Raw genomic sequence first — 288,358 nt, forward strand, 5'->3', positions numbered from 1 at the left:
TGTTTTCGCATGTTTTATCAGTTTGTAGGTTAGGGAATCCAAAATATTTTCTGTAAACTCACACTTATAGGTTTTCGCCGAGGATCGCGGAAGTTGATAAGTAGTGTTTGTCTGTAGTTACCCAATGACATGTTGGCCTAGCCTCTAGCCATGAGGCCTGTAGCCTACCCTCTACCCCAGGAGAAGGGGTGTATTTAAGGTGGGTGCACGGTCGCCGCCCCCCACTCTACCTTGGACCATCATGTCACCAATAGCGTGGCCTACATTACAGGTATGTCTTGGATACTTACTTAGATACTTACTTATGTCAACTCATCGTTGTAGACTTCTAGGAAACCTTGTAGGATTTCAAAAGTTGTATTAGAATATTTTTGTTCTGTTTGGTGCCATTTTGTCTGCAATTATCATTTTTTTCCTTTCATCGTGTGATTTATAAATGTGTTTAAGATGAAAAACTAGGACTACTTATAACAAACAAAGTGATATATTTACAACACAAAACTGTAGTACATATTTGATTTACTTTTGAATTCTTTAAACATTTAAGATACTCCTAAAAGATTATCACGGCCATTTTCCATCACGATTAATAAAAAACAAAATTTCCGTGATGATAACTACTCACCATCCACAAAAATGAAACAAAGAACCTTTTTAAAGAGTAGATATTATTTTGTAGATAAAACATTTATTGTTCATTATGTGCAAGATATTATGGTATCACATAATAATTTACATTTTGAGGGGTGAATAACAAATAAAAATCATCCATATTCGTGAACGCGTTTCATTATTACAATGGTTAACAAACCGACTAAGAAAAATCAATAACTAAAGTAGACCTATATTATATACAACAACGTAAACAATATTAAACAGTGGGTTGGATTATGTGTTTGAACGCTGCAAAAATTTATCAAAAGTTTGAATATCAAGGCAAAGTAGCCTAATAGTAGCCTGTATGCAAAATGTTTTAAGATAAACATCAAGATGTAATTACAATTATTAATGTTATATGAAGTATTTTCAGTAAGTAGCTATACCGTATTTATGTGATATTACATTTTTTTGATAAATTAAAAATTATTAATTTTCACTAATAAGGTTTATATTACCTGGCTACTGTCTCCGATCCTTGGTGACAGTATATTTGTAGAGACAGTAGCCGTAATATAAACCTTATTAGTGCTAATTTTAACGATCCAGTGGCCAACCATCATGAAATTAATTTTCAGTTAATTTGATCATATTAAATCCTATGTTTCTGTTGTTAATACTGTAAAATGAAATGCTGTGTTTTTTGTTAGGTTTTAACGACTCACAGAGCCACAAAAATTAACGAGATTCACTAAAATTAATCCAAAATAAATAAATTAAAATATGAAACATTTTTTCATAATCTGTTTCTGTAAAAAATACACAATTACCATAAATTACTATAGTCATACTAAACAATAATGCATTGTACTGAATATCCTGTAAAAATGGTGTATACGTAAATAAATAAACAAACATCTTACTTAAGTACAGTAGTTCCATTGAGGAACATACAACATAATGCTAATGATGAAGAGTTAAATTTGAACCATTGAACGTAACGTGATTTACGAACCGTTGTACGTAAATGAAACGTTTGCTAATTTAGCCTACAATTTGAATAGCAAACTTAGAGAACGAACGTAGAACAATACTCACAATGGATATTACAATTAATTCTTATAATCTATTAACATTCTATGATAGATTTTATAGTGAAAAATCATAGTGAGCTTAACTTTGTAAAAAAGTGTCACAAGATTAACTTTCGGTTGAAACAATTGTTCAGAATCGATACAATGATAAATCAAAAGTCATGAAATACATAAAAATTGAAAAAAAGCAGTCGGGAACAACAAGTAGATTTAAATTGTAACTATATATCTTCTGTATTATATACGTAATACACTAAGGGTTTTCTCTGTCATCCCCTTTTCACCCATTATATTTGACCGATTTTTACAATCGAGAAGTGTCAGTGCAAAGCTTGATCTAGCGAAGTAAAGGTAATTAAAAAGGAAATTTCCTATAGGACTTCGCTCCCACCAAACCTTTGATTTATTCTTGGAGATTACTTTCCAAGGTCCGGAGCTGCTGACTCCTGTTAGCTGATCAACTTGCTTTATAGCTGACGGTTTAAAAAATAAATATTAAACCAGCAGATTACTTTAGTTGAATTTTTAACCACAGCCATATTGTAAACAAGAGACGAAACCGTTTGTGAAAATGGCTATCAAAAGTAGAATATTTTTATTGCCAATATTTTGTCAGCCGTTTGAGCCAAGGTTAGTAAATCACCATTTACTGTATATTTCTGAATTTGACATACTGTATTGTATTTTATTTTAGAAGTGTTATTTGTCTAAATTAATTGTCTTAAGCACCCATATTCGTGTGATGACGTTTTTTCTTCAACGCCTAATATCTTCTATCTTCTTTCTATAATATATTAATAGGCAAGCATGTTTCTCTCCTCGATATTTTCCTGTAAATGTGCAGAATATCTTTATAAATTAAAATAGGCTCAAAAATAAGCACAAAAAAATAAATTTTAAATTAAAAAAAAAATTTAAATTGGACTTATGGCTTGTCAAGCCGGTGACGAAATAACAACGAAATGTAAACAGAAAACCAAAACAAATGTAAGAAATTCCAATCACATGTTTTATTTACAGCGTGGGATTAAATAGAAGTCTGTACACAAGATATTTTTGGCTGAATTTTCGACCTCTAGTGTAATATTAATACATATTTTTTGTTTGAAACACATGATTGGATTTTCCCTACAAGATTTTATTACAAAACTAAAATCAAAATTTTCAAAGTAAATTAACAACAGTAAAATAAATGTACGTTAGATAAAAATTGTAAAGCATGCTTAACAGCCACAAGAAAATGTATCAATCTAGTTATTGACATGGCTAATGCAAACTGTATAATTGTTAATTTGGCCCAATAAAATGATTTGAATTGATTTGATTTGATTTGAGCCTTTACTCTTCAGCATTGAAAAAATGTGCCGTTTACAATTTTAACGAGGCAAGATTCTTGTGTATTTGAAACATCTTTCTTTTTACCCATCCAAAAAAATAAAATTAATATAAATTTACGCAAATATTTAAAAATATATTGTTGCTCGTGGTTTTGGAAGCTTATAAACATTTTGATTTTTGCATTGATGAGTAGTTTTGATCATAAATGTATTATTTTAACGGTATCCGGGTTTATTATTAAATAAAGGTAGTTTGCTAAACAGTTTTAAAAGTTTAAAAGTACCAAAGTTTTTCTATTTAGTTTACTAACTCATTAAGGGAGTATGTTTTATCTATGGCAGTTCTTTATCATTGCATTGAACCAATACCGAAATCTATAGCTTTATGTTCAGAGATATAGGTAAATAACCTATATAACTATTTTCAGTGTTTTACATGAATTTGTGATCAATTTATGACAGTAGGCCCTACAACGTCGACATTAGAAACTGTCAAACCTGTAGTAGTGTTTACCTAATAATCCAGTTATTGAATTAGATTTCGCTTTTACAAGTCCTTGATCTCATTATTCTCACGCCGATGGAATGTTTTCACTCGGTCTCTGTCTATTTTGGACTCACTTTCCCTTAAGTTTCCACATCGTCAGGGTTGTTGTTGAAGCTCTTATCGCATTCCTTGCTTATGAATCTCGCCAATCCCAAATCAGCTTAGTAAACTTTTAGAAGATTCATACACTTATCCGCAATAATATGCAGATAAAGGAATTTGGAAACCTACCCCTGTCAGGGATAAAGTTTAGAGCTCGAGTTTGGAGCTCCTCGGAAAATTAACCAAATTACATAGAAAAAACATATGTATATATATATTTCTTTTGTTTTATCCTACTAGGCCTATTCTCTATTCCTGTAAATATTTTTTTGGCTCGTTTACATATTTTGTTATGACAGTCGGAAGGTAAAACTCCCCTGTTTTTATTTTTAGAGTATCAAAAACCATCTTTGAAAATTCGTCAGAACTTCATTAAACTTTAACACAATATATAATTATATACCGGTAATATACAGGGTGTTTCAGAATTCGTGTCGGATATTTTAGGGTATTTTTCCTGTGTAAGAAATAAATCCAAATATCATTTTTAAATTGACCGGAAGTCCTTAGTTACTCACACAGCCACAATTTTGTTTTTTTTCGCTTATTAGTTTTCTAAAAAAAGGCGAGGGATACGAAATTGAAACTTTGCAAAAACATTTATGAGAACTAAACAAAGCTACAAAAATTATGAAAACAATTTTATTATTCATAAAACAAAATGGCGGCCATTTAAAATTTTTTTCTTAAATAACCGTTGAGTTAACAAAAAATTTACAAGTATAACTTTTTTAAGATGAGAGTACACTTTAAAAGTTAGTGTAACTGACTACATTGAATAAACAATAACATCTTTAGACAACAAAACAATCAGCTGATTAGTTTGTAAACAAGTACACTTTCACCACAGCTGATTTTAAAGGTTAGGGTGTTTAGTGTAAATTTTAAAGACAGTAAAAAGTTGTGAAATTTTTAAGCCATCCTAATAATTGATAATTGATAAAAAAAAGAGACTTTTGGGGCTATGTAATATTTTATTATTGTTTGAAATAATCATTAATGTTTGACATAGATGTTTTTGCAAAGTTTACATTTCGTATCTCTCACCATTTTTTAGAAAGCAATTAATAAGCAAAAAAACAAAATGGTGGCTATGTGAGTAACTAAGGACTTCCGGTCAATTTAAATATGATATTTGGATTTATTTCTTACACAGGAACAATACCCTAAATTATCAGACACGAATTCTGAAATACACTGTATAATGAATTAGTTTGTATGTTTTCAGAGTTTTTACTTTAACCAAAAAGTTGTTGTTGATAATTTTGTAAGTAAACCTTTTCTAAAAAACAGCAAAGGCAAGAAAAAAAATTGAATATAGGTAGCTTGTTTTGAAGGTGGTTGTTTTGGTATTATATTAGTAGTAATATTATTGTCAAAGCATTGAGCATTACTGTTGGGATTTTCTAACATAAACAAGTAGATTTTTTTTCGACAGAATAATATTTGTTTGTGAAAGCCAAAGTATAGATTAAACATACAGGGTGAAAGGTTTATCTTTCAAAAGCTACACGCCAGCTTTTTTACATGCAGCTCATAAAATAGTTCAGTGTGAATGACGTACTCACTTAAAAGCTCTGGAAAAAGTTGATTCTGCGGCTACTTTACACGCCTATTCGCCAGTTTTTGAGCGAGCTAGCGCCCAGTGTGAACATAGTTGCTTTGCTTGTGCTTGTGCGCATGTAATTGGAAGATGATGTTGGAAGATACATATGCCTGCAACACAATTCTTTTTGTCTTCACATAAAAGTAAGGAAAGGGAAAAGTATTGTTTTAATAGTTTGAAAGTGAGCTAATAAGAAAATACTCGCTGGTAGTCCTAAAATTTAAAACAGTGGTATTAATAAACCACCAATTCGTCTGTCTATAATGTACAGTATGTGCATGCATCTACTTATGTTGTTGTTTATTGTGTTTGTCTAAGCGCAGAATTGTAGATAATTTGACATACAAATAATAAATAAATAAATATAGGTCGCTACGCTATCTAGCAAGCATTTATCAGATACAATCGTGCTTTTAAAAACGACTAAGATTGCCTACTATGCGTTACATACTAACAAGACTGTGAAAATTACTATGACTTCAATAAAAAAGTGCCACAGGTAAGATTTTAACTTCGGCTGGCACCTAGAGCGTTTTCCCAACAAATCGTCATAGTCCACAACATGATAAAGCAAAGGTAATAAAACTCAGCAAATTCTAAAACCATCTTTTTCAACACCTATTATAATCAGTTCTTCCATGTTTATCCGTAGACGTTTATATTACAATTTAAATAATTTATAGGTGTTTTTGTTGACTTTGCAACCGTTCTTGGAATATAGGAATACTCGCTCATTGTTTCTTGAATCACTGCTTAACATGTCTCTGTAGGATTTTATAAATAGTAGTTTTCACCACAAGGAGCGAAAATGCTCTTTATGGCATTTTCAGCAAGGTCACAAACACAACCGTGTTTTGCAAGCAAGGCGCAGCCGAGATTGGAAATATGATTAAGTACCAAAAAGACACTTTTGCTCCGTGTGATGGACAACTGTTTTCATTATACTATGTCATCAATGTTTACATTTCTGTTGTTAAGAAATAACTTTAAATATTGTGTGATTAGCATCGTTTTCATAATCCGCTGATACAATTTTGAGGTTATCGAACCGAAAAATTTATCATATGTTTCCTGTTCTCTGTTTAAAGTTACCCGAAATCGATCAATTTGCGGATGACTAGAGAACTAAAAGAGTTCTAAAAAAACTAAAAGAACTAAACGTTCTTTCTTCATATAATATTATTGGTAGTATTACTACACATCAATAATGTATATTTTGTTCAACAGCTGGTGTTGCTGGGACTCGCCGCATTGTCGGCAGCACAGTTCCAGTCACAAAGCTTCGATGATTTCGACTCACAACAGTTCCAACCTCAACCTGAACAGCAGTTTCGACCTCAACCCCAAATACAGCCTCAAAGGTTTGTTGCTCAGCCTCAAACTCAGCCTCAAAGGTTTGCTGCTCAGCCTCAAACACAACCTCAGAGGTTTGTCTCCCAGCCTCAGTTCCAAGCCCAACCTCAAAGGTAACATGAAAGCCACTCGTACAATTTGATTCAATAAGATTAACTCTTGTTTAGTGACAGATTTGTTTAGTAGAAGTTAAGTAAAGCTTTAAGTCCAACTCAATCTCAATAAAATAAGCATATTGCTTGGGAGCATGCAGTACATTTTCCTGGTGTGGCGGTGAAACAAACCAGTATCTTGTTCCATAGCCATTGGTCTGGCAACTTTAATTGAGTCTTATAGACTCAAAGACTTACTTGACCTGTTTATCATCGTTAAAAGTAACAAAAAGTTGAATACCTACCGCGACATTTTTTGCTAAAAATAAAAATAAATACATAAGTATTTCCAATTCTAATTAATTAAAAATTTGCTAGAATTAGAAAGCTCCCAAAACTTTAAATTTATGTAGCCTAGTTAGTTCCCCTTGAAGTTACTTTTTCTCAAATAAATTACAAATCATGTTCAAAGACTGAGATGTGTTGTGCATATTTTCATATACACATTTTTACACTACATTTTTATATACTTTCAGAGTTGTCCCCAAGATAAAGCGACCTCAGAGCAGCTCAAGGTTCGTCAACCCGAATTCTCTGACCCTCAACCAGGGCCCACAAGCCAGGTAAATATGTTGTCAAACATAGCCAATAAAACATCAACAGACATACAAAGGACGGAAACTATTTAAGTGGACATAATTGACCCATGATTAAATGTTGAGACATCTACTCTCTTGGAAGAGTCTAAAATGTGTTGTCTATACTTGCTTTTTTGGGGTAAGGATGGGTTGGGGTATAGTTACCCGCAACTTCTTGGTCTTTTGAAGTACTCAATGATCCAGTCCTTCAACTTAAGACTCATATCTCTTATTTCCTTTGGTATCAAGGTCGCTTTTCCTAAGAATTTCTTTGTCTGGGGTAACGCTAGACAATCGATCTACACTTCAGCAGATTCTACCTCTGATAAATGAAATATTTTATATTTCTAAGGTGCTTCCTTACTAGTCAACAGCCCTGAAATATGCTGATCCCTTTCCAGAATTCCTTTCCAATCTAAAGGAATCTGGAATCCATCAGTTGTGTTCTTGTCAAACTTGGATTTATGTAATAAGAATGTTCAAAATATTCAACTCATCATTCTACTCTACAGATTCCCAGACAAACAGCAGTTTGGACAGCCAGCCATCGTCAGACCACTACAGTTTGACTCCCGGCTTGTCCAGCCCGGTGTCCAGCCACCCCCACCACAAGAGGTATTCCAGCCCCCACCTCAGCAGTTCCAGGCCTTTGACTCTGCTCCAGCCCCTGCTCCGGCCCCCGCCCCGGCTCCTGTCAGATCCCAGCCCCGTCCATCACTAGAGCCTGTTGTGGTCTCCCCTTCTAGAGCCTCCCGACCCAAGGCTACGATCGACTCTGAAAACGAACAGGTATTATGAATATTCAAAGTTAAATTCTAGCATGGAGGGAAAAACCATTAAGGAAGAAGGAATAGATACGAATAATTTCTTGGGAGTAAAGGGTTTCAGGTAGTCGGCACCCAAAACTATCTCTACACAATTAATTTTTTAAACTAACCTATTTGAGGGCTTCTTTAGAAGGAATAGCATTTACAAAACTGGAGTAACTTAATAGTGAAGTTGATAAAAGTTCTAACCCAACATTTTGTCATAGATTGCTCAGCAGCAAGCACAAAACGCAAAGTATTCCTTCCAATCGTCCGTGACTGACACACTCTCCGACACCCAACATGTGCGAGAGGAGGTACGTGATGGTCTGGCACTGAGGGGAGTGTACTCCTACAGCGACGGATACTTCAAGCGGACTGTACACTACGAAGCCGATGAGAATGGATACCGAGTTGTCAAGTAAGTAGAGTCCGTAGTTCAAAATTGTACAAAAAGTGGCAGTTCTATCGTTTGTGAAAAGAATATGATTTACTACATATCGTAAACTAAAGGATCAAATGTATTGCGTTATGCGGTTCAAAAAAGTTACAATTTATATTTTAAAACGACCAAAAACTGGAAATGTATTTGGTAGAGAATGTAAGAATATTGTATTTCTTAAAGGGAGACTAGCAAGGATACAATTACAAGTAAAGCTTTAAGTCCAACTCAATCTCAATAAATAAACATATTCCTTGGGAGCATGCAGGACATTTTCCTGGTGTGGTATACTATACTCAATATATTTTGAGATATTTCATTTTCTATCAAACAAATTGAAGAGCACAAATGAGTAGGATTTTATTTTATCCAATCTTTCAGGGAAGACGTAGAGCCGATCGGCGACGGACCACAGGAAGATCCTAACGGACAAGCCGAGATAAAGTCCAATGTGGGAGGAGCTAATCTACAATACACCATCACTGCCGCAGACATTTCTAGCAGACCGCGGCAATCGCAGCAACAGCAGCTGCAGCAAAGCTTCTTACCGCAGCAGTGATGCAGCAAGAAATAGTCTGACAGGTGTGGCAACTGAACCAGTTGCCACTTTGAAGTCAGGTCCCTCAGAGTTTTGTAAATAAAGTTTGTAATTTTGTAGTTGTTTGTAAAAAAATAAATATCAAAAGTTAAAAAAAGCTTACCTGTGTTTACTTAATTTCAGACTGTCATGAATTCAAAAATAATAACATTGTTATCAGTGTCATTAAAATTTAATGATTTAATTGAATTAAGACCAGCAGGTGTGTTCGCTACATATTTTATCCTGAAAATGAGTGAAAGATAAACATTAAACAGGGTGAGATACATATAAGACTTTTAGTCAACACCATTATTTATTAAAAGTCCAATGAATTTATGGGTACTATAGGGGTCGTCCAGTGGTCAAAAACTTGACCAAAAATATGTAGTGTTATAATGTGTACAAAAATTTAATATGTAATGTAGTTCTCTATTTTATCAACCCCACGCTGTAAATAAAACATGTGATTGGAATTTCATCCATTTGTTTTGATACTGTATTCTGTTTATATTTCGTAACCAGCATGGCAATCCATAAGGCCCATGTTAATTTTTTAAAAGTGTTAAATTCATTTTTTTTTCTTATTTTTGAGCTCATTTTAATTTGTAAAGGGATTCTGCACATCTACAGGAAAATATGTATTTCCAACAGTATGCGTGGATTTTCCCTGCAATGCACTCAAGCTGAGTAACAAGGTTTTCAAGAAACATGCTTGCCTATTAATATATAGCATGGCACAGTAATTTTGTCAAATTGGATAAAGAGGAATTCTCATCTTCACTATAAAAATCATATTTTCAGTAAACAAAGAATATTTTATCAGAATAGTAATTATTGTAAAAATATAAATTCAATGGAAATATAAATACCTTATAGTTGTTTCATTATCTGTGATTCCAAAATTAATTATTGTTGATTTGATGTTACATATGTTTCGGCATCATCAAACTTTCTTGTGTGTATCAAGTTCATCTGTGTCATCAACAGAACCAGAACGAATGGTTATGTTTTTGAAGAAAGGTTGTTACATAATCGTATGTAAGCCGAAACTTATATGTAACATCAATAATTTGGAACTGCAGAAACATAGTTGCGATACTTCAGGATTTAATAAAAAAATTTTAACCACCTTTAATGTTTTATTTATACAAATTGAATACAGCTTTGTTTTGGAATTATCTAGTTAACATTAGCAGTCATATTTACTGATACATTTTAAAATTCTTTATCTTTATAATAATACATAACATATATATTACTGTATATAACTTTACAAAAATAAATATCATGGTGAAGTTTATATTATCATCAACATTTGGCTACTATGAACAATATCACTCTGTTGGTTATCACAACAATTAGACTAGTAAATTCTTGGAAGTTATCAGCTGATCCAAAGAAAGGAATCAAATAAAGTATGGTAAAAAATAAAAATAAAAAACAACAAAGAATAACTAGGAATTTACTCAGGGAGTGGTTCTTCAAGTAAAGTGCAAAACTCCAGGAAATGGTTCTATGAATCAAAAACGTAAGTTAACAACTAAGTCCAGTAATTAATTGAACATTGCTATTGAGATTGCTACCTCTATTCTTTTTTATTGAAAACATTCAAATCAATGTTTGCAATAAAAAAGAATAGAGGTAGCAAACTTTTGTCACAATTTTAGCTGGAGAATTCCTAGGACTAAGGCTGACACATATTAATCCCAGATGTAACAACCCAAATATCAGTAATATTCTCAGCAGCTTTGCGAAATCTTTACCCGGTCAACTAAGAATCCAACTTGATTCTGTGGTATCATGATTCAACAGAATTTACAGACGATCTCATTCCACTCGGCATCTGGACTGGACTGGACTCACTCATTGTTCCTGTGTACCGTGACTTGACAAGGCACATCACCAGTCATGTCAGGTTCGGACGTGTCCAAACACGACTGGTACACCTGCAGATCTCCTAGCTCCACGGAGAAGCTTCTTGCCAACAGCCGCTAGAAAAATTTTTTAAATTTTAACAAGTAGACGGGGAAAAATGGAAAGATGAAATTTTAAAATAAAGGAGACCAGATAGGAAATAATTACCGGATGCTTAATAGTTTTTTGGGCTGATAAGCCTCACGTTGCAGGTTTGAGACCTATATAGCATGAACTATTTTACCACTGTAGTCACCAACCAACCACGAGACTTATACGGTAATGGTACTTCAGTGCACACTAACCAGCAGGTCTAACGTGTAGGCAATTGAGATTTTTACATCTAAAATTCAATGTGTTGCTTTCAGGTCAATATTCCATGTTGGACTTAATTACATTTGTATATTATTTTCCTTTGGAAGGGTAAACAGTCTAGTACCGGTAATACAAAAATAAAAAGAAACACACCATAATTTGTACAAACAGCTACTTAAGTTCAATAAACGGTGTACTGTTATAATCACTTAAATCAATATAACACAATGAGTACACTAACCTGGTCCTCAACTTCTTGTGAAAATGGTTTAGTGCAGTAAACTGACGTCCTCACTCGAGGTCTCGAGGGGTTCTGATTTCTTGGGTATCTGCATTTTGAGTATTTACTCAAAATCTGAAAAGATTTAATCATTTTAGTTGGTCCTTATGACTATGTCATGAAATAAGATGGCGATGTACCTGTATATTTTTATTCCAAATGAGTGAAGGATGAATGTGAAGTGGAGTAAGATGAACTGTGTAGCTTTGTTACTCACTTAGATCAGCTGTTTTTTTGTCAGGATCATTTTTGTAAATCGCCCAATGATCAAGGATAGCTGAGCCCAGTTAGGAACCATGTAATTGACTTTTCTCAGGATTGTATCCAAAACCATTTCATTATAACGCACAAGCATTTCTTATAACTTTCAAAATTAGTTTATGTTTAGCATTGAAATTTATCAGTAATAATATTTTGTGGAATGTTTACCAAATACTAAGAATTGTCATCCCAATACTGTAGTAGGCGTTTGAAAAAGGTGTGGCCATACAGGTCCCCGCTTTGGTGAAAAATACAGAGACACTGTAAAAAGTCTGTCAATTTTACATTAATCATACTAGACAAAAGAAAAAAATGGAAGACTAAATCCTAAATATTTTACGTTGAGATTTTTCCTAGTTATTATTGTTGGATGCTAATTTTTTGGTAGTCAGGGATCTAGATAATATTTAAAAATACCGACCCGAGCTGTGTCTGGTATCATTTTCGGCATTTTGTTTGCAGGTTCAACATTGTTCATCTCGTTCCTCTTATTTTTGCGTTCTCTGGCGGCATTCTGACGCATCAGCTGTCTGGAAGAAACAAATAATAACAAATACAAATAGTTTAAAATTTGAGAAAACTAGTCTAACTGTCCCAAAAAATTAGAACTAAAACTTGTTTTGTTATCCCCCCAGATACTTAAGTGTACATTGACTTCTGTAATCTTATATATTAACAGATTTGGTTTTTCTTTTCCGAGTTCTTTGGCTCTGCTATCGGACCGATTTTCATGATTGAGGTTTCAAATTGAAGGTATGCATGCACAGATTTGCCATCAAGCATCGGCATATATTTATCTATAATCCCACTCGGCTTATATGTAAAGGACAGCTATATGCAATTCATACTATGCAATTCACCATCACCAAATATGAGCTGAAAAATAAACATAGAATATTTATTTCAATAAGCATGCTAAAATAAATATACTGTATATATATCAGGTGATATACTAATGACATCCATTGCGTGGGAGATAGGTCTCTGGTTGGTAATAGTTTTTTTTTATATCTAAATTAAATTTTTGGTAAACAACTGTACTTACTTTGCTTTATTTTTTAAAATCTCTTGGGCGTTTGGGTAAAACTGTAGTGCTTCATTGAGATCGTCCTTACTTAGAACAAAGAGGTTGGAGAATCCGTTTGATCTGAAACCAGTAACATTTTTGTTAACATTGACAAATAACTCTTTGGAAATTCTTTGAGGTATTCAACTTTTAGCCCAAAAGAGAATGATGTTGTTCATCACACATTTGATTTAAGTGTAGAAATTTTGTTGAAGAGATGCTCGCTTCTTCAATAAAACGAGCTACTGAGATTCTTACTTTCTATTTTTATTTTGTGTGTTTCAATGTCATTGGCATATTTTACTTTTTGTACGGGAAAGGTCTTCATCAGTGTGAAAATGAGTGTATAATGCAGGTGCCTACCATGATCATCTAGTCCTTTGTTCATAGCAAGATAAAAGATGCCTGAATGATCAAGAAAGTTTTCAGTTGGTACCATTAATGGCTGCAGTTTCATATAGTTTTGAAGAGGTTTTAGAGGGTGTGAGCCCCACATTGTGCATTATGCATTTCCTTCATAAAAAATCTAAAATACTCAGTACACAATCAAGGTGCTCGGAGCGTAAAAAATATTAATAGAACTGCAAGGATCATTCCATGTCAATCTAGGAGTAAATAGTTATCAAGGGAGCAAAAACCTTTGGAGGCTTTAGTGTTACCATAAACATGTTTCCATGATCCAGTTGTAGATTGTGATCCATGGTTCCAAAACTGTTGGTGTGGATGCTTCTTATACACAGAATAAGTTTTTACTTTCCCCGCCAAGCTCACCTGACGTCAGCTGTTCTACGATTGCCTCCGTCCAGAGACAACAGACTGATCTCTCCAAAGACAGTTCCCTCTGTCAGTGTCGCCAACACCTCCTCACCCTTTGGCCCCGCCACTACCTGCACCTGGCCGTTCTTCACAATGTACATCTCTTTGCCAACTTCCCCCTAGAAACACACGTGTTTCAACATTTTGCACTTTTACTGAAATATTGGAGTAAATTTTGATGTTTTAAAAGTTTCAGGAAGCTATAGATGATTCCGCTCTAAAGTCCAATATATTATAGCACTTACAACTAATTTATCTGTGTTCGTATGACTCAACATGGGGGCCATCAAAAGCTACTGATTTTTCTCACTTAAATCCAGCAACCTTCAAATGGTGGGCACTATAGCACTCAAATACACTTAATTAGGCTAAGTTAAATTAAAATGTTAAGTAAATATTTATAAGGATATAAAGACAAATTATTGACCTTCCGGCAGATGTAGTCCCCTGGTAGGTACACCACAGGCCTCAGCTTGAGCACTAAGTCTCGCAAGAGAGCGTCGTCACAATGCTTGAACAGTTGAACCTTATTGAGAGTGTTGATGTGTACATTTATGGCGACATCGGTCTTCATCTTGTACGGGAGATTGTCCAAAATTGTCAGCTCATCTGAAATAGAGTACATTCAATGGTATCATAATAAAAAAAGAATTAAGTATAGATCGACAGCAGTGCTGCAGTTATTAGCATATATTCTGGCATCCACTGCTAGGAGTGCCGAGTAGTTTTAGCGCACACCACTGCAGTGTCAAGGGTTGACGAGCGTTGCCATGACAAGTTGGTAGTAGTAGCCAGGGTTGCCAACTTTTTGAGAATTCCTCGGAATCTGGGGAGTAGGAGTTTGTTCTGTTATTTTTTTGTTTTAATTATTTTTTTTTAAATTTCCGGGGTTTTTAGAAAAAGATGGGCTTTTCCGTTAATATTACAATTTCACAATTATGTACTTTACCAACATTGAAAAGTGGGTCTGATACATTGGTAGCATTTAGTTTGCAAGAGTGGTAGTACTGGTAGCAGACAGTGAGTAAAAAATGGCAGCGAATCAACAAACACTGAGCATGCTCTAGCGGCATATCGCGGAGCCTTCCTTTGTCAGTCTATATTTAATTCTTTTGTCTATGTCTATGTCATTGGAACTGGATGAACTGGACGTTTAACAGAGTTGACAGTCGAGCTACCTTTTGTGAAAAAAATAGGGATTGATCCTAGGTCATTGTTGCTAAGGGGGAATCTGAATGTTGCAGTTATAATTATTATTGTTTTATTTCACAACAAGTTAGATTGATTTTTGAAAAGGCCCTTTCCATAAGTGTCTATATGTGTGGGTGAATTCAACTCCTGAAAGGCCCAAAAGGAAAAAAAATCTCAGATCATGCATTCAAATAAATGACTGTGGGGGTAAAACCAAGGCCACACTCAAAAAACAGGCTGTAATGCTCGTCAAGCATGACGTCACAATAGAAGACGGCAATGACGTAATGTTTGCAGTTTGTGATCAGCTGCTTGTTTTAATCTTTCCTTGGAAAATAAATAAATAAATACCTACGTCATTGTTGTGGTCTATCGTGACGTCATGCTTGACAAGCATTACTGCCTGTTTTTTTAGTGTGGCCTTGGTAAAACCCATATAAATTGAGTCATGTAAACAATTGTGCATGTGCATTAACAGCTGGACTACTCAACTTCACAATCCAGATATGATGAAGCGGCGTTACTTTGGATTAAGAGTTAGATTTGGCTTTGTAATGGCAGGACCAATGTTTTGCAAATTGTTTTTTTATACTTATGAATATTAGATCTTAAAAAATTGATACAGGTAATATAACCACAATAATAATTTTAAATTGCATATGGTTGATGACTGGTACCTAACACTACAAATACATAAAAACTGCTCTCTGATTCAAACCAAGATAAATAACTAATAAATGATGATTAAACTATCCACAAATAGTTTTTAGTTGGACGAATAATAACCCAACAACAAATTATCAATAATCATACATCTTATGTGCTAAAAAGTGTCTAACATATTTTCTCAAACAAATTTTTATCTAATTAAGAACCTACTCAAAGTGTGCTGTTGTTCCCATGTGTACGTGAACCACATTTTGACTCTTTCCATCAACTCCTTGGAGATGTTCAAAAGACGGAGATGCTCCATAGCTTCATCCAAATACTTCCGGTATTCAGTCTGAGACTTGGTGGCTGTGGCAATAATGTCCCTTATCTGCAAATACAATAATTAATTTAAAAAAACATATTAACAAACTTTGGAATTTTCTTCCTTGAATTTTTGTTAGATAGCATATTGATCATTCATTTGGGTCCAGAAACGAACCAGATTGTGATCAAATCAGTTACTCCAGATTTTAAAATAACTATACAATTTGAAGAGAGAAGGACTTTTCTAATTAGTTTATTAAATATATTATACCTAACCTGTAGGAAAGAACAGAAACTATTACCTGACCAATTAGAAGTGCAAAAACAAAAACACCCATCAGCCAACAAGCAGTCATGAAGACATATTCCATTTCATTTTCTGGTCTTGGATTTTTGCCGATGGAAGTGGCAGTTTTTGTTGCAAAGTAAAAACACCTAATGTACCTAAAAAAGAAGATAGTAATTGGTAACAAACAATTAAGTAAACTTTTAAAAGCATAGTTATCCCAAAATAGTTCAAGTATTTTCGTCATACTATGCGGGAACAAAACTTTCTGTACTAAAATGTGACTGGAAACTTGCTGTTTTAATTTAAAATAACATATTCTCGTTGTCTTTTCCGATCACTAAAATTAGCTACATGTTAATCCCCAATCCAGATAAAATAGACATTAAACACACCAAGAACTATTGTGATTGATTCTATAGTGTTCCACCATCATTAACTAAACTTTGTATTATTTTAAGATAGAAAATCACCCCTACATTAAGCAGCGCTTGACACTAACTTACGCATTTCCCTCTCCATTGAAGACCCAACGGTTAGAACCAATTCCCTCCGTGACGGAGACGAAGTAGTACGCACACGCATTGAGATGTACAAGGAATATCATATAAGTGAGGGAACGAGTGACTCTCACAGCATAAGGGTTAGCCAAGGCGTGGTCAAAGTAATCAAAAAACTCCCAAAACGACTGAATCTGCAAAAAATCAATGCATATATTAAAGTTTTCCTTAAACTGACTGTATGCCATCATTAAATACAGATTGTGGCATTTTTTTAAATAAGGGTTCTTGTTCTTCCTATTAAACTCTAACTTATCGATCTCAATCTCTAAAATCTCTATTGAACAAAATAATAACTGTGATTGATTGTAAATGGTAAAGAGTTACAGTTAAATAATCAATATAAAAGGAAAAGCAAGGATTGGATTATTTGTAGAAATCTCAAGATGTAGCAGTGTAAAGAAAATAATACTTTCCCAACATCTTCTTTGAATTATATTTTTCTCTACAGATGTAACTAGGCATTGCATTTCTATGTTTAAGTTGAGCCATTGAGTGTGCTGACCTAAACTTCTGACTCCCTTTTAAAAGTGTTAATCTTCGTATAAATAATACTTGAACATAACAATACCCCAGCCGCAGCAAACCTGCAGACTTGGCGAATTTCCATCTGCCTGATTGGATTTAAACTCAAATGTCTCCTTAAAAATATCACATTTATTCCCTATTTAAACAGAATTCGTTTAATGAGTACTTAGGTTTGCTGCAACAGGGAGGGTAAAAAGTTTTTTTCTATGTAAAATATTAAAAGGTACTGTGGTTTAGTAAGAAATTAATGTATTTTCCAAATTTGATCAAAATATGTTCATAAACAAGCAAACTACAACAGTTGACTTATTCTCCATACGAATAACATGGGAATTTTAAAATTACAATTTTTTTGAATTTTCTCCGTAACAATTAGGCGCATAACAACGCTTCAATATACAAAATTATTTGTTTTTTTTTAAGCTCTACAAAATGGTTTAAAAAGAAATCGTGAAATTTTGTGTTTTTAGGGTCAAAAATGGGAAAACCCTATTTTTACCCCATAAAACCCCCCATAAACCCCCGTTCCCATAGTCCGATCATGCTGGTTCGCGAACTCATTCAAGTTTATCCCGCCTTACACCTTCAAACCAAATTTTATCAAAATCGGAAAAAAATTACTCAAGTTATTGTGTGGATGGACACACACACACACACATATATATATATATATATATATATATATATATATATATATATAAATTTGAACGAATGGTGTTTTTGGCCTCTGGGGACATCAAAATGAAAAAGTAAATCGGTCCCGGGCTTAGGTCTTACCATGAGACCTACGGTAATAGCTACTTCCCTATAGGGAAATTTGCTAAATACTTCCCTATAGGGAAATTCGCTAAAAAAGAGGGACAAACCTTTAACAGACGAGGAAGTCTCAGAATAGGATGAACAATTCCAAAATAGTAACATATCAGATCTGCCGGGAGCAAGGATAGAGCATCAATCTGGAACATTTTTGTTACCAATTACCAATTTTACAGAAAACAGAAAATCGATAGTTGCTGATAGTCAATTGTTTATTTCTGTCAACCATCTCAAGCCAGAGCAGAGTTTGATTTATAGCCTATTATAAAAAACTTGAAACTAATTCAATACATAACGTCAAACAAATTATTCAAAAAATCATTTATACAGTTACAGTACATTATTCTTTATTTTCAGCAGAATAGAGACTTGTTAGTTTTTTTAGTTAATTTACCATTGAATAAATTTAATCAATTATATTATTGATTCAATTGAAAGGCCATAACTTAAGGATTCCCATCTATACTTCTTTGTTAAAACAAAAACTTACTATTATTGATGTCTAAATCAGTGTGTATGCTATAAAAGAGGAAAGTTAAATATTGCAAATATTAAGAGATTTCTATACAAAATTACCTTAAATGTGAGTGATCTTGTGTATTTATCTCTCAGAGATTTAGTATTTCGCACCCAGAATCCATCCTCTAGATACATCACCCTCGGTTTGATCAGAACAAAATCCAACAGGTAGAAGAAGTCGACGACACAATCAATGTAGAACCAGACCATTTCATTGGTTGGGGTTCGGTAGGGAAAGAATGTCAGTAGTGGTATGACCCAGCAGTTATACAAGTAGCTTGCCATAATAATACACAGCCACGAAACGTAGAAGTAGCCTGTCGGAAATAAGGATTGGTAAATAGTATTTTGTACAGATAAAATTGTAGATTAAAAAAATATGAGAAAGTAAGCAGCTATACTTTAATACTTTCTTATTAAATGGCGACCATACAACTATAATTATAACCATATAACTACGGTACCACACCATTATAGCTTCTCAAGCTCTTGATTTAGAGCAAATTCTTGTGAATTTAGAAAAGTTTCAAGAATATTCATGATATATAATATCTTTATTATTCTTTTATCAATGATCTTTTTCCGCATTGAGTCCTGTTACTGATTGTGAAATATTCATCCTTTGCTCCTCTACTACTAATCACTCAAGTAAAGTAAAAATCAAACAGAAATCTTACTTTGTGGTTCAAAGACGAAGGAGAAGTTCTTTACTTTGTGCCTGATTGATTCGCACATGGAAAACTTTGAACCCCACTCTTGCGAGACAAATCTAATCCTCTTCAGGGGCGACTTGAGTACACTGTTGCTTTCTTCTGGAACAAATCATCATGTAAAAAGATTTTGAATAGTTATTTGTATACAATAGTTTTTGAGTTATTGCTTTTAAAATACATGTTGAAATATTATTCATGTGCATGGCAAGGTATCAAGAATTAAGAAGGTAATGAAACAGTATTTTTAATAATTGTCATGCTCTGTCTGCATGTCAATTAGGCAAAGTTATGTAATTTAGTGTAAATATTTTGAAGCTGGATTTAAACCAAGAAAAGTTAATGTAGAAGGGAGTGAGATTATCTGTGTGACTTTATTATTGGAAAATATCAGCTTTTTATTTTACCAGAAATATTTATAAACAATAGACTTTTTTCAAGATCAAATAGTAGGGACTTATTGATTCAGAGGCAAGCAATACAACCATTTAGATATTTATAGTCAAAGATAGAAGCATATAAGTTTCAACAGAAAAATAAAAAGTACAAAAAGCATAAATATATCCTTAAACTTACTTTTCATTTATTTTTTTCTGAACAATATTCATTATCAAATACCATCAACAACATTACCATGTTCACAGCTGCTAATGGTAGAGGGAGTTGGCGGAAAGTCAAAACGTCTTCTTACTCGTAAAGCTCTCTCGGAAAACCTTCTCACGAGGTCTTGAAGCCGCTGCCTGATCAGCTGTTGACTTTGTTCCGAGTCTAACCTTTAGTTAAAATAAATAAAACTGTCTACAAGAGAATAAATGAACAAGAGGTGTATATAAACATTGTTTAATTTTTTATTTGCAGTTAATATGGGGACCCAAATTGGGAGTATGTATCTATGTACCCCTAATATGAAAAATGAATGATGGATGAGTGTAGAATGAATAATAATAATAATAGGTTAAATACCTTGTTTACGTCCTCAATCCAAGTCGTCTTTTATAATAATTGTCTTTTATAATTGAGGACGTAAACAAGGTATTTAACCTATTATTATCATTATTATTATTCAATCCAGGAGGCAAACATGGATAAATGTAGAATGAAGTAAGATACCTTGTATATATTTTAACATAATTTATAGTGTTATTATAACTCAGTCCCAGTTAAACTATGGTTGACACACTGTAGGACATTCACTATAGGTTTGATTTTTTTTCAGATTATATACATAAAATATGTTCTACAATTACTGTCTCACACCCTCGAATTATCGTAGTCGGGGTCTTCCCCTAACACTACACATTACCAACCTTACCATTATATCCTAAAAACAGTACACTAAAATCCATAAACCAACAAATTAGCTATGTTTACCGATTCACTTACGGAATTAAATACTATATAGATAGATTTGTGTAGTCAACAATGCACGCATGTAACATTTAATTCAATTAATTGTGTTATACCATTTGATTCTTTAATAGCTACTAAATTAGACATCCATGGACCAGCTGTTATCTATTATTTATTTAAAAATAACACATTTGAGTGAGTAGGTCACAGTGTGCGCTTCTGTATATAATTCCTAATAAAAAGATGCTATAGCTTACAATAAAGTTGTCCTTTCAGTTTAGCTTGGCCAAAAGGTTGCCATATTCTGCAGAAATCAGTAATTTACAGAAACACCCTCTGTGGGTGGTTCAATTCAACTATACATCCATTTTAATTGTTAACCTGAATGTGTTACCTTATGTATAAATAACTCAATTATAAATACGGGGTGTTCAATGAAGACTGACAGTAGCGAACATGCAAACAAACGAGTACAATAATTAGTTTTTTTCAAGTTCGTATGAAACATGAAGTATTAGCAACAACAAAATCAGCTGTTAACATTATAGCATACTTATTTTTGTCATAGCAACCAATTAATAAACAGTTGCAAAATTTTGCCTCTAAAGTTTATTATGGCTGATTTTTGCGAGCAAACATATGGAATAAAGTTTTGTGTAAAACTGAGGATAAGTGCTACGGATACTTACAGCTACTTTAAAAAAAGCTTTTGGTGGTGATAAAATGAGTGAAAGAACCTGTTTCAAACGGCATAAAGACTTTAAAAACGGACGGGAATCATGTGAGTTAGAAGGTGGAGCAACGCCAAAAAGCAATGATGATTATGTTCTTTGATTATCGTGGTATGGTGTGTACCCATACTGTACCACAGAGTCAGAAAATTGACGGGAAGTACTACATTTTAGTACTGAAAAAAATAATCTGAGACTACGTCCCAAAAAAGTGGCCAGACCTCGTCAGACGCTAGAAACTGCATCACCACAACGCTCGCCCCCATGTTGCCAATACTGTGCTTCAGTTTCTTGCCAAAAAAGGACTTGAAACTGGGCTACACCACCCTACACACCTGATCTGGCTCCAAATGACTTTTGTCTGTACCCTCAAGCCAAAAAGGAGCTCAAAGGCCGACTTTTTCTAACCGCTACTGCGGCTGTTAATACTTGAGAGGCGATTTTGAAGGTACTGTCTAAGGAGGGCTTGGAACATGTCTTCAAGGAGTGGCAAAGATGCTGGAACAAGTATGTGGCTTTGAATGGCGACCACTTGAAGGAGATACAAGTGTTAAAGTCTAAACTTTTAAGTTAAAGGTAGGCCTATTGAAAGAGTACCTGTCCTATCATTCTTTATTGAACACGCCTTGTATATGTCATCAATTGTACCAGCCTAAATCCTGGCTCGGAGCGTAGACTTATAAATCTTGTTATTACATGACTAGGCCTACTATATTCTGTTTCTGCGTACCTGTAGGCATGGTCGTCGCCACTACTACTGTGACATGTGGCTTGGTCTGGGGTGTTGGATGGGTCGGATTGTATTATGTCACTTCGGACACTCACACTTTTCACATCTTCACCTGCCAAGTGTAAAACATTAACAAATTGTCATCTAAAAATCATCCCTGGTTTTCAATTACATATATAAAGTCTATGATACAGTGTTTATATCCATACTACTAATATCAAAGTAATGAGTCTCCCACCAATGGCTTTCTATGGGAAGGGCAGAAGAGAAAAGAAAAAATCATTAAATATATTGCTGAGCCATTTTTTTTTAAGAAAGAATAAATTAGTGTGTAACTAGAGCTGGCCTGTGGTCGAAAACTCAACCAAAAGTATGTATATTGTGCAAACTGCACTATTTTCATCCCACTTTGTAAATAAAACATGTGATTGGAATTTCTTCAACTTGTTTGGATTTTCTGTTTATATTTTGTTGTTATTTTGTCACCAACATAGCAACCCATAAGGCATGTCAACTTTTTCAAAATTTAAAATTAGTTTTTGTGTTTATCTTAACCTATTTTAATTTATAAAGGGATTCTGCACATCTATAGACAAATATCTTTCTAAAATTATGTGTAGATTTTCCCTGTGATGCACAGGAACTGAGAAAAAATGTTTTCAATAAACATGCTTGTTTATCATTATAGAATTAGCCCCATATTAAATCTCCATAAGAAAAGTTTAATTTCCATTTTTCACCCAATTAACATAAATATTATCAAAATACAAATAAAACCGGTATATATAGGACCAATAACCATTCTTTTGGTACAACCCGCGTGTAAATCGGTCCAGTAGTATGGTCAGGGTGGCTGTCGTAAGCTTAAAATTTGGCCCTATGTTAAATCTCCATAAGAGAAGTTTAATTTCTATTTTTGACCCAATTAACATAAATATTTTCAAAATACAAATAAATCTGCACGTATAGGACTGATAACCTTTCTTTTGGTACAATCCGCGTGTATATCGGTCCAGTAGTATGGCCAGGCTAGCTGTCATAAGTTTTGCAAAAGGTTTTTAGTATATGATACTGCAATGTAAACAATGTTGTGTAAATAGAAGAATATGCCACACTCTACGGTGAAACATACCGATGAGAAAAATAAGGAAATTTGCAAAAACATATTTGAAAAGAATTTTTTGGTTGTAAAAAAACAACTTTAAAATTATTTTGACCTGACAAAAACCATTAATTTGTAACCTATTGCTTGCCCTTCTGGTGTTTTAACTTAGAGTAAAATGCAAACTGTGAAATGTCTCTTTAAATAAGAGAAAAGCATTTATTCAGCATTAGTGCATTAATTAAAGCATAACTGCAATGGAAATGCAAAACAGAGTTTACATTTTATAATGGGATTTAAGAAGTCTACTTGTACTATTTTAAGTCAATACTCATATCAGAGTATTACTGGTAGCTACACTGTTGACAAACCTATATAGATTTATAATCTACTCACATTGTTGAGTCATATTGTTGCTGTCTTGAATTGTAAAACAGCTGACGTGGTTTTGCTGAGGTGTGGAGGATTCTCCAGAATCTTCTTCAGCAGACGACCATTGCTGTGGATGCACTTGACGGTTCTGAAGAAAATTTACAGGGTTGAAGAAAATCAAATAATTTAGGTCTTTTATTGCATAAGAGGGCTCTTGTTTGAAGCGTTTTCTCGAACATTGTCTATATGCATTTCCCATGTGAAATGCATATAATTTCATACAATTGGTTACATAAATAATATTGGCAGATAATAAGGCTGAAAGTTTAAGAGTTATAATTGGTGAAAGTTTTTTTGCCTAAAAATTTGCCTAGACATTTGCCTAAAAATAAAAGTAATCTCTCTAAAAGTGCAACTAAGGTTTTCTGCCCTTAATTTCAGAGGTCTATAGAAAGTATTCTACATGCATATGGTTTACTTTATGAAATGGGTATAGTTACACATGTGAATCCATAGTCTTTACCCTACCAGAAGACTGATGCAACTATGGCATTCACTGATGTCCATGCAGGTATATAATTACACAGGTTTTTAACCTTGATCAACTGTGTAGGCCAAAGGTGGTATAGCAGGATTTTTTTTGCTAGTACATTACTGAAAATGTGAATGATCATTGCATTCAGAACTAAGTTTAATGGCAACAAAATGGCATTGTTACAATGACAATGGAAATAAATAGATCAAGGAATCACTGTGGGAAGAGTGAAAAATAAATAACATTAACTACCGTACCATAGTCACTCTTTAAAAATCTGATTTTAGAAATAAACAGATACCAGTTACTTGCAGTATCACAATTTGTGAAAGGCTCAATTCAATTATATTAATTTTCATTCTTGTTCTACAAGTAAAACATCTGAATGGGATGCCTATGTTCTATTCATGGGCAAAAATTGCGGTTAATACTGTATCTTAATTATTCAGTGTAAAAAATCACTTGATAAAATAAATAATAAATAATTCATTTGTTAAAAAATCTAAATTTGTAAAAATTACCTATCCATGTAAAATAAATCTAAAATTGTAAAATATTATCCACATTATAAACAAAATTGCAAAAAAAAACAATACTTATAGTTGAAATGGTAAGAACTGAGTAAGTAACAATTAATTGGTACAAGTATTAGATAAGAGAAACCCTTACCCCAATAATGTGGGATATTGTGTTTTATGTGTTATCCATAGTCAACACATAAAAGTTTCCATTTATTATATACTATATTCTATTTATGTTTAGAATAAATTCAATTTCAACTTTCATAAAATATAACTTGTCTATCATTCTTTCAAAAACCAACATCAAAACAGAAATAATTAAAAACACGAAATACCTTACCATTCATCATAATTAACCTATTTCTTTCTCTCCCCACTACAAATACTAGTTAATAAAGTAACATAGTAAGCACTGTATAAACAAACATGTCGTACTAAAGCTACAGCTGATCAATAAGTAATTAAACATAATGTTACCTTGCGAGTGGTTATTTTGTCCATGTCTGTCGTCTGCTCTGCCTTACCGTTGCCATGGCAACCAACAAATCGATACTTGGTTCAGGCCCTATCCTTGTCCTTGACCTACAGCGGTTAACAGCTAGAATCGAACAATCAAACACATGTAATCGAATTAAGTGAATTATTTACCATAAATGTTAACTTTTAGTAGCCTATTGTAATTTCCAAACAAAAATCAAATTGAAAAAAGTAAATTAAAATTGTAAACATTTTGAAAAACCATAGCAATTGAAAAGGTTTTATATACCAAAATACAAAATCCAACATATTTATATGTTAATATGCCAACACCAATGGTGTTTACGAATTAATTGAGTACATTGACTGACTAGGGTGGTTAAAATGACGCGCAATCTTAATTGTGTATGTTTTATGGTTTTATCCAGTCGTCGGGGTAGTAAAAAGTGAAGAGTAAAAATACAATTCGTGAAGTTATATGCGCTCATTGAATGTTTGAAATTAAAAAATCTAAAATTGATCAACCAAACAGCTGTTTTCAATCAAACAATGCGTTGCAGTGTAAAATATCGAAAAATAATCAGCTGGAGTCAAGGACGTCAGCTTTAGGCCTTCATTTTACTGCACAAATATTAGAACAGAAACTGACCGGTATGAATCATAAAAAAACCCCACTGGCATAAATATAGTCGTAAAATCTAGATTGTACACATTCCATTTAAATATTGTTAAAATCATGTTTACTTTCGAACTGGTGACATCATTCGTTTATTTAATTTTGTCGTCCATGCCGTTTCTGTTCTATATGTTTACTTACTTCCAAATCCGTCCACTGATTTTACCATTGAATATTTTACTATTGTCCCGATTGATATAATCGCATCGTTATCATTTATCAACAGGTATTTTTTGTATTTAACTTTTTAAGTTGCATTCAATAGCAAAACATCTATTGCCCAATGCATACATGATAGCTTCAGAAACTATACGTTGTCCGTTGTCAAACGACGATCTTCAGTTTACTACAGAGATCATACTATGACCGGTTTGCGTGTATTTGCGGTTACGGGTCCGAAAATCTCCATTCATGTGGTTAAAACTTGATATGTTCCTCATAATCAATCGATCTCTTACATGGATGCCACAAGTAAGAGATACCTCACCCCAAAATTCCTCCTACATTATGATATCCTCACTTGAAATAATTGTTGCATCCTTTATTAGACAACTAGACGTTTCTAATTCGTGATTTGAAACTAAAAAAATGAATAAATCAAGGGCGCCGGCAGAGAGGGGCAGGGGGGGGCCTTGGCCCCCCCCTGGATCATGGAAGATTTTTTTTTTATATTGGCAAATACAACACTGTTGCAAATGTAGGCGAATACAGCATTTGTGTTATTGGCTAAAATTCTTGGCAACACTGAACTGATCCTATCCCGCTCACCCCTACTCCCACACTACAAGCGATTTCCTCCCCCTTCCCTCCCCCTTTCAACCCCCTTCCCTCCCCCTTTCCTCCCCAACACCTGTAACACGTGATTCCTAGGTCGTAAACTATTCACCTATTGTCTCAGAATTCGTGCGTGTCACTTGACGAGACAGCTTTCTGCGTTACACAGTGTTAAGATTTTTGGAGGTAACGGAGTGTTGAAAGTTTGTGTTGTGTTCACAAGTTGTGTTGGCTTATGGTTATTGTTATTATGTAATCAATTTCGCGGACTTGTAGATAAAACAGTGGGAGAAACTCAGTGATTTGATCAAATAGAGGTAAGTGATTTTAAATCTTTTCCTCATTGAAATGTTAATAACTTTATGCCTGTATTTTGGATGTGATTAAATTACAAATGGAAAATAAATATCACACCATACACTTTAGACTTTTTTATCTACATATGAACTGAATTGGTTTTCTAAGGACATAAAAAATGTAATCGGCCGTGGTTCGGTTCAAGGTGTTGAACCACTTCAAATAACAAAGCAATTATTCCTTATATGTATTCATATTGGAAATTCGCTTAAAATATAAATGAGTAAACACAATGTCAATAAGTGAGAGACGTATTGAGAATTGTATTGCATCCTAATGCAGTCATACCATCACTATTCAATTTCGTTTAACTTGTACTATTTATATACCATGTTACGAGGTGTATGGTAGTTTTATTTTTATTTTAATACTCAGTTTGACAACTAGTTAACAATGATTGAAATGATAAAATATAAACATTTCAAAACACACTTCTGCTTGAAATGTTTTAGTTTACCATTCTGGACTTTAAAATTCACATAACCTACATTGTAAAACAAAACGAGCGGAGTATGAGTGTTACGGTAAACGCTTTTAGCAAGCATGGTCAGGTGACCTTGATAGAGAGAGACAGAGAAGTGTCACCCCGCCATCCCCCACGCTCAACCCCTTCCTTCTTATTCTTACTCAAACCCGAGTACAGTTGTCGCAGCTAGTCTGGGCGCGCGGCCACGCTAGGGTGCGGGGTGTAGAGGGGAGTGTTTATTGCTTATTTCCAAAAACATCTGGCCCACACGGCTGTCTGGGTTGTTCAGCGCCTCACTGCTGTCTTCGTGGCTTTGGCGTGGGGAACGGTTAGTACACAAGGGTCCGCGGGCCCAGACTAGCTGCGACAACTGTAACTGATAGGCCCGTGCGCCACGCCAACATACCGTATACACACTTCCTTATTATTCGCTTTAATGCACTTTTGTGTGCGTCAATGTCTTAAAAGAATTGAATTATGCTAATATAAACACGCAGTAAATATAACACCATGTATTATATTGGTATATTATGGCTTGAAATGCATGATATACAACCATACAAAAACACGATTAAATAGTACAAATACGCTGTTAATTTATTTGTATTTAAAAAATACGTCATGTAGAACAATGTCCTTAATCTTAACCCTGTACCCGCAGCACAATCATGCTGGTTCACGAAATTGTTTGAATAAAATTAAGTTTATACATTAATTAAGTTTATAAAACTAAAGTTTATTAATTAAATGTTTTAACATAAAAAAAAAAAAACACGGATAATGGATATATTTGTTTTCAATTCGTCTACAATAATGCTGTTGATTTTAGGTGGTTAACAAGATGGACATAAGAAACTTTTTTAAAAACAAACGGCTCAAAGTTGATGAAGATGGAAACTCTTCAAATCAGCCAAGTGAATCACTTTCACTAGACAAGCAAGATATAGAAAGAAGCATAGATTCTCCTCAACCTCGACCAAACTTATTCAGAACTGATCCTTCTTCTGATAAAAGTTCAAATGAAGAGAGTTCGTGTCATGGAAATATTGATCAACTTAATCCTGGTCCTAGTGTATCAGGAAGTTATCAAAATCCCTCAGATATTGGTAGCTACACTGACAGAAGCAAAATCGACAGTTTAAATGACAGGACAAAATACCTGCTCCTACAAAATCCATGGAAACCGGATAAAACCTACAATTATAAGGCTGACGTTACTCCTGGAAAAAGACAATTTCTGCATGACTGGTTTAACCTCTATGAATGGATGGCCTACTCGAAGAATGAAAAGGGGGTGTTTTGCAAGACGTGTGTTATTTTTAGACCTCGTGTCTCAAGAGGTTTACAAGGAGCTTTTATTACCCGTCCATTCACTAATTACAAAAAGTTTCATGAATGTGCCAAATCTCACATGGCTTCTGAGTGGCATCGCGAGTCTTCAGAAAAAGCAAGCAACTTTATGTCGGTGATGAATAACAAGCAGCTTAGTGTCGAGGCTCAAGTGAACGACCAAGTTCAAACTGCTATTGAACAAAATAGAACCAAACTAAAGTCCATTCTTTCAACAGTGATTTTCTGTGCTACTCATGACTTGCCACTCAGAGGAAAAACTGATGAAGGTGCCGTGTTCAATGATCTTCTCCACTTCAGGGAGGAATCCGGCGATAAAGTTTTACAAGAACACCTCAAAACTGCACCAAAAAATGCCAAATACATTTCTCATGGTATTCAAAATGAACTTATTGATACATGTGCCACAACATTAAGAAGTGATCTGGTTAGAAAAATAAAAGATAACGAGTTCTTCTCAATTTTGGCAGATGAAACCATGGACATAGGAGGAACAGAACAACTATCCCTAGGTGTCAGGTACTATAACAGAGAAGAAAAAATCGTCAAAGAAGAGTTCCTTGGTTTTACTCCGCTTCAAAACGGGGTTGATGCCGAAACGATAGCAAATGCTATAACTGACACGTTGACAGGTTGGAAATTAAACCTAGAATTGGCTGTAGGACAAGGCTACGATGGATGTAGCACAATGGCTGGAGAAATTAGCGGTGTCCATAAACGAATAAGTACCAAGTTCCCAATGGCTAACTTTTATCATTGTGCCAGCCATAGGCTAAACTTGGCTATCAACGATGTAAGTGATATACCTCAAATAAGAAACACTGTAGGAACCATAAAAGAGGTGACTAAGTTTTTTAGGGAGAATTCTGGAAGAAGAAGCGTAGTTGGGACTTTGCAGAATTTGTGTGAGACCAGGTGGACGGAAAAGTACAAGTCCATCCGAAAGTTTCGTGATAAGTTTATTGACATAGTCAATGGTCTTGAAACCCTTTCAAAAGAGGGAAACAAAGACACAAAACAAAAGGCCTTTCAGCTCTACTGTGCAGTTACATCGTCAACATTCGTTGTAAGTTTAGAGATTGTGGCGAAGTATTCGGCAACATTAGAGACGGTTGCACAAATGTTGCAAGGAGTTAACGTTGACTTGATGCGTGTGGCAAAACATATTGAACGGCTAGTAGATTTGTTTAAAGAAGACCGAAAGAAAGATGAAGTCGTCTTCAAGGATTTAATGGCAAATGTTGACACGACTACAGAAGTTTTAGGCATCTCTTTGACTAGGCCTCGCACCAATACTAAACAAAGCCACCGCTCTAATGTACCATCAGAAAGTGTAGAGGACTACTACAGAAAATCACTGTTCATCCCCTATTTAGATTACCTCATCCGAGCCCTAAGTGAAAGATTCTCAAAAAAGAACCAGACTTCGTTTGAGTTGTTTAACCTCCACCCCTTAAAGATGAAGGCGATGACGAGGACAGAATTTGAAAACTCTCTGAACGACATTCTTGTCACTTACAGCAATGTTCTGGACAACTTTAAGATCGAAGGTCTTTTGTGGTACGACCTTTGGGCAAAAGACGTTGCAGACAGCGGTTCCGACGAGATTTTAAGCAACATCTGTTTAGCAGACCTCATCACCCACAACCACGCAGCATTTTTGCCAAGTGTTAGCAGAGCAATACAAATTGCGATATGCTTGCCACCAACAACATGCACAGTTGAAAGATCCTTCAGGTAACTGTTATTTCTTTTGATGAATACTAACCTTACTGTATATCTCAATTATTCTTAACGAAAAAGAGTGAATGAAAAACAAACCTTGTTTTTAAGTTAAAGATTACTTTTTCAGTTTAAGCTGAGTTAATTTATAGATAAACAAATTAGCCCACACTAACATTGTTCGTACATATAATAATTTCTAATAAGATGGGTTTTTTACTTCTTGTAATAACCAGTAGGCAACACTTTATTTAAAATATGCTCACAATTATTAAGTTTAAACTAATGAAAAAAGAAGACTGCGTTATGGTAACTTTAGGCTGTTAACATTGTATGTACCAGCCGGAATTTAATAAGTTTAAAATTAAAGAATTTTTTAAAATTTGTGTTGATATTTTTGTTTTGAGTTAGTCGTTATTTCACAATTAACTACGAGTGTAGGGTATTACAATGTTAGTTACATAACGATAGCTAACGTTTGACCGTTTTTTCAGCACAATGAGAAGAGTTAAAACTTGGATTCGGAACCAGATTGGGCATAACAGACTCAGTGGCCTTTGTCTCATGTCTGTCCACAGGGAATCCATAAACAAGAACAAAGAAGAGTTTGTAAATAAATGTATTGATTTATTCTCAATGGAAAACGGCGAATTCAGTTCTTGTTCAAATAAAATAAGTTTACAGTTTGATTTACTCATGGCTAAATTAATTTACTTCCTTAGGTGCTTTGCAGATAGTTAATAACACATTTAAAAGTCGACAAAGCTTGTATGATACCATTATTTTAAAAAGATAAAAGTAGTTACAATAGTTTGTGTGCAACATATTGTTAAAAAATAGAAACATTAAAACATATAACATTCAAACTTATTACAAAATATATAAAGGTAAGTTAATTTGTATTTATGAAGTAATGTCTATATATGGTGTTAAAGGTATTTCGTATTCTGAAAAAGAGTGGCGTTTCCCTGTATTACTTTTTTTCGGCTCCAAGTTGTGGGAAGCGCAGCGCCGCCGGCCACCACCTGACCGATGAAAATGCAGTGGGGTTGCTACGACGACGCTTCCCGATCGTGTGTTGCTCACATCTTCCGCATTCATTGCTGCACTTTCTTTATATTTAAATTTATTTTTTCTTTGGAAATGGTATCACTTATGATATCACAAAAATATGAGAAAATAGGGACAGAGAATTTATCTTCAACAAGAAATATTTAAGAACGAAATTGGCCGAAATCGTGAGTTTTGAATACTAAAATATCAAAATTTTCCCGGGGGGGGACCCCCGGACCCCCCTCTATGCAGGGGGGTATTCCATACCCCCCTGACCCCCCGGTGGGTCTATGTCTGCCGCCCCCCCCTGTACAAGTTTCTGCCGGCGCCCCTGGAATAAATTAACACAAATATATTTTTTATCGGTTGAGAACTAAGCTGACAATGACGAGAGATCCTAAACCCTTGCATTAGCGCACGGACAGGTAGAGCGCCAAGAAGACAACATTTAGAAACCTGAAACTGCAGCGTTCTATGATGAGCGTCTCTACTGTGTAGCAGTTTTATGCTTCATAACGTCGCTTGAATGTGTAAAAGAGACAAGTATATACCTATACCTACTTAATCGTTGTAATTCACTGTCTCAAAAACAATTCCTATGGTCTATTCGAACCAGCCGGTAAACAGTAAACACCTGGTAAGATGTAGGTAAGTATCAAGTACAATTCAACTTGTCCAATACAAGTTTGAAAGCGACATCTAGATTAATAATGTATGTGTAGCAGAATGTGAATAAGAATAAATTTTCAATTTATAAAATACTAGCTGTACCCGCGGGCTTTGCCCCGTTTAACTTCACAAGTGAGCCCGTTCGCATGGCTCAATCACGTTCTGGTTAAAGTTCGTTCGCTACGCTCACTCACCTTTTGGTTGCAAATTGGCAGTAGTCATAAATTTAAAAAAATAATAGTGCTGCACCCTGTTGGTAATCCTCTTAACTTTAATGCTATTGAACATCATAGAACAGAACCAACTTGTTTAATTGAAACAGCTGTTAAGAAATTCCTTTTAAATATGAAAAATCATAAGGTTAACATGGGAAACTCCAGAGCCACTGGCCCAGTGGCACTGGGGCGGAGCCCGAAAGCCCGATCAGAATAAAAACTACTTAGTTTTCCTATTTAATACCCAAAGAATCGGTGTACCGAATTTCAGCCTCCTAGGTAAATGGGAAGTGGGAGAATTAGTGATGAGTGAGTGAGTGAGTGAGTCAGTCAGTCAGTCAGTGAGGGCTTTGCCTTTTATATACTGTATTTAAATTTCTCACTTTTCCTTTTACTGTATTTATACAGTAGTTTCAAAAAACTTAATATTTCAAAACAAACATATTACAGTATTAGCTTTTATGAACCTTTGTTCTCTTCTCGCTCTAACTACAATAGATATCCGAAAGAATCCCAAATATTTCTCATTCTATCAGATTTCTTTTTAAACTAAACTAAATGCCAAACAAACTCAAGTCGGCAGGTAATAGAGCACGTTTTTAATGTGTACACAATTGTGTTGAAGGTATTTTCGATAAATGTTTTTAGTGTAGGTTAAGTTTGTTTGTGTTGGTGTACATGCATTTTACTGTTAATTATTTCTTATTCTAAACTGTGACAAAAGCTAGGTATATTTGTATACATATATGCATAACCATGCAATAAAGAACTTTTTACTTTTTACTTTTCTTGCCTACACATTTATATTTTAACTAGTCTCAATTCAGACCCTTTAAGTGACCTAAACTGAAAAGGTTTTTGAGCGGGCCAAAGTGAGCTAGCACTTCTCACACATAGCAACACTAACACAAACATAGATCGTCGTGATGTTTAGCCTAGGAGGTGTAACGGAACCATTGTCAAACTCCGCGGGACTTCAGCGACGAGTATAAAACCCATCCGTTATCAATCTCATCTTCGCACATCACCAATCACCATGCATCTGCACCCTCAGGTTAGTTACTCTATGCTTTTTAGGTTAGGTTTTGTATTTTTAGCGAATTTCCCTATAGGGAATAAGCTATTACCGTAGGTCTCATGGTAAGACTTAGTCCCGGGACCGATTTACTTTTTCATTTTGATGTTCCTAGAAGCCAAAAACACAATCCGTTCAAATTCATATATATATATGTGTGTCCGTCAGCACGATAACTCGAGCAAAAATGATCCGATTTCGATGAAATTTGGTACAAACCTGTAAACCTACGTTTATTCGAACGAGTTCGCGAGCCAGCATGATCGGACCATGGGAACGGGGTTTTATGGGGGGATTTATGGGGTAAAAATTGGTTTTTCTCATTTTTGACCCTCAAAACATAAAATTTCCCAAATTTCTTCTAGACCATTTTGAAGAGCTTAAAAAAACAAATAATTCAGTATATTGAAGTGTTTTTGTATGGTTATTGGTTACGGAGAAAATTATAAATTAAAAATTCCCATGTTATTCTTATGGAGAATAAGTAAACTTTTGTAGTTTGCTTGTTTATGCATATATTTGGATCAAACTTGGCCAAATCTATTTATTTTATACTAAGCCGTTAATATTTTACTGAAAAACACACTTTATTACCCTGTAGGCAGCAAACCTAGGTACTCGTTAAACCTAATGTTATTTGAATAGATTTAATTGAAAATCAAATCAGGCGAATGGAAATTCGCTTAGTCTGCAGGTTTGCTGCGGCGGGGGTATTTACTCCATGCTGTGTTATTTATTTTGAGAAATAATTCTCGACAGATGTAGCTTTGAAAGAAGTCAGACTACATTTTTCGCCCAATTTGTATTATATGTTTTATAATATTAATCGTCCGCATCCTCGGGGTAATTTTTCTATACATTTTAGGTTAGGATTTTCATTTTTTACTCTATGTTGGAAAGTTTTCATTGTTTACTTTTCCGCGATAATTTTGTAGCTGTGCGAAATGTTCTGATTGACTTTTCGCAAGGGGTTTTAAAATGTAGTTTTAGTTTTGCCTCACGTTAGGTTGAGGTTAATTAACCTTATGGTAGGTTCTGACCAATATTATTCTCAGATTTTAATATAGGGTACAATACAATAACAGTTTTGGGTGATCACAAATATTAGAACAGGAATCATATGGAACACAAACATATTAAACAACATTACTGGCCCGAAAGTAATAATGTTTCTTTAATATTTAAATGACACTTTTAAACAACGTAAAAAGCAGCTGCTACGGCTATTAGTAGGCCTATAGACATTCAGGCCAGTGACGTAATTGGCTTATGTTTATGTTTCATGCTGTTTCTGTTTCAATATTCGTGGGGTTATGTAAGAGGGGGTTTAATTTTTTATTCCGTGGGGGAGGCAATTACTCTATTTCCGATTTATGTCTGTTTGTGTGTGCGTCTAGGACTATCAAACTGTCAATAGTGCAAAAGAATCCTTATTGCAATGTTCTTAATCAGACTTTTTAAGGGTTCTCTACTCTTTTTAAATTGTTTTATGCTACTTTTAAAACTGCCATGTGGGGGAAAAAATTGAAGATGTTCACAAACCTCATTTGGTGCATTTTAAACAAACTTTTTGTTTTGTGGTTCAAGGGGCTTACCATTTGCCACAATAATTATTTTTAGATGTAAACATCCATGGGAATATATCTGGGTGTATCAAAATTTTCCTGGAGTTCAAAATATAGCAAAAACACTTTTAATTTTTTAATGTAAATTTCAGTAAACTATATGCATTTAGACTAAATCATAACCTTAATATACAATACATAGGTGTTTTCTCCGTAACTTTTCAGCCGTGATATATAATCAATTTTTACGATTGATGCCTCATTTTAAAGGTTATAACCTAGCCAAGGGCCAAATATGGAACTTTGGGTATTTTCCCTTAGGGCTTCATCCCCCTATCCTTTGATTTATTTCTCGAGTAGGTTTCCAGGGTTCAAGGATTGCTGCGAACCAACGCTTTATAACAGTTTTTAATGAGAATTGATTGTAATTTCACAGTTGGTTACCTTAAGTTAAATGTTAAACCACAGTAAGATTGTAAACAACTACAAGAGATGTACTTACAATCAAGACGATTTTCCCTATTCGCAAAACTGCCTGAATTTTTCTTAATGCGTGTAAGCGAGCTTTTCTGAATTATATTCAGTTTTAATCGACTACTTGATTACCGTACGTAGGACAGGTCAACAGCTAGTTCTATTTAAATACGGAATAAATTTGATATTTTTAAGGAGACATTTTAGTGTAAATGAAATCAGGCAAATAGAAATTCGCTTAGTCTGCATGTTTGCTGCGGCGGGGGTATTTTTTATTTTGATGCAATTTTGTTAAATCATGGCAAATATCATTAAAAAGTATCTAACTTATAATTGGTTTCAACTCATTATTTTAATTAACAATGGAATTTCGGGAAACATTTTATTAAAGACTAATTGTTGTTAACAAGGGACCAAATTCTACCTCTCTAACTTATGAACATAATTCCATCAAAACCCAATATGTCAAAAATATGTTTCATCTAATGGCTTGCAGGTTTTTGTAATAAAAATAAGTTAGCTGACAAAATGGTTTAAATACATTTCCCCCCCTATGAATTGTATAAAACAGGCTATTTCTAGCATAAAGTTTAATATAATTTAAAAAACTGCCTTAATTTTGATCGTCTTTGCTGGGGACTTACTGAAAAAGTCTCACAAATCCTTGAACTTCATTTAACCACATATGTATACTTAACACACTTGATACTTACGATACTTGATGATATCCCACTAGCATCGCTCCTGCGACGTGGTCGTCAAATGGGTAGAAAAACAATAAAGGCCTAATTGAACAGATCTTCTACTTTAAAACAGGCCGCTTCACATAAATATTCCTTTAACATCTTCTTAAATTTATTGAAATTTTGCTCTTGGATAATGTTCCTTGGTAGTGAGTTGTAGATCTTGACACTACTTTATTATGAAATAGGCCCCAGGTATTAAAATCAGATAAAAAGACTGAGAGCAGTTTTAAAAGTGAATATGTTATCATGATAATCAGAATCCATAGATCTATCTATATATAAAGCCAAAAGTACCCATGAACTTTTGAGAAAACTACAAGTCACACCCCCCATAAACCATATACTTAAAATGTAGGTCATGACGAGAAACCTTGCGCAAAACTATCCATTATTTCGTAAATTGCCGTTTAAGGCCGTAATTCCTTTCTAAAGGGAACTTTCCATATACCTGATGTTAAAAATACCTCAGATGTACTTATTTGTTTGCTATTCTTTTAATTTATTACCTTACTAGCTGGCCCGACAGACGTCGTCCTGTCCTATTGTGGTTTTTATGTCACATGCTCGTTCATTTTCAAGATGAGCTCGTTCGCATGGCTCAATCACGTCCTGGTAAAAGTTCGTTCGCTACGCTCACTCACCTTTAGGTTGGAGCTCGTTCGCTGCGCTCACTTGCCTTCAGGTTAGCTCGTTCGCTACGCTAACTCGCCTCCAGGCTGAAGTTCGTTCGCTACGCTCACTCACCTTTTGGTTGCAAGTTAGCTGTTCTCATAAATTAAAAAATATATAGTGCTGCACCCTGTTGGTAAACCTACTAACTTTTTAATGCTATTGAACATCACAGAATCAGATAGTTTAGTTGAACCAGCTGTTAAGATTCTTTAATTCCATTTAAATATGAGTACTCATAAGGTTAACATGGGAAACTCCAGAGCCACCGGGGCAGAACCCTTTTGACGGATCTGCACCAAACTTCACACAAACCATCCTTGAATAATGCTTAATAATGCCTGAAAGTTTCATTACAATCTGTTTTGGAGTCCATAAAGGACAAACATACAAACATACAAATATACAAATATACAAACATACATTGGATTTTATATATATATAGATTACAATCAGGTGTGATTACTTGTTTGTTTTACTGTATTTTGTTAATTTCAGGTTAACTTAACCAATCAATAGTTTTATTAATACTTATGAAGTCAAACGGGGTGAAGCCCGTGGACAACAGCTAGTTTATATCAACCACTTTGTCAAATGAATCCACTCTAACAGTCATGAAGCTACTCTCAGTGGCTAGGCTGAGACAAAGATAAACTTGAACATTGAATATAGATCTATTCACCAGAGGTTAAAGGTCACGTAGGCACCTGATATACCTGAGGCTATGAGTTCATGCTTTGTGTCAGAAGATTGGCAACAATAGTAGCAAACAATGGCTAACCTGCATTCTACTCTGATTCTGAGACGAGCCCCAATAAGCATGATTACATTGCGGTATATGATGATAGCATACATCAACAATACAATGTTAAAATTCAGTTTTCTATTTAAGATATGCAACCTTTGAAAAGAAAACATTAATACTTTTGATACTTTTCGATGAAATGGCGACCATACAAAGCACACACAAAGTACGTATTTTAAGCCAAGTATGAATGAAGATGAGTGGCGCGATCTTGTAGTCTTGTTAGTGACTAAGGCAGACATATGTCTGCTTAGACACAGTCCTTAGATGTCCTTAGACACAGCTGTTAATTGCAAAGTTGATTTCTTGTTGCTACAGCAAAACCGCTGTTATGAATACATGCACAGTGGGGTAAGTAGTTTTTTTATCCCTTGGGTAAATTAGAATAATCTGTAGTCAAGGGGAAAATGTATGCATTTATTTGTGAAATTATTTTGACAATGTACATATTTTACAACGGCGAATACCCCTTTTATTTACCAATATTTGGATTTATTTTAACATTGAATAATGGTATTTTTTTTTTCTATGGTTGAACTTTTGACTGTTAATAGAACTGGACATTCCATCCCCATGCGAAAGTAGTCACTAGTTTTCAAATCAAATTGGGCATATTTGAATTGAGCAAAAGACAGATTGCATTGATGATGTAAATTACTATAGTTCGGCCGCTTCGATAGCGACCTCCTCTAGCATTATTCCTCTAGCATTGGTTAACATTTGCGGGCAGGTCGCTATCCAAGCGGCCTCATTTTTGAGGTGTTGCCTTCCGGATTACTTAACAATATTATTCTAGAGGTTTAATACCTTATTGTTGCCACTGTAATCCACTGTCGTCTGGATGGCGACCGGTTTCGACACTCATGGTGTCATTGTCAAGCCTTAAAGACGTGTTGTCACTCTTAGGAGGTCGTCATAAACTCTTGAAAATAAATACACGAGACACGCACAAACATATTTACAAATAAATAATACTGAACCCGCAGCCGCGCCGTGAGAATTAGTGTTCTTGTATGGCCATACTGTATTATTTATTTGTAAATATGTTGGTGCGTGTCTTGTGTATTTATTTTCAAGACTTAATGACGACCTCCTAGGAGTGACAACACTTCTTTAAGGCTTGACAATGACACCATGAGTGTCAAAACCGGTCGCCATCCAGACGACAGTGGATTTCAGTGGCAACAATAAGGTATTTAACCTCTAGAATAAACCTATTTCAGTTGAATATGTGAACTTTTTAACAAAGTCAAATTGATAAAACATCTCAACAGAAAAATTTTGGTTCTTTTACAGAATTGTTATACAAACTTAAGATATAGCTATACATTTTTGCAATCGTTAGGTCGTTGAATTTATTAATTTGTTTATTTCCTCAAATTTAATATTGAAATAAAATATTGTTGAGTCATAAAGCATGAACAGATCATAAAATTGTTTAGAACTCCACCAGGATACAAAAGGATCAACTTCTTGAGATGCCGTCAGAATAAATTAAACATGCATCATATTTTCATTATTTTGCTGTTACAATACAACCCATTACAGTAGTATTACATTACTTGTATAGTACCACCACTGTGCATCTGACAGTTTATTTTTGAGTGAGTTGAAAAATAGCGTTTAGAAAATTAATCAATCATATAGAAATTATTTATTTTAGACTAAAACCAAATGGAAGATTGGATAATGGATGAAAATTTTGCACAGAATTACGGTCCAGTCATTTCACTGTCAACAAATCAATTTTGATATTTATATTTAGTCATCTTTTTTATTTTTGAATAAAATAAAATTGTACTTCTAAAAATATATCAGAAATCTTCTCGGGGTGAAGGCCTCGGACCCCCCAGGTGTTCGTTATATATATTGCACGTCCCTGTTCCAAATCCTGCGGTCGCCCATGAATGACCGGCCTGATAGTCAGACCTCTCGAATGTGAGATGGCTTGATGCTACCTCACTCGGTCAGATTAATACCTATGTTAATACTATTACAAAGATACTTATAATTAAATACATCACATGCGACAAAAGATTCTAGTACTAAATTATATCCTACTCATTATAAATGCTTAATCCTAAGATGTACCTCCTTATTCTTGTTGCTTACATCTTTCTTTCACCGCTCTGCAAACCTTGATATCCATTTGTCTTCTGTTTTTTGTTGATTTACTGTACCTGTCAATTTGATGATGGATATTTCTCTAGTTTATCCTTTCCACAGCCTTCAGTTCCAGAGTTTATGTAGACACCTCCGTCTGGGTTCTTGATCTTATTCTCTTCTGGCCTCCAACATTGTTGGTCACAGTATTGACACATTTAGCTATTGTTGAAGACATTTTCTTCACATGGTTTGGCCAGTCTTGATGATGCTTCAGGCTGATGATGTCAGTATCTTCCACGGCTCTCTAAACTTCCACGTATAACCAAAAGTCTCCACTATATTTTAGTTTTCTTAGCAAGAGTACGGTACGGATTGGGGTGATTTTGATGAATTAGCCAACTAATTCTTTGGTTGCTAAGCTTTTTTCAGGATCAAACTCCAGGACTTCTACAGATTGAACCTTATAGAACAGGGCAATTTATTTTATTCTGTCCAGTCCTAGTCCATGCACTATTGTATGAGTTAACTGATCCAAAATTTGATAAAAAAAAATATAGTAATTTGTTTCTATAGAAACAGAATTGTTGTATAATTGCTCAATTTCAATGGGATATAAAACTATTAAACTCTATTCATTAACCTGCACCATCATAGTTACTGCTAACTCCATGGGAAGCCAAGCCCCGCTTAATGGTTCCCTAAGTTTAATGGATATTTACAAAAAGTGCAATTCACAAACCGTAACTGATATTTTATAATAGATCTACTTTCATAATCAGTAAAGTGAAAATCAGACAAGATTTCTGTGCCTCACTGCCTCAGTCTTTGTTCTGTGGAAACTATTTTTGAATATGGTATTTGAAATATTTGTAAAATAATGCTTGTATCTCAAATTAGAGCATGATTTTTGTTTGGCATTCAATTTATAATTGAAATTAAGTAACCTAATTAAACTTTGCATTATATCTATTTCTCCTTTCAGTGAAAGTTTTAAAGATCATTATTCAATATAAATTTATTTATATGGTTTATTGAAGGTTTAAGGACCAGATATGAGTCTTGGTGAATTATTTCCACCGAGGGCTTTGTAAAGCACATAGCTAATCTTATGTCTAATAATATCTAATCAAATTCTCTGTTGTTGAACCAAGTAATCTTAGCCAGTAACAAAGCTGTCATTTTATTCATTCAATACTCGTTCCCTCATATTTGCTTTAAAATATGCACTTTGGTATTTCAGCATAATAAACAAAATAATCTAATCTACTATATTTACTAATGGTTACATCTTTCTAGGATGTACAGTTTGGGATTGCTTTATCAGCTTGTAGCCACACTAATCGACATGTTTTTAAATAATTTGTACTTGTTTCAGCTCATCATTTTCATTTTGCTGAGCGTCATAGTCACAGTACACTCTAAAGTGAGACCTTGTGATGCTGAAGGAAAGGACCTCCACATCCTGTCAGAAGCCAGGACCTTGAGTCGCTTGGGAAACCGTCCAGGGCAACCAATCAGGGGAGTCGCAAGTGGAAGCATAGGGCAACTCCACGGCACAGGAGGATCTTCGAACGGTGGATCCGGCATAATCCATGGAGGTAGTGGCTTTAGCAATAATCAGTTTTTAGATCAATCAAAAAGTAATCTGTTGACACAAAGATTTAGTAATCTAGCTCACAAACATGGGATTGGTATAAAAGGCGGTGCTAATGGAAACATTAATCAGTCTCAATTAAATGGAGGAACTGTAAGTGCATTAGCTGGGTCTCCAGCAATTTTGAATCAAGGAACCTTTGGAAGTGGATTAGCAAGCTCTCAAGTTACGGGATCAGGAGTTTTCGGCCACAAGCACAAGCCTCACAGTGTTCCAGGGAGTGCAATAGGAGGAAACTTACACCATTCTCATCATCTTCATCATCATGGAATTATTGGGAGTCAAATTTCTGGAGGTGGAGGAACTCTTGGTCACCACCACTTGAGTCAAGGATTTAATTCTTTGAACGCAGGATCAGGAGGTGTTTCAGGACTCGGTCAAATTGGAGGTCACCTTGGTGGCTTAGGATTGTTTCAGGGGAGTGCTGTTGGTGGTGGAGCAGGAGGTACCATGGGTCATTTTGGTCTCGGAAATAATAGGCCACATCTTGGGCTGATAAACAGCAACACAAATCAACCAAGCGTATCGAACAACTTGATGAACGTTGGGCCACAATCGACTCTCAGACCTACTCAGGGCCAAGGTTTGTTGTCATTTATTTATAACCGACCTGGACTAGGGGGTGGAATATTGAATGGGAATGGGCAAAGTTCAGGAGGTATTTTTGGCCAAGGTTTGGGTCTGATCCATAATAATAATGGTGTTAACCCAGAAGATGGCGGAGCTGTTAATCAGTACGGGGTCGGAACTAACTCTGGACAAACAGGCCATCAAGGAGGTTTGGGTCTTATACATAACATTCATGGTATAGGACCTGGAGTTGGCGGAGTTCATCAGTATGGAAGTGGGACTAGCTCAGGGCAAGCAGGCCATCAAGTAGTACATATAGGCTCACCTGGTGGCTCAAACTACCAGGGCGGAGGTGGAGTTGGTGCTGGACATGTTACAAATCATTTACACCAAGGAGGGATAACTTCTCAAGGACAATCATCAGCATTTAATGGTGGTGGAGGAGTATTCTACGGACATCAACGTCCTCAAGGTGTCGTGTATCAAGTTCACTGGAGCCAGCCTGGAGGATATGGTGGTACAGGAGCTGTGAATTCTGGCAACTCTTATTACCAAACCCATCAAGGTACAGCAAATGGTGTCAGTGGTAATCAAAACTTAAATGGCAACCAAGGTGGTCAAATTCAAATTACAAATGGCTATAATCAACTTGGCCAGACAAGTCAGATTCAAGGTTCTTTTATAAATGGTGGTGCCAACCAACAAGGGACATTGACCAGTCATTTAGGTAACTCTTTCCAAACTCAGGGGCACCAGCTAAGCAGCGGTGCAAACACACAACACACAGGAAATACAGGTTCAACTGGAAGCTTCTCTGGTTCCAGTGCTAACTCTCATGGAATTTCAGGGCAAGGATATGGTAGTTTTGGGGGACAAAATATTGGAACAAGCAATGGCATTCCAACTAGTTCTAATTCTAATACTGTTGCAGCTACACATGCACAAGGATCAAATGGCCAAGTTGTCAGTATTGGTAGTGGTTCTGCTTCAGGTATTTCCACAGGATCTTCTCAAAGTCAAGGTTCCAGTGGACAATCGCAAAGTACACATAGTGGGTTGTACTCTGGGACAAACCTTGGACAGGTCAGTAGTGTGGGAAGTGGATACTACTCTGGATCATCAGGCTCAGTCAATTCTTACGGTTCAGGAATAACTGCTCAGGTGGTAGGGGGTGGTGGACAGTACCTTGCCACAAGCGGGGGTTATGGAGGAAACAACTTAAATGGAGTTCAAAGTTCAAGTTCAAATTTGGGTCAAGGATCTAGTTTTGGAAGTGCTTCAGGGAGCACTGCAGGAGGTGTATCACATTCTACACAGAGTGGACTGCACTCCTCTGGTGTACAAAATGGACAGTTTACCACTATGGGAAATGGATACTATTCAGGATCATCAGGCAACTCTGTCGGATCACACGGTTCAGGAACAACTCAGACACAGGGAGGGGGGCAGTATTTTGTTGTGAACGGAGTTCATGGTCAAACAGGGAATTCAAATTCCCTTTCTCAAGCTTCAAGTTCGAATATGCAGAATCTAGGAAACAGTGGGAGTCAATATAGTAGTGCAGGTTCAAGTATCGGTACTCAACAAAGTCAAGGAAGTAGTGGCCAACAGTATGGTGGATATCAAACAGGAACGAATGCAGGTTTGGCAGGAAGCCAATTCCAAAATAGTGGAACATCACCAATTCAAGGCGGAGCTGGTGTTGGGCAGACATCAAGTATCGTCGGCGGCTACTTCACAGGATCGAATTCTGACTCAAGCTTTGCAACAAGTTCAGCCTCACAAACGCAAGGAAGTAGTAATCACTTGTCCAGTGTTACAAATCAAAATATTATTTCATCAAACGCAGGAGCCTCTGGGAACACATTGTATGGATTAAGCTCACAAAATAAATCTGAAGTTTCCAATACAGCAGCATCAAGTGTCAATACAGCAGGAGGGGGATCACACTCTTCAACAAACAACTACGGTGGGACTTTCTTGGTTGCCTCACATGGACATTCAACAAACACACAACCTGCTTGGCCCCAGAGGAAGCCTGTTAACCAGCCTGGGGTATTCTTTGAAGGAAATTTAGGTGTTATTGACTCTCAAGATAACAAGAAACAAAACAGCGGCATTCAGAATTCTATGTTTGCTGATGAGTACGTCGAATCCGATTCAGATGGACAAAGTGCTGAAACAGGATCAGGAACAGGAGTTTCTGGTGGCAGTGGTTCGTTTGTTGCCAGTGGAAACTTATCAGGCAACAAAGTATCACATGCTGGGGGATCATTCAGTTCAAGCTCCTCTATTGCAGGAAATCAGCAAGAACAAAACTCTGCTGGTATTGACAGCGGAATCTACCACATTGGTGCTACAGGAGGATTAGGAGGTGGCGGACAATATGCCAGTTCAAGTGGGGACACTTCAAAATTACAGAATTCTCAATCACAAGGAGTTCAGGCAGGTCACACTAGCACAAACTCTCAATATCAAGGAACTGCTTCAAGCAATTTAGGTGATAATGGAGGGGGTTCAGGAATTAGCGGACAATATACCAGTCCGGTTGGGAGCACTTCACACTTGCAGAGCTCACAATCACATGGAACCCAGGTTGGTCAAACTAGCCCAAGCTCTGAATATCAAGGAACTGCTTTAAGCAATTTTGGTACCACAGGTGGATCAGGAATTAGTGGACAGTATGCAGGAGCTCAGGCAGGTCACACTAGCCCAAACTCTCAAGGAACTACAAGCAACTTTGGTAATGGAGGAGGTTCAGTAATTAATGGACAACTATCCAGTTCAGGTGAGAGCTCTGGATATCAAGGAACTACAAGCAACTTTGGTAATGGAGGAGGTTCAGGAATTAATGGACAACTATCCAGTTCAGGTGAGAGCTCTGGATATCAAGGAACTACAAGCAACTTTGGTAATGGAGGAGGTTCAGGAATTAATGGACAACTATCCAGTTCAGGTGAGAGCTCTGGATATCAAGGAACTACAAGCAACTTTGGTAATGGAGGAGGTTCAGGAATTAATGGACAACTATCCAGTTCAGGTGAGAGCTCTGGATATCAAGGAACTACAAGCAACTTTGGTAATGGAGGAGGTTCAGGAATTAATGGACAACTATCCAGTTCAGGTGATAGCTCTGGATATCAAGGAACTACAAGCAACTTTGGTAATGGAGGAGGTTCAGGAATTAATGGACAACTATCCGGTTCAGGTGAGAGCTCTGGATATCAAGGAACGTCTGTGGGAAGTATACAATCCCCAAATCACAATAATGGGTTGACGCTAACAACATCATCCATGTCACATAAGCCCCAGTCATCCAGTTTCAGCCAAGGGAGTTCAGTCTTTAGCTCTTCAAACTCTGGAGTTACTAATCATTATGAGGGATCTATAAACGGCACAGGTGGTGAAAATCACTCCAGCAGTTTAGGAATTAATGGCAATTCTAACTCAGAAAATGGTGCAGCAATTGAAACCGAGTTTTCATCCTCAAACTTGGCTGGAGCTTCAAGTTCAACCGCTGAGGATATTTCCTCATCTTCTGAAATAGGAAATAATGGAGTGGATAATTTGGATTCACAAAGTAGTGTTTCACAGTCTATTGATACAACTAACTCAAATCATCAAGTAGCTGGATCCACTACAGATTCAACCTCAACAGGATCGAATATCCAACCTTCCCAAAGCACAAGTAGTACTTCATCAACACAGGTGTTACTTGGAAGTAATCTAGACCAAAACAAAGAAAATTCTGGAAATTACAATCTCAATGTGAACAATGGAGCATATGGAGGTAGTTCTGTTAGCAATAACCAAGCTTATAAACCATCCAGTCAACATTCTACGGCATTATTGGGTAGTAGCAATACACAGCTTGGTACACAAGAAAATTATTCTTCAATGCACCAGGGAAACCAGGGATCTTCAAACACAAATGAAATTCATATTGCTAACAATGGAGGTGAATCCTCCCAGCTCTCAGGACCCCAATCAGGTAACTCTCAATACGCTGGAGCTGATACATCAGGATCTGGTGTTTATGGCAATAACGGCAACATAGGTTTGAATAACAATAATCCTAATTCTGTACATTCATCAGAAACAAGTAACGGACAAGCGTTTGGATCACATGGCACATTATCCTCCAGCCAGCAATCTGGATCAGCACAGTTTGGCTCAGGATCATCTTTGTCTCAGAATAATCAAGGAGCCCAAAATTTAGAAGGTACTGTAGGAATAAGTAACCAAGGTCAATCTAGCGGAATGAATAACCTTGAACAATCTTACACTTTGAAACCAACACAAGGGGGAAGTTCGAATGTTGAAGGTACTTACGTCCACAATGGACAACAATCTGGAGGAAACTTACAAGTCGTAAAACAGCCTGTTGCTTCATCAGGCATGCTTTCCTCTCATGGCCAAGGCCAATTAAGCGGTAGTAGTTCGACTAACATAGATTCACACACGATGAAACACCAAGAAGGCTATGGGTCAGCAGGTTTTATGGCTGGATCAGGGAGTAACACTCACAATGAAGCCTCTCTTAGTGGAAATTCGGGAAGCACAATTCATACCCAAGCTCAACTTCAATCAGGGGCTGGAGCTTCCCTCTACAAACAAAGTCAAGGATCCCTCCAATTCTCTCAATACGTGAACCCGCAGTATACTCAGAGATACGTTATCATTCCTGGAATGGTCCCTTTCAATATGGGTCATTCGACTCTTAGTGTTGACAAAAATGGCCAACAGACAAAGTACACAGTAGTACATACTGAAGATGGTTCTTATTTCATCAATAATCCCCTGGAGACAGGCCAAGCAATGGAACACCAAGGGAGTGGAGCATTCCAAAGCTATTACATTGACCCTACTACTGGTGCTTCATATTTAGGTTATGTTGATAATCACCCTGTTTCTCTGTCGGGTGACATTCAACAGGTGGATTTGACTGGAGACATATCTGGACATTTGGGAAAGCAAGGGAATTTCCAAGGACTGTTGAGTATTCCGAGTAGAATAGTTGGAGTGATCAGTGGAGTGGGGAATTCTCTAAAGGGATTCGTTAGCCAAGGTATTAGCGGTGGGTTCCAAGGTAATGCTGAACACAACGGAGAAGTGAGTTTTGAAGGGAGTGTTTCCAACTTTCCTGCGATTCATGGTTCAATCCATGGGAACTTTGAAAACCACATTTCAGGATCAGGATCGGTGGAGGGAAGTGCTGAGAGAATGCTGCCAAAACGTAAAGTTCTTGCAGAAGCAAGATCTGCTGTACATTCTGTGAAGAGAGATTAGGCCTAATCAAATATTTTGTAATAAGCAAAATTTTCTATCTTAACAAATAAGCTTCTTTAAATTATTCGTTAGTACGGTATACCATATTGCCATTCAAGTAAATGTTTAGTATTATTACAGTACAAAATCAATTTGTAAAATTTAATATGCTATTTTGGATATTTTTGTTTGTCAAAACACTTCCTAAATGTATGATTGAATAATCTTCGAAAGGTTGTTATTTTGATGTTAGTATTAATACCTACTACTTTGGTCTGACTAATATCCGGCTCAAATGACCAAATCCTTGACAGTATTCTTTTACACCTTATTGTATATCTACCATACAATATCATTGAAGTGAACTACACTAGTTAAACTTTAATACTGAAGAATTTCCATGAAGAAATTAGTTGAGCATTCTTCATTATACAACAAAAAAATATGCCCATACCAAGTAATTTATATTACAAAAATTTGTTCGCTCTAAATGGTACAACTGTTCGAGTGAATGATTATGATTTATTGTAATAAGAATTGTTATAAAAACATAGATTAATCAAAAGTACGATTTAATGACATGTAAATAAATTTATTTGTAGTAAAATAGTATACATTTATCTCCTCTAATCCATTCATATTTACATGCAACAACTAAATGAAGGGATATTTACTAGTTTAGTCAAGATTTAAAATTGAGAAAATCTTTTACTGGCTTCTAGCATACTAGCGTCATTGATCTTCCTCTTTTTTTAATACAAATATTTGATAAGGACAACCAAGATATAAATTCCTTGGATTTGATATGATGGTATGATCAGTAAACAAATACTGTAAGACTTCACTGTGAGACTTCACTTTTAGTGGATAATGAAGCTCTTATACATTTTTCAAACATTATTGCAGCACTAACAAGTAGTATTAGTAGTATTATTTCATGAGGAATGAAACTAAGTATGGTATGGTAAATTTGTATTTACATATAAATAACACACAAATTGTAACAGTTCAAAATTTTACCAAAATAGTTATTACTCGTTGATTTTTTTTATAATTTTGTAAGAAGGGAAAGTAATTGAGAAGCTGAATATATAAGTTAAAGGTATTTTTAACATAATTTAGCGTGAAATTGTCATCTAGCCATTTTTATAATTTTTTACTTGCATAAATGTTGTGATAGAAAAAAAACATGTGCTTGTTAGCTAGGTAAGTCTGATATTTCCATTGGAAATTCATATTTTTTTATATTCAACTATGACCAAACACACTGTTTTAGAATATTTTGCTGAATTGTCCATTTCTCTGACAAAATTTTTACAAATATGATTTCAAATTTTCAAAAATCAAAGTATAAGTTTCTCTCTCGCCAGTATTGAATGTAATATGTAATAGCAAGGATAACACTGAACAGTAAAATCAAACCGACAATTGTGGTGACAAAGAAATGGCCTCCTTTTTTCCTTTGGGGTGACTCTTGGTTGAAAAGAAGTAAGTAAAGATTTTCCCACAAGGTTTCTCTTTCTTTAAGTAAAGAGACGTGAACCATTTCCAGCTTTTCGTCAATGATTAGATGATTGTTAATAGATGGTGTGACTGGATCCCATTTTGTGTCACTTGAGTCTTCTTGCAGAGGAGTTGGATTCCTATAAATAAAATTAGTTAACTGTTATTATTAACTATAGTCCTATAATTATTATATAAACAAATGGCAAAGATTGTATTTCCATAAGAATAACACAGGAACTTTAAGGGCTTCTTCGGCACAACCTTTTTGTTCTAAATCATGCTCGAAAACTATGCACGAATCTACAAAATGCATAGAATTGATCAAACACAGTATTCACTCACCCATGAATGGCAAAATTGGTCCATAAGTTTACTACTTTTTCCATCATCTCCATCGATCTTGGGTAGGAGGAGAAATTGTTGTGGTTTGCTATAGTGTAATTTCTGTAGAATATATATCCCAGTTCGTCCCCGTGACCGACACCTGAAGTAAAAAAAATATAGTAAGAAATAAAACTATATTGGCTTTATTGGAGTAAACTCATCATTCTACCATTATAGAGGGAGATATTTTGATTAACAGAGACTCAAACATTTGTTATGAGAGCCTTTTGGTGGCCAAGATAAAATTTGGTTACTTTTCCTACCCTAGATGTGTTATCCTCCTTAGTGAAGACCTTCGAGTGTACCGACAGTACAAGTTAAGATCCATGTACATGAAAATGCAATTTATGAGTTATGATCTGGACTATGTATTCGACATTCATTAGTATAATCAGTATTGACACCATCAGTCATCACAAGTAAAGATCTCTCCTATTTATTCAAAATCATTTTAAGCAAGACATGTAGTAGGTGTACATAAGAGTTAAAATTATAAATGTACTAGTACTATAAGGGGAGAAAGTAAAAAGATTATGGCCACTAATACCTATTCAGCTAATACATTACCTGACAACTTGATAGATTTGTACGAATGAGTTGCCTGAAAGTCTCCTTCAAATGTAAAGTAGTACAGATAAACAGGTGCTTTTTCACTCAGTGCCTCGGCAGATTTGAGGATGCTAAAGGCGAATGTTCTGTCCGTAGCAAACTGAAAAATATTACTATTTTATTAAAACAGGCTTACAGGTTGCAAATAATTGAAAGAATGGTTACAAGAGTCTTAAACTGAATCTAAGCTGTCATTGTACGTACTGTACCAACAATTCTATAAGCCTTCATTTGACCAAAAGTAACTTACCAAATTCTGAGGCAAATTTTCAGATAACAATAACAATGAAGTGTTTCCAGACCTACGTATATTTCTATGAACTTTTTTCTTAGCCTATTTTAGTTATAGAATCATATCCTGAGAGATTGTCGTGCTATTAAAAATCACCTTGTGTAATGAAGACATATAAATCAATATCCAGCAGTTAGGAAAATGAATTCTGATAGATTTAATTAGATACTAAACTTTACATTATTGGTAAAAAATAGTTTCATGTAAATTTAGTTTCACGGACTGAATATTCACCTCTACGAATCCATTTAGTGCTGCATATATTGAAATATTTTGTCCAAAGTAGCAGTCCCCAATTTGTGTGGCCATCTCACTTATTGTTGCATTGCTTGAGTTCTGGAGCATGTGTTCCGGCAAGTATGAGACGATTGCTTGCTTAATATTCTTAAGCTCATTGTCTGTAACAATGTATCAATAATAGAAATGTTTCTATGAAATTAATTACCTTAAAAGTGTCAGCAATAACATAAACTAGCTTATAATACTACATACCTAAAGTCGGGACCACGTAAGTTTGCAGTTGGTGGCAGCCAATCGCAAGACAAGGCTAGTACGACGTTGCCACATCGCCTGTTGACAACACTAATTAAAATACAAAAAAATATTTTCAAATCAGCTGGTATATTAGATTTGGCAACACCGCACGGTTCTCATTGGTTCATTCAAAACCATGTGGTAAATAGGCTCCTCCCTCAACTGCAAACTTACGCGGTCCCGACTGTAACTATTAATGTTTGAATTAGTTTTTACCTTTGAAATTCAATTTTCACATAAATTCATTCTTTCAACCACTAATAATTTCAAACTGAATAATCAGGAAACAATCTATAAAAATACAGTACAGTTATTTTACATTTGTAATTAGGCTATGAATTAATGATGCTATCCTACAAAAAGGTCGATGTTAGATAGTAACAAGGCCAGGGTTTGGACCGTTCCCTTTCAAACGCAAAAATTGCCACTGGCGTAAAAACACAAACAAAAGTACAAACAAAAAAAAACAGTGCACTATCATTATTAATACACTGTATATAGACACTATTATTTACTATCAAAAAGTAAACGGACAATAAAACATACTTTTTTAAAACACTAAAATAAAATTTGGAAAGCCAAAATAACTTTAATAACATCCTCACATAGTGTTTTATAGTGACCAAAGAAAGAGGTTATGGCGACCTCTTTTATCTTTCATTTCCCCGTCAACATGGGACACAAAGGCCCGTGAGTGGAACATATCCAGCAAAGCAAGGGGTGAGCCGGTATAATACAAGGGTGAACTGTACTGATAAAAAGTAGTGGCAGAAGCCACAACGTCACTGCTTTGGGCCTGAAGTCTGTAGCCACTGACTCACCAATAGTTCAAATTATAAGTTCTGAGGAACAAAAATGAGAAAACCTATTTTTTACCTCATAAGCCCCCGTTCCCGTTCTGGTTCACCAACTCGTTCGAATGAGTTAAGGAAAGTTAAATGTTTGAACCAAATTTCATCAAAATCTGATGTTTTTTGCTGAGTTTTCATACTAAACTTTCATATAATATATGAAATATATATATAATATATATATATATATATATAATATATATATATAATATATATATAATATATATATAATATATATATATATAAATTTTAATATATATTTGTAATTTGGTTATTTTATAATATGATTATGAATTTGAATGGATGATGTTTTTGGCCTATGGGGACATCAAAACAAAAAACTTAATTGGTCCCGGATACAGGTTTTACCATTGGATCTACGGTAATAGCTTAATCCCTTGATTTGCTAAAACACAATAATCATTTATACTAAATATCATCCGGCAAAACAGAACAGCACGCATACGCTTATTAAACTCAGAATTTATAAATTTACCTGTTAAGTCATTTACATACATTAGTCCCTCTGCGTTGTTGAAACCCATCATGTAAGGGACCCCACCACTCTGAGATATAAGATTCTGAGGAGAATCTGGAAGGAACACTTCTTCTCCTAAATCTGTTTCGATCGAAGGCACAAAAGGCATCGCTAATCCCTTAGACTAAACAGAAAAAGAAAACAATAGTAAATTCGGTCATGTAAAGTGTTTAACTTTTGATGATTACCTATATTTTCCATCCTACTCCCTAACTAAAACTCAATACAACTTTACTGTATCTACATTAAATTAACTAAAACTCGACATATACCTAAATATAATTATTAGTCTGATGCCTCCAAGCTGTTCTGAAACACACTCAAACTCGCCTAAAAACCAAATAATGATTTTTTAGTTTGTTTGGAACAGAATTTGAAAGGTTTTCCTCCCTTAAGGAGTTTATAGATTTGTGTTAGGCTATGTATTTCATTCTGATGACTTTTCATATTTCAATCCAATTTAGATTGTGACAGTCAGATCTTACCTTGTTAGGTTTATAGTTTCAGACATTTTAAAAGATTTTTTTTAAATAAACAGGCGTGCTGTAATGATTTTATAGTATAGGATACGTTCTAGCTCTTCACAATGCTGAAAGTACATATAACTTACATATTCACACAACATATAGTACAATACTATAGGTATTACCAATAATAAACAGTGTAATTTGATTTATGATGTTAGTTGACAATCTTCTGAATATGAAGGAAAAACTGAGTGGTAGAAAATTTGCTAACTTAACAAATCCATCAAACAATAAAGATTATTTAGTAATCCAAAATGCTTTCTTTGTTTTTAGGCTATATATAAAGCTTTGTTCAGCTTACTACTAAAGTCTTCTACAGCAGAGCTGTAACTATAAATCATCGGTTATCCGACCTTGGTTCAGATTGGTTAATCCAGAGTGTACAAAAAAGTGTTTCGACAGGTCCAACATATACAACTACAAATACCAACACAAAAATTATTGACTACCTAATTAAAGCTGTAAACAAAACATACTCCTCCGACCACTGCCTGCTGCTCCGCTAGCACTGGCCCATGTATGCCCCGGAGACAGTCTACGACCTCCTGGGGGTCGTGGGTCGGACATCCAAGGGAGTCGGCCACTTTTAGGGCAAAGGTTAAAGTGGAGGGGAGGAAACAGACGTAGCCTAGGGCAGAACCACTCTGGGTGATGGCTCTATGGAACAAACCTGTAACCAACTGCATTGTAACAGCTCCGGAACTGCAATACTGACTATGGGTTCAACATCCTGTCAGCAGTTCCAAGCGGTAACAGTCAAGGTGTTACATGTTTGGACGAGATGCCTGTCAAACACTTCCTGTGGAACAGCTGACAAGTATTGTAAAACCCAAACAAGAAAAGTGTTTTGTTGTTGATTAGATACATTAACTACGGATAGAGCTAGACATTCCATTTTTATGTAAAATTGTAGCCAGTTAAGTATTAAAATGAATGTCGTTGAACCAAGTGTGCTGATGTACTAAATAACAGATTTTATTATATTTATAGTAACATTTTAACCAAACTAAAATGAGAGGGCAACTTAGTAAAACCATCTTTCAAGTCAAATCAACAACTCAATAACAAAAACTAAAGGAGAAAATAAAGTTTTTACCATACCTACACTCTGTGAGTGTGTTGGCAAAAATAGACTACCACATCGATGGAAAGTCTAGCCTTTTTTCAAAAAGTAATGTTTTCTGTCCCTTTTTATAATAACACTGTTGATAACTCTACTTAAAGTAACACAACTCTTTTATCAAACTAATATTGTAATGTCATGAAACTATCTTCATCACAACTCAAGACAAACTGAATCAAAACATAAACAATAATAAAAATAAAGAACATATGTTAATTAATTAGCATGTGGACATTACCAAGAAATACGACAGGTGGTTTTCTGACATTTAGGACACTATTGGAGACAGGTATACTGTACGAACCTTTAGCGAGAGGTGAGATGTACAAATACATCACATCGCTACCTCCAGAACTTCCCCCCACTATGGTCACTTTTGTGGGATCTCCTCCGAATTTACTGATCTCTCGCTGGACCCACCTCAACGCAGCAATCCTGTCTTTCAACGATGCATTGCCTTGAGCTTCCGAACTGTTCAGGTTCAAAAAACCTGTAAAGTAGATTACAGATTATTTTTGTTTGTTTGCTTGTTTATTTACCATTTACTCATGTTTAATTTGATCAGTAGAGTAAAGTTGTGAAGCCATATACTGATTTTTATCAATTTTATGCAAACACAATATAGATTTCATTTTTCAGGGGAAATCTTATCTAACGCTTTGAAATATTGATGTGAGGTATTAATTCTTGATACAAATAGACAATTTAGCAATTTTAAACCAACACAGTTGATACAATTTTTTTACAAGTCTAGAAAATATGGAGTTTAAATTTATGTAAAAATAAATGCATTCTTAATGACAAAATGGTTTCTTAATATAAAAATGGTGCTCTTAAGAAATAAAAATACCTACAGCATTGCTCATTTCTTTAGGTATATATATACAGCATAATTTTATTGAAAACCGCACTAATATTTAAAGAGCCCCTGAAAATAAAGATAGAAGGAAATAATAAAAGAATATCTACCTTTAAAACATTGTGCAGCTATGACATTAATGTTAACCAAAAAACTTTTTATTACTCACCAAAAATACCCAATCGGTAGTTGATGTTAACTAGGATCACATCTTTCATCAAGAGGAAATCAGGACCATATTTATATGTTGAACCAGAACTTTGATAAAACTTCCCACCATGAATCCAAACTATCACTGGCAGTAGCTTACCATTTGGAGGCTGAAATCAGAAAAGAATCTTAAACGTTACAAATTTGATCGGGCAAGAATAATTCTAAGTTTGTAGCAATGTTTACTGGGTGCTCCTTTCACATTATACAGTTTTTGCTGTACGGTTGAAAACCGAAGAGCAAGGGAGCTTTATTAGCTGTTTTTCAGTCTTACCACTGGACTGGGTTGTCGTGCTATGGCCATGCGTTAGTGGCGCATTTACGAGTTTAGCTATGGATACACTGTACAGGAGCCTAACAGTCAGTGCAAATAGTTCAGCTGTTTTTATTTATTGTTACAGCTTGAATTGTCAATTGGACACTGTTTATGTTTATTGTGACATTGTAAACACATTCCTCTCGCCTTACTAAGACCCTTATTAGACGAGGCAGCCAAGTTGCGCAGCCAGCCGGGCAGCCAGTCGGCCAGCCAGTCACTGGGCATTGGTTCTTATGGAGCTTATTACACGAGGGCAGCCAGTTGCGCAGCCACTGTTTGGCTGCCGGCTGGTTGCCGAGCCCGGCGACCGCACAGGCAACCACTGGCTGCTCGGTCTGGTCGCGCTCCTGTGTAGCTTACGGATCTTATTACACTGGGCAGCCAGTCGCCCGCTGCCACACATCAGTAGTAGTGGAAACACACCAGTTCACTCGTGGAAGTGCGTTCATCTCATTATCATCTGCGCAAAGTTCGTCAAAAAGGGTGTAATATAATCCTTTTTCTGTTCTTGGTGAAAGAATAGGATGTATTTTATGTATTCTCCTCTTCCTTCGTCTTCTCTTTTTCATGAGTAGCAGAAGAAGCAAATATTCATTTCGCATTCTGACAGCGTCTCTCCCCAACAGAACTGTTCCACCAACACTGTTCCACTGTCAACAAAGAGACTGGCCTAGTTGGTAATTTTGTGGCTGCTCTACTGGCTGCTCTACTGGTTGCTACGCTAGGCAGCCAGACAGGCGACTGGCTGCCCGGCTGGTTGCGCAACTTGGCTACCTTGTCTAATAAGAGCCTAAGAAACCATGTTATGACACGCCATAAAACTGTAATGAATCGTCAAGAGATATGTTAGCATTTATTTCACTCTGCTAATGTTATTATGTGTGTTTGTGTGCTTCTAAGCCAGTGGCATTTTTTAAGATTTGATATATTTCTCAGTAGTGTTTATCATAACCAAATGATCAAGGCAACAGATTGAAATTGTTAGAAATACTGGCAACTTTTTTGTTGTTTTTGCAAGCACAATAAACCAGTCAGCTGACAGCTACCCAGAAATGTTTGCAAAGATTTAACATAAAGTAACAATTTTTAGCACTAGAAATCTCTGACCAAATGCTTGTACTTTACCTTTAAATAAGGTGTAAATACATTCAGATAAAGGCAGTCTTCACTGAAGGTGATGGGGTAAGGGTTTTTCCGCCAAGGTTGAAGACAGGCAGGAGGTTCCTTAGAAGCCTTCAACACCCCCGACCATGGTATGGTTGGCTGAGGAGCCTGAAAATGCACAAATTAAACATACATGCTAAACATATTCATACTCGATTTAGTTTAATTTATTATGAATATATGAATATTTAATACTGTGTATGAATATTTAAGTTAGAAGCTAATTTCGGGGAATGGTGAGTTTCTGTTATCTTAGGACACAATATTGCAAACATTTTCTATCTCCGATAAGTAAATAACAATGTTTTCACAACGTTTTGGAATCTTGAATCCGATCCTGTCCTTCGGTGGTAAGGTATATTTAAAACATTACAAGAATAGTACCGCACACAAATCCAGCCCAAGCCGGGAAAGCACAATAAAAACCACCAAAAGAAAAGTATAGTACTTCATTGATTGATCATATTAATATTCTGCACTATATTAAATTATTACAGAACCATATACAGTACTAAATTGCACAGTATACTTACAGTTACACTATAAAATATACTATTCAGTGGGTGGTTTTCATCGTGTTTTTTTATTGGGCTTGGTTTGTGTGATGTAAAAAAATTACAAGATCGCCTTGCATGTTTTGGAAATTATTATTCGATTAATTTAGTAAACAACAGCTGGCCAATGCAATTGACAAATAGTTTATTTGTTTACATTTTTGTTTACTTATTTTATTATTTACTTTTATGTTCTTAAAAGAAGTGTGGGGAATGGACAGTGAAGCTATTTCTAGCGGTTTTATACAAGTGAGTGATTAAAGGTGTTCAAAACACGATGAATTTGAGATTAACACACCATATATGTTGTTCGTTCCAAGTGGTTGTCACCGATCTTTAACAGGTCGCAATTTCATTGAAAAGTAAATTATTAAAGACGCCGTGAAAGAGAGCTGCGAGTTCAGGTACAACCTCGGCCACCTTAGGACGTAAGGTATGAAGGTTCCACTGCTTTTAACATCCTTTCAGATGACAATTTATCGAACTTGGGCCCTTTAAATGAAATATAAAGTCAAAGTTGATTAAATTAATTTAATGGTGGCTTCTGTTCACCCGTGAATTCGTGGGTAGAACCTCTTGTTATGTATTAAAACTATAGTGAGTGAGTGTTGAAAATGTTCCTCATAACATAAATATTTTGTAATATGTTCCTACATTAGCTGGTGGTTGTAATAGAGCAATTCTTTAGCTCATCACCAGGACAAGCTAAAAGTGACTCTTTTTAACACAAAGGCAAACATTAACAAAAATTATGGGATGTCTACCTGGGATCTCAAAGTCTGTGGTTGAATCTTTCTTCACTTGACTTACACTAAACCATTCCATGATGAATATTTTTATTATTATTTTACTACTAAGATCTTCCATGTATTAATACAATGACTACTAGCATCATCACAGAATACAGAATAAATTGTCATGATTAATTCACTCTAACCTTAAACCTGAGTTTTCCAGTTGGAGGGGCAGCGTATGGTATTCCCTGGAAGCTGTAGTATTTGCGACCCAAGACTGTTGTTTTGACAATTCCTTCCACACATCCTGTAGTGAGAGGGACTCTAGGAACATCTTGGGAAGTGCAGTCTGCCCTTGCCAGTCTACTGGAAACATTTAAGATTAGATTGGATTGATAGCTGCCAAGCTGACACACCAGGCTACTTATTTTAAACTGAAGATGAGTGAAGGATGAGTGATGAATGAATTAAATGACAGATTTGCTAACTAAGATCAGCTGGTTGTTGGGTCGACCATCTTTTTAAAGCCCAATTATCAAGGAGGGGACTAATTATCAGACAATGAAGAGATATGATCCTCCCACCCTCTTCAGAGACATCACATCAGCTGACAGTTAGGTCTGTAAAGTTTTGAATGAAGAGTACGGATAGACATTAATTCAGTCATAAATGACTTAAGTTGTATCACTTTTATTTCATGGAACACTCTTACCCAAAAGCAGTGCCCCCATTTTATCCTAGAGCGGGCAGGCAGTGGTTGAGGGGCACCCGGTGGGCGCCCCCAAACCTTTGGCGCCCCTGGGCATATGCCCAGTCTGTCCGTTTATAAAAGTGGGCCTGAACTAAGACATATTCCAATCCAAATATGAATGAAAGATGATTGTGAGACGATAGAAATGTTTTTTTTTAGCTTTTTTAGTCAAGACCACTTTCTAAAAGTCCTAGTGATCATGTACAGGTGGTTTCAGTTCCATATATTTATAAGCTAATGTTTTTTATCTTATCACGATTGAACAATCAACATTTATTTGGATTGGAGAGGCACCTTCGTATGTGTTGCTGTTACTATATCTAGCCACTATCTTGATAGCGACCTTTTTCACCTACTAGCCTTGTGATGTTTAAAGGGGAAGAGTAGAGAAAAGGCCTGTATATGCAAGTCACGTATGTCCAGGCCATCAATGAACATGATTTCCACCACACTACGATGTTTTTAGCCGTTTTACAAACGTTTATTGGAGGCCGAAAGCTACGAATTAATTGCTGTCCATGCCAGCTGTCATCGTCATTTGGGGACCGAGCAATGAGCAGGTTTTTACATCCTTAGGACCGAAAATCAGCTGCCCGATAACTTTCTTAAAACAATAATGCATATAAATACACAATCAGTATCCATAGCATTGTAAAAGACTTGTGTTTCATTGTCACCGCTGCCAAACAACTATTTATCATTATTTTTTACTGATTCCTCAAATTATTTCTTCACATAACCTTAAAGTTGTACTTGTGTTGACTATTAGTGTGATTGTGGTGGATAGTGTTGAGTGTTAATAGGGTGTAGTGGTTTGAAAAATAGCGTTCGTAACGCAGACCGAAATGGTTTTACAGCTCTCCATCCGAAAAACTATCTCGAGCCGGCAAAACCTCATTTTCGGCCCTAGGTACGAAATATACTATTCATGCTTGCTTAATTTGTTTTAATCAAAGTGAAGTCAAATCAAAATCTTCTAACTGCTTAATACAATAAGGATATTCTTTGTACTTGCCTTTTCCGGCCATCCTACTAAACCGATTTTTACAATTAATTGAGAGATGTTTACCACAGAGACAAGTGTAAACATTGAGACAAAACAGTTAATGAAAATAGATTTTAAATAGTCTAAAAGCAGTTAAAAAGCCTAGGTTACTTTTAGTGACAATTGTAACCTGAACGAGGTAGGTAAATCATTCCGTTTTTTTTTATATGTCAGATAAAAGACAATTTAGCTCAAGTATTTTTATGATAGTATGGAAATCAATATGTTAATATTACTTCTCAAATAATTGAAAAACTTTTTCTACAATGCCTCTCCTAATGTAGTGATTACCATCAATTTATCATTTTATCTACAAACTAGGTTATATTTCAAACAACTGAACAAAATTAAACAACAGAGTTCAAAAAATATTCAAGGAAGACAGTATACAGAATAAATACAGTGATAGAATGGATAATACTGAATTGATTTAATTACAAAAAATGAGACTATAATATAATAATATAGTACAAACCTTAAAGAGAAAATAAACCAACAAAGGGTTAAAATTAATCCTCTAAGTTGGTTCATTTCTTGAGAACTGAGTGTTTTAGGAAACGCCATTGACCTTAGATAGAGATTAGAAAAGGGGTTAAAAGGTTTTAAGATAATTATATCCAACAGAATTTGGGATGTCGGTATTCAATATCCAAAAATGATTATGGAATTAGATTTTTAAATAAAAACCTAAAATTGGTAGGGCAACAGAATTTTTGTTAAAAGATCTTAATATTTTGTATTTGAACCTTTTTGCTATCTTTAACAGCTTCCTCTTATGCATTTATAATTGGGCGCGTTCTGGGAACATGTACCGGTGCACCGGTGCAGATTAACCGGTGACTTACTCACCGGTACCGTCCCGGGGCAAGAGTCTTGGTATCCCAGAACGGTTATTCACCGGTTTACGGTACACTTCGGATTATAATTTACACATTCACCTATTATTTACTTTATAATATTTAAACCAAACAAACTTGTCCTCACAGAATAAATTATTTGAAAATTATTCACTTAATAAGTAATTTAACCCCCTCATAGAATAAATTATTCACTCATTACGCAACATAACCTATAAAACTGATGAACATTATTCGATGGACCCGCCATCTTGCCGTAGCTGCATGCTGTGGTCCAAGAAACAGACCAATCAGAGCCCGCCGGTGTATTATGCACCGTACAATTTCTCCGGTGCATAAATCATGCACCGGTGGAGGAAAAAGAGGAAATAGCTGTCTGCTAGGTTAACTCACCGGTCTCCCAGAACGACACATTTTTTGCACCGGGGCAACACCGGTGCACCGGTGCATGTTCCCAGAACGCGCTCATTGTAAAATGAAAAGTGGCCTAGCTGAATAATTAACCTACCGCAGCTGTTAATTAATAGTCCATACAGCTAATGGCAACTAAGGGACCTACAGTTTATAGTGGAATCCGAACCACATTTTACCTTGAACAATCACTCATTCACCATCAATCTTGAAACTCCAAATTGTCTAGCCAACAAATTAAAATCTTCAAGTGAAAGAGGCGCAAGGAATACTTGCTCTGGCTCATCCCATGTTGCGGCGCGCATTCCACATCACAGTACGACTGTTTAAATCTTTTTTAGTAAACACATGCCGCCTATGGAACTCTGTACGTTATCCCATTAAACCCTTAGAAAACTGATCCCGACTGACGGTGGCACTGAAAGAATATTACCTTAACCAAATGGCCATGGTGTGGCGGGATGGTGTGTAGGCCTGGGTGCAGCAGAGGGTGTATGTGTATGCAGATGGTATGTCAGGGAAAATAAATTTGTGTTATATTATTAGATTTGCTTATTGTAGACTTTTTTGTTTTATTCAGTTTATGTTATGTTATTATATTGTTGACTTTTTAGAGGTTTAACTGTAAGAAAAGGACCACAAGGTCATAAGGTGGACTCAATAAAGGGTTTTTATTTCATTAAATTATTTTAATTGTAAACCGCTTTCTCTCCTGATATATTCTGGGTGAAAAATTATCCAGTCTCTGTAAAATGATCTAATTGGATAGCCAAGTAAAGTGTTAACTTTGAAATTGAAGGAATTTTTTGTATTCTGAGAAGTTTGATTTTAGCTCTCAAGTCACCATTTTACACTGGGCCATCAATTAATTTTACTTCGTAGCAGGTAAGAGGTCAGCTTTACATATGAAAAATACCAAGAAGTGATTTTGACCAAGCTTATGGTTTTAGACTATTTAATTACCTTAAAATAAGCCAATTAAAATTACACAAATTAATGTAATCACAGTGTACATTTGTAATTTAAATTTTGTGTGATGTAGCCAAATGCTAATCAATTACGCTCTTCTTATTATGAAGCATAAGCTACCCCTTAGTAGAAAATTACTGCACCATATCATAATAGTGATAATACTGTGTAATTATTTATCCCATCCCATTTGACTACAAAAGCTGAGTATTTTAAAATAAGCTCTTCTCTCATATACTGCAATGTATTGTCAATCTAATAACCATTGTCAACCACCTAAAATACTGGTTCTTCATTCATCAAAGAATTTTATTCTAAAGCCAAATTATTTTGCTGTCAATTAAGTAATCCCAATAATTATCGACTAACAAGCCACGATACAAAAAACTACTTTATTAAAAGACATTCCTAACACAATTACAAGTTAACTTATTCATGCCGCTCTAAATTACTTCTTTAGAACCTTCAGACATAATTTGATCAAATTGAAATTCAATATCCCACACAGCATATTCCGATTCAAACTTAACCGTCGCATCGACCTTCATAAGCAAATAAGGCCTTATCATCTGAGTTATTATCTTCTGTTCACGCATTGCTATATTTTGACCAGTGACCATTGTGTTGAATAATAGTGTTACATCATTGTGAACCTTCAGTCACTATACTTGAACTGAAGTGTTCTGATGATTGTTGTGGTTACCTAGTTATTGTGACAAAGTGTAACATGGCATTTGGACGGAGGATTACCTCTACGCTTTTCCTTATTTTATTTCTAGCTCAGTAAGAAAACAGTATTTTTTATCATTGTTGTTTTAGGTTAAGTCAATTTTTTATGTAAAACTATTGTTTTGTGTACATGATTTGTTGGCTGTTAGGGCTCTTCCTCATTTTATTTTCAGCTTAGTAAAGCACAAAAATATTTGCAATTTACACTTTTTATGCTAAATATATATTTTTAGTAAAAAATATATTCATGTTTTAACACATTGCTTGTTTAATTAGACTATTTATAATTTTATTTCTAGCATGGTAAGGCTCCTTTTATACTATGTGGCGGGCCGCATGCCACTGCATTCAGCGGCAAGCGCCGCATGTTTGTGCGGCAGTCATGGCATCGGTGGAGGTATCAGGGCTACCAACTTAGGGATTTTATATTTACTTCAATTTTACCGTAATTTTACATACACAAAACTTGCAAACTGCTGCTAAGAGAAAAGAAAAGCACCTACCATAGTGGGAACAGAAAGTGAAATGTGGGGAGGCAAGGCAGTACCGTGTTGTGCTGAGTTTGTTTTGATCAGTTGGTAGCACTTGACAGCGCCGCTGAGTATAAAAGCTCCCATATAACGCAATGCACCTAGAGGCCGCACGTTTCTGCGGCTCCTAGGTGCGCCGTCGTGCATCTACCCAGCCGTGGTGGCGTGCACTGGCCGCAGCGGAGTATAAAAGCACCCATTTAACTCAATGCACTTACAGGGCCGTCGAACGCAGAGGGAGCCTAAGAAAAACAGTTTTTATCTGAATTTTTAGGTTTAAAATATTTTTAGTAGATAGTTGAATCAATTACATGCATTCATGAGGTACAGTTGTGTGCACTGAAAGGTGCACACTTATATGACTTAAAATAATGTTCACATAGTATCAAAAAACTCTTAAGATAATATATTATTTAGAATTTTGTAGATCGTTGTCCACAATAAAAGAAACCTAAGAACTAACAAATTATAAGTAACTATTAAATTAAATTAATTCTCAATAAAACAGGAGAAAGGTGAGAGAGATTCTCCTGAAGAAGGATTGTTTTTCAAGAAATAGTGAATATTTCTTCACCAGATAACCTTCTAGTATTATTTTGTGAACTACTTCACACAGCAGAGGGTAGTAAAGCAATTACCTTAAAAGTTATTCATACAAGACTTTTCAATCCCGTTTATTGTGTTTTTAACTGATACTTATGTTTTTGTAAATTTTTAAGGGGGAGTTTTTTACTCTAAAAGTTTTAGGGAGAATTAACACACAGAGTTGACCAGTAAGTAGGACAGATTAAATCCTTATCATTCTGTACAAACATACTTATTGTTTAACCTTAGTTTAGCAATGTGTTCTTATGATATTATATCTGAGATTATGGAAAAACAAAAGGAAATAGTTATTTGTGTAACTAGTGGTGAAAGTGGCACTTTGCTGCACACGAGAGCAATGTTTACGCACGAGCCGCAGGCGAGTGCGGAATGATCTCGAGTGCAGCAAAGGCCTTTTTCACTCGTGTTACACATTATATTTTTCCTACAGTCACTATAAAGCATATAAATAATTAGTCTTTCAAACACTATACAACACGTTTTTAGGTTCAGCTGGCAACACAAATGGTGCCCTAGAGAAAGTAGTACCCGTGGTCCGTATCACTCCGCTATTTTTCCTCGGCAATAAATGTGCTCCGCGTTTTGAGAATATAGTTCCGTATGTTTTTGTAATTTGAAGTGGTTTCCGCGCCTAAAAAAAAATGCTTTAAAGGTATTTTCTTGTTTATTAAGATCGTAGGAATGTTTTAAAAACGTTTAAAAGAAAAGTCAAGAAAGTTCAGAAATACCGAAACTATAAACACAAAATGACAGGTTAAATCGTAGTTATAATAGTCAATCAGCTGCTCATAGTATTATTATCTTTAGTGTTGCCAACCTATTTCCAAGCGTACGCGGATTACGTGCATAACAGAACCACCCTGTTTTGTGTTGTTTCGTTGGAATCCTGGTGTGCGGCAAAGTATAAACCGTGCGGCAAAGTATAAACCGTACGGCAAAGTATAAATATGCAGCAATTAGCAGATTTCTGTACTATAAACAGTACAAGGAAGCCAACTTTGTCGGGTGACTGTAGGAAAAAGTTTTTTCATCACTCCTCACCGAAAGTAACTATTTTCGATAACAGCTGACATCAATGAAAGTAGCCGTTTCCCAAGCTCTAATTTAGAGCGAGGGAAAATCGATCAGCTGATTTTCCCTCGCTCTAAATTTACTTTCCCTCGCTCTCAAATAGTTTTCCATTTATTCACTATGCGCGCTAGTGTTTTGTTACAGTTTAATTTAATGATTTAAATCAGCTGTATGTATTGTTCAAAGTCGTTTTAATATTTTATTTTGATGTTTGAAGTATTGAGAAATATACGAAGGCTTCCTTTAGAATTTTATTTTTATTTTTATGTTTTAAAAGTCAAACAAAAATGAACATAGGTTTACTTTTAGAATATTTTATTTTATTTTTATGTTTAAACAAATTGTTTGATAGATAATTATTGTAATATTACTGAGGTCTGCTATTCTGTGTTTGTGTATTTTTGCGTCGTGATGAAAAGTATCGTTCATAACTCGTACCGAAAGTTATTATCCGGCACTTGCTCCATTATTTCCGCCCTCGGCTTCGCCTCGCACGTGAAATTGGGGTTCCCTGTGTTCGGCTTCGCCTCACACAAAAACTTAAGCGCGCGCGCTGGAAAATGCCACTTTCGGTCCTAGTAATGAAATATACTATTTAATGGCTTTTGGAATGCATATTCACTACATTGAGAACAAATATATATAAGTAAATACTGTACTAAGCCTAAAGAACTAATTTTTCCAATTTTCTATTGTTTTTGTAAGTATAAAATTGGTATACTAAATTCACAATTCTAAATACCATACAGCTGCTTGTCTATTTATGGTATTTCTGTTGACATTGTAGTGAGGTTGGCAAAATATTGTGATTTAGTTCTTAGTTGACAACAAACGTTGACAATTTGGATACCTTAATTACTACAATTAACTTGTCACATTCATTACTTTGTTCAAGTTCCCTTAAAGGAGTAACACTATGTGCAAGATCGTTTTTAACCAGCATTACCATTATAGGGTTATTCAATCAGATTTTCATTCACAATTTGCAATAAAAATGTATACAAAAATTTAAATGTCTTTATTAAGTGTTTCTCTGGTACACAAGCTTTTCAGAACAAATTTTGTCACTATACCAGATATCTTATTGTAATATTTGGCCGTTACACACTTAGACAATAATTAACAGCTTTTTAAAAACATGTCTTTAAGTTTTTCTAAAAATGTTTTGCTAGATGCAATAACCTTCTGTAACGGGTCAAATGTGTAGGGGGTAAAATAACGGCTAAACCACGAAACTTAAACAGCTGAATGTAAGCTGTTGTTGTGCCCTAGTCGCGACGCTAAACTGACATCGCACCTAACCTCCAATTCCAAGACAGCAGACGACGTTGGTGTCAGTTTGGTTGTTTGGTTGTTCGACTGCGTCTGAGGGCGGGCTACGGGAGAGAATAAGAGCAGCTGATCCACCTTGTGAGCGAGGCAGCTATAAAGCAGGTTAAAGCTGTCATACGCCTGCCTTTGCTGACACGGGACTCAGCTGACTCTGTTTGTGCTGACCAATCAGGAAGCGTTTTAACTTTCGTCTCGATTCTGAGACGAAGGTGAAGGAAGAAGAAGAATTGTGGAGTAGAATTGTCATTCGTAATCCCGGCTTTTCGTAAGTTTGTTTCGTTTTTGGTTCGCTCTCGAAAATTCGTGCAAGTTTAAGTTCGTATCGCAAGCTCTGAAAGCTTAAGTTCGTACGTATTGTTTCGTAGTGAATATTTTGATATAATTTCGTCATCGGGTAAGTTTTGTAACTAACTTACAGATTATTGTATATTATTTGACCAGTTTTCGTGTACTTAACTTGGTTGAACTTGAAGGCTAGGCCTGATTCGCAGACCTAGTCATACGCCTTAACCAACAATTTGAGTAAAGTACTGCAGTTGGTGAAATATATTTTCAATTACGTTTCATAATCCGTCTTGGGACTTTCTTTTTTAATTCTGAAAACCCCTTTTTAAAGTTCCCCAGACGTACCAAAGTCCGTTCCAGCAGACAGGTTTCTGCTGGACAAGTTCTGTCGAAGTTGGTCTAAGTTGAACACGTGAGGAAGTTAAAGTTTTAGTTTTTCGTTTTTGGCTCAAGGAGCAGTTTCACCTTTTTAGTTTCGTTTTTTTTGTTCGTTCCTCACCTGGACCACTTAGGCTAACTTGTTTTCTTATCATTTTAGTAAATTCAGACTCTGTGGGAGTTAGGCTAGGTTAGGCCTATCTTGTACTAACCTTGTTTGTTTCAGGGTGACGACGTAACTCCGTAGGTAAGCGGAGTGCCTACTTAGCTTACTTGTTGATTTGTTAAGTTAGCTAGTAGTGTGTCATTTAGATATTTGCCCACCGAGTCAAGTCAAAATTATTATTTTCCCCACAAGCCCTAGGCTAGAGTGGTGATTTCGAGTAGGGTGTTTAGTAACCCGCAACGTTCGTCTCGAACTCTGACAACCAGGGCTATCAAACTTAGGCTATCCGAATCACTATCGACTCCTGGGAAACTCCCCGCGACCAGACTAGGGCGAATCCTGGGATCCTCGTTTTGTTACCGGTGGCGTAATTTCCCACTCGTCGTCCGCTAGGAAAATTACGTCACATAAATGGCGCCCGAAGCAGTTGGACCAGTGATTGGATAGTCTGATAGTACTTGGTGAGCTCAAGCTAAGATCGCTGTAGCAGCTGACGTCGAGTTGTAAGATTTTAGCCTACGTTAACCGCTCTAGCCTATCAAGTGTTTGCCTAGGCCTACTGTTATTTTTTATTCTACGTTAACGTTCTAGCCTAGCATCTCTAGTTTAGTAGGTAGCTTAGGCCTACATATTTTCTAGTTTCGTCGTTGTAGCCTATTGCTAGCCTAAGCCTATTGGTGTTTAGCGTTAAATATTTTAGCCTATTTGTATGATAGCCTATTTATTTTAGGTAAAACTCTTACTTTACAGTAGCCTATTGCATTTTAGCCTTTTTATTATTGGATTTTGGAGCAGTTTGGACTTGGCCCTATTTTAACAAATTTTCTGGGTTTTGAGTACCTAGTTGGGACTTAAGCTGTGAAAAAAAAAAAAAAAAAATTTTTTTTTTTTAGTTGTCTGGTTTGGACTTAGAAAGTTCTGTACAACGGTAGGCTTGAATTTAAATAGGCCTATTGTGGATTTTTCATAATTGTTAAGCAATTTCAGCCTTTTAAATTGTTGTTGCCATTTGTTTGTTTTGTTGTGCACTAACACTTTGCAGCTATGCCTGACTCACTCCCTGAAGTTTGTACGACGCCAGGAGTTCTAACCACGGCTGGTGCCGTGGTGACTACGTCATCGGTTATCCCCACCTGCTCTTGCGCATCGACGGTTACCACAACATCGACGGTGTACACACGACCGATGACCTCGACCGGCTACTCCGCTCCGCTCGCCCCAACGGAAGATCCTCGCGTTGGATGGATCTACCGGTTGTCTAAACTACAGTTGATCGCTGAGGTGGAGCGACTCGACCTACCCACCCATGGCACGGTAGAGGAACTTCGCAGGCGCCTTTGCCTATACTGGCGGATCAATGCTGGTGCTCAGACCCCCGCAACCTCCCAGGAGGAGGTGCTTATGACTGGCCAGGTGTTAGATAACCCGGCCCGAACTTCGATGCATGATACTACTCCACGCCCATCGCCTTTCGACTACCGAACGGGGTCCATTCATCATCCTACTGCGTGGAGGCCACCCGGTACCTATGGACTCGTAGGCCTACCCAGGGCTACGTTCCAGCGTCAGAGCCCACCTGCTGCGGTCACCTCGGCATCGCACGAACTGTCCTTCGCCGGACAAGAAGACGTTACTGATGCCCAGCATACCTTCGACTCGGCTCAAGGGTCTCTGCCTCGGGAATACCCCTTCGAGGACCCAATACATCGGAGTTTGGACCGCATACGCCAAATGCTAGGCCTATTGCCCAATGCCGACCTGCGCAGCATGGAGCGAACGTTAGCCGAGGTGTTGAACCTCGAACAGCGGGGCTCGCGACTACGTGATGATGACTACGCCGAGCCTCCAGTTCACGAGATCGACCATCTAACCTCCCGATACGCAGTTCCGTCTCGGACAAGGGATGGATATGGAGGTGTCAGGACTTCGCATGTCCTACGGGGTGATGACCGACCTGACGATGTTGCCAAAACGTCGTCCGCCCTCTGTGACAAGGTCCGGAAGTGGAACTTGCGCTTCGACGGCCGACGAGATGCGGTTTCGTTCCTGGAGCGTCTAGAGGAGCTGCGCGAGGCCTACTCTCTGTCGCCAGAGGACGTTTTGAAGGCTTTGCCTTCACTTCTACATGGCCAAGCTCTCCTCTGGTACAGGAACAACAAAATGATGTGGCGTTCCTTCCACGACTTTAGGCGGGCATTCGAGGTCCAGTTCTTCCCTGCTGGCTATCATCGCCACTTGGATGACGAGATACGGAAGCGCACTCAGGGTGAAACAGAGTCATTTAAAGATTTTGTGATTGCTCTGACAACCCTGATCCGACGGAGCGGACAGTTCTCTAACCAGGAAACCATCGACCTGGTGTACTTGAACATGAGGCCGGAATACAAGTTCATGATACGACGTCATGACTTTGTCACGCTACCCGACCTCATCGAGCGAGCCGACGAATACGAGGAGCTGCTACGGGAGCGCAAGCTGTTCCGCCCTCCCCCTCCGGTCGCTCAAGCATTGGTGCCTGAGACTGCCTACACGCCCAGGCGTCGAATGGACCGTTTCGTCGATGTTGCGGTGATGGACTATTCTGAGCCTGACCGTAAACCGCAACCTACCTCGCCAAAGACCGGCCGCACTGGTGATTACCCTGCAAGGAGTGGGGGTAACCAGCCAAAGCATACGACAGCCACCGTTCCTAACAATAGAAACCGGGGCCTACCGCCTACGAGCCCCTCCAGATCGTCGAGTAACCGCAACCCTCCGGTCTGCTGGAATTGTGATGCACGGGGACATGTCTTCCGAGATTGCGATCAGCCGAAGGTGTTGCGGTGTTACTATTGCAAACAAGTCGGAGTGGCCACTACAAGCTGCGGTTGTCGCGCGGGAAACGCCAGACGGACTCAGGCCGCCGGAGGTCGCCTGAGCCCACGTCCCGTGGCCGCACTACCTCCGAAGAATGGAGCTCATGGCTCCAGTACATAACGGCCTTCACTGAATCGGGTTCAGGCATCGTGAAGTCCCTTGAGCCCGCAGCGCAGCCATCTATGACCTCTACCAAGCTCAATTACGTGAGCACCTCGTACGTGTCGGCTGGAAAATCGTCTGAGTCGACCGACATCCGACCTTTTGTCGACGTCACGCTCCTTGGAAAGGGATTTCACGCTCTGTTGGATACCGGAGCAGTTGTAAACCTCGTCGGGGATGAGGTTGTACGTCACTTCGTTGAGTGTGGGGTAAAACCTGAGATATCTTCGGCGGACCTGAGGATGGCTGATGGTACACGTTGCCGGATTGAGACGAAGTACCACATCCCGGCCCAGATCTTAGGTGAAAACCTCATACTCGGAGCCTATTTCGTGCCTGGGCTCACCACGGACGTCGTATTAGGTACGAGGTGTATTCGAGACCTTAACCTCATACGAATTGACGTCAACAACGATGGCACGTTCGACACGACCACGACACTTCCTTGTGCGACGGGCACACTGGAACCGCTGACGTCTAAGGAAGAACAACATCTCAAGAATTTTCTCGAGAAAGAACTTCCTCTCTTCGATGCTGTTGTGGGACCTACGGCGTTGACTGAGCATGTCATTCGGCTCAAACCAAACGCAGTCCCGATCAAACAGCGCCACTACCCTCGTAACCCTGCAATGCAAGCGGTCATCAACGATGAAGTAGCTGCCATGCTGAAGGATGATGTAATCGAACCATCCGAGAGTCCATGGAGCTCTCCGATCGTGTTGATCCGGAAGTCGACTGGGAAATACCGCTTTTGCATCGACATGCGCAGGGTGAACGACTCCTCGATCAAGGACGCCTATCCTCTGCCTAGGATCAACGCCATCCTTGAGAAGCTCAGGCAGGCTAAGTTTATCAGTACCTTGGACCTGAAGCAAGGCTACTGGCAAGTGCCATTGGCCGTCGACAGTCGCCCCGTGACCGCCTTCACTGTGCCAGGCCTAGGCCTTTTTCAGTTCAAGGTCATGCCGTTTGGCCTACACTCTGCCGGTGCCACCTTCCAGCGCCTTCTGGATAGAGTCATCGGGCCTGAGCTGGAGCCGAAGGTCTTTGCGTACCTTGATGACCTTGTGGTAGTTTCAACGTCTTTCGAGGAGCATCTAGAACTTCTGGGGGTTGTTTTTCGCCGCCTACGCGAGGCGGGCCTTCGTTTAAACCCCGAGAAGTGTCACTTCGCCCGTAGGGAGCTGAAGTATCTGGGACACATCGTGAGCCAAGATGGAATCGCCACGGATCCTGAGAAGGTCCGCGCCATTCAGGATTTCCCTGCACCCACGAACGTCAAGGGACTTCGCAGTTTCCTAGGCCTTGCGTCGTGGTATCGGCGATTCGTCGAGAAGTTCGCTTCGGTAACCATACCACTTCGAGGTTTGCTGAAGAAGAACGCCAAGTGGCTCTGGGGACCCGAACAAACTAAGGCATTCGAAGCTCTGAAGCACGCCTTGGTGACGGCCCCGATTCTCGCCTGTCCCGACTTCAGCCAACCCTTCGTGCTCCAGGTCGACGCCTCGAATTATGGCCTGGGAGCAGCGTTAACTCAGAGTGTAAACGACCGAGAAGTGGTCGTTGCGTATGCCAGTAGGCTACTCTCTGAGGCCGAACAGAACTACACAACTACCGAGAAGGAGTGTCTCGCTCTCGTGTGGGCTGTTCGAAAATTCAAGGCTTATCTCGAAGGCTACCACTTCATTGCGATAACCGACCATGTCGCCCTAAAATGGCTGCTTAAGCTCAGTGAGCCTAGTGGGCGCCTGGCTCGGTGGGTAATGGAGTTACAGCAATTCGACTTCGAGATAAGGTACCGCAAGGGGACATCGAACAGAGTGGCGGACGCCCTGTCTCGTCAGCCGGTCCCTGAAGTGCCCATCCCGTCTGGTGAACCTGGTCAACCTACGTTTGAGGTCGGAGTTTTAACCAGACGCGCTGCAAGGGAACAGTTGCGGTTACGACGCCTAACCGATGTTGAAGGTGACGAACCTTCACTCGGTGATGATCCGGCGGGTGACGTTATCGACGACGAAGCTCCTGGTCCTACACAGCAGGAGACTGACGACCCATCATCCGACGTGGACAACGATGGTAACCCGCCGGGCAGCCACAGTGCTTGGTACGACCGCCTTTGCAATCTGGTCAGCAAACACCCTGGGCGATACTCGAGATACCAGCTTCGCGACGGTAAGCTGTACCGTGCAGTCTCGAGGAAGGATCGACCTACGACATGGAGGGTGTGTGTGCCAAGCGACCAAGTATCCGTGGTGCTGCACGAAAACCACGACACGGCTACGGCAGGACATCTTGGGGTGAAGAAAACGTTAGCCCGAGTTGGTGGGGAGTACTTTTGGCCTAACTGGCGTCGTGAGGTGAAGGCCTATGTACGGTCTTGCGCCCAATGCCAGGCCTATAAAGTACCCCAAACGAAACCAGCTGGAAAAATGTACTTCCGACAACCCCAAGGACCGTGGTACGCAGTGTCTGCTGACCTGGTAGGCCCATTGCCTAGATCACAACGGGGTCAGCGATTTCTGCTCGTGGTGCAGGATACCTTCAGCAAATGGACGGAACTCGCCTCCATTGCGTCTGCAACCGCAAAGAATGTGGTGACAAAGCTGAAGGCTATCCTACTTCGACATGGAGCTCCGGATGTGTTGATTACGGACAACGGCACGCAGTTCGTCGGTAAACTGGTTCGAGAACTGGCTGCTGAGTGGGGCATCACGCTACAGACAACGGCCCCCTACAGCCCGCAGTCGAACCCAGTCGAGAGGCAGAACCGGGTGGTGAAGACTATGATTGCGCAGTTCGTGAAAGGCAACCATAGGTCTTGGGACAACCACCTAGTGGAGTTTCAGTACGCCCTTAACACAGCTGTCCACGACTCTACTGGATTCACTCCCGCGATGCTGTGTTTCGGACGTGAACTGAAGCCTCCCTGTGCCGTCCGTGGCCTTTCGCTTGAGGTGTCTGAAACTCCCCAAGGTCCCTCGTTAAGTGAGACCCATCGCAAACGACTGGATGAGTTTCAGCGTCTGATCGTGCAGACACACAAGAACCTCAAGGCTGCCTACGAGAGGCAATCGACATATTATAACCTCCGTCGTAGGGAGGTGACTCACGAAGTTGGCGCGCAGGTGATGAGAAGACTTCACATCCTGTCTTCCGCTGCGGACGCCATCGTAGGGAAATTAGCACCAAAATATCATGGCCCCTGCATTGTGGTCGGTCGTCGAGGTGCTAATCTCTACGAGGTACGAGACGAGGATTCTGCTGCGGTACACGTCGTGCACGTGAAAGACTTAAAACCTTTCTGTGCACGTGACTAATATGCAAGGATCCCGCAACCGCAGCAACGTATTGCGATCCGTTTGTTCATCAGTCCTTTCGGCCACGTCAAGCTGCCGACAAGCAGTCATAGATAACCCTCGTCTGGGGGGTGACGTATCATCGTGAGCAGCTCTTAACCACGCGTCCGAGACTCCGAGCCCGCCGTGCTACCCTACCTTCGTCAACCCCATCTTCGGTTTTCCTTCGCCCCGAGTCGTTTTCGTTTAGACCTCTGAGGCAACCCGGCTTCGTTCGCTTTTCGTCGTCAACACCCTGGAGCAGCCGGACTAACGGGGTCCGGCATCAGCTTCTGTCAACTTTTCTTGCCCACGATCCTACTGATGTGTCACCTGCAAGAAAGCTCAACAGCTTTTTTTTCTTTTTCTCGTTTTTCTTTTTTTTTCGTTCCGAAGTGTGGAGGGGGTGTAACGGGTCAAATGTGTAGGGGGTAAAATAACGGCTAAACCACGAAACTTAAACAGCTGAATGTAAGCTGTTGTTGTGCCCTAGTCGCGACGCTAAACTGACATCGCACCTAACCTCCAATTCCAAGACAGCAGACGACGTTGGTGTCAGTTTGGTTGTTTGGTTGTTCGACTGCGTCTGAGGGCGGGCTACGGGAGAGAATAAGAGCAGCTGATCCACCTTGTGAGCGAGGCAGCTATAAAGCAGGTTAAAGCTGTCATACGCCTGCCTTTGCTGACACGGGACTCAGCTGACTCTGTTTGTGCTGACCAATCAGGAAGCGTTTTAACTTTCGTCTCGATTCTGAGACGAAGGTGAAGGAAGAAGAAGAATTGTGGAGTAGAATTGTCATTCGTAATCCCGGCTTTTCGTAAGTTTGTTTCGTTTTTGGTTCGCTCTCGAAAATTCGTGCAAGTTTAAGTTCGTATCGCAAGCTCTGAAAGCTTAAGTTCGTACGTATTGTTTCGTAGTGAATATTTTGATATAATTTCGTCATCGGGTAAGTTTTGTAACTAACTTACAGATTATTGTATATTATTTGACCAGTTTTCGTGTACTTAACTTGGTTGAACTTGAAGGCTAGGCCTGATTCGCAGACCTAGTCATACGCCTTAACCAACAATTTGAGTAAAGTACTGCAGTTGGTGAAATATATTTTCAATTACGTTTCATAATCCGTCTTGGGACTTTCTTTTTTAATTCTGAAAACCCCTTTTTAAAGTTCCCCAGACGTACCAAAGTCCGTTCCAGCAGACAGGTTTCTGCTGGACAAGTTCTGTCGAAGTTGGTCTAAGTTGAACACGTGAGGAAGTTAAAGTTTTAGTTTTTCGTTTTTGGCTCAAGGAGCAGTTTCACCTTTTTAGTTTCGTTTTTTTTGTTCGTTCCTCACCTGGACCACTTAGGCTAACTTGTTTTCTTATCATTTTAGTAAATTCAGACTCTGTGGGAGTTAGGCTAGGTTAGGCCTATCTTGTACTAACCTTGTTTGTTTCAGGGTGACGACGTAACTCCGTAGGTAAGCGGAGTGCCTACTTAGCTTACTTGTTGATTTGTTAAGTTAGCTAGTAGTGTGTCATTTAGATATTTGCCCACCGAGTCAAGTCAAAATTATTATTTTCCCCACAAGCCCTAGGCTAGAGTGGTGATTTCGAGTAGGGTGTTTAGTAACCCGCAACGTTCGTCTCGAACTCTGACAACCAGGGCTATCAAACTTAGGCTATCCGAATCACTATCGACTCCTGGGAAACTCCCCGCGACCAGACTAGGGCGAATCCTGGGATCCTCGTTTTGTTACCGGTGGCGTAATTTCCCACTCGTCGTCCGCTAGGAAAATTACGTCACACTTCAGACCGTCGGGTAGGTCAATGTACAATGGAGGTCCAAAGTATGAGAAGCACTTCCTCCCAAGCTCTAGAGAAACTCTTGGGAGGTGAAGCATCCCACTATGACGTGTCCTGCGCTGGGAAACCTCATCGCAAAGAGAAAGCCTCTAGCGTAAATAGTCGGGCTTACAAAGAGACAACACTCTGTGGGTCATGCAGCATATTGTGCACCAGAAAAATTGCTTCTGTTAGTAAGATATATGACTTTACAATAAATATCATGATGAACAATGTTCCGGTACTCTGGATTACTGTATGGATCTATAGCAAGGATCTGCTGAGTGTAACATATTTTAATCATACTAATGTGTGCCATGTTTCAGTGGAATCCAAGCAGATAATGAAACTGATGAAAACTTCCCTACCGTAGAAACTTCACTTGGTCCTGTACAAGGATTTAAATATACATCCTCTTGGACTAAGAAACCCATATACGCCTTCAGAGGTATTCCTTATGCAGCACCTCCAGTGGGAAACCTACGTTTTAATGTAAGGATAGTTTTATTTTAATGTTAATTTTATTAACAGTAACTTTTACAAGACACATGCTTTATAAAATACCTTCATGGAAGAAAGGGGCTTGAAAGGTTATAGTTGCTATATAGCTGATTAGTTGATAGTGCTTGTTTGGTATTCATAAAATTACTAGTTCGATCCTTATAAAAGTCAAGAGCGTTTTCATAGTTCAAAACTGGACCCAGCTGTCCTTGATCATTGGGCTTTTAAATGGTTCTGACTAAAGAAACAGGTGATCTTGGTCAGTAATGCACAGGTTATCCTACTCCAATTCATGGTTAAAATACACAGCGATGTCTTACGTAACCAAATGAATGCCATATTTCTGGGTGAGCAATAGGTGCTGGTGAAATTACAGCATACATTTGAATAGCCTCATAGTTTGCTTACGATTAACCTCTTGAATGTTTACAGTACCCTGTTCCTCCAGAGAGTTGGACATCAGTAAGGAATTGTTCGGAAGACCAACCATCCTGCATGCAGAACTCCAACTTCATCATTGGCTACAAGAACATAACATTTGAAATGAGCGAGGACTGTTTATACTTGAACGTTCATTCACCAGTGGTAATGGTTTTTGTTTTATTAAACCCTTAGGAAAAACACAACAAATACAACAAATATTATATTCAATTTGATAAATAAGGCCCTTTGAGCTTCAAGGCCTAATATATTGGACACAAGAATAAAATATCAAGAGTAAATAATCCACTTACCACTATCTATGATAGGTAACATTCAATAAAAAGGTTGAAAGCAATAACTGATATAGGAAACGTATATGGAGTTCGCTATCTCTTCTCTATCCAAAATGGTAGCCAATATTACCATTACGAACCAATTTTACCATTGATTTTCCACAACATTTGACGGGCTACCATTTTGGATAGAGAAGAGATAGCGACCTCTAGTTTTCACCATTCTTTAAGTTTTTGTAAACACTTCAAAATGATGGGGTGTTTTGAAGGGGGTTTACTTTTAAAATATTTGAGTTACCCCCCAAGTCCCCCCTTTTGGGGGGGGCACTCAAAAATTTCAAAATCATAAAATGAAACTTCGTGCTAAGATTGCACGACCCCCAAAAGTATATCTCTGTATATTTACTTGGAAAAATATTTGATGGAGGGTCTTGACTTTTTATTCACCCTGTATAATATGAAGGTAAAGCATAATAAAAAAGGTATAATTGAATCACTAAATAATCTGTGGAGCTCAAAGTGTTAACTGTCTGGCCACAGGCACTTTTAAATTAGATTTTTAGACTCTACCTAAAGATTCAAACAACATTTATATTGCCATTGATTGGTCAACTTTTGTGTACTATTTCAGCCCAGTTGATTCTTTACCTTTGTCCAAAACCAAAACAAACATACACATACCAAGTACATACATCTCTTTTTAAAGTATAAAAATGATTAATTAACCAATTACTCAATATTCCCAGTACCCCAAAAAAGAAGAGCTGTTACCAGTGATGGTATGGATGCACGGTGGTGCGTTCATCGAGGGATCTGGAAGCTACTTCCGCTATGGTCCTGACATTTTGGTGGGAGAAGGTGTAATTGTGGTTACACTCAATTATCGACTTGGAGCACTAGGTAAAACTTAAAAAAAGTTATATTGTTGTTATTAAAATATTTTACCATTAAGTTGTGCGGTTAACATTAGCCTCTACAGGTTTTATTTATCGGTGCTTTTTGACTTTAGACCCTGTATAAAGTGACTCTTTCCCACATATACTTATACTTAACAAATGGTGCAAGCCGAGGCTTTAAACTCGACAGTCAGAAATAAACCTTATGAACTTTACACGTTTTTAAAATGGCTTCCTACTGACCATAAAATAACAACTAACTATCACTGAGACTGTATTATTTGCAATTGAAGTAAACTAAGAAATTTACTGTTGTTGTCCTTGACATCAGCAGATTATTTTTACCCTAGGGATAAAACTATCTGCTTAAAGGGTCCATTACACAGAGAAATATTATAAGGAATTGGAGATGTTTGAAGTGCTTCCCAAACAGTCTTATTTTTTACTTCCTGTCTAGTAAGACAGGAAGTAAAAAATAAGACTGTTTGGGAAGCACTTCAAACATCTCCAATTCCTCTAACATCATCCTACCTTTTTCTTGTACAAAAGCAACTGGGAGTGCACAATCTAATTTGCTCAAAACCTTGTAAATTGTCTGTAAAGTCACCTTTTTAATCAGCGGCAGACTCTAACTTTTTTTTTTAAACTTCTTCCAGAGTTTTTTTTTCAATAACAGCTACAGAGCGAGTGTGTTGAGTATAATACCGCTAAATCGCGATCCTTGTGCAGGAAAGCTGGCCAGTAGACTGTAAACTCACTATGCGTAATACAGCCTTTAGCATTAAAGTATTGAAAACAATTAATATGTACCACGATTGTTACGAAGGTTTCCTGACTCTGGACACACCGGATGTTCCCGGCAATGCTGGGTTGAAGGATCAGATGTTTGCACTCCGGTGGGTTCAGAGAGAGATCCGGAAGTTTGGAGGAAACCCTAACAATGTAACATTGTTTGGAGAAAGTGCAGGATCTGCGTCCGTCCATCTACACTACCTCTCCCCTCTCTCTAAGGGTAACTTCTCTTTTCTTGTTTTAAGAAATGGTCAAATTGCTAATTATATACCGATCTATTTGAATAGAAGGTTGAAATCCCTATGCCAAGTGAGAATGATTTATTTAAGAGTGAATGATAATAGTTTTATAGCTATACAACCATAGTTTCAAACTTTAATGTTCATTTCAAAATAGTTACTTTATATGTACTTAAACTTCTACATGTTTTTTTTAAAATTTTTATTTATATTTGAAGCTACTGTTTTAGTACTGGTACAATTAAAAAGTCCCTCTATTAGGTTAAGAAGAAATATTTACTAGCTAAACCAGGGACATATTTCCGAATAGGCGGACTACGCGCCTGCCTAGGGCTGAAAATTTTAGGGGCGGCAAAATTTTGGGGGTTAAAAATCGGGGGTTAATCTAAAAAAATAAACGTTTAGCAAATAATTCTAGGAACGGCAAAACAGCCATTAAAAATATTTTGATCAAGTATAAAATGATTCCAGAACTCATTAGACAAAACCAATCTTAGAACCGTTTTATTTTTGGATATTTTTGGGACCAGGTGTAATGCTATTACAATAAATAAAGTCATAATGTCTCAAAAATGTACTGTATCCCCTTAAATGACAGTTATATGATCCCTTGTATAAAGACGATTTTGTGTGCCGTTTCACGCCTCAAAGCGCGATTATAATTACTGATTGGTTTGCATACCGTGTATTCAAGTCAAAATCACGTTCTGCATAAAAACAACGCAAAAAACCGTCCCTTATAAGGGCTCAAAAGTTATTAAATTTGTTGATGCAGCATGCAATATTGCAGATTATTTTTCTACAAAATCAGCTGACAGGGCATGTATTGTCCATTGGTGTGATATTAGTGAGGTCGGGGAGTGTGCTGATAAGTTGTGGGGGGGGGGGGGCAGCGGCAAACTTCGTTGCCTGGAGGCGGCAACGAATACATCCCTTACTTTCTACGTCCTTTATTTAAGGATACTTAAATACGTCCCTGAACTAAACGATATTTACACTAGCGAATTTAGGTCCTCCTTTTCTGTTTTGAAGGAATGTAAATGCCCTGAAAGCCTCTTGGAATCTGACCTTTAAGTTAGACACGTTTAAAATTGCTATATCTATAAAATGGGATGAAAACACGGCTAAGATATGTATTTCAACCCAAATATGAGTGAAAAGTGAGTTTACGACAAGTAAGATGACTCGTGTGGCTTTTATTACAGACTATTAGAGTCTTGTGTAGCTTTTGTTACAGACTATTAGATCAGCTGTTTCTTTAGCCATGACAATGTATTTAGCCCAATAATCAAATCTTTCAGCATGGTGTGTGATGACTCATATTGTGTTTATTCTCCAGGTCTGTTCCATCGAGTGATCGGAGAGAGTGGGACTGCTCTAGGAGACTGGGCTGTAACGGAGAATGGCCAGGCCTATGGGAAAGCATTAGCTAAGATGGTAAACTGCACTTACGAGGACTTAGTTGATGTCTGTAGGTGTCTATTGCTAGTGAATGCTGAAGACATTGTGTCGGCTCAACAGAAGGTGCCATCTTTGCTAGTGGTGTGTGGTTTGCTATGTGCCTTCCTCTTATTTTTACATCCATTTTCTAGATCATAGCAATTTGAATATAGTAATGTTTCCCTCATTTCCCTGAAGTAGACTCCATTTAGTTTGGATGGCCTTTGAATGGTTCAAAAGGACATTTTGTCGCCATTATAATTTTTTAGTAGTAACGACATCTCGGTGAATATTGGTGAAGTGAATGTGAATAAAACATGAGTATAGAGTTGAAGTAAGGTGCTATGTGTGGCTTGTGACTGACCAGCTGTTTCTTTAGACAGGGAAAAAAACCCAAATTATGAAGGACAGCTGAATTCAGTTTCATCCATCAAAAAGCTAATGACTTTTCTCGGGATCGAACCTCCAATAACCTACTCAATACTAGACTAGCATTGTAGCCACTCAGCTATCTAGCTCAACTTATGCACTCGTACCACTTTTGTTCATAGCCAACAATCGTAAACGAACAACAAACATTGTGGTCGTCTAGCAAGTTAAATTTATGCTAAGGGATATATTTTATCTGTCCACAGAATGGAAGGAAACAAAGTCTGGTGTTTATTCCTAATGTGGACAAGAACAGTCCAAAACCTTTTTTGCCAGAGATTCCAACCAGACTCATAGAGCTCAAGCAAGGGTCGTTTGTTCCTTTCATCATGGGCATAAACAGCGACGAAGGAATGATGATGCTGCGTAAGTAATTGTTTTGATTTATACCTTTCTAGAAAGATGCACAATATTATGGGCATTAGATTGGTTAAGTTTATTAGTTACATTGAACGATAGAAAATCACTTGATGTAGGGGTGGTCTTGTGGTAGAGCGCAAAACTTTAGTCCCGAGGTCCTGGTTTCAAATCCCGCCAATCACCAATGGATTTTATCTAAGAAATAATACCATAACCCTCTAGGCCGAGCCTGAATTAATGTTTGAAATAGTTCTGGGCTAGGGCCTATATAGCCTCATAGGGTTTGAAGATGTTGAGTCATAAACGATATCTATGCTAAAGATGTGTTTTATTCAGATAGGACACAGAAGCAGTTTTTTTACCAGGGACATTTATTTCAACCCCAATGATCTAGAAGACAACTTTTCAGTAATAATGACTATAGAAAGCTTATACCTATGCATGTCTAAATAAAAACTTCTCGTTTGTTTCCTGCTTAACATAAAGCTTTTGTTGTTAGTATAAATATATGTACACTCTGTTAAATAATGAATATTGTCTGATGTATTTTGGTTACAGGTAGCAAAGAACAAATTAGAAACATAACAAATAATCTTGACCAAGTGATCCCATATAGTATAGTGAAGAAATGCAACAAAGAAAGGTTAAAACTTCTCACTGACAGACTGAAGAATTTCTACTTTAAAGAGCCACCTTCAGAGAACAATCTTAGAGGATATGTAGACGTGAGTTATTAATATTTATAAACCTCTTGTTAGTAAATCCCCTGTGGGAAGGTGCTGATGGTAGCTATTTCTATATTTCATCTACAACACATTGGCTTTCAGTTTTTAATAGTAGACTTATTGCTCTTGTTAAATCTTTTTCAGATCTTTCATGCTTAAAGCATGAGATTTAAAATCAGTTCAATTCCTCTAGTTAAAGCAATACCACGTTTATTTCTAAGTTCCAACCTTCAAATAAGACTCAGAATATTTAGGGGCCTCTCTGGTGACAGCCGCAGGGGGCCTCACAGGTTCTAAATACGGCCCTGGGTTCAATCTGGAGAAGGGTCATTAGCTTTTAGGTGGCTAGACCCAGCTGTTCTTAATTGGACTTTTAATAAATTTTCCTGACTAATGAAACAGCTGGTCTTAGTCAGTAACAAAGCTACACAAAGGTATCTCACTCCATATTTGCAGCAAAATACACACCTAGGAGGTGTCTCCTTATCAATAAATTATTGGTAAATTAATGGAAAAAGGATAGCTGAGACTTACCTTAATCTATGAAAGGGAATGATTAATCAATGGTATTAATAAATCACACACTTACAGATGTATACAGATCAGATGTTTGGGTACTCCACGGCTGTCAGTGCAAGAGTTTACAGAGAACGAGCTCCTGTGTATTTGTATTACTTTGCTTTCAATGGAAAATTCAAGGAATTTTTTGTAAAATTTCTGGAAAATATATTCACTTTTTCAGGTAAGAAAATTTAGTTAAAATTTGTAACAGATTATTTCAAACAAACAAATTTTTATAAATAAAAGAAAATTTTACAATTAACTATGTGGAAAATATTAAACAATAGAAAATTGTGAAATAAACTGTTGCTAATGAATTATTTTTTTAGGTTTGAAATATATATTGATATTTTGAATACTAGAAGAATTTTATAGGGAAATTTGAAATGCTAGATACGTGTGTTCTTGAAATTTTGTTATAAAATCAGACCTTTTTTAGAAGTTTAAGTTTATAAAAAGGAAATTGCTATAAGGAAAGCCATAAAAAAATTTCAAATTGGACCAAGTTAGTTTTTTATAATATATTATAACCGTGTCCTCTTCTATAACTGCAATAAGCATTTTATACTTATATGCCGACCCCATACGAAAGGCTTGGTACTCTGCTCATTCCCAATAAAATGAAGAATTTTACTCTCAGCGTTCTGCTTTTTCTTTATTTTGACGCATAGAACAATTTTCATAGTTTGGATGATCACTTACAGGACACCTTGTACAAGGCTGCTACTTAAATGTATATGTTGCCTTTTTATAGGAGTTTCACATGCTGAAGAATTGAGTTATTTATTCGAAAGAGAGAAAGTAAATCAAGAGGCAGAAGAAGATTCAGATGAAATGAAAACTTGGAGGAGAATGGCTAGAATGTGGACAAACTTTGCTAAGTTTGGGTAAGAAACGAAACAAAGAAACAGTGTTCTTAAAAATTTAAGAAGATAGCTTACATGAAACCATAATTGTATAGTTAATCACACAAACTGAATTACGTTAGTTTATTGATTCTGTCACATCTTGCTTTGCTTGATATGTTCCCTGCACAGGCCTGATGTCTATGTTGGCATGATCTTCTTTCACTTGACTTCACCATAATTACCTTGGTGTGTCAGCTTTGTATATATCAAATCTAATCAAATGTGAGGTTTAAAGAGGTAGGGAAATTATACATAAAAGAGTATGACTTTTTGACACCCTAATGTTACACTTAAGTGTATAATGTTTAGTTTAATTGTATTTATCAATATTAATTACATTTTGTTTGCAATTGATCTTGGTGTAATGGTTTATATTCACTGTATATTTTGCCAATTGTGGCATCTTCAGGGGTCTTCTATCTTCTTACCTCCCCTGAAGATACCACAAAAGCAGGCAAAATGTACATGTGAATATAAACCTTAACCTAAAGAATGTAGGCTCCAAAATAAGGTGATTAGTATAATTCAAGTTCTTGAAACTCGAATAGCAACTGTTATACAAGAATAAAATAATGTTTCATACATAAAGATTTTCAGCAAAACTTTTAATAAAATAATTTATAAATTTCAGAACGCCAACAGTTGAAAAGGACCCTGTCTTGGAGGATGTTGAATGGAAACCAGTTGGAAAAGTGATGACTAACTATCTTCTCATCAACAATACTCTGCAGATGGTGGAGCAAGATTTCCTGGCAGCAAGAGTTGCTCTTTGGGACACCATCACTCCTTCAAGCTCTTCACATTTGTACCCGACGTGTGCACTTGTGCTAGTTGGAGTTGCCATGTTTATTTGGCTAAGCGACAGATCGCAAAACTAACAGACAGTTAGCATTGACTTTTGTATTCTAGGGTAGACATCCCATCCGTATGGGTCAGCTGTAGCCAATTTTCCATGAGGATAGAACATAGTTGAATGAGTTGCTTACAGAGTGTGAGCTACTCTGTGTCAAAATTATATTTTCTTTCTTAGCTTTTGAAGATGTTATAATTTATAATGGTGTGATTAAGGTCTTAATCAAACCAAACTTATGAACGATAGCATCTTTTACGTCACACCATTACAAATTATAAAATCTTCAAAAGCTAAGAGGGATAATATCGGTAATTTAATATTCAACAGAAATCAGTAATTTGGCAGCAGCACTCTGTTGTGTTGTTGCCTCAATTCAACTATGTTAATGTCAAATCAAAAACTTTCTGCAGCTAACATGTGGAAGAGATGTCTACATCTCTATATAGTCATAGTTTATAGTGTATAGCATTAGAATCAAATTAGTTTGTAGGTTAATTTGTGAATCATTATAGTTGATAGTACAGTACTGTACAGTAGATCCTCTTATACATATCTTTTTGGTATAGATTTTGTATGATATGGTTGCTGGGTAGTCAAGTGGATTTAGCGCTCTTCGAGTAATCAGTAGGTTGCCAGTTCAATCCTGAGAAACGTCAATAGCTTTTAGAAAGTTTGAAATCAAACCCAAGGGGTTGAATCCTGTATGTACAATAAATGAATGGTCCTGGCCAAAAAGCAAGCTGAACTGAGTCAGTAACAAAGCTATCATATTCTTCATTCAAAACTCACCCTTCACCCATCTTTGTATTAAAACAAACTTTGTGTCAGTGTCATATAAATCTAATCTAATCTTAGCTGGGTAGCTATCAGTAGCTTTTAGATGGTTTTAAACTAAACCCAGCTGTTGATTGTTCTTAACAAATTGAGTGCGGTAAATATATCAGTGGGTCCTTCAATAGGACCTGAAATTTTTTCACATAAAATCTTATTTTTTGTTGCCAAAAATGAGGATCCAGGTCGGAAATAGTGTTTTGAGCAGTTTTCCCAATAAAAATTGCGTCCCAAATTGCCGGCCACTGGTACAATTATATAGCCCCTTCCTCCTTCCCAACCATTGTTTATTTCAATAACAGTGAATCATGGAACTGCTGATAAGAATTTGGTATTGGGGAGTACATCTTTATAATACCCCCGCCACAGCAAACCTGCAGACTAAGCGAATTTCAACTTGTCTGATTACATTTTTACTAAAATATTTCCAAATAAGACATATTTATTCCCTATTTAAATAACATTATATTTAACGAGTGCTTAGGTTTGCTGCTACGGGGAAGGTAAAAAGTGTTTTTGACCATACGTCAATAGTATAGGATGAAATAAATAAATTTGCCAAATTTTATCAATATATAAGTAAACTACAACAATTTTCATTTTCTCCATAAGAATAACATGGGAATTTTAAATTACACTATTTTTGAATTTTCTCCGTGACCGTTAGGCATACAACAGCGCTTCAATATACTAAATTATTTCTTTTTTTAAGCTCTACAAAACGGTTTAGGAAGAAATTGCAAAATTTTTTGTTTTTAGGGTCAAAAATGGGAAAACCCCATTTTTACCCCATAAAACCCCCCATAAACCCCCGTTCCCATGGTCCGATTATGCTGGATCGCGAACTCGTTTGAATAAACGTAGGATTACACGTTTCCACCAAATTTCATCAAAATCGGATCATTTTTGCTCGAGTTATCGCGCTAACGGACACTTATATAAATATATATATATAAATATATATATATATATATATATGAATCTAAACGGATGGTGTTTTTGGTCTCTAGGGACCTCAAAACGAAAAAGTAAATCGGTCCCGGGTCCAGGTCTTACCATGAGTACTACGGTAATAGCTTATTCCCTATATGGGAAATTCGCTAATATTCCCTATATGGGAAATTCGCTAAAAGCCACATAAACTAAAATAATAAACTATAAAATATATTGTTACGTCGTATAAAATGCAAACTACAAAAGAAATACGCCAATACGTCCAAAGTCAATAAATAAATTGTGCAAGTGGGAATTTACCGGTAGACCGGTTTTGGTCCAAAGGAATGGCGGGCGAAAAACACACAGTGTAGGTTGTATAGCTCCAGCAACGCACACTAACTCCGGTCCTTTCCACAACTGGTTGCGCCAACTGAGTGATTCATTTCAGCGGGACCTGGTCGGTCCTCTAAACAGCATTGTGCCCCTAACTCATATGATAGTGTAGTAGTATAGTGATAGTACAGACAGCACCCTGTCACTTGCTAACCACGCCAGTTCATACATGGGATCTGATGCCGAAGTGTTAGAACCAGATTAAATCTAATGTACTAGAAATAAGCTTAGGTATTTCATATTTTTTTGGTGGTGCAGGATAATGAACCTCCATAAGAAACACAAATGAGGCGTGTTAAAACTATCAGTGAAACTAATCATTTTCATGCAAGTGGTATTAGAAAATTTAGTTTCTTTAGCAATATAAACTTTGGGTTATCTGACTATTGTTTCTTGAGATTAACTGTTTGAAACTTGGTAGTAAACAATTTACTGTTCAATTGTTTAGAATAGAGAATAGTTTAGTTTTGTAAGCAGGATTTCTGTATTTAACAAAATAGTCATTCACAACATATTTATTACATTTACCTATATTACATTTACCTTTATTGTTGTTTCTCGGATGTTTTGACCTTTGCTATCTTCATTATCTCTAATGAAGAACATAAATGTTATTGTCTGTAGGTTTCAAATTTATGTACCGTATTTAATATTAGCTAAAAACTCGTCATGAATAAAAAAATACTGCACAACTTATTCTGCTCTGTCATGCACATGTAAAATGTTAACTGTGATAGTTTCTGTTTACTGTAATGATTTAAATAAAATGTTATGTAGTACATACAAAATATTTAAACACTGCCAAGAGATTTATTTACCATCATCATTAACGAATTTAATACCTAAAAATTGCTTTATCGACTGTTAAAAATGCAACAGCGTGATGTATATAACTTCGTTACTTCTTGAGTGATGTAAAGTTGAAAAAAACTCACTTGGTGATGTAATAAAACCCTTTTAAATAACATTGAGTGCTTAACTTAAAAAATATACCTCTATGGAGCCAACGACGTTCAACGCTAGAAATCAGCTGTGCGCTTGAATGTTATTGTTATGTTTTGAAGAATTTTCCTAACCTAGCTTTTGTTTGTAAATGAACGTTACTGTTAGAAGATGAGTGAAATGGATAATGAAAAATATTGTTTGTAACCTCCTGTACATTGTCGGGTCAGGTAAAATCTTGTACGTTACACGTTACGCAAGAGCGTGTTTACATCACTTCAGTAAGTTATGCAACTCGCTTCCGCTCGTTGCACAACATTCACCTGCTTGATGTAAAAACGCTCTTACTACACTTGTAAGGTAAATAGCTATTAAATATTGAAAAACTACAAAATATACAAAAATTTTAAATATTATGTACACAAAAACCATAAGTTTGTGAATAATCCTGAGAACAATTCATCAGCAGTTAGTTAGTTAGCAGTCAGTTAGGTTCAGAATATTCATCATTTTATACCATACATTCTTAACAATATAGTTATTTTACATTCTTATTTCTAGTTTAAATCAATATAAGACCACATTTTCCTTGTTTACTTTGACAGTTCAGTTATATCAATAAAGTGTTTATCTTATCAAATGTAAATGAAGTATTTGCCCCTGTGACATTAATTTTATCAAGTCTCTGATGCAGTTATGTTTTAGTGTGTCTATGAAGATCAAATTAATTTTAGGTTTGATATCAAGCAATATCAAAGTTGGTATACAGTTAGTGAGCTAGAAATATGTTATTTTATGTTTTAGTTTAGAAAAAACACAATTTTGTTTAGAGTATTCAGATTTCAGAAACTAGCAAAACTGGTTTAAATCCTTCCAAAATTTTAGTTTTACTTAATTTCAAATTATTACTTAACACCTAATCTTATTTCGGTGACATAATACAGGGTGTTTATAAAACAATGTCGGGATTTAAATGGTCTTTGCTCAGGGACTATTCAAGATATATAAATGATTTAAACATCAAATTGAAGGGAAAAGAACAAAGTTTTTTTCTCATACTTTGATACAATTCGGAATAGTTTGATGATAAAATTAAGATTTTCATTAATCTTATGAGAGGGTAAAACTGGCTAAGTCTGTACACTTAGGGCGATCGGCGGGTTTATCTGATGTCTTAAGAGAATCTTTTTAGACAAAAAGACTCTATCTTTTACAGATAACATCATGAAGTGTCGATTTTGGTATATTCAACTGAAGACTTCGTCGGTCAATAGATTTTTCCGTGCTTCTGATACAGAATTGTCGGATTTCTTCGACTGTTGTCACTTGTTTTTAGCCGGCCAGGTGAAGGTCTTTTCAAAACACTATGGTACCACAAAACTCATTAAACCAGCGTCAAATTTCATTATCATCAAGTAGATTTAAATTTAGTATAATTTAGAAATCCTTATATAATACGTGAAGGCGATTTCTACAAAACACTACTCCTCCGTTAATAATGGACAGATTTTTACAAAAGATGTGTCAAAATTAAGTATTTTTTGTGTAGACCACTTCGACTGTTATATACAGCTGTTCATAGTAAACACATGATGCACACAAGAGCTTTCCTATTCAGAGTGAGTTCATTTTCAGTTTCGATAACTGCTGTGGAGTGATTGGTTACATAAGCTTTAAATGACTCTTTTGACTGTTATTAGTTTTGATTGCCTGTAATTCTTTGAAATTGCACGAATTCGAGCAACAGGTGCACTAGTCTATATAAAATCTTTGCTGTGCCTTCTGTTGCGCCCTAAACATTGCACTGGCGACTAGGCGACTGGCGTCAGGCGTGTGACACGCAATAGGGGCCTACCACCCCACACCTATTTTGCGCATGCCAAGGTCAAAGTTTCCTCCTTTGCTACAGGGGAAACAAAATTTAATTATTTTAGACTCAATTTGACATATAAAATGTTTATTTTTTCAATTTGTTTATTTATTTCCAAAAAAAATACAAATTTACAAAACACATACAATTTAGCTACAAAAGCCATTCATGGCTTGTCTGCAGCAATTATTATAATTTTTGTTATTTCACAGTTCTTTTTTATTCAATCAGTCTTTTGTTTCCCTTGTTTTTATGTAAGTAAACTATATCATGACACAAAATATACCAAACCAATCATAGAATTTAAAGTAGTCAAAATTTTAACAATTATTTATAAACAATGAAAAAAGTAACAGTAATAAACAAGTTAAACAATTAATAAACTATTAAAAAAGTAATAATAATAAACATTTGGAACAGTGAACAGCAATGAAACACAATTATTTTAAACTCAGATCTAGATATAAATTCTTTAACTTCATCTTTAAAACTCTACAGTAACATATATTCCTCAGGTGTACCGGTAAACTAGTTAACAAGAATGGAACTAAAATTCCCTAGTTCTTTTAGAATATTAATAATTACTAGTGTACATGTTGCTCGAATTCGAGCAATTGCAAAGTGTTACAGGATTTATTTCAAAACGAATAATAGTCATATTTACAATGAGTTTAAAAGAGTCAACTCAAGGATTACCGGTGTGTAGGCTAACTCAGACCAAGTTTATCTTCGTTATTGATAAACCAAACCTAAAGCATTCCTGCCGGTTTTCTCCTTCTCAAAATACCTTGCTGTACCGGCAACACAGGTCATTGATAGAGGGCCAATTGTGAACGGAAAGTCGTGTTGGGGTAGTGTTGGGCCAGGGTCAGGTGCTGAATGTGTTGAGTTAAGGGGTTATATTATCTGTGGTTAAACACAGAAAACATATACTACTAACCTATTACGCGCCACTGTTCTGTAGTTGCGGTCGTTATCACGATTACGCCTCCTGTCTATGTTTCGTTGTCGTCGCATCGGAGGCATTTAGAAGAAAAAAAACAACAAATAAACAAATTATATCTACACAAAACAACGATAAATGCACAAATTTAAGTTACAATCATGCTAACACGATCCGTCATAGCGACACAAAACAACGATAAATACACAAATTTAAGATACAACCATACTAACACGATTCGTCTTGGGGGTTATGTTAAAACAAACTCAAATAGTAAATAAACGTACTCAATGTGTTTCATTGAATTGAAAAATAAATAACAGCAGTTAAATTATACAGCTGATCAAAATGTAAACAATTATGTTCTTCATAAGGATAACATGGGAACTTTCAAAGCCACTGGGGCAGAGCCCAAGGGACTTTTTCAAAAATAAAAGGCCAGTGAGAGACCAATGAGACGTCAATGGATAAAATCGGTTAAGAAATGGCGGAGGAGTTCAACCGACAAAGTTTCATGTAGCGTATTAATTATATAGATTTGTTGTTCTAGGCACAATAAAGAATTTACCTTGAATAGTATCCAAGTAATTACATTCTGTAGTTAGAAAAAAGTAATAAAAAGTAAGGAAATTCATTCAAAAAAGTTAGGATTATCTATCTTGTACGTGGTAATATATGGCTTACCAGTTTAGCCAAACATCTAAAGATAGTTACAATATGCTTTATTTATTCCCAAAAAATACAAATGTACAAAACACATACAATTAAGCTAAAAAAGCCATTCATGGCTTGTCTGTAGCAATTATTCAACTAACATCATTCAATATCAAGCAATAGGGCGATGCATTCTATGTGAAAAAACATACAGACAGCGTAGCGTAGCGCAGCGCAGCGCATGTTTTAAATCAAAACCGTGCATTGAAATGAGGTATGACATACTAGTAGCGTATTTCGGCGTAGCGTAGCGTAGCGCAGCGCAGCGTACGACCGAGGAACAAACTATTTTGTTTTCCTCAGAGCGTATTGGAGCGCATTCGACTGCAGACACGCTTAAGAGTCAATTCTAGTCTCTTTTCTGCACCAATTGGTCCCCTTCAATTAGTTGTAAGCTTCTCTCAATCATCCTTCACCAAACTAAATATGTAATCGAACGTTGTAGTCGACATTCTTACATAATTCTTAAACCGAGACTCGTGTTTCCTAAGGATTGGAAATACGATGTATTCACCATGCTTGTTCCTGCCTTTACACACTTCATGCACCCCGACACTTCTCCTACTGATCAAAAACTGCCACCTTAAGGTATTTTCGACAAAACTAATACGAGCCGTCTTCGACAGAGCCATCTTCTATACTGATGTACCCTATTAAGACCGTCTACAACCTATGTTGCGCTACGCTACGCTGCGCTCTCTGTGTGTATTGGACTACGCTGCGCTCCTATACGCTACGCTGCGCTGCGCTACGTTGCGCTACACTACGCTGTCTGTATGTTTCTACACTATGTTGTAGGTTTAGATATGTAAGACAAACAAAAATGTCAAAAGGAAGTCAATATTCAAACATTTGTCTTTAGCTTAGCTTATCAATATTTAAAATTTAAGTAGTTATACTGTACATAATCAAGTACATGGTTATTCAGCTATAATAAGATTTGGAATTTTTTACAAATAAACAAATATTTTCATTATATTATATTTTCATTTCCAGGATGAACACGGGCGACTATGTGACATTTAGATTGAATGGAAAAATTCAAAAAGGTATTTCTACCAATTTCAATAAATTATGTAAATTTGTTCAAAACAGCCTATTTCCTAACAAGCATACTTATACTGTACCGAGAGTCATAAAACAATGTGTGCATTTACATAATAATATTTTAGAAATAAGACCAAATGTAAAATCCTCTTGAATGCTGCTATCCTCCACACTTGTTTAAAAAGTCCTAAACCAAAAACAAAATTATAGTTGTGGAAGGCAAACAAATAGTTTATAAACAGATTGTTATATTCAGTTAAAGAGTTTAGCTAAATAAAGGAAACAAATACATTAGTATAGTAAACAACAAAACATCACCTTTTAAGGGTCTGACTTAGGGGAGGTACGAATGAGGCATTTAGTTCAAAATTTCTCCGTGAACAGCGCTGTAGTAGAGAGCACTTTGGCAATGAAGGTTTACTAATCGCAAAAATAGTTCTGTTCATAAAATAAAATTATAAATGCCTCAAATTCAATTTTATTATTTTTTAATTATAAAATTAAACTATCATAACCTAACCGAACTAACCAAACTTGCTGATAAAGAAATAATATAACAAAAGTTTAGTAATGGGAAAAATAATTCTGTTTATTAAATAAAACTAGAAATTGCTCAATTAAAATGTTATAATGACTTAATAATAAAATTAAACTGTAATAACCGAACCAAACCAACCAAACTTGCTGATAGTAAAAACATCTTGGACAAAAAGTTAATGCTACCAGCGAGATTTGAACCCGGGACCTACAGCATATCAGCCCGGCACGCTAACCATTAGACCACCGAGGCCTATGGCTATCTACCGTTTTGTTACGGAAATGGCGTTCCCACAGCTAAAAAGAAGCCCACAGCTGTCATCGTAGCCTCTTCTATACCTCCCCTGAGTAAATACCACCTTTTAAACTGGAGTGAATCAAGGCCCCACTAGAAAAAACAGGCCATGCTGCAGGATTCATGACGTCACACTAGTGGATAGATTTCATTGATAAATTCATTGCCATCGCCATTCCCATATGTTTTAGGTAAATAAACAAGCTGGCTGTTTGTAAGATTTTAATGGTAAGAGTTTAGTACAACTATCCACCACTGTGACGTAGTGTTGTGCTGCCCGCGCTGCAGCATGGCCTGTTTTTCCTAGCGGGAGGCCATCCTGCAGGATCCAAGACGTCACACTAGTGGATGGATTTGTTGATTCACTAAAATATCCCATATGTTTTAGGTAAATAGGCTGGCTATTTGTCAGATTTTCATGGTAAAATTTTAGTATAACTATCCAACACTGTGACGTAGTGTTGCACTGCCCGCACTGCGGCATGGCCTGTTTTTCTACTGGGTCCTTGAGTCCCAGCCTTAAAATATCTGTCTCTGTTCCATATAGCCATGATAAATATTTGAGGGAGTTTGTTTAACATATTTGCTGAAAGTTAATAAATGTAGCCAACCATAGACTTTTGGATGCTAAAGTAGACATGAAATCATACTTATTCACCAGCTATTAGATATGCATTACATGCACCTCACTGTTTAAAATGCTATTATCTATTTTCTCGCTGAGTTTTCTCAGTGGTAGTTGAGTGGCATAAGATGATACAGCTTACAATAAGTCATCTTAGAAGTTTAACTTGGTTAAAACGTTGACGTATCTGAAATAAAAAATTATATATCAGCACTCTGTTAGTAGCTCAATTCAAAAATGTTTTTTTTTTAATTCTAAAACTGCCTAAAGCTTTTACACTGGAAGGGAATGCGAATTAAATTTTGTTGGCCAGGAAGGATGTTTTCCATCTTGGAAAAAAACACTTGTTACAGGGGACTATTCCCCTGTAAGTAAGTAAGATACTTATTGTTCCCGCCCCAAACAATTAGCAAGATAATAGACAAATTTAACAAGATAAAATGTTGATTTGCACCACAGTAGGTGGCCTGGCAGGTGACACCACCTTGTTGACATATATCAGAGATGTGGCACATCTACGAGGCACCAAGTTTATGTGTCGGGAAGGTGGTTGTGGCGCTTGCATCGTCAATCTTAGTCTGACAGATCCTGCCACTGGAATGGAAAAGTCATTTGGTGTAAACTCGGTAAGGAACTCATAGTTTCTTCTAAAGTTATTTTACTCCTTTAGGACAAAAAAGAATCATTTAAAGCCTATAGGACATCATTCTGAGTCTGACTTTATTCTTTGTATGCTGATTTTGCCAAAGAAAATTTTGATGTAGTCTTAGTTGATAAATAAGAAGAATGTACAAGATTTTGTTGTTATTGTTGTTGATAGAGTTATTACCTTAAATAATGACACAGAATGGCGAAAAATGTTGTACACCACACAGGAAAAGATGTCTCATCTCAACCCTTACTAATTCTTAATTGTTCAACTTGAACTCCTTGTGGTTAAGGGACATTAGGCTAAGGAATATAGCTGTTTTAGATTGATGTGTTGTAAGACTAAAGTAGTTTTTTTTAAATAATTTAGGGTATAAAAGAAAAGTTGGTGTTCCAACTGGTGGACAATGGTTTGTCGCCCATCAATCACTTCCCTAGTTTGCATTGCAATGATTAAATATATAAATATTGTAGTGTTTATGGTGTTTAAATAGTATGAAAATCAAACTGCTGACCCTAACAATGCCACACAAGTAGTAAATCAAACAATGTGCTCCGTACATCTTAGAGAATCCTGTCAACCATAAGCAAAAATAACGCAAATAATAAAGCAAAAATATACAAGTTTTGACTGTTTAAGTTTGGGTAACTGAAATGGTTTATACATTTCTAACTATCATATTATCTTTTGGAAGTCATTTACAGCTCTATTTAAATAAAGAATTCAAAACAAAAACAACTGTGGGTTAGAATAACGTATACCGATTGTCATTGATAACAGCCATATAAATGTGAGAAAAAATTTAGTAATTTTTTAAATTGACATTTTTCACTTGGTTATTGTAAACAGTATAATCAACATCTTACAGTGTTTGTATGCAGTCTATGCATGCCAAGGCATGTCCGTAACCACTGTGGAAGGTATTGGAAACAGGAAGCAGGGCTACCACCCCGTACAAACGAGGCTGGCTCAGTTCTATGGCACCCAGTGTGGATACTGCACTCCTGGATGGGTCATGTCTATGTACAGGTATGTAATCCCTCTCTACACTAATCCTCACAGGACCAAACCTAGGTCCTTAAACATTAAATCTCGGTTCAAACAGACGACTATGTTATTGTGTACATATTTATCTGTACAAAATAAACTGTGTTATTCATAAAAGGAATACTATGATGGAAAATAACACCCAAAGTTATATTTTTATTTTGTACTGTGTATATTAATTTAATATTTGTATGCATTATATTAGCATTTTAAACGATTTTTGTAAGGAAACAGTACAAGCCTGTTATTGTTCCTGACTAGTGACAACCTTTTTGTTATCATCATTGATTGATAGCCTGATGATGAATGGCATCTTAAGTTTAAGATGCCTTCCCATAGTTATGGGAACAATATTGCTTGGAAGTTAACCAGGGACCTTCAGATTTGAAGGCAAGCACTATAACTACCCAGTCAATTTCACCAATTATTGTCATTACTGTATTATATATTTACGTTCCAAAGAACATATATTATTATTGTTATCTATATAAGCAGAAATGTTTCTTCAAAACTTTTTCTCAGCTCATGTGCATTGCAGGGAAAATCTATGCATACTGTTAGAAGGATATTTTCCTGTAGATGTTTTATTTACAGCTTGTGGTGAAAATAGAGAAGTCTTGTACATTACATATTTTGGTCGAGTTTTCGACCACTGGACGACCTCTAGTTATTATAAATACACACACATATGATAAGAACACAAATTATTTACGGGATTAATTATGATCAGTATTATGCATAGGCAAAAACTATCATAGTATATGATCTGTTATAATGTATATATATACTACTAAGTTACATGAGTAATCTAGCAAGTTATCATGTTGTAAGATGGAAAAACTGGTTACATAGGCTTGACGTGTATTTTTTGTACTTGACAATTTCCGTTTTCTCATGCTCATGTAATAGGAAGCAATGTGACCGTGTGGCGTGTATGATTTAACTTTTACTTTGAGTTTTATCTTAATAAATCTTATATGTTTTGTAGTTTTCACTACCCCAAGTGCCCAACATGATCAACCAGTATTTTAGTCTGTTGCAGTCAAACCCTGCAATGTCTATGAAGGAGATTGAAGAATCTTTTGGAGGCAATAACTGCCGATGTACCGGCTACCGACCGATACTGGATGCCTTCAAAAGTTTTGCTGCCGATAGTCCTGCAGAAGTGAGAGAAAGAATGGATGATATTGAGGTACAAATTCCCTTAGTGCAATATGTAGTCATACACAAAATATGTGTTGAAACTGTTTATGCTGTAATTGTAATAAAGGGCAATATTAAACTTTGCATAGGTAAATAAATAATAATGATTTAACTTATCAAAAAAATAGATCTTAATATTATGGTATATTTCAGGACTTGCTCAATGTTTGCAAAAAGAATGGAAAACCATGTCAAAAGAAATGCAACCTACATCTTCCTTCAATCGACTTTGAATGTGTTGAAGAAAAAGACGATTTAGAACGCTGCTTTGTAGAGTTAGCTCTTGCCCCATCCACAATCAGCCTGCATACCTTGGGTGGTGGAGAATGGTACAGGGCAACAACAGTTCGTCAAATACTTGAGATATTTTCTACGATCAAAGGGACGTACATGTTAGTCGGTGGAAATACAGCTCAAGGTAATCATTTTAATAAGGTAAAAATGATACCTAATCATTTACTCATTTCATTCATTTATTGTTAGGTACCATGTAATAAATTATCTGGGTAATATCTCACAAGCAATAGTTTTATCTGTAAAATACACCATGCCTCACCTTATCAAATCAGGTAATATAGTACAATTTAGCTGGGTAAATAATATGTTCACCTCTTTAGTCTTTCTTATAAAATCTTTCCAAGAAAAGTCTGTTAGCTTTGTGAAGTTATGAAATTAAACCCGACAACTGTCATTGATCTTTGTGCATTGATGATCATGATTCATCAATCGGTTGATCTTGGTAATAAAGTAACACAATGCAGTCAGCTAGACTGCTAGACTTACTAACAAAGTTTTATTGTAATCACAATCCGCTAGTCTTAAGCCCCGTTTACATGAGGCCAGATGGCGAGCAGGGCAGGTTACCTGCCCCAGGCAACTTGAAATATACTAGAGGCAGGTAACCTGCCCTGTAACCTCCCTGCTAACTGACCTGTGTAAACGTACGGCTTTAGTGATACATAGGAACCAATACTCACCCTACATTCATATTTATCTCTTAAACTGTGCACTAACACATACTTTGCTGTTTTAAATGTAATAATGAGTAGATAATATTTTTAGGTGTCTACCGAGTTAAGTATCCTCCGTCTCCTGAAATCTACATCGATATTAATGGTGTATCAGAACTGAAAAGACATCAATTTGAGGGTAACACTTTGGTCTTGGGAGCAAACATGACTCTCACGGACACCATAAAACTGTTCAAAGCAGTGGCTATTGAGAGACCAAGTGAGTTTAAATATCTCTCGGTATTGGCCAGACATTTGGATAAAGTAGCCCACATTCCTGTGCGAAATGTAAGTATTTTTTCAAAATATTTTTTACGCTTTCTGAGATTCACCAAAGAGTATGTAGTAATCCAAAGATAGTGAAGTAGTACTGTTATGGTACTGATTACGTGCTCAAACTAGTAGTGACCTAATGAGTGATAAAATAATATATGACATATAACAAGCTTATGAAATTATTTTACTGATTGCTTTCTATAGTAACAGTTACTCTAGGCACACACACTTCAATATATAACAGTCGATTAAAGTTCAAACAAACTTTTGGAAAACTATCTGATTGTTTGGCAAAACAAATCAACTACAGTAGACTCCCTCTTATCCGGTTACCTTTTAACCGGACATCGGTTCAACTGGACTACACTCGGCGGAAATGACATCTCTTTAACTGGAAAATTTTTATCAGCACATTGGTTTAACCGGACTAGATGGGCAGGAAGTGGACAGTACTAAAACGACTGTTCTTGTGGGAAAGATTTGAGACCAGTAATCATGTGTCTAAATACAATGCTCTCCTAAATTTAAGTTGAATATCACAGTAAATGGTCCGTTTTAACGAGTTTTTGGGGACGTCGGTTTAACCGGAAAAACTGTTATCCGGACTGGCCTCGGTCCCGAGGAGTCCGGATGAGAGGGAGTCTACTGTATGTCATTAAATGATTATGAATATAAAATCTAAATATGTACAATTCTATAACCACTGGTGGTTCAAGCTGTTTTTTTATATACAGAATGACTTTTTAGGTTTGGAGTACTGGCAAAGATACTATGGCAAAGAGTTTCTGAAGTCAAAAAATTAATAGTAATTGCTAGAAAGTAATTACTATCTTTACAATTTGTCACTCTCTATTTTATTAATTACACAAAAATATCTATTTCTTATAACACAGGTTGGAACATTGGCGGGTAACTTGTCCATCAAACATGACTGTCGTAGGTTTCCCTCTGATTTGTTCACAATATTCGAGACAGTTGGCGCTAAAGTGGTCATTGGTAAGATGTTTTCCTAATCTTAGCTATCAATATTATAAACTTTGTTATCAGGGCTTATGATGGTGGATTGATTGTAACTTTTGAAATATTTAGTGCAACATCATTTTTATATTTTTACAAAAGAGGTTTGCGGCCTCTTTCAACCTGCTTTTTGCCACTCACATAGAGTATTTGCCCGTGCATGGAACGTATCCAGTACGAAGAAGGTAAACTGTTAATACTGTTAGTGGCAGTGACCAGGGTCCAAACCCACGACATCGCTGCCTGGGCCCGAAGACCGTAACGCTACCAACTCAAATAGTGAGTCACATTAAATGGTTTAAAATTTTTATATATTTGAAAGAGCTAACCCAAAATTCTATAGTAGTTTTCAACATCGTCAACATGATTTAGTGATTCAGTAAAATGTTTATCATGGTTTTCTTTCATCTCATAACAGTAAAAATCCAAATTATTTAAAAACAATTTTGTGAGGATAGAAGGCTAACCTGGATGGGAAAGAGTCAAACTGGCTAAAGCGACACAAAAACATTAGAATATTTCACTGTCAGCACTGGCAGAATTTTCAACTGAGAGGAAGAAAGAGTTTCAGTGACAGTGAATGTTTTGTGTACAGTGTAAATTTTGTGTTGGTAGTTTTGAGTACATTTTGTATAGAATGTAGCAATGTGATTCCATAAAACTCTGTTTATGTTTTAGCTAAAGAGGATTGGTCAACATTGACAATCTCTTTGCCAGAGTACCTGTACACAGAAATCTACAGAAGGCTAATAACGAAAATAATATTTTTTCCACTCAACAATTCATACATTGTTAGAACTTATAAGGTAAATTATATATAATTTTTGCTAAGTTTCACAAAATTTCCCAATTTCTCTCTAGACAATTTTAAAAAGCTTAAAAAGTACGGTTTATGGTAATGGAGAAAATTTAAATAATTGTAAATTTAAAATTCCCATGTTATTTTTATGGATAAGGATAATATTGTAAAATGTTGTGGTTTGCTTGTTTGTATATATTTGGATCAAACCTGGCAAATTTATTTATTTTATAATAAAGCTATTATTATTTTACAAAAAAATCAATTTATTAGTTTCCTTGTAGCAGCAAACTTAGGTACTCATTAAACATAATGTTATTAAAATAGAATTAATTGAAAATCAATTCAGACAAATGGAAATTCGCTTAGTCGACAGGTTTGCTGCGGCAGGGGGTTATTTTAATATTGGATAGAAATTTACTGAAAAGTTAAGTTTACTTTAATTATAGCAACAATCATTGTTGAATCATTAACTTTGATTTCAGATAGAAAGAAGAGCTCAAAATGACCATGCAATAGTGAATGCAGGATTCTGTTTCAGTTTTGATAAAACCGATGATTACAGAGTTTTAGAAAAGCCAAGTATTGTGTATGGTGGAATCGATGGAGAGTTTGTAAGTTAAAATTTATTTATGTATGCTCAATATTTAATCGAGCCATTAAGCACTAGCTTGGTTAAAAATTCACTGAAAATACATAAAAAATGTGTAACTAAATAGTTTTATGTGTTTTAGTATGATTTTTTATTATTTTTTTTTTAACTATTTCAATAATAATCCAACCAATTTAAACTAACTCGGTCAGAAAATCTAAATCTCTTGATACATGAATTAACATATTAGCAGAAAATTATAATTCTCCAGATCCATGCAAGCTGCACAGAATCATTCCTGGAGAACAAGAAACTACTGAATACAAAAACGCTGCAAGGAGCGTTACGCAGACTGAATGAGGAGGTGAGACCTACCCGTATACTCCCAGATGCAACCAATGAATACAGGAAAGGACTCACACTTTCACTCTTCTACAGAGTAAGATGATAGAGAGTGACTAAGGACTAAGCTATTTTCTAGTTCCCAGCTACTGGCTTGCGATGCTGTTGTGTAAATCGTTCATGAAAAAATAGCCTAGAACTAGATAAAAAACAACATTTACTAACTTTCAAGGAGTGTCACGTATAAAAGTAGACCTATGTACTCTATTTCAGCTTGCAAAAACACCTTGTTGAGACTTATTGATAAGAAATTCCCAATAACACTAAATGCCATGGATAACTGAACAACAATGCATTGGCTGATATGCAATGAAATAAAGAAGAACAGGGATATCAATAAGCTTGGCTTATCGTTAAACACCATCTTGCAGTTCTTTTAATTTGGGTTGTGTTTAAAAAACACCCTGTAGTTGGCCCTGGTGTTAAAGGTGAAGATGAACAGTTTACTTGAACCCATTCATAAACCCGCTTGAAGGCAGGCCAAATAGGAAGTCCATATTCTTCTCCTGAGCCCAGCATGACATGTCTGACCGATGCTTATTGGCTTTAAAAATAGATTCCTCAGAGAGGAGTTTGTTAACCTACCCATCATAATAGATACCATAGTAAATTATGATTTCATGGTGTAAGACAACTTTAATTTGCAGTACGTGTTGAGCTTGAACCCATCGGCAGTCAACCCAAGACTTAGAAGTGGAGGAGAGGACATTGAGAGGCCGTTGAGTCATGGCGTGCAGCAGTATTACAGTGAGCCTGTGGAATATCCTCTGACTGAGCCTATACCTAAGATTGAGTCTCTTATCCAGTGTTCAGGTATGGTTTTGATTTAAATTTGAGTAGCTGAGTGGTAGTGCTCATCTGATGAGAGGTTACTGGTTTAAGCTTGAGAAAATAGGTAGTTTTTTTGGTTCAGCTTACAAAAAAAACTGTTGTTATTAGTTTCAGTGATTAGTATAAGTGAGCAGTGGCATAGCCAGAGGGGGCGTCCGGGGGTCTGTATCCCCAACCCAAAATGTAAGATATCAATTTTATTTTTTGTATTAAAAATTATGAGAAACATAAACATGTGTTATATGGTTTGTAATTGAATTCCAACGATCAACTCAGCTGCTTTAATAGTATAGTCTGGTGTCCACATAATACCTTTCAACGAGTATACTAGATGTTTCTTAAGGTTTCTTAAGGTGATGTGATTGAGAAGGGTGAAATCTTCTTCCAGGAGAGATACAGTACTCCGGTGATCTTCTGCCTCTGAAGGATGAACTGTTTGCTGCTTTGGTTCTGACAGAACTTGGTCCAGCAACACTTGACGGAATAAATCCCAACGATGCTCTGGTAAATCATAGTAATTATTATCTGTTGTTGGCGATGTTGCATTTTCTTTAAAGGTATTCCAGTAAACAAAAAAAAAAACGTATAAATGTATGTTAATTACTCCCGCCGCAGCGAACCTATAACTAAGCGAATTTCCATCTGCCTAAAATGATTTTTAATTAAATCTATTTATAAAATTGCATTAGGTTTAACGAGTACCTAGGTTTGCTGCTACAGGGGAAACTAATGAAGTGTTTTTTAGTAAAATATTAATAGCATTGATAGATAGATAGATAGATAGATAACAGTGCTTTATTTTTCTGAATCGTTTACAAATTTACAGATTGTATTATTTTTATGCACAAAAGACAATAGTCATTTGACCGTCTGTCTGGTTGGCAAAGTCCACTTCCACTATCTAAATAAAATCAACACTGCACTGATATAAAAAATAATAAACATAAAAGCACTCACTTAAAAGCTAAAATAAAATTTAAACTAATTTACATTCATTCCAATTTTTTGAACTGCACCAAGGATTCTAATCTATTGCCTACACATACTAATACACATACCTACACATCATACTAGGCTATACTGTAAATACATACATACACACATACAAACATACAGATATATTCTAACATACAGTTTTTAGAGTTAAACCAAGAATTTCCTTATACAGTAAACAGTTAAATAATAAATCTTTGAGATAAAAAGTATCATGAATGCTGAAACATAAAATACTGCTCTAATAAAATGAAAGGAAAAAAACAGAGTATATGATTGTTGAGATTCGTCATCAAATAGCCTAGTATATAATGTTTTAAACTGCTTAATTCATGTATGCTTATTGTCACCTGTCGTTCAAAAGATTAATAGCATTGTATAAAATAAATAAATTTACCAAGTTTGATCAAAATGCATCCATAAACAAGCAAACTACAACATTTTATAATATTCTCCATTAGAATAACATGGGAATTTTAAATTTACAATTTTTAAAATTTTATCCGTCGTCACCTATAACCGTACAAAAACCCAAAATAAACCCGTACAAAATTTGATATACTAAATCATTTTTTTAAGCTCATTAAACAAGTCTAGAGAGAAATTGGAAATTCTTTTTATTTTAGGATCAAAATTGAGAAAAATTCATTTTTACCCCATAAGACTCCCCTAAAACTCCGTTCCCATGGTCCGATCATGCTGGCTTGCGAACTCATTCAAGTTTATTCTGCCTTACACCTTCAAGCCGAATTTCACCAAAATCGGACAAAAATTACTCAAGTTATTGCGTTTACGGACACATATACCGGGTGTCCCACAATAGACCCCCTCCTGGTTAATTTTTAAACGGCTGCATATATTCAAACGAGCTTCGATACACGTTACTAGGGTAATGTAAAGTACTGTTTAAGGGTACTTTAAAATTCAACCTCCACCACCCCCAAATAGGGTTTGCCAGGGGTAACTTAAATTGTTTCAATAGCAACCCTTATCAAGTAGCACATAATTTTAAAGGTCATTAGTTAAAAAGAATATTGGGTGAAACCAGTCCCGAATTGGCTAACGATCTCCTCACTTGTCTAGGTCTTATCGATACAACGGAGGGAGAAATTGGTCTTTAAAACTGACGATTGAAGTCTTAGATACGCCCGCCAGATACCGCGACAGTTCCGGTACCAAAGTAATGCTGGGCTGTGAAGAAGTTCTGGTAATGATTTTTTCTCTTCGTCAAAATCGATTGAGTAGGCCTCCGCCAACTGCTCCAGACGTTCCAGAAACGAGACCGGATCTTTCTTGCCGTCAAATCGCAGGTTCCACTTGTGAGCCCGATTGCACAACAACAGAGTGTCGTCTCCCACTCTTGTCCCACCCCATGGGTTGGGGTTGCCTGGACGTGAGGTTGAGAAGCCGGATTGGAATCGCGACATCCACGGGTCCTGGTTGGGTTGTGACCACTGGTTTGTCCGGTTGCCGAAATCATAACATGACTTCTGGGTTTGTGACGGGAAGGCATACGGTTGAGGCAGGATCGTTTCGTAGGGCATTGTTAAGCTGTTGGACGTTCGTCAGATCTATCAAACGTAGCGCGATAGTCGTGTTCCGCAGGTGGTCTAAAAGGGGTTGGACGCAACGTAATATCCTGCTTAGGTGACGGCATGTTAGCCGGATGCTTCACCAGCATCACGAGAGTTTGTCGAACAGACTCCGAATCGGCGTTCGGCAGGAGTCCAAGTATTTCTCGAACGCTGGCCATCTCCTGGTGCATGGAAAAAGGTTCCAGCCGCTGTGGTCAAATTTGCGTATCGTAACTGATTATTTTGAAAAAAATAGCTTATTAGATTCGGAACAGCATGGTTTTAGACAAAATAAATCAACTATTACTGCAGTCATAGCTTTTGTTGAACATATTGTGGATAAATTAGACAAAGGTGACCATACTGTTTCTGCATTTCTAGATCTGACTAAAGCGTTTGACAGTGTATCCCATTCTATTTTACTAGAAAAACTAACTTCTAATGGTATAATTGGCAAAGATTTAGCTTTATTAAAATCATACCTAATAGGTCGAAGGCAATATGTGGAAACTAAACACCTCAATGGCAATAGATTATTTAAAATAAAGTCAAAAACTAGATTAATTAAATATTCCGTTCCCCAGGGATCAGTCCTGGGACCATTCCTATTCCTTGTGTATTTAGGAAAGTTACCAGAATGTCTTTCAAACCTAACATTAAATAATAAATTTTGTATTTTTGCAGATGATATTAATCTAACGATAGCTAGTAGCAATAGAAGTAATGTTTTTGATCAATTATCCCTAGCAACAAACAAAGTTAACGAAAGACTAAATAACTTGAACCTTTTAACTAATAAAAATAAAACAACAATAATTAAATTCTCTTGTAAAAATGGTAATTCAAGGAATGACACAGAACTAACAGACTGCCTTAATACTGTTGACCTTGCTGAAAAGTCAAAGTTCCTTGGTATTTTACTGGATAGAAAACTGTCTTGGTCAGAACATGTAAATGAGGTCTGTTCAAAAGTTAGTTCAGGAGTCTTTGCTCTGAAGAGATTGTCCTCTTTTTGTGACATCAAAACATTGCAATCAATGTATTTTTCAATGGTCCATACCCATATTGGGTATGGTCTTGAAGTATATGGAGCAACATCAAATTTTAACCTCAAAAAGATTTTACATCTTCAAAAAGATGCAATAAGATCAATGCTTAAATTGGATTTTGATGCACACTGTAAAAAACATTTTATTGGATTGGGTATCATGACAGTTTATAGCCTTTATATTTACAAGACTGTTCTTCATGTTAAACGTAATATTTCAACATTTACTAGAAACGTCGATAATCATAATTACAACACAAGAAACCGATATAATTTCCAAATTAATAAGCATAAAAAAGAAATATTTAAACAAAAACCATCATACATTGGAATACAATTTTTTAATCAATTACCAATAAAAATAAAAAATGAAACAGATGACAACAGATTTAAAAACGCTCTAAAATTACATTTGACACAAAATGCTCTCTATAAATTCAAAGATTTCTGGGCTAAGCAATAACAGCATTGACTTAAAATGTTTTAGGCCTATTGCTGTTTCACTGAACTATATTTTTGTTTTTTGTTTTCACTGTAGTATACTTTTGTTTTATACCTACTTGAGAGAGGACTGTATTGTTTTGTTGTTTTTGTTCTTGTGTATTGTATTTGTCTTTTATTTGTGTTCATATTTTATGTAACGATGAATTTGACACCATTCTTGTATATACAATATATACTAATGAATAAAGATGTTTTGAATTGAATTGAATTGAATTGAATAGGCTGTAGAGGCAGTAGTCCCCGATACCGTAATCACCATCGGGTTCATCGACTGACGGGTGCTTCCAATAATCTCAAAAGCATTTGCGAAGCTCGGCGACGCTACCCTCGTTCCCTAGCTGATATTTTGTCATCTCAGCAATCAGGTACTGTTTGTTCAGAATATGAATCCAGCCAATGCGTGGGTCGTCTATCGGCGATCTCGGGAGGCTCTCCATTTTCGAAGGTATTTGGGAGATCGTCATCGTGGTAGTGTCGTCGTTGACGTTTGACTGCCTACGGTGGATATCGTCGTGGATAACCAGTAGCGTATCGGGTCGTGCAATGTTTGTCGGGGTACTGTACTTGAAACTATAGATGTGGTTTCTCCAGTCACTTCGCTTAATTGTTGAAGTCAAAACCATGTTTTCTGCTTTTGTTTTTCCCACCTGGTCAACAAAGAGCAATGTGAAAGAATAATTGCAATATGGCTGGGACTTGTATTCTCTATGGCTATTCCCTGTTCTCACAAGTATAGTACTAAAAATTTAACTTTACAATGATACATATTGCTCAATTTAATTACCATGTTGTTATTTTAAGTGACAACATTTTTTTTTGTTTCAGCAAATTCCTGGTGTAGAGGCTTTCTTCAGTGCCAAAGATATACCAGGGTTAAATACTATTTTGAGTCCAACAACAAATATCTTTCAGCAGATAGAAGAAGTTAGTAAAGATAATCTGAAAATTATTTAACTAATAGCATAGACTGTATGTAAGCATGTACTCTTTATTCAACACTAATATAATGTTTCAAACTAAATTTCAAACACTTTCCATAAAATTACAATTTGCATATTCATTTTGAAATAAAATATTGTGTGGATAAAAGCAGAAGTAACATTTTTCTAAGCATACAATCACTATCATTACTAGTAATTAAAAATACAATCATTCATTTTAGTGGACTTGAATTATGAAGCAACAATTATTAAAAACTAATTTCAAGTCATAAAATTATGAAAAATCATTGCGTAACAATGAATCAATAAAGAGTGCTTTGGCTATAGCAACTTTTACTAGAGATTGCTGTTTTAATTTTTTAGTTATTTGCCAGTGATGAGATTAAATATGCGGGTCAGCCTGTTGGAGTGTTGGTAGCTACATCTCAAGAATTGGCGAACTTTGCAGCCGAGAGGGTGAAAATAACTTATAAATATATCAAGAAACCTTTACTTTACGTCAAAGAAGTGTTGGAGTCAGAAGAAACTGAGCGAATAAAATATAGAGCGTCAATTCGACCAACTGTAGAAAAAAGTGAGTATTCCAACCATTTTAATACATTTTTATACATGGACGCCTACGGTCTAGCTCCTCCGAAAAACAAAAAAAAACTAAGTTGATAAAGTAACACTTTAGTTTTGAAAGGGTTTTGAAGGCAGCTGAATGAAGACGAAAAATTCACAACTTAACTTGATAATCCAGTTAGATACTATTTTTGGGCATTACTCACGTTGTTGAAATAAGGAGAACACAATCTTTGCCACTACACATCCTTTTCACCCACAAACATACCTTAAAAATAACAAAATAGAATAACAGACTTAAGTTTCTATTTTTATATGTTTTATTTGTCTCTGTATGTGAAATGGACGTGTAGTGAGAAAGACTGCGTTCTCCTTATTTCAACAAGGTGAGTGATGCCCAAAAATATTATCTACCCGTTTTAATGACCTCACTTTAAACCATGTCGTTTTAAAAATAAAAATAATAAATCAATAAACTAAGCTTTTAAAAGTTTTAGACAGCTCAATTTGTCTAAGATTCAGATATGTTTTGAAGTATTGAGAACATGTATCACTAGACTATAACTTATTCTTGAATGGTTTGCATTATTGCAGAGGATGTTGAACACAAAATTGAAGGAGAATACACTTTCAACGGTCAGTACCACTCATATTACGAGACGCACACCTGCGTAGTCCGACCAAGAGATAACTTGGTCCTGGATGTGATGGTTTCCTCACAATGGATGCAAGGAATACATGAGGCTATCTCTGCTCTCCTGAACATGTCAGTGAACAGGTAGAGATGCATTTATGATTGATAATAATATGTTTTACTAAAAGGTTTTAATTTTTTTGTTATTTCGGAGTCCTACACTTATTTATTTATTCATTTTGACGGCAATCGCCATTTTACAAAATAATACATTAGACAAGACTTACATGCAACAAGATAAATACAATAGAAAACATTAATAAATGAGTAAGAAATTTGGTGCTGGTGGTGAACAGTTTGAGTGAAATTTCAACAGTTACAACATTGTGAATGAATTAATAACAATATAATAAGTTGTTATTAATAACAAAACTTAACATGTTTCATGATCAATGTGATCCAACCATTGATTTTGGAAACTAGACAAGTCAAAGTAGACAATTTCTTACCAGGATAAACATTTTGTAAATAATATTAGATTAGATTTCTACAAATACAACACATAGGGTTTGTTAAGAGAAAGACGAGTGTTAAATAATTGAGATTATTGCGTTCTGATCAAGATCATCTGGTTCTTTACCATGGCCTATTTATTAAAGGTCCCATGATTAAACCATCAAAGCTAACATGACTTTTCTCAAGATGGACCTGGCAACTTTTTGATTGGTAGGCGACCATTATGTGCACCCAGCTATTTAATATTTACCATCTCCTGATTGTTCGGTAAAATCTCTTGAACTGTTACGAAATGTGACTAATAATGTTTTTAACATGGTCAAAATGGTTTCAGGATAAATGTGCAGATTATGAGGTGCGGAGGAGCGTATGGTGGGAAGATGAATAGAAGTAACTATGTAGCTTGCGCCACAGCATTGTCCGCTTATCTTCTTCAACAACCTGTCAGAATGGTGATGAATTTGGAGTATAACATGAGAAGTTGCATTGGCAGATTCCTAATGTACTCCAAATATGAGGTATTCTCAAAGGCTAAATACAAATGCGTTGTTGATTTAGTGTTTTGTTTTAAAGTTTTTTTTTTTTTTTACTTTTTAGTACATCATTATTTACAAGGTGGTTTGGATATGTGTGTAATGAAATATTTTACACTTACAAACTACTAACAAATTAGGAAGCAGTGAAGTACAGGTAACTATCATTAATCCTAACCAATTTAGTACACATGTTGTGAGAGTCCAAATCTAAATTAAATAAACTTAAACTTAATATACTTTAATAATTTTTATTGAAATGGTGACCATAAAGTGAGATAGTGCTAATGCAAGGCCTGTGCATCATAGCTTTGTAGTTTACGATGATTTATTTCTAACTCAGCTGTATGACATTCAAGTTTAACTCATTCAAGTCAACTGTAACTTTCAAATTTTCAAACCCTAAACAAAATTTTTTCCTACAATCACCCGACAAAGTTGGCTTCCTTGTACTGTTTATAGTACAGAAAGCTTCTAATTGCTGCATATTTATACTTTGTCGTACGGTTTATACTTTGTCGTATGGTTTATACTTTGGCGCACATCAGGATTCCAACGAAACAACACAAAACAGCGTGGTTCTATTATACACGTAATCCGTGTACGCTTGGAAATAGGTTGGCAGCACTTAAAGATAATAAAACTATGAGCAGCTAATTGACTATTATAACTACAATTTAACCGGTCATTTCGTGTTTATAGTTTATGTTCTCTTTTCGGTATTTCTGAACTTTCTGGACTTTTCTTTTAAACGTTTTTAAAACATTCCTACAATCTTAATAAACAAGAAAATACCTTTAAAGAATTTTTTTAGGCACGGAAACCACTGCAAATTACAAACATACGGAACTATTTTCTCAAGTCGCGGAGCACATTGATTGCCGAGGAAAAAATAGCGGAGTGATACGGACTAGGGACTACTTTCTCTAGGGCACCTATTTGTGTTGCCAGCTGAACCTAAAAACATGTTGTATAGTGATGAAAGACTAATGCTTTATAGTGACTGTAGGAAAAATATAATGTGTAACACAAGTGCAAAAAGCCTTTGCTGCACTCGAGATCATTCTAAATGTTGCTCTCGTGTGCAGCAAAGTGCCACTTTGCTCACTAGTTACACAAATAACTATTCTTTACACTGTTTGAAAAATTGAAGATATACGGTAATTATCTTTTATCATACAAATTTTAAGTTAAGTAACAATTAACATGTACTCCTACACCGAATCATTCTTAAGATTATTTTTGTAGGTTGGAGTCAACGGTGAAGGAGTAATACAGTATTTGAAGGCAAACTATTACATTGACAAAGGAGCATCTTTCAATGATTCAAATACTGGAACTACTAGCATAAAAGCACTTCCTTGTTTCTACGATGTTTCAACATGGACTGTTGACGCATACGATGTGTTGACGGACAAGTCACCGACAACATTTGCTCGGGCTCCAGGTGAGTCATAGCAAGGTTTGATCCTGTACCCTCACAACTGAAGTCCTAGGCTCTAACCACTATTTCAGCTATAATGTATTCAATTCTTTGTTTATTTTCGTGGTTGCTTATTAAACTGACCTTCTACAAAAAGACCTTTTTATATCAAAATAATAATTGATCAGGTTTGGATCCATAATCTCTCTTCATGTATAAACTATAAAGAATTGTGATTGTGATCGTAATGACCACTCGATTGTCTATTGCACAGCTGAAACTAGTAAGAAAGAAATGAAAGAACAATTGAAACTAAGTCCATTCAGTGGTCGATAGAATTTCGAGATGACAAGATTTCGATATTACGAATGGATATCATCCTTCCCATCGCTTGAAAAATGTGTTCAAACAGAGCCTGCCAGGTGTTGTGCCGTCTGTCCGGGCACTGGCATCTTTTGCTACTGTGCATCTTTTTGTTTGGGTTTTCACTTGCAATACGCAATGTACTTAATTACTGGTACATATAATTCTCCATATCCTCTTCAATTATTGTAAATATACAGCTTGTTATTAAAATCCCTTCAATGCTTTGTTTGTTGTTCCAGGTACTCTAGACACTCAAGGGTTAGTAGAACATATTATGGAACACATTGCTTGGACTATCAAGAGAGACCCTACTGCAGTCAGACTAAGCAATGCTGAAGATGGTAGTCCCATAGCTGAGTATGTTGCTGAGGCCAAATCTAAGGCTGAATACACCTCTAGACTGGCTCAATGCAGGGAGTTTAACAAGGTAGACTAAATGTTTTTTAATAACTTCTAGTGGCTTGTATAGGGACAAAGTCCTTAAAAAGCTCAATAAAGTAAAAAAAATATTCTTTATACAAACTCAGAAATATATTATCTATGTGTCAGAATAGATATCCCTGTACACCATATCTTTTGTGTAAAAACAGTTTGTTGTTGGTCTTTGTTTGAGTCGTTGATTTTATTTTTGATAAATAATTTGAATCACTCCATACGTTTAACTCCGCTAAAGGCACCAAATATATAATTGTTCGTGAATAAATACTGGTTTATTAAGGTAGCTTTGGTCTTGTGGTTAATGGTGATAAAAAAAGGTTTCCCTGATTGGAATTTTGGAAATTGCCTTCGTCAAATATGAAAAGGCAAATAAAGGTGTGTTGAAGCTTAGTTCTTTGTCAAAACCGCTAAATTAGCATCCCTACCCTGTTTATTTATGTTATTGCACTATTACTAGAAAACAACTAATAAACTGTCAATTAAATTTAAATAAATATTTTCACTCTCCTCATGATTGTTTTATTTTCTTAAACACTACTTATGTTTTGTTTTAGACCAATCAATGGAAAAAGCGAGGGTTGTCCTTACTCCCGATGAAATTTTACGTTAACTTTAAAGGAAGATATCACGCACTAGTAAGCATCTACCGCAACAACGGCAGAGTCGTCATTAGTCATGCTGGTGTTGAAATGGGACAAGGAATCAACACCAAGGTAATGAATAATTTTTTTTATTAATAATTGCTAAAGAGTTCTATACCTTTAATTTGAAGTTTGAAAAGTCTAAAGTCCAAGTTGTTTATGATTCAAAAATTAGAAGGGCTTATCAAGCTAGTTGTATTAAGATTATACAGAGGTCTAATCAAAGATATGACATGATCTAAGGTTTTTTCAAACAGATATTTTGTTAGTTTTAGAATTAAAATCAAAGTGGATGTAGAACAAATACTCCTAGCCTAATGATTACACGACTAAAAATGTTTGTAACATAAAAAAAATATTTAGCTGTTGATTGTAGGCAGCACAAGTAGCTGCCCATGTTCTAGGGGTACCACTGGAGTATGTCAAAATAAAGCCCAACAACAACCTAGTGTCTCCTGACAGCATTTATACAGCATCTAGCACCGGCAGTGATAGTGTCTGTTTTGTGAGTAATTGACAATTAATTGTTAGTAGCTTATAATTTCTTGATCAGCATTGTGTTATTAATTTTTATGGATAGTAAATCAAAAATATGTCTAATAACATTTTAAAACATATATTTATACTAAACTGTTAACTAACAAGACGGTAAATATATATTTAAAAGATGGTAAACGTGGTAATCAATTTTGATTGGACAATCCAATCATCATCAGACCCAATAAGCAAATTACAAGAACCTCGATGGCGTCCCTACTTTATTACAGGTACTATTGGTTACCGCAAGTAACAGACAAGAAGTTTTTACGAGCTCAACTGAAGTTAAGATTTACGCTACTTGTTTTCATCAAATAGCTTTATTTCTATTTTTGTATTTTCCATTACAAATACTATTCTTCACAAGCAATCATCATACATTTCCTTTCTTATAATTCTTTAAAATACATTGATTGTCTTCCATATTCCCCAATGAGTGGCTATTTTGTAACAAGTGTTGTGCAGTATTTGATCTTTCCAGTTCTCTGTTCTCCATGCAGATAATATATGGTTTTTGAAACGCTAACCCTCGAGCGGCGCTTACAGAGTTTTCCTCCGCACTTGTACTTTTTGTTAATAGAATTATGCAAAATACGTGCTCCATACTTCACGCACCTCATCCCCGGAATGCCCCTAAGCTTATTTTACCCCCAAATTCCTCCTTATTTTGTTGTCAGTTGCAATTCAGTGACGCGGTGTCAGTTTATGGAGGATTTCTCCGTGTGTGCCCTATCACGTAAGTCCTTAGCGCAGAATTTATTTTCGCATGCGCTCTTGTCAAACTGTGTGTTTTTTTTTACATACAAAATATAAACATGTTTAAATGTATTGTTTAATTTATAATTGCATGTATGTATAATTGCATTATTGCGGAACAAAACTCTGCACGCGCCCTCTCTCATAACACCCACAGTGATACATTTATGGTACTAGAAAATTGTTAAATATGTTTCATTTGAAATATTAATCTTATTAAGCTAAACAAATAATAAATAATGTTATTAACAAAGAAATTAGGTTATTCAACATTTACATACTATATTTCGTTATGACAACGAGTAAAATGGGTAAAATTTATGCTATTTTAGTGTTGCGGGATAAAACTCTGCATGCGGCTGCTATTGTTTTACTGGTAAAGCGCCTCCTCGAGGGTTAAACAAAAGTTTACAGTTCGTTCAATGTAAAAGCTTTTACGCCACACACTACACTATTTTGAAGAACTTCCCACACAAGGATTTAGTCCAGAAACAGCTGTTTGCCGCCAGCTTAATCAAATGGGGTTTCATTACGTACTACTGTACTGTAGTGAGTTTTACCGGAAACCAATCAGCTGATTATTATACTGTATTTGGGGATGAGTGGTTATAAACAAAAACATAACCTCTCTCTAGAGGTTATAACTAGTGATTGTTAGTCCTTTAGTTAGTTTGGTGGTAGGTAATATATAAGGATTTGTACAGATTTAGTAGTATGGCATAAACTATCGTACACCACTCGTCCAAAATGTGTTTAGTGGACTTGTATGGTAATCCCATTCTCGACTTCGTCTCGCACGGGAACGACCACACTCGTCCGGTAAACACTTATTTTCAGGACTATCCAATCCAAGTAGAAAATCGTTGGCAAATGGTTGGCCCTATGTTTCTGTAGATGGTTGGCCATCGGTATGTTTTGGCACCAAGTCTTACGGTTGTCACTTTTTAAGGCTGTGAGGAAATGTTGTGAAGAGCTAAATGAAAGACTGGAAGCTGTGAGGCAATCATTAGGACCAGATGTAGCTTGGCCTCTTCTTATTCAAACTGCCTATCTCAGGGGTGTCAACTTAAGTGCATCTTTCATGTGAGTGTTTATTTTATTTTACAAAAGCTAAGTGCAATAGTGCAATAAAATACCGGTACGCCAATATACCCTACTAACATCCATCAACTAATGAAGTGTCATTTTCTAAGTGTAGTGCAGAAAATGGAAAGAGATCCGAAGTTAATAAAGTAGATGTTACTAGCACTTTTCTTTTAATTTGGGTTCAGAGACGTATATAATCAGGAGGGATATGAAAAAAATAATGGATATGAAGAAAAATAGGTAACATAACATAAATTATTTATCATGAATCATGTGTGAATTCATCGCTGTAGCAGACAGTGATAGTTTGTGCTAGTTTGGGTTGATTCAGACCAACTCGAGCTCCCGCCCGCCACCCGGAGTAATGAAGAGTTCAGTCAGTTCAGTGGTAGCCATTTTTATTGTTTATTATTTAAATCTTTTCGACGTTGTACTGAAATGTTAACGTTTTGCAGTTTGCACAAAAGAATACTTATACAGTAGTTAGAACTCCTCCAAATTGAATATCATAATGGCGTATTTGACTCCTTAGGTTTGGATAAGTGTTTACAGATGGAATGACACACTGTTAAATCTTGATCAATGTTTTTTGATTTAGTAATTGAGATATTTTCTTCATTTGGCTTGAATAGATACATTTTTCAAATTTAACGGACCAATTTAATGAGACAGCATGATCTTGGTAAAGTAAAAGGTCACATTTAGTGCAAATTAGCGCAGCAAAACTGAGATAAATTATCATGGCAAGTCTATTTGAAATTACTTAACCTAACCTTAAATTAATATCGGCCCCCTTCAAAAGAATATTCTATAACCGCCACTGTGGGTAATAGACGTTTATTTGATTGAATGTATTTCTCCATGCTTTCCTTTACAGGCTTATGAGGTCACTTTTGTGATATGAATAGGGTAAATATTTGTTAACAGTCCATTTACTAGCCCATGTGAACCACACATGATATTAGCAACATGTTATTATTTGATTCATGTGGTATAGTTAGTCGTTACATGGTACTTACAATCATAGGGAAGCTAAACCAGGTCCCTTTAAAAATGCAATTAAATGCATAGTTTAATTAAAAACTATCTCTGCATTCTAGCAATATTTTCTTGAAAATTTCCCAGAATATTCAAGGATATCATTTTGACATTCTTGTGGATTAATGATTTCCAAGTAAAACATTTTACACATTATTTTTTATACTTTTTTTAGAGCACTTTTAATTAATTTAATTAATTAAAATTCGAAAAATTTAAAAAATTAAAAAATTAAAAAAATTAATTAAATTTTAATTAATTTTCGATAGATAATTTTTCTGATACTTCAATTTCTAAAAATTAAGCACCAATAATACTAGGTTGCATCTAACTTTAACACACTATGTTAAGCAGTAACGGAAATTTGGATAATAGACCCGTGTAGGTTTAAATTGATCAACAATTTACACTTTTTTGTCAAGTGACTTTTGAGTACCGCACTATTATTAAAGTAACATTTTGTCAACATATTTTATATTGATTTCAGGTTTGTACCGGAACGAGACCTGAAAGACTACCTAAACTACGGGACCACCATAACAGAAGTGGAAATAGACTGTTTAACAGGAGAGCATAGGGTAGGTTAAAATTACAGTATTCCCAATGAATACATTGTCGAAAGTACAGAATTTTAAAAGCCTTGTGATACTGTAATTATTGGTTTTATCAAGGGTGTAAGTAATAGTTAAGTAATGACACCAGTAGTTATGTGGTTTTCAGAAATAAAACCATACAGTAAATATTAAAAGAAATTGTTTATTCAAATTATCAATTTAATCTTCAGATTTAAAAAGATGATTCCCACAATATTATAAAAAATGTAGACTTTTATAGAAACTTGACCTTTGTTAGTGAATTTCTTATATAGGGAATTAGCTATTACCATAGATTTTATGTTAAGACATGGACCCAGGACCGATTTACTTTAATCGTTTTGAGGTCCCCAGAGGCCAAACATACCCTCCGTTCAGATTCATATATTATATGTCCATGCAAGATAACTGAAGTGAAAACTATGTGATATTGTTGAAATTTGGTACCGTACAATCATGTAAACCTACGATTATTCAAACGAGTTCACAAACCAGTTCGGACTATGTGAATCCCCTGTGGGGGTTTTTGGGTTTAAAAATAAAAATAAAATTAACATTTCTTTCTACCATTTTGTAGAGCTAAAAAAAAATAATGATTTAGTGAACTGAAGCATAATATTGTATGCCTAATGGTTACGGAGAAAATTTTTAAAAATCCCCAAGTTATTCTTTTGGAGCTTAAATAAACTGTTGCAGTTAGCTTGTTTATGTATTTTAATAAAATTTAGCAATTTTCTTTACTACTAAGATACCAACATTTCAATAACAAAAAAACTCATTATACCTTCCCTGTAGCCGAAAACCTAAAGTACTCATTAAAATTATTTTGTTTGAATAGGAAATAAATCTGACTATTTTAAGGTAATATTTTAGTGGAAACCTAGCCAGCTAAATGGAAATTTGCTTAGTCTGCAGTTTTGCTACAGCAGGGGGTTTTAAATTAGCATAAGTTTTAAATCATGTCAATAATGGACGTTGTGTAGAGAGTGGCTCCCAACAGGACTGATGGTCTCACCACTAGATGCTAGGTGTTACTAATTACTTTTATCTTAAATGGCGACCATTAAATTAATCAAATGACGATTTGATTGTTGGGATGACTGTACAAAATAACCAAAGCAACCAGTGGGAGAGGAAGAGGTTTCTTAAGTCCATGCGCATCCAGCTCACCCCTTTAATTGTTGTCATGATCTACTATAATGATAAACATTGAATGATTTGAAACTGTACCGTACAATATTTGTTTATACAGTAGTATAAAATCTTATCTAAATTGTAACACTTCAATTTGAACTTCCAGATCCTTCGGGTAGACATACTACAAAACCTAGGCAAGAGCGTGAGTCCACTGGTGGATATAGGCCAGATTGAAGGAGCGTTCTTGATGGGAATTGGACACTTCACAAGTGAAAAACTCATTTTTGACCCAAATACTGGACTACTTGCTACAGATAGAACCTGGGTAAAAATCAGTGCTGCGTTATTGTAGGGATCTTGAAGTACATTTGCCTCTAAAAGTACTAGCTTTGTACTGTTTATCTATATATCGCTTTTGAATATTTCCAGTGTAGTCCACGATATTTTGGTTACTACTCTTTCTAAAGCGCTTTTACAGTATTTATTGTTCAGGAATACAAAATACCCGGGGCCAAGGACATTCCAGAAGATTGGCGACTTTATTTCAGAAAAGACCCTAACACTCCTCCAACTGGTGTATATGGATCTAAGTGTAAGTAAAAGAATTTATAAACTTATTTCATATTTAAAACATACATTAAAAACAGTATCTGTAGTTGATAATGCCTATCAGAATACCAATATCACTTAACGGATGATGAATAATAATCAGGGCCGTCCAAAGGGGGGGGGGCAACCTGCCCCGGGCGCTGTGGCTAAGGGGGCGCCGCGCAGCGGCTATTTGTATTAACATAGTATTAAAATATGCAAATGTGACTATTATTACTGGGGGGGAGGGGGCGCCACAACCACGTTTGCTCCGGGCGCCGCCAACCTTATGGATGGCCCTTATAATAATTTAGAAGAAATATTTTCCAAAAACTTGGGCCTGATTAAAAATGAGCAAATAATGCTATAGTTCGGCCGCTTAGAAAGTGACCAATGCTAAACCAATGTTAGAGGAGGTCGCTTTCTAACCGCCCGAACTATACAATAATCTCATATAGGGAACAGTGAAGGAGAAAAAAGAATATTTGAAGAAATTGTTCCAGTAAAAGTGAGTTTTGAAAGGTTGTTATTTAATATATTATTAAGCGAGTTAGAAGAAATCCAGAAATTTGAAAAAGTATTTTTGAGATTTGAAAGTAAACATTTTACTAATCTGGAATTTCAACTGTGTTAATAAAGTTTCACTCAGTGATTCATACATTTTTCTAGAGATTGTTCACCTAAATAACCAAGTCACTTTTAAAATGTCCGATTTCTTTCAACTGTAAGCACCATATGTAAGAACATGTCGGCCTTAGTCATACTAACAACAAGACTACAAGATCGCGCCACTCATCCTAAACTTATCGTTCACTCATATTTGGGTTAAAATATGCACATAGTGGCATCTGGTGTCTTAAAAATCAAATGTCTTAAATAGTGGGATATAAAATTGATAATTGAATCAGAGACCTTCTTGTTAGGTTAAGTACTAGATGTACAGCTATCTAAACACTGTATAATATAACTATTATCTTCTAATAGAAAAATTTTGATGAATTCTAATAAATAGATTTTATATATTGTGCCATTATTAAACAGCTGTTGGAGAGGCTCCTCTTGTTATGTCTCACTCGGTTTTGTTCGCCATCCGTCGAGCTTTGGAATCCATCAGAAGAGATGTCGGAATTCCTGATACCTTTGTCTACAATGGTAAGCATTAACAAGTACTATAAATTTATCTAAAAAAAGTTAAACAAACATTACAAATTAGAAACAATCAAGCTTAAGACCGTTCTAATTTATGTTTGAAAAAAGAAAACTATATAGTTCATGTGGAAGTCAAAGGAAGATTTAGAACCATAATAAATTGTTTTGACATGTAGTACTTCTCTAGAAAATGTTATTATACGTAAAATTTGTTGTGTATGTCAAAATCTACCAAAAATGGCGAATTAATTCAAAGATTGATATTAACATTGAATAGTTAAATAGCAACAATCCAATCTCTCTTTCCTACATTATTTCACAGAAACAGCGTCACCTACGAATTGACAGGCAAAGCTCTCTCCGAGTACTTAACGCTTTTTACCATGCGGTTAGCATTCTGGGTTATAGTAGTATGTTTTCAGTGATTTTTTGTATTAGAATACAAATGTTTCAATAGGTATAGCTAAACCCAAAAAATCAAATCACAATTGACACAAAGATAAACGTTACATGAAATGCTTAGCAGTAACTGATTAAATAATTACATTGTCTCATCTGTTAATTATTAATTACAATCCTAATCTATTATTAAATAAATACTCTTACAATAAATAACTTCTCAGTCTACTAAGACAGTTAGAAAAAAAAACATTCAAACACAAAACAGAGACAAATACAACAACAACAATGTGCAATTATATAACCAAAGGAGGGTTCTGCTTAAAAGTATGAAATTGAATAGTAAATTTATCCAGTAGAATTTCATCAATTTTAACTTTAAAACATTTACTGCCATCTCTTAAAATATATTCGGCAATGGTTGTACTTCATTAGGACTGCATAAACAGGACATTTTTCAAATTTTGTTGTCCTGTATCGAATAGCTGTATATGTTCTTTTTTCTAGTGTTGTACTTATTTTTTTTATTTAAATCTACTCAAAATCTTTCTTTTTTTATGGACATACAGTTTAGGTTTTAATAAATAAACAGACTAAGGAAATTTAACATAACAGATTTTTTTAAATTTTTAACATAAGCTCAAAATTTAGTACTTGCCATACATCTAAATGAATCTTATTTGAACTAGCTGTTACCCATGGGCTTCAACCCGTTTGAATTCATAAGTATTAGTAAAACGATAGTCTAAGGTAAAACTATTAACTGGTTAAGTTAAGCTGAACTACACAAAACAGAACAAACAAATAATCACATCTGATTTTAATAAGTTAATAAATTGAAAGAATAACAAACAAATAAGTACAGCTGAGGTATTTTTAACATTAGGTAAATGGTGGAAAGTTCCCTTTAGAAATTAATTACAACCTTAAACAGCAATTTATAAAATAATAATATAGTTTTGAGTTTTGCGCAAGGTTTCTCATGATTACGAACATTTTAAGTATATGGTTTATGGAGGTGTGACTTTTAGTTTTCACAAAAGTTCATTGGTACTTTGGGATTTGATTTATATATGGTTTTACTATTTGTTGATTGTCTCCGTAAGGTAATTCCATAGAGCAAAATGTAGTCTACCCTACATTGGAAAATATACTACTATTCTGGTAACATAATAAAAATAAATATATACCTTAACCTCTTCAGGGACGTTTTTTGAGATTCAAAGACATTTGAGATTTGTACGCAAATGAGTACAGATATTAAAATCAAATTTCTGGTTTCGTTTTAAAAGATAATGTAGTAAACTAAATATTATTTGAAAGGCGAAAGCATAAAATATCATAAACAAAAATTATTAAGTGTATATGTACATTATAAATGGGTTTCAGAACACATCAAAGTTCGCAAATTCACTGATTCACACATAACCTCAAACAGTGTCCCTTTCAACTGAATATTTCGTTGCCTTAGAAACATGTGGGAAGGAAAGGAATCAGTGCTACCAACTTTTGAGAAGTTAATGTAACCAATAGTAACCACTGTACAAATGTGGGTGTTTGAGAATAATACAAAAAAATTGAAATAAAGTTAATGTACCCATATGAGCCTTACTCCCTGAAGTTAAACCTATAAGTATATTTTTCACAGATTACAATAAATGATTAAAATTACATGTTCACTGTACTCCGTTCACAATATTTATGCGGTTTTAAGAGAAGAAATCTACCCCCTCCACTTGAACCTATAAACCTTTAATAGCTCAATATAGCTGAGGTTTGCCAAAATATAAATCAGTTGTGCCATACGTATATTGAGTGAAAGGGAACTCCCCCTCAAACCGCCTAAATTTTACGAACAGCAGTGTCTGCGTGTATCCTACTCCCATTTTTGCAAATAATTGTGCGTAGAACATAGCAAAATGAAAAAAATTATGTTTTAATTTTAAACTTTCCAGATCCACCATGTACAACTGAGAATATCTTTCTAAGAAGCAGTACAAGGTTTGAAGATTACATCCTGTAGAAGAAGAGGGGTCACAAATTATTTTGGTACCTATTTAAAGTTTTGTTTAGTGCCTGTAATATAATGCAAAACTCTATTTACTGTAGCTATTATTTTTAGATATGGCCCATTTAAACATTTAAAGTAAAATTTCAAGAGAACCGTCCTTGTTTTATAAAAGAAGTGTTAACCGTAAAACTATATTTGCGTCTTTTGAAATTAAATTTTACCAGACTTTTATAGTTAAATTTATGTTAGCATTTTGATGTTAATATCCCTTTATGGTTATTGTCTGATGAAGCAAGGGAATACAAAACCACATATAGAGAACAATAAAACATATACCATATGATGCTTATCTAAGCTACAACCAATCTACTGTACATTTTATACTTATTTTTACACGTAAGAGGCAAAGATGTCCACATGTTTTGTAACACTTGTCTATGTTAAAAATAACTGTAATGTTCAAATATCTGAGAATTTAATTAAGATTGAAGAGCTGCCAGTAAGCCGTACGTTATCGTCAGTCCTAATACCTAACAACACACACAGAAAAAGTAAATAGAAATACCTAAACTTAAAGCTATATTTTTCATGTAAAAATGTATTTAGTTGAGAAAGTTTTTCTAAACTAAGTGCCATGGTGTATACTTTGTTCACAATATTAAGGTGGTTTTAGGGGAAGAAATCTATCACTTCAACTTGACCCTTACCCTTAAAATAATAGCTCAACTGCTGACTAAGCAACATACTAAGTTTTTTTCTTTATTGTGGGGGAACTATCCCTTAAACCGGCTAATTTTGTGAACGAAGTATAATAAATAAGCTAATTGATAAGTATCTAAAAGAATAATCAGTTCTGATTATGTTTTTAAAATCATACTAATATTATAAATGTGAGAGTTTGTGTTTTTGTTTGTATGTTTGTTCCTTTGAAGTTCAATCACGCATTGGACGGATTGGGCTGTAATTTGGTATGATGATAGCTCACATTCACGATTAACTTATAGGCCTTTTCTTATCTCAAAAATCCTTTCGGACTTCACTGCAGTGGCTCTGTGGTTCCCCGTGTAATCTTATATAATTGATAAATATCTAAAAGAATAATCAATTCTGATTACTGTATATTTTTAAAATCTATATCTATAAAAGAGGAAGTATGTATGTATGTATGTATACAGGGTGTTGAAAATGTCTGGAACCAACATTATATCTGGTGAGTGGTTAAAGAAAAACAACTGATATTTTGTGTACGGATATACTATGGTTTTACCTATCTTTTGGTGCCTTATGAAAATTTTTACCCCTTATAGGGAACGTCCTGTGGAGGATGCAGTACAAAGTTTTAATGGAAGCCTATGGTAAATGATACATCGTTTTAAAGGCCATTTTTTTCTGAGTAAGGATCCACAAGTTTCATCTCAAAAGGACCACCCTAGCAAAAATGGCGACTGTTTGAAATTAAAAAAAAACTTATAGGGAACGGAATTTTTAATTTCAAACAGTCGCCATTTTTGCTAGGGTGGTCCTTTTGAGATGAAACTTGTGGTTCCTTACTCAGAAAAAAATGGCCTTTAAAATTATGTATCATTTACCATAGGCTTCCATTAAAACTTTTTACTGCATCCTCCACAGGACGTTCCCTATAAATGGTTTTTTTAAATTTCAAACAGTCGCCATTTTTGCTAGGGTGGTCCTTTTGAGATGAAACTTGTGGATCCTTACTCAGAAAAAAATGGCCTTTAAAACGATGTATCATTTACCATAGGCTTCCATTAAAACTTTGTACTGCATCCTCCACAGGACGTTCCCTATAAGGGGTAAAAATTTTCATAAGGCACCAAAAGATAGGTAAAACCATAGTATATCCGTACACAAAATATCAGTTGTTTTTCTATAACCACTCACCAGATATAATGTTGGTTCCAGACATTTTCAACACCCTGACCCTATAGACTCCGAAACTACTCGACAGATATTGTAATGAAAGTTTCATGCATTAGGGTGCGTACACAAAGAACGCCGGTTGCCGGCGCCGGCAAACCGGCCGCTGTAAGCGCGTCCCGGCTCGAGAAGAACTTAACATGGTTTCAAGTGTGCCCGTACACAGTAAACGCCGGTGCCGGCTCAACAAGCGCAACAAGCGCGAGCTGCCGGCGTCAACCGGCAAACAAGTATGAAGAGAACATTCTTATAAGCCGGTTCCGGCAACCGGCTCAGTCCGCGAGTGGTCTCTGTACTGTGCAGTTGGTGGGTGTCATAGCGCGATGGTTGATACAGATGATTTAATTTCCAAAGTTTATCAAAAGAAGGCGATTTGGGATAAACGGGAGAAGTTGCACGCGAACAGAGTGTATGGTTCTATTGGTTGTTGTTGTTCTATTGGTACTTCTCTTCTGGTTCTATTGGTTGTTTATGCCAGTTTGACCACTTTTTAACCAAACGTCCTTCAATTTTTCTTAATATGTAATCGAAAGTCGCTAGCTCCATTCTCATGTATGTGTAGAACCGTTGTGGGTCACCTTTTAGTTGCGGAAACAAGTGATGGTATTCACCAAGTTTCTTCCTATGTCTATTAATAACATGAACACCGACTTTCCTCCTTTGCAATAATTTTACATGAACACTCTCCACCAAAAACACATTATCACTAGACGAAGACATCTTTGACACTACTCAAAGTGAACTGACTTGTCGCGCTTGTTACCAGCTTTCTTTATGTACGGCTTCAAGCTTTTGCCGCGCTTATAAGCACGAGGAGCAAGCTGCCGGTTTGCCGGCGCCGGCAACCGGCGTTCTTTGTGTACGCACCCTTATTAAGCATTATTCAAGGATGGTTTGTGTGAAGTTATGTGTAGATGCGTCAAAAGGGCTCTGCCCCAGAGGTTTTTAAGGGGTACAATGTCAGACTTTTGGAACTACAATGTTTACAAATAAATAAAATTTAAAAACAGATGTTTAAACCTTCACCAACTGTTTTGTAGGATTGAATAATCACAACATTCTGTATTACAGTCGGGACCACGAAAGTTTGCAGTTGGCGGCAGCGGTCATGCTTTCGCAGTCACCATTATAAGGCACAAGGGCAATCCCTGGCCAGTTTAAATTTAGAAAATGCATGCTTTTCACACGGACAGCTGTATGTTTCGTGCTAACGTGGTGGTAGTTACGCCTAAAAACTTAAATAATCAATTTGTTTTTCATCAAAATAAATTTAAACTCTCTGATGCTTTGGAGCTTTAAATTTTAAATATATACTCACATTAAAAACCTGACCCAGGCTAACAGGGAAAAATCCACATGCAGTGAATTTGACAGCTAATGCTTCCATTAGTTCCTCATAGATATCTACCTGCAATTTAAACAGCTTTGCAAAGTAGATCATGCAATTTATTTTCATTTAATTTAAAATTAAAAATAAATTTGATTATTTCTCGAATATGGATAGTTTGAGATATAATCAATTCTAATAATGTTATCCTATAGCCTATGTATTGATCTATGAACCTTCAGTGCCACCACCACCTTTTTTGAATTATTGATTATTAAGATCAGACGTACCTAAATCACACTGCCGAATCAAATTGTTCCAAAAATTGAGTTATTTACCATTGATTTATCTTTAGTGATCGGTTAAATGATCTTGCAACTTTGAGGGGTTTCACCTAGTATTTTTTTAAATTCTTCTGAAAGTGTTCCTCTTTCTTCCTTCAATTCACTATCCTTTGATTTGAGAAAAAAATAATTCTCATCCCTACCATTAGGTCAAAGTAAGTTTAATAGGATACCACCCAAAAATAGGTTTACTACAGAAGTGGTAAAATCCGCAGAAAATATTTTAATTGCAGTCATAACAAAGAAATTACCGTACATTTAAACAAGCACAATGTTCTTACTTCTTACCAGTTCTGCTTGTGGTTCTGATAACTGGTCATTCCATTGAACTCTCAACTTGCGTACAATATCCCTTGTCTCGGCTGCCTGTGATTTAAAATTTAAAATATTTCAGATAACTTGTCTTGAATATTGAAAACAAAGACACTTGGCCAGTTTTTAATCATCAAGAAACATCTTTGATATTTGCTTGTTCAAATACTAATTTTTCATTAAGACAACAAAAGACTAGTACTATTATACGACAGTACCAGGGGACCGAGCTATCGGCCCGGTATAGTTCATTTCTATTGTAAAAGCAATGGTTAACTCACGTTTTTATTACAACTAATTTTGGTTTTTATTATTTAAGTTCCAGTAGAGTTTAAATTGATTATCAATACAGCTGTTTAAATTATGTAACCTATTAAAAAGTTAAACATCGAGTTGACTCTTAGATATGAATACAAATGCTCTGAATTATATAGTTATGTTTTTTGTCTGTAGGTAACCTTGACAGCATGATTAGAGGAAGTAGTATTTTTAAAACCATACATAAAATGGAAAATTAGGTTTGGGCAGGATTCTCCCAAAAAGCTTAAAAATATTTCATTTCATTTCATTCAATATTCATTTAAAATCTTATAAACGTAAATTTAATCATAAATAAAAATCTTACCTCTAGTTTGACTTTGTGACATCTATAGCATAAAAACAAAAGCCGCAATATGAGGTAAATACAGTGGTTAGCAATGGTGATGAATTCAGAAACGTTCCCATCTCTTCTGTTCTTAACCGTTAAAACCGTGTAAATTATAAGTCGAAAGAGACAAGATAAAAATATTACGAGGAAAAAAGAACTGAAATATCTTGCGATATTGTTGATAAACTTGGCTGCTGTAAGGTGTTCCTCAACGATATTCTTGAACAAAGAAAACTTATTTGAGTTTAGTTTCCTTTTTTGACTGAGTTGAATTAACTGGTTGTTTAGACTTTGATGAATCGACTCTCCCAGAAAACATAGGATTGATATTAGAACTTCTACGGTAGCGACAGGTACGTAAGCGTAGTTATATCTGAAGAGGTGCAAAATGTCAATGAACGACATCACTCTAGCTCTTGGTACAAAAAACAAGACAGAGAACAAATATATTATTTGAACAAAAGGGCAGATGAATAAAAACAGAAAAAGCTTTATTGGAAAATGTGTGAGAAGAAACGGAGAGAAGAGAATTGATGACGCTTTGAAAAAACAATCAGATAGTAAATCATTGGAAAATAAAGGTAGAATCAAGACTAATATGGCAGATATCCAGTTGATTAGCCATAATGCAGCATTTGGTAACAAATCCGTTATTTGAGTAATGTGTGGAGCATTTCCGCTGGAGAACGTTGCACAGATGAATATCTGAACCACTGTGAAAAATCTGCTACTCCTTCTGGAGTATGACTCTGAAAAATTGAGAGAAGCTATCATTTTACTGTAGTAAAACCAGTACTTTATTCAACCAATAATTTGTTAAACACAAACTTTTCTTTAAGCGTAAAAAGTGAATACGAGTTTTATTTCACAGCTGTTCAAATATCATTCTGTGCAATACATTTCTTTTGGATTATGAGATAAGGATAAACGATAATACCGATGGTGATTTCAAGGATAATCATTATAGATCTAATATCTAGAATGAATCTCTAAAGGTATAAGCATAGACCATTGAATAAATATCAATCAAAGGAAGGTTCCACGATTTGCCCCTTGGAGTGCCGTGTAGTTACGGCACACACAGCTGCAGGGGAGGAGCCGTATGCTAACAGCAGACGCTGCAGCGGTGTGCGCCGTAACTACACAGCACACCTAGTGGTGGACGCGGGAACATATTCTAACCGCAGGACTGCTGTTGGTCTATATTTATTCTATTTGTCTCATGGTATAAGGGTGTGTAATGTGAAGAAGAATGAAAGATGATTTGAACTCCAACATTATCAAGAACAACTGACTACCTATTTAGCTAAGATATTTTTTTAAATGGTCAATGATAAACGATTAAAGTAGATTCAAACTATTATTTTGTAGTTATAAATTTCATGGTTTTTTAATGTAAAAGATTTACTTGGTCGTAGTTTTATTCAGCAAACATCAAAGCACCCTGATAAATACAATATCTTAGGTTAAGAGTTTTCAATTATAATAAATTGTAACGCCAAAATTTAAAGCATCGGTTAGTTTGTTCAAAAAAACTTATAATTTAATTATTTATTTAACTAAAAAGTCAAAGTTTCAAAATGTACATTAAGGCTGCGCTCTAACCATATGGCACGTGCAAATGCAAGGGTTTTGGTTCTTACTGGTTGTAGCCCCAATTGTGAACCGATTTTAAAGATCTTGGTTCATATTTTTCGTTAATTAATTATTGTAGGTCCTGCGCTGTTTTGAATTAAGATATTTGGCTAAAAGGTTGGTAACAATGTTAAAATATGCGTTTTTATCACAAGTTTTAAAGCATACAAATAGTTTTTAGAGAAAAAATAACAAACAAGGGAAGTGCAATAGATTTTTAAAAACAAGAATATGCAATTAGTTTACTAAAAGGTTTGATAACAATGTAACCACCCAGATTTAAAAGGCTTACAAAGCACTCTTCATGACGCTGTTCAATGCAATGGTATAGGAACATCGGCGCTCAGCAACATCGTACTGAGAAATCCGAGGCGAGGTAAAGCGCACCCTTAACACGTGAGGAATAGTTACTTTTCTATAGTTTGAATTTGAACTTGACTGAACACTGTAAAATAATGTGAAACCGTGTTTGGTGGTTTATATAAATTTTATTTGAGAGGAATCAAATATATGACAATGAATACAAACCCTTTAAGAAGCGCAATAACTTTGTAAAAAAATCAGTCTGGAAATACTTGAATTTTTCGATAGTTCCCGCGGCGGCTGCTAGGTAGACAATCAAGAGCGTGCGGCCAAGACTGAGTGAGACAAAGAATTGGCTTCGAGAGAGATAGAGATAGAGTAGCGCGGCGACCGCGCAAGCGATCGTAGCAGCAGCCTCGGGATGCTCATTTTACCGGCAAAATTCCAGTCTGACTATTCTCCATAAGCATTTCGCTTCTTAAAGGGTTTGTATTCATTGTATTTGACTAATAATTAGAATACAAATATAATAATATAAAATGCCCTATTGATTAAAATTTAAAAGTGTGAAAAATTCTCACCTCTCGCTGAACAGTGTAACATCTATAGCAGAGAAACAGGAGCCAAAATATGAAGTAAAATGTGTGAACAGCGCAAGCTAGGAAATCGTGAAAATGGCCGATTCTCCGCAGTTTAACAACAAGCAGAGTGTAGATAATCAAACGGAATGTGAAAGACAAAAATATAATCAGAAAAAATACACCAAAACACTTGGCAAAGCCTGATGTGAACTTTGTGACTTCTAAATAATGCTCAAGTTGATCAACGGTTAACGAAATGTTGCTCAAAATTCTTTTTTTCAAGAAACGAGATAATCTTACGTTTATATTATGGTAAGCATTTTGAGCTATGATACAATATGTTGAAACAAGTGCTGCAACCATTCCAGTAGGAATGTAAGCAAAGTTAAATATGAAAAAGCGAGTGATTATTTTGCTACTAGAGATACCAATATATAAAGATGCATAAATAAACTGTGCAAAAGGATACAGAATCATAAATAAAAACAGCTTCAAAGAGAGGGGGTTGAGGTTGGTTTTTGAAAAGTGATAAATTTGGCAAGCTTTGTAAAAGCAGTCTGCCAAAGAATCGTCAGAGAAGAATGAGCATAAAAGAATAGAAAGCGCTGAGCTCCAATTTATCAGCCATAACATTGCCACAGGAGCAAAACTTGTAAAATCAGATAACTTTGGAGCCATCTCATGGGCGAATATTGCACTGATAATAATTTGAACAGCTGTGAATATTCTCCTACTGTGTTCCTTATGGCTACCTGTAAATTGATACAAATTACTTAACTAATTATATTGTCCTTATTTTATAATTATGTTTTTATATATTATTTTTAATATTTAGCAGATGGAAAATCAATCAGCGGAATGATTTACAAGTTAGGAAACAGCACTATAAACAGACAAACCGATTAGCAAAAAACAGACAGACAAACATACATTGAATTATATATATATATATATAGACTAGAATTATTTTGTATTTTAAAGAACTGAAATAATATGTAGTTTTTGTTTCTATTTGATAATGAATGTAAAAGTAACTCACATTATGATTTGCTACCGGAGTTTAACACACGGAAAGTGAAGAGACAAAAAGTAGGCAGCTTAATAATCAACTGTAGTTAAGTAAATAAAATTATCATTAGTATCGTAAATTCTTTGGAACAGGTACTGTGTAAAGTTTCAGCTAGCTATAAGATTGGTGAATAACTAATAGCTATCTCCAAAGGGTGTACATACCCTACTTGAAAACATTTGAGTGTGCATTTATCATTCATTTACTAGTTTTTACATTAATCACTTACTGTCATCAAAAGTACGATTGTTGAGCGGAATAACAGGGGTTCTGAAAATGGTGTTTGTTTCTATGGGAAGCACTCCCAAAAGGTGACACATTTTTAAAATGATGGCATACATCCACAAATCAATCTTCTTCCGACTTATCATCTTGAAATTAGCAAAAGCTTAAATAATAGCCAGTTACTTGCACCAGATACTATTGTAAAACTTCGGAATGTGTACTCTTTTATAGCACTGCAAGCATACTATAGGTTTTTGTTGACTTTGCAAATATGTAATGAGTTTTTTACTGTAAATCTTCAAATACAAAAAGAATATTATAACACAGTCTTTTTAAAGAGTTTTTAGTAAAAATACTATGATGACAAATGATTTATTTCCCCAATATCCTTGAAACACTATGGAAAAGGGACTCAAGTTGGTGGATAGTAAATAAATATCATTACCTGCAAACTGATTGATTGGTTCTGAATATTGAATGAAATTGTGTAAACGTTTCTGGCAAACAAAACTAAAATGTGAAACATAGTATCTTAGTGCTTTCATCCTACCATGTGAGCCTTATTTATTTATTTATTTATTCTTTCAACGGTAACACGATTTTTACATTGGAATATACATTGAATAGGATTGATCACTTTATAAACATAGCATAATTAGGTAATAAATATGAGCAATAACAAGAATAAATTAGAAAGCAAAACATGACATGCAAAAGACATAACCAGTATAAAAGAGAACAAAAATACATTCATAGGCTGAAACATTTCAATTGTAAGACATACATAAACATAGCAAATTTGGTAAAGGCTACTAAAATACGTGCAATAAAAAAAAGAATGAAAGTGAAAAGCAGGCATTAAATGCAAAAGACGTAACCAGCAAATAATATGGCGCATAGATAACAACAACAGGTAAAATATGAAGTGCAAAAACATAACAACAACAATATTTAACAATATGCAACCGAGACATATACACCGAGCCTTGACTTGTGACTTGTCAAGAATGAATTGTGCTTTATAATCCATAATACAAATGTAGCCAATGTCTAAATAATAATTATGGTCATTCACTACTTGAAATACATATAAAAAATATCATTCGGGATATAAAAAGAAGACATAGAAAAAACATAAACCATTTTATTAAGTGGTGTCTGTTCAGTGTTCATACAAAGATTTATAATTATTGGATATAGAGAAAACAAACTTAATAAACTTAAGTAATAGTATGGTTCAATTAGACCTAAACCTCAACATCCAAAGTGAAAGGCAACTTTTGACTCCAAAAACTATTCAATATAGTCCCCGTAATGTATGGTAAAAAATTACACAATTTTTGTCAAGTATGGGGAAGTTGAAAAATGTGTAAACCCGTCGCTTAGAACGGTGTAAAATTTTACCATGGATTACAAGGACTATACTAAATACAGGAGACCAACCCTACTTAACCAACCCAGCCGGGACTGGACCTAGTTCTGATAACTCAAAAGGTCAGTTAAAAAGGGAAATCCCTAAAATAAAAATAAAAATCAAGTGTTATTTATTTGGAATTATTCATATAACCATTATTTGGGAGTTGTCCATGCATTATGTAAAAAATAAATCACACTTTCTCCTTTATCGTAAGTCTTGGCAATAGAAAAGTCAGAAATAAACCCAAACCACAGTTAAGTCAAATACTTTTAGTGGAATAAATTATAGTCGTAAGCAAGAGTCAAGTCAATTTAAATTATTATTTTAATACCGGTACATAGTAATATTTAATTGTTGCTTTCCAAATTAATTGTAAAACAGTAGAGAACTTATTATTGAAATTAAATATACAAACCACCATTTCGTTTGGAGACAGGATGTTAATTAGGAAATACAAAACAACTTATTCTTGGTAACGTTCTGCTGTAGAGTTTAGCGTATTGTTCCCATCGCTGAGCAAGGGAGAGGAAATGCCAAGATTCCAAATCAGCGGTTAAATCAAACTGCCCTCAAAGCTTGGGCGGATAATCTGATTATCGGTTAATGCAAGGTCAGTTAAGTGGGGGTCTAGTGTAGTTTGAAGTCAAACGTTTGCTTTCACTTTTGATGTTGAGGTTAGTCCATCTTTTTGGCTAATTGCACCGTACTAAAAACCAGTTTAAATAACAAACCTACGTTAAGCTATCTCACCATCCTATGATTCGTACTCGGGTAAATTACTTCATCGCCATTTCAGGAAAGTATTGCACTGTTGTTATAAGAATCAATAAATATTTTGTTATTCTTGAGCGTAAGTAAACTTATACAGGTGTATTTATAATTTATGGACATATGATCAACATTGCACAGTATTCTCCGGCTCACAAGTGCTTGAAACCGGGTTGTAAGCTTTCCCGGCCTCACAGCCTCCGACTTTTACACTTCCATCTTTCAGACACATGATGAACCTGTGGCAGTTGCCGGGGTACGGGTGCCGGGAATGGTCTCCGAATGGTAAAACATCTGCAATTGGGCAGTTGAACCAAGAGCAATTGGTGTTATCTGTAACATCCAGTGTTTTAAACTTAACATAACAAAGTATGCAAATAGAGTACAGTTCATTTAGAGGAGAATTGCATTGGGCAGGCAAAAGATAGAAGTTTTAGAAAGCTTTTTTTGGCTTTGCCCAATAAATCTTGTCACTCTTGTCAAAAATAAGGCCTTTCTTTATAGGTACCTATATTAAAGGTTAAAATATTTTTTGTTCTGTCAAGTGATCTTGGTTATGGCTGGATAACCAGTAGTTTTGACTACAAATTCTTTTCAATACTGGAGCTGTTGAGAGTTGATTTGTGATAACTGTGTCATGACTCCCATCTGAAGGGAAACACCATGAGCATTACTGTATTTGACACAGACAGTTTTGATGTTTAACTAAATTCTTGCTAATGTTTTGATTGATGTTCATTTATTTGTGTGTATGTGTTTGCAAGGACTCTTCACAACCCAAGGGATGATTTAAGACTCAAAATAAAATGGTAGTTTTACATTTAAAAAAACCTTTAAGTACAAAACCATTGGTCGTTCTTCCAAAACTATAATTACCTGTCATTACATTAGTATTTGAAACATTATTTGGTTATTATCAATTATACAAAGGCAAAAATTATTAACCACCTAATCTGAAGAAGTGGAGCACGTTATGATCGTAAACCCATTCAAACAATCTAGTGGAAATCCATCCCTTGAATTTGGCCACCAAAACAACTTAGTGTGACTATTTCACAACATACTGTAATATGATAGTCTTTTCCCAAAAGAAATCATTAAATTCAAGACAAAAGTAAAGTGAATGGATCTCTGTCCTTAATTTAAAAATGTATGAATGTCTAGAATATTGAAATAAACTAAAGTTTTACCATAAAAAAATATTTAACACCATACTATAAACTACTCTACTAGGTACAAAAAAATATTGAATCAAAATCTAACCTGAAGTGCAGCCTATCAACGCAGGTTCCCTACAAGCCTCTGCTTCTTCCCTCGTCGCATCTCGGCAGAATTTGTTGACATCATCGAACATGAGTGAAGACGCACATCTGTCCTCTACTGCAGTTCCGTTGACGCATTTGAAAAATCTGCCGCATCCACGGGGGTCGTTGAAGATCCCATAGAGCCGAGGACATTGGGCATTACCTCTCGGCCTCTCTAAAACAAGGCTTTTCTTTCAAGTTTTGGAGGTGTTGTAGTGTTACAAAAAAACCATGAAATTTGGCATTGCAAGTAGTCTTATCATCCAATTGTAAAATATACAGTACAGACTGTATTTTTTTTCATTGTAGATGTTAGCCTCCTGATTGCCAAATATTAAGAAAGGTTTAAACGCCTACTAAGCAATCCAATCAAATTTCAAAAACAACTACTCTAGTTTCAGCTCATACATGGAGCCATCATCAGGCGGTACAAAGGCCATTTTCTTTCTTCATATGAAGAGTGTCAGATTTGACTAATAAAATTAAGAAAACATTTAAAGTTAGACACAGTTACATATATGAAACACTAGCAGAGTACCGGGGTTGGCGCATGAGTATAAAATGCTTATTGCAGTTTTACTTGGCTTTGTGTTTGCAATGGGAGAGGACACGGTTTAAGAAAATTTGGTTCTTTTAATTTACCGTATGCTATAATATAGCACATCTACCATAGCCATAATGTTCTACCACTGCACCTAAACAAAGTAAGTGTCTCATTCTCATTGTATGCTTTTTGTTGCTAGTTGGTTCAAATTAGCTGTTGTCATAAATGTTAAAAAAACTAATAGTGCTGCACCCTGTTGGTAAACATTATAACTTCTTAATGCTATTTAATATCATAGAACCAACTTGGGTAGTTTACACAGCTGACAAAATTCTTCCTTTTAAATATGAATGCTCATAAGGTTGACATGGGAAACTCCAGAGCCAATGGGGTGGAGCCTAAAAGGATTTTTGAGATAAAAATATGTCTATATGTTAATCAGGAATGTGAGCTATCACCATACCAATTTGTCATCCCAAGCCGAGCAGTAGTTAATGCGTAATTGAACTTCAAACAAACACACATTTTTATATTAATAAGATTTCACAGTAACAAGTTGAATCTGACGCTTTTGTATGTATTTCATCATTTACACTTGAGTTTGCTTTTACTACGTGTCTCTTTTTTTATGGTGAATTTTACAGATAGAGTGTGTTTGATTTAATTTTGTATTAAAACCATAGTGCAATCAAAGAGACACATATAAACCTTTTTATTTAGTCAGATAGTCTTTTACAGTAGTTGTCAAACTAAAAAGAATAAATAATCGAGGACAAAACATCCTCTATCTAATACCCATATACCTAGTACAGTAGAGAAACTAAAACTCAAAATTGTCTTCTGCTGATCCAAGGATGATAAATAAGGGATCGAGTATATTAATCCATGGTAAAAAGTATGTGTCAGATTTCTAATGCTGTTTACTTTATAGATGGTTGGTACTACAGATTAAGCTGGGTTTTAAACTACAAGGTCGCATCATTACCAGACAGAAGCTACCGGTGATTGGTGAGTGTTGAGCCCAGAACTTCAGGATAGAAATATTGAGCTCAAACCACTAGACTAGACACACCCTCAAATGTAACACATAGTAAACCTTTACAGGTGTAGAATACACATAAAATTAAAAATGAACAAAAAAGAGAACAAACAAACTTACGCAGTTGAGGTCGACCAGTACAGTCGACAAGATGTAAGAGCTTGCAGCCCCGAAAAGGTAAATAGCCAAATCCATCCTCACACTGCATTAAATAAGGAACACCATTCTGACAGGCGAAGAAACGGTCACAGAACTTTGGGTGAATTATCGAGTACTTCCCCTGGAGAAAGTTGATGTCACATTCTGGCCAATCTGTTTTATCAAGAAAAAGAGTTGTAGTTGACGGCATAAAACTATTTTTATAAATTCTTCGCTCAAACAAAAAAGAATAGTACAAATCATGATAAATGAAGCTATATGTGATGTGGAAAGCGAAAAGGGACCTCTTGTCGGCGATGCAAAATTTTCAGTACGGCCAATATAAGTAATAAAGGTCGAAAATATCAAAATTCGGGGTTTTATCGATTGTTATACCTTATTTATCATAGAACAGGAAAGTACCGGTTAAAATGTCAAATTGAAGACGTAAAAGGTTGAAATAAATCATCTTGTTAGCCTCTGCATGGTCTGAGAAAAGGTACCTCTTGTCGCTCAATGTTATTTCGCCATAACGACAAGAGGTCCCATTTCTAATATTCACTTTATAAACAGACTGTAGTCCGAAAATTGAATTGTCCTGCATTCTAGAGGAAATTTAGAGAACGACAACAAAGTTCAGTGTACAGAAAACAAAATATCTCACAAATTTGAGGTACCTGCCTTTTCTTATCTTATGGAGAAATAAGATAGGGTTGACAACAGGTCCCTTTTCTGAAATGTGATTTTTACGACATGCTTCAATAAAACAATTATTTAATAATGAAAACTACCGGGAGTTAAGAAAAAAATTGGTTTTGCCTCCAAATAGGACATTATAAGCTTTCCTTTTTTTTATCGTTTCTTAAATACGAAAAAAACTGTTTTTGTGTGTATTTGAAATTTTCAAAATGGTTTTTCTCAAAATGACCCTTTTTCTACAACAAAATTTTTGTATTCAAATTTAGGTAATAAGCTCATGAAAACAACATAACGTTTGTTGTATATCAGAAGGAGTGTTACATTTTCAAAAATTCAATATAATTATCTACATGGTTTATAATTAATTATGTAATTAATTGTCGAGATGAACAATAATAGAAGTTTACTTAAAAAGAATTCAGATTTTCATAAACAAATTATTATAATTCTTAATAATTCGTACACATTTCTAGTGTTGAGGTAAATTCAACCCCTATTTAAGCTAAGGATGTTAAGGATTTGTACTTGTACAAATATAATACAAAATGTCTTTCAACACGTTTCTACATAATAATCATAATCTGTAATCTGACAGGTCAGAATCAATTGTAGTTGTAACATCTGTTATATTTCCCGTCTTGTAATAAATGTTTACGTACAAGTGTAAAAATATTAAAAGTGCTGCCGCAAGTTGTTTTATCATTTACTCGTATAGAACCAACACAAACAGCAACAAGTTGTTTGATATTTTTAAAGTATAAACATCTAGAGCTTAAAAATTCAAAAGAATTTAGGGGAAAACCATCTATGTTTACCTTCTTCCTCATTTTCATCAGGTGTAAAATCCTCAGCAATTGCACCACAAAGCACTAATATATAAATCAACCCCAAACACAACCATCTGCCCGCCATGGTAAAATGCTTCTAACATGCCAATCCTTATTTTGACTAATGGTATAATTTGGCTTTCTTTGTTGTTAATCTGTAAGGTAAATGTCCTGAGGGAGGTTCGTAGATATCCTAAATGCTCCTGATAGCTCCTTAATGACCTCTAAATTCAAATAATTTGTTCTTGGATCAAAGAATAAAATCAAATAAATGGAAATACATTTGTACTGGTTTTATATTTTGATTGTATACGGTGTCTTAATATTATGAATTTGAATCATTGAATGATATTTTTATAGTTTTTTAGTTTATGTGTTATTATAGTGTGTGTGTGTTGTCCGTTAGCACAATAACTAAAGCAAAAATCATCCGATTTTGATTAAATTTTGTAACGTGTAAACCTACATTTATTCAAACGAGTTCGCAAACCAGCATGATCAGACTATGGGAACAGGGGTTTATGGGGGGGTTTAGTGGGGTAAAAATATGGGTTCCCATTTTTGACCCTAAAACTAAAAAAATTCACAATTTCTTTCCAAACTATTTTTTTGAGCTTAAAAAACAAATAATTTAATATTTTGAAGCGTGTGCCTAATGGTTATGGAGATAATTTAAAATAAATAATAAAATTGAAAATTCCCATGTTATTCTTATGGGGAATAAGTCAACTGTTTTAGTTTGCTTGTTTGTGAACATATTTTGATCGAATTTGGAAATACATCCATTTTTTACTAAACTATTAACATTTTACAACAAAACACCCTTTTTTACTCTCCATGTTATAGCAAACCTAAGTACTCGTACTAATTCATTTGAAATAGGGAGTAGAATTCTGAATGTGGTATTTTTAAGGAGGCATTTTAGTGTAAATCCAATCAGCCAAATGGAAATTTTTTTCCGACGGACATTCCATTTTGATGTACCGTACAGTGATGAGTGCTTTGCTAGAAACATTTTATCAATATAGTTCCCAGATAGCACAACAAGCTATATTCCAGCTTGTTGCCAACTACTGTAATATGTCACATTTTATAAGCTGTACCACAGCTGGAAGCAAAAACATCAATGAGTATTCCATTTCAAGCTATTTTATTCCAGCTTGAACATTCAAGTTGGTATCCAGCTGCCTTTTGTAAGAATACAGCTTATTTACAGCTGGATTACATTTGAAACTCAGTTTATTTACAGTTAATTTATAGCTAGCTTACCTTAAAAATCCAGCTTAGTTACAGCTGGTTTACAGTAAAAATACAGCTTTTTTTATAGCTGGCTTGCAGTAAAAATGCAGCTTCTTTACAGCTTTGATATAATAAATTACAGTTATTTAAAGCTGACCTAAACTGTTGCACAGATCAAAAAGCAACTTAAAAAATTTGGATTTCAGCTTGGACCCAAAATGACAGAATTAAAAACCTAACAGTATTAGTTAGGTCAGTTTATATTAAACTCTCACAATGGGCCACAGTTGCAATGTATACGGTTACAAGATGAGTAATAAATAACAACTCTAAAATAAAATTATTGGAAAATGTTGGAATTCAAGAAAGTGACTTATTAACACAACTTAACCTAATAATCTGGATCAGATCCATGCAAATAAGACTTAAATACAAAGCATATAATAAGGTTGTCTACAATAATATATATAGGTAAGCATAACAATATAATACTGCAACAATAAGAGGTCCAATTAAAAAGTATTTTCTATTTAACTATCTCCGATTTATACAATAGAACTTTTAAATTTTTCCTGAAGAATCGTTTCCAACCAATAAAAAGTAAATTCATTACTTTGTAAATATATATATGTATACTATATATATATTAGAAATATACTAATACTAGAATACTTACTGCTACTACTAGTACTAATACTAGAAAAATGCCGGTATGAATCATAAACATGCGGAAGGAATTACATAGGTGTGCTATTCCCCATCATATGCTGACATCATTCAAATTGCAAACACCATTTTACCAAGAAAAAATATAAAAACAATAACAATCTAATCAAAACAATATACTTAGGCAATGGATCAGCTGATTTTTTTGTTTGCAATCTGGGTGACGTCAGCAAATGACGGGAATAGCACACTATGTATTTTCCTTCCACCATGGATCATAAACATAAACAAATGATATTGTTGGCCCGAAAGTAATCTGTTCAACAAAAATAGAACAATAAGCAAATATGATAAAATTTAAACACAGTAGTTAGTCTTTATCCAACAATAAAGCTAACACACAAACTTTGCATGGTACAAAGTTTAAAGTTCATAAATCTCTAAAAACGACTACTCAGGTCCAAAACATGGCATCTTTTCAATCTATATATACAGTTGCTGTTGTCCAACAAATTCAAAGCAAGGTAGTTGGGATGGTACTCTAATTTTTTTAAGTATTTTGCACTTAACCTTGAAATTTCTTCTTTGACCGTTGGGGTTCGACTGTCTCTATGGAGCACTTCGTTGTTAACGAACCATGGTGCCTGGAAAATGTGCCTTAGAACCTTGGATTGGAATCTTTGGATGATGTTCAGATTTGATTCACTGGATGTCCCCCACAGTTGGATACCATACGTCCATACTGGTTTTAAAATAGTTTTATATAAAAGTAATTTATTTTATGTTGTTAATTTAGAATTTTGAGTTAATAGCCAAGAAAGATTTTTAAATTTTAAATTTAACGAAATTCTCTTGTTCCAGATGTGGCTTTTCCAAGTGAGTCTTCTATCAAGGGTCAAGCCCAAGTATTTAACCTCATTGCACTGTGAAAACCCATATACTAATAGCATTTATTAAGACATTAAGGCCCGGTTTCCCCAACTCATTTAAACTCAGTTTTAAGTTAAACGGCGATTTAAACTTAGTTTAACTTTGATTTGTGTTTCTCCAAATTTAAACTAGGTATTAATCTAAGTTCAAACTAAACCACCTCTCGACTTGGTTTAACTACTGGGGATAAAATAAACTGAGTTCAAATCAGTAAATTACAACAGTAACATAACCTCAAACCAAAACAAAAAGTGGTAGGTGTTAAAACAATAATAATTGAAGCAACTACAAATTCATTTGGACGAAAATAGGCTTGGTTTAGGGATAGCTTTAAGTTAAGTTTTATTTATATTTTAATTTATTGTTTTTATTAAGTTCTTTTTTTAGTACATTTGGTTTTATTTCAAGTTAGGCTACTATTAATTAATTGCAGTAACTTATTTGCCCCCTCAAACGGAAGAGTTAATAGACATTTCCGAAGTAGTAGAAGATGAAGATTATGACACTTTAGTACTTAGAACAGGAGGGCCTACTAAAATAAGAGACAGAATTGACCATTTCAATAAATGGAATGAATCTGAATTTGACGACAACTTATACTAACTTGATAACATAACCTTAAACAGTGATGTTATTCTAGCTGCATTCGCACTTTGCTGTCTGCTCTGCTAGGCTTGTAGCGCAGCGTTGTGGTGGTTGTAGGAAACACTAGCCCAAAGCCCACCGAAGATTCCTTAAAAATACACATTCAGGATTGCCAACCGCTCGAATTGCCGTTTATCTTAAACGAAGCCAGTAAAATGTTGGAGAAACCGAACACACATTTTAAACGGAGTTTAAAAATAAACTAGTTTATTATAAACGTAGTTTACACCATTTTGGGGAAACCGGGCCTTAGACATTTATTCATCATTTTTTACATATGAAATGCATAGATAAGTCAAAATGTTGGTAAATACATCTTGTATTCAGTCTTGAGTAAATAAATGTATAAACATATAAATAACAAGGAATTCAGTTAATACAGTCAATATAATACAAGAGTTAAAATAAAAATTGAGCGACGAGCAAATAAATACAAAAGTTACAGACAAAAGTTACAGACATATTAGTTAACACATGGTTTTGTTTACTCTCGGGCCAAAAACGTCATTTGTTAATGTTTATGATCCATACCGGGTCTTTTCTGTAGTATTCGTGGTATATACGTTTAATGGAATTATATATATAAATATATATATATTATATATGTTTACAGTTAATATTTTCTTTGTGTTGGGTTGGCAAGAACTAGGAACTTCAGAATTCAATTATTTTAATACACAATTTTGCAAATGTACTGCACTGCACTGCAACAAGGTGGTTACAGCAGCAGCTGATAAATTACGTATGTGTTTGTAGTCATATGTTTTTATTACTTTTCTTCATAACCTCACGTAACGGAACAACAAATTTCTAACCTTAAACAAGTAGTATAAATAAGTCACAGGTAAGAACTAATTACTTTCCTAACTTATTTTATAGCCTAGATATGTAATTCAATTGATAAGAGATATTTCTAGTCCGGTTATCTGGTCCTTAGGCAGCCAATTTTTCTTAAAACATTAAAAGAGATAGATAAATAGCCTACTGTTCTAGTCGATTTAGTTAGTTCTGAATACCTATAACTTTCTTGCCAGAGCGTTTTCTTTTTTAAATGTAGACTTGAATTCACGCTGATTATTAAGCACAAAGAAGTTCAAACTACACTAAATTTTTCCATTTGATAAAGCTTTCATAAAGTAGGTAGGCTAGAATGCTCTTATGCTTGATGGATTAAGCCCAACTTAAGTCCTGTGCTGGCAAAGTTCCTAAAAATCTATTTATAGTATGTACTCTTACTGCAACACTAAGTTAAATAGGCTAGTGATAAAAGGTAAAATTTCACATTAGCCTTTAGCCCATCTAGGCTACATTATACTTCTTCCTTATTGAGGTACTGAACTTGACGTGTTTAGGCCTAAATTATACATGCAATGGTCATCTTGGGTAGACTTTCACAGAGAACCTACGATATATTAACTTATCGGATGAATACACTTAGGAGGTACCCATACATATCGAACATAGAGGATACGCGTCCGGTACCCGGATGTGGATAAGGTGTCCGGTAATGACGTCACCGGGTTGTGGGGGCCTGGAACTTCATTACCACAACGATACGATGTCTAGCCATCGGTGTTTGTGGTGTAGTGGATAAGGTGCTCGGCTGATATGCAAGAGGTCCTGTGTTCCAATCTCTAGTGAATTGAGCCTCTGTGAAACTTTGATAGGCCTATTCGTCTCCATTGTATTTACAAATGACCTAAAACAACCTTTAATGACACAACCTATCCGGCATAGCTGGTCTTGGTGAAGAAGAAGGTAGGCCTGGTAAGGTAACCTAATTTTCATCAATCTAGCTACTGTATGTCTAATCCAATTTTGATAATCATTATTTTGCCTTAATTATTTTATTTTATATGGACTTTTAATCTTCCAGAAATTACAATGACCGATAATGAAGTGTGTTTGAGGTGGAATGCGTTCAAAAATAATTTAATGACTAGTTTGGAATCATTGTGGAATGAAGATGAATATGTGGATGTCACATTGTCCTGCGGAGGTCAGCAGATCCATTCTCATCAAATTGTCTTATCAGCAAGCAGTCCATTCTTTAATGAAATATTCAAGGTAAGTGATTGAAAAAGATATGCCTAGACTATGTATTAAAGAGGCTTTAAAACAAAATTGGTTCTCGATACTGATATTTTAAAAATCGGTTCTCCATGCTAATATTTAAAATACCGATTCTCGATACCTTCATAGCCTGACTTAATATGGGTACAGTTCTGCAGAGAACAGTATGTAATTTATTTTGGTATGAAATTTTCATTTAATAAATTATATAGGTACATACAACACACTGTTCAGCGACAGGACGTCTAAAGGTGGTGGGGGTAGCTCATTGGAAAGCCTACTCACTGCCATGGTCACCTAAACAACATGCGTTTGTTATCGAGTTGTAGTTAAAAGTAATGATTCAGTCATTGCAACTCAGCGGCAGTTCTGTGCATTTCTTCCATAAGGTCAATATGGAGAAGTTCTGTCGTGTAGCACAATCATGTGGTGGGTTACTAACTTAAGAACAATGGCATTGAGATTGGACGCCAGACAACATTCGTTAGAGTTCGTGCTGTTGTGGAAAACAGTCATCGTAGGCCTGCCCGTGAAACAAACGCCAGCTTTGAACATGTCTGACGGCTTGGTTTAACAAATTTTGAGGTTCGATCTTAATTTTCATCCATATACAGATTAATTTGAATTAAATTGTTTAATTTTGTTGATTATCCATACAGATAAACGCAACGGAACCTCTCCATGTTGTCCAAAGAATGCACTTAACTGACGCTGAGCTGCAATGACGTAATCATTATTTTTTTAAATACGACTTCATAACAAACCTGCATAGCTCAGGCGACCACCGCTCCATGATAATAGGCTTTCCAACGAGCCTACCCCAACCACCCTCAGACGTCCTGTCGCTGAACAGTGTGCTGCAGAAAATGGATTCGTTTTTTTACCGCACCATTAATGTATAGGCCTATATTGATGATTAAAATATTTCATTCGATATCTTAAATATTCAAGAAGAAGGCCGCCACTCTATTACACCCTGCGGTGTTAATATTAATTTAGTTTAATAATTCAATTCAGTTTAGTTTATGATTGACAAACATGGTATTGTTTACAAATTTGTCTTTATAAATTTAAGAAAAAGAGGACAATATTAAAAATTGATGTAACTTATATGAGTTTGTCACTTAAAAATATACAAAACATATTAAATTTATTTCAATAAAATGTTACCTTATAAACTTTTAAGACAAAGAAAATGTAAACTGTTAAACAATCGAAATGTTAAAAATTCTGGATTTTTGTGACGCCATTGTATTTCTTGATGAAATTACCAATAAAGGTAATTGTCTATTGTCTATCTTGTCTGTTATTTTCATAAACTAAGCTAAACTAACCTAGAACTGGCGCAGTACAGTGTGAAAGAATATAGAAATATACCATTCACCTGAAAAGATCCTATGACCAATTCATTTCATTCCACTTACTCAACCTTCACTCAAATTTGGGTTAAAATATAAATATGCATCTAGGTGGGGTCCCCATCTCATTTGGTCTATTAATTGGTATACACATACTCACATACAAACAATATTGATATTACTTGAAAATAACATCCAATACGATGTATATGTTTCAACCAATCATAGGTTCTCTGCAGATCTGTACCCCTTAAAATGTACTAGACTTTTAAGCCAAAAACACAAGAACTAGTGAAGTGTAACAAACAGACAACTTCATGGCAGACTTTATCAATGGCAACTAAACAATACATGTATGTACTTTGGAAGCTATGACACACTACTGTAGTTTTTTGTCAAATATTCATTAAGTTATGCAGGTTCCATAAACATTTTGTTTAAACTTAGCTGCCTTTCTTATATCTTGGAAATATGTACTTTTGTCGCAGCAATAATACTTTTTTGATTATTGTATTGGTATTATTATTGTACTACAGTTTTCACAAAACTTTTTTATTAATTGTCTGTTTAAAAAGAATGATTTAATAATAAACTTTCATAGAATGAGATCTCTTGCATCCGTGAAACACCAATACTGACTGATTCAAATAGAATAGAATGTAAATGTTTATTTGCCATTGACATTTTACATGTGTTAGCAACAGTCAAGAATATAACTAGTCAAAGGTCATAAAGCATAAGCCTACAAAAACTTAAGCTTACAAGCTAAAATACAATTTCCTTCACCTTTAAAAACTCGGAGAGGGAATAAAAGGGATTTTTTAAAAGCCAATATTTTTCTGGATTACTAAACATCCTGAATTCCTGAACTGCTTCCCCAAAATATCAAGCGATAGCGTTAAATACATTGAAAAAAGGCGAAATAAGACATTCTTACATAAATAGCTACTGTCAACAGTCTGCTAACTAGATAAACAACGCGAGATAATCTTGTAGATAGATAATCTATGTGAGATTCCCCGAGCTGGTTATCGATGTGCATGCCTCGGAATTTCACACATTGTTATGTTATCAAACACCTGATCTTTGGGTCTTAAACTGAAAAGAATTCTTTATTTGACTGAAACCATGCTGAGGCATTACTCATTGCAGTTTGGGTTATTTGTCGTAATTCAATTATTATTGTTCTGCTCTTTGGAAAGAAAGTTGTATCATCTGCATATAAAATAGATTTAGTAGGTTTTGAAATGTTACTTGGAAGACATTAATAGAAATAAAAACATGAGTGGTCCAAGTACGGACCCCTGAGGCACTTCGCAATCCACTATTACAGTATCTCGTTTGACATCTCACCGTTAACAGAGACAATATGTCTTCGATTACTGAGATTGGCTGGCAAAGCCCTTCAGTGCCTCACCTTCCTACTGAGATCAAAACCACTAAGACTGGTTTGAAAAGTATAACGTAACAGTGTTGTTGTTTTTTTTTCAGGATACATGTGCCATACATCCAGTTGTGATAATTCCTGATACATCCATCTTAAACTTAAAACAACTACTTAAATTCATGTATACTGGAGAAATATATATAGAAGAAAATAATTTGGTTGAATTCCTTCAACTTGCCGAGGACTTACAAGTTAGAGGTCTTTACGGACGGAAATTCGAGTCAAATGAGAAAGTACAGGTTAGTATCAGGTTTAAAGACTGCAAGAATGAAAAACCTCAATCAAATAACTTCCGGAAACATGTACAGTTGTTATAATAATAATATAACTAATATAATATTATAATAATTTAAGTCTTTTGATTGTTGCGACTAATTTCCAATTGGTTATCTTATTTTTTAACCTCAAATAGGTTATAAACAAATACAAATTAGCTGAGGTAGCCTTAAGGTAGCGGCTTCCAAGAATTCCAAATAGTCTTTTAAGTGTTACTAGCTGTTACCCACGGGCTCTAGGTGGAGCTGAAACTCCTTAAGCGAGGTGATCAGCACCAAGTTGGGCCAAGGAGCTGGACTTTACTTTGCAACAACAGGTGTAATGTTACTACCTAGGGTACCCTCTGCCTGATACATTGTCTCTTCTCAACCAATCAGAAACCTTTATTGCCATAAGATTATCAAAACTACTGACAAGGGATCACCCATGATTACTTGCATTCCTCCCATTGAATACGGTTTGTCGTGGTATGTTCATAAAGATGGTGAAAATTTGTTATCTATCGGCCTGGGCGGGGGTGATGAGTGTCAGTTTGCATTGTGTGCATCTCTAAAGCATTATACATTCAATAAAAATGATACTGGTGATATAATGGATTCATTATGCTAACTACCATACCTTGTTTTTGTAATTTTCAGGTCGATGAACCTCCTAGTAAAATCTTGAATTGCACTAAAGAGAAGAGCTCAAAGCGGAAGAAGTCGTCAAGTCACAACCATGCGGAACATAGCAAGCTGATCAGGACAGATCCGTCGTGGATCAGCGAAAGGATAAAGGAGGAGTTTGTCAAAGTGGAAGTGACAGAGGAAGAAGGTCCGGTGGTTAGTGACAGAGACATGTCATACGATGAACTGCCAGAAGACTTGTCCAATCCCGACCTGCCCATGACATCCAGGAGCGAACTTCAACCTGACTTTTGTGAGTGAATCTTTCTGTATTGCAAACCTAAGAGGTGGAGTAAAAACGGCTCTTAGTTTTGTCTTAGAGTCAGACTTTTGGTGGTGGGAATAAAATTGTAACAGCAGCCAAGGTACACAGGTGGTGAACTTATAAGTAGGGTGTGTCGCTTATGTTCATTGAAAAGCTACTGATTTTAGTCTAAAGACATTTTAACTCAAATATTATCAGGGCCCCAAAAATTAGTTTTATTTTTGTGCCCACAAAAATCAGGAGTACAATGGAAAAGGGAGAGTTTAGCATCATACTAAAATTATGTAATTGGACATAAAATCAGGTGACAACTAAACAAACTATTATGGTTTCACAAATATTGGGCAAAATTTGTGAAATTATAATAGTTTTTTTTTCCGTTACCTGCTTTTATATGTTATTATTTTATGTTAACTTTAAGTTTGGTTTGATCTTATCTTACTAATATTATAAATGTGAAAGTTTGTGTGTTTTATGTTTGAAGTTCAATCACGCATTAACTACTGGACGGATTGGGCTGAAATTTGGCATGATGATAGCTCACATTCCCGATTAACATATAGGCATATTCTTATCTCAAAAATCCTTTCGGACTACGCCCCAGTGGCTCTGTAGTTCCCCATGTTAACCTATAGTAGGGCCTATAGTAGGGGAGTAGGGGCCTAATCATATTTAAAGGGAATTAAAGAATTTAGTCATCTGTTTCAACTAAAAAAGTTGGTTCTATGATATGAAAAAGCATTAAAGCATGGTGAAGCACTATTATTTTTTTTGCATTTATGAAAACAGCTAATTTGAACCAAGCGGCAACAAAAAACTGTGATACGCAATGAGAACTTTCAAAGTAGGATTGTTTACAGTTACGTTTATGTTTTTAATTTCATGAAAAAATTTGTGATATTTTGGGAATTAATTTATTTTTCACTATTGTTTAGGTACCGGTAATGTGGTAGAACATTATGGCTAAACTGTGTCCTCCCCCATTGCAAACGCAAAGCTCGAGTATAACTGCAATAAGCATTTTATACTTATATGCCAACCCCGTACGAATTATGGGTACTCTGCTAGTGTGAAATATAATGGAAGAATTTTGCTCAACAAAAATTGTTATTAATTTAGTATTTTTAAGGGCAAAACAATATGTAAATTTAAATTCAAATGTTCGATTACCTCAGGTATCGGACCTCCCTATCAGAACCTACCATTTGCCGAGTTACTGCCGCCCCCGGACACTCTGGCGATGTGGTCCAAGGGACGATCCCTCGACCTGCTGGCCTGCGACCTCATGAAAATTCTGTTCACCACTCAGGAACGCATAACGTGCAACGTCAACGGCAAAATGGGCAAACTGCAGTTCAACGTCGACAAAATCAACCTGATCAAAGAAGTGATCCACTACTTCAGCGGGTGTAGCGGTGAAATCTTTGAGGAACAGTGGAAAGTGTGTGTGACCAAAATAGACACTTCAAACCGTGGCCTCAAAAGAAAATTTTTGTTGAAGGGTATAATCTAAATGGTCGAAGTGTGAACGCGAAACTTCAAAGTTGGGTTTGTTACCCTTTATATTAAAGGAGTATCGAACAAGTCCTGTCAACTTCTGTACCATTCAGTATGTTTAGTTACCGATAAATAGATTTGATATTTTAATATTTCATGTTATTGCAAGGCATGTGTTTGGTTAAATTTGTTTGTTACAGTTTTATTTTTGTGAATCAAAGTTGTTTTTGTGGATTTATTTATGGTCATAAGTATTATGCCTCGTAATATGGTTGATATAATTTAGGGAACTTAGCATGAAATGTACACGACTTATAGTGGAGCAAAATTATTTGTTTAAAAATCTATAGGCCTAATGATTTTATGACTAGCAAATTGGAGTAGCAAAATCAGCTTGGACTTACTTGTTTCAACAAATATTTGTTGTTCCAAAGTAATCTGATTTTGGAGAAGGTTTTGAAGATTTGTTGTTGTGATACTGTAGCAGGTTTGCTCAATGGAAAATAGTCCATTCGAGCACCAGATACACAAATACTTAACACTACACAACAGTTCTGCTAGAAACAATATTTATACACATTGAAGTTGTGTTTCTTGTACCAGGATGGACTCTTTCCTATTTGTATAATCCTGCTTATCTCAACAATTATAAGTTAATATTACAATCCAATATTGTAGGGCATTGTCCCCATGTTACATTAATTATTATTATTAATTAAGTGAATCCAGTAACTTTAACACTAAGCTACTCGACTCAAGTTTGCTTACTAAACATAATCTCCATTAAGTTTTCATTTTAATATGCCATCAAAAGATAAGTTTGTAAACACCAAAGGTATTAATACCAAACAACAAACTTTCTCTTTCTTCTGATTTAATTGTTTGGACAAACAATTAAAGACTATTTTGCTCCACTATAGTTAGTGAAGCTGGTTTAGATTGTTAACTAGGATAGGTTAGGAAATTGAAATTGTTCTTGGTTTAGGATCTACTTTTCAAGCTTTGTACATTTGGGCAAGCTATGGGGACAATAGATAAATCAACAGAGCTACGTTTTACAATGGTTTTACCAAAACAAACCTTCAACAAATGTAAACTTGCCCTTAGTTTGTATTTTTGTTCTAAAATCACTTTTAATCACAAATATTTGTATATTCCAAATATACAGGCCATATCTAATCAATCCTATTTTTGAATGATTTTAATAGACAATTTACGTTGCATTCCATTTTAGTTGTAAACCAAGCTGGGAAGTACACAGCTTACAGAAAACCTACTAGAAAATAAACAACCAAGTTCCTATTAGTCGTATGAGTGTTTAGATTAGCAATATCTCCGTTATAGTTACTACATAGTTAAAAGTAGTGCGTAGTTGTAAGGCTGTATAAACAAAATATTGTGTAAAAAATAAAGGACATAATATGAAGATGGCCAGGTTATGAAATCTCTTATGCTTGTTAAGAAAGTTTATTATGATAGTTTATTGTTGTTTTTTATTGAATAGATCTATTATAGTTTTAATTGCTGCTTACTCCAGAACGTACTATGTCTTAGTTGTGCTTTGTTGAAGATATCTTGGCCAGCTTATTTCAATTGACTGTAATGAAAAATTGTGTATCAATTAATGCTATAAAGCATTAACTGCATTTCTAACTGCGTTTTAGATCCAATATTGAATGCTAATCAACTTGACATCAAATTTTTAGTGTGTCCTATTTTATGTATGCAGGTTTAAAAATTTAGCCTATAGATCTCAGAGCCTTTATCAAAATAAAATCAGAGTTGGTACGTATTAAAACACATAAACTTGACTCTAAACTCAAGTAATGTTTTGTCTTGTTCATTTTTTTTCTCTGTTGGATGTTGTATGTTTTACAATTCATTTTCCCCATTTGGGTCAACAATTTAATCATCATTACCCATAATGACTATGAAGTAAGGGTGATTACAAATTAAATAGACAAACTGTATTAAATACAAACTGTCTATTTAATTTGTAATCACCCTGTATTTTGTGTTGTTCAGTTTAAGTTTGCAATTGATCATTTAGGTTGAAATTTTATTGTCATGAACATGACACACAATACTTTCATAAACTAAAATTGATTGTATAACCTTAGAAAATGAATGAGTACTGTATATATTAGTCTTTTGATGGGGACTTTGTCAAGACAAACTTAAATATATTTCTTTGCATAACTTGTTATTTAAACGGTAATGATTGCCATTTCATGACTTGCACCTTTCAAATTCGATTTGTCTATTCCAAAGGAATTCCACAAAGATGGTGAAATCTAAAAGTTGATCATTTTACAATCCGGCCAATGTTTTGTTTTGTCTGACTATCAAAAGTCTAAATGAATAACTTTCCTATACATAATGTAGACCTAAATGAACTTTAAAAAAAGCCTGTGGCTGATTAAGAATGTTTTTGAATGGGGTAGGGACTTCAGTTATCTTTCCTAAAAAAATGTAATCCATGGGCTCACACAAAAATTCTCACGACTACACTAATATCCTTAGGGTTGAGGACTTTGGGTCGTAGATTGGCATCCTCAGTTAAGATTATGTTTTATTAAGCTAGCAGAAAATGTTACATCTTTCAAAAGATCTACCTTTCCTTTAAGCATTAAAAACATACAATATACCACAAGTTAGTTCAGATTAATTTCCTATTACTATTTTTGGAGTATAAAAGCCTTGCCTGAGTATATTTTGTGCCCTCAACTTATTTCTTTAAGAGTCATTATTTGAATTTGTTACTAGTTTGAGTAAAGTTGCAAACATTTATTTGTGCCATAAGAAAATTTATCTGACATATTATCTTCATTATATTATCCAAACCTACTTGTGTTTCTTCTTATGAGAAACTAATCACAGTGATTTTTATTTGAAGCAGTTTTGCTTCACCAATTTAGGTTAGGTAGTAGAATACACAGAGACATCACATATTAATCAAATTATCTATTTGTGATAAACTTTAAAAATAGTTACGAAACTATAAATTAAAGATGAAATACTAGATAGTAATTAATTAAACTATAGATTGTGTTGTGTTATAGAGTACTGTCATTGTGATATTGTTAATTTAGGCATTCCAGGATAATGTACACCCGTTGTCACTTCTTTGTTTTTATTGTTTTTCTACAGTAATTAAAAATTGTATTACATTTCTGGAATAGGTATAACATACCGTTACAGTCCTAAAACATATATTATCAGTTTTTTCTTCATTATTTTTACTCTTTGATTTTAAATAAAAAACCCCCGCAGGAAAGATCATATTTTAAGTTTATTTCTAACGTACACATCACATGAACATGTTTTAATTGTTTTATCCATATGTTTAATTAAAAATGTTTATACAAATTTATTGTAAGTTGGTTTTGTTTTGATTCGTTACACTTTAAGGATAAATATTGAGTGTGTTGAGTAACTGTATATAAGATTTTAAAAATATAGGTTGTTAGTTTAATCTGGTGTTGGTGATAATTACAAAGTATAATAATGTTAATTGTTTGGTTATATATTTATTATTAACTTTGTTTATGCAAACATTGTTAAATAAATAGAGTTTTATTGAAAGTTGCATTTTCCTCACTCACCACCTTGATGGTATTTTGATTCTTTGTCAACTAAAGGGTGATTTTTTTATTGGTGTGATTTTTAAAACTAAATAAAAAAATGAAAAACAACCTGCATTGACATAAAAATGCATTTATTTGAACTACAGTGTCATGACATTAACGTTTAACCCTTTCAGTGCTAGGCCAATAATTCATATTTTGTAAGACTTTTTTGTTTGCCTTTTAATTCCATTACCCGTTGTTGAATTTTAACTGTCATGTTGTCACTATTTTATTAATTAGGCTAATTTTGAATAATAACACAATAAGAAAATATATAAGAAAGATAAATCCCGGTATTTGTAGTAAACATCAAATAAAACTTAAGTTTTTGTTGTAATTTTCCTGATTTTCCTATAAATTTTTATGTTCTGATAGCATTATTTGAAACCGAAATCTTACAAAATCAAAAGACATATAGTTTACAATGTAATATTGAATTTAACCCTGATTTAGTTGGACGAGGTTATTGTAATATAGCAATTTTAGGGAAACTAATGTTTTGCAGCAAAGTCTCAGGAACACATTTACTACTACTAAAACTAAAAGATTGCATCTAAATAGTCCGTGACTAGCTGGTGCTGCTACCTAGTAACGCATTGAACAACCATCTGCAGCGCCATCTGTTCGCAATCGGTGGCGACAGCTTAAATACCGGGTTTTGACTCCCCAGTCTTCAAGCACAGATAGCCGAGAAGGCTAGGGCGTGTGTCACTTGGCCAGTGGCATTCGTCTGCTCGGGTTCGAATCCCGCCATGTGTGGCAAATAATTGGTGACCTGTGTGTTTGTAGCGATATACTACAACCACTGGGGCATGGTGAGGTGTTCATAATCCTTGGTTTAGACATACACTTCGAAATCATCGGATTGGGCGAATCTTTTAGCTAAGTGGTTGGTAGTGTATCCTATGAACATGCAGGTCACCAATGGCCGTTTTGCTATTTTTTTTTTAAATAACCTTCCTCTCTATATCCCTTAGGGTTTTTTTTAAAACAACGATATATCGTTTCATAGCACTGAGAAAGGGTTAAAGCATATGGGCTCCATTCCGTTCGCGTAGAAAGCCCAATGGAGAAGTCCAATTTTCTAATACTCTTTCCAGCAGCTGTGGTTGAATTCTGCCAATAACTCGACGAATGTTAGCTTCCAAGTCATTTAAAGTTTCAACGCTATCGGGCAATGTTACGGGACGTTTTTGTTCCTCAGCTTAACGAACTTGAAGTGGATTTAGAAAGTGTCTGGTTCCAACAAGATGGCGCGACGTGCCACACGGCAAACGATACAATTGGCCTCTTAGCAGAAACATTTGGTGAACGTATCATCTCATTTAGACGTAGTGTCAACTGGCCCCCACGGTCGTGTGATATCGCGCCAACAGACTTCTTTCTGTGGGGATATGTTAAGTCTCAAATATACGCTGACGAGCCACAAACTTTAAATGACTTGGAAGCTAACATTCCTCGAGTTATTGGCGGAATTCAACCACAGCTGCTGGAAAGAGTATTCAAAAATTGGACTTCTCGATTGGGCTTTCTACGTGAACGGAATGGAGCCCATATGCCAGAAATCATTTTTAAACGTTAATGTCATGACACTGTAGTTCAAATAAATGCATTTTTATGTCAATGCAGGTTGTTTTTAATTTTTTTATTTAGTTTTAAAACCCGCACCAATAAAAAAATCACCCTTTATTTTAGTATATTTATTGCTCAGAAAGGTGACAATTGCAGCAAACGTGTTAGAACAGGATAAAATAAATATGCATTGCATTTGAATAGATAAATATGTATATTATAACTAAGTAGTAACATTGACTTTTGGGTACATCTATAGTTAAAGGTAGTAGGCCTATATCATTGTTGAGCAAATAAACATATACAGTATCACATAGTACAAAAATTAAGAAGAAATAGTTTCACCTCAAATCTGACAGTTTCCAATACAAACACTCATTCATTGACTTGTAAAATAAGGCACATACATTTATTTCGACATTTAAAATACACAGTGCAGGCTATGTTCTAACCCTCAGGATTGACAATTGTTCGTGTCTTACATGAACCTGGAAAGAAAAGAATTAGTTATTCAGCAAGTCCTTATAAGTACTTTAATACTTTCTTATTAAATGGCGACCATTCAAAGTAGGTATTTTAAGCCAAGTATGAATGGAGATGAGTGGCGCGATCTTGAAGTCTTGTTAGTGACTAAGGCCGACATATTCCTTGGATACAGCTGTTAATTAATAGCCCATAATAGTACGAAAAAGAAGGATTATAAATGTTCTATTTTGCCATTAGAATGATTTAGCCTAAGTTTAAATTTCTCCTTTACAGAAAACCAATTTGTTTTGTAACAAAAGTTATTTGTTTATTTGCAATTTTTTAGTTAAATAAGATATTTTTTTTACAATTAAGTAAGTATTCAGAAGTTTGATTCCTCAGAGTTCAAACAAAAAATATTGAAAGTTAAACATTCATTTTAAATGTTTTTATGAGGGTAGCAGGCTTACATGAATGGGAAAGAGTCCATACTGGCACAAGAGACTCAAAACTTTACACAATATACACAAAACATTAGAATCACTGTCCTTAGTTAAAATGCTGTCAGTGACAGTGATTATAATGTTTTGTGTATTTAGTGTAAAGTTTTGTGTCTTGTGCCAGTTTGAACTCTTTTCTATTCGGTAAGCCTGGTATCCTCACATAGAGTCCTAAAAACCTAAGCCCTTGTGCTCTATGTGGCATCATTAAATTTAAATGTATTAGCTCTTAGCTTGATGATACATAAATAATACCATAACGAACATTTAAGTAGCAGAAAACTGTGCATAAATAATCCAACTTACCTTTTAGCTCTACTTTGACAACTTTAGTTTCCATGAATCATTTGAGCTACACCTTTAGCATCAAAGATTTCAATCCAATAACCGTCTGGATCCAAAATAAATGCAACTGCTTTCATTTTTCCTGGAAAATTACCGATATGAATCAATACAAAGCAGTAAAATCAAGTTATCTAATTTTGTACTTTTGGAGTCACTTGGATCCTTTAATACAAACATACTCCCTAATAGGGGAGAGAAAGGATAGGATAAGCAGGCTTACCTTAAGAAATGTACCTTTTATTTTATTACTATCGACGGTTACTTTAAAGGCTTAGGACAATTATTCTAACTGCGACAAAAAGAGTGAAATTATAAAAAATGTGAGCATTTAGCATTGTTTAATGAGTGATAAATAGGTATAGGAACAATAATGACTATTGCGTTAGTTACAAAATATGGTTGATCATCCAATGAATAACATATTTCTTACACCGGCCATCATTGGAGTTATATGCGATTTCATCAGTAGTGTTATGAAGATTAAATCTGTGTTTTTTTTTTTAAATATCTGTTGAGAAGGCACGTTCTTACTTCAAAGGTAGGCCCACCCTAAAGCTGTGTAAGTTTTATTTTTCCTTCGTCACGTCGGTCATCATACCGTTCTGTGCCAATGAATAGCCCTCTAAATTAAGCAATAATATTTTTTTGCATAACTTTGATTCCATGACATGCGGATGTCATTTGTCTCAGCATTATCAATTACATAAAGTGTTCAATATAATATAAATATATCTTCGGGATCTTAGGTGTAGTGGAATATACTTGTAGTGAAGCAGCTTTTATTCTTGAAATGAAGGACCTCGTTCATATGGTCATGCGGCTTCATTGGCAACAAATAATGCAAATGACAAAGCAATGCTGCATTTCCAAAAAGCAAATACTGTAAATTGTTACGTAAATAGTGGCGTTTACATGCATTTTTGTTAATCAACGTTTCTTAGAAAGGATGAGGATATCTAGTTCAAAAGGGACACGACCTTTCTGTCATGACAGTAACTGCTTAAATGGTAATTACTCTTTGTGAAATTTGTATTACAGTCGAAGTGTAGTGTTATTTTCACAAATCTCATGCTAAGTGGGCCACGGTCTGTAATAGGCCACTGCAAAACATCTGTCAAGATATAGGTACTATTTTAAGGAAGGTTTCTGTGTTTGGATGTTATTAGACACGATAAGAATCCGTAATGAATTAATGGATCCATAATCCATAATTAATGGATTATGGAATAAAAACACATTTGATCACACAACATTTGTTTACAAGATGATTTTTCACACTAAAACTGCAAGAAACTTTACGCCACACTACATTATTTTGATGAACTTTCCACGCAAGGATTTAGTCCAGAAAACAGCTGTTTGCCGCCAGCTTATTCAAATGGGGTTTCATTGCGTAATACTGTTCTGCAATGAGTTTTACCGGACACCTATCAGCTGATTATACTGTATTTTCGTGGCAATTAGTGGTTATAAACAAAAACATAACCTCTCTCAGAGGTTATGACTAGTGTTTATTAGTCCTTTAGTTGGTGGAAATATATAAGGATTTGTACGGATTAAGTAGTATGGCGTAAACTATCGTACGTAACTCGTCCAAAATGTGTGTACCGGACTCGTATGGTAATCCCGTACTCGACTTCGTCCGGTAAACACTTATTTTCAGGACTAGTAATGTAATATACTATTGTCTTTATATGTGTAAACTAGCTGTTCTGAATTGCACACGGTTTTAACTGACTACTGAATTCCCGTACGTAGGACGGGCTAACACCTCGTACAATATAATATAGAAAATTTTCAAATAACCTAATCTCATGTAAATATACAATAGCCTATAATTTTTGTAACAAAATTGCTTCAAATTTAATAAAATTTTATTTAAATAACTTTTCAAAATTCAATTTTAGCTCTCTAGCAAATTAAAATTGTTATAATATATGTGTGAACAGTGGCCTACAATTCTCTGTGATTAAGTCAGTATTGACATGTGTGAATGCAACAATGCATCAAACCTTCATCACTTCCAAGAGAGCTGAGCTAGTATGAAGATATAAATTGTGAACTGCCTATTTTAGTATCAAAATTTATAAAAAAGCGCCTATATTTGAACCTAAATTATTGAAATTCGATTAAAGAAGAACCGTCCTTGTTAAGAACATTAATAATTACTACATCAAGAAATTTACTGTGAAGAAGACATCAATTTTTTGTGAGATCACTCCAGTAGACATTTTCTTTCCTTGGAAGCCATTAGAACATTTTTAGGCCTAATTTTTGGAACATTTAAATACTAACATTCAAAGTCAAGAAACACCAATCGAGTCATTAATTCAACCAATCAGAAAATAATTTGAACCTATTTTATATTTCAAAACAAAATTTAATTAGGCTATCTTATAATCACAACATTAAATTCAAATGCCGCTCGATCACCCCACCTGAGATAAAGATCCATGCAATAAGTTATAACACCTGAACCTAAATTAGAACTATTAGGCTTAGCCTAAAGCTTTAACTAGTAAATTCATTCCCACTCTTTGTAAACTTTAAGTATTGTGAACCCTTTCTTTTCTTTTACCATCAATTTTGTATTTTAATTAAATAAATTTAAGTTTCGATACTGTACATGGAGTTTCCATTGTATTCTTAACTTTAAGGTTGATTACAAATCTTCAAATCTATACTCCCTAATAGGGTTGTGACACATGAATCCAGACAAGCCCATCCCCCCCAAACCCAGTGGCGCAACCCCCCCCCTCCAATTTACCTGGCAATTTCCCCTTTACCACATAAAACGAGCATTTCAAGTATTTAGTAAACTTGAGGTAAAGAAAAACAAACTTGCGAAAGTTTATGTCTGATAACAGTTAAGTGTGTTGACCTGTGCGTATAGAGGCAATGAATACAAACCCTTTAAGATGCTTATGGAAAATAACCAGACTGGAATTTTGCCGTCGAAATGAACTTTGCGCGGCCGCCGCTAGGATCACTCGCGCGTGGCCGCGCTACTCTATTTCACTCTCTCTCTCTCTCTATCGATTCTTTGTCTCATTCTCTCTCATTCAGTCAGCCGTGCCCTCGCGATAGTCTACCAAGCGACCGCCGCAGGAACTATCCAAAATACAAATATTCCCAGGCTGAATTTTTAACAAAAGCATTGCGCTTCTTAATAGGTTTGTATTCATTCATAGAGGTAAAATATCTACTTGTAAACTAACACTTGTGCTTAATGTAACTGGGTGGCTGAGAGGAATCAACAGGATCAACAAAAATACAAATATGCTGATTAAATCCTGAAAAAGTCTTTAAAATACCTGTAATCTGTTAATACAGAGCTAATCAGCATGATGAAACCAATGGGGGTTAAGAAGAATAATGACTTTACTTCCTGGAGATAAACATTATATTAAAAACTTGCAAATTATTTGTATCAATATATTTACCATCGGTAAGTTTCTTTTTGAACGGCACACCTAGTTTCTCAAATCTCTCACAAGCAGCTTTCACATCTGGTACACATAAGCCGATGTGACCTGAAAAAAATGTAAATGGATATATAAAAAACAAGATCTTGTCAAGAAAACTATCTCAAAGGAAGGCATGGTTAACAAAGAGTTAAACATTAGAAAACACAGCCACACATTCAAATTGATAAGAATAGGAGGGAGTACAAATTGAATTCGGTAGAGATTTTAGGGAAGAATAGAGAAAAATAATACTGAACAAGACTTGGTGGTTTCTTTATTTTCTAATGTGTAACAGCTGATGTATAATTTTCTTTTGTAAGTGTCCACCATGCTTTGAATCCTGCATTGATAGTTTCAATAAAAGTACCAACCACACTAAATGGAAATGCCAAAAACTGACCCTGCCCCTCCCAGACCGATGTCCGAGATGCTTAGCACTTAGGCCAGCAATACATCCCAAACCTTAAGTTGTTATCTTTAAGTTGTTTTAATTCTGTGGGGTAAAGAGTGATTCTTGAATCACAACATCTGAAAAATTAATCAGCAGCTAGTCTATTAGAAAATTTAGTGCCATGACATCTCCAGCTTTGCCCTTCTAGGCTAGCTTAACCATAATAGGCCTACTAAGTTGTAGTATTGAGGGAACTACAAAAAGCCTTACCAAATCCTTTCGGTTCTTCGTTTCCGCTGTGGTACTTGCAATCTGGATCACTTTCTGTTCCCCAATTGCTAGGAAAATATTGATCAACAATTAAAATAGCCTAATGAGATACAGTAGTATAATAGTTTATCATAGGGCTAAAATAATATAGTCCACAACTGATTTTGATTCCAAATAATACTAATAAAAATAATAATTTCCCAGGTTCAAAAGTCATATGTACATCCAATAAAAAAGGCAAATTTTGTAGGCTATTGCTAGTTGCTAATACAGTAAGTCTTGGGCCTGGAACTGATTTACTTTTTTGTTTTGAGGTCCCCACTTTTCAGTTATTCATTTCAATCACAAATACACCTTAAAGTCAAAAAGTTCAGTTTGGAAACACCCGGATCCAGACAGCTAATGTAAGGGCCTTTCAGGCCAGCCCGAATCACATGGTTTGAAATAAGGCTTAGTTACTCTAATAGAAGTTGTTAATCTAGAAAATATCAAAGCCCTTCAATGGAGCTTTTAAAGCAAAAATAATAGTGGTTCTTTATTTATACCAAATTGTACAAACATACTGGGTCAATTCAATTGTAGCTTTTCTGGAAAAAGTCCAAGCCGTTCGTTCTTTAACATCAGATGGAATGGAGCTGGCATCCTCGTAGCCCATGAAGTATAGAGAGAACTTCATCTCCGGGAAATCCAGTTTTTGTAATAGTCTCATACCAAGAACTTTAGTGTAGAAAGGTAGTGATTTCCTTGGGTCTTTAATACGGTACATGGTTTGTTGCATGATGAACTCCTGCAAAACATAGCAACATTCAGAGGTGATAAATGGTACCCGGAATAATTGTTTACAATACCTGGGTAGCTCAGTGTAATCAGTAATCAAAAGGTGGCCAATTCATCCAAGCTAAGAAGCCTTTTAATGGTTAGAAACTGGACCCAGGTGTCCATGATCGTTGGGTATATTTGGGTTAAAACACTCACATAGGTGGCGTCCCCTACCTCAAATGAAAATGCAATGATAATGAAATCTTAATTCAGACACTTAAATAGAATAGAAAAGTTAGGTAATACCGGTAAGTATAACTTAATTAAGACAAATTATCGTTGGCTAACTTGATAGTAATATTTGTAGTTTGGCCTACTTAAGTTATCGTTAGGCCTAGGGATAATAATGTGAAGCTTAGAGCTAGAAATGCACATTTTAAGCTGACTAATTTTGGTTAGGTCAAATTCGCATTTTAGGGTAGGCCCTATCTAGCACCCATTTTTTTAAATTCTACTTTAAACTCAAAGCTGATTCCAACAATGGCGTTCTTATTCCGTGGAAAATGACAATAAACCTGAAAAAATGTCAAAAACGTTATAAAACATTTTTTTTCAAAACTCGTCATGTGGTTACTGAAATGAATCAGAATATCGAGCAGATCACGAATATGCACGAACAGTTTTGATTCGCTGTCAAATAAGCGAGATATTGACAAAAATGTGATACTAATTACATATATATCAGCAATAATCCCAAATCAATAGGGGACTGGTGGGGTTTTGGGTGGGGGGGGACATCCAACATGGTTAACCATTGGGATAAAAGGGTGATTAGTCGGGTAATAAGCCGGGAGGAATGGGAACTTTATGAAAACACAAATTGTATCTGATCCTATATTTAAGCAGGTGGGGTTCGGGACAGTCAGGGTATGTGGATTCGTGGCTGCATTAAGTAACAGTGTTTTGAAGATAACTTAGGTTAGATTAGGAAGGTTAAGTGTAGGTTATAGTCTGGGTTGTTTATTGTGTTGAATTTGTATTAGTTAAGTTATAGCTATTGGAGTAAGTTATAGTTTTAGTTAAACATGGAGGGAACGATTTCAAAAAGCTTGCTGTCGAATGATGTTTTTGATATGTTTTAGGGGTTTTTTGTAATTTTCCGCAGAAAAAGAATGTTATTTTGGGAATTAGCATTGAATTTAGATTAGAATGTAAAAAAAAATATAAAAAATCGGGTGCAGTCCCTAAAGTGCATATTTACCCTAATTTACTTGTTTTAATTACGAACATGTGGGGATTTATATTTTTACCTATCGGCCTACCAGTACTGTAAAAGTGTTCTTTCTATGCCTTATTTTTTTTATATTCGTAATAAGTTAGGCCTAGTCTATGACATTGTTTGTTGTCACTGATCAGGATCGGTAGAACAGATTCTATCATTGCTAGGCTTTAAGTTAGATAGTTAAGTCATTTGGGGTACAGTTTCTTAACTGGGCTATGCTAATATTGATTGAAACTATCGAATTGAAAATATTGATTAATTTATAATCAATATTTTTAAATATTTTTATTATAAAATAAAACTATCATAAACTAACCTAACCAACCAAACTTGCTGGTGGTGAAAAAATCGCATGAAGGTTTACTAATCGAATCGATAGTTTCAATCAATAATTGCATAGGCCTAGCCCAGTTAAGAAACTGTCCCCGTTGTTTGTTTATTAGCACAAACATTATGATATTTTTGGCTTCAGTTTGAAGCCTAGGCTAGCCTGTACATCAAAATTGTATGAGTCACATAAGTTAAGTTTCCGGCTTATAAGGTTTTTTTTTATTTTATAAATGGCTTGGAAAATTATCAAGAATTCCAGTATTTTCTAAACAAGTAGGCCTACAGAAGAGTCTAATCTTACTTTGGTCTCTGGTTCTGGTTGGAGGCACAACTCCTTGGCCTCCGCATCTGATAAACCAGTCGTCTCTCCCATGATTATTCAGAACTGAGCTATTAGCAAGGTATACTTATGATTAAATTATTAACTTAAATGAGATATTGATTGAATAGTTAATAGCCTGGTCTGATAATCGAGCCGACTGCAGACTTGACTTCTTCATGAAGGATGGAGATGGAGGTTATATTTATTATGTAAGTAGAGAGTAAGAGTAAGAGTAAGATAAAGAAAACTGGCGTCAGTAAAGAAAGGCAGTATATATATACTGCAAATAAGCTTGCTAAATAATTGTAACCATGCAGCTGCCAAACGCACTGGTCAGTAGTTCTTCCTCCGATTAGATATCCAAAGATCTACAAAAGTGGTCAACTATTTTACTATGACTAATTGTTTTACATTACATATAATTTTTTTCCAAATTGTAATATTCAAAATGCTACATGAGAAATGAAGTGTGTGAACATCCAGGAATGAAGTTTTTAACAATGCCAGTTCACCGAAACAGGTAGCACTTTGTTACATGTTTGGTGTAACATGTAGCACTAGCACTACATATAGCACTCTGTACATCAGTTGTAGATGACAAGTAATGTAAAAACAATTAGACAATATTACAGTTCCGGCTAGATGTGTGGCTCTGGGGAGAGGGGATTCTTGGCAGGGATTTTCTCCCTAATCCTTGTATTACCTACCCATTTTTGGGGTAAGATGATCCAAACGTCGTACACCACCTATTTATGAGGATGGTGAATGTTCCACGGAACCTATTTCTCACCCAAAAATTAGGGGATACAGTTTGTCCCTCAGTTTCATTGCAACATACCAATTCCCTAGAGCCATTTACATGTACACTAACCCCCTTATAAGTCAAAAAGGGGTGATGTTAGGATGATGCCTATTGTTCCATTGAATTTCTTGCCCCAAAAATAGGGGGGACACATAACGTCAGTCCCCCAGCATCTTTGCAACATACTGACTCCCCAGAGCCATATAATTTCAGTCCCTTCTTTGCAACAGTTGCAAAGATGTTAGGGGACTGCAACATACTAGCTCCCCAAATCCTTTCTATATAGGCCTACATGTAAGAAAATGGGGGTTTCACCTCCTAACGGGAGAAGTTGGTAAGATAAATGGTACAAAAATGGTGTATTTGTATTGAAGAAAATATAATTAATCTATCAAAATGAAAAAATAATATTACAATGAATTCCTTTTGCCCCAAAAATAAGGGGTATATGGGGTCTGTCTTACCCTGAAAATAGGGGAACTACAAGCATTAGGGAGAAAATACCTGCCAAATATTCCCACTCCCAGATCCATATACAGCTACACAGTTCGGGTCGCCAGAATTTTATCCGCCTGGAATTTTACCTCTGGGCAAAGCTGACACTATGACGAAGTAACCTGACACTATGAGCGCTCTAAAGTTTGTTCGTGGGCAGAATTTCACCCCCACGGATTTGGAAGTCTAATGAAAATAGACAGACCGTGATAAATTAGATTAGCAATAAAAACCGAAATTTCACCCCCTGTCCATAACTAGCGTTAAGACACCTGTAGATATACGGCCCAGATTTTTACCCCTGGATTCCCCCCCCCTTCCGGAATTTTAACCATTGCATTTTTAACCCCCGGAATGTTACCCCGTGGCCAGATATAGAAATGATTGAGAATGATTAATTTTCTTCTTTCAGATTTAGTTTCAGTACACATTTTTTTAACATTTTATTATTAAGTTTAGTCTATCTTAATTTATTTGTAATCTCAACTAAGTAAACAGGTTTTGCAGTTTAATTTTGAAATTCGGGATTTGGGTTTGGGGCCAACTGTTGATTAATTAATATGTAATTATGTACAGTATAATAAACTGAGTAAGTTAGCCATTTATGGTTTGTACTGAAGAAGGTCATCGAAATACGTTTTGTAAAATGTAATTGTAGGCATCCGGTAAAAATATTCGACCAATTGTTGTGTTGACTACTGCAAGGAAACCCTAATGTTTGTACATACATTTTAGGTTGTACATACATTACACTAACCAACAGTTGGCCTAAAAATTGTGTCCAGAAACTCGAATATTAAAATTAAAATTCAAACCCTGTTTGATTAGTTAAGACTACAAATAAATTAAGATAAACTACTTAATAATAACATGTTTACTATTAAATTAAACTGAAAGAATAAAATTAATCATTCTCACTTATTTCTACATCTAGCCGGGGGGGTGTAACATTCCGGGGGTAAAAATCCGGGCCGTACATTTTGAGCTTTTTACCCCTGGACGTTTTACCCCCTTCATGAAATCCATGAAGGGGGTAAAAAGTCCAGGGGTAAAATTCCTGCCCGTACACTCTAGGTTTTTACAATTTGATGTGTTCTGGTTATAAACTCACAACCGTGAAAATCTATATATTAATTTGAAACTGTTTTTCTTTGTCACAGCTATTTTGAGAGAACGGCTGGGCGTAGAAACTCGGTAGAGGTGTCTAAATAAAGGTCTTGGTCTGTAGATGAGCCATCAAAAGAGAAACATGGTGAATTCCCTTGGGGCTCTGCCCCCATGGCCTTTAAATTCCCATCCCATGTTATTCTTATGGAGGAAAACGGGATTTTTGTCACAGCTAATTACAGAGAAAGGCTGGGCGTAGAAACTTGGTAGGGGTCCCTAAAGAGAGGTCTTAGTCTGCATATGAGCCATTAAAAGAGAAACAAGGTAAATTCCCTTGGGGCTCTGCCCCAGAGGCCTTTAAAGTTCCCTCTTCAGATGTGTTTACATTACGACCATATGCATACATTTACACTACTTTTGAATGAAACAGCTGTTAATATTTAAATTGTGATTTACTAAATTTGTCAAAATTAAGTATTTGCAATGGGTTTTTCCTGATTTTAAAATAAATTTTCTTCTGAATCGTGCCATGTTTTGCAATATAATGTTCTGTTACCAAGTCAGTGGAAAATCCTAATATCCCAGTAACTCTTAAAATTATTTCGTATGGAGTTAACTTATATCTATTGTATGGGTTGGTTTCTGCCTTTTTTTACCACTTCTTGGAGATAACACGTAGACGATATTCTTTGGCGTGTTGCATCTGTAGTAGACGATACTTGGTTGGTGTAATTTTTAAAATTACAATGGAAAAAAATTAGAAATACTGGACAGTTTGATATACTAAAAATAAAACTGAATTAACACTGTGCTACATTTCTTGAGCAATAATTGAAAGAGCGAAAGAGGCGATTTGCAAACAATGGAAACAGGAAAGTCATAGAACACAATCGAAGTACAGTAGAAGAAATAGAAATAATGTTTGTTTAAAACACTAAAAAACAAGGTCAGCTTTTGAAAAAAGATAAGATATTTACAAAAAATTTTGATTAGATCTAACTGCTGTGTACATCTTGAGTATTTCCATAATCTTTGAGTCGACTCTTATAAAGTCATCGGAAATTATGACTGTTATTCGTTTTTAACGCCTGTAATGCTTCGCAATTGCTCGAATTCGAGCAACAGGTACACTAGTATATGTTTAATTCCACCTTTAATCCATCAAACTGATGTTGTGCAGCTCAAAAGTTGGCAGCCGGAATTTTACCCCCTGGCTTGTGACATCAGTTTCGCCCAGGGGGATAAAAATCCGCTACCCCCCCCCCCCCACAGTTTCACTTCAGTTGTACCGGTACAATGAGTTTTTGGCTATGTTTTGTGAAAAGGCTAGATAGTCAAAAACTTCCAAGTGTTGAAAAACTTGATATGCTAGTTGCTGACCTACGACGGAAGGCTGTTGTGGGTCGGTGTACTACTTGATCAGGGGAAAGGTTTTGTGAGGGGTTGGAGATGCTAGAGTAGGAGTGAGTAGTGTTGACATGGCCCTGCCCTGATGAGAAAGCTGGAGCTTAAATTTTGGTGTTGTGTTAGAGAATGTGTTCAGGTAAGATTACTATCACTCCACTCCAGTTATCGAAACTGAAAACGAACTCACTCTAAAAACAAATTCTCTTCTGTGTTTCATGTGTTTACTATAACAGCTGTTAATACAAATTATTTGTCTGTTTATGTAAACAAAAACTTTTCCTCATAAGAAACACATTGGGATTTAGATAGCCTGTGGGGCAAAGCCCGAGGATTTTTATTACAGGAATTGGTGAAAGGGGGCGTCTAAACAAAAAATACTTAATTGTGACACATTGTTTGTAGAAATCCGTCAGTTATTAACGGAGGAGTAGTGTTTTGTAAAAATCGCCTTCATGTATTATATATAAGGATATCTTTGACAGCCATAACATTTTCTATTAACATTTTAAGAAACCACCTTAATAACAATAATCCACAATAATAAAACAACAATAAAATAACAATAATAAAATAAAGTATCACATTTATTTCATATACATCAACTTTACACTATACTCTAAATATAGAAACAGAACATTTTTACAGCCAACAGGTATATTGTAATTATGTCTTCAAATCATTATTCTAAAAATATGAGTGCAACAATAAGTGACATGCTTAATTTTACACTAATTTTATCAGGTTGTTGATTGTGGAAAATGTCCTGTAGAAATTTAGTGTTGAGACCACTTGATTGATTTTAGATCAATTCCCTCTTGTGCCATTTCCCATAGGGGGCTGAAATAGAATAGAATATTACAAAAATAAATTAAGTTGACATACGCTATAATACTTAGAATACAAACTTTACACTTATTATTTACACTTTCTATAAGTAGTGACTGTATTATTAATGGAGGAAAGAAAGACAAATATAAGAGGTACAACTCAACAACTTCCTATTATGTTGTCCTTAAAAAATATACAACATTGGATTGTTGTACACCATATAAAACTTATCTGTGATCAATTTTTTTTTTATTAGGGGAGTTTTAAAAAGGGTTATATTTCGAGCACAAAACATGGATGCTGAAGCAAAAAGCAAACCTTGGAGTTGGATTGGATATATAAAATGGTTAGATTTATTGATTTATAGGTGTATACACCTGGTGTACATTTAATATAGGCTGCCTCTTCACATATATTATTCTTTGCTACCCATATAAAACTACAAATTTATATTATGAATCCATGACACCACTTGTATGAAAGAATTATTTAGTTTCTCACCTCATTTCCCTCAGCCTCTTGACATGTTTAATTGTCCGTTCAGCTGTGTAGTCTACCTCTTCCATTGTTGTAAACCTTCCAAATCCAAACCTGAGAAAAAACAAAACTGTACACCAAAGAAATTATCTTTAAAGAACCCGAAAAAAAATCAAATAACATAATGAGTTCCATATACGCAACTATATAAATGTCCTACAAGTATCCTAGGATGTGAAAGTGAGACATATAACTGTGTCTATGTAAATAACATAACTAACATAAACTTGTATATTTCACTATTTGTGGTGGAAACATTCTGGTAGATACAATTTATCAGACTGTCGTCAGTAAAAATTTGATTTTACAACCCATCCTAAAAGAAATCAAAGTATTTTGATAAGTTACTATAAGTAAAACTAACAGTTTTAAGCAATGTTATGTTAGCCTACATACAGAACTGTACATACACATAAAAATAACATTTTTATGAATCATGTACATATAAAATAGTGCAAAATGGAACCGCATACAGCCAGGAATTTGAGTATAGGATGAGAGTAAAAAGGAGCTTGACTACCTAAACATACTAATGTATAAGGTATGCATACAGTCATATCTTGTCATAAAGGTGTCCTAAATAGCTTAAGGTGTTCCAAGCGAGTTTTGACCTAGAGACATCAACTGACCTGATGGAGGAATGGGCCAGGTCTTCATCAGTTCCGATGGCTCGTAGAACATACGAAGGCTCCAGGGAGGCTGATGTACACGCGCTGCCGCTAGACAGCGCCACATCCTTCAGTGCCATCAGTAGTGATTCACCTGTAATACATATCTCGTAATTAACAAAATCCATACTCCTTCAATACTATGTATTTGTGTTTTAACTATCAAATACAGATGTAACCCCTCATTTATTAATAGGCCTACTGTAAGTTGACGAACAAATAATCATATAAATATGACCTGGATATAAACAGTTGAATTGAACTTTTGTCGGTATGATACAACTGCTATTCTTCAAAACTTTTCTCGGTTATTTCTAAACAAGCTATTTTTCTAGAGAAAGCTTGCTGGACAAGAGCACTTTCTAAAAAAAAAGTCCTTAATCAGCCCCTAGGCTATCCTTTAAAATGTAACCAAGTTAAGGAGTATTAATTTAAGAGTGTCAAAGTACAGTATACTCTTTCTAATTCGGCACCTTGAAGACTTAGCCAATGGCAAAAATTACCAAAAAGCCAGCTTAGTAGATTACCAGAAATTCCAGATTAATAAGCAATGATAAAAAGTAGATGTTATTCATTTAAAATAGCTGAAAAAACACTTTAATAGAGCATCAGGCCTTTTTGTTTACCAAGTATGATCTCATCTGATCATGCCTAGAAGGCTTAGGGTGCGTTCACAAAGAAAGCTGGTTACAAGTAATATATTTTTAGCGCTTTCTCCAAGCGCTTGAGAATTTTGTTGTGTGTACACAACAAAAGCTAGTTTTTTTGTCAAGACAATGTCTTCATCAAGTGATAAAGAGTTTTTGCTTGAAAATGTTGAATAAAAAATTCGTGGAAGGGAAGACTGTTTTTATGCAATTAACCGTGGAAGAGTTAGGTTTGTGGAATACCACCTTCAATTTCCTCTATTGACATTGGACAAAGGGAGGTTTTTTTATTATATGAGAATGGAGTTATCCACGTTTAGTTACACCCTGAAGAAACTCTATTAGCAAGTTTGAGGCGTTTGTCCCAAATAGCCCCTCTTCTAAAGCCTTGAGATATCAGTTCATCGACACCCATATGGCACAGTTGTTTGTCACTGACTGGTTCGGTCAACAAAAACCGGAAAACAAGTACAAAACGGTCTTGCATGCTTGTCAGCACTTGTAGCAAGCGCTTGCAAGCCAGGGCAAGCTTTGTCTGTGAACGCACACGCTTGGTACAATGTAGACTTTTCTCACACCGGTTGGTACTTGCAAGCGCTTGTAACCAGCTTTCTTTGTGAACGCAACATGATTCAGTAAAACTTGTTCAAGCTCCTTGTACTGATCCCAGATTGTTGAGGCCTATCAAATGCTGTCTTTCTAGGCTTTTGCTATATAATAAGTTTGTGTAGCCTTCTTACCCTCAACGTAGGCAAAGGAGAGATTTACACAGCCAGGATATACATGGTCAGGATCACCGTTCCTGATAACATCTGGCAGCTCTGACATGATGGTGTCTATCAGACGAGTTGACAGCTTCTCCATCCAAGCATGGTCGTACTGAACATAACCAAATTCATTTGCTTAGAGGTTAGAGAATGAGTACACAAATTATTTGCTGCGTTATAATAAATAGCTTAGCTGGTTTGACTCAAAGTGATATTGTTACTGGATAGGGGTGTGCGATGCAGTTTTTCGATTCGATGCATCAATGTGATTCAAAGAACTTCAATTCAAATCGATGCGATTCTATTCGATGCAGCACAGCATGGTTTTCTTTCAAAATTATTTCAAACTTGCAATTCTGTAATGGATCATTTACCTATAATAAAAAAGGTTCAAGTAAGCAAAATGTAGGAAAATGTTTTGTGAACAAGAGGATAGTTGCTGACCTAACCTTCTGCTGATGGACACTTCTGATTTTATGGTTGGCCTTAAAAGCCTTCTTTCTTCTCCCTTCTGATGAAATCCCTAGACGAAATATTCATTTTTCTGTGTTGTGTTATGCGTTTTATGTATGTTACCAAGGCTAATGTGGACTCTTGTCTACCAGGTAAGCTAGCTGATCCCTATCCTTGTACATAATAATCCTAATTTTATAAAAAGTCACTTGCAGGGTAAAATACTTGGTTTAAAAGATGCATTTTTTTAGAGTATTCTTAAAACTCTTTAAACAGATTTTGCTTTTAATGTTTGCAGGTAGATTATTAAAAGCTTCATACCCATGTAACTGTGACCTTTTTCATAGATTGTTAAGTTATGTAATCGGTATTTAAAACTGTCTTTGCTCCTTGTGTTGTATGCATGTAGTTGCTGTTCACAAAGAAGATAAAAATTCTTCTGAATGAACAGTCATGAATATATATAGAGAGAGGGAAGGTTCAATAATCCTAACTGTTTGTATTCTAATCAAGTAACGAAAAAGCAACAAAAACATTTATTGGTTCTCTTTTTTTAGTAGCATAAATTAACATAGTGAAATTAACTTATATTAAATGATGAAATTAATTTTACGTTTAATTGTGTTGGTATATACATCCAAGTGATAAAAATTTGAGTAACAAATCACGACAAGTCGAATACTCACCCCCATTTCTTCCTGTGCAATCTGACAAGCAGTTCCTAGACCTACAGCCAGTGGGGTCGGCACAGTGCCACTCCTCAGGCCACGCTCCTGTCCTCCTCCGTTCTGTAGAGGCTCTACTCTCACTCGAGGTCTACGTCTGACATACAGAGCTCCCACGCCTATACGTCATATTAAAATTACATTTACGATTTACAACATCACATTACTACCCAAATATAATATTCTGCTGGAACTATCTGTGTTAAACCTGATGTATTATTTGTGTCAATTTGTTTGAAGATGTATTTTGTGAAACTATTATTTACAAATGAAGGTCTTCAAAACATTTCAATCTGTGCTTGTTTAGTAATTACTTTTTCATATTCTGTGTACTATCAGAATACAGGTTTTTTTTCTAGGACGATAGGAACGAGCCTGGGATTGTTCTTCACATTACTTCAGGCTAGACCTAGGGGTTGCGGCATTATCACTTAGATCAAATCCATTTGGTGACTTGCCGGGGATCGTACCCGGGACCTCAAGGACTGAAATCCCGCGCTCTAACCACTACACCAGCTCGCTCCCCACCAGTTCGCACCCTAATATCAGAATACAGGTTGGTTGGATTGAAGTTTTAATTTTGAAACAAAATTGAGTTTAAAATAGTTAAATTGAGTTAAATATATGTTTAATTGTTTTATTTGAGACGACCCTTTAGACTGAAGGTTCAATCCTTATCTTGGTCAGATTTGGTGTACATTACGACACATGAAGAGTCCATCAGTGGTAGAGCTTAGGAGGAGCGACCGTCTACAATAAACAGTGGGCAATTTTAGAGTTGGTGGATTCTTTGAGAATACATCAAATAAAATTAAAATTATACATAATTAAATCACTGAATAATATATTGAATTCGTAGGGTTCACGAAGAGATTACAATCAGTGAAGGTATTTTTACCTTTTGGACCATAAATTTTATGACCACTGATGGACATCAAGTCGATGTTCTGCTTGTTGACATCTAAAGGTATTTTGCCAACAGCTTGTGCTGCGTCTGTGTGAAAGAAGACCTTCTTTGCCTTACACAGCCTTCCTAGAACATTAACACAATTATTAACTCAATCTGATACAAATTAGAAAAATCCTACATATAAAATACCCCCGCTGCAGCAAAACTGCAGACTAAGCAAATTTCCATTTGTCTGAATTAATTTTCAATTAAATCTATTTTAATTAACATTAGGCTTAACGAGTACCTAGGTTTGCTGCTACAAGGAAGCTAATCAAGTGTGTTTTTTTAGTAAAATATCAATAGCTTAAAAGTATAAAATAAATAAATTTGCCAATTTTGATCAAAATATATCCATAAACAAGCAAACTACAACATTTTACAATATTCTCCATAAGAATAACATGGGAATTTTAAATTTACAATCTTTAGAATTTTCTCTGTTACCAATAACCGTAAAAAAAAACACTTGGATATACTAAGTTATTTGTTTTTTAAGCTCTTTAAAAATGTCTAGAGAGAAATTTTGTGTTTTGAGGGTCAAAAATGAGAAAACCCATTTTTTACCCCATAAAACCCCCTGTAAAACCCTGTTACCATGGTCCGATCATGCTGGTTCGCGAACTCATTCAAGTTTATCCCACCTTACACCTTTATACAAAATTGGACAAGTTATTGCGTTTACGGACACACACAAACACATATAAAAAATTTTGAACGAATCATATTTTTGGCCTCTGCGAACATCAAAATGAAAAAGTATGAGACCTAAGGTAATGGCTACTTCTCTATAGGGAAATTCGCTAAGATACCTTCGAGAAAAGAGTTCAAATCCTGTTGAGATACCATTTTTACTTTTTCCCCCCAGACATATTATATGTTTGTATATGTGTTAGTATATTTGTACATTGTTTTTGATACCCCCCGACTTGATCCTCAATAGTTACAAAGCCTGATAAAAAATCCTTCTAGCTCAATTTTATAACTTTTTTACCTATTTCTTCGATTGGCTGTATGACGCCGATCTCGTTGTTGACAGTCATGATGGACACCAGAGACGTCTGCTCTGTGATAGCTTTGTCCAGCTGTTCCAGACTTATCAGACCTCCGTCGTCCACAGGCAAATACGTCACCTGGAACCCTTCCCCTTCCAGCTGACGACACGAATCCAACACACATTTGTGTTCCTGCGAGAATCACACTTTTATGTTGAAAATGACAAATTGAGCTGAAATGAGATGGATTGGTCAAAATATTTTACTACGGTACTTTGATATTTTCAAGTCCCTGCATGATTTAGATTTTAGTGATAAGAACAAGACCATCAAAAATGTTCAGAGACTCTTTTTACCAACCAGAGAATTAAATTTCTCTACAATTTTGTACTGAACATTTGGCTTACTGAACATGAACCATTGCTAAGCTAAATTACAAGGTCGTCAAACAAAGTATATGTTCGATAAATAATGTTATTAATTATGTAATTTCTGTGTTCCGTTATTGTTAAATGTAATGCTGTAGTACTTTTTAAACGTAACTGATCAATTTTGTAACTTCTGATTGTTTACCAAGATTTTTTACACCAAAAAGGTAAAAAGGTAAGGTAGCCTGGCTCCATGTCTGTACAAAAGGGGTCTACAACAATTTGCATGATTTACAAAGTTACAAGAATTCAGCAAGCTTTAGAAAAGAGAGGATGGATTACCGTTTGTGTGGTGATGACGTGTTTCTTCTTGCTAGCGTAGAACCTAGCCACACCCTTGACTGCAAGGTTATTCGACTCTGTTGCTCCTGATGTGAAAATAATTTCTCTGGGGTCTGCTCCGATCAGTTCAGCTATTTGCTGTTAAAAACATACAAATTGAAATAAAATAAGCCATTTAAAATTTCTACTTTCCAATATTTATTTTTTGTATTTTTAATTAAATCATGTGAGGGTAATGGGAAGGTCAATTCCTGGCCTGATTATCAATTATCAATCATTAAGATGGGGACGCCACTTAGGTGCGTATTTTAACCCAAATATGAGTGAAGGATGAGTGTAGAATGGTGTGAGATGATCTGTGTAGCTTTGATACTGACTAAGATCAGCTGTTTCATTAGCCAGGATCATTTATTTAAAGCCCAATGATCAGGAACAGCTGGGTCCAGTTTCGAACCATCAAAAATGATAGAACCTAAAAGATTAAATACAGGCATTTTTGCCCATTTCTGGTATCTTAAACCTTAGCTTCTACTGAAGAGTAGGTTTTGTGCCTTTCCGATACTATATCTGTTTTCTATTAAATAATGACACCAATAAGATAATTCTTCCTACCTTATAGAAGAAATCTGAAGGACTTTTGAAAACTTATACAAAACACTGTTATTCTTGACCTATTGGGGTTTTACCTTTTTGGTTCAATAGGACTGTGGCAATGGTAATTGGTTATTAATATTAAGTAGCCTATGTAGGCACAAGATTCTTACTAGCGTCTCATTTTCCTTGTCCGGAACTGATGAGAACCTTTTCTGCGAAGGACTGGGGGATTGTGGGAGAGCCACTCTCGCCAATTTAAGAAATGGGCTACTTAAAATTTATTTTATAATTTTTTAGTTAGGGCATATAAAATTAACTTTTAAATTATAAAATTAATTTTAAAATCTTTAATTATACCGTAAAACTAAACTGTCATAACCTACTACCATAGACTATTGGATACAGAAGTTTATATTAATACAGTTGTTGTATTAATAGTCAAAGCTACTACTCTATAGGGACATTCGCTAATACTACCCTATAGGGAAATTTGCTAACACTACCCTATAGGGAAATTTGCTAAAAGTGTTAAGATTTCTCAATACCACCAGTAAGTTTTGGTAAAAAAGAATAGCCTACAAAATTACCCTCTACTTAGATTGATACTGGTAACAAATATTAAATTAGCATTATTATCTATACCTTTCTAGCATGTTCCATTGCCCTTTCACTGTCCCATCCATAAGCGTGAGTTCGTGAATGTGGATTTCCCCAATGCTGGCATAAATACGGAAGCATTTCATCTAACACTCGAGGGTCCTGAAATAAATTCAACCGATCAGAAGATAATAACGATAAGAAGTTGTCGTTCGAGATTGTGAGGTTCAATTGGACTGTGGCAATGGCAATCGATATTTAGTAGCCTATGTAGGCACTGATTCTTGGCCTAAGATGTTATGCACATAAGACAAGAATCAAAACTCATAAGAGCGGTTATTTTGTGCAAAGAACAGTAGATTACTACAATAGGTTTTTAATTTGTCTGTAAAGCCTAAGAGAAATAATAGGCCTATATTCTAGACTTTAGTTCTGGAACTAAATTATGACTTACCATTGGTGTTGTTGCTTGAAAATCCAAATATAAAGGTCGAGCATCTATTTGGCCTTTTAAATCAACGGCAACATCAACTGAAATAAAAACAAAGATTAGGCCTATCTATCTATAAATACTTAATTCAATATGGGTTTCCTCTGTTTCATCCATTTTCTAGTCGTTTAACTTAGGCTATCCTATTTATGCAATTGAAGTGTCATTTTAAAGCTTCCTACATTTAGCGCACCTGCGAATCCCGATTAAGTTACACATCGGGCTGTATAGTTAATTAGATACATATCAAGTTTGGTTAGTTAGTTTAACCTAACCTAACTAACCGAATGAAATAATCGATATACCGAATAATCTATATGTCAACATTTTTCATTCGAATGAATGAAGGACAGATACTTAAGTGCAGCCATGGTTGTCACTAAGTAACTTTTAAAACCAAACACATTTCCTACTCCCTAGGCCTAGGACTAACATATTGCAAACTATTGACCAACCAAAAATAAGTTAACTAAACCTAACTTATAGCCTACAGGTTAGTCGATAAGTGATAGGCTATGGTAATTGCAACGCACGATCATGTAAGTGCAGTTACGTGGTGCAAAAAATATTTAAACGTAAAATTAATGGCTGTACTTTACTTAAGGTCCTACACTCATCAGAATGAAAATATCGATTAGCCTATTTGATTACCTATTTATTTCGATATATTGTTTCGTTAGTTAGGTTAGGTTAACCTTACTATAACTTTACTTAAGGTCCTACATTCATTCAAATGGAAAAATATCGATCGATATATCGATTGTTTCATTCGACATAACTTATCGTTTGGTTAGTTAGCCTATGGAGGTAAGGTTAACCTAACCTAACAAACCAACCGATATATCGAATGAAACAATCAAATAGGCTAATCGATATTTTCATCCGAATGAGTGTAGGACCTTAAGTTAAGTGCAGCCAAATTAATTAATATGGTTTGACTAACCTCCACCAGCAGCTGCCTTTGAAATTCCTCGCTGAAACCTAGAACCAAAGACTTTGCAAGTCTGAGTTAGAAAGCCACCTTTTAGACAATGCATTTTAGTTATAAATACCAATAAGATAAATTAAATTCAGGTTATTATACAATTTTTGTACTTGATTACATAAATTCGAAACCAATCCGGTCCTTCAAATAAATTATTTAACTTTACACACTAGGCCTACTGTCGTAAGTAAGCTTCTCTTGCTTTGCTTGCTTATGCAAGCAGACAACAAAAACAAACAAAAACAGCACCGCGCTAATCAGCTGTACTTTACAGGCTTACAAAAGAAATGTGCGCAGAGATAAATTAAGATAGTTATAGATATTGGGTGGTAATATAATAAAACGACACTATTGATTGCACTATAGCATGTTGTAGGATGAGGGACTTTGTATATATTTTATGTTTTACTGTGATTGACATACTTATGACTTACTTATGATTATAGAACACACTACAATTTACACCCCCACCACAGCAAACCTGCACACTAAGCGAAATTCCATTTTTATGATTGGATTTTCTTTACTAAATATATCCTTAAAATGTTATATTTATTCTACAAATTGTCGAATTTTTCTGATCAGAACGTTCTTATGACCCTCTATTAAGGGGTAACTTTGCCTCATTTAGTATATAGGCAGTGCCGGCATGGGGATGTGAGAATAGAAGGACCAGATTTCTATTTCTACTTCAAAAGAGAGCAATTCGAACCATCTTTAAAATCAACTCACGAACCTCATGCAAAGATTTTTTTCAGTCTTCAAATATTTTAACTTTTCCATGCGTATACACCCTACATGAAACACTCTCTTTTCTGAAAAAGAACATTTCCATCTTTTCAAATTCCAGATCATGTCCATAGTCTTTGCGAAACAGTCTTAATCTTCAGATACCAAAACATTCAACCACCAAGCAAACTACAGCAGTTTACTTTTTTTGCAGTTTACTTATTCTCCATTTTGTGAAAATTTTAAATTTATTGTTTTTTATAAATTTTCTCTTTTAACCACTAAGCTCATGACAACGCGTTAATATACTGAATTATTTAATTATTTGTTTTAAAGCTCTACACATTGAAAATGTGTGCATTGAAATGTGTGAATGTGTGTGTGTGTTTCACCATTTACATCAATGACATCAGTACAGTACTACACCACGCAAAGTTTCATTTGTACGCTGACGACTTGCAAATCTATTCTCATTTGAAAGTGAGCGATGCAAATGAAACTATAAACATGATGAATCACGACATCAACAGAATTGTTCAATGGGCAGAAAAGAACGGACTTAGACTCAATCCTGACAAAACAAAGCCAATCATCATAGGTCACTCACGGTTACTCAACAAAGTGGTAGTGGACTTAGACATTTTACCAAAAATCACTGTAAACGGAACCACTTTACAATACCGACAAAGTTAAAAGTCTTGGTTTGACTCTAAACCGCACATTGGACTGGACTGACGCGGTGGTAAGCACTTGTAAAACAGTGTTTGCCGCTGTTCACACACTGAAGAAGATGCAACGACTTCTACCTTTTCACATTAAACTCTTACTTGTCAAATCACTCGTGTTTCCACACTTCAACTACTGCAACACCGTGGTTAATGATATGACTCTGGCTTTGGCAACAAAATTGCAATGTGTACAAAATTATTGTGTTCGATTCTTGTTCAATCTTAGGCGTGATGACCATGTCACACCCTATTACATTAATGAATCAATTTTGAAATTAGAGGACGTCAGAAAAATACGAATACTTTCCATTACTCATTCAGTCATCAATCTTGGAATCCCAAATTATCATGCAAAGAATTTTAAATTTTTGAATGGAAGAGGCGCAAGGGATACCCGCTCTGGCTCGTCCACGCTTCGAATTCCTCATCATAGAACAACTGTTTATAATAAATCATTTTTAGTAACAGCCTGCCGCCTATGGAACTCCATACCTCTGCCCATCAAATCTATAGAAAACCGATCCCGACTGATGGTGGCGCTGAAAGAATATTGACCTTGACCGGATGGCCGTGGCTTGGCGGGATGGCGTGCGTTAGGCCTAGATGCAGCAGAGGGTGTATGTGTGTGTGACTGTATGTTAGGGAAGATGAATAGATTTATGCTATTTTATTACTAGCTATGTTACAAACTTTATTGTATTTTTTGTTATTATTTTGTTGTTATTATTAGTTTTTTAGAGGTTAACTGTAAGAAAGGACCATGTGGTCCTAAGTTCGCCTCAATAAAGAAGCATTTTCATTTCATTTCACATTGGTTTAAGAATAAATAACATAATTTAATACTTTTAGAGTCAATAAAGGAACACCCCAACTTTTACCCCATAAAACCCCCCATAAAGGGATTTAAACTGATGGTGTTTTGGCCTGGGGACATCAACACGAAAAAGTAAATCGGTCCCGGTTCCAGGTCTTACCATGATACCCACGGTCGTAATAGCTTATTCGCTATATGGGAAATTTTCTAAAACCAACATTTAAAATTGACTCAATAAGTTGTAGTTTAACATTATTAATATTAATGTAATTTTGTTATCATCTTTGGCTTAAAACCAATGCGTGTATTCGATTGTGGGGGAGAGTGAGGTAGTCTAACAGTAGAGCCACGGCCGCCTTTAACTCCGGAGTTAATGGTAGCCGTGGTAGGGCATGGTACTTCGGTTTCCATGGTCCCGCAGGTTCAATTCAAACCCTGTCAATGGATTTTATCTAACCAAGCGATAATGCCGACCAAACTCTACTAGGCGATAGGTAGGCTTAAACCTGAAGCAGTCTACTCGTTTAGTTCTATGACTGAAGTAGAGTTTATCACAGGAGGCTGGACACTAAGTAAGAAGTAGGATGTGATAATGCGATAAAAAAAGGATTGTACACAGAAACAAAGGAATGTAGAAAAGGTTTCAAAATTCGTATTTAAAATTTTCAGTTTTGCTCTTCTGAACTAATCAGATTTAAAACAGAATAAGAATACTGCTCGTAGTATCAATACTCAATCCTAAACGGAAGCAACCGCAAATCACCAAACTGTGAAGTTGCATGGTTTCTAAACATCCTAACCTGTCTTTGGCAAACTATCGTCTGCACTGCCGTCACTGATCACTCACTCGTCTCGCGTCTCGTCACGTCACTGTCTCGTCGTCTCGTCTCCTCCCTCCCTCGGTCTCCTCAACTCTCAAGGACACGAATACGAAACGAACACAAACAATTAAACAAACATCAAATAGGCTATGGTCAAACAGTAGTTCAGAGGTTAAAGCACTTTTAGAAAATTCGACCATTTATACTTGATAGTACTTTTATTTAATCTTTTTGTTGTATTCATATTTTGATCTCGAAGAATAATGATATGGAAGTAGACAATGTATTGGCGTTGTACGATTTTTTGAATAATACACTGAATCAAGACAGAAATTTATTCGTTATCAAGTCAAACTTAATGTAAGTACATTTAACAAAATAAGGGTTTTGTTAAAGATTTTTACTTGTTTTATTAGGTTATGGTTGTTAATACCCATTGTTATGACATACTAGCTGTAGCGGGCTTTGCCCCGTTTAACTTCTTAATTTTCAAGATGATCTCGTTCGCATGGCTCAATCACGTCCTGGTTGAAGTTCGTTCGCTACGCTTACTCACCTTTAGGTTGGAGCTCGTTCGCTACGCTCACTCACCTTTAGGTTGGAGCTCGTTCGCTGCGCTCACTTGCCTTCGGGTTAGCTCGTTCGCTACGCTAACTCGCCTCCAGGTTGAAGTTCGTTTGCTACGCTCACTCACCTTTTGGTTGCAAATTAGTTGTTGTCATAAATTAAAAAAATAATAGTGCTGCACCCTGTTGGTAATCCTTGTAACTTTAATGCTATTGAACATCATAGAACAGAACCAACTTGTTTAATTGAAACAGCTGTTAAGATTCATTAATTCCATTTCTCATAAGGTTAACATGGGAAACTCCAGAGCCCAGAGGTCGGAGGGTAACACTGTCCCTCTCCCATTCTCTTAGCTGATGACGGAAAGCCATCTTGTGTATGGGGACATGTGGAAACGTCAATTCTAACCACATTACAGTGGATTAGGCTTGGTACAAACACTCACACTCATCATTCCTGAAATATGTAGCCTACAAGTATTTCCAGCCTCCAGGCTTAACTGCTTTAGGCCTACTTTGTGAGAGTAGTTTTTCAGAAGCAAGAATGTAGCGTACCAGTACCTATTCCACAGCCTCTGAGCCCATTTCATAGCCATTATGAGTTAAAACTCTATAAGGTGTTATTAGTCTTCATTTAGCAGTGTTCTATTTAAACTGTCTGTTCTTTTCAGGCACAAATGTTTGTTAAAGGCAGAAGAAGAAAACTCCACTCTCGATATCAGGTCCATTTGTTGCCGATGGTGCTTAAATCCACTTTCTACGCAGACATGTAATGTGGCGCTTCAACCTCAGAAACAACCAAAAAAGCGGCTTCGTTCATTGATGAAGAAAGATGCTCATTCACTTAATAATTTTCAAGCGAAGTTGATTGAAAAAATTAAGAGTAGACCAGCAACCAATACTATGGTAATTTATGTGTTCCCAATTTTTTTAATTATTACTAGACATTCTAATCAAAATTAGCCATATTTTAGGGTGGAAAAGCGAAATCAGGGAACAATATTCTATGTTATGCATATTTCTCTCTCTTAATACAGTAGGTAGTTTTCAACCAAATCTGTCATTATACCTACTCTCTTTTATTGAACTTATGTTGACCTCAAAAATGATAGGTACCGTAACTCTACAGGGTAGAACTGTTGGATTTCAATACTTCCTTAAACTATAGAATATTGTTTATTCTACTAACCATTAGTTGTTATCACCTTGATATTCAGGTTACTTTGATTTAAATTGTACTAGAGGGCCCATGCTGCTCAGCAGCGTTGAAACAAATATCATATCCAAGAAAAAATTAAATTTATAATTTTTGACGGAGTAATACAGTACCTTGGGATCTTGATTTTTGAACTTTTAAGTGATTCAAACGACCAATAGCTCAAATTAAAGCCTATAACTTACTGATCATTTTCAGTCTAAAACATATAAAAAAACAAACAATACACGAGGTATTGATTTTTAATCATAGAAAACCATATAAAAAATAATTTTTATGTTGGTTATTCACCTTGCGTTTGCTGGAAACTTGTCTGATTTGAATAACTAATAACTTAGGATAAATGAAAGCCGGTATTTCACTGAAGGTTCTTAGGCCAAAATATATAGGATTAGGGCCTTTACAGTGTGATTGAAAAGTCCCGGAACGGTGTAATATATCTTTTATATGTCATATATACTATTATAGATAAAGGAATGAAACTTGGTAAATCAATTAGGTAAATCAATTATAGCGATAAATGTCTTCTCTTTTAAGCTGTTATTACTTTTTTATCCCTTAAGGCCACGAGGCGTCAGACAAAATTCTTCAATAGCAGCAAAGGTCAAGTTTGGTATCAAGGTAAAGGTATCTGTTAATAAAACACAATGCCACAAACCCGAACTGAAACGGACAATGGAGTAAAAAAGACAGCTGTTCAAAGATTCATTGAATTTGCAAAGCTTATTATATAACTGTGGGGCGCCCGCTAGAAGTCGGAAGAAAATCATAAACGTAAGCATAGGTCGATATGCAGATCACATTAAAGGTATTTATAAGTAGAATACAATGCCGCAAATTTGAGCTCAAAATAACAATTGGGTAAAAAATGGCCTTCGTTTAAAGATTCAAAATGGCAGATTCAAGAAATGTTTGAATGGCTGCCACTTTTGACTGAGTTGTCCGTTTGAGTTAGGGTTTGCGGCAATGCGTTTTACTAAGTTAAATAAGACCTTTAATTTGATACCAAACTTGACCTATGCTGCAATTTGAGAATTTTGTCTTAGTCCTCACGGGCCCCTTAAGAGGTAAAAAAGTAATAATAGCTTGAAAGAGTAGACATGGTTATTATTGATGTGCCAAATTTTATTACTTTATCTATAATGTTAAAAAACATATTACACCATTCCGGGACTTTTCAATCACACTGTATAATTATAACTGGTGAAATAAATCTTAAATTGAAGCAAGCATTTGAAAATAAATCAAATTTTTTTTTGGTCGAGTAATACAGTAGATGATGCTTGATGTGAAATCTGTGCGTGCATACCTTCAATTTGAGACCTCAATCTTAAAAAAACCGGTCCGGTAGATGAACCTAACAAACTCGGAAAAGAAAAACCAAATTTTACTGCCATAAGAAATACATGGGGGAGCAAATTTTGTTTATGTAACCCGAGTGGGACTGAAGATAAATATATGCCGATGCTTGATGTGAAATCTCTGTGTGCAAACCTTCAATTCGAGACATCAATCATGAACCTCGACATGGAAAGCCGTCACACATCGACCAAACCGACCGTCGACATAATACCGAACTGTCTTGGCGATTGCAGCAAATGCTTACATATTTTGGCGTGATGCAAGTAACGAAACTAGTGGGCAACACTTGGTTGATGAGAATTCGAACTACAGACAGAAGTAAAAAAACCTTTACTGTCATAAAAAGAGTCCAAATGCTATAAAATTTATTTAACAACTTTCATACCAATACATTTTTTTTTTAATAACCTGAGTAGTTATGGTAGGAGATGATTTTATGGAGAATTGAAATGAAATTGAAAATTTTCATATATGTGTATTTGTGATTGAAAGTTGAGGGTTGGTGTTTGTTATTGAAAGTGAAAGAGAGAATGAAAGAGAGAGAGAGAATGAAAGAGAAATGTAGGAGGAATATGGTAATGAAAGAGAGAGGGATAGAGAATGTTTGGGGGTGGGAGTGATAGAGAGAGAGAGAGTGAAAGAAAAAATGGGGGAGGTAGAGGGGTATTGAAAAGAGAGAAAGAGAATGTGAGTTGGGAGTGAGAGTGAGAGAGAGAGAGTGAAAGAGAAAATGGGGGAGGAAGAGGGGTATTGAAAGAGAAAGATAGAGAGAGAGAGGGGAGATAGAGGAGTGATAGTGAGTGAGAGAGAGAGAATGAGAGTGAAATGGTGATTGTTCATGATGATGTCATTGTGTTATGTGTGTGTGTGTTTTTATTTTTATTACTGCTTTATTCTATATTACTTGGTATAGTTTATTATCAATTACTCTGTTATAGGTGTTGTACATTTTAATGGATAGTAGTATGTTTTTATAGTTTGTAAAATTAAAAGATTTGGGTAAATTCTTTAGTCGTGGTATGGTATCTTTCAATGTCCTGTACCCGTATGTTTTACTTCTTACTGTAACGAATTCTAGAATGGGATTATTAGGAGATGTATCTTTGAATTTACCTAAGAGAGTATTAGAAATGAAATGTTGATCTTTTGTAAATGAAGTAGTATCAGTGAATACTTGTATTGCAAATGAATCGTTGTCTGTGTATATTAAATTGAACGGTGGGAAGTACTTTTTCAAGTTATTGTAATACATGTGGTACATGTATCTCTTACTTAGATCTAGTATTGAAAATCCTACAGCTATGGGTTTCTTGCACTGGACCCTTTTCTTTTTCATGAATATTATATAATTGTTTTCATTTAGAATTAGTCTGTCTATGAACGTTGGTTGTTTTATTAAGTACATGAGTTTCTTAGTGTTGTTGTACAGGAAGTATTTGTTTAGGTTTTCAGTTACTTTTTCTATTGATTTGCCATAGATTAAGTTCGATTGCAGTTTAAAGAAATTTGAGAGGGTTTTGTCATGTGAGTAGGTTGTTCGTAATTGGGTGTTTATGTCTATGTAGGGTTTTAACCAACATGATTGGTTAAATGAAATTACTCTATGGACTTTCTCTAGTATCATGCCCATTGACAGAGCTTGTTCTAAGGTCTTGTAATGGATCACGTAATGTTTTATATCTTTGAAAGAAGATATTAATGTTCCTGTACCTTCATCGTGGTAAGGGCACAGTGGATAGTCTATGTGATTGGTATTGTAAGGGTATTTTAATTCTACTTCTAAAATGTAACCTGTACCATTGGTAGTATTATTGGTGGTGTTAAATGTTGATGGTGAAATCCATTTGAAATTGTCAAGTGGAAGTGGTTCTGTTGACATTATAGTGGCGTATAGACCTATTATATCGTAAAAGTATATAAATGAATCTGGTTCTGAGGCATTATAGTTTGGAAGAGTGTGGTGGTTTGATTTTGCATAGCTTTTAATTGCGGATGTATATCCACCTCTTATTCCTTTCATTATCATGTTGTACATGTCTATGTCGTTTAAAAGTTCTATTTGGACTTTAGTGACTTTGAGCATGACGTCGAAACAGTAAGAACCTATTGTCAGGTAGTGGAAGATGTCGAGGTTATAGTTCTCTATACAGATTGATCGTATAGATTCTAGTTGATGGAATGGTATATCATCGGGGATGAATTGGAAGAAATCTAAAAACTTCATTGTCGTGTTCTTGATTCTTTTTGATATGCACAAGAACTTCTATCTGTCCCTTGAATGGGATGAATTTTATGTTTGCATTGACACTGGTGAAGTAGTTTAACAGTTCTATTCCAAAATCTTTAATTATTATAGGAACAAAGTGTGGTAGACGATAGTTAAAGTTACATGATGAATGGGCGTACCCTCTTACTTTTCCATTTACGTGATTATGGTCAAGGATGTAGTCGTCGTCAAGAATATGACCACATATGTGACAGGTGTCATTGATTTGTGGTTTGGGAGGATACCAGTTAGGAGGGATATTTCTTTTATATATCCTTCCTATTGATTCACATTCACTTTCTAATGATATCATGAATGTGGATATGTCTGGAAAGGTAAGTGTACGTATTATTTTACTTGATTCATCCATGATATTGTATGTGAGACTTTCTATTGAGTATGTACCTATACGATGAGTGAACGATGTATTTGGATTTGGTTCACAGGTATCCTCTTTGACTAACTTACTTTTTATGTCACAGTAAATGACAAAGGGTATCTTCAACTGTTTGTGGTAATTTTTAAAGAACAGTTTGGTACCAGTCTTTGGTAGTGTGACAATTGGATCTGAGGGAGTTGTTGCACAGACGGTTTCATGATTCAGAAGATGGAGTTTCTTATAGAAATGTTTGAAACACTGTCTACAAATGTACAGTCTAGATGATGTTTTCACTAATTGTTTACCTATGAATGCTTCAAAATTTCTTATCCACATGTAATGGTTACTGTACAATAGTATATCTCGATGATCATGTTTTCTTTGGGGTGTCACTTTAAGGGGAATTATTTTTTTATTCTTACTGTCTAGTGTGTAGACGTTAATTGATATACTAGGGTTGCTTTCAGAGAGGTGAAAGCCAGTTGAGCGGAACAAACGTGATTTGATATTTGTATAAGTAACTAAATGTAAAAAAGTCAAAAGATGTATTATTGCTTGTTGTATTGATTAAAATTATAATAATTCACGGAGGGAAAATTTGACATTTAAATTCAACTGTGCAACATAACTGTGCAACTGTGTTTCATTGGTCTTCATTTCAACCCTTGCAATCGGTTAAACTCAGCTTTCTTTGCTGAAAATAATTTATGATTGTTAATACCAAGTATTCTTGATATGATTGTAATGTAACTGGAATGTAGTTCTTCCACCATTATTGGGACGATTTAGAGACGGCATTTTGATACTGGCCTTAATAAAACCATTGAGCATTGGATACAGAAGATTTTGATGAAAAAGCTGGCTATAAATTTAACATGGGGATGGAATGTCTAGTTGTATTGATAGTCAAAGATAAAACATAGGCCTACGAAAAAGGTAGGGCTATTTCAATTTAAGACTCAATGTAAAACACCTTTAAAAGACTGAAATGAACTGAATTATCAATCATGTATTTCAATGTGTAAAAACGTAAAAACGTAAAAACTGCAAAAAGACTAATTTTAAACAATAAAATAAGATGGCTGAAATGTAGGCCTAAACATAAGTAATTTAAGTAAACATAGCATTCAGCTGATTTAAGTGAAAACAGAATAATAATAAGAAGGGAAGACATGCCTTAAATATACAATGTAGACAATATAATTAGAAATTATTAGCCTACTTCTGGACAGGCCTAGACAATTTCCATACCGTGGTTAAAATTGTACTTCTATAAGCCCAGGTAATTAATTATTTACTTATTATTACGGTTGTAACTGGACGTATGTATAGTCCGTGGCTTGGCAATCAAATAACAATATTTATATCGGATATGCTACTGTTATCAACATTTGAAATGACTGAATTGTTACCAAATTACTGTTTCACAAAATGCAGATTCCATTTTCAGCCGAGCCATTAAAATGAGGATTTGCCGAACAATTATTAATATTACAGAATAGTATTTAATGATGTACAACTTTTCCTATTTCATAAATTATATGTTAGTTTTGCTATGGGCAAAGGTCCAAATCCAAATGTTCTTTTCTTTTGGTTTTTATGTAGTAATTTGCTAGAATCATTGACTTTATATAAAGTCAATGCTAGAATACAGTAGATGGTTTGTTAAGGCCATATGCAAACATTTTTGAAATCGTTTCCCCGTTTAACCAACTATTCCAAAAGATAAAAATTATATGGTGCAACACAAATAAACAACTCGATCACCTACCTATAACCTACACTTTACCTCCCTAATCTAACCTTACTTCAAAACACTTAGTCACGAATACACTCATAAACCCCGACCTACCTTCCCCACATGCCTAAATTAGATGGACGCGTTGCAGAAAGTCAACAGTCCCGGAAGGTCAAATAATTTATACCTGTGCCACTAGGTCAAAAACTACAATGTTTGCAGTGTCTGTAGATCAAAAATCCCAGTAAGTCAAATAGTACAGTCCGGGCTAAAAACGTAGTCTATGTTAAAGCAATTGACTTATTGGGAATTTGACCTAATGCAACAGCAGTTTTAATAAAACGAAATAAGATAAAATATAAGTTCAGTTTCGCTGAGTCAACAGTGCCGGAAGGTCAAAAGTATAATCTGTTAAAAACAACGATAGTCCTCTCGACGCATGACTTCAATAATTTCGTGTTTTGGTGTACTTAAAGTTGTGCTAAGATTTTGAAAATTGGCACAGGAGCTTCTTGGTTAGTCCTACTCAATGACTATTTTGTTGGAACTTTAAACTATTTACCGATCTAATTAATAAAAATTGATATGTATGGTGAAATAGTTTTAAATCGTGATTTCTAACATGAAAAGGTTAGCATGCGAGATTTTTGTTTGTTTTTGGGTTAGAGAGGTTTTGTCTGTGGCAAAGTTGTTGCCAAAAGTGTGATGCGTAAAATATATTTTTTTAAATTTTTTACAATCAGTGGTTCAATAGATAACTTGGGTTGAAGAGGACGGCAAATTTAGCATTTCGCAACGCATGGAAAGAACTACATCGTACGATGCGACTGCTGAGTGCACTTTTAATTTACAGTTCTAAGGACAAGAAAAAGATGAATATACAGATTACCAGTACATTCATATTAATTATAAAACATCTTTCTGTATTACCAGCTTACATTTTTCACTTATATTAATAAGAATACATCACAAACAAGGTGTTAAAAATAAGCGGAGAGACACTTTACCTAGTACTGTAATTCCTTGGGTCAAAATAAACAGAAAATGAACGATAACATTTTTTCCAAAATAGTTTCGTTAACAAGATATCCGCCATTTTGTATTTTTTACATACAAATATTTATCTTTACACTTTTCCAACCGATGTTTATGAAACTTGGTATGTACGTTAAGGTAGGAGAGACCCATGCTATAAAAAAAGATTCATCTCGATTCACCCTAAAATTTCAAAATTTAACACTTAACTACAATATAATATACTTTACTATACCACAATATTTACGTATCACCATAAATCTTTAATAAAATAAAACGTCCACTTTTTAAAATCCAAAGTAAATCAATTTAATCTTCCTTTTTTGAAAAATATAGTAAAAAAAATTAAGCGATGTTAAAATAACGACAGGCGAGTTTCGATCTGGGTGTTTCAGGTTTGAACCTAGGAGGATTTAACATTAATTAACATTAATGTTTAATCCTCCTAGGTTTGAAGTGATTGAGAGGAATACATGAAACCGAAGGGGGGAGGTAGCAACAAGTGCACTGGTACTTACTAGTGTCCAATTACAATTTCAATTGTAATTGGGATATCGGATACGGTAAGAATTAGAGAAAACTTTAAATGGGGGACATTCCTTTATTTCTTGTGGCAGTTAAAAATATGATTTTAGTTTTTTTAAATTCAGCCGCCATTTTCCAAAATGGCGGCCAAATTTGAAATTTATTATGGAACACCCTATATTTTATCATGTTTTCGGATAGAATATGCAATTTAAAAACTTTTTTATAATTGACATTTTTTCGATAAACCGAGTCGTTTAGGAGTTATAGCCTATGGAAAAATGACTTCCGGTGTACATTTTACATCATGTAGCTCCTAAACAAGTAAGTTTATAGCAAAAATGCGAAGAGTAAAAAAGTCTTACAATTGCATCCACATTCCAAAAAGACCATAAAATTCATTAAAAATATGAATTATATTATTAAAAAAAATGGCGGCAAACTTGAAAAGTGGAAAACTTTTTATTTTATAGTCTTAAAGGAATGTAGATGCAATTCTAAGACTGATTTACTTTTTGCAATTTTGCTCTAAACTTACTCGTTTAGGAGCTACATGATGTAAAATGTAAACCGGAAGTCATTTTTCCATAGGCTGTAATCCTAAACGAGTGGGTTTATCAAAAAAATGTCAAAGCTTACAAAGTTTTTAAATTGCATATTCTATCCGAAAACATGATAAAAAACTAAAATCATATTTCAACTGCCACAAAAATTAAAGGTATGTGCCCCATTTAAAGTTTTCTCTAATTCTTACCGTTTCCGATTTCCCAATGGTGGACTCCTTGAGTTGATCACCCTGTATATATGAATTTGAACGGATGGTGTTTTTGGCCTCTAGGGACCTCAAAACGAAAAATTAAATCGGTCCCGCGTCCAGGTGTTACCATAAGTACTACGGTAATAGCTTATTCCCTATATGGGATATTCGCCAAAAACGTAATAGTTATATAGAACAATATTACATTCAACCAGCTGTTAGTTAAAACAAATTATATGGGACTAAAACAAATCAATGATTATAAAGATTCCTTTAAAAATAATTTGAACATCCTACAATTTTACTATGCATATTTAATTAATCTGCCATCCTCATACCTAAGAATTGAATGTATCAATGGTCAGCATTACACATAGTATAAATATGTCAACTCTAAATATGTCTTTAAATTTGTTTCCAAATGCTGAATGTTTACAGCTGTTATGTTAAGCAAATTATATTGTACTAAAAGCTAGCTTAGAAGGTAAGCGTCGGCTGCTAGACTTTTTAAAAATTAAAACTTAATTTCTAAAAAACTGGGACCCTTAATTATAATTATGACTTTGACATTCCCTAGTTCTCAAAATTATCTTTCTTTCAACATAAAAATAATGAAAATCCGTCGACTGGTTGATTCAGAATGTGAAAAACCTCATTTACGTTTTAATAATATATATGATAGTTTGGACAGGTTTCAACCCTTCCGAGGCGTAATACATTTACACAGTTTATGTGTAGACTACATTATAACTCATAAAATAGTTCTACAATTAAATGGATCTCCTTTTACAAACGTATATAATAACCAGAAATTTTCAGATCGTCCTTGCGTGTATTTTATGCCACAAATTTTGACGAAAGGCTTTTCATTACATAAACTATACCTATTTACAGTGTTGACCAAACAGTTGGCAAGAAGCATTAATAGATAAGCTATGTACCAAATATGATAATTTTAGCTTTATTCTAATTATGACAAAACACGAAGTAACTAAAAGCGAGTTTTGTTGGTGTAGTAAGCGTTGCAGGAGGTCTACTTTACACTGAATCGACGTTCACTTTTATTGCTTTTGATCTTCCGGCACTGTTGACTCAGCGAAACTGAACTTGTATTTTACCGTATTTTGTTTTATGAAAACTGCTGTTGCATTAGGTCAAATTCCCAATAAGTCAATTGCTTTAACATAGACCACGTTTTTAGCTCGGACTGTACTATTTGACTTACTGTGATTTTTGATCTACAGACACTGCAAACATTGTAGTTTTTGACCTAGCGGCACAGGTATAAATTATTTGATCTTCCGGGACTGTTGACTTTCAGCAACATTCCCAATTAGATCAGTGTTCAATCTGCGTTTTATTAATAAGTGTAATAACTTACTGCACCGTCGATGTAATTCAACATAATATAATCCGTGAAGTATTATCGGATTAAATATCGATTTCGATGCGGTTCGATATATCGCTTATTAAATCCTGATTTCTAACATTGGCTGTTTCTAGTCAGCTGGCAACACAAATAGGTTCCCAAGAAAGTAGTAACTGGTCCGTATCCCTCCGCTCCTTGTTTATGCTCCGATCATTGAGAAAGTAGTTCTGTATATTTTCTCGATTTTCAGTGAATTCCGCGCCTTAAAAAATGTTTTAACGGCATTTTCTTGTTTATTAAAATCATAGGAATGGTTTAAAAACGTTTAAAAGAAAAGTATTGAAAGTTCAGAAATACCTTATGATTCTCTTGTTTACATTTTTCTTGTAAACAAAAAAACTGTCATAGCTACTTTAGTCCCATAAGCCTAATGTTAAAAATTTGAAATTTTAAGTTCGTTTTAAATTGCATTAGCATTATCTAATTGAAATTTGTTTGTTTACAAACCATCTCATTATTAGTCTAAGTAGTCTTGTTAAGTTTGGCTGAAATGTGTTCAGCCATTATTGAGTGATGGTGTTATATTGTTTGCATTGAAGTTGATCCCAAAGAGCTTCGCTCGCTTCGCTCGCTTCGCTCACTCCGCTCAATTATTTATGGTTTCAAATACTTGTATCTCGTCAAGTTTAACAGGAAAGGAAATACACCAGTTATAACGATTACTTATAGATACATATTTGAAGTAATTTAAAATGTTGTGGTAATCTTTTTTAGCATCTGCTAATAGTTTACCCATTATGGCTATTTTGAAACATATGTTGTTATTACTACAACATTTAGTTTTCATACTACTTGTATGAAAAGGGTTTACAAGAGATTTTTTACCATTTATGAAAGAGGGTAGTTTGATTCTTTTGTAACAGTGTGATCCCCAAACTGGTTCATATCTGTTTATGCGAAGTTCAAGTTTGACTATCGTGTAAATTGCCCAACCTGATCCACGTATTTCTAAATTAGATTTTTCCAGTAATAACTTTTCTATATTACTTGTATATTGTTGATTTAAATCAGTTAAACTGAAAACTGTTATGTTTGAGTTTTAAAACTTTTTGTTTGTAACTCATCTTCAGATTTTGAAAACTTACATTCTAACAACATGTTATATTTTATACTTCCATGTATTTGTTGATAATGTTTTAGTTGGTAAATTACATTATCTCTCAACCACTTCATATAAGTTTTAATACAAATGAAACCATTTGGATTACCAGCTTTTAGAGTAACAAGTCTACATTTGGCAGCTGATTCAACTTCTAAAAAATGGTTTTCAATATTTGATTTACTAACTTTTAATACATTAGGTCTACTGAATAATTTAAAACTTGTTAGTCATGTTAATGTTTGTTGTTTACCTTGTGTTAACTTGAAAGTCATCTGATTTAAAAACTTGATAGCTTAAATGAAAGCCAATATTTAACTAAAAGTTTTTAGACCAAAATATATAGAATTATAAACTTATAACTGGTAAAATGTATCTTAAATTGAAATAAGTATTCAAAAATGAATCAAATTATATTTTTTGGTTGAAGAAATACGATAGGTAAACATTTGCCAATGTTTGATATTAAATCTTTGTGTGCATACTTTTAATTTGGGACTTTAAACATGAAAATTGGTCAGGTAGAAGAGCTAAACAAACTTGAAAAAAAGAAATTAAATTTAACTTATATATGAATTATATGGACAGTAGATTTTGTATACATAAACCAAGTGAGATTATAGATTAATATATGCCGATGTTTAATGATGAATCTATGCTTGTATACCTTTAATTTAAGACCTAATCATGAAATCGGTCATGTAGCAGAGCCAAACAAATTCAAAAAAGAAAAACAATTATTTATAAATAGATACTTATTTTGATATCTCTAATGTTGTACACTTTAAAGAACAACCATAAATATTATTTTGTAGCCCTAAACAAATTAAATTTAGTAATTTGTTTTGTTAAACCATAATTTAAATTATAACAAAATGTTTTGTTGTAGGTTGAAACAGTAAAATAATGGATACAATATTAACTTACCAAAGAAATCTTTCTTGTCCAATATGTGGGCAAGGTCTTTTAACCAGATCGACTATGAAGATGCACTTATTATTACACACTGGAGAGAAACCCTTTAAATGTTGTACATATGAAAAAACATTTTTCAAAATAGATGAAGTAAAAAGTCATCTTCAAATTCATACAACAGAGAAACCTTATAAATGTACCTTATGTCTAAAATCCTTTGTACAAAGAAGTAATTTGAATGCACATGCAATGATACATACAGGGGAGAAACCCCATAAGTGCAAAGTATGTGAAAAATCCTTTACAAGAAAATCCTGTTTGAAGAGACATATAGTTAGTCATACCAACCTTATACATGTACCATATGTGGAAAATCCTTTAAACTAAAAGGTTATTTGAATGCACATACAATGATTCAAACAGGAGAGAAATCCTATAAGTGCAAGATATGTGGTCACGGTTTTTTAAGAAAGGCAGAGATGAATAACCATACAAAGGTTCATACAGAAGAGAAATGTTACACTTGTAATACATGTGAAAAATCCTTTACACAAAAATATAGTTTGATTCAACATATAAAGCTCCATACAAAAGAGAACTGTTACACTTGTATAACATGTGGAAAATCCTTTGCACGAAAAACAAATTTGATTAGACATGAATTGGTCCATATAGAGGAGAAAAACTATAAATGTACTTGTGGGAAGAATTTTAAAACAGTTGCTCGTTTGAAGGCACATTCATTGGTTCATACAGATGAGAGACCTTATAATTGTACTATATGTGGAAAACATTTTAAAAGAAATAGTGATTTGACGCCACATACAGTGATTCATGCAAACGAGAAACCATATAGATGTTGGAAGAACCTTTACGAGAGCATACAGTATGAAGAGACATATATTACGTTACATGTAAAAGTTTTAAAATGTATCCATTAAAAATTTCACATGGATAAATGTTTTTAAAACCAAAAGAAATAAATATTTTTAAATATTGAGGTGTTTACTATTTCCTAATCTATTCAATTTACAAAATAAATTTTAACTACATTATACTTCTGTTTTTTGCTTCATACTTATATATTTTGCTACTATTATTTACTTAGGATACAAAAAGTATTCATGTCTACATTTTATATAGTATTGTAAAATCTAAAACCATTTTGAACTGTATTTTGTAGTGAAGATTAAGTGCAGTAATTCCTTATCATGCAGTTGTAGTGAACAAATCAGTTTATCGATAGCGCTCTAACCTAGAAATCACCTGTCACCCAGTGTATAGTTGCTGTCTCTAACTGAGTGTATTATACCAATTTGTTTGTATTCTTTTATTTGAATAATTATTCTTTGTCATCATTCCTTGACAATACTTTCCTTCACTAATATGTAATCAGTATATAAAATCAAATATTTTTCATTTTACATTTCAAATTATTTTATTATTTTTTAGAATCTAGTTCATGATTTTATCTTGAATATAGCTAAACAATTTTCTGAAATACAGTCTACAATTTTATCTTTAAAATAACTAAAAAGTTTGGCATTTATTCTATAGTGTAGCGATGTAATAGTTGGATAGTAACAATACATTTTATCCTTGTTGACTTCTATCTATGTTCGGGGTGCTGAACATTCTATATATTCCACATTGAACTTGACGAATACCATTGATGGTAGGCTGCACCACTGGCTGGCAGAGCAATAGTTTTGTCTGACAATAAACATAGATTATGATGAATCTCCCTTTGTTATTTGTAAAGAAATTGTTAAACTGAATCACAAACTATTTAATGATAATTTAGATAGTAGTAACTTGTTTTATAAGTTTAAAGTCTTACACCAAAATATCAGGAGCTACATTAAAAATATATAATTATACTTTAGGGTATAAAAAACAAATTTCATTGTATTATTCTGACTGAAGCTGGGGTAAATGATGATAGTGATTTGTTAACTATTGATGGCTATAACATATTTAGAAGCTACAACAACTTGAATTAAAACAATGGAATAGTAATATATATAGATAACTCATTATCAATTTCCTGTAGCCAGTTATTAATTGGTGGTATCACTATGAGTCTTTCCTTGACTTTTACGTGGGCAGGTGTGAATTATTACTTAATTGCCATATATCACAGCCCTGCTTTGTCTTTGCAAATCTTTATTGATAGTTTACATGAATATATAACAGATTCAACAACTTGTTCTAGCATGAAAATAATTACAGGTGACATCAACTGTGACATTTTGTGCCCTCAATTAAATTCCTTAGCAGACCATTACTTCTAAAGACATACTAAGTGACCTAGGATTCATCCAGTGTATAGACATAGTAACAAGACCAATAAGTAACATAGTCATAGTCATAGTCATAGTCATAGTTCTTTATTCATTTTTTGTACATAGTTTGTACAGTAAATAGCGTCATATATAATACAATACTAAATCTAATTAAAATCTACTATTTACAGTTAACCAAGCAAAAATGAAAAGTAATAACAAAAATATTTATATCTACAGTAGGTTATATCTGGGAGGTGGAAAATTCTTCTATGGAGTAAGGGGCCAGTTGTATTAAATACTCTTTCAGCAATTTCCTGAACTTATTTAAATTATTTTCTCTTCTTATGTTTTCTGGAATATATTTAAGAAAAGTATATCCTGTGTAGGTTGGTTTCTTTTCAAAAAACTTTAATCTATGTGGCAGGATAACCTCATTTCTCTTTCTAGTATTATACGAATGAGCTGGGGACTTAAAATTGATAGTTGTACAATTCTTTGCAATGAGAGTAGTTTCAATAATATATTGCCCGTAAACAGTTAAAATATTTAGATTTTTGAAATGTTCTTTTGCTGGTGCATCATACTCTAACTTAAGCATGATCCTGATTGCTCGTTTTTGCTGTTTTAATATTTTTTCCAAATTTAAATTTTTTGTTGAACCATACAGCGCTATGCAGAACAATATATGAGAGTGAACATGGGCGAAATAAATATTTTTTAATGTTTTCAGATCACAGTAATAAGACATTTTAGATAATGCGTGAATTCCTGAATTAATTTTGCCCAAAATTTTATGCACATGTTCGTCCCAACTCAGATTTTGATCTACTGTCAGACCCAAAAAATTTATACTTTTTTCGTGTTCAATGTTATGGTTATCATGTATTATTAAAGGTTCTAGTAGTATTTTACTTTGAGCTGTCTTGAACATTACAAATTTAGTTTTTTGTGGATTTAAAAGTAAATTGTGATTTCTCAAATAGTTTCCAAGGTTTTCCAATTCAATGTAAGAACACACTTCAGTTTCTTCTTGTGAGACAGTTGATAAAACGAGATTTGAATCATCAGCGTAAAGACACAACTTACTATTCAGCTTATAGATTAATGCGCTGTTTACATGATGAAACTGCCAGGAGCTAATACTCAGTACAACACTGTCAATTATTGCTGGCCACAGCCTGTAGTTGATAACACATATATTGATCATTACTTTGTCAAACTTCCACCTAATTTTACAACCAACTCAGCCATTCTACAGACCTCAGTCACAGACCACTATAGTATTTGTCTCAAAATTAAAAATACTGCCAAAACCAATCTGAGAGTAAACAATGACTCTAAAAAACAATCAATTAGGAACGTGTTAGACAAGATCTCCTTTTTCAAATCATGGATTTGATCTATACATCAATAGATGTCCATTCCACTGTAAAAAATTTTAATGATATACTTATTTCCACTGTTAAATGTAATTCATCTACTTTTACCACTACTGTACTGCTAAAACGTTCAAGATAATTAACTGTCTCTTAAAATCAATACATCATTGGGACAAATTAAGTAGGCTAACCAGTATATTTAAAACATAACCACTAGTTCCACACTACCATAATGATGAAACTGCCAGGAGCTAATACTCAGTACAACACTCAATTATTGCTGGCCACAGCCTGTAGTTGAAGGTGGTTGTGATAGTGGGATATTGTTATTTTTGAGGTAAAAATAAGTTTTCCTCATTTTTGACTTAAAAGTTTAAGCTAAAAAACTAATAATTTTATTAGGCTATATTGAAATGTTTTCATAGGTTTAATAATAAATAATAATATTCCAAAAACATAATAATTAAATCTTTCTATTCTATCCTTATGAAGAATAAGTAATTGGTTGTAATTTGTTTGTTTTAAATATGTTGTAGAAAACATAATAAAAACAAGTTCAACTTTAAAAAATGATAAGATATATTAATTATATTGATCTGTTATATGCATCATGAATATTTCTTTATACTTTGCAATTGTTGTACCAAAAACTGGTACCAAACTGTTCTTTAAAAATTACCACAAACAGTTGAAGATACCCTTTGTCATTTACTGTGACATAAAAAGTAAGTTAGTCAAAGAGGATACCTGTGAACCAAATCCAAATACATCGTTCACTCATCGTATAGGTACATACTCAATAGAAAGTCTCACATACAATATCATGGATGAATCAAGTAAAATAATACGTACACTTACCTTTCCAGACATATCCACATTCATGATATCATTAGAAAGTGAATGTGAATCAATAGGAAGGATATATAAAAGAAATATCCCTCCTAACTGGTATCCTCCCAAACCACAAATCAATGACACCTGTCACATATGTGGTCATATTCTTGACGACGACTACGTCCTTGACCATAATCACGTAAATGGAAAAGTAAGAGGGTACGCCCATTCATCATGTAACTTTAACTATCGTCTACCACACTTTGTTCCTATAATAATTAAAGATTTCGGAATAGAACTGTTAAACTACTTCACCAGTGTCAACGCAAACATAAAATTCATCCCATTCAAGGGACAGATAGAGAAGTTCTTGTGCATAACAAAAAGAATCAAGAACACGACAATGAAGTTTTTAGATTTCTTCCAATTCATCCCCGATGATATACCATTCCATCAACTAGAATCTAAACGATCAATCTGTATAGAGAACTATAACCTCGACATCTTCCACTACCTGACAATAGGTTCTTACTGTTTCGACGTCATGCTCAAAGTCACTAAAGTCCAAATAGAACTTTTAAACGACATAGACATGTACAACATGATAATGAAAAGAATAAGAGGTGGATATACATCCGCAATTAAAAGCTATGCAAAATCAAACCACCACACTCTTCCAAACTATAATGCCTCAGAACCAGATTCATTTATATACTTTTACGATATAATAGGTCTATACGCCACTATAATGTCAACAGAACCACTTCCACTTGACAATTTCAAATGGATTTCACCATCAACATTTAACACCACCAATAATACTACCAATGGTACAGGTTACATTTTAGAAGTAGATTTAAAATACCCTTACAATACCAATCACATAGACTATCCACTGTGCCCTTACCACGATGAAGGTACAGGAACATTAATATCTTCTTTCAAAGATAGAAAACATTACGTGATCCATTACAAGACCTTAGAACAAGCTCTGTCAATGGGCATGATACTAGAGAAAGTCCATAGAGTAATTTCATTTAACCAATCATGTTGGTTAAAACCCTACATAGACATAAACACCCAATTACGAACAACCTACTCACATGACAAAACCCTCTCAAATTTCTTTAAACTGCAATCGAACTTAATCTATGGCAAATCAATAGAAAAAGTAACTGAAAACCTAAACAAATACTTCCTGTACAACAACACTAAGAAACTCATGTACTTAATAAAACAACCAACGTTCATAGACAGACTAATTCTAAATGAAAACAATTATATAATATTCATGAAAAAGAAAAGGGTCCAGTGCAAGAAACCCATACCTGTAGGATTTTCAATACTAGATCTAAGTAAGAGATACATGTACCACATGTATTACAATAACTTGAAAAAGTACTTCCCACCGTTCAATTTAATATACACAGACAACGATTCATTTGCAATACAAGTATTCACTGATACTACTTCATTTACAAAAGATCAACATTTCATTTCTAATAATCTCTTAGGTAAATTCAAAGATACATCTCCTAATAATCCCATTCTAGAATTCGTTACAGTAAGAAGTAAAACATACGGGTACAGGACATTGAAAGGTCCGTGAAGTTGGCGTACCCATATTAGCGTATCCACTTTTGATCATACCAATCGTTAGTTCATCGTTAGTTCTCGATAGTTCCCAAATTTTTTCGTTAGTTCTCAAAAAATAAAAAAGTTATAGCCGATTATAAGTGGGTACGCTAACTTCACACTTCCGGGTTCTAGCACGCGCCGTTTTCTGAGGAGAAATGTTTACATCTATATACCAATCGTTAGTTCTTCGTTAGTCCTCGATAGTTCCCAAATTTTTTCGTTAGTTCTCAAAAAATAAAAAAGTTATGAGGCATACAAAGTGGGTACGCTAACTTCACAATTGTACAATTTCCAGCGGGAACAGTTTTTTTACTATAAATGCCTATATCTATATACCAATCGTTAGTTCTTTGGTAGTTCTTGATAGTTCTCCAAAATTAACGTTAGTTCTCAAAAAATAAAAAAGTTACGAAGCATAAAAAGTGGGTACGCCAACTTCACAGTTATAGAATTTCCAGCGGGCACAGTTTTTTTACTATAAATGCATATATCTATATACCAATCGTTAGTTCTTCGTTAGTTCTCGATAGTTCTCCAATATTTACGTTAGTTCTAAAAAAATAAAAAAATTAAGAGGCATACAAAGTGGGTACGCCAACTTCACAACTATAGAATTTCCAGCGGGCACAGTTTTTTTACTATAAATACCTATATCTATATACCAATCGTTAGTTCTTCGTTAGTTCTCGATAGTTCTCCAATATTTACGTTAGTTCTCAAAAAATAAAAAAGCTACGAGGCATACAAAGTGGGTACGCTAACTTCACAATTATAGAATATCCAGCGGGCACCGTTTTATGACTATAAATGCTTATATCTATATGCCAATCGTTAGTTCTTCGTTAGTTCTCGATAGTTCTCCAATATTTGCGTTAGTTCTCAAAAAATGAAAAAGTTACGAAGCATAAAAAGTGGGTACGCCAACTTCACAATTATAGAATTTCCAGCGGGCACAGTTTTCTAAATAAAAATGCTTATATTTATATACCAATCGTTAGTTCTTCGTTAGTTCTCGATAGTTCTCCAATATTTGCGTTAGTTCTCAAAAAATGAAAAAGTTACGAAGCATAAAAAGTGGGTACGCTAACTTCACAATTGTACAATTTCCAGCGGGAACAGTTTTTTTTACTATAAATGCCTATATCTATATACCAATCGTTAGTTCTCGATAGTTCTCCAATATTTACGTTAGTTCTCAAAAAATAAAAAAGTTAAGAGGCATACAAAGTGGGTACGCTAACTTCACAATTGTACAATTTCCAGCGGGAACAGTTTTTTTTACTATAAATGCCTATATCTATATACCAATCGTTAGTTCTCGATAGTTCTCCAAAATTAACGTTAGTTCTCAAAAAATGAAAAAGTTACGAAGCATAAAAAGTGGGTACGCTAACTTCACAATTGTACAATTTCCAGCGGGAACAGTTTTTTTTACTATAAATGCCTATATCTATATACCAATTGTTAGTTCTTCGTTAGTTCTCGATAGTTCTCCAATATTTACGTTAGTTCTAAAAAAATAAAAAATTAAGAGGCATACAAAGTGGGTACGCCAACTTCACAATTATAGAATTTCCAGCGGGCACAGTTTTTTTACTATAAATACCTATATCTATATACCAATCGTTAGTTCTTCGTTAGTTCTCGATAGTTCTCCAATATTTACGTTAGTTCTCAAAAAATAAAAAAGCTACGAGGCATACAAAGTGGGTACGCTAACTTCACAATTATAGAATATCCAGCGGGCACCGTTTTATGACTATAAATGCTTATATCTATATGCCAATCGTTAGTTCTTTGTTAGTTCTCGATAGTTCTCCAATATTTGCGTTAGTTCTCAAAAAATGAAAAAGTTACGAAGCATAAAAAGTGGGTACGCCAACTTCACAATTATAGAATTTCCAGCGGGCACAGTTTTTTTTAATATAAATGCCTATATCTATATACCAATCGTTAGTTCTTCGTTAGTTCTCGATAGTTCTCCAATATTTACGTTAGTTCTCAAAAAATAAAAAAGTTACGAGGCGTACAAAGTGAGTACGCTGACTTCAAATTTATAAAATTTCCTGCGGGCACCGTTTTCTGACTAAAAACGCTTATATCTATTTACCAATTTTTAGTTCTTCGTTATGTCGTGTTAGTTCCCCAATATTATTACTAGTTCTTAAAAAATAAAAAGGCAATAAGGTCTTAAACGTGGTTATGCCAACCTCAAACCTGTGCCTATATCTTAATATTAATCGGAAGATGGGCTCACTCATTTATTTTGTTAGTTCTAAAAAAATTAAATAAATATACGTATAGCCAATAATCAATAGATAAACTTATTTAATGCTTCTGATTTCCAGCGCGCACCTTCATTCAACGAAAAATGCTTACAGTATACTACTATACAACTAAATAAATATTGTCTCGACCCCGCCATACCCAATACGCCATGCTAGTAATGTGTTGTACACATTTATTCCATCCACTACTCCAGTCTCCAGTTTGTTCAAGTCCGTATGACCTTCCAGTATCGATCCGTGCAACTGTCACTCGTAACGTGTTACGTTTAATGATGTAATTTTATAATACTAATACCGAACACAAACAAATACAAACAATACAAACGATTAGTTTAATTACCAAACAGAAGTTCTTTGATCGTACATATTTTATCTGCTTAATCCAATTCAAATAATCACTGCTTATAAATTACTTTATACCATTTTACTTAGCAGACCCTGGTTTTCATTTTGATGGATAGTTTATTTTGTTTCCATGATGGACTTTTTATAAAATGCACTTTTTCACACAACTAAGTAGGTATAAATATGATTTCATTGCTTATCTAAAACCAATTTTTGGAAGCGTTGTCTTTTTTGGATGTTCTAATTAACTGAACATATTCAACTGTTAATCATTTTAATAACGTAATCAAAATTATCACTCCTAAAAAATAATCTAACCGAGTGACACCTGCAACTACTATTGCGGATATCACAGATAAGCGCTATCCTGGAACTGATAAGCAATCCTTTCTCTTCGAGAGAATCATAATGTGATAGTTATTCTAATGTCAGTGTTACTTTGAATTTCATTGTGTGAAGATGAATCAAATTACAATGCATGGAACTAAAAATTGGTATATAGATTTAAGCGTTTTTAGTCGGAAAACGGTGCCCGCTGGAAATTTTATAATTTTGAAGTCAGCGTACTCACTTTGTATGCCTCGTAACTTTTTTATTTTTTTTTAGAACTAACGTAAATATTGGAGAACTATCGAGAACTAACGATTGGTATATAGATATAGGCATTTATAGTAAAAAAAACTGTTCCCGCTGGAAATTGCACAATTGTAAAGTTAGCGTACCCACTTTTTATGCTTCGTAACTTTTTCATTTTTTGAGAACTAACGCAAATATTGGAGAACTATCGAGAACTAACGAAGAACTAACGATTGGTATATAGATATAGGCATTTATAGTAAAAAAAACTGTTCCCGCTGGAAATTGTACAATTGTGAAGTTAGCGTACCCACTTTGTATGCCTCTTAACTTTTTTATTTTTTTAAAAACTAACGTAAATATTGGAGAACTATTGAGAACTAACGATTGGTATATAGATATAGGCATTTATAGTAAAAAAAACTGTTCCCGCTGGAAATTGTACAATTGTGAAGTTAGCGTACCCACTTTTTATGCTTCGTAACTTTTTCATTTTTTGAGAACTAACGCAAATATTGGAGAACTATCGAGAACTAACGAAGAACTAACGATTGGTATATAAATATAAGCATTTTTATTTAGAAAACTGTGCCCGCTGGAAATTCTATAATTGTGAAGTTGGCGTACCCACTTTTTATGCTTCGTAACTTTTTCATTTTTTGAGAACTAACGCAAATATTGGAGAACTATCGAGAACTAACAAAGAACTAACGATTGGCATATAGATATAAGCATTTATAGTCATAAAACGGTGCCCGCTGGATATTCTATAATTGTGAAGTTAGCGTACCCACTTTGTATGCCTCGTAGCTTTTTTATTTTTTGAGAACTAACGTAAATATTGGAGAACTATCGAGAACTAACGAAGAACTAACGATTGGTATATAGATATAGGCATTTATAGTAAACAAAACTGTTCCCGCTGGAAATTGTACAATTGTGAAGTTAGCGTACCCACTTTGTATGCCTCTTAACTTTTTTATTTTTTTAAAAACTAACGTAAATATTGGAGAACTATCGAGAACTAACGAAGAACTAACGATTGGTATATAAATATAAGCATTTTTATTTAGAAAACTGTGCCCGCTGGAAATTCTATAATTGTGAAGTTGGCGTACCCACTTTTTATGCTTCGTAACTTTTTCATTTTTTGAGAACTAACGCAAATATTGGAGAACTATCGAGAACTAACAAAGAACTAACGATTGGCATATAGATATAGGCATTTATAGTAAAAAAAAACTGTTCCCGCTGGAAATTGTACAATTGTGAAGTTAGCGTACCCACTTTTTATGCTTCGTAACTTTTTCATTTTTTGAGAACTAACGCAAATATTGGAGAACTATGGAGAACTAACGAAGAACTAACGATTGGTATATAGATATAGGCATTTATAGTAAAAAAAACTGTTCCCGCTGGAAATTGTACAATTGTGAAGTTAGCGTACCCTTTTTGTATGCCTCTTAACTTTTTTATTTTTTTAAAAACTAACGTAAATATTGGAGAACTATCGAGAACTAACGATTGGTATATAGATATAGGCATTTATAGTAAAAAAAACTGTTCCCGCTGGAAATTGTACAATTGTGAAGTTAGCGTACCCACTTTTTATGCTTCGTAACTTTTTCATTTTTTGAGAACTAACGCAAATATTGGAGAACTATCGAGAACTAACGAAGAACTAACGATTGGTATATAAATATAAGCATTTTTATTTAGAAAACTGTGCCCGCTGGAAATTCTATAATTGTGAAGTTGGCGTACCCACTTTTTATGCTTCGTAACTTTTTCATTTTTTGAGAACTAACGCAAATATTGGAGAACTATCGAGAACTAACGAAGAACTAACGATTGGTATATAAATATAAGCATTTTTATTTAGAAAACTGTGCCCGCTGGAAATTCTATAATTGTGAAGTTGGCGTACCCACTTTTTATGCTTCGTAACTTTTTAATTTTTTGAGAACTAACGCAAATATTGGAGAACTATCGAGAACTAACAAAGAACTAACGATTGGCATATAGATATAAGCATTTATAGTCATAAAACGGTGCCCGCTGGATATTCTATAATTGTGAAGTTAGCGTACCCACTTTGTATGCCTCGTAGCTTTTTTATTTTTTGAGAACTAACGTAAATATTGGAGAACTATCGAGAACTAACGAAGAACTAACGATTGGTATATAGATATAGGTATTTATAGTAAAAAAACTGTGCCCGCTGGAAATTCTATAATTGTGAAGTTGGCGTACCCACTTTGTATGCCTCTTAATTTTTTATTTTTTTAGAACTAACGTAAATATTGGAGAACTATCGAGAACTAACGAAGAACTAACGATTGGTATATAGATATATGCATTTATAGTAAAAAAACTGTGCCCGCTGGAAATTCTATAACTGTGAAGTTGGCGTACCTACTTTTTATGCTTCGTAACTTTTTTTTTTTGAGAACTAACGTTAATTTTGGAGAACTATCGAGAACTAACGAAGAACTAACGATTGGTATATAGATATAGGCATTTATAGTAAAAAAAACTGTTCCCGCTGGAAATTGTACAATTGTGAAGTTAGCGTACCCACTTTGTATGCCTCTTAACTTTTTTATTTTTTGAGAACTAACGTAAATATTGGAGAACTATCGAGAACTAACGATTGGTATATAGATATAGGCATTTATAGTAAAAAAAACTGTTCCCGCTGGAAATTGTACAATTGTGAAGTTAGCGTACCCACTTTGTATGCCTCGTAGCTTTTTTATTTTTTGAGAACTAACGTAAATATTGGAGAACTATCGAGAACTAACGAAGAACTAACGATTGGTATATAGATATAGGCATTTATAGTAAAAAAAACTGTTCCCGCTGGAAATTGTACAATTGTGAAGTTAGCGTACCCACTTTTTATGCTTCGTAACTTTTTCATTTTTTGAGAACTAACGCAAATATTGGAGAACTATCGAGAACTAACGAAGAACTAACGATTGGTATATAAATATAAGCATTTTTATTTAGAAAACTGTGCCCGCTGGAAATTCTATAATTGTGAAGTTGGCGTACCCACTTTTTATGCTTCGTAACTTTTTCATTTTTTGAGAACTAACGCAAATATTGGAGAACTATCGAGAACTAACAAAGAACTAACGATTGGCATATAGATATAAGCATTTATAGTCATAAAACGGTGCCCGCTGGATATTCTATAATTGTGAAGTTAGCGTACCCACTTTGTATGCCTCGTAGCTTTTTTATTTTTTGAGAACTAACGTAAATATTGGAGAACTATCGAGAACTAACGAAGAACTAACGATTGGTATATAGATATAGGCATTTATAGTAAACAAAACTGTTCCCGCTGGAAATTGTACAATTGTGAAGTTAGCGTACCCACTTTGTATGCCTCTTAACTTTTTTATTTTTTTAAAAACTAACGTAAATATTGGAGAACTATCGAGAACTAACGAAGAACTAACGATTGGTATATAAATATAAGCATTTTTATTTAGAAAACTGTGCCCGCTGGAAATTCTATAATTGTGAAGTTGGCGTACCCACTTTTTATGCTTCGTAACTTTTTCATTTTTTGAGAACTAACGCAAATATTGGAGAACTATCGAGAACTAACAAAGAACTAACGATTGGCATATAGATATAGGCATTTATAGTAAAAAAAAACTGTTCCCGCTGGAAATTGTACAATTGTGAAGTTAGCGTACCCACTTTTTATGCTTCGTAACTTTTTCATTTTTTGAGAACTAACGCAAATATTGGAGAACTATGGAGAACTAACGAAGAACTAACGATTGGTATATAGATATAGGCATTTATAGTAAAAAAAACTGTTCCCGCTGGAAATTGTACAATTGTGAAGTTAGCGTACCCTTTTTGTATGCCTCTTAACTTTTTTATTTTTTTAAAAACTAACGTAAATATTGGAGAACTATCGAGAACTAACGATTGGTATATAGATATAGGCATTTATAGTAAAAAAAACTGTTCCCGCTGGAAATTGTACAATTGTGAAGTTAGCGTACCCACTTTTTATGCTTCGTAACTTTTTCATTTTTTGAGAACTAACGCAAATATTGGAGAACTATCGAGAACTAACGAAGAACTAACGATTGGTATATAAATATAAGCATTTTTATTTAGAAAACTGTGCCCGCTGGAAATTCTATAATTGTGAAGTTGGCGTACCCACTTTTTATGCTTCGTAACTTTTTCATTTTTTGAGAACTAACGCAAATATTGGAGAACTATCGAGAACTAACGAAGAACTAACGATTGGTATATAAATATAAGCATTTTTATTTAGAAAACTGTGCCCGCTGGAAATTCTATAATTGTGAAGTTGGCGTACCCACTTTTTATGCTTCGTAACTTTTTAATTTTTTGAGAACTAACGCAAATATTGGAGAACTATCGAGAACTAACAAAGAACTAACGATTGGCATATAGATATAAGCATTTATAGTCATAAAACGGTGCCCGCTGGATATTCTATAATTGTGAAGTTAGCGTACCCACTTTGTATGCCTCGTAGCTTTTTTATTTTTTGAGAACTAACGTAAATATTGGAGAACTATCGAGAACTAACGAAGAACTAACGATTGGTATATAGATATAGGTATTTATAGTAAAAAAACTGTGCCCGCTGGAAATTCTATAATTGTGAAGTTGGCGTACCCACTTTGTATGCCTCTTAATTTTTTATTTTTTTAGAACTAACGTAAATATTGGAGAACTATCGAGAACTAACGAAGAACTAACGATTGGTATATAGATATATGCATTTATAGTAAAAAAACTGTGCCCGCTGGAAATTCTATAACTGTGAAGTTGGCGTACCTACTTTTTATGCTTCGTAACTTTTTTTTTTTTGAGAACTAACGTTAATTTTGGAGAACTATCGAGAACTAACGAAGAACTAACGATTGGTATATAGATATAGGCATTTATAGTAAAAAAAACTGTTCCCGCTGGAAATTGTACAATTGTGAAGTTAGCGTACCCACTTTGTATGCCTCTTAACTTTTTTATTTTTTGAGAACTAACGTAAATATTGGAGAACTATCGAGAACTAAAGATTGGTATATAGATATAGGCATTTATAGTAAAAAAAACTGTTCCCGCTGGAAATTGTACAATTGTGAAGTTAGCGTACCCACTTTTTATGCTTCGTAACTTTTTTCATTTTTTGAGAACTAACGCAAATATTGGAGAGCTATCGAGAACTAACGAAGAACTAACGATTGGTATATAAATATAAGCATTTTTATTTAGAAAACTGTGCCCGCTGGAAATTCTATAATTGTGAAGTTGGCGTACCCACTTTTTATGCTTCGTAACTTTTTCATTTTTTGAGAACTAACGCAAATATTGGAGAACTATCGAGAACTAACGAAGAACTAACGATTGGCATATAGATATAAGCATTTATAGTCATAAAACGGTGCCCGCTGGATATTCTATAATTGTGAAGTTAGCGTACCCACTTTGTATGCCTCGTAGCTTTTTTATTTTTTGAGATCTAACGTAAATATTGGAGAACTATCGAGAACTAACGAAGAACTAACGATTGGTATATAGATATAGGTATTTATAGTAAAAAAACTGTGCCCGCTGGAAATTCTATAGTTGTGAAGTTGGCGTACCCACTTTGTATGCCTCTTAATTTTTTTATTTTTTTAGAACTAACGTAAATATTGGAGAACTATCGAGAACTAACGAAGAACTAACGATTGGTATATAGATATATGCATTTATAGTAAAAAAACTGTGCCCGCTGGAAATTCTATAACTGTGAAGTTGGCGTACCCACTTTTTATGCTTCGTAACTTTTTTATTTTTTGAGAACTAACGTTAATTTTGGAGAACTATCGAGAACTAACAAAGAACTAACGATTGGTATATAGATATAGGCATTTATAGTAAAAAAACTGTTCCCGCTGGAAATTGTACAATTGTGAAGTTAGCGTACCCACTTTGTATGCCTCATAACTTTTTTATTTTTTGAGAACTAACGAAAAAATTTGGGAACTATCGAGGACTAACGAAGAACTAACGATTGGTATATAGATGTAAACATTTCTCCTCAGAAAACGGCGCGTGCTAGAACCCGGAAGTGTGAAGTTAGCGTACCCACTTATAATCGGCTATAACTTTTTTATTTTTTGAGAACTAACGAAAAAATTTGGGAACTATCGAGAACTAACGATGAACTAACGATTGGTATGATCAAAAGTGGATACGCTAATATGGGTACGCCAACTTCACGGACCTGACATTGAAAGATACCATACCACGACTAAAGAATTTACCCAAATCTTTTAATTTTACAGACTATAAAAACATACTACTATCCATTAAAATGTACAACACCTATAACAGAGTAATTGATAATAAACTATACCAAGTAATACAGAATAAAGCAGTAATAAAAATAAAAACACACACACACACACACACATAACACAATGACATGTTACATCATCATGAACAATCACCATCTCACTCTCATTCTCTCTCTCTCACTCACTATCACTCCTCTATCTCCCCTCTCTCTCTCTATCTCTCTCTTTCAATACCCCTCTTCCTCCCCCATTTTCTCTTTCACTCTCTCTCTCTCACTCTCACTCCCTACTCACATTCTCTCTCTCTCTTTTCAATACCCCTCTACCTCCCCCATTTTCTCTTTCACTCTCTCTCTCTATCGCTCCCACCCCCAAACATTCTCTATCCCTCTCTCTTTCATTACCATCTACCTCCTACATTTTCTCTTTCATTCTCTTTCTCTCTCTTTCACTTTCAATAACAAACACCAACCCTCAACTTTCAATCACAAATACACATATATGAAAATTTTCAATTTCATTTCAATTCTCCATAAAATCCTCTCCTTCCATAACTACTAACCTGTTTTAATTTTTTAAGTATTTTTTATTTTCTTACCAATTCTTTCTTAAGTTCATCTACTCAAATAAAATGGCCAACAACACTACTGTACATTTTAACAATTTTATTAACTGTGAACTATTTTTGAAATTCGCTTTTTTAGGTATTCAAATGTAAATTTTGCTCCAAGACGACACCAATACAATTAAGAAAACCAATAGTAGAGTCTACTAACGAAGACGATGATGTAGTTGTTGCTGAAGATCTTGGAAAAAAGAAGAAAAAGAAGAAGATAGCTAAATATGCTGGTTTGAATATTGCTGCAGTTGAAAGTGTAAAAAGTACCTCTGTCAGTATAAACAAGACACAACATGCTATAAACAAAGGTAAAGATCAGAAATATTTCAAGAAAATATCTGTAAAAGAACAGCAACGTATGCAGAAAGCGTTGCAACTTACACCTATGCCAAAAAAGAAGACATCTTTATTGGATGCTTTTCTTGACAGTATGTGATGTTACTCATTATACTTATTTTTCAACTTACTTAATTATAAACTACTTTTTTCAAATACAGTATTGTTTTAATTTATTCTCCCACGCATGTTTAGATTTTATGTTGGTGACTGATAAGCATATTGTAATTATTATTTTAATTTTTCCAGACTAAATCTGTAAAAACATAGTAAAAAAAAATTATCATCAATCTAACAAATACTTTCTTTAATTAACTTGTCAACAACCTTAATCATGAGTAAGTAAGTGGTGGGAGTAACTAATGATATTTTATAGGGAAAATCACAAAAGCTGCATTCACTTTTGAACCATAATTTTTCAGCTATAGGGGTTGCAGTATTTTTTTAGATTTATAAGGACAATGCTGATACAGAAGTTATTTAGTTATAAGGAGTACATACTAATTTTAATCAAAACTGGCTTTAAAAAAATCTGATTTTCCATTATTTTATGGGAAAATAGCATAAGTTACAATTTACAATAACTTTTGAACAGATTTTTTTTAATCGTTTGTACCATTTTTGAGAAAATTTGATTTTTTATTATTTGATGGGATTTTATAGAAAAATCACCATTCAATTTAAAATTTGAAAAAAGGAAAAATAAATACCTGGAGATACTATGGATTATTACCTACATACCAAATGTCATCTCAATCAGACTACAGGTGTGGTCTGCAGCTCCGTACACATCCACACAGACATAACTTTGAAAACCACTTTTTGGGGTTCAGACTTCAGGGGGACACAAATTGGAAATATTCGCTCAAAACTCATACTCGAAAATTCTGACAAAAACAATACCTTCACCATATACTATGGTATAGAGGGAAAAATTAATACTAATAAAAGATATCTATAGGCAAGCATGTTCATTTAAAACCTTTTTTCTCGTCTCGTGTGCATCACTACGCATGCTGTTGGAAAGATATTTTCTTGTAGATGTGCAGAATCCCTTTATAAATTTAAATAGGTTAAACAATAAGCACTAAAAATGAATTTAAAATAAAAAAAATTAACATGGGCCTTATGGTTTGCCATGCTGGTGATGAAATATAAACAGAAAATCTAAACAAATGGAAGCAATTCCAATCACATGTTTCATTTACTTACAGCATGGGGTAAAAATAGAGAAGTTGGTTCATTACATATTTTTGGTCGAGTTTACGACCACTGGACGACCTCTAGTCATTGTTCAATACATTGACTAATGCACAGCTCTCAGACCCAAATGTGCCTTCTAGTTTTCATAGATTGATCATAGACTGATTATTGATATTATGTGATATTATATAGCTTTAAATGAGACCCTCTATGGCTATCTATGTCTAGTTGTTTTTTTTATTATTCACAAATCCAACTCATTCAAACTGTAGATAATCGTTTTCTTAGGGGAGATATCACTCAAGCATCTCACTTTACAATACCAATGAATACAGACCTTATAAAAAGCGCATTGCCTATGGTAAAAATTCAGTCTGGTAATATTTAAATATTGGATGGTTCCCGCGGCGGCCGCTAGGAAGGGAAGGCGCTACTATCGCGAGCGCACGGACAAGTCAACTGACTTGAGTCCGAGAAAGTGAGACAAAGAATCGGCTTAGTGAGAGAGAGATAGAGTAGAATAGTACGGCCGCCACAGGAGTGCATCCTAGTGGCGGCCAAAGCTCATTTCGATGGAAAAATTTGAGTCTGACTATTCTCCATAAGCATTTTACTTCTTATAAGGTTTGTATTAATTTCTTTAACTCATGATAGTTCAAAAAGAGTAACAAAATAAAAATCTAAATGAAGTAAAGACAATTTATGTGTCAATACCGATTCAAGATAATGTTGTCAACATAAAAGCTCACAGGAACACAAAACTTAAAAGATATAACATCTCCAGAAGATGTCTCATGTTGGTCTGGAGCATGTACAACACTGTACACTTGTGTAATGGCTAGAGTACATAAGACTAGTTTTTAAAAGAGGGAGAGAAGTACCTATTTAGGTAAAATAAACTAATAATAAAATAATTTAAGTTCTTTAATGATGTAACAAAAAATATCTATAACAAATAAACAATAAATAATTAACTAAATGAACAATCAAACCTAACGATATTACAAATTTATAACATGTAACTTTACAGTTTATAATTCATTAAATTTAACTAACAAATTCTATAGTGATAAAAAAATGACCAGAATATAAAAGCAGATAGAAGGCCTAGTTAAATTTAGAAATACAATCTTTTGTTGATATTAAAAATTAAAACATAACAAAATATTGTAATTATTTTTTCAGATATTTGAAATAACTTAAACAACTCTAACCGTTATAGTCAATATTGATTTGAATTCATTTCTATCCAAGCTACAATTCACTCTGGGTAGGGTTATGAAACAAGTGCAGAATCGTGATTTTTCTAGCTTACTTTGTCTGATGAAGACTACTTGCCCTACCAAAAGTCAATGGTTATCAGTCAATACGGTAAAAGTTAACAATACATTCATTATAAAAAATTAGGTACAAATATTACTTATACATATTTTAAAAACATTTTTCATGCTTACATCAACTTTCCCTGATTTTGTAGCATTTTTAAGCATGAATGTGATGGTATTTTTACCCATAAGGAATTCGGAAGGAAACATTGATCGAGAATACATTATGTATTATGCCTTCTTACATTTTCAATGTCATAAGTTCCAGTAAGGACACTTTTGGTGAGAAGGATGTTGTTACGGTACTTAATTTGTAACTCCAAAGCAGGTAATTTATTCCAAAGGAATTTGTTCTTGAACAACCTGCAAAGTAAAAGAAACAATTAATAAGTGTTTAAACTAAATTGAAATAATATACAACAGGTATTGGATTACAATTATTGTACACCAGAATGACATGTATTTTTTAAGTTAACTACAGTAGAACCCCTCATGTCCTACCTTGATGGGACCGGCCATATCCTGCGATCGGGACAACACCCGTAAGCGTAACTTGTAGTATCCGCGACTTTGGTAATTGTCTCCCACGATGGCGGCAATACTCGTGAGCGTAGCTTACAGTCTTCGCGACTTCGGTAATCGTCTCCCGTGACAGCGGCAACACCTGTAAGCGTAACTTGCAGTCTCCGTGACTTTGGTAATCGTCTCCCGTGACAGCGTCAACACCTGTAAGCGTAACTTGCAGTCTCCGTGACTTTGGTAATTGTCTCCTGTGACGGCGGCAACACCTGTAAGCGTAACTTGCAGTCTTCGCGACTTCGGTAATCGTCTCCCGTGACAGCGGCAACACCTGTAAGCGTAACTTGCAGTCTTCGCGACTTTGGTAATCGTCTCCCGTGACAGCGTCAACACCTGTAAGCGTAACTTGCAGTCTCCGTGACTTTGGTAATTGTCTCCTGTGACGGCGGCAACACCTGTAAGCGTAACTTGCAGTCTTCGCGACTTTGGTAATCGTCTCCCGTGACAGTGGCAACACCTGTAAGCGTAACTTGCAGTCTCCGTGACTTTGGTAATCGTCTCCCGTGACAGCGGCAACACCTGTAAGCGTAACTTGCAGTCTTCGCGACTTCGGTAATCGTCTCCCGTGACAGTGGCAACACCTGTAAGCGTAACTTGCAGTCTCCGTGACTTTGGTAATCGTCTCCCGTGACAGTGGCAACACCTGTAAGCGTAACTTGCAGTCTCCGTGACTTTGGTAATTGTCTCCTGTGACGGCGGCAACACCCGTGAGTGTAACTTGCAGTCCTGTTATCAGCGATAGTGGTGATCGTCTGCCGCAATTACAGAAACATCCCCTATCTGCCTTTTGGTTACCTGATCGCGCTCGGAGTTATCGCCCCATACAGGAAACAAGTAGACGGTCGGACACTAGGTTGGATATCCCAAGGAGTCGGTTATTCCGAGGTCGAATATGAGGGGTTCTACTGTATTTACAAAAATGATAGTTTTTAAAGGAAAGGAAACTTTAGAAAAAGTAACCTTTAGTAAGACACAAGACTGATATGATTAATATTATTTTTAACATCAAATTTATTTAAAAATAATTTTGTTACAAAACAAAAAAGTCATGCCTACTAAATATTTTCTATAGTAAAAGCCAAAGGAAACAAATTTAGATGCTAAACAAATTACAAACATACTCAAAATCAGCTTTGGATTCCCATGAAATCAATTTCTTAAAATTGTTAAAGTAGGCCAATACAAACGTACGGCAGTATTCTTACAACTAACCACTCGAATGTGGAACCCTACACCATCTTGAACTTATGTAGGTACTGTTATAATAACAGTAAAATAAACACACCCCTTATTTACATCCAGTTAGTACACTATGCTTTCTAATAAATTGAACCTCAAATTAAAATTTGAAATACCCCTGTCCCAGCAATCCTGTAGCTAATCAAATTTAATTTTTTTTAATCATTTTTTACCGGATCAGTGTTCTAAAAGTTCAACATTCAAGACAACGGCTGTTACATGTAAAATTGGATAAACAGTACTTAGGTTTGCAACTCGGATACTTTTGTGTACTTTTTTACTTTCACATATTCAGACCGGCTTCAGATTTTTAGCCGACTACCACTCAACTACTTGGCCATATAGTGAACGGTTATGTAAACGGTTGGACGTAGCCCAAGGGAAATATGAAAATTAAATGCTTTAATATTGCATTGTCATCCATTTGTGAGCTACGTTCTAAGTCTCTAGCTCATCGGGAAGGGAAGTTAGTTTAAAATCTATTGCAAATTTGTACCGAACAGACAAGAAATCAAGTTAATAAAAACGTTTTTAAAACAAAAAATGTTTTACTACAGTATAACAAAGGTTAACGGATAACAAAGGCCAAGTTCAAGTCGCAAACGAGAGCCCCAACCAATCAGCAGCTAGAGTCAGTACCTGAGCGCAGAGAGTCGTGTAGTCTGCGTCGGTCTGTCCGCTCGCTCTGATTGGCAGAGGTTTCCCCCGTCTGCGTAACTCTTGCATGACTTCCGTTAAGTCCAAGATGGATACCGGGTCCAACTTATGTTTGCCGATCAGCTTCACCAGGTACTCAATGAAGTGGGTCCTACGCACACGCCAAACAAGCATTTACTAGATATCAAGTGTTAGTACTAGTTAATAAAATCGCAACCATATGAAAGATCTTGTGGTTTTTGAGACAGTTTGTTTAGTTAATGATGAAAAATGTAAGTCAATTAGATTTTTTTTTTAATAAATGAAAAACTAAACAGCAGACATCGTTAAAAGGATTTGTGTTGACAGCTGCTCTGCATAAAAAATGTTTGATTCTTCCATTAAATTTGTAATATGTCTACTGTCATTGAAATAAGCATGTCTTATATGTTGGGATGATAGGCTTACCTGATTGGGAAAGAGTTGATTCTGGTACAATAAACATGGGCTTTACACTATAGAATATTCAACTGTCACTTTATGCTCTCAGTGACAAAGAATAGTTATTTGTGTAACTAGTGAGCAAAGTGAACAATTGACTCACTCGAGAAAAATACTTACTCACGAGCCGTAGGCCAGTGAGAAATGGTTTCTCGAGTGAGGCAATTGCACTATGCACTCGAGTTGCACATTATATTTTTCCTACAATTACCGTAAAACAAATAAATTGGTAAAGAAACGTAACATATTTTTACACAGAAGTGAATTTTTAATATGACATTTAATGAAAAGTAACAAATACAACAGTACAACAGGTGACCAGCTGATTTACAGCCAGTGCTGCCAACGTATTTTGCGCGCATACGTCTTAGTCTGCATGTTACGCGCTCACTATTTCGTGCCTTCACGATGCAAATCTGGAGTATGTGCATGTACATGTTCTCTCACTGATTTGAGAAAGCAAAGTGGCCAATTCGCTCATCAGTGAGACAATGTTGAGACAATGGTAACATTGTCTCACTCTAATTACTTTGTCTCACTCGCTCCAGATTTGCAACGTGAAGGCACGAAATAGTGAGCGCGTAACATGCAGACAAGGTCGTATGCGCGCGAAATACGTTGGCAGCAATTGCTGTAAATCAGCTGGTCAGCTGTTGTACTGTCGTATCATTAAATTTCATATTAAAAGTTCACTTCTGTGTAAAAATATGTCACGTTTCTTTACCAATTTATTTGTTTTATGGTAACTGTAGGAAAAATGTAATGTGCAACTTGAGTGCAAAGTGCAATTGCCTCACTCGAGAAACCATTCCTTACTCGCCTACGGCTCGTGAGTAACTATTTCTCTCGAGTGAGTCAATAGCTCCCTTTGCTCACTAGTTGCACAAATAACTATTATACTTTCATAAATTGTGGAGCAAAATTCAATATAGCTCTACCCTACTAAAATAAAATTTTTCCAGAGCAATTGTTAAAATGTATGTGATTGCTAAAGCTGTCAATATTTAACATCACTCAACGTTGCTTTCATTTACATTTTGTTAAATCAATTTAGGACAAAATCAATCAATTTCAATTTTAATTTCAATTTCAATCAATCAATTTTAGGACATTGAATGAAAAGGGAGTTTCTATGTTTTGTTTCTGTCTCAAAAACTACAGTGTCTGTTGGAAGGCAAAAAAACAACAATCTTGAATCTCATTAATATTCAGATATATGTTTTAGTAATGTAAATGTTTTTGTTTTTATGACTAAATAAGATAAGGTGTGTCTTCCCAATTACTAACCTTTTGCAAGATATTAACTAGTAAGTATATGTTACAAAAGAGATTAATTTTGACCAAGACATTTAAACACATATCATTCATATTAATATGATTCAATTGTAAATTATCACACTATAAATCTCTTCCATGATGCGACATTGCAGATTTCACAGGATACCTCCATGAGGGCGTTGTAGTAGTGTAGAGGTGGGGTGCCATAAGGACGAGGGGGGAGTCGTAAGCCTTCCCTCCTCACTAACGTCTCTAGATCGTCCGCCGTCAAGAGCCACAGGGACTCTAGGTGATGGTATCGTACAATCCGACAGAGTCGCTCCACGTAATGCTTCCTATTTACGATATTGATCTAGTTTATCTTTAGACAAGTTAAAAACTCTGACAAAGAAACTTGAATTTTCTGTCATCGCAGAAAACAGAACAGTTTATTTTATCAATTAATCGCTTGACTAATGCAGTAACACATTTTGTTTTAAACTGAATATGCATGCAAGATGAGTGTAGAATGGAGTGAGATTAGGTGTAGCTTTGTTACTCCCTGCTATTTTTTTATATTTTTTATTATAGCAAAAAATTATTTTTGACCCCAATGACCTAGGAGTTGCATCAAATTTCAAACAATCTAAATACTGCTGATCTTTTTCAAACAAAATGGAAAATGTCACCTAAAAATAAACTAAATGATATAAACCGTAACAAGAATTATAAAAGTAGATAATCAGAAATAACCGTTTTCTATTCAAATTATAACAAATAGGCTACCGTACAAGTGTTTGTCAAGTTGTTAAAAGTAATAATAAAGTACTAAAAAACTACCAAAAATATTTAATGTACCGGTGCCCTTCCTGTGCAAAAGAATGTGTTTTTGTATCAATCAACCCAAGTTTTGTGTTTAATTTGAAATGTTATGACCAATCGTAGAAGAGGATAAACCTTAGACGTGGCACTGGCCCAAAAACATGTAGTTTTAACCAGACATCCAAGAATATTTAATTTAATGTAACATAATACTTTTTATTATTTTAAAAACTTTTCCACATAGCAGACTTGTAAAATAATATTTTAAACTCGCTTAAAATTAGTAGAATGCTGCTGACTGTGCCAACAACAATTTACATACTGCAAGCATGGAGATGTATACATCCCGGATGATAAAGGATAGACATTAAAAATACAGTAACTGTGAAGCTGCATAGCTACCACTTAACGTTAACATTGTCTTAACGACTTAATGACGTCAATAAGACAGATGCATATTCAATACAAACATTTCAAGGTAAATATCAAGGTGAAGGTGAGTTCAAGGTCAAAGGTGAATATAATATGAGTAGCAGAATGAGTGTAATAGAATTGTGTGGATCTGTGTAAGATCAGCTGTTTCATTTAAAAAGGTCACTAGATAGTGGCTTTAAAATTAAAAAAAACCCAGTTACCTGCAAAGTCCTGCTTTTTCCACTGCCAATCCACAGTTTGCGTCCAAGAGTCCCTCAGGAGTTTCCCGTTGCAGCTGAACGGAACATCGGGCGTAAGGTCCCTCAGGACCCCCCTGCTCCTGGTTGTACTCTATCCCGTGGTCCTGTGCAACCGGAAATAAAAAATTACTATTTAAATTTGATCTTAAATACGTTAAATTTGTATAATCAATCAATTACATGAGATAAGTCGAAAATGTGGCATATTGATTGTCTTTGTAGGCCTAATTTGCATTAAAAAAACTTCTTATTTTGCTATTATAAACCAACACTTGTTACTTTTTAAAGAAAGTTACTACTAAGACACAGAAGATATTCGTCAACAATGTAAAATTGCAAAAACATTTTTACAAGTTTATCTGTTTAAATATTAATTTAAGAGGAGTATTTGTACTAATACATGTTTGTAGTAGAAAAAATGCAATGTAGTAAAATATCTAAATACAAAATTTGGATAGTGATAAATGATGGTATATATTAATCACTACAATTGTTTTGATGGAATCAGCAGGCAAATTTATAATTGCTAAAAATGAACACCTCATATCCTCAACTCCTTGAAGAATGAAAAGAGCTTTACCCAGCATTGTATTGAAATTCTCTGCATTAGGACAAAAAATATTTTCTTAAAAATGTATTTAAAAAAAAATCTGTCCCACAAAGAAAAAGGAAAAAAAAAAGAAAAAAAAAAAAATAATGAAAATGAGAAAAGAAAAAGATCTGTCTGTGTATTATTAATCTATCCCACTTGGCCTTTATTCCTAAACTAGCCATACCTCAAGCAGTTTCTCTAGCAACTGCGGCTCCTTGTCTCGCAGGTAGAACAGACAGTTGCGAGGGTGATGTGCGTGAAGTCCTAGCTTGGCACAGTACTCAGACACTGTACAGTTGGCACCCATGGAGAACGGTTTGCCACAACCAACACAGAACTCGTGTTTGCACTGAGGACAGGTCAGATGCATACAGCCTCCTTTGGATAGGGAATAGCTGCAATATAGGACAACTGTTGTGAATTGGAGTGGCGAAGCTCTTATATCACACTCCTGCATTTGTTTTACAAATACTCCTCCTGAACGGTTGAAGCGATCTGCACGAAATTTAGCACAGTCATAGTAACCAACCATGGGAAGGTATAAATCTGAAATGATACAAATCGAACCACAGGGTGATACAAATCACGTAATTTCTCTACGTGAATTTAAACTTTTAGAAATTTAACATGGGTCTTATGGGTTAATTGGTCGCCATGGGTTATTTGTGAGATAACAATAAAAAGGTAAACAAGAGTTGCAACATATGTTAGTCAACAAATCATCTAAAATAGCACATTACAAATACCGTACAGAGAAAAAGGGAAGAACAATCAGATTAATATCATCGAGCATAATTGACTTTAAATACCCCAAATAGCCATTCCATTTAAGTGAACCAAATATAGGCCTAACATTGAGTTTGGATACTGCAAGTAGACATTTTATTGATGTGAGCCAGACTTACTATTGACTTTGGATAGGCCTACTACAAATAGGCACTCTATTTACAGTATGTGAATCAAATGAACCATTGACTTAGGATACTGCAAGTAGACAATTCATTTACGTGAACCAAAAGTACCATTGACTTTAGAACATGCAAATAGACATTCCATTTAAGTGAACCAAATATATCATTGACATTGATACTGCAAGTAGACATTTTATTTGTGAGAACCAGATGAAACATAGACTTTGGTTCCTGCGAGTAGACAATTCATATAGGCTACCGTACCGCAAATAGACATTCCATTTATGTGAACCAAATAATCAAATATACCATTGATATTTTTCAAGGGTGTTCAAAAAGGTGGGGGGCATAATTTACGTAGTGATTCCTTGGGTCAAAATAAATAGAAAATCAAGAATAACCCAGACGCCATTTTGTATTTTACACATATGAAATTTTTTCTTTGAAATTGAAATTTTATCTTTGAAATTGAATTTAAATTTTGATCTTTGAAATTTTTAGTTGAATCAAGATGAATTTTTTCCATAACTGAAAACAAAATCTATGTTTCTCAAGTGAAACAAATTTATTTGTGTTGGATAAATCCTGACATGTCCCTTACACTAGATGTTAGAGCTTCTGGCCTATTAGCCTGGATTCAATCACCAATTGTGTTTACGCTGTAGATTTACTTAGCTAGATAATAGAGAAATTATGGTTCTCTCAGGCATTTATGTTTATTTTAATATTCAACTAGTCTTCATGTTTGTATATACAATTGTCAATTATTGAATCACTTTAGAAGATAGACACCAGGGTGTCTACTACATTCTGGATAAAAAATTCATGGACAATTCCCGTACATTTAAGGACACTTTGCCGTAACCTTTGTCGGTGTCATTAGGCCTACCGAATAATTTTCCTGATTTGTCAAACTGTATTAATCTTGTTATTCACTGTAGTTGTACCAGAGAGAAAAGTAAATAATAATAGAAGAGTAAAAAATTACAAAATAGAAATTTATTGAAAGTAAACAAACATAGGCCTACCTATACTTTAGGTAAAGCTTTTATAGTGTAACAGAGAAACGCAATCATTGTCTCCTGCGATAGCGACAAATATCTCCATCAGTCACGTAAACTTCATAACATAGCTTATCCGATCCAGGCCGATTAATTTGGCATGATTCGCCCTGGCACAACGTTAGGTTCTCGACTACTTTTGAAAAAAAATCTTTAATGCATATTGTTACTCAATTCTTAGTACAAAATCAAGGTATGGTAAGCGGCTATTAATAAGCAATAAGCACAGAGTAAGATTATTGTATTTTCATTTGCAAAGTTAATATCGACACATAACAATCATTAGGTAGTTGTTTATCTTAGGCTCAATTACATTTTCTTAATAGATTTTACAGCTCTTTCAAGAATCAAAATACCCAGGCTTAGACCTAATTATTTAGGAGGGCCTATATAAACTGAGTAACAAACAATCAGGTTATAATAGCAGCAAAGTCACTAACATCATTCTAGTTCATAAGATTTTGATTGCTTAAAGCATACAACTCATTAAATAAATATATGGGAAACAAAAAACATTGAAACCTGAATAGCCAACAATATAAGACAAAGATACAGAAAATGCAATGACATAATTTGAAACCAAGCAGGCCTACATAGTGATAAAACATTAATGCAAACAACAATGCTTGTGGTTTTGTCAATTTAAAGATAAAATGTCCATAAAAAAGGGGTTAACTTACAACATAAGACTGTAGATTATTTACATGTTTAATATGAAACCATAAACAGTTTTATGGCACTAGGCACTGGCCGCAAAGAAGTGAAATTTAACAGCCATTATAAAGCTATTATTTTCACGATAAAATAGGTTTGAGATCTAATAATAATTACCCTAGTAATAAAAAAAGAAGTTGTAAAGGAATAAAAGTGATACAACTTTTATGAGCTAGCTGCTGAGTCAACAGTTCTTGGAAGTACTTGACTTGACACTTGATTGTCGTGATAAAATATTAATGGGTTTGAGATTGTTAATGAGATTTTTATTGCATAATTACTCTAGTAATAAATTATGAAAATGTAAACAAACATCTGATAAACCTTTTATGTGCTCCTAACCAACTAGCGATCAATAAAATTATGGCCCATTAAAAATTTAAGGACATAGTCTGGCATTTAAGGACAATTCCCGTACATTTCATGGCCAGTAAAAATTTAAGTACAATTCCCGGTTTCCCCGGATTTCCCGGTTGGTAGACACCCTGGACATACACGTTGTGTAATTACTTTAATCTGAATATGAAGGCATGCAGATATAAAACAATGTTTAAATGCCAGTTTTTCTTAAGACATGTAGGATGATTTAGATAGTGCAAAGCTGACCGATTAGTTACTAAGGTCAGCTGTTATTTATACAAGTCCATTCATTTAACGCCCAATGCTCAAGGGTAGCTGGGTCCTGTTTTGGACCACCAATAAGTGAGTTAATATACTGTTCTTGAAACAATAACAAATCTTCTTTTTACAGTCTGTGATATCTGACCTGTTGTTACATTTGGGACATGTGACGCCGTGATCCGCCAGATGTTTAGACAACTGAGTCTCGGAATCATTGTTGTCTTGTAACCAAGCTGCGTAAGCCTCACAGCTGATTCCTTCATGCTGTTTCTCCCACTGGCAACAGATCATACATTTTATTTTAACAAATTAATAAATACACGATAATGCAAATTAGTACACACAAACTCAATGGAAGTATTTAAGCAGAGCAATTCTGACATAATATTTGTTCAAATTGGTAATTGTTTTTAAGCTCACCGGACGACGACAGTTGGCACACGTGACTGATCGACAATCTGGACACACTAGCCTCTTTTGGCGTGGATTGGCAATGAATCCAGAAGAACACTGCAAGTTTAAAACTGAAATTAGATTCAAGAACAGATTAAAGAAGTGCTCAATTTGCGGCAGAACGGCGTTCCGGTACCTTCCTTTCCGAAAAATAAAATATTGGCATACACAGGTACTAATCATATTAAATATGTTACAGTTCCGGCAACCTCATTTTTTACAAATTGAGCACTGGATGAAAGTAGAAACCAACTAATTTGCTCATTTCCCCCCTCTCAGTTTATTTTCAAAACATTTTCGTGGACACACACATATTGTATGAATATGAGGTAGAGAGTAGTGTAATGTCTGATTTGTGGTGACACTCACAAAATGTCCATCCATTCCGTCAACTTCCATCTTAGTTGTCAGTTTATGTTATGTGGGCCACCCCCACTAATCTCTGCCACAGAGAGTGAAGTCATTATTTGCACACCAGACCTAACCAATGGGATTCAAACTTCAATCTAAGGAGTTGTCATCTGGCTGCGGAGACTACGCTTCTGTCTACAGCACTAACAACCCTTATGAACAAAAGTCCAAGAATAGTAGTTCTAAATTTAACTACCAGGCTGCAGGACATGCCTGGTAACAGATACCTGCATAGATAACTTTTAAGTGAATGCTTAATTCTGTTACTCTCTTTTCTGTTTACTCTATCTCTATCAGTCTTTAGAGGTCAAAGGTCAAAAATATAATTTAATATAAAAATTTATTTACCTTGACACACCACTTAAAATGGGGATCCTGCATGAGAGTCCGGTCCCGAAGTTTCCTCTGGAAAAGTTCATGGACAGTCTCTTCCAAAAGTCCCTTGAGAAGAATATCAAGGTTGCTGAAGTAGTCCAGGGCCTGAACAAATGTCAACACATGTTATTTGCAAGTAAACAAGTTTAATTGGGCCCTTACATATAATATTTTTTTAGAGTATTTTTTTATTTTTCTCAAAATAATTATATTTAAATGTACAAAGTACAGTGAAATGAGTTTGTGAGTTTGTAAAACAAAGAATGATTCTGGTTTGCTATTTTTTTAATGGGGGATATTGCAAGCACATCTTATTGTTGTGTTACAATTGTTTCTAACAAAAACCACCAGTATAAATATGCTGCCAAATCGCTGTTTTTTGTTAAACCTCTGATCAATATATCCTTGCCTTAAATATGTCATTCCAAATCCCTCTTTTTAATTTAACTCTTGGGATGGAGGGGGCGTGCTCTTGTGGAGTTTAGCGTAACCTATTAAGATTTTGTCTGAAAAACTAGTTATTGTGTTATGCCTGCCGTGTCCCGCTCCCTACCGCGTTCTCGGATTACCATAAACAATGTTTTACACTCTCCTATTGGTTAAACCTGAATTGTCAGTTAGTGACGTGAAAGTAAAATGTAACAGTATACAGAATTCTTACAAAGTAAAACTAATAAATAATATAATGGTTTTCTAAGCTTTCTTGCCACGTCAATCTAAATATATAAAAGGCAAAGCCCTCACTGACTGACTCACTCACTCACTCACTCACTCATCACTAATTCTCCCACTTCCCATTTACCTAGGAGGCTGAAATTCGGTACACCGATTCATTGGGCATTAAATAGAAAAACTAAGTAGTTTTTATTCTGATCGGGTTTTCGGGCTCCGCCCCAGTGGCTCTGGATTTTCCCATGTTAACCTTATGATTTTTCATATTTAAAAAGAATTTCTTAACAGCTGTTTCATTTAAACAAGTTGGTTCTGTTCTATGATGTTCAATAGCATTAAAGTTAAAAGGATTACCAACAGGGTGCAGCACTGTTATTTTTTTCAATTTATGACTACAGCCAATTTGCAACCAAAAGGTGAGTGAGCGTAGCGAACGAACTTCAACCTGGAAGCGAGTTAGCGTAGCGAACGAGCTAACCTGAAGGCAAGTGAGCGGAGCGAACGAGCTCCAACCTTAGGTGAGTGAGCGTAGCGAACGAAGTTCAACCAGGACGTGATTGAGCCATGCGAACGAGCTCACTTGTGAAGTTAAACGGGGCAAAGCCCGCGGGTACAGCTAGTCTAAATATATAAAAGGCAAAGCCCTCACTGACTCACTCACTCACTCACTCACTCACTCATCACTAATTCTCCCACTTCCCATTTACCTAGGAGGCTGAAATTCGGTTCACCGATTCTTTGGGCATTAAATAGGAAAACTAAGTAGTTTTTATTCTGATCGGGCTTTCGGGCTCCGCCCCAGTGGCTCTGGAGTTTCCCATGTTAACCTTATGATTTTTCATATTTAAAAGGAATTAATGAATCTTAACAGCTGTTTCAATTAAACAAATTGGTTCTGTTCTATGGTGTTCAATAGCATTAAAGTTACAAGGATTACCAACAGGGTGCAGCATTATTATTATTTTTTTTATTTATGACAACAGCTAATTTGCAACCAAAAGGTGAGTTAGCGTAGCGAACGAACTTCAACCTGGAGGCGAGTTAGCGTAGCGAACGAGCTAACCTGAAGGCAAGTGAGCTCAGCAAACGAGTTCCAACCTAAAGGTGAGTGAGCGTAGCGAACGAACTTCAACCAGGACGTGATTGAGCCATGCGAATACTTATGAAGTTAAACGGGGCAAAGCCCGCGGGTACAGCTAGTTAATTATAAAAATTAGTTATTTGGTCACTCACCTTATCAGGATCACATGAGTGAAGTTCTGGTAGTTTGCAGAATGGACAAACGCAGTCGTTGATGCTGCGCTCTGTGATCTGCAGAGTGAAGTAGTGGAGAGCGCAGTCTTTGCAGCATCTATGCTCACATTCCAGCATCGAGACCATCTTAGTGGCAAACAATAATTTGTAAGAGTACACAGCACTAATGCAGTTGTAGTTAGTTTTTACATGACGGATGAAATTGGGAAATCTTTCTTGTCAAACAGTAAGTTTTAACTATTAGAGAGTTTACCAGTGTCAACAGTAAGACATGACCTATAATTTGAATCTCCAACACACAGTTTTCCCCAATTCACAAGCAAAAGTTTCTCAAATTGTGATATTGTGTTGTCCTAAACTAATACACTTCATATATTTTAATATATTTTACACATAAACCCTCTTTTGCTTGATAGGGTCTCCAATGTTCCTCAAAACCATTTTATGTAGCAATTTTGTATGTTTGTTAATTTTACAGCGAGTGTTGAAGACAGCCTATGAATAAAACTTATTACTTCATGGTATTTTGTGTTACAGAATGTGAACAATTAGGACTGACCTGGTTCATGGTATATTTTCCTGCACAAAGTTGACAGTCCTGTTGTAGAAAAGTGAGCGCAGATTGAAGAGAGCTGCACTCAGTGGCTGCAGAAATACTCGCTTCTCTATCAAAATTGAGTTCCAAGAGCTTCACCACAAGCTCAGCTTGATCATATGTAGACACTATACCCTCGGCCAGGTACCTTCTCACTTGGCGCTAACAAAGAAAATGATTAACAATGTATTTTTTTTATTTTGTATTTGACAAAACAATGTAATTGTTGGAAATGTAAAATTAAACATCGTATTTAAAATGTTGAGGTAAGTAAGTTAAGGTAAGTAGAAAAAAAGTATTTTACAAGTTTCTTGCAAGGTTTGAACCAATCACAATCGATCGAACTTTTTTTTAAGAAAGTAAAGTTTGTTTCGCCAGCTGGTGAAAACCCAGCTCAGGCTTGTTTACATAAGTATGTTTACAAACATTGAGTTACTTTGTGGGGTAAGCACTTTTTCCTATCACCGCACTGGAAGTATATACTGTATAGCGTTTTGATATCGTTTGTGATTGAACTGAACACTCAATTGTTTATTGAACAGCAGACACCAGTAAAGAAGAAATCAAAGAACATTTTAAACTAAAAAGTTAATTCAATAGTCAATAATAGACTTTAATATGACAAACCGATATCATCCTTCCTGGCACTAGAAAAAAGTGCTCAGCAAACAGAGCCTGCCAGCTTTTCTGCCGTGCGAACTAACATATTTTTGCTTCTACGTATCTTTTTTTGTTTGGGGTTTCACTTGCGAAACAAACTGTAGTAGTAAACTTCATAGATACAGTATACAATACAGCTAGGGAATAACCACAAACTTGAGAAAAAGTGACACATTTTCAAAATTTATTGTTAGTTAATTTGTTTGAGTTTTTAAAGATCAATTCAAAAAGATTAACTATGGTATCATGTTACCAAAAAATAATTTATAATTTTAAGAACTATTTCCTTTACCTACCAAAAAATTTAAATAACAACATACTAGTAACTTAAAAACTATTTGTGATGTCTAAAAATTACATACAGTATTAAAAAGATTTCTTAAAAACCTCCAAATCAACATGCAATAAAATTCCTTCCCATAACTCATGATCGCAACATCAAGCAAGCTGAAATACAAAGACACCAAGCAATCTTACTCTTTACAAGGAGACCTAAAATAAGACCAAGTTCTGCTATTCAACCACAAAAGAAAACTGTCTTTATTGAGTATCAGAACTTTCTTTAGAGGTTGAACCTGAACTATTAATTTTTAGCGTGAAAAGTTCATCAACAAATCCAGGGAGCAAATATTTACATCTTTTAATCTATGGGATTCATTCAGCACCACCAAAAGCTTCACAAACTTTGGTCCACACTTGTAAGCTGAAAACTCACCTCATACTCAATGAAACTTTGTTGTTCAGGAGTTACGACTTCATCTTTTTCAACCGTCTTTAACAAACTTTCCGCCTTAACGATTTCATTTCCTAAAATATTATCTTCAGGTTCACTTTCAGCAGAAATTCTCTCTGCAGCATCTTCATCTTCTACTTCTTCTTGTGCTTCAAAGAAATCACTTTCAGTTTTTACCTCTGAGTCTGAAGAGCTAAATGTTTGTAACCGTTTCAAATCACTCTCAGTCAGAGCTATTTCATCCCCATCAGATTTGCTAATGTCCACCGAATCGTGATTGAGAACACTCGCGAATAATGTACTTACTATCCTATCCAATACTAGGTCACTTGATAAAGATTCTTTTAAAAGTTCTAATATTTCAGCCCTGCTTTCAATCATAGACAAGCTTCTGTCGCTTGTCTGTGACTTGTCGCTTGAGTCTCTGGTTGATGAGTTTTTACCTAAACTGGATTGTTTATCGCTTTCACTTGAAACGGAACTGAGAGCCTCGTTTAAAATGTATTCAGGTATTGACAGCGGTGTGGAAATATTAGTTTGATCACTGTTAGTGGTTGCACTTAATTGTGAACTTACAACATCCCTATCGATTACGTTGAGAGCTACACCTGATGAAGGTGTTGAAATGTTTGTTTGATCACTATTAGTGGTCAGCTGTGAGCTAGCAGTATCTCTTCCAGATGCACTTAGAGCTGCACTTGATGAAGGTGTTGAAATGTTTGTTTGATCACTATTAGTGGTCAGCTGTGAGCTTGCAGTATCTCTTCCAGATGCACTTAGAGCTGCACTTGATGAAGGTGTTGAAATGTTTGTTTGATCACTATTAGTGGTCAGCTGTGAGCTAGCAGTATCTCTTCCAGATACACTTAGAGGTGCACTTGATGAAGGTGTTGGAATATTTATTTTATCACTATTCGTGGTCAGCTGTGAGCTCGTATTATCTCTTACGAGTGCACTTATAGCTGCACTTGATGGAGTGTTTGAGTTTGATTGAGAAATATTGTTTGATTCTTTATCACTTTTACTCGAATCATTTTTACCATCAATTTCAAATGACGTTTCAGTTGCTATCAAATTTGAATTAATTTCTTTTGTTTCTCCAAGTTGATCCATATCCAAATTTTTAGTTTGGGACGTAGTTGTTGAAGATGTCTTATCTGAAGTACTTTTCTCAGAGTCACTTAACGAATTTACTTCTTCACATTCCTGTGGAAGTTTTAAATTACTTGACACAGCTGTTATGCTGCCATCAATCTCTGAAATTGTTTCTTTTATGTCTTCTGTTTCAGGAACTATATTTTCAGCTGTCTTATTAATAGTTTTATCTTCTGCTAGTTCTTCAGATATTGCAATTGTATGAATATGTTTATCACTAGAAATTTTTGACTGTTCACTTTTAACTTTTTCACTACTATCCGATTTACTTTTAGCTGGTTTGTTGTGAGATTTAATTTGTCCACCTTTATCTTTAATTTGATCTGATTTGTCTTCATTAGATTTGCTGTTGTTAGATGGTTCAATCTTATTTTTGTTATAGGTCGTACTTATGATTTCAGATACTTCTGGCAGTATACCCTCTGCCAAGGATTTATTCTCTATGGATATGTTATCTTTGTCATTTACTTTATCATCCTCCAAAGAAATAACATTTTCTAAAAAAGTAACTTTTTCTATGTCATTAGCTGCCATAGACATTGGTTTCTTATCAGGTTTCTTTCGCTTTAATGGCTTCTTAATTTTTTCCTCTGATTTACTTAAGATATGTACAACTGCTTCCTTTTCTTCAGGACTGTTTGGTTTTGTATGGTGTTTTTCTTCTTCATCGGTGATTTTTGACTCAGTGACAGTAATTCTTTCCTTTACCTCAGAGAAATTGTCATGCATTTGGTTTACCATGATTAACAAGACAGAATTTCCTGTTTCTACATTTGTTTGTTTTGTGGTGTCTAATGAATCTGTCTCCTCTAAAACCTTTTCAGTTTTTGGGACAATTTCATCCTGTGTATCTTGTTTTATATTTGCATCATCCTTTTTGTCAGATAAAGTAGGCAATCTTTCATTAGAGTTGGCAATATTGACAGCATCAACCTTCACCAGCATTTCACTACTAATTCCACCTTCATTTTTGATAGGTTGCATGCCAATTTTCGCAGTAGGAATTGTTTTCATAGACGGTTCAGGTGATACAGATAAATTAATTTGTTCCAAGTTGACAGAATACTTTTGGTTGGCAAGAAGGTTTTCTTCTGCAACTTTTCCTTCTGACATTCCTTTCTCGTCTTCTTCCTCTAATAATTCTTCCTCTTCAGAGACTTCTTCCTCGTCTTCAATTTCTTCTTCTTCATAATATTCTTCAACATCTTCTGAATCATAAGGATCAGGACTAACATTTCTGCTGTTGTTGGTAGAACCAGCTATAATTTCTGAGGCACTTGGTGAGATGCTTCCTTCTCTTTCGAATTCTAAAACTTTCTTCGTACTTGATCTTGAGTCTGATTTTACGTGTTGTGTGGAAGGTGAGATTACTCTGCTGCTGTTTTCTACTACGTTGATTAAACCTTCAGATTTGTTCTTTTCATTATTTGTTAGGCCTATGTACTCTAAAGGTTCGCTTTCATCAATTACCTTGTTGTTTGAGATGTTAATAGACTTATTAAATTGATTTTGAATCACAACACGCCTGGTATTGGACGAATCTGTTTCAATATTCATTGCCAATTCCTTCATTGGTGGCTTTCTTTCTGATGGTAAAGGCTCATTGTCAGGAATTGAGACTGAAGAGGATGAGCTGGCTTTATCTGAGAGCTTTCCTGATTTCAGTTTTGAGACAACCAAATTTTCTGTTGCTGCATCCATCTTAACGACAAGTTTTGCTGATGTTACGACTTCAGCGTTTGGAATGTTGGTTTTATATTCATTATCACCTTCTATAACATCTTCTGAATAACACAGGCTTTCATAGGATGTACTATTTGAAATCTGCTCCTGCACTGAATGATGTTGGGGATGATTATTATTTGATTGGAGTTCACCTTTTTGATCTGGAATGTCTTGAACTTTTGATGTTTTTACATTTTCTAACTTATTGTTTGATGCATGTTCTGAAGGATCAGCTTTTACTGATTTAAGTCCGTCATCTGAAGAATTCATTTTAGAACTCAATCTTTCAGAGGTAATGAGGTTGTTTTGTTCTAAATAACTTTCTGCTTCATCTTTATTAAATAAATATTTCCTTACTTCTTGAACTTTACCATTGATTATTAGTTTTTCCACAATAATTTGTCTTTCATCTGATAACTTTGTATCTGGTGATAACCTAGGGTTGACTTTCTCTTCAGGTTCTTGATTTTTAGGAATGTTTAATTTACTTACATCTTTGCTTTCAGGCGTTTCCTCTACATTAACCACTCTGTCCTTCCCACTTGACACTGGCATATTTACATCCATTTCCTCAGTCCCACCTTGCCTAATTTCATTTTTATCACTTATACTGCTTACATCTTGGTCAATTTTTGTTTGGGAACTAAGACTATTACCAACCTCACCTCTGAAAATGTTTTCGTAATCTCCTTCAGAATTTTCTTGCTTCACAGCCTTATGTCGTGGAGGTATTTTTGGGGGAGATGAAAGTGTATCATCAACCAGAGTACTCTGCGCTAGCCTGGGCTCTGGAACATCTACAGGGAATCTATCCATTTGGATTTGGCTATTTTTGGACTTAGCTTCGTGAGCTTCAATCGACCGATGCACATAAGTGTCCAGCCAAGACTTGATACGTTGAAAGTTTGGGTCACTCACCTCCTCGGAAATTCCACTTCCCTCTCCCTGCCCCAGTCCCTCCACTAACACTGCCCCATCTGCAAACATAATAAATTATATCAAGACTTCAGTACTGTACATAACGGTTTTCTACCTGACATTTTCTCTTTATTTACATTAGAATTTCTGACCAAGAAACTTTTTACCAAGGTAGCCAGTTTGATTATAAAACACTTTAAAAGTTACTGTATTTTGTTAGATTGTTTTGAACTGGGACCAGTTGTCCTTGATCATTGGGAAACAACTGATCTTTGTAAGAAACAATGCTGCATAGGTACACTCCATACCATTGACTTTTGGATACCAAGTAGACATCCGATTTATATAGAACAGCTGTCATCAATTTTATGTAAAATGACATTGTTCAATGGTCTAAAATTATATGTTCTCATTTTGTGTTTGTTACTGAGATTGTTGACATCGCATGAAAGACACTATACAATTCAAAATAAGTCCTTCCAGTCTGGCTTGGTTAAAAATTTGGCGTATCTGAACAAAATCAATAATTACATCAGCACCTTCTGTCAATGGTTCGATCCAACAACATTTATCATCACTAAAACTAGCTACAACGTCATAAACATTGGAATGGAATGACTACTTCTATCCACAGTACAAATTTCACACAATCTTGCAATCATTCAGTGTAAAAAATGCACCTAGCACATTGCAAAATTAATTAAAATGACCTTGATTTCCCCGTAGCAGGTTGCCGCTCTCATTTTCCTGTCCCTGTGGCGGCCCCCAGATACGCATCAGGAACGGTTTCAACTGGGACTTGTTAAGTTCCAAGTAAGCTGCTTCTAAGTTACCGTGATTCGCCGTCAGAACAGTCACAATGTCTTCTCTTGTAAAGTTACCTCGTGACATAAGGTCAGCATACTGAAACACAGCAATTTTTGTTAGGTATTTGTCTATTTTAAATATTGGTGGTTGCCTTCTCACTTCATTTACCTTTGACATGTTTCATTTTGGAGTATTACTTTTTAGTCTTAAAATTTTGGATTTATGATTGAAATATCAAATTAAGTGGTTGAGTTTGGTAAATCTTAAATCAAGATTCTGACTTAATTGTACTTTTAACTAGTGATGCTATAATCGAGTGAAAAAAGAATCAATTTAATTATTTTAAGAATCTATTAAATAATCGTTCTGTGAATCGATTCTTATTTGTTATCTTCCTGCACTTAATTCCATTTTTCTGCAGGTCGATGCATGCCTATGATATTCATCTAATCCTAAGAACACTAGTTTATGTGGTAATATTTTTTATAAAAAATGGCTCCGAAGCGTTCTTTAGTTTGGGAACATTTTGACAGGTTTGACAAAAATTTTGGTATCTAAGATATGCAAGAAGAAGTTATCGTATTGTGGTAATGCAACGAACATGATGCAACACCTAAAGAGGAAACATCCCACAACTTTAAGTGCTGAGGAAAACATTGAGGTAAGCGATGCTTCTTCCTGCAAGTGTCATCACAAACTTAGAAATAAAAATATGTTCACTATTTGACAAATTATAACCTATTTCAAAAAATTGGGGAGGAAAAATCTTCTGGAACTGCAAGTTTGGTGTAGTTTCAATATTTATATAATTAGAATCCCAAGTCCAATTTACAAACCTTCTTTTGCCTTTGTTCCACACACTCGGTGACGGCAGCCCAGACATTGCCTCCGTGCATCCTCAGAGCCTCTCTCGCCTCGGACACTGAGATGGTTCCTATGGTGTTTTCCTGAAAGAATGTTGTTTTAACTTGAAAATCATATTCTAGGCAACTGCTGTAATACTGTTTTTTTAAATTTTTGAAAATTGACAAAATATTGCATTTGATATACCAATATACGAACACTATTTTCTTTTAGAATGACTAAGACTAAACCGTAAACCGTTCAAGACAGGGTTTAGAACTCTGACTATAAGTCTCAGGGTATTAAAACGGTGAATTAATTCAAAAGACATACGTCTAATTTTTTGCTAAACGAACCGGTTAATAGTAATTTTGTAGCTAAAATTTAAACAGAACTATAGCCACTGCTAGTCACTGACCGGCAGGAACTGGCGGGTCTAAACTCGAGTCGATGAATTATAAGTTATTAGATTTAAATATTTAAAATCAAATTTAAGTAAGCGAGAATGAGTGGCAAACAGTATGCGTATTTTCTAAACGAAAATAAAATAAGCGTAGGAAAAAGTCTAAACACAATGAAGTTAACCTGAACGGATGTGATTGTGCTCCTGTCCAACTTAAAATAGATACAAAGTTATAACTGGGGTTCTACTAACTTTTCGCTCGTGGCCGTAGTTGGTTGCAAGAGTGACCACAGTGTCAATCATGTTTCGCCAGTTATCACGTAGCCAGGCAACAGGGTCACCATCACCACACTGAGCTAAGGCTACTGTCAAGTCATCGGCACTGAACTGCTGCTCTTCCGCTTCCTACAAGACATGTAACAGTAACGTCAAGTGTAACCTCGCTTCACATTCTTTTATCTTTAACCTTACTTTGCTCTCCACATCGGTCTCAGGCCTGAATAATATGGAATGGAATAAACAAAGTACGGCAAGGGGTGAGCCAATACATTACAAGAATATACACTAATATGTTAAGTGACATATCAGGGCGCAAAACAACATTGCTGCCTTGATCTTACAATCTGTCGCTTAAACAACTGAGCCACCAACTCACCAACTTTGGCATAATCAATGAGTGTGAAACTGAAGAATACATTTTCTTGAGTTGCTTGATTTGCTTTATTAATTTTACCAGGAGTCACAGGAGTGCTATGAGACATTTTGAAACTATAGTTTGTTTACAGTAATAAACCCTCATTAATATACACTCAAAATATACAAATTTGCATAATCCCCAGCCATTTTACAGCAGTTTGTGTGAATTTGATTTAGCTAAGTTAGGAATGTGTGATATATAGTAATCTTCGGAGTTATGTTGTACACTTTACTGTGATTCAGTAGTTTAATGTTTTTAAAACTCAAAATACTTCTTGTTGTGTAAGTTTTTTTCAGTAAAAAAGTGTAATGTATATTCGACAGTTTTCATAATTTAAATAAAAATAAAACTCACCCTTAATAACTTGACCATTTCCATCCCTTGCTTGACCTGCTTTTGCACCAAGGTGCTGAGATATTCGGACGGCTGTGAACCAGAGCGGCGACTGTACTGTAGGAGAACAGAGTGACATGTAATAATTAAATAATCATTGATGAATTGATGACAATCAATAATCTAATACTTTACTGAATCACACTTCAAAAAACGTAATAAACTCATGCTGCACCATCCTGGGGTTAGAAAAAAAGTAAAATAAGACAATACGATCAAGTTTTAAAAAGATTGTTTAGCTCCAAATTACTGTTTTATATGTGGTTCAAATACTTGCATATAGTAATCCTTGTTTGATGTTGTGGGAAATTGTTTCAGTAGTAAAAATCACTTGAAGGAGGTTAACGTAGTTCATAAAAACAAACATAATTGCAGAAATAAAAAAATACATATTATTATTATAATGGTCTAAAAAAATACTTAAAACATTAACAAGAGCAACATGACACAGCGGAAATTTGACATCTTTATTTTTGACCTTGTGAATCTGAATATGGTTACCCTTAAGGCTCGAAACTAGCTGGCACTATAGAAACATACAGGGTTGGGCAAATGTGTGGATACCCCTAGTTAACTTTTTAATGGGTGACACCAGGAAAACTAAACTCCACATACCTCCATAAAAAATAAAACTGCACTTTTTGGACGGTATCTCAATTTTACCCGGGACCCCAAAATGGGGTATTTTGGGGATAGCTCCAAAATTTTAAATGTAAAGCCCCATCGAGTGACACCTCATTTTACAGGCCTTTATTAAAGAAGAATATCAGCGAAAACTAGAGGTCTCTATCTCAACCCAGTACGACATGGCGGTCATTTTAAATTTTAATCAGCCTGGGAGAACCCACTTAAATGTAGGCATCAATATCCCATATTAACATTTAGCGGGTTATTAAAGGAAAACTAAACTCCGCATACCTTCATAAGAAACAAAAATGCACTTTTTGGTCGGTATCACAATTTTGCCCGGGACCCCGAAATGGGGTATTTTGGGGGCAGCTCAACGATTTTAAATGTAAAGCCCCATCGAGTGACACCTCATTTTAAAGGCCTTTATTAAAGAAGAATATCAGCGAAAACTTTAGGTCTCTATCTAAACCCAGTACGACATGGCGGTCATTTGAAAATACATTGTACAATTTAACCTCATTAAAAGTTTCTCTCAGGCTGATGAAAATTTAAAATGACCGCCATGTCGTACTGGGTTGAGATAGAGACCTCTAGTTTTCGCTGATATTTCTCTTTAGTAAAGGCCTTTAAAATGAGGTGTCATTCAATGGGGCTTTACATTTAAAATTTTGGAGCTACCCCCAAAATACCCCATTTTGGGGTCCCAGGAAGAATTGGGATACCGTCCAAAAAGTGCAGTTTTATTTTTTATGAAGGTATGTGGAGTTTAGATTTCCTGGTGTCAAACATTAAAAAGTTAACTAGGGGTATCCACACATTTGCCCAACCCTGTATAATTACTCTATGCACATATTTATACCACTTCTTTAAATTGTTCTTTAAAGTGTCTCAAATTTTTGTTTGGTTAATTTTTCATTTTTAATTAAGTATATTTTAGTGGTATTTTTTTTTTTAGAAATTACTGTTGTGCACAGGTTTCCAATAATGTAAAAAAAACATAAAAATGTAGATTAAAAAATATTACTGGAGGAGGAGGTTAATAATAAAAGCTACAATGGAACCCAAATAACTGCATGAAAATACTTCCAGTAATGCAGATATTGTAGATTGTGCAAATATTTTACTGGGCCTCAACTATTTTCACTTTAAATTCTGTTATTTTGCAGAAATTAAATCGGAGCAAGCGAATCCAAAACCGCACAGACGACTTGCAGATCTACCTTCTAGGAAAACACATGCATCATTCTCAAAAAACAAAAGATTAACCCTAGAAACATTATAAGCAGGTTCAGAAGGTCGTCGGCTCAGCTGTGACGAGCTTCTCAGGGGCGGCTCAACGTGGCGAAGCTCCCACTCTCTCGGGGCGAGTTCAAACTCGGGACTGTGAGCTCGTGGGGGCGTCACGGGTAGACTCTGATAACACAGGACGTCAAACTCAACAAACAAAACTTTTGGGTAAACTAGAGACATACTGGAATGTACAGTGTTTGTAATTTATTTGTTTATTTATTTACAAGCTGTACAATACGCTTGACAGATTATTTGTGATACAATGTACTGTATTATTAAATTAATCTTTACCAGTAAAGTTTCAATAATCCGACTTAAACCGGTTACATCAATGTTGGACAAGGTGGAAAGTTGGATAACAGGGAGAACAATAAAAACCCAATGTAATATCAAAATAATCCATCCATTAACTCTACTGTTAGCATTATATACAGTTAGTATAAAAAAGTATAGTAGCTCAAAGTGAGAAAATGTTGTATTTAGCAAGTTTCTATTCATATTAGTAGTTAGGTCGATCAGTATGCAGCTAGCTAAAGCCATTTTTAATACTAAAGAAAAATTAAATTCACATCCTTTTAAGAAATAGTTTAATTTATCTCAGAGAATTGGTACCTATTTTGATCATGTCGGTTTGGTTGCCAAAATTGAGTTTTAATCATATTTTATAATTGATAAGTTGGTAGTTTATGGATGAAACTTGCAATCAAGTTTTTAAACATTGATATTTGTCACTAAATTAATCATTTATTTGAATTATATTAAACACATCCTAGGTATTGGAGAATTAATAACATTACGCTTTATGGACTCAAAAATAGGTTATAAAAGTAAAAAATCATTCAATAAATACAAGGTATGGTTAATACAGAGTTCTGTAAATAGCGTGTTTACAATGTTAAACATTGGCCTCACCTGACTGTCGCTGGTTACAGACTGACGACTGCTGAAGTTACGATGAGGATTCCACAACTCATGGTCTGCTAGAGATGTTGCACGCTTGAGTCTCGGCTTTTGTAAAACGTCGTAAGTCTGCAATAGTTGAACCATTACTCGTATTGTATACCAATGTGACTTTTTCATAGCATGTACTGAATAGTCAGTTACTAATCTTACAACAATAAAGGATATTACTTTCATGAATTGGGGACACAATATTAAGGAGCGTCCAAATATCAATAGACAATAGACAATTCCTTTATTACAATTTTATCAAGAAATGTTACAGCGTCAAATTTAAATATGTAGATAACATTGGTATAATAGATACAAAGTGAAAAGGAAAAGCTTCTTCAGTGTTGTGTGTGGTCTTGCCAAAGGGACTATGTTTTATCTATGGTTATATTTATTAATTAACTTACTTGAGTTGAAATACTTTGAGGTGGAGGTGAAGTTCCAGTTGAAATTTTAGTCTTGAGTGTTGTTGAGTTTTCCGCCCCATCATTTTCTGGAAAAAGTTCAAATGAATGAAGGTATTTTCAGTAGTAAAAGTTTAAAAACCAGAAGAAAAACTGCATATTATGGTTATGACTACAGTTTAAGTCTGCTATAAATAATTGAAGCAAAGATAATTTTCTTTTACAGAATACATTTGAATTATGCACTAAAGGTCATTTAAATCTGTTTTAAGAAACTGAGTCTGTACTTGTACTATCCATTAAAAACATCTCAATAGGAACAAAATTAAAAACTCATTTTTAACATTCTCTCTAAAAAGGTCCTTAGTAGAAATAGCAACGTTATATTTTGTGACTTATTATTGTGCATCTATCAGCACCTGGAACTCCACCTCTTTTTAAAAAGTTCTTAATACTTTAACACTTTACTTTGACCATACAAATGTAGGTATAAGGTAACTACTACTAGGTATAAGGTACTAGCCACTTGGCTTTCCTTAAAATATTGATTTTTTAACGTCATAGAAACATTAACTAGTAACAATATCAAAGTTCAGACCTTTTAAAATTGCGATCATAATGCATTACCTAATCAATTGCTGCAATACATCAGTTATTTTTTTAATATTTTATTTATGAGTGTTTAAGTTAGCAAACTAACACTAAATAATTGAGGCTAACATTGCATACTACCATTGAATTTTGGATGCTGAAGCCAATTTCATATTCAATAGGACAAAGTTGAATGATCCACTCACACGTGTTACTGTCAAAATTGTTTATATTTTTCTCTCGGTTCCTTAGATTATAATAGTTTATGATGTATAAGACGCTATAATTAACCATAAGTTGACACTAAAGTTTGACCTGGTTATAAAAATTGTCTTACAATATCAGAGGCTCAATTCTCAGTACTCTGTTTCTACAGCACAGGAATGTTATGTCTACTTCTATTAACAGTGTGAGATGGGTTTGAAAGAAAATCACTCTGTTCCTTCTATTTGGTTTTTCTACCAACTTTCCACGCAAAAAGCACACTTAGAGACTGTTGGCTGTAACTTAAGCTTTTTACTAGGAAATAAGATATTGATTGTCCAAACATGATGTAGTCTTTTTTTCTGTGTGCATCAATTCTGAAAAATATATAAATGACAATGCCTTAATTCTAATATAAATATGGAGTTAAAATTTTCTGTTACCCCTTAACCTTTTATTTAAAAAGCCCAGTTCAAAAATTAACTAGTGATAATACCTGTATGGTGTACTATTTTTAAATTTCAAGAAAATGCACTTACAATAAGTTGATAAAAACATAATTAATAATTAATACCACAATTACAAAAACAAATTGTTGGATTAAGGCATCGTCATAAATAAATAAAACAGTTTAGCAAATAAATGTTTATTGAATATAAAAGACGTAGATCACAGAACAATCAGGAGTAAAGCTTTGTCCCCAGCCAAAAGGAAATGGTTCTCCGCCGTTTACCTTTCTTCTTATCAGCAGGTTCCGTAGACACATTCAGCTGCCTCTTGGTTCTCTCTGCCAGATCAGCATCAGTCTTGTCACCCTCGGTGCTTGCTTGCTGTCTCGGTGGGGGAGGTGATCTCGTTTCTTTGACCATTTCTTTCCGCGTACTAACTGGTAACTGAGTAGTGTTTTCCTTTAAAGGCAATGTGCTCGAATCTTGACGTAAAGGACGGTTCACCTTTTGTTCTGGAGGTCTCTGACTAATCGTTTGTTGTTTGAGCGGAGGTTTAATAGGTTTTACCTTAGGATTGTTCGTGGTTTTGCAGCAAACAGTGCACACTCTGGTTCCCGCAGGGTTTACAAAAGTGCAATGATCACATTCCCACTCTTGGTCCGGGATCGGACCGAGGGGTTTGTCTACATCACTAGGTATATTGATATCGTCTTCTTTCACTTCAATGGTGTCAGTGCCCATTTCTTTCTTCTTTGCTACAGATGAGTTATTTTTCATCCCGTCAGACATCTCGTCCCCAGAGTCTTCACTGCTTGTATTCCTCGGATATCTTCTTGGCAAACCTGATGACTGAGAATTTCGTCGCCTTCGTCTACCTCCTCGGTTAGACACCTCATCGTCGTATCGTCGACTTCTGTTTGAAATCACGTCATCGTCCAGTCTCTGGCTTCTGTTGGACATTGAATCATCAAAATCATTCTTTCTACCACGGTTAGACATCTCATCGATCATTTTCCCACTTTTCACCGACATTCTGTCATCATCGTACCTTCTTCCTCCTCTGTTAGATATTGTATCGTCATCGTACATTCTTCCTCTGTTACTCAACTCGTCGTCAAACCTCCTTCCACCTCTGTTGGATGTTGTTTCATCATCGTATCGTCTCCTAGCTTCTTCTTCGTTTTGCTTCACCCTTCTAGCAATCAGTTCTTCAACACCCACCGAACTCTTTTTCCTCGAGCTTCTTCTCGACAAGGCTGGTGAAACATTTCTTGACACAGGGGATGTTCGTCTTCTGTGTCTTCTGCTGCTGCGGTGGGACATCACTTCGTCGTCCGAGTCGTCACTAACTCCTCGTCTGGACCGGACTGGTGATGCGTTCCTGCGACGATCGTCCTCGTCGTCAGTGGTGAGGTCGCGTCGGCTTCGACGGGGAGGAGCCCTAAGACTGCCCCGTCGTGCCATCTCATCCACGGGCCTGTAAGGAGGCAGCATGGCAGACCCATGCCAGGTGTTAGTGTGTATCCCTCCTCCCCAGGGTGGACCTGCGTTACCCATGTTCCAATCCCAGACCAGCCCATGGTGGTGACAACTAGGACAGTTGAGCGTGGCCATGGACTGCGCCTGTAACATCAACATATAAGTTAAGTTTTATTAGGTTCTAATAGGTTAAGTCTTGGAGGACATATGCCCCATAAACAGTCTAATACGTAAAAATGTCAATGATCATAACTATCAATTATCAATTATTTAAGATGGGGACGCCATGAAGTTTACTACAATTTAATATGTTTGCAATGACTTTCAACTTAACTTATCGAACAAGAGTTGACAACATCAATTAATAATTCAATACTATGAAGAGAACTCAAAGAAACTGTGCATCCCAAATATAACTCAAAAATGTAGATTTATATTAGTGAAGTGTAAATCAACACTCTTAATTTTGTCTTTACAACAAAGAAACACAAGCACTTTTAACTCTATAATTTTATAAAATTCAGTTATTCAGATCTGCACACATTTCCAATAGTTCTTCTTCTTAAAATGATAGTTTCAGAATGATTTCTCTTTGATTTGTCTACAATCCATCTATTTATATCTACACAAGTTACGTACGTGCATGAGTGGTGTGAAGCCGGGAGCGTTGAGGGCCGTTAGACTACCAGATCTGTGTCTGCTGTCCATCTCCCAGTCTAGGTAGCCACTGTCTCTACTAGGAGGCTGCAACAAACAATAAGGGTCAGAATAGAATAGTTGTGTGACATGTGTAGCATTGTTACTCACTAAAAAATGCTGATTCTTTATTTGAAACCATTGATTCAGAACGGTGATTAAGGCCTCTTCAACTGATCAAAAAGGTTACTGCTAGACAATCTCTATCAACTCAGCTACACAACCATATAGGTTTAGGCACGATTTTCCAATCCAAAATATTTCTCATTTAACTCATAAAGCTTTAATCACAATTTTTTCACAAATGTTATTCCAAATTTAATTACCTGGTGGTCAGAGAGTTCTGCGAAAGTGAGTGGCGAAGTTGAAGCAGACAACCGCGGATCTCTCGTCACTACAACAGAAGTAACATGAGCGAGCAGTCAGCTACATGAACAGCAGTCCTACAACAAACTTGCAATGTAAACTAGGTACAACATTGTATGTCGAATCCTTCCAGCCTTTTGACTGAAACACTCTTCCAGTCACAAAGTTGAAAGAATCTGACTATAATATAGTAAACCGTTAGGCTTACATGGAGGCGCTGGTAACGGTCGACCTCCCATCATCCGCTTCAGGCTTCCAACAACGCCTGCACTCACCCCCGGCCTGGTAGGCTGCGTCTGTAACATCCAACGGTCAACACTTTGAGAACAAAGGTATTTATTTCCTTAGTGAGTTTCAAAACAATGAGTTTGATCTTTCCACCATAAATATGACGGTAAAAATTCATTATTTTTCTGCACGTCAGAGATACAGAGAGGTGCAAAAGTAGCACAGTAACAAATTAATTAAGAAAATTAGTTATTTCTCAATAATGTAACTCAATCATTGTGTAAAATAAATTAAAATGGGTAATCAAAAGTGTTAAACGATAACGCTTATACTAAACACATTCCTGTAACATTTAAGTCATTTATTCATTCTCGTTTATCTCTCGACAAGTATGGTGAATAAATTTGACAATCTTATTGAGATTACAATGTTTCTCGGAAAAACCTTTTGTCTTGAACTATTTCTAAAAGAAAAAAATATTTTCGTAAGTGCGAGTATACTAATAAACATGAAAAGGTAACTTTTACAAACAATCTACAATATTATACCTACTTTTGCACCCCTTCCCCTCTGAACAATAACCATTTCAGGTTTGAACATGCACCCATCTACAGCAGAAACTTTGTATTTATTTAACAGGAAAAATATGATAAATGAATTATTTTTTGTAGTTTTCATGAGTGTTGCTTACTGAAATCTCATTCCCTAACATCTACCTTCTACTGTATGGATATAGGAAGGATAATTTATTCAATAGCTCGGACAAACAAAGCTATTTAACTTAAGAAAGTTCTTGAAAATTAATAACAATCCAAAAGCTTTATCTTTCAAGGGAAATTAAGTGTTTGAAGTTTTTTCTTTAACACATTTTGTAAAACAAATATAAAGTAAAATAATAAAGTATAGTGTTGCCAAAGTTTGGTTTAGTTTAAGAAATGTTCAACAAAAACATATATTATTCATACCGAAGACCCCCTCTTAACCCACTTCCCATTAACCGATAATCGGATTATCCGTTCTTGAGCGTAAAATGTTACTGTTTGTTTTAACCGACCTTGCTTTGACAAAAGTTCGGATAAACCGTCGCTTTCTAGGAATCTCGGCATTCCGCTCCCGCTTGACGATGGGAACCATACGCTTATCTCCACAGGATGTCACTAAGAATACCACCTTTACCAACGAGTTTGAAGAAAACAAAAAGATCAACTTCCTGGACCTCACATTAGAGAGAAAAGACAGCAAGATAGAGTTTGACATCTACAGGAAACCTACGCAAACGGACACTACAATCAACAGGAAGTCTATCCATCCGACAATCCACAAGACCGCAGCCTTTAGATCTATGCTGTACCGTGCCTATAAGATCCCACTTAGCCAAGCTAATAGGAAGAAAGAACTGGACACCATTAAGAAGATCGCTCAAGTTAATGGATTTCGAACCAAGACGATAGAGGACATCGCAAGGAAGACGAGGAGGAAAATCGATAGGCAGAATACACTACACAGCAGAACAACATTAGAAGAGATAAAAGAGGAAAACACCAGATATATCACATTTAGCTACACGGGGACTACGACACAAAGGACTGCTAACAGATTCAAGAAATACGGAGTTTCAATAGCCTACAGGACTCAGAACACCATGAGTAAAATACTGCATCCGAAAATAGAAAATTTCAACAAATTCGACGCTTCGGGCATCTACAAAATTAATTGTAACGATTGTGATAACTTCTACATTGGACAGACTGTGAACTTCGTTAACCGCTTCAAAAACCACATATCTGCGTGGAGGAACAACAAACCGGAAAGATCAAATGTCGCACAACACCTGTTACAAAATGGGCACTCACTAGGAAAAATTGAGGATAGTCTAGATATTTTAAAGAATTGTAAGAAAGGATATGTAATGAATGCTTGGGAAGAATTGTATATTTATAAGGAAAATGTAAAAATAGAAATAAGTTGATTAATGAACAAATACATTTTGATTCCAGTTGTACTTATAAAAATGTATTGGCCGGTGCTTCCGGTAGCCAATAGGGTATAAGTAGGGACGCCATTAAGATTCTTGTCATTCGCCTATTGGGTCTGATGATGATTGGAGTGTCCAATCGAAATCGATCACCACTTACCATCTGTTTTGTATATTTACCGTCTTGTGAGTAACAGTATAAGCGTAAATATATGTTTTAAGTGTTATAAGACGTTTCTTTTATTTACTTTCCGTAAGTTATTTTGTATTTATCACAACAAACCATTATGTTTATGAAAACAGCTGTTTTTGTAATATAATCTGAAATTATCTTATCCCTAGAGTAAGTAGCCTACCAAAGTTATTAAAATAAGAATTATTATTGACTCTTGCCTACAACTATAACTTATTCCAGTGAAAGTATTTGACTTAACCGTGTTTTTGTTCTGGTATTTGTGACTCTTCTATCAATAAGAAAAAAAGAGATAAGTGTAGTTTATCTTATAAATAAGCAAGTACGACTTCAAAATAATGATTATACAATTCCAAATGAATAGCACTTCATTTAGTTATGTTTTTAGGGATTGCCCGTTTCAACCGATCTTTTGAGTTATCCGAGCTAGGTCCGGTCCCATTAGAGGGGGACTACTGTAACGAATGATCTAAAACATTGCATTATGTAAGATAGGTCTTCAAAATAATTAGGTAATCATAATCTAACATAGGATTTTTTGAGAGGATAGCAGGCTTACCTGAATGGGAAAGAGTCCAAACTGGCACAGGAAACACAAAACAAAACTTTACACTATATACACAAAACATTAGAATATTTCACTGTCACTGACAGCATTTTCAACTAAGGAAGAGATAGTTTTCTAGTCAAATATTATCTTCTAGTCAAGAAAACTATCTCTTCCTTAGTTGAAAATGCTGTCAGTGACAGTGAAATATTCTAATGTTTTGTGTATATAGTGTAAAGTTTTGTTTTGTGTTTCCTGTGCCAGTTTGGACTCTTTCCCATTCAGGTAAGCCTGCTATCCTCTCAAAAAATCCTAAAAAATCTAGGCCCTTGTGCTCTATGCTACACCCATAATCTAACATAGTTTTACTATTACTGATAAAAACATATTACTGTTAATGTAAGTAACACAACAAACAGTGATAAAACCCTAAGAGTGAAATAGTTTAGAAACTACAGTGCGTAAAAGATTAAAAGGAAATGTTAACAAGTAAAGTCAATATGAAAAAAGACCTAAGAAAAAGATTGTCAAACTGCTTTCCACGAAAGAAGAAGAACTAGTTGAAAGGCCAACAGTTTTAGGGAAAATCAATTTCACACAAAAAATATGACACAAAGCTATGTAACAGCTACTGTATTACAATTATTCGAAAAAAGCAATTTTGTGATTATCATGCAAAACCAAACTGTGATTTGTACTTGCCAGATTATCCACCTCAAAAGCTGTTAAATAAGCTAAATGTTTAAATACATGTGCTTACACCATCTGTAAGAATTGTGGATGAAATGTGATTCAGTAAAGTGACTTGACAAAGGTTGAATATGAACTTATTACATGGTTCTTTAGGAAGACAAATGAATTGGTAAATCTTCAAAACATTGATGATGATGCATCAACAGGTGTTCATATAAACAGTCTCAAATAAACGGAATCAGCAATCTGACACATACTTTCTCTTATTAGCTTGTCAACAACCTTTATCATGGGTAAGCGGTGGAAGTAACTATGATATTTATAGGGAAAATCACGAAAGTAGCCATAACTTTTGAACCATATAATTGTTTCAGAAATGGGGGATTGCTCTATTTTGTTTAGAATTATAAGGACCACAACACATTAATTTTTATCAAACTGGCTTTTTTACAAAATCCAATTTATTGTTATTTTTTTTATTTATGGGGGTTTATGGGAAAATAACATGTTACAATAACTTTTGAAGCACAGGAGGAAGCACTACTACATACTAAATTTTCATCAAAATTGTTTAAGCTGTTATTGAGAAAATCCAATTTTTCTGTTATTTTATGGGGAAATCCCCATTAAAAATAAAAATTTCAAAAACAGCAAAAAAGATGTTATGGAGGTACGGAAGTACAACTGATTCACAAAATAGTAATTAAAAAAATGTCGGCCCAGTCAATAAATTACTATAGGCCAGGGTACCGGTACTCATTTTCACAACGCCCTTTGATAACGGACTCTCTATAAGGGACATTTGGTAACGACCTTTTAGCAATGTTGCTGAAATAAAAGGATGCGGCAATCTGTTATAGGTGGGCAAAAAACGTTGCTGTTGTGTTGCTGGGAAACCACAATAACTTGCATCTCTACAAGGGGGCTTTTAGTGATCATTTTGTAGACTGTTAACCGCCTGGAACTCTTGCCTTGGATTTATTTGCGTACCCATTTTTTCTTTCTGAATCCTAGGTCAAAAGTCGAAAGTGATCATTTCTCTAAAAACTAATACAATGAATAAAAAATGCAATAATGAACACCTGTTGTGCTAAAGGGTGTACATCAAATCAGTAAACAACGAAAATCATCTGTTGCTATGACTCACCTGTTCCATGGGAACTGGAGTGGTGCGACCGGAGCGTTTGTGGCGACGGGGGGGAGGGACTGGGGCGGAGCTGTTCTCTCCTTTAGGGGGCAGCGGGGGGCGTAGAGTTGAGTGGCGTCCACTGTCCAGGGGCTTGAAATAGACAAAAAATTCTCAATATATCAACATTATCTTCAAAGAGCTTCCTAAGAAATAAAACATTGTCAATGTATCAAACTTTCCCCATTAATTTCATACTACTATTTTTTACTTCAACTACATCAGTTCATCATCACAGGATAGGTAATATTATGAATTACCTTTGACTATTAGAGAGTTAAACATTTACCAGTTTTAGAATAAAAGGACACAGTTTAACTGAGCTACTGGCAGCGTGATTTGGTGCCAACTATACTGTTTTCTTTCAAATACACCAGCTATTATTTCAAGTAAAACTGATAATGATGACTTGCTGATACTGTAGCATATTTTATGTCACATCTACTACCATAGTATAAAATACTTAGGCAGAAAATCAAATTTTGTCTGTCTGTGAATGGCTCATTTCATATCTTTTTAATAAAATCATAGACAAAAAGAATTAAATATAGACTGTCAGCCGTGCTGCAGTTACCATGGTTATCATAGGTTCTGGCGCACACCGCTGGGAGCACCGTGTAGTTACGTACCGCGTACGCCAGCACCTGGTAACCGCAGCAGGGCTGACAGTCTATATTTAATTCTTTTTGTCTGTGATAAAATGGTGGCCACAGCTGATCTATATAGATGAGATGAATACTTCAATATCCTTAACTCCATGCTTGTATCCACAGCCACTCAGATCACCTTGCGAACGTGCGTCTGTCTCTTGGGGTGGCGGTGATACATCTCGTCGCAGGAATGGCAGAAGTTCTGTTGAGAGCATTTCTCACAACGGACGGCCGGAACCGATGATCCACAAAGGTCACATCTCTGGTTATCTGCTCTTGGTTTACCTAAACAATTAAATTTTACAATTTAAAATTTGAATCTGTTGTCATGTACCAATTTTATGGTTCACGATTTCTTGATCTCTTTGACACCATAGCGTAGCTGAAGTGGTTATAATTTGTTCAATTTTAAATTAAATTGTTAAACTGCATGTAAAGATGTATACTGGGTCCAAACTGCAGGGCTCATGTGAAAGACAAGTTAGTTTAGTTACAATTAAAACCACTTTCAATCGCATCCTGTTAAACCAAAGCTCGGGTTAATAATCAAAAATAGATAATTCAAAATTATTTGAAAATTGGCCAGGTAACGGCAACTGTCTTCAATGGTGCAACCATTTGGCAACCACTGTGAAGATTTTTAATACAGCGTAAAGAATTATCATCGTACATCTTTTTATAGTCATTGATTACGTGAAGAAATAGGTTATCCAAAATGGCCTCACCCCCTTTATTTTGGTTGGTGGGTTTAGACTGTATATTTCATTTTGAAGTTATACATACATGACTATATCTTGTACATGGAAGAGAATCAGTCTGATAAAGAATTTTTGGAAATCAGTATCACATATAACACTGGCAATGAAACAGCCTGAAGTTAGTTGACCATACCTGGCGGAGTTGGTCGAGGTGGGGGTGTGTTGGAGTAGGCTTGCTGTGCGGAGAACTCAATGACTTCATAGTCAGGGTCTGGTGGCGGAGGTACAACAGGGGGAGGGGGAGGCGGGGGCGCAGCCGTAGTTCGTGCTTGCTGAAACATACATAACGGATATCGCTAAAAGAAATATGTAGATATTGCGTCCCCCTTAAATTCAATTAAGGTAACTTACAACTTTAAGGATATCAATTATAGCTGGGAAGCTAAGTGGTTATTTTCTCAACTAATAATCAAAAGGTTGACAGCCAGTTCGATCCTAAGTCAAAATCTTTTCAAAGGTTCGAAACTGGACCAAAGTTGTACTTGAACATTGGGCTTTTGATAAATGATCCAGGCTACAAGACTGGCACTTAGTAAACTAATGTATTTTTAAAACAACCTTCCCAACCTACTATTGTAGATCATACACAAAGATCTTTACAAACTAGGTAGGTATAGAGTTACAATTTTTAAGTTTATAAAAACATAACATAACATAAAAGGTAGAAGGTAATCAAACCTAATATTTAGATCCTAAAATTTTTAGTGATAGCAATTAGATGAAAATTTGTTAGACGTTAAAAAATGTGTTTTTTACTGTCTTTTATGAAGGTTAATTGTTTTTTTACGAATAAAATTTCTTTCCTCACTTATATAATCTGAGAATTGTACCATTTAATGTAGCTACAAATACCTCCCAAATCAGCTCAAATAAAAAGTCGAATGTAAAAGACAAATCAAGGCTCAAGACTCAAACAATCACAGTCTTTGTTTAACGATCTTCTTACATAGGTTTTTGCCACAGCCTGAACTTTGTCATGAGCTGTGTTTTGTGTTACGATTAATTTTCAACTCAGGATATATAAAACTGGTCTGTCACATGCTGCTCTCTTTTCAGTGAATTTGAGTCAAATTAATTAACTTACTGCACCCCATTCTTGTTTTAGTTAAATCTTCAAACAATTAAAAACAAATTATTTGTTGCTTTCTTTGAACAAAAACCTTGTTTCAAATTGTACCTTTTTTTAAATCACAAACACAATATTATAATATTTAAACTATAAATTTCTATATTTTGAGAGTTTTCATTCCAAAATATTTATAAAGAAATTTGAGCAATGTAATTGCGGTTCCAGGACCATTGACCATATGACCAATACAACAATGAAACAAATGAAATGTTTAAAATTATCTGAAAAAAAAATAGAATAATGATGTGGCCCTAATGGATAAAAAACCAGGGGTACAAAACCAACTGTAAATTCATAAATCATCTCTACCATAATTACAGAAGGTTTGTGTTTTTCTGGTAATTTACGGATGTTTGGAAAGAAAAGACAGGTTTGTGGATGGAGACACGACGGCTGTGTTGAACCTAAATATACACTTGCCTGGAGCTCAGCCAACAAGACTAGACTTGTCTTGTACATCTCCATAACCATGTAACTATGTAGCGAAAACTTGCTACCGTCTACTGTCTGTTGGAATCTTGCCTATTGGGTACCTTCTATTTGAATTTGAAGTAGCCTTGACACCTTTATGTTCAGTTATCTATTTTACACGGAGCTTTATGGTGTAAAAAAATGTTAAATCCTAATGCTGTATAAGTGCTAAAGAACAGATCTTTACAAAGCTATTCATCAGCAGGAAAAGGGAGCAGATATAACCTCTTTCTTATGGCAGTCTGAAATCACGGTTAATCAATTAATTATTGAAATTTTCAAAGGTACCTGGAACCTAAAAAAAATTGAAAAATACTTCCATTTTTTATTTGGTGGCCTTTTTTTTGACCTAGGACTCTAGGCACGAGCCTGGGATTGTTTTTCACATTACTTCAGGCTAGACCTAGGAGTTGCGGCATTATCACATAGATAAAATCCATTGGTGACTTGGCGGGGATCGAACCCGGGACCTCAGTAACCACTACGCCAGCTCGCTCCCCCTTTGGTGGAAATAGAGGTCCTTGAACTTTTTGCTGCACATATCTTTTATCCAATTTTGACTATTGAGTTGGATAAATACTCACTAGCCATGGAGGCATCGTGCGTGCTGCTCGCAGCCGAGATGACGGTGATGCAGTGGGTAAGGGTCGCCATCGCTCTTCCTTCACGTTCTAGAAAACAACAATAGCAAATTTTTATAATATAGAAGTATTTCACTAGTTAAATTTAATACTTAAATAATAAAAAATAGTTAAAGTAATTTCAATACTTTAGGGAAGTAGAAAACGATAAGTGAATTTCAAATTTAAGAGAGGATCAAGTGACAAGGGTGTGACTGCGGTGACAGGCTTTTAAAACACTTCGACCACGCTGCCTATGCCAAGGTCTGCATGTGTCTGAAGATGTCAAATATGCTCAACGGCCGTAACAACAGTATCGGTAACAGCGTTTAAGCCGATTAACATGAATTTTAAATAATTGTGTTGTTGATTTCATTTGAAAATTTGCTACATCATTTTTCAAGGTTGTAAAATTGATGGCTCTAACTTCTATGTAAAAGTCAATGGCTCTAGCCACAGTTCAAACTAAGTTGAGTTTAGCCTACTTCTTGAAGAATTTTGTACACAATTTAAAAAAATATAAACTGGAAATTATGAACTGAAACTTAAGAGTACAATGTACTTATCATATTTTAAATCAATTGGCTCACTTTTTGGCATTTTGGAGCTGTTTAATCATGAGTTTTGAGTTCAGGATTAAACATTTCTGAAGAGTTAACACATAATTAAAACCCTTTCAGTGCTATGCGACGATATATCATTGTGCGTCTTTTTCCTGAAAAGTGCTATGGAACGAAATCGCGTTGTTCATGTTTCATCCGAAAAGTGCTAAGCGACGATATATTGTACCAGCGAGAGTTTCGATTGTGTGAGTCAAATGGGCATATCGGTTGACTCAGTTGTTGTTTTGACAACGACAGTTTCTTCCGATTCCTCATAGGATCGAGGCCTGATATATATTTCCTTAGCACTTTTGAGATGAAAAATTTTATTTTAGCAAATTTCCCACATGGGGAATTAGCTATTACCGTAGGTCTCATGGTAAGACCTTAATCCGGGCTACCGATTTACTTTTTCGTTTTGAGGTCCCCAGAGGCCAAAAACACCATCCGTTCAAATTCATAAATATACAGGGTGAGTTTCTACTGACCGTGTTAACTTCGCCCGTGGGTTCTACTCACTAAAAGGAACAAAAAAGTTCCTATAAACCCATGTCCGATTTTCGACCGTTTGGCTGTTTTGGGGGATTTTGTGTTTTTCTTATTTTATTAGACTTTGCTCCACAATTTATGTAATAAAAACTTAACCAATTACTTTAGAGAGTTATAGTTAAAATCATTGGAAAGAACATTAAATTTGCTATAAATCAAAGATTTCATTCAACAATTATACCATTACATAGTCCACGTTATAACCAAAATAAAGTAAAAATGTCATTAAATTAATTAATTACGATAATTTTTATGGGCCTCCTTTGATACATAAACCTGCATTTATGCAATGTTTAAATGCATAAAAAACTTGGCATTTTAATAATCTTTCAAATGATATGCTATTCAATACTATTATTGATATAAACCAGTGAGAAATTACTAATAAACTACAATAAAACACGGTTTACGGATTTTGTTTTTGCACAGTTTTACTGTTAATAATAATTACTGTATACTCCATGATGTATTTTATTGAACTATCTGATAAAATTTGTACATTATTTTAACTTTTAAATATTTATTAAAATTATCTGAATTAATAAAATGTATAAACTCAAGGTTTTTCACATTTTCAAAGATGTAGTGTGTTTGATTCTTAAATGCTGTGTAATTAGTTTTACCTTGTGCTTGATTAAGTCAGCTTTTATTGATTTGTCATCTATAGCTAGATAACTCAGCTGTTTGAACATACCTTGTTGAGTAATTTGCTGTTTTAACTTTATATTTCCAAGTCAATTATGAGTTTTTCAACATTTATTAAAATATGGAGCCTTTTACCAATCAAGATTATGCCAACATGATGAATACAGTAAATACAGTAATTATTATTAACAGTAAAACTGTGCAAAAACAAAATCTGTAAACCGTGTTTTATTGTAGTTTATTAGTAATTTCTCACTGGTTTATATCAATAATAGTATTGAATAGCATATCATTTGAAAGATTATTAAAATGCCAAGTTGTTTATGCATTTCAACATTGCATAAATGCAGGTTTATGTATCAAAGGAGGCTCATAAAAGTTATCGTAATTAATTAATTTAATGACATTTTTACTTTATTTTGTATATAACGTGGACTATGTAATGGTATAATTGTTGAATGAAACCTTTGATTTATAGCAAATTTAATGTTCTTTCCAATGATTTTAACTACAACTCTCTAAAGTAATTGATTAAGTTTTTATTACATAAATTGTGGAGCAAAGTCTAATAAAATAAGAAAAACACAAAATCCCCCAAAACAGCCAAACGGTCGAAAATCGGACATGGGTTTATAGGAACTTTTTTGTTCCTTTTAGAGAGTAGAACCCACTGGCGAAGTTAACATGGTCAGTAGAAACTCACCCTGTATATGTGTGTGTGTGTGTGTGTCTGTTAGCGAGATAACTGGAGCAAAAATGATGCGATTTTGATTAAATTTGGTACAAACGTGTAAACCTTTGTTTATTGTAACGAGTTCACAAAACAGCATGATTGAACTATGGGAATGGGGACTTATGGGGTTTTTATGCGGTAAAAATTAGTCTTTCTCATTTTTGACTCTAAAAACATAAAATTTCACAATTTCTTTTGAGAACATTTTGTAGAGCTTAAAAAAAGAGACAATTTTGTATCCTGAAGTGTTATTTTATGCCTAACGGTTACGGAGATAATTAAAAAATCTTTAAATTTAAAATTCACACGTTATTCTTATGGACAAGATAAACTGTTGTAGTTTAAATTTTTATCAAATTCGGCAATTTTGTTTATTTCATACTAAGCTAATTTTACCAATCTATACTATTATAAAAAAGAGGTGGTTGCTGTATGTATGGGAAAAGTAAACGCGAAAAATACTGGTCGGATTGGGCTGAAATTTGGCATGATGATAGCTCACATTCCCGATTAACATATAGGCATATTCTTATTTCAAAAATCCTTTCGGGCTCCACCCCAGTGGCTCTGGAGTTTCCCATGTTAACCTTATGAGAAATGAAATTATTGAATCTTAACAGCTGTTTCAATTAAACAAGTTGGTTCTGTTCTGTGATGTTCAATAGCATTAAAGTTACAAGGATTACCAACAGGTTGCAGCACTAGCACTATTATTTCTTTTACATTTATGACAACAGCTAATTTGCAACCAAAAGGTGAGTGAGCGTAGCGAACGAACTTCAACCTGGAGGCAAGTGAGCGTAGCGAACGAGCTAACCTGAAGGCAAGTGAGCGTAGCGAACGAGCTAACCTGAAGGAAAGTTAGCGCAGCAAACGAGCTCCAACCTAAAGGTGAGTGAGCGTAGCGAACGAACTTCAACCAGGACGTGATTGAGCCATGCAAACGAGATCATCTTGAAAATTAAGAAGTTAAACGGGGCAAAGCCCGCGGGTTACAGCTAGTATTTCAATAAAAAACACACCTCAATACCTTCCCTGTAGCAGCAAACCTAGGTACTCATTAAAATTAATTTTCAGGTAATATTTTAGTAGAAATCCAGCCAGGTAAATGGAAATTCGCTAAGTCTGCAGGTTTGCTGCGGCGAGGGCATTTACCCATTTTTCTCACACACTATTAGACTTTGCCCCCCCCCTGGCAAGCCTAGCACATTTGGTACAAAATAAGTTAAATAAATAACATAACTCTAGCATTTTTCGGACAAAAAATTCTATCATCAAAAGGGTTAAACAATTAAATTGAAGGCCTACATGAAATCATTTAAATCAATAAGGATCTTAATAAATAAAAAGAATTTTAAAAGGGTAATTAGTATACGATAATTAATAATGTAAAAACAAAATAAGAATCATATACATTAATCGATAAATAATAGGCCCTAGTTTAAATGTTAAGTTTGGTGGACCGGTGGCTTGCAAGGTTAAAATATAGCAAACATGACATGATAATGAAAATATTCGTTTAACCTCAAAACCCCCAAGTTACTCTATAGCTAGCCCGATATTTCTATTTCCAGCTTTAACAACCCTTTTTCCAAATTTAACATATAGGTGTAATGCTTTATAGCTATTACTATGGTATTGATTAACTAACTTAGCGGGAGTAAAAAGTCCATATTAAAAAATTATATTAAGTTTGCTTTCTCCTAGACAACAATAAAAATTAACACAGATAACTATAAATAACTGCAAACATATTGATAAGCATCAACATGGTTTAGTTTTTGATTAAAAAATAAGCAATCGCTATTGTGTATAATAACTAATAGAATTAGGATTTTCGGGGAGTAGAGGAGATTCAAGTTTACTTACCAAATAAATATAAATTCAAAACAATTCAAAACTAACACGACAACTTGTCATTATTGGCTTTATGTCATTAAGATTATGGCAATGGCAATAATGGACAGCTGATCTGTCAAAGTCAAAGAGGGTTGCGGTTGACTTCAGCCATTGATTAGAATAGAATAGAATAGAAACGTCTTTTATTTGAAGCGGTTTTCAGTACATAAATACACTGCTTTTCAAAACAACTCAAGTCAGGTACAAAGTCTGCAATACAATAATAAAAGAGAACAAATAATTTAACTAAAACTAATTCAACCAGCCTATATTTACAAATAAAGTTTTTTTGTTTCTTGTCTGAAAGCCTTATAACTTAAATTTTTAATTCTTTCAGGTAAGGAATTGTATTCCTGAGGGCCGAAAAAAGAAAACCCCTTCTTACTACCTACATTCAAAGTTTACACGAGGCAAATGCAGTAGGCTATCCTGTCTTGTGCACCTATCTCGTATTTCTTTTCGAGTGGTTAGTTTATCTTTGAGGTAGCCGAGGGTCTGTTGGTTTTGACCACTTTATGTACTATGGCAACAGTTTCAAGGACGCAAACAACCTGCACTGGTAACATTTCACTTCTTTCTGATATGTGATATGTGATCAAATTTTTTTAGATCATATACAAATCTTAGAGCATTATTTTGCAAGCGGTCCAAGATATTCAAATTTTCAGCTGACAAAGAAAACCCAAAGGCAGGCAAAGCATAGTTTATTATTGGCATTACCAGGGATCTAACCATTTGTAATTTTACATTCTCAGCTAATATATGCCTAAATCTATTTAACACTCTGAGTAAAGATATGACCCTTTGTACGATTGTTTTTACTTGCTTTGAAAATTTTAATTCTGTATCAATCGTAAGCCCAAGGACTTTAAAAGCCTCAGTAACCTTCAATAAATCATTTTCCAAAAGTATATTTACATTATTTCGGTGGCTTAAAAGAGTGTTTCTCAAGCAATTGCTGAAATGTATTACTGAACACTTCTCAGTATTTAACCTAAGACAATGATTTTTTGACCACTGATAAATATTTGTCAAATCAGCATTTATTGCCTGTTCTGCCTGCAAAATCTCTGAATCTTTGAATGAGAAGAGTAGCTGTGAATCGTCGGCATACGAAAAGAGAGAACAGTGGGACAATGTTTCATTCATGTCAGCAGTATACAAGATAAACAAAAGAGGCCCAAGCACACTTCCTTGAGGCACTCCACATGTTTTTGGAAGGGCTTTAGAGGTAACTCCATCCACCTTGGTTACCTGCATTCTGTTTTCAAGGTAAGATTGAAACCAATTTTGGGCTGTTTGGTCAAAGTTATAATACTTTAATTTGGCTCTTAGTAGCTCGAAGTCAACAGAGTCAAAAGCTTGGGCAAAGTCTAAAGTTACCATGGCACTATTGAGCTTATTATCTTTAGCTCTGTACAGCTGATCTATAACGTTCAGCAAAGCCGATGTTGTGCTGAAGCCTCTCCTAAAGCCTGACTGGTTATCATGCAATATATTTTCAATAGCCAACAACATGATTATGAACATGAAACATGATTACAAGACAATATTCACGTCTTCATTTTTCTAATATAGCGTTACATTACACCATTGACTTTAGATACGATTCTAGTTATAGACTTCTCAATCCTGTTATAAAAAATGTAGAGCTTGATTTTATTTGTATTTTGCGTCCTAAAACGTTTGAAAGTGCTGGGTAAATGAAAGTGTATGCGTACATATTTGGTTGTGTAGTTTTGAGGTTTAGTTAAAGAAACATAGTACGTTAATAGTAATCATAGCATATTTCACAACCACACCACACAAGCAAGTACCCCCCTCCATTTGCAATGGTTTCTAAACCTCTACTACTACAGGACAGGGCCACATTAATTTCAAAGCAGCTTTGATTAACACTGAATACATATTGTCATATTCCTGTGGAGAATATTACTGACACCATTATTTGCTCTTTATATGAACAAAATAACACAAATCAACACGTAATATTTGCCAAAAAAGGAAGCTAAAATATTAATCTCATGTTACTATACGACACATATATAACTATGGGTGTCTGCGCGTGCACCCAGAGATATAATCAATCATCTATCATTATGTGTTCGTAAATTTACAATCAATAAATTTACCGTCCAGAATAGAAGAGATCGGGCGTTACAGACTCTTACACGCCCCCGCAGTTTGCAATGGAATTCATTATACCCAAGAGGAGTCGTGTGCCAAAACTAATTTAATGTAGGCCCCTTATAACGTGGCACCAACCGTGCTGAGATTGGCTGGACTAGAATATCACTGCTTCCGCAAGTTGTAACGTTTGTTTGAAACATATAAGTAAGGTTCATTTGTAAGAGGGAAATAATCAAACCTTTACCATGATCATTTACAATTTATCAATACAGTATTAAATTAGGTTCCACACCTTGTTTCTTATTGGTCTCATGAGTAAAATATAGGTGAAGGTAGGAGTAGTAGGTAATAGTTAAAAATAGATAACAGTGTTAGATAGATCATGGTAACAGTTAAATCAATTTAAAAAATAACTATTTTGATTTTTTCCCCGAAGAAAATAATTAATTATTTTATTTTATAACCGAATTGTATCGTTCTGAATGTAAAATGTCAAATTAACGAATGTAAATTATAATGTCGGCACATGATTTACTACTACTAATTAATTCAGAGAAAAATCCATACAATTTTAACTAGGCCTACTCTTTTGATGGATAAGGTCCCTTAGTTGCCATTAGCTGTATGGGCTATTAATTAACAGCTGTGTCTAAGGAACATGTCGGCCACTCATCCTACACTCATCCTTCACTCATATTTGGGTTAAAATACGCACATAGTGGCGTCCCCATCTTAAATAATTGATAATTGATACTTTCCATATTTCAGTTTATTGTAAGTGCCTACTTACAATAACAGATCAATGCAAATGTTTGAAAAATTTGGTAAATGACAGTAAATCATAATTATACAACTACAAATATGTATATTTCGGGTGTATCAGGCCTAGAACGTAGTTATGCCATTGTTGGTTTCACAGGTATATTGAGGTTATAAATGACCAAGACTACCTAATTTACCCCCTCCCGCCCATTACCTGCATATCGTGGAAGGCGCTGTTCGGCCGCTGCCCGACGCACGACTGAGGAACTAATTTTAGTCTTCGGCGGCGTTTTTGAACTTGCGCCAAGGCGGTGTTTTTAACCCACCGTCACCCCATCCTCTTATACTTCAGTTCGTCGACTCTAGGATTCAGTAATTGGGAAAGACACTTGTTAAAGTTGATTTATTGCTTATTTATGTCCATAAACATTACTAAAGCTAAAGAAATCACAAGCATTTTAGTGAAAAATTCTAGGATATGAGATTATTGCAAAGTTGATGCAAAATCTGTTCAAAGCTCGATACCTAAATGGTATCCAGTTGAATTTTATAAAGTGTTGCTACCTCATATATACTTAATGAAAGCAATACTTTCTCCATACTATGGTACGGTATAGGGGGAGAAAATAATAATCAGCTGAAGCTCTTCTTGTTTTTAGTATTTTTTGTCCCATACTTGTCTTTGTCTTGTTGCATTAATTGTTGTCCAACTTAGCATTGGTATGATACTGTTGTTTACAAATTGGCTACAGCTATTTTTTACCAATATATTTGTAGGGCTTTAAGTGGAATTTGGGCATAGGCTTATGGCACCACTTGTAGACTATTTCAAGCTCTAGCCTCTATTAAAGTGTTTAACCTAACCTAAATACCTTTTGAGAAAGTATCATAAAGTCTCTCAATATGTTGCAATGGCTGAGTTCATCACCCTTTGAAGAGGAGGCTATGACCAGTTTTCATGTTCTTATATTAAGACCTATGTTTTAAAAATCAGGTTTCGGAGAAGCCAAAAGCCCCGTCAAAATGTGTACTTGTAATATTCAACTTAAAAGAAGTCAATTCAGTATGTTTAAATATTAATATTATTTACATATTTAAATATTAGAAATATGTTGTTGAGTCTGCAAATTTTCTCATAAAATTAAGCCGAAAGATGCCTGGGCGAACCATCATGTTTTGTAAATCTTTATTGTGTCTTTTTTTTCTCTAGAGAAAAATTTAAAGTTTTAAAAGTAGATAGTATTAAGTAACACTTTTATCAACCATTTTCCAGTGGAGAAAATATTTGAGCTAAATTGTTTATTTGATTTTTTCAACAGAAAAAACAACTAATGAACATATAAAGTACAAAAAATATCATCAAAATGAAATAAGAAGGTATAATCTGATTAAGGTCATAGTTATGCCGATTTGTCCCTAAGTATAAAACTTAGAAATCAAGTACATGTAACTTACTGTAGACACTTCAACAACATAGTTTCCAAAAGTCTGATTACATTGCTAGTTGACTCATACGAGAAGTGCATACAGGTTTTACAATGAGAGGTTCTATATATAGAGCGAAGGTCACACAAAGCTCCCGTTCTCAAATAAGGTGCCAAAACGGGCAAGGCCTTTACCTTAGATCGTATTATTATTTGCAGTACAGTATTTATAAGTAAACAATATTATGTAATCCTTTGAATACAGTACCAGGGATTATTCAGTGATTTATTTCTACCTTTTTTTATTTTTCTCCCTAATAAACGGAAAATCTACACTAAAGAAGTTTTTTGCCTACACACACAGTAAGGATTTCAATAAGGACCACAAGAGCCGGTTACTGTTTTTAAGCGGTGACTTACAACAGACAGGTAAACTCATGATTGCACACCCAGACCTTACAGATTAGAATCTAATGCTGCCTCAACAACGCCTTCGTTTGATCAGTCTACTGCACTAACAACCCTTCAAACTTGAAATAGTTTTAAACATGACTAGCAGGTAAAAGGGGGAAAAATTTAAACACCTATTAGAAATTCAGAGGTTAACGAAATGAACAAGATCCAAAACGTTTAACTTAATAAAGCTTATATTTGTATATGGTACAAAAGTGAATAAATTATAAATATGATCTTTTTTTAAATTAAAAGATATTCAATGAGGTACAAAGTGGTCGTAGTAGCTGCGGGTGTAGTCGATCATCAAGTCTTGAGTACACTCTGGTAGTTCACCCACCACCAGTCCCGGTGACCCACCATAGCGTGTGAACGGAGGAACTACAGTCTCTGGTCCTAGGATGGTGTTGTCCTCTATCATACAACAGTCCTTCAGCACACATCTGCGACCCTACACAAACATATATGTTACGCGTTTCCCTTACCTTAACATGTAGTATGTAGGCTGCCGCCTGATCAAATTATATTCAAACTATTTGTGAAAGTACAGCAGAAACATATTTCAACGCTGAACTAAAAGCCAATTATTGCTAGAAATGGACACAAATGAACCTCCCTAAAAAAAATTCTTTTAAAATTGTAATATCTATTAGAGGAAATTACCTAAGAAAAACACTGTTACAAGTCGTTAAACTTGTGTAAACTATTGTGTATACATAGTTATCCAATTTTGTAAAATTGATGTTATTTGTAAATTGTTTTAATATTTATGGAAAAGTTGGCGGAAGCTAATGGAGCGATGATGAGACAGTGCAACCAGGTAAAGTAAGAGGCAAAACCAAATCATGAAAAATAAAAACAGAGGAACTGCAATAATTTCTTAAAATCAACGTCTGTGTTAGGTTTTTTGTTCATTAAACGTTGTATAAAATCACTCTTTATTACGTTCAGTTAGAAGAGTTTCTCTCGAGATTTTTTTACTCATACTTTTATTTTGTAAGGCCTAGTAAGAATTTTATAAAATGACAAATAAGTTACATTATATTATCGCTCAGTATTAAATATAAAAAATTTTGACGTATATTCTATATAAAGTGGAATAAACCTTTATTCGCAAAACAGGTAGGCCCAACCCTAGATCCATCAACACGCAAATTTCTTTTGAGAGTGCTCAGATGGAGCTAATAAAAGAGTCTAGGGGTCGATACAATGAGATCCACAGTTTCAACTAACTAATCTTCGTATTACTATTGAGGGCTCAGAAGCACTCAGGAAAAATCATGTACAGGTTTAAGAGGATCAATACATCCGCACTATCGGCAAGTGTTGAATTTTGAACTGTTTGGAACCCTCCTTGAAATTCGGTATTTTATACATTCTTTATTTGGGTTTATTTTAATGGCACTGGTGGCAATGCAAATAAACACAGCAGTGTTCTGGGACTGTGTTAAACAATTTAACTACTAAATCACAGTAAACCTTACAACAAAACTGTGTAGTTTACACAGTCGTGCATTCCTAAAGAAGCGGTATGAAATGTTAACAAACTGCTGTTAAATAGCTATTAGGATTAAGACAACTCTTATTATATTACTTAGGAAGGATTAATGAGGTTATACTGCACATAAACTTTAACTAAAATATCTTTTCATTAAGTAGATATATTGCACTTACAATGACAACATTTTTGCCAATATGTACGTATGAGCCTATGACTGCAGCGCTAACAACAGAGTTTTCTCCAACAAAGACATGTTCACCCATGTGAAGAGGGAAGAAAGCAACTCTGAAGAAAAATAAATAGAATCAGTAAGTTATAACACTATCATAGACTAACCAACACAAGTAGACTTGCCATCCCATTGTAAATTTTGAAGCTCGTTTTTCATGTCTAGGTCATGTCAGTGTCACTGGTGGCCAGTGTTGGCAAAATTGTGTTTCTATTATTTTAGAGTTAATTTCATGATTTGTGCTTTACTGTTTGGTTATAGAGGATGAGATGTTGTTTATGATTATATCGTTTTATTTTGTCGAACTGGGTTTTAAATGACTGAAATAACAAAAAAACGAATTGTAAATAAAACACAGACTCTGCAGTACACCGGACAGAACTAACGATAAAATTGGCTTCAACTGTTCCGTAAGGATGGGAAATCTACTAAGGGAATATGTTTTATCAATGACACTATCAAGACCAATATTTCTGCTTGTGTTTTATCATTTTTTCTATTTTTAACTATTAATTGAAATGGGGACGCCACCTTTGAACCCAAATATGAGTGAAAGATGAGTGTCAGAATGGATCAAGATGTCTTGAGTAGCATTGTTACTGACTAACAACAGCTGTTTCATTAATCAGAACCATTTGATTAAAAGCCCAAATAACTAATCAGCTGGGTCCAGTTTCAAACTATTATAAAGCTATACACTTTTTTTTAAGAAACCGGCAACCTTTTAACCTGGCGAACATTTTATCTACTGACCCACCCAGCTCCATCCTAGTTGTCCTAAATTGTTCCATATAGTTTTAGAAGGAATAAGCTCTTTACTTGTCAATCTTACACCAACCTTATATTGTTAGATCAAATGGACATTACATGTTTCCCCCCAGTTAGTCTGTTTATTACTTTTTTCCCTAACACATGTACGTGTAACTGATTCATAGCCTAATTTTCATTTTCTGTCTTCTATCGTAGAAGGATATTACTTTATTCATTGGGCTTTAGACTTAACATAGTTGACAGTAAAACTAGCAAATTTTTACAACCAAACTGAGACATTCTTACCCTTTGCTGAACTTTTTAAACGGTGGTCTGATGACAGAGTTTTTACTGATGACACAATGCCGTCCAATACGAACATTTGCTAAATCACCTCTGATGATAGCATCGGATTGCACTATCACTTTGCCATTGAGAACAATGTTCTGTGAGCCACACAACACAGTTTGTTTGCTCACTTTGTTTCCTGATGCCTGAAATATTACAACTTGTCAAATTTACTGTCTCAGTGTGATACAGACACATGTGGACAGTATAACAGTATAATCTCTCTGCGTTGTTGTGACGTTCCTGTGGTAAAAAACTACTGTGGCTGTTAAAAAACGTTATCTCCTCTTTAACTTAAATTATGTCTATTCCTTATAGCCTTATAATGGCAAAACATTCTCACACAAAAACTTGTATCCTAATTTACTGATCTAAATTAGCTTTTGAATATTCATAACCCTGACAATTTCTCTTAGCATTTAAAAAGGGTAGGTACGGTACTTTATTATTCTAAGAATTGTTTGGATGTAGAACTACCCTATGCAATTAAATGAGTTTGGAAATAATAATGAAAAGATAAAAAATTGTTCTTTAAATTTTATATTTATTGATTAGTGACTTGGCTACAACATAAAAAAAGGCAACAACCAAATAAAAAGGTAACTTAATAATGTCAAGAACCACGATGATTACAAGGCGTTGCTTTGGCCTACCCTCCTTATAAAAGACGGTATTTTATATCAAAACACTAGCAAATTTCCCTATAGGGAAGTAGCTATTACCTTAGGTGGCACGGTAAGACCTAGACACGGGACCAATTTTCTTTTTCATTTTGTTGTCTCCTGAGGCCAAAAACACAATTTGTTCAAAATTTTAAATATGTATAGCCTACCTACGTCATGAAAGTGATAAATAGAGCAATTTTGATCCGACTTTGAAATTTGGCTTGAGGGTGTAGAGAAGGTTAAATCTGAATGAGTATGCAACCCAAAAAGTTCGGGTCATGGAAAGATGGGGTTAATTGGGTTTTAAATTTTCAAAAATGGTTTTTTTCAAATTTATACAGTTTATAATACATGGAAATGCCCAATATTCATTTAGGTCTACAGCCTTGTTGGGTGCTTTTCCGTTAAAGGGAACATTCATTATTATTGGTGATTTTTTTTTTTCGATTTATCAATATTTTTTGAACCCATATGTTGATTAACGAATTGAAACAAATCAGCTAACAAATTCAATAAATAGCCTAACTTACATATTGTTCAGTCTCAGCAACAATTACAAAAAATATTATATTGAAATGAAACTGTTCTAAACTAACCTAACATAACTAACCAAACTTGCTGCAAGGTACCATTTTAAATTCCGTTTGATATTCTCCACATTCCTTTTCTGTTAGGTTATCAAACGGAATTTTGAAATGGTACAGAAAGTTTGGTTGGCTGCACTTTACTTGACGTCCTACACTCATTCGAATGAAAATATCGATCGATATATCGAATAATCGATTGCTTCATTCGATATATCGTTTGGTTAGTTAGGTAAGGTTAACCTAACCTAACTAACCAAACGATATATCGAATGAAACAATCGAATGAAAATATCGAATCGAAAAAAACAATCGAATGAGTGTAGGACGTCAAGTAAAGTGCAGCCGTTTGGTTAGTTAAAAATGTGTTAGGTTAGTTTAGAACAGCTTCATTTCTTAATCCATGTTAGGCCTATAATATTTTGCCTATACAAGATCAGTTGTCAATTTGTACGGAAATTTAAATGCATTTGAAGATATGAAAACAGAAAGAATAAGGACCGTAGAAACTAAACAAAAATATTGATATATCGACAAAAGTCATCAATAATATTGAAAATAGCGGATACAAACCGAAACATGTAACTTAAACAACCTTCTATAAAATTGAGCTGTACATGTCGAATTTGTAAGGTAGGCCTATGTAACCTATTTCGTATTGAATATTAAGCTATAAGTTAACAGCTCAGGAGCTAGAATGGAGATGAAATTTAATACTGAACGTTTAACTTTGAAAGTAAGTTAGGCCTACCATTGTCTTAAGTTACAATAAAAGATTACGGTGAAAATCAAAAAAATACATTTGAAATTTTCATGTTATTCTTATTGAGAAAAATGAAACTGTTGTACGTTGCTTGTTTATGGGCCTTATATTTTTATCTAGTTTGGCCAATTTATTTTATTCGTCCTAACTTATTTTAGGTAAAAAAAAACCATTTCTACCTTTCCCTTAGCAGCAAACCTTAGTAAACTTACTTGTTATATCTAACGTTATTTAAGTGGGTAATAAACAGGCCTTATGTCGTGTTTATGGAAATAGTTTGGTAAAAATCTAGGCCTAATCAAATTAAAACAAACAAAGGGTAGACTTCCATATCTGTTGGCACAAACAACCGAATGAAAATATCGATTATTCGATTGTTTCATTCGATACACAAACGTAAATCTATTCGATAATGAAGTTTGAAGTACTGTTTATGGACAAATCCTAACAGCAAACATGCTGATGTCCGAAATGCAATGCAATTCAAAATTCTTGTTCCTAACTTACTAAATTTATGTCAAACGAGAGTTATTCCAACATTTCCCAACCTTATATTTTTATTTTAAACAAACAGAACCGACAAAAAATAATGAAAACTCATGTCACGTTCAAAGCTTCCTAACTTGACTTCATGCCATAGGACAGGTCTTAAGCTAACTTACCGTTTCAACATATTCCGACTTGTTGTAGTAAATATTTTGTAATTCCATTGTGGAATTTAACTGCAACTGCAATGGTATAATTAAGCTTCCATCAACAAATTGACTTAACAACAAAAGTAGACGATATATAATACCAATGCTTGCAGTCTAACCTAAATCCCATCCCAGACTTGACAGTAGCAATTAAGTTAGCAAATAATAAACAGATAAACTACTGACGACGACTGCTTCTTCTTGTTCTCTTCATGGAGTATAAATTATCATAAAAGATATCAAGACCGAAGTAGAAAATATCATAAAAGAAATGAAAAATAAACGGTCGGCTGGAACAGATGAATTGTCACCAAACCTGTTAAGAGAAGTTGCAGACCTCGTATCTATCCCTCTAGCTAACTTAATCAATGCCTCCTTTGAATGTGGCCAGTTCCCAGATGCCCTGAAAACGTCCATTATTAAGCCACTCCATAAAAAAGGAGATCGCCACCTCTGCGACAACTACAGACCTATAGCCATAACATCATCTATATCTAAGGTATTTGAAAAGATAATACTACTAAGACTATTAGAATTTTTTACAAAAAATAATGTTATTTCAGAGAAGCAATTTGGGTTCACAAAAAAGAAAACCACCACAGACGCAATGACTGACCTTATCTCAAATTTAGTAAATTCATTGGATGCAGGGGAACATACAATGGGCTTTTTTTCGATCTGAGCAAAGCCTTTGATATGGTGGATCACGCATTGCTTCTTGATAAGCTTTCTTGTCTTGGAGTGCAAGGGCTGGCACTGCAATGGTTTAAGTCATTCATTACAGGACGGAAGCAGTTTGTGATGATTCAGGCGGTGGATGACTTAGGATATCTGAATACCTACCGCTCACCCCATTGCGAGTCTGCTCGTGGCGTGCCTCAGGGGTCAGTCCTCGGTCCGGTGTTGTTCCTTGTCTTTGTGAATGATCTTCCATCAATTGTAAATTCTGGAAACATTTGTCTATTTGCTGATGACACGTCGCTCTCGGTTTCTGATCAAAATTTCGATGAACTCGAAATAAAGGCCTTTTTGCAAGCGAGCTCCATGATGCAGTGGTTCGAGGACAACTCATTGAGTCTAAATGCCAGAAAAACTGAATTTGTAAATTTTTCTATAAGTTCAGCTGGGAAAAACAAAAACAATTTCCTTTTGAATGATGTTGTGCTCGAGGCAGCTGATCAGGTTAAGTTCTTGGGATTGGTGCTCGATAGAAACCTGCGCTTTCATTCCCATATTGACACTGTGTGTAGAAGGATTTCTTCGGGAATCTTTCTTCTCCGCCAACTTTCTAAGTTTGCAAAATGCGATGTTCTAATTACAGCATATTATGGAGTGATTTTCCCGCACCTGATATACGCAGTGCCGGTGTGGGGGTGTGAGTGTGGGAAAACGTCTTTCCTTTTCCGACTCCAGAAGAGGGCAGTTAGGGCAGTCTTTGGTTTGAAAAGAAGAACATCTTGCAGGCAATACTTTATTTCATCACAAATTTTAACATTTCCCTCAATATACATTTTGGAAACTTTGATTCTCATTAAAAAAAACTTACACCAATACCAATCTTCACTTACACATTCCTATTCACTACGTAACAACTCCCATCTTAAATTACCATCTCATTCAACTACATTTTTCAAGAGACACTTTCATTACAATGGCATTAAACTTTTTAATCTCCTCCCTCCCTCCCTTCAGCTGGAGTCGGACTTGAACAGCTTTAAAAAGCAAATCAAAAAAATACTCTTGGCCAAGGGTTACTACAGTGTTCGAGATTGTGTCGCTGATGGGTTTAGTTAGTTAGTTTTTTTGTTGTTGTAAGAAGTAATTGATATTGTTTTATTGAAGCAACATTGTCTATTGTTTATTTTAATTTTAGTTCTATTATTTGACATGACCAATGCAAATTTTGTATCTGTTATTTTGGTTCAATAAATGAGTTATGAGTTGCTTTAAATTTGGTATTGCTATACCTAAAATGTTAAAAACCCGACAATTAATTAGCAATTATGCGATCAATCAATTGTTTTCAATCTGGGAGACATGACGTAAGCATATGACGGGAATTAATAGCACACCTATGTTTTTTACACCATGCCCACACCCTCAAGTAATAGTATATTACGTTACTAGTCCTGAAATAGGTGTTTACTTGACGAGTGTGGTTATACCTTTGACTATTATCCAATAGTCAATGTTTATACTTATCGTTGTTTAAACGATTCACGGTCTTTTCCTGGTTATCAAATCAAATCAAATCAAATCAATCAATCTTTATTCCGAGACAACAATGTACAAAAATCATACAATGCTGTATAGGCTGCGTCAATATGTAAATTAATAAAACATTTCAATGGTCAAAACAATTGTCAAAATATTCATCTAAGTCATAAAAACAGTATTTCAATAACAAATTCTTAACAGCTATTTTAAATTTATCTAATGGTAACTCTTGAATATAATATGGTAGATGATTGAATAACTTAATCGAGGAATATTTAAAGCTTTTTTGAGTAATACTATAAGTACAGTAATAATTTCTTAGTTTAGCACAGTTTCTGGTCTTATAACTATGGACATCACAGTGGGAAGACAAAGTGTTTAAGTTCTTTTTACAATACATAAGACAGTGAAAAATATATATACAATTAAGAGGCATGACAGATAAACAACTAAAAATGGGCTTACAATGAGTTTTCGGTGGAACACCAGCAATTAATCTAATAGCTCTCTTCTGCAACACAAATAAAGATTTTACATAACCACAATTAGCCCAAAGAATGGTACCATAGGTAAGATGACAGTGTATGTAGCTATAGTAAACAGTAAGCAGAACTTCCATTGAAACAACATTTTTTAATTTTCTTAATATAAACATACCTTTGGATATTTTAACAGCTACAAATTCTATATGTGATTCCCACTTCAAGTTGCTCTGAATTAAGATACCTAAAAATTTAACAGGTTGTTGATGAGAATCCTGTGTTAGCATAAGAAATTTTCAGGTCTTGTGTTTTATTTAAATTTAAAGACAGTTTGTTAGCATTACACCAGTCTACCATTGTATTAACAGAGCCAACGGTGATTCCATTCTGCAAGTCCTTATGAGTTTTAAAATTTAGACACACATCATCAGCATACATATAACAAGAAACACAATCATTCTGTAAATTATAAGGCATATCATTGACATAAATAATAAATAACAAAGGTCCTAAGATCGACCCTTGCGGAACGCCATGATGAGTCTCCACCAAATCCGACAGAACACCGTCAAAAAACACTGCCTGACTTCTACCACATAGATATGATTCCATCAATGCAACTGCGCTATCACTAAAACCTAAAAATCTTAGTTTTCTAAACAACAATTGATGTGACACAGTGTCAAAAGCCCTTGAGAGATCAAAGAACTTGGAGCAAACACTCTTTTTCAACTCCATCGCATCCAAAGTATCTTGAATATACATTAACACTGCATCTGTGGTTGACCGGCCTTTTCGAAAGCCAAACTGAACACCAGACAAAAGACTGTTAGATTCTAAAAAATGGATGATTTGCCATGAAAGTAATCTCTCAAGGACCTTTGACACTGTGGGAACCAATGCTACTGGTCTGTAATTCCCAGGAATGCTCCTGTTCCCCTTCTTAAAGATTGGAACAACCTTTGACACTTTAAACTTATCTGGAAAAGTATTACTGGAAATGCATGAATTAAAGATATGAGCCAAAACTTCACAGATATAAGCACTACTTATTTTAAGCATCTGAGAAGAAACACCAAATATGTCTAGGCTGGTACTGTTACTTAAATTATTAATAGCATCAAAAACTTTTTCAACTGACACATGAGAGAAATCAAATCTTACATCAACAACAGGAACATTTTCTAAAAATACATCAATACTATTTACTTTACATTATTAGGAATATTATCAACTAAGTTACTAATGCTATCAACAAAGAAGGAACTAAAGGCTTCTGCGTCAAGATTGTTGTTGTTAGCCTTCATAACTGGTAACTCGTTAATAGATAAACTATTTTTTATAATTTTCCACATCTCTTTGGGTTTATTACAGGCTCTAAGAATGCGATTGTTATTATAAACTAACTTTGCTTCTTTTACTTTATTGTTGTACACACTCAATAGTTTAAATCATTTAAATCATTAAATCATAGTTTACCCTCCTTAAATTTAAAATTCCCATGTTATTCCTATAGAGGTGTAGTTTGCTTGTTTATGGATATATTTTAATCAAATTTGGCAATTTTGTTTATTTCATACTAAGCTATCAACATTACAATAAAAACACACTTCAATACTTTCCTTGTAGCAGCAAATCTAGGTAATCGTTAAAATTAATGTTATTCAAATAGGAAATAAATCTGACAATTTTCAGGGTATATTTTAGTATAAATCCAGCCAGGTAAATGGAAATTCGGTTAGTCTCCAGGTTTGGTGCAGTGGGGGGGTTTTCCTTGCCTTGCATTGCTAGGATTTTGGAAACTGTACTAAAAAAGTTGTGTAGTATTGTATTCACCAATGTGTGTATTGTTGTCAATTGTGCGTATAAATAAAATAAAGTTAAGTAATTAAATATTATCGTAAATTTCACACTAAATTGTATTACTTTTTAGGAAGCTGAATTAATTTTAATCAGTTCAGTACCATCATTGACTTTTTGGGTATGACAAAAACTATGAATTCGGACAGTTTGCCCCCAAACGCGCTTGTGTACGGTATCTACAATTATTATTCTGTGCTTCAATGCCACACCACTTTTAAATGCCACAGACACAGATAACAAAAAAAGTAAAAACTATATCATCGTAAAATAAAGACTCAATCATCAAAGGATAAATGGTAAAAGCCAAATACTTTTGATTTCATAACATTTGATTTCATAAGCTGTATCATTTTGTAAAAACGAGCTGTTCCACACTGATCCAATTAAATAAAAAAGTTGCTTTTTATATTTTTCCAATAACAGACAATAGGTGGGCAAAAAAGGTGGAATATTATATAGTGAGTTTGGATACCCAGACGATTTGGTGAGTTTCTCTGTGTGTTCAATCATAATTGATTTCAACAAATAATCTATTCCAAATTTAAGCATAATGCTTATATGTACAAGATAATGATTTAAACAGATTTCACATTAAATTTAAATTCTGATTGTTTAAATAGTGATTGGAAGCGACACTAACTTCACTGATTGTGGTTTTGAAACCACCATGTAGCCTGTACTTGAAACTAAAATGATATACAGTTTTCTAGTATTGTATACCCAATGGTTTACCATCAAAGTGAAAAACGTTAGAAAGGGGAAAATCTGCATATTTATTTTAGTTTTAACACGTCATATAGCTATATAAACCAGTTACAAAATTAGAGCTTTAATAATATTCTTACATAATTCATTTTCTTTAAGACTCCGCCTGACAAACTGTCATACTCACGATTCTACTGTCGGATGGATCCTTAGTTTTAACAAGGGTGAGGTGGCTTTGGCATAAAATCAATGAGTCCAGAAAACACAAATGCCAAGCACTCATTTGGATTTTTGTTTATAGAAAATAGTTTTCAGTAAACATCACACAATCTTCACAGTAATATCTTTATAGTGTAGATAGTACGTAGTGTAGATAATAAGTTATGGCATACATGGTTATGAGTTGGTTGTGAATAAAAAGTAAAGAAAATAATTAATACTTTCTATGTGTATTTATAAATTAAATTAAAACATTAATTTATTGTGTTATTGGGTTCTATTAGATTTGCGTTTGAAATAAATCAGTTGGTCATTGAGCAATAACACAAACTATAAACATGGTCACGCAAAAGATTTGGCTCCAGGGGTTTTATTTGCACTTGAGTAGGAAGATAACCGGGGCCCATTTTCACAATAGTGCTTACCGTGGTCATTTTGGTAAGGAACATAACAGGGTTATATTTTCCAGTATTGCACGTGGAATTTTTCAAAAAGGGTTCAAAGTTCATCCTATATGAGTTAAAGCCGACTATGAACCCCAAGTGTTATGTACGAGATGAAAGAATCCCAAGTAATAACCGCATAATCAGATGTTGGACAGAGACAGGGAACGGGAATGGTAAACAAATTAAAGACTACCATTATTAAATTTAGGATAAAGCTAAAATACACTGAGGGGTACGACGGTGGGCAGGAATCATATATGAATTCATTATTCATTACAGCTTTTTGTTTTTAATTTGAACGTTTCACCTAATGCAAAAAGCACCCAAAATAGTGACTGCTCGTGTGCTAATGAGTTTGCGTCTAAAACTCGTATGATGTATGATGAAGAGAGACAAATATTTAACACATGAGAGTTGCTCAGTCTTTTGCGCTCGTGACACCACCTACTCAAACCTTGCCTGGCAACGTTCCTGTATTCCACAAATCAGTCTGTTTATTTTCAGTAAGATGTGCATATATTTATTCTCATAAAATAGAAAGAACTTGATTTTCCATCTAACAATTGTCTGTTTTTGTAGTTATGTGAACACTAAGGTTTAAAGGGAGCATAATATAAACCAGATTATGAGAAAATACCCTGAATAGCGGAAAACGTGTTCAAAATTGTACTAGGGGAGGTTTAGTTAACGTATGCGATTTTAATCCCAAGAAACAGAAGCCAGTTTTAAGTAGTCTAAATAGGGAATTTTAAACATGTGGGAGACAGTGGTAAGTTTCATAAACAAAATCATGTTCAAGACAACATTAAGCAAACAAAAATCAAAAATGACTTAGCTTGGCTTCCTTACGGTATAAAAAAATTAAAAACAAACAAACCCAAAGTGTACAGACTACATTCTCGTTGTACCCAAATTACATATATAATATACATATTGTATACAAATTTAACTACTAAAATACACATTTATATCAATTTTGGCATTTCTATCTCAAAAAATGCCCAAGATATAAAATTATTCTTAAAAATCACAAACAGACCAACAAACAGAAATCTAGGCATTTTAGACCATACTTAAACGACATTTTATGTTTGTCTTAGCCCAAAGGAACAAGTCCAGAAAATATGTCCAGACAATTTGGAACACCCTGTATACAAATATATATTCAGCATACCCAGAATATTGCAGTTTACTATCTTATGTGTAAATTAATAGTTGAAATTAGGAATGCAATAGTTTAGACCAATGAAGCTCAACCAAGCCCTGATAAATAATTTCTAAACACGTCAATCCAGGGTGAATACTAATAAAAGAAATCAGTTCGAGAGTAAGTAACTCCCGAAGAACCATAATAACCGCTACGTCACCGACCCCCGTGGAGCATCTGGAATTGAAGGGAGGTGAAAAATATAAAAGACATTTCCATTGTTGTAAAAGTCCACTTGCATCTCATCCGTTGATCATCTACCTACCTTACCTCTCTCGATATTCAGGTAAATAAATACTTTGTATGACAGTTGGAGAAAAACTTTAATTTTAATTTTTGTGTAATTTTAATAATGACTCTGCAGGTTGACTTAATAAGAGTGTTAAATAATAATTCTAGTTAATTTTGAACCGTATATCTATGATATAGTATGTTGATATAGTATGTTGCATGATATAAGACATGTTAGTGTGGCGTAGTTTTGATCATGATACCTAATAAAACATACAAAACGGTTGTATCGAGACTATATAAAACAAGTTTATAAATGGCACCACACAGTGTAGAATCATTGCGCTCATCATAATTATGCGTTATTTCACAAATTAAAGTTTTTACAAGTCATCTTTTTTATTACAGGGTGAATGAAATTTAGTCACTTCGTTGTAACAATGTACCTCGAAGACTTTAAGATTTAGTACATTTAGATATGTTAAATAGTATATTTTAATATCACCAAAGTTTAATACTATGTCGTCTCATTGGAAAAGGCATTCTTATTGCGTAATTTGAGATATAATTGTCACTCTTCAAATACCTTTTAAGACATTTGGCCAACAGGATTATTTATTATATTGCTTGCATTTTGAGAATTGTTGTGTGTGTAAACCACAGATTTAAGAGAGTAGGAAGTAGAAATTATAGTAGTAGTAGACTAAAGGTAGAGGTGGGTAAACATAAGCTGAATTACTGTGTTATATGTTGTGTTAGTAAAAATGCCATTATTTTGCCTAGTAGACTGCACTGCCGCAATCAAGTTGAGGTTTAGAATAAGGTAATACAAACTCAAAATTCTGCCCAGCGTTTATGGGTTCTCTCTATTTACAATCACGTGTTATCTTACTAACCTCAGAATTATTTCAATTAATAAAGTACATACTGTGACATTAAACCTGAATAGACATTTTTCGGGAGAAAACTGTTGATTTTGAATATTGCAAGTAGACATCTCCGACATGTGTAAAATCGAAAGCATGTTTTGATGTGTTTCGTTTTGTGTCCGGTGACGCAGAGAGTGACTAAATAGTTCTCTCTTCCTCTTGTGGTAAGTTACGACACAAGCTAGAAGAGACCTTTAGTCTGATTTTTGGGGGTGGGGTGAGGGGTTAGAACCAGACATCTAAATTATTTTGGTATCTGATTAGGTAAAGTGGATGTATTGACAGTTTTAACTGAATTGTTTATTAGTTATTTATTTAACTTAAATTGATCTAAAATAATCAACAACAATAATGACATTTTATATAATTTAATCACCATCTCAATAATTGATGAAATCATACTAAACGAATGAATTATTTTGGGTACAAAATATTTCTTATTTACGGAACAAATCGGAGGAGGCTAAATGACCTAAAGTTCCCCATTTATCTCATATATCTGATGATAAGAAAGGGGGCTTAGATTTCGTAAATAGGTGAATTTGTTGCCATCAAAAGCCTTTTAAAAGAGGCTGACATACAACAAAATGTGTGATCTACAACAATGAAACACAACTTTTAATTTCAGGCGTTGGTTATACACCGATATCTTTATATGTATATAAATAATCAATGATTATGCTGCTATACAGTGACTATTGAGTAACCACAAGTTTATGTTTCCAGTATGCACAAAGGCATTGCATTATTAGTCCTGTCTGCAGTGGTGTGTCTCCAATATGTTGATGCTGTAAGATATCAAGTCGACCGGGATATCGAGGCACAGGTCAGTTTACATTGACTTTGATACTGCAAGCAGACGTCTTATCCTATTTTAAATCTTGTGTTAGTGTTACATGAACCTTGTGTTTGTGTGTGTTTGAAGGTGCAGTTGTGAGATTAACGTGTTTGTCTTCTTACCGTATTTTAAGACAAATTGTTACAATTCATGTCTTATATACTTCATTGATAACTAATTGTACCAGAGAACCAGCACATGTTTATATTATCTTCTTATCTTACTAATATTATAAATGTGAAAGTTTGTGTGTTTGTTTGAAGTTCAATCACGCATTAACTACTGGACGGATTGGGCTGAAATTTGGCATGATGATAGCTTACATTCCCGATTAACATATAGGCATATTCTTATCTCAAAAATACTTTCGGGCTCCGCCCCAGTGGCTCTGTAGTTCCCCATGTTAACCTTATGAGTATTCATATTTAGAGGGAATAAAAGAATTTAGTCAGCTGTTTCAAATAAAAAGGGTTGTTCTATGATATGCAAAAGCATTCAAGTTATCAGATTTACCAACAGGGTACAGCACTATTTTTTTTGTATTTATGAAAACAGCTATAATATAACTTAATTTTTTAGTTGGATACATTTTTGTTTTGAAATAATTTTTTGTACAAGGCAAAGTTGTATTTGGTTTTTTACAGAGGTATTGAATTATTATTACAAATTGTTGTCTTTGTCCACAGTATGTCCCTTCTGCTCCTGAACTGGCCAGTTGGATACTTGAGCTGGCTCAAAGGAACGATCACGCACACAAACGCAACTCTGAGATCATCAACTCCCTCCTCGGCCTACCTAAAGTCCTAAATGATGCTGGGCGGAAGTAAACAATACATCACCGTTAATGTTTTTTTCTTACTTAATTTTTCAAATTACATAACTTATTTTTGAAAAATGTTTCATTGCACTTTCTGGACTAAATGTTATTATGCTTAGTAAAAGAGTCAAGGTTATTAAATAAAAACCCTCTAGTAAAAATTTCCATGGATGATAATAGTACTATTACTGAATAAAGAGGTTGATTTTTTCAATGACTTTGATTTCTTTGCAGCTGAATGATTAACTGTATAATCTCTCAATAGGAATGACAGAATTACGTTATATAGTGTTTGAGCGATTTTTAAAAATCACTGAGAGTAACATTGGTATGCTTAGGTTAAGAGAAGAATTAAAAATTTTTTTTTACTATGTAAGCCCAACAGGGAAAGTATAATAAAATTGAGCACAAATGGAGACAATTGATAATTATTTAAATACAATTATAGATATTTTTTAAAATAACTTCTGAAAAAATAGCATTGCTGTGTATATGTTGGGAGAGAAAGGTGGTACCTATACCAAATACAAGGTGACAGTTAATACTTCTATAGACATACCAGAAACAAAAGAACCCTGGGCCATTTCGAGCCGCGCAGGTTTGAAGGGTACGCCACACCTACCGGCGCGAACCACGTGATCTTTTTGTTTCTGCACTGGTTGTTTTGTTCTTGGGATCTCTATACCAGAGCCACCTGGTGGCTGTACAAACACTAATCAGGCAGAATTGGTGATAATATCCTTCCTGTCAGAAACATCTACAAACATATCCGAACTCAATGAAAATTTAGGCTACATGTACACAGCACTAATTGATGTTAACGTTAATTAAAAAATGTTACTTTATGTATGGTTACACAAAAACTAATGTGTTAAGAACATTTGTATTACTCACAAGATTTGAAATATTACCATACAACCTTGTCACATTTTAGTGCACCTATTGCTCGAATTCGAGCAATTGCAAAGTATTAGGCGTTATATTTCAAAGTGAATAACAGTAACAATTTCCGATGACTTAAAAGAGTCAACTCAAAGATAATCAATCACTCCAATCCAGTTATCGAAACTGAAAACAAACTCATTCTAAAAACGAACGTTCTTTTATGTATCATGTGTTTACTATGAACAGCTGTAATTATTACAGTAATACAAATTATTCGTCTGTTTAGTAAACAAATTACTTTCTTCATAAGAAATACTATAGATAAAACATACTCCCTTAGTAGATTACTCATCCTTATGGAACAGCTGAAGGCAATTTTATTGTTAGTTCATGTACGGTTTATGTAGAGGTCGTGTTTTGTTTACAATTTGTTTCCCGTTATTACAGCCATTTAAAACCTCGTTTAACCAAATAATACGATCTAATCATAAACAATAACTTGTCCCCTAGTTATATAACCAAACAGTAAAGCACAAATCAAGAAATTAACCCTAAAATAATGGAAACAAAGTTTCATCGACACTAGCGCCTTTGTGTCACGTACATGAACTAGACACGAAAAACGTGCTTCAAAATTTACAATGGGATGAGAAGTCTACTTGTGTTGGTTAGTCTATGGAAATACAATGGGATTTTGATGGCCTGTGGGGCAAGGCCCGAGGACTTTTATTACAGGAATTGGTGAAAGGGGGCGCCTAGACAAAAAATACCTACTTAATTTTGACATTGATTGTAAAATCTGCCCATTATTAACGGAGGAGTAGTGTTTTGTAGAAATCGCCTTCTTCACGTATTATATATAAGAATTACAGTAATCTGTAGGCCTACTTCGATTAGTAACAATTATTCTGAAATATCATTTTTCAAGCCTAAAGATGTGCAACAATATAATACAGCTTTCAGTGTCACACCCCATGGAATAGTATTTATTAGCATAGCAAAACTAACATGTTTTTAGTAGTGAATTACAATATTTTACAAAAGCATTATAAAGTGTGAATAGATTAGGATGGCGTATGAGTGGGATGAAGGAATGGCTCCTGTTAACTATGATAAAATATACTTAAGAAGAGCTGTAATAAACGATCTCACTTTGTACCTGGATTAGTGAAGAATGACGTGAAGCCGCTGGAGCTAGTTCTACTCCAGTTCAGTCCAATTGGGACATACTGGATTGAATCCATTTATAAAGCCATACATATACATATATAACATCTTCCTCTTCAAACAAATAAAACTTCCTCTTCACTTTTCAAATTTTTAAATGATATATAAACAACATTCTCTTCTTAAAATAATAAAACTTCTTCTCTAGTTTAATAAATTTGAAATGACAAATAAACATCTTCTGAGATAAATAACAAAATTAAACAAAACTTCTTCTATTTACAACTTGTTTACTTCAGTTTTCTTATTGTTTATATCTTTCAGGGGTTCGGATAGTCCTTCCTGAACGAGTAGTCCTACGTTGAGGGGAAACTATCTCCCTTGGAGTTATGTGTTCTTCTTGGCTACACATTTCATCTTCTGATGGGGTCTTAGTTGGAGAAGGGCTGTTGTGGGGACTGAGAGTGGGTGACTTACTAGTTTGTTGGGGTGTGACTTTGATCCATTCTCTGTTCCGCCTGAACTGACCTGAAGGTGTCTTTACGCTGTAAGACCGGTCTGATAGTTGTTTACTGATTGAACCAAATTCCCATTGATTATACTTGACATTTGGCCTTGATTTTACGATTACACCTTGACCTACTTCCAATTCTGGCAGATTCTTGGACTTTCGGTCGTAATATCGCTTATATTTCTTCTTCCTTTCAATAAGTTTCGACTTCACTCCACTTGGTACTTCGGGTGACAACAAACTCCTAGTTACTGGGATAGTAGTTCTAGTCCTTCTTGACATGATTCTTTGAGCTGGGCTAACACCCACATCCTTAGCAGGCGTATTTCTAATTTCTAAAATCGCCAGCCACAGATCCGCATCATCACGATCAATCCTACGCAAAGTATTTTTGGCAATTTTTACAGTCGCCTCAGCTTTCCCATTGCCTCTTGGATGATAAGGAGATGATGTTTTGTGTTCAAAATCCCAGTCTTTACTAAACTTCAACCAATCTGAACTAACAAAATTCGGTGCATTATCAGTCGTTACGCTTACTGGCACACCCCATCTACTGAAATTCTTTTTGGAAACACTGATCAAAGTTTCTGAGGTCATGTTTGGAAGCTCATCTAATTCCCAAAAGTCAGAGTAGTAATCCACAGTTACCAGGTAGTTTTGTCCTCTAAAATCAAACACATCCATAGCTATGTGTGTCCAAGGCAGGTCTGGAGTGTCAGGAGTTTGCATTGGAAGGTGTTGCTGCTCTGGAGAGTTAAGAAGGCAGGCTGTACACTTCTCAATACACTGCCTGATGTCTTCTGACATACGAGGCCAATATAAAATTTCACGAGCTTTACGCAAAGAAGCTTCAATTCCTTGATGACCAGCATGAATTCTTTGTAACATTTCTGGCCTCATAGCTTTAGGCACAACTAAACGGCTACCTCGAAACACTATTCCATCAAAGACCACAAGTTCATCTCTAAAGCCCCAATATTCTCTTATTGACAAATCTAGGCTACTTTTCAGTTTAGGCCATCCAGAGATGATAACCGATGTAAGTTTCATTAACACTGGATCCTGCAGCGTTATTCGCCTAATCTGGCCCAGTCGTTCACTCGTGACATTTAGATGTTTAGTGGGATCCACCTTTTCCATCCTTTTAAACATGTTCTCTTCTTCAATCATCTTATAAACATGAGAGGTTTCTATGTCTTCTTGATTCCTACTACGATTATCATAAGGTATTGCTGCTCTGGACAATGTATCTGCCAAGGTCATTTCTGATCCTTTTTTATATTCCAACTCGAAGTTGTACTTTTGCAACTTCAACATCATACATTGAAGACGCTTAGGTGCACTAAGCAAAGCTTTTTTGAAGATTGTTACCAGAGGTTGGTGATCTGTCTGGACGGTCACATCTGATTTTCCACTGATATAGTAATGGAACCTGTTACAAGCAAACAAGATTGCTAAACATTCTTTTTCTATCTGTGCATATCTCCGTTCTACCGGGGATAGCGTTCGTGACGCATACGCTACAGGTTGCCCGGATTGGAGAAGCGATGCGCCTAGGCCTATACTACTTGAGTCACACTGTATAGTCAGTGGTTCATGGACATTGAAGTATCTTAATACTGATGCGTTTGCAATGCTTTGTTTAATTTTATCAAAGGATCGATTATGAGTTTCGTCCCAAATCCAAGCTGACTCTTTCTTTGTTAACTGTCGGAGTGGTTCACAGAGGTCCGAAAGTGTGGGAACAAAACGGGCTAAATAATTAACAAAACCCAAAAATCGTTGGACATCTTTCACATTTTCTGGTTTCTTCATTTCAGTGATGGCCTGTACTTTAGACAAATCGGGACGCAATCCTGTGTTCGACAAAACATGTCCCATAAAAGATACTTCTGTCTGCCTAAGCTTCATCTTCTTTCTATTTAACTTTAGATTCTTCTCCCTTGCTCGTAAAAGCAACATCCTCAACTTCCTATCATGATCTCTTGAGGCTTCTTCTCCTGTGTCACCACAACCATAAATCAATATATCATCCGCGATCACTGCAACTCCTTCAAGATCATATAGTACTTCATGTAGTCTACGTTGGAACTCTTCTGGCGCGGGAGCTAGGCCAAATGGCAGGCGTGTCCACCTATATCTTCCATGTGGTGTCCAAAATGTTGTTAGCTTGCTCGACTCTTCATCTAGTTTTACTTGCCAGAACCCATTCTTTGCATCCATCACTGAGAAAACTTTAGCCTTAGATAAGTCTGGTAAAATGTCATCGATCGTTGGAATTTGATAGTGTGATCGCTTAAGAGCAACGTTACGCGGTCGTGGATCAAGACAGATTCGCATCTTGCCGTTACGCATAACGACTACAATATTGCTAATCCATTCAGTAGGAGCATTCTCCTTTACAATAATGCCTTGACATTCTAACTCATCAATCTTTTCTTTCAACTGCTTACGAAGCGGTATGGAAACTTTGCGCGGGGAGTTTTTAACAGGATCCACAGTAGCATCTACTTCTAGGTGAAAAATTCCTGGTAAACAACCAAGACCCGTAAACACATCATCAAATTCATCAATTATATCATTGTCCTGCTGGTTAGTATTATTTGACAGCGAAGTATCAACATCTTCAACTTTGCACAATTGTGCTTTTACCTGCAAAATCTTTAGCTGTTTACAAGTCTCCGCAGAAATAAGGGGTCTTTGATACGCAGGAATGTCGACAATTTGAAAAGTCATACAATACACCTTATCATTAAAATAGCAAACAAGATCAGTCTCACCCACTGGTTTTATAGTGTTGCCACTGTAGCACCTCAAAATAGTACTAGAATCTTTAAGACTAGGCTTGCTGAATTCTGAAATTAATTGCTTTACGAGCGATTTTATCAAAGTCAGATTTATGCATAACATTACACGAAGCACCCGTGTCAAGCTGACACTCAAAGTCACAAAAAACCTGGTCATGATCGAGAGTAGGCCTAGGCCTTGTACTGAAAGTTAGGTTAGTTACCCATTGTTTCTTGTCCGAAGCTGAATTAGATTTACTAGCTAAATTAAGGCTCTCAATTTTGTACAAAGATTCTGAACTACTGTCAGTTTCGTCAACAATGTTAACAGAGTGTTTGTTATCAGCAAACTTATTTTTTCTGGGTGCATTAGGCCATTTATTAGGTCTTGACTCGGAACTGTTACACATTTTTGAAAAATGATTTGGTCTATTACACCTATCACAAGTTTTTCCATAAGCTGGACATTTATCTCTTATCATTTCATGATTGTTCCCACAAAAAAGACAAGTTCTCCTATTTCTAAAACTAGGGAAATGTGTTGGCCTACCTTGGCTCTGATGTTTTCTTTCCTTCATAAAAACCTTGTTTACCTCCTGTTGCTGTTCACATGCACCTTCATTTTTACTGATATGCTTCAACTGGTTATCAGTAGCCTCGTGAGCCCTGCATATATCAATGGCCGCAGACAAGGTTAGTTTGCTATCCGACAGAAGTTTCTTGCGGAGACTTAGATCTGAAACACCTAAAACTAACTTATCTCGAATCATTTCAGATTCTAGAGCTGAATAATCACAAGTCGTGCTTAACTGTCTCAACCGGCATACGTACTGTTCTATCTTCTCATTCGGTAACTGATTAGCTGACCCAAACACATATCGCTCATAAATAACATTTTTTTCCGGTTGAAAATATTTATCAAAGCCTGCTATTATAGTCTTCAATTTATCTTCTGTGCTGTCATCATCGCCTAGATCTAAACTAGTGTAGATTTTAAGGCAGTCCTTGCCTATTACAGACAGAAACGTTGCTACTTTAACTTCTTCATCTTTATCATTCAGCCCAGTGGCTATTGAATAGTTTTCGAATTGAAGTTTGAAAAACTTCCAATTGTCTAGGACATCACCCTTTATTTCCATAGATGATGGTGGAGGCAAATTCATAGTTAAATTTACCAACGTACTAGGCTTTACAAGTTCATCCTCAGAACCAGCCGTCTGAGATCCTTTAGGCATTTTAAAAATTCAAACAAATAAATGTAGCTTAAATGCATAAAAAGAAGTTAAATATTTACCAAATCAACTTGTCCTAAATAAACTAAGCCGATATTTTAGGCTTGGTAGTATTAGACCTACTCTTAGAAAAATCTCACAAACTAGGCATAGGCCTACAATTTTTTAGCCTTTTAAATAGTTTATATTTTGTTCACACTTGTAGGCTAGTAAATTAGGCATAGAACTGTATATTAATTTCATAGCAATGCATTTTCAACATAAGTTTAACTAATTTCAAACATCAAAGTAGAGTTGGCCTAGGCTTACTTCTTTCCTGTCAAAACTTGAACTTTTCTTGCACTCTCAAACATGAAAACTTCCATGACCTACTTTCAATTTTATGCCAACTGATTGGGCCTAGCCTACTATAAAAAGATCTAAAGTGCATATAAAAATTGAAAGTTTGTAAAAGAAAAATCCAACAGAGCTTTTAGTGGTAATTTACAATTAATGAGCTCTAGAAACAAAATTGAGATTTTCTGAGTCTAGCGTTCCGACACGTTTTGTGTTAAAACTTACTACCTTGCCGTGTATTTCAACCACGAAAAACAGACTTTTTAAAACTCGCACAGATTAAAAGAAACTTCACTTTTTCATCTATTATCATATATTCTTCAAGAAATCAATAATGGTTGGGTTTTATCACCGCTGCCACCATGTTAACTATGATAAAATATACTTAAGAAGAGCTGTAATAAACGATCTCACTTTGTACCTGGATTAGTGAAGAATGACGTGAAGCCGCTGGAGCTAGTTCTACTCCAGTTCAGTCCAATTGGGACATACTGGATTGAATCCATTTATAAAGCCATACATATACATATATAACAGCTCCCAACAACACGGAGAGACAAGAGTCCCATTACTTGGTGTGATAGTGGTATTTATATTAAATCAATACAACGGTTGATCCATAAAGCCACTGTGACTTGCATCCAAATTTCCCGACAAAATGTATGTCACTACTTTCAGTCTGAGATATTGCTCAGTGGTTGTAATGTTCGCCTAGTAATTGAAGGTTGGCGGTTTGATCCTGAGAAAAGTGTGTAGCGAATCTGAACCCAGCTATCCTTAATTATTGTGATTTTAATAAATGGTCCTAGCTAATGAAACAGCTTTCCTTAGTAAGTGTGGTGAGTGCTTCAATACTGTTGAAAACCAGCTGAAAGTATAACTTTGGTTTTGTTTAAATGAGTTGCTATGGTTACCTAACAGTTCATTCCTGGTTTTAATTCATACACTTATGTTTTTGTCATGCTCATTAAATTCTATTTTCTATCAGTTTCTTGAATAATTTTATCATAAAAGTAACAAAAATAGTTAAAGAAGAACCTACTTCTTCAGTGGTGACCCCGACGTGATCATTTTTTTACCAAAATTTAGCAAAATTGCAATGTCTACTACTCAAGAAGGTAACTCCCTAGAACGAATTACTGTGAAGATTCCACAATTTTGGCCAGCAAATCCTGAGCTGTGGTTTGCGCAGGTCGAGACCCAATTCTCCTTGGCTCGGATCACATCTGATGAAACAAAATTCTTTTATGTTTGTGGAAATCTTGATGCTAAATACGCTGCTGAAGTGAGAGACATCCTCACAAGACCACCAACCGAGGGAAAATACGAAAAACTGAAAACAGAATTGATACAACGCCTAAGCTCTTCACAGGAACAGAAGACCAGACGTCTCCTGGAACATGAAGAAATGGGAGATCGAAAGCCCTCGCAGTTCCTCAGACATCTTCGTGCTTTGGCTGGTACCGTTGTACCTGACACTGTGCTGAAAACTCTGTGGTTGAGTCGTCTGCCTTCATCAACTCAAGCCATTTTAGCAACACAAAAGTCGTCTGAGCTTGATGCACTAGCCGAGTTGGCTGACGCCGTGCTTGAAATTAGCCCGCATCATCAAGTTACAGAAGCAGCTGTCCCTACTAACAGTCCCAACTCTATGGAAGTAATGATGGAGCGACTGACGATCCTGATGACATCTAAAATGGGCGAAATCGTAAGCACTCTTCAGCACGACATTTCAACTATCAAAGAAGATCTGCGGAGTAATCAAAGTCGTCGTCCAACATGGAGTTCAAGTCCGGTTCGGCGATCAAGATCACGCTCCAAGAGCACGACAAGAGACGATGTTTGCTGGTACCACAAGCGATTCGGTAATGCAGCTACTAAGTGCACCAGGCCTTGCAGTTTCCAAGCCAACAACTCGGGAAACGATCTCGGGAGTCTCTAATGGCGGCCAGCGACTCCTCCGATCTACAGACATCTCGCCGCCTCTTCGTCACAGACAAGGTAACAAAACAACAGTTCCTCATTGACACTGGAGCAGATGTTTGCGTCTATCCACGAAAAATGCTTTCAGGTAAAATACTAAAATCTGACTATACACTATACGCAGCAAACAACACCGAAATTGCCACTTACGGGTTGCATACCTTATCTTTGGACCTAGGCCTACGCCGAGCATTTGTGTGGCGTTTTATCATAGCTGATGTTGCCAAACCGATCATTGGAGTTGACTTTCTTCATCATTATGATTTATTAGTGGATGTTCGACGTCAGTGTTTGATTGATCAGGTAACCTCTCTCGTTTCCACTGGTCGCGCAACATGCTCCAATTTGGTAAGTGGTATTAAAGCAATAAATGCAAACCAACCAAATGTCTACATGCAGCTCCTCCAATCATATGCGTCCCTTATTCGACCGGCAGGTAAACCTTCTGTCCCTGTCAAACACCAAACAGAACACCATATCCAGACAACCCCAGGACCACCAGTCTTTAGCAAACCCCGTCGTCTAGCCCCGGACAAGTTAAAGTTAGCCAAAAAAGAATTTGAGGGTATGGTCCAGTTAGGTATAGCTAGACCTTCTTCTAGCAGCTGGTCATCCCCTCTTCATATGGTTCCCAAAAAAGGAGACGAATGGAGACCATGTGGAGACTACAGAGCCCTAAATGCCAGAACCATTCCTGATCGCTACCCTATTCCTCACATTCAGGACTTTTCTCTAAATTTGCATGGTAAAAAAGTTTTCTCTACTATAGATCTTGTTCGTGCTTACCATCAGATCCCTGTAGCTCCTGATGACGTTCATAAGACTGCTATAACAACACCTTTTGGTCTTTTCGAATTTCCTTTCATGTCTTTTGGACTTTGCAATGCTGCCCAAACCTTTCAACGTTTCATTGATGGTGTACTCAGTGGCCTAGACTTCTGTTACCCTTACATTGATGACATTCTCGTAGCTTCAGAATCCGAAGAACAACACCTCATTCACTTACGACAATTGTTTGACCGCCTATCCTCTTTCGGAGTCTTTGTCAACCCAAGTAAGTGCAACCTAGGAGTTCCCATGGTTAGTTTTCTCGGATATCAAGTTTCCGGAGAAGGGATAAAACCCTTACCTGAAAAAGTGAAAGCTCTTGACTGTTACCCCAAACCAAAGACTGCAAAGGAATTAAGAAGATTCACTGGTATGCTAAACTTTTATCGTAGATTCCTACCCCATTCAGCGTCCCAGCAGAGCACACTAAATGACCTTCTGAAAGCCAATCTAAAAGGTAATATGCCTATTAATTGGACTACAGAAAGTGAACAAGCTTTTGAAACTTGTAAAAAAAGCCTCAGTGAAGCCGTTATGTTGTCTCACCCTGCACCGAATGCCTCACTTGCAATCTTCTGCGATTCATCAGACTATGCTGTAGGAAGTGTATTGCAACAAAAGGTAGGACAAAACTGGCAACCACTATCTTTCTTTTCCAAAAAGTTAAGTCTAACTCAACAGAAATACAGTACTTATGACAGAGAACTAACAGCAATTTATCTTGCCATTAAGTATTTCAAACATATGCTAGAAGGAAGACAATTCATAATTTTTACAGATCACAAGCCTCTGACCTTTGCTTTCCGTCAAAAACCTGATAAGTGTTCTCCAAGACAGTTCCGTCACTTGGAATATATTGGACAGTTCTCAACTGACATTCGCCACGTTTCTGGACAAGAAAACGCAGTTGCAGATACCTTCTCTAGGATAGAAGAAGCCACTGCCTCCTTAAACTTCCAGGCTTTGGCAGAGTCTCAAGCTCAGGATGAAGAACTACAACACTATTTAGAAACAGAATCCAACCTAAAGCTCAAGCAAGTGCTGCTACCAGGAACGGAAATCTCACTTTATTGTGATGTATCTACTTCAAACCCCCGTCCTTTTGTCACAAAACAATTTCGAAAAAATGTTTTTTACAGCTTGCACAACCTGTCTCATCCCGGGATAAAGGCATCCACAAAACTGGTTAGCCAACGTTTTGTTTGGCCTTCAATGAAATCGGACTGTCGTTCTATGGCTCGCTCCTGCCTCTCCTGCCAGAAGTCAAAGATAACACGTCACAGTTCAACCCCAGTTGGTACGTTTGTTCCACCATCTTCTAGATTCGAACACATCCATATTGATCTAGTTGGCCCATTACCTGTTTCGGAAGGTTACAGGTATTGTTTGACTTGTGTTGACAGATTTACACGTTGGCCTGAAGCAGTTCCACTTGAGAACATAGAAGCTGAAACTGTAGCTCGTGCATTATTCACCAACTGGATTTCAAGGTTTGGAACGCCACTGCGCATAACCACAGATCAAGGTCGACAATTTGAATCATCTCTTTTCCAGCAGTTAACACAGTTAACTGGATCAACACGTCTGCGAACGACTGCCTATCACCCTGCTGCCAATGGACTCGTTGAACGCCTTCATCGACAACTCAAGGCAGCCATAAGGTGTCACACAACAGATCGTTGGACCGAAGTATTGCCAGTGATACTGATGGGGATCAGAGCTGCGTGGCGCGAAGATATGCAAGCTTCCTCTGCAGAACTCGTTTACGGTCAACCTCTACGACTTCCTGGAGAGTTTATGACGCCCAGCCAAGATGGACATCAATTGGATCCACAAAACTTCGTAAAGAGCTTACGTCAGCACTTCAACAACCTGCGTCCAGTCAGTGGAACTAGACATGGTGCGAAGACGCCATTCGTTTTTAAGGACCTCGCTACATGCACACATGTCTTTGTGCGGACTGACATCCCCAAGGGAGCTCTCGAACCCCCATACTCTGGCCCTTACCCTATTATCAGCAGAACCACCAAGACTGCCGTTGTGGTGATTAAAGGCTGTAATGTGACGGTATCCATGGATCGACTCAAACCGGCATACTTTTGGTCCGAATATAAGAACGATGGATATGCACCAAATAGGACAGAAAGCAACAAATCAAGCATGGATGATCCTGATGAGCATGGATTAAAACCTGCGATTAAGACAAAATCTGGAAGACATGTACGCTTTCCTGTACGATTTCAAGTATCATGATTTACTTAAATTAAATCATTAGCAGGGGGGTACTGTGGTGAGTGCTTCAATACTGTTGAAAACCAGCTGAAAGTATAACTTTGGTTTTGTTTAAATGAGTTGCTATGGTTACCTAACAGTTCATTCCTGGTTTTAATTCATACACTTATGTTTTTGTCATGCTCATTAAATTCTATTTTCTATCAGTTTCTTGAATAATTTTATCATAAAAGTAACAAAAATAGTTAAAGAAGAACCTACTTCTTCAGTAAGTAACAAAGCTACACAAGGCATCTTACTTCTTTCTACACTCATCCTTCACTCGTATTTGAGATGATGATAAAAATAATAAAACAATAACATTCTCAAGAGTGGTCATCTTTACCCAAGTAGATTGTGGATCGGAGTACTGTGCCCTCTATTCCACACAGTGAGTACAGTTTCATGCTGTATTTCTGACGTTTGTGCTGGATATATAGGCAGAACTACAAACTTCCACACCATAAACCCACTCTTCATTTACTGACCAGTATTTTCCTTGATTTTGTAATGTAAGTTGTCAGACTTTTGTCATTATCACAAAAGTGGAGGCATCTTAAAAATAATAAATCTGTCACGAGGCATTTGCTAAAGAAGCGTTGAGATAGAATAAACAATTGGGTTTTAATTCATTGTCATTGAACCAAATGTGCAGCAGCAAACAAATAAAGGTCTTGAGTTCAGGAACAGTAAGAGGTTTCTACTTATTTATTATTTTGATTCAACTCCATAAAAAATCCCCCTTCCACACTTATAAGTACATCTTTTACAATGCTATCTGGCACAATGTCATTGTGAATCAGAAGAAAAAAACCATCAAGAGACTTACTGTTAGCTAAAAATATCCATAAGTAATTTTTTGGGATGAACTGTGAAGAAGCAGAAGGCGATTATGATGTTATTATTACCATGAAATGCCTAAATACAGTCATACTAAACACAATGAATTTAACTGTTATACAGGGTGTTTATTAAAAAACTTTTACAACTTCAAACAATCATAAAACCTTTAACTTTCCACTTAAAGCTACAAAATAACAATTAAAGTTTAAAAAATCATTTCAAATTTTGGTACAGGAGTCAAACTAACTTCAACGTGTTTTCCATTATTTGCAAGCAAATAATCAAGTCTAAAATCCAGTTCATAAAAAAACACAAAGTAGCACAAAGGGCTAGACTATAACTATGTAGATGATGATGAACTATCTGAAGCCATAAAACAAAACACGGATCTGATCAAAATGAGTCTTGAGGAACAAAAGATTTCTATCAGAAGAATAGAATGTCTAGAATAAAATTTCCTAGAATATAATTTCCCAGTTGAACCACATGGCAAAAGGTATAGACTATGACAGGGTGGTCTGAAATCAAAACTACAGAGATATTAACAAAAGGTATGTACAGTACTTTATATGTTAGGTTTGCAATGCCCAAGTAGATCATGCTGCACAAAGAGCTAGACTATGGCCTCCCCCGGCTGATATACTGAATGCTGGATGCGGAAGACAGATCTTTTGAGGGTTGACAACATTATCTATTGTTCCTGTGCCACAGTTCCCATGTTCATTCCACCCCCAACTCCAAACTTCACCATTTTCTGCAACACAAATGCAATAATCTGTATGATAAATAGTAAAGGCAAGAATATAGAATGGGATGTCTATTGCCTACTTCAGTTGGATATATTTGAGCATAACTGCAATACTCACCAAGCAATGCAAGGTTGTGCTCAGATCCAAGTTCCAGCTGTTTGACACCTTGTAGGCTGATCAGCTGATTGACATCAGCCACCTGGTCTTGACCACAGCTGTGTCCCAGCTGATTATAGCAATTCCTGCCCCAACTCCTCACTCTACCTCCTGGCAGAAACAACATGCTTTAGGGACAAGACACAGAGCCATAATAAGGAATCAGTTAATGGTATAACGGATATGGGAAGCTGCACTAGAAAAACTACTCTGTATCCATCTTTAACTGTTGGTTCAAAAGATTTATGATTGCGACAACTAAAAAATGTTAACCCTTTGAGTGCCTTGAGCGGGTAAAACAATGTTATTTGAGGTTTGCCAGGCCTAGGTTGCAAGTTAACTTTTAATCCTAACCTGAGACCATTGCAGAATGAGTCCACCCAGCTCTGATGACTACATCAGCGTCGTCTGCAGTCGTAATGAGTTGAGGAGTGGGGATGAGCGAAGTGCCTTCCCCTAGCTGTCCCCTCCGGTTGTCCCCCCACCCCAACAGTCTTCCGTCTGACGTCAGAGCCAAAGTGTGATGTTGTCCACACGCTACTTGTACCACTCCTTCCAATGAGGCCACTACATACAAATTTTAAAATATACATGTAATATATTCACCTTATAGATTTAAAAACTATCCAGGTTTAGCTATAAAGTTTCTAAATTGAAATATTACCTTAGTCAACCAGCTCCTGTAGTCTAACAAATGTTACGGCCATTTCAGCATCACTGTGCCATCATCAGACAGACGTTGCGCAATAAGGCGTCGTAATTATAGCACAAAAACGTGAATATCACTCGAAACACACACATAGTCAAAACGGGTTTAAAAAAAAAACAGACCTGTTGAGGTACGTATATTTCCACACTCGAGCAAGTAGCTGACTCATAAAGTACTTATGAAGTATAAAGTTTCTAGATCCACCTCTTCAACATCTTTACTCTAGCTCCAAAATAATTTGAGATTCACTTGGTAGGATTAGACTACATTGCAACTTTGAAACCACACAGAGCAGATTCCTAGGAGAATTTTAAAAATCCATATAGACATTGGCACTCGCTGATATGGTATTTTTCACAATGCAAAATTTGAAAAGGATGGCTTTAATCGTCTAGGAGGAGTTTGCATATAAGAAAATGAATAAGAGTCAAAGTATAAGAATGCTCGCTCTTGCTCAATCAATATGAAACTGCAGAGGATACGTCGTTGTTGTATCAGTGGCTATTGTAGGCCTACCTGTTGCAGTTAAGAACAATTTACTTGTCAGAGTTAGATTTGAATTTTGTAACTCTCCGTTGAATCTCGAAACTGAAATTTTTCTTAGCCTAAGTTTTAGTGATTTTGAGATGTATGAATCAATTTTGACACATCACTTGATCAAATGTCACGTTATTGCCAAGTTGTTAGTCATTTGTCATATTGTTGTGTCGCTAGGGAAAAAAGACAGACAGAAAGCAAGTTTCCTAGGTAGGTAATTATAGGTAGGCTAAGTAATAATTAGGTAGTTATAAGCTGGTGAAAGAGAGAGAATATGATCAATACCAGTTCAGGACATGGAATGTGTTTAGCGATCAAAGGAAGAGTAGGATACAAATGTGGTAGTGTCTACTGTAGCCAACTAAAATACACCTTAATAGATGTAGCAATTAGCGAATGATTAAAAACGCATAATAAGCAGGCCTATTCAAAGCACATAAATCAAATCCTAACCTCTTTCCCAAGAGTCACAATCTTTGGTCGGTACCTTGCTGTCTTCTCCTAGGATGCCAAGTTGTCCTCTCTTCCCCGTTCCACAGACAAGTACGTGGCCGGCTTGTGTGACCAAGGCTGCATGTCGTAGTCCGGCTGATACCTGGGCTACATTCTGCATGGGTAAAACGACTGGGTGTGAAGTAGTGAGCACCTAGAACAGGAAAACCCTTAAGTCACAGAGAACGGGATGATTTTACAAATATTTACAAATATTTAACAAATATTTACTGACTTGGTTGAAATGAAATATTTACTATTTGAATTTGGGCAAGGCCCCACTAGAAAAACAGGCCATGCTGCAACGCAACACTACGTCACAGTGGTGGATAGTTGTACTAAACTCTTACCATTAAAATCTTACAAACAGCCAGCTTGTTTATTTACCTAAAACATATGGGAATGGTGATGGCACTGAATTTATCAATGAAATCTATCCACTAGTGTGACGTCATGGGTCCTGCAGCATGGCCTGTTTTTTCTAGTGGGGCCTTGATTTGGGTTGGCGTAAATATTACAATGTAAAAAAGCGGGAGCCTGGATAATTTGATATAGCCCTACTAAAAAAAAAACTGAACACTGTTTTACAATTTGCAAACTATGGAATCATAGGAAAGTCATAGAACACCACCAAGGAGAAGAAATAGAAATAATGTTTTGTTTTAGAATTTATAATCGTTATTATAGACAACCTAATGTGACTATGAGTAAGCAGGCTATTTGCAGAAAACATTGAAAAAAACAAGATCAGCTTTTGAAAAATGATAAGATATTAACAAGAAATGTTGATTATATCGATCTGTTGTACATCTTGAGTATTTCCATAATCTTGGAGTCAAATCTTAAATTATGACTGTTATTCGTTTTAAAATAACACCTGTAATACTTAGCAATTGCTCGAATTCGAGCAACAGATACACTATTTAAAGTAAATTTACAAAGGAAGTGTATAATAAATCTTGAGTGTATAATAAATGTTTTGAAATAAAAACTAAGCAGAAGTTTTACATTTTATCATGCATCGTTAATTACTTAGTCGATGTGGTTATTTTATGTTAAACATTAACCCTTTGAGTGCCAACGTCCGGGGAACCGGACGTTTTTAAAACGAGCCAAAAGTGCCAACGTCCGGCCGACCGGACGTTTTTAGAACGAGCCAAAAGTGCCAACGTCCGGCTGACCGGACGTTTCGTAATGATCGAACAGCTGTCATAACAACCGAATAAATACTCGGATTCTTTTAACCCATATATTAACATTGAGTCGAAAGTTGCTAGATGCGATACATCGATTTTCGTTGGTCGAAATATCGAAAATTCGATTTTTACGAAATTTTAACCTAAAAATCGCCAGATCGCGCTCGGCATTTTTAGCGCGACCTTCGGGAAAAATCATCGGCATTTTTTGAGCGTTACTTTTATTTCTCGCCTGGCACTCTAAGGGTTAAAAATACACAAATAAGAAAAGTTTCACAGTAAAATAATTTATTTCAACATTCTATAACGTACCGGTAACTAAAAAGTTTTAATTATTATAGGTAACCTTATAACTGGTTTTAAAGGCCTGGTACATTGCAGAATTGACTGGCAAATAAGTCATCGAAATGTTAATATTGCGTACCGGCTTAGTGATAAATCACGATCAGCTGTATTGAAGTAAACAAAAATCACCAGTAAATGGCATTTAATGTTATTCTTATGGAAAACATTTTACGTTATATCTAATTTTCAGTTAAAATTTGAGGAATTTCACTATTATTCCCGCCCTCACGGGATCAAGACCTTTAATTTGACCCTTCTCCCGTTGTTCTACCACTTCTAAAGCGCCCACAATTTTGACACAAAGAATCGCCTTACGTAATTAAAATATAGATTATTCTACTAACGCATACAGTAAGATAAAAAATCTAGTTTTAGTTCGAATTTGAACAATTAGCCACTAACCCATTGATGACTTGTGTGTAGCTCAACCCTGCAGTTCGCCACGAGTAGCCTAAGTTGTACTGCTAACATTGCTAACCCACTGGCCCTAAACTAGAATGTCAAATCCAACCTCTGATTGTAGTGTCGTCAAGTGCTTACTGGTAAACAACCCATTCGACCGACAGTGACATGGTAATTCAGTTGGCTAAGGGGTTACACTAAGGAGTGTAGATTTAAGGTCTTTCTACACGAGCGAGCCTAGACATATGTGCGATCCATTTTGAGTTTGCTAATGTTTAGCTTAGCTGGTGTGGAGGGATCGCTCTCAATGAACCGTATCAGGCTTGGGTAAAATCTAACGGCATTATTGAGTTTAGTACGGATAACACTCAACGAGCTTG

The 288,358-nt window shown here is 35.2% G+C and overlaps 21 protein-coding genes across 26 annotated transcripts in view; 11 read left to right on the plus strand and 10 right to left on the minus strand.

Moving 5' to 3' along the window:
• The first annotated feature begins 241 nt into the window (after positions 1 to 241).
• Positions 242 to 9,173, plus strand: LOC129000550 (mediator of RNA polymerase II transcription subunit 15-like). The gene is made up of 6 exons (XM_054427512.1): positions 242 to 271; positions 6,511 to 6,749; positions 7,265 to 7,351; positions 7,879 to 8,155; positions 8,400 to 8,593; positions 8,996 to 9,173. Exons 1-6 carry the CDS (start codon positions 242 to 244, stop codon positions 9,171 to 9,173), a joined length of 1,005 nt encoding a protein of 334 aa, XP_054283487.1.
• Positions 9,174 to 10,379: 1,206 nt separating this feature from the next.
• LOC129000804 (cyclic nucleotide-gated cation channel beta-3-like) lies at positions 10,380 to 25,292 on the minus strand. 2 transcript variants are annotated; one of them, XM_054427817.1, is made up of 16 exons: positions 25,250 to 25,292; positions 23,741 to 23,864; positions 22,243 to 22,354; positions 20,065 to 20,204; positions 19,399 to 19,530; positions 18,779 to 19,038; positions 18,253 to 18,342; positions 16,805 to 16,992; positions 16,315 to 16,456; positions 15,917 to 16,076; positions 14,274 to 14,455; positions 13,802 to 13,965; positions 13,010 to 13,111; positions 12,386 to 12,494; positions 11,665 to 11,778; positions 10,380 to 11,185 (listed from the first exon to the last, which is right to left on the minus strand). In XM_054427817.1, the coding sequence occupies exons 1-16, from the start codon at positions 25,271 to 25,273 to the stop codon at positions 11,054 to 11,056; spliced, it is 2,175 nt and encodes a 724-aa protein (XP_054283792.1). In that variant the 5' UTR covers positions 25,274 to 25,292; the 3' UTR covers positions 10,380 to 11,053. The 2 variants fall into 2 exon arrangements, with proteins under 2 accessions (XP_054283792.1, XP_054283791.1); XM_054427816.1 differs by having other exon boundaries at positions 19,399 to 19,533.
• A 3,071-nt stretch (positions 25,293 to 28,363) lies between these two features.
• Positions 28,364 to 30,546, plus strand: LOC129000551 (52 kDa repressor of the inhibitor of the protein kinase-like). Its single transcript, XM_054427513.1, has 2 exons — positions 28,364 to 30,432; positions 30,528 to 30,546. Exons 1-2 carry the CDS (start codon positions 28,364 to 28,366, stop codon positions 30,544 to 30,546), a joined length of 2,088 nt encoding a protein of 695 aa, XP_054283488.1.
• Positions 30,547 to 33,567: 3,021 nt separating this feature from the next.
• LOC129000552 (hornerin-like) lies at positions 33,568 to 47,484 on the plus strand. The gene is made up of 2 exons (XM_054427514.1): positions 33,568 to 33,585; positions 41,347 to 47,484. The coding sequence occupies exons 1-2, from the start codon at positions 33,568 to 33,570 to the stop codon at positions 47,482 to 47,484; spliced, it is 6,156 nt and encodes a 2,051-aa protein (XP_054283489.1).
• Positions 47,485 to 48,610: 1,126 nt separating this feature from the next.
• LOC128999894 (esterase E4-like) lies at positions 48,611 to 60,127 on the minus strand. Of its 2 annotated transcripts, none has more exons than XM_054426650.1 (11): positions 59,939 to 60,127; positions 57,871 to 58,030; positions 56,341 to 56,487; positions 54,856 to 55,006; positions 54,132 to 54,317; positions 53,181 to 53,374; positions 52,136 to 52,301; positions 50,489 to 50,652; positions 49,921 to 50,062; positions 49,312 to 49,453; positions 48,611 to 49,106 (listed from the first exon to the last, which is right to left on the minus strand). In XM_054426650.1, the coding sequence occupies exons 1-11, from the start codon at positions 60,025 to 60,027 to the stop codon at positions 48,800 to 48,802; spliced, it is 1,848 nt and encodes a 615-aa protein (XP_054282625.1). In that variant the 5' UTR covers positions 60,028 to 60,127; the 3' UTR covers positions 48,611 to 48,799. The 2 variants fall into 2 exon arrangements, with proteins under 2 accessions (XP_054282625.1, XP_054282626.1); XM_054426651.1 differs by having other exon boundaries at positions 57,871 to 58,033; positions 59,939 to 60,014.
• A 2,209-nt stretch (positions 60,128 to 62,336) lies between these two features.
• Positions 62,337 to 84,577, plus strand: LOC128999592 (carboxylic ester hydrolase-like). The gene is made up of 11 exons (XM_054426175.1): positions 62,337 to 62,483; positions 75,304 to 75,469; positions 75,911 to 76,063; positions 76,941 to 77,094; positions 77,917 to 78,102; positions 79,461 to 79,663; positions 80,197 to 80,356; positions 80,909 to 81,075; positions 81,667 to 81,817; positions 82,391 to 82,523; positions 83,176 to 84,577. Exons 1-11 carry the CDS (start codon positions 62,428 to 62,430, stop codon positions 83,420 to 83,422), a joined length of 1,776 nt encoding a protein of 591 aa, XP_054282150.1. The 5' UTR covers positions 62,337 to 62,427; the 3' UTR covers positions 83,423 to 84,577.
• A 2,605-nt stretch (positions 84,578 to 87,182) lies between these two features.
• Positions 87,183 to 97,728, plus strand: LOC129000554 (uncharacterized). Its single transcript, XM_054427516.1, has 8 exons — positions 87,183 to 87,256; positions 91,023 to 91,075; positions 92,990 to 93,156; positions 94,048 to 94,208; positions 95,259 to 95,418; positions 95,583 to 95,847; positions 96,492 to 96,727; positions 97,609 to 97,728. The coding sequence occupies exons 2-8, from the start codon at positions 91,024 to 91,026 to the stop codon at positions 97,726 to 97,728; spliced, it is 1,161 nt and encodes a 386-aa protein (XP_054283491.1). The 5' UTR covers positions 87,183 to 87,256; position 91,023.
• Positions 97,729 to 97,892: 164 nt separating this feature from the next.
• Positions 97,893 to 120,100, plus strand: LOC129000555 (uncharacterized). Its single transcript, XM_054427517.1, has 20 exons — positions 97,893 to 97,917; positions 98,411 to 98,538; positions 99,017 to 99,145; positions 99,395 to 99,562; positions 100,173 to 100,338; positions 100,745 to 100,860; positions 105,301 to 105,399; positions 105,780 to 105,990; positions 106,575 to 106,758; positions 107,465 to 107,648; positions 108,912 to 109,110; positions 109,692 to 109,879; positions 110,445 to 110,603; positions 110,908 to 111,036; positions 112,774 to 112,907; positions 114,436 to 114,526; positions 115,842 to 116,003; positions 116,171 to 116,270; positions 117,308 to 117,418; positions 119,770 to 120,100. Exons 1-20 carry the CDS (start codon positions 97,893 to 97,895, stop codon positions 119,835 to 119,837), a joined length of 2,751 nt encoding a protein of 916 aa, XP_054283492.1. The 3' UTR covers positions 119,838 to 120,100.
• A 9,267-nt stretch (positions 120,101 to 129,367) lies between these two features.
• Positions 129,368 to 140,107, minus strand: LOC129000556 (uncharacterized). The gene is made up of 5 exons (XM_054427518.1): positions 139,971 to 140,107; positions 137,420 to 137,493; positions 133,401 to 133,592; positions 131,657 to 131,872; positions 129,368 to 130,726 (listed from the first exon to the last, which is right to left on the minus strand). Exons 1-5 carry the CDS (start codon positions 140,105 to 140,107, stop codon positions 130,521 to 130,523), a joined length of 825 nt encoding a protein of 274 aa, XP_054283493.1. The 3' UTR covers positions 129,368 to 130,520.
• LOC129000195 (uncharacterized) lies at positions 139,168 to 146,706 on the plus strand. Its single transcript, XM_054427150.1, has 5 exons — positions 139,168 to 139,268; positions 140,301 to 140,491; positions 143,347 to 143,541; positions 144,217 to 144,496; positions 145,684 to 146,706. Exons 2-5 carry the CDS (start codon positions 140,309 to 140,311, stop codon positions 146,019 to 146,021), a joined length of 996 nt encoding a protein of 331 aa, XP_054283125.1. The 5' UTR covers positions 139,168 to 139,268; positions 140,301 to 140,308; the 3' UTR covers positions 146,022 to 146,706.
• A 4,105-nt stretch (positions 146,707 to 150,811) lies between these two features.
• Positions 150,812 to 151,216, plus strand: LOC129000557 (uncharacterized). The gene has a single exon (XM_054427519.1). The coding sequence runs from the start codon at positions 150,812 to 150,814 to the stop codon at positions 151,214 to 151,216; it is 405 nt and encodes a 134-aa protein (XP_054283494.1).
• A 185-nt stretch (positions 151,217 to 151,401) lies between these two features.
• Positions 151,402 to 159,505, minus strand: LOC129000679 (lactoylglutathione lyase-like). Its single transcript, XM_054427640.1, has 6 exons — positions 159,317 to 159,505; positions 157,208 to 157,431; positions 156,645 to 156,712; positions 155,960 to 156,049; positions 152,478 to 152,598; positions 151,402 to 151,694 (listed from the first exon to the last, which is right to left on the minus strand). The coding sequence occupies exons 1-5, from the start codon at positions 159,386 to 159,388 to the stop codon at positions 152,501 to 152,503; spliced, it is 552 nt and encodes a 183-aa protein (XP_054283615.1). The 5' UTR covers positions 159,389 to 159,505; the 3' UTR covers positions 151,402 to 151,694; positions 152,478 to 152,500.
• A 4,209-nt stretch (positions 159,506 to 163,714) lies between these two features.
• Positions 163,715 to 173,281, minus strand: LOC129000049 (cysteine desulfurase-like). The gene is made up of 11 exons (XM_054426903.1): positions 173,052 to 173,281; positions 172,073 to 172,149; positions 171,664 to 171,780; positions 170,428 to 170,565; positions 169,717 to 169,909; positions 168,672 to 168,806; positions 167,735 to 167,892; positions 166,569 to 166,707; positions 165,143 to 165,275; positions 164,478 to 164,567; positions 163,715 to 163,985 (listed from the first exon to the last, which is right to left on the minus strand). Exons 1-11 carry the CDS (start codon positions 173,143 to 173,145, stop codon positions 163,922 to 163,924), a joined length of 1,338 nt encoding a protein of 445 aa, XP_054282878.1. The 5' UTR covers positions 173,146 to 173,281; the 3' UTR covers positions 163,715 to 163,921.
• Positions 173,282 to 176,339: 3,058 nt separating this feature from the next.
• On the plus strand, positions 176,340 to 206,256 carry LOC129000880 (uncharacterized). The gene is made up of 3 exons (XM_054427946.1): positions 176,340 to 176,545; positions 177,423 to 177,657; positions 205,875 to 206,256. Exons 1-3 carry the CDS (start codon positions 176,454 to 176,456, stop codon positions 206,223 to 206,225), a joined length of 678 nt encoding a protein of 225 aa, XP_054283921.1. The 5' UTR covers positions 176,340 to 176,453; the 3' UTR covers positions 206,226 to 206,256.
• A 2,118-nt stretch (positions 206,257 to 208,374) lies between these two features.
• LOC128999403 (E3 ubiquitin-protein ligase lubel-like) lies at positions 208,375 to 253,495 on the minus strand. 4 transcript variants are annotated; one of them, XM_054425898.1, is made up of 26 exons: positions 253,399 to 253,495; positions 245,829 to 245,915; positions 243,778 to 243,916; positions 243,023 to 243,171; positions 242,198 to 242,329; positions 237,623 to 237,710; positions 237,375 to 237,442; positions 236,992 to 237,096; positions 235,158 to 236,496; positions 233,633 to 233,718; positions 233,187 to 233,303; positions 232,251 to 232,397; positions 230,316 to 230,411; positions 229,517 to 229,669; positions 228,855 to 228,965; positions 227,922 to 228,114; positions 223,396 to 227,270; positions 221,985 to 222,182; positions 221,405 to 221,551; positions 219,473 to 219,604; positions 218,681 to 218,770; positions 218,406 to 218,536; positions 215,138 to 215,348; positions 214,323 to 214,465; positions 211,111 to 211,279; positions 208,375 to 209,016 (listed from the first exon to the last, which is right to left on the minus strand). In XM_054425898.1, exons 1-26 carry the CDS (start codon positions 253,402 to 253,404, stop codon positions 208,987 to 208,989), a joined length of 8,142 nt encoding a protein of 2,713 aa, XP_054281873.1. In that variant the 5' UTR covers positions 253,405 to 253,495; the 3' UTR covers positions 208,375 to 208,986. The 4 variants fall into 4 exon arrangements, with proteins under 4 accessions (XP_054281873.1, XP_054281874.1, XP_054281876.1 ...); XM_054425899.1 differs by lacking the exon at positions 211,111 to 211,279 and adding an exon at positions 213,053 to 213,221; XM_054425900.1 differs by lacking the exon at positions 208,375 to 209,016 and adding an exon at positions 213,053 to 213,221 and having other exon boundaries at positions 211,137 to 211,279.
• Positions 253,496 to 255,247: 1,752 nt separating this feature from the next.
• On the minus strand, positions 255,248 to 260,733 carry LOC129000761 (dynactin subunit 5-like). The gene is made up of 4 exons (XM_054427748.1): positions 260,564 to 260,733; positions 257,848 to 258,035; positions 256,736 to 256,847; positions 255,248 to 255,512 (listed from the first exon to the last, which is right to left on the minus strand). Exons 1-4 carry the CDS (start codon positions 260,609 to 260,611, stop codon positions 255,321 to 255,323), a joined length of 540 nt encoding a protein of 179 aa, XP_054283723.1. The 5' UTR covers positions 260,612 to 260,733; the 3' UTR covers positions 255,248 to 255,320.
• Positions 260,734 to 267,912: 7,179 nt separating this feature from the next.
• On the plus strand, positions 267,913 to 270,764 carry LOC129001524 (pigment-dispersing hormone peptides-like). The gene is made up of 3 exons (XM_054428847.1): positions 267,913 to 268,021; positions 269,622 to 269,721; positions 270,420 to 270,764. The coding sequence occupies exons 2-3, from the start codon at positions 269,623 to 269,625 to the stop codon at positions 270,558 to 270,560; spliced, it is 240 nt and encodes a 79-aa protein (XP_054284822.1). The 5' UTR covers positions 267,913 to 268,021; position 269,622; the 3' UTR covers positions 270,561 to 270,764.
• Positions 270,765 to 272,906: 2,142 nt separating this feature from the next.
• On the minus strand, positions 272,907 to 275,849 carry LOC129000558 (uncharacterized protein K02A2.6-like). Its single transcript, XM_054427520.1, has one exon. It carries the CDS (start codon positions 275,847 to 275,849, stop codon positions 272,907 to 272,909), a length of 2,943 nt encoding a protein of 980 aa, XP_054283495.1.
• Positions 275,850 to 275,952: 103 nt separating this feature from the next.
• Positions 275,953 to 277,991, minus strand: LOC129000559 (uncharacterized). Its single transcript, XM_054427521.1, has 2 exons — positions 277,696 to 277,991; positions 275,953 to 277,337 (listed from the first exon to the last, which is right to left on the minus strand). The coding sequence occupies exon 2, from the start codon at positions 277,132 to 277,134 to the stop codon at positions 275,953 to 275,955; it is 1,182 nt and encodes a 393-aa protein (XP_054283496.1). The 5' UTR covers positions 277,135 to 277,337; positions 277,696 to 277,991.
• Positions 277,992 to 278,566: 575 nt separating this feature from the next.
• On the plus strand, positions 278,567 to 279,409 carry LOC129000560 (uncharacterized). Its single transcript, XM_054427522.1, has one exon. It carries the CDS (start codon positions 278,567 to 278,569, stop codon positions 279,407 to 279,409), a length of 843 nt encoding a protein of 280 aa, XP_054283497.1.
• A 4,133-nt stretch (positions 279,410 to 283,542) lies between these two features.
• Positions 283,543 to 288,358, minus strand: part of LOC129001012 (secretion-regulating guanine nucleotide exchange factor-like) — a 7,275-nt gene continuing 2,459 nt past the window's right edge. Inside the window, exons 3-6 of the mRNA XM_054428141.1 lie at positions 285,997 to 286,189; positions 284,652 to 284,864; positions 284,259 to 284,408; positions 283,543 to 284,146 (exon numbers count right to left, since the gene is read on the minus strand). Coding sequence (XP_054284116.1) covers positions 283,989 to 284,146; positions 284,259 to 284,408; positions 284,652 to 284,864; positions 285,997 to 286,189 — 714 coding nt within the window. The 3' untranslated portion in view covers positions 283,543 to 283,988. The remainder of the gene's footprint in view (positions 284,147 to 284,258; positions 284,409 to 284,651; positions 284,865 to 285,996; positions 286,190 to 288,358) is intronic.

This window comes from Macrosteles quadrilineatus, unplaced genomic scaffold (assembly GCF_028750875.1).
Source record: "Macrosteles quadrilineatus isolate MER2022 unplaced genomic scaffold, UCM_ALF_1.0 Scaffold_8__2_contigs__length_117827958, whole genome shotgun sequence".
Lineage (NCBI taxonomy): Eukaryota > Metazoa > Arthropoda > Insecta > Hemiptera > Cicadellidae > Macrosteles > Macrosteles quadrilineatus.

Coding starts and splice junctions, on each gene's coding strand:
- LOC129000550 (XM_054427512.1), top strand. CDS start 242: ATGTCACCAATAGCGTGGCCTACATTACAG. Junction 272..6,510: donor TAGCGTGGCCTACATTACAG/GTATGTCTTGGA, acceptor TTTGTTCAACAG/CTGGTGTTGCTGGGACTCGC. Junction 8,594..8,995: donor AATGGATACCGAGTTGTCAA/GTAAGTAGAGTC, acceptor CCAATCTTTCAG/GGAAGACGTAGAGCCGATCG.
- LOC129000804 (XM_054427816.1), bottom strand. CDS start 25,273: ATGGACAAAATAACCACTCGCAAG. Junction 13,966..14,273: donor GGGACTACATCTGCCGGAAG/GTCAATAATTTG, acceptor GTGTGTTTCTAG/GGGGAAGTTGGCAAAGAGAT. Junction 11,779..12,385: donor TGATACCAGACACAGCTCGG/GTCGGTATTTTT, acceptor AAATCTTTTCAG/ATTTTGAGTAAATACTCAAA.
- LOC129000551 (XM_054427513.1), top strand. CDS start 28,364: ATGGACATAAGAAACTTTTTTAAAAACAAACGGCTCAAAGTTGATGAA.
- LOC128999894 (XM_054426650.1), bottom strand. CDS start 60,027: ATGGCGTTTCCTAAAACACTCAGTTCTCAAGAAATGAACCAACTTAGA. Junction 58,031..59,938: donor TGGTTTATTTTCTCTTTAAG/GTTTGTACTATA, acceptor TGTTTCCAGTAG/ACTGGCAAGGGCAGACTGCA. Junction 49,454..49,920: donor CAAATCTATCAAGTTGTCAG/GTAATGTATTAG, acceptor TTTTTACTTCAG/GTGTCGGTCACGGGGACGAA.
- LOC128999592 (XM_054426175.1), top strand. CDS start 62,428: ATGGCATTTGGACGGAGGATTACCTCTACGCTTTTCCTTATTTTATTT. Junction 75,470..75,910: donor TGGGAAACCTACGTTTTAAT/GTAAGGATAGTT, acceptor GAATGTTTACAG/TACCCTGTTCCTCCAGAGAG. Junction 81,076..81,666: donor ATCTTAGAGGATATGTAGAC/GTGAGTTATTAA, acceptor ACACACTTACAG/ATGTATACAGATCAGATGTT.
- LOC129000554 (XM_054427516.1), top strand. CDS start 91,024: ATGAACACGGGCGACTATGTGACATTTAGATTGAATGGAAAAATTCAA. Junction 91,076..92,989: donor GAATGGAAAAATTCAAAAAG/GTATTTCTACCA, acceptor TTTGCACCACAG/TAGGTGGCCTGGCAGGTGAC. Junction 95,848..96,491: donor CGGTGGAAATACAGCTCAAG/GTAATCATTTTA, acceptor TAATATTTTTAG/GTGTCTACCGAGTTAAGTAT.
- LOC129000555 (XM_054427517.1), top strand. CDS start 97,893: ATGGAACGTATCCAGTACGAAGAAG. Junction 107,649..108,911: donor TAATGTACTCCAAATATGAG/GTATTCTCAAAG, acceptor TTATTTTTGTAG/GTTGGAGTCAACGGTGAAGG. Junction 109,880..110,444: donor AATGCAGGGAGTTTAACAAG/GTAGACTAAATG, acceptor GTTTTGTTTTAG/ACCAATCAATGGAAAAAGCG.
- LOC129000556 (XM_054427518.1), bottom strand. CDS start 140,107: ATGGAGACGAATAGGCCTATCAAAGTTTCACAGAGGCTCAATTCACTA. Junction 137,494..139,970: donor CTAGACATCGTATCGTTGTG/GTAATGAAGTTC, acceptor CACATTTTCCAG/GCACCATGGTTCGTTAACAA. Junction 131,873..133,400: donor TACTGGTCGACCTCAACTGC/GTAAGTTTGTTT, acceptor GCCTTGTTTTAG/AGAGGCCGAGAGGTAATGCC.
- LOC129000195 (XM_054427150.1), top strand. CDS start 140,309: ATGACCGATAATGAAGTGTGTTTGAGGTGGAATGCGTTCAAAAATAAT. Junction 143,542..144,216: donor AGTCAAATGAGAAAGTACAG/GTTAGTATCAGG, acceptor TGTAATTTTCAG/GTCGATGAACCTCCTAGTAA. Junction 144,497..145,683: donor CGAACTTCAACCTGACTTTT/GTGAGTGAATCT, acceptor CGATTACCTCAG/GTATCGGACCTCCCTATCAG.
- LOC129000557 (XM_054427519.1), top strand. CDS start 150,812: ATGTTACGGGACGTTTTTGTTCCTCAGCTTAACGAACTTGAAGTGGAT.
- LOC129000679 (XM_054427640.1), bottom strand. CDS start 159,388: ATGGGAGAGACGACTGGTTTATCAGATGCGGAGGCCAAGGAGTTGTGC. Junction 157,432..159,316: donor AACCAGAACCAGAGACCAAA/GTAAGATTAGAC, acceptor TATGTTTTGCAG/GAGTTCATCATGCAACAAAC. Junction 156,050..156,644: donor CGAAGAACCGAAAGGATTTG/GTAAGGCTTTTT, acceptor CATTTTTTTCAG/GTCACATCGGCTTATGTGTA.
- LOC129000049 (XM_054426903.1), bottom strand. CDS start 173,145: ATGCATTGTCTAAAAGGTGGCTTTCTAACTCAGACTTGCAAAGTCTTT. Junction 169,910..170,427: donor ACGTCATCACCACACAAACG/GTAATCCATCCT, acceptor TGATTCTCGCAG/GAACACAAATGTGTGTTGGA. Junction 167,893..168,671: donor TAAAATTTATGGTCCAAAAG/GTAAAAATACCT, acceptor TATGACGTATAG/GCGTGGGAGCTCTGTATGTC.
- LOC129000880 (XM_054427946.1), top strand. CDS start 176,454: ATGGAAGTAGACAATGTATTGGCGTTGTACGATTTTTTGAATAATACA. Junction 176,546..177,422: donor GTTATCAAGTCAAACTTAAT/GTAAGTACATTT, acceptor TGTTCTTTTCAG/GCACAAATGTTTGTTAAAGG. Junction 177,658..205,874: donor GACCAGCAACCAATACTATG/GTAATTTATGTG, acceptor TCGCTTTTTTAG/GTATTCAAATGTAAATTTTG.
- LOC128999403 (XM_054425898.1), bottom strand. Junction 237,443..237,622: donor ACCGTTACCAGCGCCTCCAT/GTAAGCCTAACG, acceptor CTTCTGTTGTAG/TGACGAGAGATCCGCGGTTG. Junction 237,097..237,374: donor CAGAACTCTCTGACCACCAG/GTAATTAAATTT, acceptor TGTTTGTTGCAG/CCTCCTAGTAGAGACAGTGG.
- LOC129000761 (XM_054427748.1), bottom strand. CDS start 260,611: ATGGAATTACAAAATATTTACTACAACAAGTCGGAATATGTTGAAACG. Junction 258,036..260,563: donor AGTCGGAATATGTTGAAACG/GTAAGTTAGCTT, acceptor GTAATATTTCAG/GCATCAGGAAACAAAGTGAG. Junction 255,513..256,735: donor TTGGCAAAAATGTTGTCATT/GTAAGTGCAATA, acceptor ATGTTTGTGTAG/GGTCGCAGATGTGTGCTGAA.
- LOC129001524 (XM_054428847.1), top strand. CDS start 269,623: ATGCACAAAGGCATTGCATTATTAGTCCTGTCTGCAGTGGTGTGTCTC. Junction 269,722..270,419: donor ACCGGGATATCGAGGCACAG/GTCAGTTTACAT, acceptor CTTTGTCCACAG/TATGTCCCTTCTGCTCCTGA.
- LOC129000558 (XM_054427520.1), bottom strand. CDS start 275,849: ATGACTTTTCAAATTGTCGACATTCCTGCGTATCAAAGACCCCTTATT.
- LOC129000559 (XM_054427521.1), bottom strand. CDS start 277,134: ATGCCTAAAGGATCTCAGACGGCTGGTTCTGAGGATGAACTTGTAAAG.
- LOC129000560 (XM_054427522.1), top strand. CDS start 278,567: ATGTCTACTACTCAAGAAGGTAACTCCCTAGAACGAATTACTGTGAAG.